Source organism: Drosophila rhopaloa, unplaced genomic scaffold, assembly GCF_018152115.1.
Source record: "Drosophila rhopaloa isolate 14029-0021.01 unplaced genomic scaffold, ASM1815211v1 contig_3, whole genome shotgun sequence".
Taxonomy (NCBI): domain Eukaryota; kingdom Metazoa; phylum Arthropoda; class Insecta; order Diptera; family Drosophilidae; genus Drosophila; species Drosophila rhopaloa.
In genome coordinates, this window is record NW_025335123.1 from 16080220 (window position 1) to 16358362 (window position 278143).

The following is a 278143-nucleotide window of genomic DNA, read 5'->3' on the forward strand; positions in this document are numbered from 1 at the left end:
GCATTTGCTCTGCGGTCACACTTAATTGGCAATTGGAAAACAATACATTCGTATTGCACATTGTCGCGGGTTTTTGTTAAGAAAAATAATCACAAGCCTCTTTTAAAAACTTTTTATTGTCATATTATTCTCATTTTTTGGTAAAAATTTACTTTTACATATGCAATGTTACTTAAAATTTGTAATACGCATAATTTTTTACGACTTTCGTGAGTGATTTTCAAATGGCTTTGTGGCACCCTCTTAAAAATTAGTTTTGGTACACTGCTTTAGATCCATGTATGGCGGCAAAAACTTATAAATATAATAAAATGTTGCTTGGCGTTGGAATGAGATTAAAAAAAATATCTGATTGGAATATTATTCCAATGTTTAAAGTAATTATGATAGCAAACAAATCGTCGATATATCGAAATTATCGTAAGTGGTTTTATTGCCTTACCAGCGCACGGTCACACTGCAAAGCTGTCTTTACCACAACCAAATTAAAAAGGCTTCGCATTTTCAAAGCAATTAAAAAAAACGAGGAAAGTCAAAGGAAAAACGGATAGTTTTTGCATATCCTGCATAGTAAGTAACGGTAACTCCGCTGACGAAAGCCGTCCCTTTGAAAAAGTGAGCGTGAAAGATGCAATCCGTTGTGCAAAAGTGATCAAGAATTCGGGCACTAGGGGAAAAAATAAGGGAAAAACGAACTACAGGAACCGGAACCGGAAGCAGAGGTAAGTGCTGACCCTGGGCGATTTCCGTTCACTGGCGTTCTTTGTGTGATTCCCATTCGCAGAGAGATTCAGGGACTTGGTCATGAGTTTCCTGCCGGGGGAGCCGGTGCCGCCGGGATTTGAGGAGGACGACATGTCCCAGTCGTCGGTGATCCAGAAGCAGATAGATAGCTACACCGGCGGCCCACTGATCGGCACCGAGTACACCATCGAGCTGCACGAGGCGGGCCAACTGCGTCCGGACTACTTCTGCGTGCTATGCAATTCCTGCACCGATGGCCGCACCGTCTTTGTCCACTGGACATCGCTGGCGCACCGCACCAAGTACCTGCACACCCATTTCCAGAAGGCCCACGATGTGCTTCAGAAGCTTAAACGCACGCCTAACAGCTCCGGCGATCTGGTCATCGCCACCGGCAATCTCGTTACGGCGATTGAGAAGCACTTCGGTCGCTCCAGCCAGATGGTGACAGCCTCTGGCGCTGATTTCCGGCGTTTTCGCGGCAAGATCTGCAGCCAGGTGCGCGATATTTTCCATTTCGATGAGTGTGCCGGCCCGGATTTCGTCGATGAGGCTCAACGCCTTTTGCGCGAACCGAAGCCCGATGAGTCTATCAAGATTAGCCTCAAGATGAACGCGACCGGGGACGACAGCAAGAAGCAGGAGGATGGCAATATAATCTCCCTGGATGCCATATCCAGTGATGATGAAAACTTCGGTTCTTCCGGTCCTCCTGCCATTCAGGTGCCGAAAAAGGTGATGCGCAAGAAGAACCTGGCCGAAGATGCCAGTGGACGTGGGGTCAACCGCTCGCCGCCGACAACTGGGGGCGTGACCAAGCCCCAGCAGCTGCCCACGCCCAAGGAGCTGTCCATTCAGGCCTCTATTATCGCCCAGGAGCGGTACAAGTGGGAGAAGTTCCGTTGCATGCTGGAACTTCAGCTCAAGCAGCTGCGCGATGAAACGGAGACGTACGAGTCGAATCCCGAGAAGCATCCGGACTATCCGGATGAGTGGAAACAGTTCTGGAATCGGCGCTACAAGCAGCTGCAGGAGGAGAAGAAGTGCGATCCGAATCAGTACGACTACAAGCCGGAGTGGATTAGCTACTGGAAGGATCGCCGCATCGAGCTATTTAACATTTCGGTAAAAAAAATCAAAAAGGATCTCAAGGAGAAGTTTAAGCTGGGGGACGAGGACGAGGAGAAGACCAAGGAGCTGATGGAGCGCTACAAGATCCGTGTGGCCAGTCCGCGGGAAGTGCCGCCCAGCGCCAATGCCGTCAATCGTCGCAAGCAGAACTTCCGCAACAATCGTGCAGCGGGTGCGGGAGGAGCTCCCGATGCCGTCATAGATATCAGCGATGACGAGGCCCCAAGTCCTCCATCCCGTGGTCGTCCTTACAACCGGCGCTCGCACTCCCGGTCGCCGTCACCCAAGCGAGGCGCACGCCGTCCTTTGCGGCGTTCACGCACTCGTTCGCCGCGCCGCAATTTCCGTCAAGGATCGCGCTCCCGCTCGCGTTCCCGCAGCCTGAGACGAAGATCCCGTTCGCCGGCCTTCTATCGCCAGCGCGATCGTCATGTTCATCCATCCAGGGAGCGCGTCGTGTCGCCCACCTCTAGGGATTTCGTAGATCGTCGCAGCCTGGAGCGGGAGCGATCTACCGAGTATTTCCGCGGTGAGAGCTATGCTCGCGGGCCGCGTAGCTATGACCATGTGGAGACCTTCCGCGTGATGGATTCGCGTGTGTATCCGGAATACAACATGTCGAAGGTGCGCTCGATTTCGCCGGCCGTCTCAACCAACAAGGATAAGGAAAGCTCGGATTCCGTCGAGGAAGGTCCACTGACCGTCGTCAGTGTCCTTCGCATGCTGTCCGCCGTGGAGGAGCACCTGGGCAGCCTGGGGCCCAAGGCCCTCAATCTGCTCAGCAAGGCTCTGGCCATGGAGATGGTGCAGCCGAATGCCGCTGACGATTTGCTAATGAACGACGACAACTGTGTCTTTCTGGAGACCACCAAGGAGAAACTGAAGGGCATCCTTATCGCCGAGGTCCTGGACGATCCGCAAAAGGTGCGCGTGGTCAAGAAACTGATCACCAACATAGCGGCCATCATCTTCCAGGTGAACTCCAGAGGTAAGTCCACCCCCATCTCCTCCCATCCGCCCTTCTATCTCACTCTTTTTCGCGGTTAGAAATCCGAAGGTAAGTATGAGTGTAGAAACGATCTAAGCTTCCCGACTTGCCCCTGAAAACAACATGGTTTGCATTGAACACAATCGAATTACTTACTCGCGCGGTTCTCGGTTTTTTTAAAAGTTAAACTTTAATGTGAGTTTCGTGACAATCCATTGAATACGTTAGATTCTATGTGCTGGTGATAAAGAAATAAAAAAAATTAGCCATTTCTTACTTTCATCTACTAACCTCTGCGGTTAACACTAAAATATCTATTAAATAAAATTAGTTTTCTTAACATTATCATTACGAAATAAACTATCTTGGCGGCTGTGATACAGATTGCGATTATCTCATTTCATATTTGTTCTTTCTCACTCAATCATCAACCATACTGGTTGCTCAATGAAAAATCTTAATAAATGATTTATTTATTTTTATACTGGGCCAGGTTTTTTAATCGTTAGATGTTTAACTATATTTAAACCGATTTAAGCAAGACATGTTTTGTATATAAAAGTGTTTTGAATTGCTGCTTGTTTCTGGCAATTATTGATGGTTTCTCACATATCGAGTGTTTCTAACTTTTTGAAGGTCGAAGAAAGTGCTTAAAATAATAAGAATCTAAATTTAGAAGCGTACACAAGAATAAAATTTAAAAAAAAGGTAGAAATGACCTTCTTTTGCTATTTGTTGGGAACTTCTGCACATGTTTTATGCTGGGATTAATATTAAAAATTAAGTTTAATTGGGTAGAGTCTTATCAAGTTTTTACCATGAAAAACGTTGGCGAATCACAGTGATTTTAACTGAAACCACAGCCAAATAAAAAATATATTCGGTATATTCGCTTTTCGGTCAGCTTTTTTTTTGGCGGGTGTGTGAACAAAGTGTGCCATCGATCCGTGAGCAGTCCAGTCGCCATCCACACCATTCATAAGTATAAATGTAATTTGCGTAGTTCCGCGCGACACCGAAGCTCCATTTGCAGACCTGTGAAAACCCACGCCTGCCAATCCTAACTGATTGTTTTCTTTTGTGTTGTTCCTCCGTCGTAATCCGATGATCTAGGTATACCCGATGTCGCCGAGGCCAAGGTCAAGGCGAACGCCAATCCAGCGCCCATTCAGCTGCCCTTCGACCGGAATGTGGTGGCCCCCAAGCTGGCCAATGCTCTGGTACTCAAGGGCTACTACGACGTGTGCACCGGCGACATGAACAACCTGCTGCACCTGCTAACGCTGATGGTCAAGACGGACAAACAGCGCCGTCTGGTGGACAAGAGTAATGGCCTGTCATTCGACGAGATTCTGGTCATGCTCGGTCTGCAAAACGAAACGCCGGTCGACAACATGGGCATCGATCTGGACGAGCTGATGAAGGAGGTGGAAAACCATCTGAACAAGGAGTCGCTGGATGTGGCTGGCGCCGGTGCTGGAGCAGCTGCCAAGGTTCAACTAGAAGCTGCCGGCGGCAGCAATGGCATGGAGTCGCTGACCGACTCGGATCTGCAGACCCTACTACAGAACTTCAAGTTTCTGTCGAATGAGGAGCAGGTGCATCTCATTGGCCATCTGCGCAAGCTGGAGGTCCAGGATCCGTCGCGCGTGGCCCGCCTGCGCAAGTATGTGAACCTGGCGGAGCTAAGTGGCGATGGGGAGTCCTGCAGTGATTTCCTGTCGCGTGTGGTGAACATCGGTGGGGCCACAAAGCCGACGGAGAAATCCAAGTCCATGGCTTCGTCATCGGGGGGCATGGCCTCCTCCTCCGGAGCCGGCGTCGCCGCCTCCTCTTCCAACTCGATGGCAGCTCTCTCCAAGCTGTACAGCCGACGTATCAGCGTAGAGCGTGAGGAGGAAAGCGATTTCCTAAGTGAGCCCAATAATAAGCAGCGTCGCACCCGGATCTCGCCCAGCTTTATAATCGATGACGACGACGAAGACGATGATTACAACTTTGACGATCTGGTGATGAAGGCCTGTGATTCGAATGGCGGCGGCGGCGGCGGTGGTGATGCCAGGAAGACAGGAGGTCCGCCCATTGTAAATGTGGAATCATCACCAAATGCCCTCACCTTCAAGCCAGCAGCTGCATCCAAGATATCGCTGAAGGACACCGAAAGCATAATAGCCAACCTGATGGGCACTTTGAGCAAGCAAGGGAATTCCGGCGGATCGAGTGGCTCCTCCGGAGGTAATCGCAACTATATGATGAACCAACAACAACAGCTGCAGCATGCACCGCAAAATCCGGCGAGTATGAGCCAAAAGACAGGCCAGAATCATGGCCAACACCAGTCGGGAGCAGGCTATCCCAAACCGGGCTATTCGGGGCAGCAGCAGGGCGGCAACTTCGGCCCGGATCCGCAGCCTCTAATGAGTAACTTAAACGCCAGACCCGATCCCAATCAATATCCGAATCAGCAGCCCTTCGGCGGCTATAATCCGTATGCGGGCAATGGTGTGCAGCAGAACTATGGGCCCATGGGACCCGGACCCGGACAAGGACATGGCCCTTATGGCGGTCCCATAAACCCGTGGGCCAACAATGGACCGCCGCAGCCACCCTACAACCAGATGCCTCAAAACTTTTTGAACCCACAGCAACAGCAGGCACCGCCACATTATAACAACATGTTTGGAGGGCGTCATTAGAAGCCAATTAGTCTTAGGTCCTAACCATTAAATCATAGAGATTTAAGCATAGAATATAAACTGGGAATATCCTGTGAAGTGCCCGTGAATGCGCGTATGTGCTAGTTTACATGTGATTTAAGCACCAATTTTTTTTTAGTTCAGACACCTATGCCATCTACAAAAAAACACTATTTCTTTTCTTGAGAACTAAACAATAAAGAACAAAATACATTTGGACATCCATAATTCTGAACAGCAAAACAAACAAAATAAAGAGACACAAATGTTAGCTTTATATCGACTTTTGTTTAGCACTGGTTTCTTCCTGAATATAAAATGGAATTTATATTATGAGCTTTGAGTTCAAAATTTTGAAATTAAAACAAGTTGTGCATTTCAAAATAAAGAAAAACCTTATACAAATTAAGATTTGTATGTTGAATTTTAACAAGAACGTGAACATTTTTTGAAATTAAGTGTATTTATTATTTAATAAAAAGTGAAGAAAAAAGTTAATAAATCTGGAATACCGCCTGAAGTTTTAATCCTGTAAAAGATTGTTCAAAAACAAAGGTAAATTATTTGATTTAAAAAGGTGAATATTCAACAAAATAAAAACTAATTTTAAATTAAACCCTCCTTAACGAAACTTGTTTATAAATCTATGTAAAGCTTGTAAATAATTACTACTATACTACTCACTCTATTTCAAGCTTTTACAGTGCTATATCTCAACCTGCATTAGATTCTTATAGACATACTATTAATTAAAATAGTATCCTATCAGATAACCAGACCTCACAATAAATACAGTATACAAATATGTATAATGCAAAGCTTTCAGAGTTTTTATGTAGGAAAATTAAACTAATTTTGGAAACTGGTAGTAAAAGATGCAGCGGTTGCGACATTTTAATAACAGTGACAATTTGGAACCAGCTTGAGGTAACTCCTGCAGATCAATAAATATATCAAATCGAACGCTTTAACAGATTTTTTATGGCGGAAATGTATCCAAACCTCCTTTAACTACAGTAGGGCAATTGCAGGAAGTCCACGGGCTGTGCCTTCAGAATGCCGGGTATCTCCTGCTGCAGCAGTTCGTGCAGCGACTGACCACTATGCTTGTAGATCCACCTGCCCGCCGCCTCGGTGCCGACAAAGTCGAATCTCTTTGGACCGCTGGTGGGTGAACTGAGCCAGATCTGCTTGTTGGGCGTCTGTCGGTTGATCACATAGGTGCCGTGCTTCCGTCCCAGATTCACGGTGAGCACGCCATCCTGCGGAAACGGAAGCCCAAGGAGATTAGGGTATGTGCATGATGTAACAGCGGTTTCAAACTCACGCCGTAGGCCACATCGCTGCCCTGGAGCTCCTCAGCAGCATTCTCCGTCAGCTCTTCGAAGTAGTCGCACAGACCATCCAGTGTGTCGGAGCACACTCGCTCGTAGGTGGCACTGTCCAAACTGGATTCCGTCTCGATTTGGCTACTGAAAAGTCGCCGGTTTGCGATGGGTCCTTCGAAGTGAACGAAATTTGTGGCTATTGCTGGGATCCTGGGTGAGATCACTTGACTGGCAAGTCCTTGGGGCATTGCCCAGCTTCTAATCGTGGCCAAACATGTCGGTTTGCGGCTCAAACGGGTGAGCAATCGGCTGGCATACATTATGCTACTTATCGTTTTGTTTATATTTTACAAGTTGCAGCCACTGCGCTGCCAACTTGCTACAAAATGTAATGGCTTTTGGTATTTTTCGGTTGGGAAATACCGCTTTGACATATTGGTAGTTGAAACACTCAGTTATGTACTTAAATTTGTTTCAAACTATTTTGCTATTGCTATAATTAAATGAGACTTTATCTATTTGTATACTCAACGAAAGCGTATTTTGTATTAATGTGACATTTAAATTTATACAGTACCAACGTCCAAATTGAGTATATTTTTACAAGTCGAATGATTTTCGTTGGAAAGGGACACGGTCACACCGCAACCAACGCCGACCAACAGAAAATGGCGTCGTCCGCCTGAAAATTGGTGTCTTTCTTGGAAAATCCACGCTCATTTGACCAGCGAAACGCGAAAAATGGCCCTGCCCAGTAACTACAAGCAGATAGCCGTGGGTGCCCAGGGGCCGGGTTCGGCAACGCCGCTGCAGGGAGTTGTTGGCGTAGGAGGCGGCGGGGGCGGATCCGGCGGCGGTGGCAGCCGGTCGCGTTCTTCCGGCGGCGGCGGAGGAGCCGATCGCAACAAGGACCAGACGCCCATCTTCACGCACAGCAACTACGGCAATCCGGCCTTCACGCCGCAGAAAGTGACCAAGTCCTCCAGCAGCAAGAACCAGAACGAATCCCGGCTACCCAAGCCACCAAAGCCGCCGGAGAAGCCCATACTGCCGTACATGCGGTACTCGAAACGCGTTTGGGACAGCGTCAAGGCGCAGCATCCTGAGCTGAAGCTCTGGGAACTGGGCAAGAAGATAGGGGCCATGTGGAAGCTATTGGCCGAGGACGAGAAGACCGAGTTCATCGATGAGTACGAGGCGGAGAAGTTGGAGTACGAAAAGTCGCTAAAGGCCTACCACCAGACGCCCGCCTATCAGGCCTATATGTCGGCCAAAAGCAAGGTGAAGACCGACGTGGACATGCACGAAACTCCGTCCAGAGGTGGCGGTAGCAAGTCGCAGCACGAGCGACGCATCGACATCCAGCCGGCGGAGGACGAGGATGACCAGGACGAAGGCTATACGGCCAAGCACATGGCCTACGCCCGTTACCTGCGGAACCACCGGCTGATCAACGAGATCTTTTCCGAGGCTGTCGTCCCCGATGTGCGGTCTGTGGTGACCACCACGCGGATGCAGGTGCTCAAGCGTCAGGTCAGCTCGCTGACGATGCACCAAACCAAACTCGAGGCGGAGCTCCAGCAGATGGAGGAAAAGTTTGAGGCGAAGAAACAGCGCATGGTAGAGTCCAGCGAGGCCTTCCAGGAAGAGCTAAAGCGGCACTGCAAACCGGCCGTGGATGAGGACACTTTCCAGAAGATGGTGCATCGCATGTATGAGGACATCAAGCGCGACCGCCAGCGGTTGGATGAGCCCAGTGCGAACAACTCGACTAATCCTGTAGCTGCTGCTGCTGCTGTCACGAGGAGCGAGGAAGCTGCCAAACCGCCCACGCAGCCAGGACAGCCGGGTGCCACGCCCGCTAACCAGGAGACGACGCCGCCGGTGGCAGTGCCTCCCAAGGAGACACCGCCGGCTGTGAAGCCAGCCACTACCAATCCCACTCCGAGCTCCACGCCCATTGTCCCGCCTGCGCCCACAGTGCATGTTCATGAAACGGCCAGCAAAACGGATCCCGAGCCCATGGACATTGAGCCGCCGCCCAAGCCGTCGGTACCGCCGCCGCCCATAAAGCCGGAAAAGCTGGAGATGGCCGCTGCCCTGCCTCCGCAGTCAACGCTCGTTGAGCCTCCAAAGTCAGAGCCGGTCAAGGTTGTGACTCAGCCCGGCAAGGTGCCCACACCTGTTCCGACACCCACGCCGCCGCCCGAAGTGCTTCCCGTTGCTGGAGCAGCTCCTGCAGCGACGGCGACGACGACACCCACTCCACCGCCGGTGCAACAGCAGGTGCCACTGCCCCAGCAACAAGGCGCTCCAGCTCCTCCGGCAGGCATGCCGCAGATGCATCCACATCCCGGCCATCCGCCGCCCGGACATTCCCTGATGCCACCGCACATGGGACCTCATCAACCGCCGCCTGGAATGCCTGGCCTGCCGCCGCCACCTCCGCACTCTGGTTACGCAAACTACGGAGGGCCGCCGCACGGTCCACCACCTGGTCCACCAGGTGGACCCGCACGGCCGTACTACCAGCCCCAGTACGGAGGTCATCCCACGCCGCAGCCCTATTACGCGCCCTTCTCGCCGTATCAGCAGTCCTATGGGCCGCCACCTGGGTCGCATTACATGTCGCCGCGTCCGCCACCGCCACAGCATAATGGCAATCCCGGACATCCCTATGCGCCTGAGCATGGGAGCAATCCGCCGCCACCCCAGCAGCAGCAACCGCCGCCGGGTCATCTGCACGAGCCCAGTGGAGGACCAGGAGGTCCAGGCGGAGGTGGACCAGGAGCGGCAACAGCAGCGCCAGGAGGAGGAGCAGGAGTCTACCCCACGCCAGGGGCAGGAGCGGGACCAGGACCAGGAGCACCTCCGGCAGCTGGAGGAGCACCGGTGGGCGAGGTAGCAGCAGCTGGTGGAGCTGCACCTCCTGCAACGGCGCCTGGCAAGCATCCGGAGACGGAGAAGCACGAGGCGGACTAAGACCAGGAGTGGAGCCACCCACTATCCACCAACTCCTCCACTCAGATCCTAGTTGTAGTCCCTAAATTATACATGCATCGATCCCTGTGTTGTAACATAGCTGTCCCCTCTTGAGCCTCCGCCTCTGCTCGCTGTACTCCGAAAACCCGTCGAAATCCCCCAATCTGAACCCCATTTAGGCGCCCAGAAGTCCCCATCAACTCCATTCTCGATTAAGTTTAAAATTCATTTTTTTTCGTGAGGCCTAATTTTAATATTTTATTAATTGAGTGTGCGTCGCATTCTGGACTGTATGCTAAATATACGAGTAAAATAAATGTACGTTTATATGTAAATGAAGAAAAACGACTGATGTTGAAGATTTCTGACTCCGGGGGTTCCATTTGCAAGTTAAATGGAAATTTAATTGGAACCACTTAATTAATCACGTGATTACTTGTGATTGGATGGGTTTCTCCATATTTCCAGTGGAAAGTTTGTTGTAAAATTTAACATTTTTAAAACATCTTTTTTATTTTAATATTCTCACCTAAAAATTATTTATATACACAACTTTATGCGCTGTGATCCTGGGCCTATTTTTAAAAGCAGCATCGTTTTTAAAATCTACTAAAGGTTAATATATGCAAAAGAAAATAGACACAGGAGCTTAACCCATAGTGGGTGCCACTCGTTGGCAGCCTTGAGAAGCAAAACAAAAACAAAGCGGGCAGAGCCAAAGCCACCCATACATGCAGATGCAGCCACTAACACACACAATCGCACTGAGTTACCACACTCGCACACCTAAACAAAGCGTATGACGTCTGCTTTGATTTTTGGAGCCAACTGTACTTTCCCCCTCTCTCCATCCCTCTCACACCTTCTATTTCTATCCCACTTTCGCACAAAATTAAACAATTTGTTGGTGTTGGGTTTTTTGGTTTCTTCTATAGAAAAAACCGTTTATTTTTTTTGTTATTTTTTTTTTGCTGATGTTTCCAGTTATTTTTGTTGTTGCTGTCACTGTTTTTCGTTATTTTTTACTTTTTGGTGGATTTTTGTTTTATTGGTTCTTGTAAGCTACGATACGATATAGACACATATGCAAATATTCCGATTCGTTTAAATGTCCAATGTGAAACTAGTTATCGACACCAATTTACAAGTATATGTTTATGGGCGTTTACAATTGATTATTTTGCATGTGTTTCAACTACATATAAATATTGAGAAATATTTAATGCTTTGCTCTGTTTTGTTGTTTTATTTCGGTTATTATTATTATTTTTAATGCTCTTTCAAATCTATAGACGTGTACAAACACCAAGTAATTTATTTGATTGCTGAATCATCTTTATATCTTTTCCATCTTTTTCTTCTTCCGCCTAAACGTACAAAATGCATGTAAATCTAAAATCTTATTTAATCAACTAACTCTGTCACGCCCATCCCTTCGTTAAAATTTGTATGTGATTTGCAGTAACAGAAGGTGAACAAAATAAAGAGTATTAATGTCTAGTGTTTTCGATTTCTATATAGATATATATTTTATGTATATATTTATATATGTAAGTTTAATTTTAAGTGTACTCTTTCGGTCTTCGGTTATAATTGGATATCATTTTCATATGTTAAAATGCCATGCGTTTTCGGGTTGTTCGCCTGATTCCCACGCCCTCTCCGTCTCTTCAAGAGTCCGGGAATCGCCGCCGGGCAGTAATCCGTCGCCGTCTGTCCGCCCTGCCACGTCCAGCTGGCGGCACTTGTTAGGTTGGCCCCAATCTCCAGGTCCGCGGGTCCCGGCAGCCAGATGTTAAGATCCCCCATAATGGGGAACCAGGCGCCTTAAAGACCACGGATTACTGGAAATCAAGGCCCGCCAGCCAGACAATTGTTGGAGTTGTTGGTGGCGGATGTTGCGGACGGACAGGCGAAAACGGCCGCCCGGGGGAACCCCTTCGAAAGATGGATCCGGAATCGGGGAAAGTATCGTGGTTCCAGGACATTTCAACCGTCGACGCAGACGTGAAAAAGAACTTAATAAGTAATATATAATAGTAATAATAAGAGTTACAAATATGTTTAGCATTAAAGTAATGTGTGTTTTATGTGTGGTGTTGTTTTTAACATCGGCATTCTGACGATCCGACAACTGAACAAAGGATGATAAACGAAAATTTGAATGAAAGATTGGATCAAAGTGTCGCTGATGGTCCTTTCCCTCATAAAAACGTAAATCAGAATGGTCTGTTTGGGGATGGACGACAGTGATCCTTCTGCTCCTAGTGATCCTGCTTAAGCACGCTCGCCACGGATGCGGCGCGCCAATTGTATGTCCTTGGGCATAATGGTCACGCGCTTGGCGTGGATGGCGCACAAGTTGGTATCTTCAAAGAGACCCACCAAATACGCCTCAGAAGCTTCCTGCAAGTCAAAGAAAATAATAGACAATTGTTTAGACAAAAAACCATAACACAGTTTATCTAAAGACTTTTAAAATTCAGCATGATCGATCCCTTAACCACTTTATTGAAAGCTTTTGATGTTTAAAAAACTCATAAACCTTTTAACAAATTGTCCATAATCTTATGTGAAACCCGGTGGAAACTTACTGGAAGTTTGTAAATTTTTTAAAAAGGTCAACCATCAACTAATGCTGATATACTACTAAAGTACTGACACTATATTTTAAGTCTTTTATAGCATATACTAAATTAAAACCCATTCGAATTCCCTATAATCCATTGTATAGAACCAAAATGTTTACCTGCAGGGCTCCGATGGCCGCCGACTGGAAACGCAAATCGGTCTTGAAATCCTGGGCGATTTCACGCACCAGGCGCTGGAAGGGGAGCTTGCGGATAAGCAACTCAGTCGACTTCTGGTAACGACGGATTTCACGAAGGGCCACGGTTCCGGGACGATAACGATGGGGCTTCTTCACTCCACCGGTGGATGGCGCCGACTTGCGGGCGGCCTTGGTGGCCAGCTGCTTACGGGGAGCCTTTCCTCCGGTCGACTTACGGGCGGTCTGCTTGGTACGGGCCATATTAACTTCTTATCTCAAACTGCAAAAGAAAGATGGTGTGATGCGAAATGTTAAACCTTTTTATTACAACTCAAAATGAGTTTAAAAATTTAAGTAATTAAATACACCACAATGCAGATTTTCGGCCAAATTCAAGAACAATATGAGTTATTTATCTCTTTTTGCAACTGTAATTTGAGCCAGAAAATTGTACTAAATATACAAGAGTTATAAAAAAAACACTCTGATTTTTTCCAGGTGAGCAACAAAACACGTCTGCCAGGAACTTTTTGGCTCGCACAGGCGCAGTGTTATGGACTGCAGAAAGATGCAACTGGGCAGGATACACAATATATAGATACATGGTTTTAACTTAAAATTATAAACATTTTGTATATATTTAACACACAATGCCGACTGAAAATGGTATGCAATTTTCAAGTAACGGATTGAGGCAAATATAAAGTTAAGCTACAAACTTAAGTTTGATTTACTAAGTACATCTTGTAGTTACCAAAAACACTGCGAACCTTTCCAGGTGAAAAACAAAACTCGACTGCCAGGAACTGTTTGCGCACTCTAGCCTTTTTGGCCGGCACAGGCGCAGTGCAGCAGCCTGCACAAATGTGCAACCAGGATACACAGGATAAAGACGGATGACTGTGGCAGAGAGCCAAAGTTAAGACCGATGCACAGCGCCGAAGCGCTGGCGGCCAACTGACGACGAACCGAGATCTCGGTTACAACGAAAACGAGGGTGGAACGTAAGTTTCATCGGGACAGCTGCCTGCTTTTCCTTTTCCCCCTATTTTTTTTTTACATCTTCTGGGAACGCCGGACCGCACTCGAGAAACTTCCACTTGAATGGGAAAGGAAAAAATCGTGTCTTGGCAGCACACACAGAGAAAATCTGGGGTCGTTGTTTACATGTTTCATATTTCTATGCATTACTTTCAAATTATTATATTCGAAATAATAGTTTTCAAATTTCCAGAATCTAGTCCATCCTTAGTTTTTTTTTTTTTGATAAATGTTTATTATTTAGACGGCTTTTTTAAGGAAGATCACCTTATTAGTAAATGTTCGCATATCAACGCAGCGATGTAAAAAATAATTTCATGAAATGGAATTTATAGAAAATGATTTTCTCCTTGACTATTATATGCTCTTGTTAATAAATTTTTCTCATTGTGTAAAAGTTCCACGATGAAGGACCACTTGAAATATTATTTCTTTTCTTCTCGAGCAAACAACGTGAGTCGCTGTTTTTTGTGTTCCCCTTCTTTTTGTGTATGGCCACTTGAGTATTTTGCGTTTTATGCGGAATCAATCAAGCTGAAGTAATGAGTTGTAGATTCCAATTTATGTGCAGGCAAGGAGAAAATAAATAAGAAAGAAAAAAATCTTGGAAGCGCCAAAAGAGTAAACATAAACAAAAAGAAAAGCAAGCGGTAAAAACTTGGCGCGCGTTAAAGGCGGCAAGTTGGAGAGAGACAGACCTATGGCACATTCGCATTAGAAAGAGAGGAGTGAAGTGCTCACAACAGTTAATTGCGTCGTTTCTCCGCCAGCCAGCATGTGTGTATGTGACAGCTGCACATCCTCACAAGCTAACAAAAAAAAAAACAATTATGCAATAAAGTATAGAAAAGAGCGGGGCATACTGCGCATGACAAGAGCAAACATGCACATTTGCATTGTGGTATATACACACACTTGCGGGGGCCAGCACTTGAGAAATAAATAAATTACTTTTATCTTTTGACGCCAGCATAAATACGATTACTCATACTTTTTGGCGCCAATTTTCAGGCCCGCTTTTTCTTGCGGGATCCCAATTTCGTTTGCGCCTGCAACTTTTTATTTGTTGCTGCTCTCCTGCGTGGCGGCCATTTTGGAAAAAGCAGCGCAACACAACTACAGCAATAATGCAACCGTCGTGCAAATACGAATACGAAACCTCTCACATCTTCGTGCATTTGTGTGTATCCACCAGCGAAAATGCCCATGTGTGTGTTCGGTGAAAAATAGGGCTCCGCTGGACGGCCGGCGGAGCCCCGAAAACAAGAAAAAAAATTAACTCCTATTTGGAGACACCAAAAAAGGAACAGCGCACGCAATTTTACCGCCCACTGGCACGGGCATTGCAATTTCAAAGTTTAAATCTATACAATAACCACTCACCGTTGAACACGAAGAAAAATTGTTATTTTCACAATTAAATACTTTCACACGAGAACGACGATAGATACGATTCGGACGAAAAAATTTCACAATTGCTAGAGCTAGAGGTGGAGAACCATCGATGTTGACATCGGTCATCGATGTTTTCATAATATAATCGATATTTTTCATTTCTAACGACTATCGAAAATCGCACTGTTAACGATTCCATCCAGTGAGTAAGAAGCACTGTTAACGATATGTTAATCTGCCGATATATTTAATGTAATGATTAAAACGAATTTTTAAAATACAAAGATGTATTTATTTGTTACCATTTCCACGGTTCTCAAGGACATGATTAAAAAATAGTAACAGTTTTCGTTTTTCTGCAAGATAACGGTAAAAGCAGTACATTTTTTTTATCCTTTGCTGATTTGTCTAAAAATATTTATAAATCCAAAAATGTTTTCTCACGAAAATGAAAAATATGTTATGTTAATTTTGTTATACAACTCAATAGTTTTTGAATGTTTAGCTTGAGTCACTTGAAATACTTTGCAATATATATTTTGATAATTATTATTAATTATTAAAATTTTTTGTGTTATTTTGTAGACCAAAATCATTTTTGCAACTCTCGTGACTGCTACAACTGAGAGCAATTTACAATATTTTTAATGCCGCATTAACGTTTTTGTGATTTCAAAAGCTTGTGGAAAAGAAACATTATTCTACTCTTTTTTTAAAAACTCAATGATAACATTTATTTTAAATATATATATATGTATTGAAAACCTCCTTGTACGCGCTCATTAGAGCTGGGCAATGCGCTCACGATGTATCGATATATCGAATGGTTGTGGGTGCTGGAAATGATCGAGATGGTTGGCGGCGTTGCCACCTGTCGGGTTTTCGATAGTTAGGGTATTTGGTCGGCGCCCAGCCTTGGTCACTCCGCGGCCAAGCGATGGTCACACCGCCGCCACTGCGATATTTCACCTTCGATATGTAAACATACTGCCATCTCTACCCCAGCACCGAGCCGAAAGAAGAAGTGCAACGCGCAGCGTCTAATTAAAACCAAATTGATCGATTTGGCAGCGGCCGAAACTGGACATTCGCAATTTGGGCGGTCAGCCGCCCCCGTCCCGTACCGCCCCGCCCCCCGCGCGTTTCCCGCTGCCGTGGAACAGTCCGTCGGTGTGACGCACGTCGGTGTGTGTGCCTTGTTATTGTTGTTGTAGCGCTTGCTACGTTCGCCGTTCGCAGTGCGGTGGTGTGCGAGCGAGCCAGTGTGTGTGTGAGTGTGTGCAAAGAGGTATCGTTGGAATTAACAAAAAAAAAAACAGAAAAAACAAGATTGGAAAAAATTTAAAAGCCGAGAAACAAAGCTGATCTTTAGCCACCTCCTTTCGGCCAGGTGTGCAAAAAGTGTTCACCCAACTGTTGCATGCCAAAGATTCCTGGGCCAACTCTTCTGTTCATCCACAAACATCCTGTTCATCGTCATACTACGACTTCCCTTGTACTCCCTGCAAAGACGCCTTTTCCAGGGATTAATAGTCTCCTGCCTCCCGGAAACACACGCACCTGGGAACTCCCGGGTGCTCTGCAGCGTCCGCATGTGGCGTTGGCGGCACTCCAGCAAAAGAAGCCAGCGCCAAGTGCCCAATCCTCATCGTAGTCCTCGACCGCACTCGGATAACTTTCAGTGGCAGCGCTACCACAGCAGTTAGCCGGAAAGAAAGCCACGCTCGTGACCTCATCGCCGGAACAACAACAGCCAGCGCTTGACGCGTGCCTCCTCATTACCATTAACATTCCCATAACCAGGCGACCATCTCCTGGCAGGTAAATATACGCTAATGAAGACTGCCTAGGCCAGCACTCAGTTAATCACTTTTTGCCGCTTTCAGGGCACCAGCTGACCACGACTAAGCAGTAGAAAGAAGCAACCGATCACAAGAAGGCACTTGCCACCAGGAAGCACCTGTAACTGCAGCTGGAACCCTTGCATTTGCATGCCTGTTGGACTAGAACCTGTGACCAGCCAGCGCAGCATGGATGTGGAACGAAGGCGCCGGTGAGTGCTCGAGATGGCGGCCCAAAAGCAACTGCTCCACTCAATTAATTGTCACCCGAATGGCAGCAGCCATTGGCATCGCCCCGCATCGCATCGCACAGATACGTGCGATTTGTACAGACAGATTTGTGATTTGTTCAACTACGCTGGCAGTTAGCAGGCAGCTAGCACAATTCAGCGCAAGCCAAACGGGCCAGGCCAAAACAAATCAAAAAGTAATACACCGCTGGCAAACACCTTCCATATCTCATGTTCAAAGCGACAGCGCGGCAATCAAATTGACAAGCGAGTGAACAAAACGGGGGGCGACTTTATAATAAATTTGCCATTTTCGCATTAAAATTTGTAACCAAACCAAACTGAAACGAACGCAGTAGCTGATGCCGCCGCCGCTGATGCCGTTTTGTCAGTTGCAGGCGTCGCGTTGCATCGGCTGCATCGTTTTGGGTCAAAAAGAGGCCAAGCCGCAGGGAGAGAGAACAACCCGCAGCCTTTCCCATTGGACAGTAGAGACGGTATTGGCGGTATAGGCGGTATAGGGCATGTGGCCATGGCTAATGCCCGCCGCCCTCCATTCGAGCGAGCCGGAACGGTACGTTGCTCTCCACGCTTCCAGCTCGTCCTGCTCCGCTTCCAAATTGCAAATTTCAAATACCAAATTCAGTTGAGTACCAGTACCTACTGGCTAAAACAATTCCGTGGTTTCGACTATGCATATAAATTCTTTAATTTTATTACCCATCCACTCAGTATCTGTTGTAAGCACATATTAGCGCAAACAGAAAAGTATTTGCGTACTAACAAAGGCCAATTGCATTGCGCATTTGGTCATAAAAGCCAACAGTTCCTTTGTGCTTTGCAAGTTAATTAGAATTAATAAGGTGTGGAAGAGATTCTGCAACGCAGATGCAGAAGCTCCAGTCAAGTCCTTTCCAATACAAAGCATTCAATTTGTTAACTTAACGAAAAAAAAAAGAGCAGTTGCTTTCCAGCACAAATTTGGCGACGTTGTATAAATTAAATTGAAAATTATATTGTCTATAGGTGACGATAATGTTGTCGTCGTCGTTTCATAGTCGTTGTTGTTGCCGCGGTTATTATGTATTATTATTATTGTTGTTGTTGTTATTGTTTTGGTTGTTCATAATTATGTTGTTGTTGCCATTGCCGCTTTGGCCAAATCGAAATCAACAGCGGCAACGAAAATTCATCGCAGCATTTTTGAAAATTCCACTTTCCCAAGTTGTTTGCGTTTGCTGTGTTGCTATTACCCGCTGTTTGGACGTTTTGTTTTTGGCTTTTCTGTCATGCCGTAAGTGGCGATGATGAAATCACAACAATTCAAACACCTTTTAGTATCAATTTTTAGCGCCGACTGTCATCGGTGTTTGGCTAAGCCTAGCTCGGTTCGAATCCGATTGCTCTGGCGACTCCTACGGCTTCGACCCGTTCCGTCCACTCACTCGCCTCGTATTGATGTTGGGGCAGTGCAAATATTTGCCTCTCTGCCAGCTAATTGCACATAAATTTTGGTTACTTTGGGCCAACCCACGTGGGATTGCAACTCGGCACCCAATGGTTAGCAGAATCCCTACGAAATGCCTCGAAATAGAGCTAATATCCACCCACTCGCCTATCCCAATATAATTGCCTTGTTCTTTTCCGAAAAAGTAGTTTAATTATCCCGTTCCAGATATTCCGATTTTCAAAGCGACTTTTCCCATGGTCCGTTGTCTCGTATTTTGTTATAATTAAATTACCAAATGTACCATATCATCCTTATAAATTTCGTTCCGCTAAGTACTTCATCTTATTTTGGTTATGCTGTGTTTACAAATCTTATTTTCAATGATTAATTGTTTTTTTCTATTTCTATTAAAAGTGAATATCTAATTACTCGTAATAATAATATGATCAATATTTAGTTAATGCATTTGATTCACAAAATATATATATTTTTCATACGCAATTTGAATTTCTTATTCGCAATATAACACACTTTCCAAGTTTTTATACTATTATCTTGAAATAAGGCATACAATATTAATGAGTAATATTTCTAATTATCAGAAATTTTAAACCAACACCATGTGATCAGTAATGAGAGCTAACGCTTACCGACTACTGAATTTAGTATACTATATTTACTAAACTATATTACGCTAGTTTTTCAATGATCACCATGTTCATTCATTAAAGAACAAAGCTGAGCGATTTAATGATAAGTATAAATGAAACATTTAAATGTTTTTTTTTAACTGATTACAACTAAAGCTTGACTAGTGAATTAAAATGCTTCTTTGTAAAGCATATAATATTTAATTTGATTCATAATTTTTCTGCTTAAAGTGAAGATTGCAACGACCCACTTTACGTTCTAAGAAACCGTAATTAATTTGTTTTTAATATCAGTCTTGGCGGAAAACAAGAGCACTATCTTTGCTTCGGTTTTTCTTGGCCACTTCACTGTCCATATTTGTGTACATAAGTTTGGTTTCCAATGGGTGTCAGCCCGAAGGTGGCGGCGGCCGCAAGGTGTTCCATTCAAAAACCAATGCAGACCGAGCAAGCCGAGGCAAAAAATCCAGAGTGCTCATCATCATGGCAGCTCCAGCTGCTCAAGTGGGCCGTATCGACGGCAAGTCGCTGTCACTGGCCTGCACATGGCTTGCATTCCATCCACAATTTATCAAAGTCCACAGAGTCGAGCGATAAAGTCAAGGCCTCCTCCTCTGCGGTCGCCCCTCGCTTCCGGCCAGCTCTATTTGCCAGGTTCTCAATGGAGCGCAGTGTTCTAATTGCGATAACGCGTCTCGGATCTCAAATGTCCGGGCATGTGCCGCCCATTTGTCTGCCACTGAACCACTGGATTGGGGTAGATCTGCGGTGTAGTCCGTGTCCGCTCTTCTGACTCACCGCCAGTCCAACTCCCTGCTCTGAAATCCCATGAAATTTCGACAGCTTGGCTGTCTCCGCTTATTATTTACATTGTCAAGCGCATACAGTTGCGGTGAATTTGATAGCACTTTACAATAAACTCAATTAGAGCAATCTTACTCTACCCACATTTTTTCAAAAATATATATTATGTATATCCTGCATCTAAACAAGGGTTACTGAATCTATTTTACAAAAACATTTAAAATTGTGCGTAGTGTCAGTTTCTAAGAGTTTTATTGAAACCTCATAATTTTCGAAAAGTAATTAAACCAATTTTTAATGGGAAAACTCATTCTGTGCCGGGGGAAAATAGGTCCATTATGATGCCGAAATTGCAACACATATGCCTACTTCTAAAACCATGGCCAATTAAATTCGCTGATGCAGTAATAACAACAATTCTTTCATGTAGAGATGCGAAGTTTTTAATGCCATTATTAGGACCGCAGCTGTAGGTTTTTGGATGGGGTACCGGGAAGTGGTGTTTATACGTCCATGAGTAATCTGCGCACTTTTCCCTCATAGTTCTTTTTCTTTTTCGTTATTATTTTGTTTCCTTTTTTGTTTGTTTATGCGAGCGATTTGCATGACGACCAGCGGAAGAACAGTTGAACAATCAAACACTCATCGAAAGTAAACAATGAACGAATCGCATATGATTAATTCGGATTGTGGAACACCTCTAATTTCCCATTTCCCCGTTTTCCAGGGCGAATACGCTCGAGCGCGAGATGCGCGATCCGACCAGCATCTGCAATGTGGACTGCCTGCTGGACACGGTTTCGGCTTTGGTCAGCGATTGCGATCACGACTCCCTGAGGCGGCTGAAGAACATCGAGCAGTATGCGACCAAATGTGAGATACCATAGCCTGAAAACATCCAGGGCATCCACCATCTAAATAACCACTCTCCTTGATCCGCAGATAAACCCCTGGCGCTGCAAATCAACCAGCTGCGGATGAACGTGGAGGATTTCGACTTCATCAAGCTCATCGGCGCCGGCGCCTTTGGAGAGGTGCAGCTGGTCCGGCACAAATCCTCCAGCCAGGTGTACGCCATGAAGCGGCTGTCCAAGTTCGAGATGATGAAGCGACCGGACTCCGCCTTCTTCTGGGAGGAGCGACACATCATGGCGCACGCCAACTCCGAGTGGATCGTCCAGCTGCACTTTGCCTTCCAGGTGAGCTAGCTGTTCAGCCTTTAACTAGTTCAATAACATCTTCGCACGAGTGGTTTTCTTAAAACATATTACAAAAATAATACAAATATTCTCTAACCGGAAGGCTCTGTAGCTCGCATTCCCTCTTAGTAGATAGTATTTTGAGTTATGGAACTATAGTATAAACGGTAGCAAATGAATCACACAATTTCGAAATATATGTGAATCACAAAAGTTCAAACCCAGAACAGCTAAAAGGTGTTAAGTTATTTGTTTACCTTATGGGCCTAAAACTACTTCAAAAACAACAATCAATAGTACTGCAAAAATATTTGATTAAAAGTAATAATTTGCTTTAGCCCAGCAGGCCTTGCTTTATACTTTAAATCACTTTTTATGTAGTAGCTTCAATAAACAATTTGAAAGACAAAATAGAATAAAACGAGGCAAATTACTTTAAAATAGCAAAAGAATATAGCGGAAGGATAGCGTAATTATGGACAATATAATAAAGAGTAGTGCACTCTTAGAGATCCTCAAGTCGCCGTTGCCAGATTTTTGTTTCGAGAGTAAGAATGAGGACGGTGCTGGCAATCTTGGACGTCAAAGTGCAGTAAAACTGAGTGCCGAAGCCCCGGAATTTGTGCCTCGTTTCAAGAGGGAAGAGTCCACCGAAAATAAAGATGAAGATGTGGACTTGAATGAATTAAAGAAAATGTTTGAGGCCCTGGATGATGAGAAGGCGACTAAGCCGATTATGTTGAAGTTGCCCTGGAAGGGATTTCCCAAGAGATCTCAAAGAAGTAAAGCAGATATTTATAGATAATTGATAATTGCATTTGGTATACCATCAACTTTCTGTTTTAGCTTCACACAGTACCCAGGTGGTTTTGTTGAATGAAGTGGACTACATGATTGTTCCCCGCAACAAGGGGACGAAAAAGTCCAAGGAAGAAAATCTATTTATTAACTCGGATACGACGCGCCCTGAAAGCAAGGGAAATGCCACACAGAAGAGTGCTGTTACCACTTCATCTGATGTCCCTCTGGATTCCCCGCCACCTGCTGAAAAGCGTTTGAGTGCACAGGAGAGGCGTCGTGAGCAGGAGAGAAATGTGGCTTTGGAAGCCTTGAAATTGGCGGAACAGAGACGTAGGGGTCATTCAGTTCCCTCCCCGGATTGTGACCAAGCCCATCCCATTGTGCATCTCTCCCGATCGCCTCTAAGATTTACGCCCGAGGAGAGAATTAAAGTGGACCGCCTAAAAGCCGCAAAGCGGGAACGAATCGAGAAGGCTCTTTTGGAAATGGCAAATAACCAACAGGAGCAGCAGGACAATGGCTCGCCCAATGAGGAGCGGACTCAGAACCATGGGTCCAATCGCCATATTAACATTCGAAAAGAACCACAAATGCCAGGAGAGATGGACATCGCCCAGACCAAAAGATATATACCCACCGCCAAGGAATGGAACGTGCAACGTCGTGCCAAGCATATGGCCAAGATGGAAGCCAAAGTGGAAAATGAAAACTGTTTTCAGCCAGCTAAAACAAGGCGAATATTTACCAACTCCCGTGGTAACAATATCAAGCCATCGAAGTTTGCAAAAGGAGGAGATCTTGTGGCCAAGGCCACTCCGCCAACTGAACTACTCAAATGGGAGCAACGCAAGGGAAACCTCACCCATTTCCGAAAGCTCCCCAAATCGACACCCCGTCAAATGCTCCAAACTCCGTTTAAGATGCCAATTAATCTGAAGGAAGGAGACGTACAGCGCTATAGTATCGAGCAATTGCTGGAATTAGAACCACAGCCGGAAGAACTTGAAAAACCAAATATCGATCAGATTCTCAATCGATTGGGACTTGTGTCCCATTGATTTTATCACTGTTTTGTACTCACCGTAATATCTGAACCTTTCATTTTCTTTGATTTTTTTTACAAATTCTATTTTGAGATGGGTTGATGAGTTACCATAGTTAGCTGAATTTGTATTATGTGCGTAAACTGACAAGAAAAGCCATTTCATATATGTATAAATAAAATATAAAATGTTTTACGTTCCTACTATGATTTAAATGCTTCAGTTTTATAGTAACAAAAAAAAAATATATATATATACCCTTTTTTATCTACGAGTAAGATTTCATATATTTTGTTTGCAAATTATGTTTATATTATATGAAAAACATTATGGGTTTCATTTACACAGGCCTAATCATTATTTCAACATAAGTTAACGAGACCTTTTTATTGCCATCCCAGGAAGTCCAATGAATTCCATTTTTAGATGCATCTGTAACGATACCATCCTTAAAATAATTTCCATTGAGCGTGCTGTAATTTGAAATCGTTTTAATTAGATTGTTTGAATAGGTTTTAACAAGTGTTTACCAATAGCCACAGTCATTGTACCACCAACCACCGTTTCCGTTGAAGGCACAATTGATTTTATAGTTGTCATGCTGCCAGTCATAAGTAGTGAACTTTTGTTTCTCATCAGATCTCAGGACGTCTCCGACTGAACCCGTATAGTTCCCCAACGATATCAGCTCGTACAGTTCATATTCGCTGCCAATGAGGAAATCATCGTAATGTGCGTAGCCGATGCGTCCAGTAGTAGCATCTCCAAGTGTAATAGAGAGTTCATGTCGACGTCCCTGAGTCATTGAGTGAATTTTATCTAGTCCGATGAAAAATTCGCCGTCTATATTTCCAAACCCGTCCTTGTAGTCCTTCCAGGGCCGATCAAAATTTTCCGAGCCGTCCATTCGCCTTTGAATGGTCGTCCAACCACTTGCTTTGCAGAGGTCTTTAAATGTGTAGATTCTGGGCAATTTCATTTCGTAAATACACGCCAATAGTCCTTTATTATGTATATTTCCCAAATCGAAACTTGACTGGTCTCTTATTTCGTTATCGTTCGATTCAAGGGCTTCTGTTAAAGTTTTGAGCCTTTCGATTTCGCTATTTTGTGAAACTATTTTGTCTTTAGATATTTCGATTTCTCCTGAAGCATTATGTAAGTTACGGCGAAGGTCCTCAATAGTTTTTGTCATAAGACTTTCTTTGTAATCCTTATCTTTGAGCAATTCATTTAGTTTACTAATTTCTTCATCCTTATAATTTTTTTCCTTGCCTATGTTACTTATTTCATTCTGCAGCTCTTCAATATTTGTTGTCAAAGAGTTTCCTCTTTCATTGTTTTCCATAATTTCTTTATTTTTTAAAATTAATATGTCCTCCCTAATTGCAATTTCACTTTTAGCCCTATCCAGTTCTCCCTGTAAGTCAGTAATATTTTGTGTTGAAGTAATTAGTTCGTCATCTTTAATTTTGATTTGGCTTGTAGCAATTTCTAATTGACTCTGCAAATTTGTAATCATTTCTTCCAACCGGCTGACTTCGACTTTCACTCTTTCATTGTTTTCCATAATTTCTTTATTTTTTAAATTTAATAGGTCCTCCCTAATTTTAATTTCACTTTTAGCCGTATCCAGTTCTCCCTGTAAGTCATTAATATTTTGTGTTGAAGTAATTAGATCGTCATCTTTAATTTTGATTTGGGTTGTAGCAATTTCCAATTGACTCTGCAAATTTGTAATCACTTTTTCCAACCGGCTGACTTTGTCGGCTTCTGTTTGGAGTAGTACATTTTGATCCTCTATTTTTTTATTTTTTGCATTTATTACACCTTTTGTGTGATTAATTTGTTCATTCGCAACAACAATCTGACTTTGTAATAATTTTATATCTTTCATATTCTGATTAAGCAATACACTTTGGTTGTTCTTCTTAACTCGGTTATTTAACTGCTTACGCATACTCAAAATTTCCATATTTTGTTCATTGATAAGATCTAATTTTACTCCTATTTGAAGTTCAATTACTGCTATTTCATTCCGCAATTTTATAATAGTTTCGTTCAAAGAATTTACGCTGCCGGCTAGTTTATCGTTGTCTTCGAGAACCTCAGAACAATCCTTACGAAATAAGTTGGCACCGATAGAAGTAATTTCGATCAAAATCAAAATTGTCACAAAAATTTTTAAAATGTCCGATTTCATGATGTTGATTGCTGCACGACTTCTCGACATTAAACCAAACTAAGCTCGTCGTTGAACATATATACTGTATATATGGGAAAACCCGACCTGAGATAAGCATAATTTTAATCGCTCGAATATGTATTCTTGTCTGCTAAAATGGAATCTTTTGTCATAATTAACAAAACAAAATAAAAAAATAAAGATCGAAACAATTCTAAACATATTATTCCTAAGAGGAGTTATTTTGCTTTAATTTTTAAAGTTTATACTTTAATTTGTCTGTCTGTATTTTGCTTGATATCCAGTTGTGGCCAATCAATTTAGGTAGCTTACATTTCATTATGCTGTCAATGAATCACAGTTTAATTTTGCTATAAGTTAATAACTTGCCAGAACTCGGCAAATATAGTTTATAAACAACAAATAATTTGTGACATATAATTTATGGTTATACCCTTATGAAACCTTATAAAATATATATATTCTTAATCAGCATGACCATACCGTTTGCAAGCTCGATTTAAAAGCTACAGATTTGAAGCTGTTTTTTTTTTTTTCAATTTGAGTATATTATAATTATATATATATATTGAGTATATTATTTTTAATTTGCAGGGGTATTAAACCGAAACTAGCTTCCGTTCTTGTTTTTTAAGAGTATATAGTATATTTTCTGGATTACAGAGAAATTTTAAAATGAGCTTGAACTTTCCCCGGACGTATAAGTAAATAAATTCTTATCTCTCTCCGTAGGATGCCAAATATCTGTACATGGTGATGGACTTTATGCCCGGCGGCGACATCGTGTCGCTGATGGGCGACTACGACATACCGGAGAAGTGGGCCATCTTCTACACGATGGAGGTGGTGCTGGCCCTGGACACCATACACAACATGGGCTTTGTGCATCGCGACGTCAAGCCGGATAACATGCTCCTCGACAGCTACGGCCACCTGAAACTGGCCGACTTTGGGACCTGCATGCGAATGGGCGCCAACGGGCAGGTGGTGTCCAGCAATGCGGTGGGCACACCGGACTACATCAGTCCCGAGGTGCTGCAGTCGCAGGGCGTGGACAACGAGTACGGACGGGAGTGCGACTGGTGGTCGGTGGGCATCTTCCTCTACGAGATGCTCTTCGGCGAGACTCCCTTCTACGCGGACTCACTGGTGGGCACCTACGGCAAGATCATGGATCACAAGAACTCGCTCAGCTTCCCGCCCGAGGTGGAGATTAGCGAGCAGGCCAAAGCCCTGATCCGGGCCTTCCTCACGGACCGAACGCAACGTTTGGGTCGCTACGGCATCGAGGACATCAAGGCGCATCCGTTCTTTCGCAACGACACCTGGTCGTTCGACAACATTCGCGAGAGTGTGCCGCCGGTGGTGCCGGAGCTCTCCTCCGACGACGATACGCGCAATTTCGAGGACATCGAGCGGGACGAGAAGCCGGAGGAGGTGTTCCCCGTGCCCAAGGGCTTCGATGGCAACCACCTGCCCTTCATCGGCTTCACGTACACGGGCGACTATCAGCTGCTGTCCAGCGACACCGTGGATGCGGAGTCCAAGGAGGCCAGTGTGGCGAACAGCGGAGCGGCGAGCAATAACCACGGCCACGGGCACAACCACCGCCATCGGCCGTCGAACTCCAACGAGCTGAAGCGCCTGGAGGCGCTGCTGGAGCGGGAGCGTGGCCGGTCGGAGGCACTGGAGCAGCAGGACGCGGGCCTGCGGCAGCAGATCGAGCTGATAACGAAGCGCGAGGCGGAGCTGCAGAGGATTGCCTCGGAGTATGAGAAGGATCTGGCTCTGCGACAGCACAACTACAAGGTGGCCATGCAAAAGGTGGAGCAGGAAATCGAGCTGCGCAAGAAGACGGAGGCGCTGCTCGTTGAGACGCAGCGCAATCTGGAGAACGAGCAGAAGACGCGGGCACGCGACCTGAACATCAACGACAAGGTCATCTCCCTGGAGAAGCAGCTGCTGGAGATGGAGCAGAGCTACAAGACGGAGACGGAGCACACACAGAAGCTGAAGAAGCACAACGCCGAGCTGGGATTCACGGTCAAGTCGCAGGAGGAGAAGGTGCGCGACATGGCCGACATGATCGACACGCTCCAAAAGCAGAAGGAGGAGCTGGGTCAGGAGTATTCCGGGCTGCATGCGCTGGTGGTGCAGGAGAAGAACCTGCGTTCGCAGCTCAAGGAGATGCACAAGGAGGCCGAGAACAAGATGCAGACGCTGACCAACGACTACGAGCGGACACTGAGTCGCGAGCAGAAGGCGCAGGAGGACAACCGGGCGCTGCTCGAGAAGATCAGCGACCTGGAGAAGGTCAACGCCGGCCTTGACTTCGAGCTGAAGGCGGCCCAGGGCCGCTACCAGCAGGAGGTGAAGGCCCACCAAGAGACGGAGAAGTCCCGCCTCGTCTCCCGCGAGGAGGCCAATCTACAGGAGGTGAAGGCGCTGCAGTCGAAGCTCAACGAGGAGAAGTCCGCCCGCATCAAGGCCGACCAGCACTCGCAGGAGAAGGAGCGTCAGCTGAGCATGCTGTCCGTCGACTATCGCCAAATCCAACTGCGCTTGCAGAAGCTCGAGGGCGAGTGCCGGCAGGAGTCGGAGAAGGTAGCCGCGCTGCAGTCCCAGCTCGACCAGGAGCACAGCAAGCGCAACGCCCTGCTCTCGGAGCTCAGTCTGCACAGCTCGGAGGTGGCGCACCTGCGATCCCGTGAGAACCAGCTGCAGAAGGAACTGTCTGCCCAGCGTGAGGCGAAGCGCCGCTTCGAGGAGGATCTCACCCAGCTGAAGAGCAATCACCACGAGGCGCTGGCCAACAACCGGGAGCTTCAGGCCCAACTCGAGGCGGAGCAGTGCTTCTCGCGGCTGTACAAGACGCAGGCGAACGAGAACCGGGAGGAGAGCGCCGAGCGGTTGTCCAAGATCGAGGATCTCGAGGAGGAACGCGTGTCGCTGAAGCACCAGGTGCAGGTGGCCGTTGCCCGCGCCGACTCGGAGGCTTTGGCCCGCTCCATTGCCGAGGAGACCGTGGCCGATCTCGAGAAGGAGAAGACAATCAAGGAGCTGGAGCTGAAGGACTTCGTGATGAAGCACCGCAACGAGATCAATGTCAAGGAGGCGGCCTTGGCCACGCTCAAGGAGGCGGAGATCGAGCTGCACAAGAAGCTGGGCCAGAAGGGCGCCGAATGCGAGGATCTCGTCCAGCAGCACAAGAAGCAGCTGGACGAACACTCGCTGTTGAGGACCAGCAAGGACGAGGAGATCACCAAGCTGCTGGACAAGTGCAAGAACGAGGTCCTGCTCAAACAGGTGGCGGTAAACAAGCTGGCCGAGGTGATGAACCGACGCGACTCCGACCTGCCCAGTAAGTTGCAACCGTACTTTGCGCCTGCCACCACTAATCCCATTCCAATTTCAATCCCAATCCCAAATGTATTCCCCGCAGAGCAAAAGAACAAGGCCCGCTCCACCGCCGAGCTGCGCAAGAAGGAGAAGGAGATGCGCCGGCTGCAGCAGGAGCTCTCGCAGGAGCGCGACAAGTTCAACCAGCTGCTCCTCAAACACCAGGACCTGCAGCAGCTGTGCGCCGAGGAGCAGCAGCTCAAGCAGAAGATGGTCATGGAGATCGATTGCAAGGCCACCGAGATCGAGCATCTGCAGAGCAAGCTGAACGAGACGGCGTCGCTCTCATCGGCGGACAACGATCCCGAGGATAGTCAGGTGAGCATTGTTGCCGGCGTCCAGCGAACACAAAGAACACTCACACAGAACTCACACCACACACATGCTCCTCCACTCCTCCCGGGCGTCTCTAGCACTCCTCTCTGCTCTCCCTCACACAGGACTCGGTTTTCGAGGGCTGGCTGAGTGTGCCCAACAAGCAGAACCGGCGACGTGGCCACGGCTGGAAGCGGCAGTACGTCATCGTGTCGTCGCGCAAAATCATCTTCTACAACTCGGACATCGACAAGCACAACACCACGGATGCGGTGCTCATCCTGGACCTGAGGTGCGTTCCAAGTTGAATAGTTACAATATCTTTGGTTATGCTTAAAAAGTCTGCTTAAGACGCCTCGAAAAGGTCTTTTAATGTGATTGACCCCCTAATCCCATGTTTTCTATCCGACTCCTGACTAATTCTTGATTCTACCCGACAGCAAAGTGTACCACGTGCGTAGCGTCACTCAGGGTGATGTCATACGCGCCGATGCCAAAGAGATTCCGCGCATCTTCCAGCTGCTGTACGCCGGCGAGGGTGCCTCCCATCGTCCCGATGAGCAGAGTCAGCTGGATGTGAGCGCGCTGCACGGAAGTAGCAATGAGGAACGCCCGGGCACCATTGTCCACAAAGGTGAGGAGGCTGAACATTGAGGCTGATGGCATTGGACCCGACTTAACTTATCTCTCCCGCCCAACAGGTCACGAGTTCGTCCACATCACCTACCACATGCCCACGGCCTGTGAGGTGTGCCCGAAGCCGTTGTGGCACATGTTCAAGCCGCCGGCGGCTTACGAATGCAAGAGGTCAGTACTTAAGAGGGATAGTGTTTTATATTTCCACTTCGTTTCAAATGAACCCAGCCCATAATCAAATTCGCTTCAATTAAGTTATAATTGATAGACAGACCGTCTGGTTTATTATCAGCTACTTTTAATAGGTTCTTTTTATTTTTGTATGACTTTTATATTGTGAGAATGCCAGCTTAGCACAATGAATTATGGAGTTTTCCATCATTTTTTATTCTGATAACACAGAATTTCGGGAATTTGATTTAAACCTTTTTTTTTTTATTAGTATATTGTATTAGGCTATAACATATTTTGACTTCGGAAACGAATTATATATTTATTAATTTATTTTGATGTATTAAGCGTTGAATTATATTTATTTAATTATTAATTTTTATTTTTCCTTTTTTTTTATTTTTGTATTACCTAAGTTGTATTATTTTGGGTTTTGATTTGCTGACTTGTTACTGATCCCACTGCCTGTCGCTCCGTTTCCAGATGCCGCAACAAGATCCACAAGGAGCATGTGGACAAGCACGACCCGCTGGCGCCCTGCAAGCTGAATCACGATCCGCGCAGTGCCCGAGACATGCTGCTCCTGGCCGCCACGCCAGAGGATCAAATGATGTGGGTGGCGCGCCTGCTGAAGCGTATCCAAAAGAGTGGATACAAGGCCAACTCGTCCAACAACAACAGCACCGATGGCAGCAAGATATCGCCCAGGTAAAGCAGGCCCAGTTCCAGGCCCAGGACTAAGCCCTTGACGTTGCCCGGGAGTCAGCAGGCAGTCGTTTCGTGTTTCCAAACCACCCAACTACTTTACTAACTGATCCAAATTGTGTGAATCCCGTCCGACCCCAAAACAAACCCCCGGCTTTTGTGCTCCCCCGTATCTGTGCGTGTGTCTCTAATCTCGATTGGTATTTCTCTTTCTCTCTCTCCCCCACTGTCGCTGCTAACCACCATCAATGATCACTATCATCATCACCATCATGATCACTATAAATCATCCAACCTCATCACAATCCATCCATCGCCTGAATCGAATTGGCAGCCAATCGACGCGCTCCTCCTACAAGCCGTATGCGGTTAATGTGCAACGCTCCGCCACGCTGCCAGCCAACTCGTCGCTGAAATGAACGCCGACCGATCCAATGCGATCCGATCCCAGATCCCAGATGCCAGATCCTAGATCCCAGATCCCCGGCGCGGCCTTTGCAGCTGGAGCCGGGAGCAGCGAGTCTCCAGCCCCAACGAAACTAATGCTATGCAAACTGATACTGATATATAGAGAGAAAAAAAAAGAGAGAGTGAGCAACTGCAACTTCAATGGCAACTGCAACTACTATCTTAAATTAACGCTCTAAACATACATGCTACAGTAATCTAAAAATATTTTTTGAGTAATTTTTTACAAGCTAAACTAAACTACAACTAAACTGAAACTAAAACTAATACTAAAACTGTATCTTAAAGAACATGTAAAGCCAATGCAACTCGTTTAACGCTTACCTAACACATCAAACTGAATGGTGAGAAAGCTATGTAGAACAGAAGTGGCAACGTCAAGCGGGTCAGATAAACCATGGATTTGTCGCGTCGTTGTACTTTATATACTATATACAATATATAAATATAAATACGTTATGGTATTCCATGGCCTGCTATTGTATTCTATCACCGCACTCAGCACAACGATGAGAGCTGTACTTAGTTAAGTGAATCCATGTCGCAGAAATGAAGGACGTTTGAAGGAGCTGATTCAGTCGACTCCTTTTTACATCTTGATTGCCTTGTAAGAACTTTTTTTTTATACATATATTTATATATATATATATATAAAGCATATATACATACTTGTTGTTGTTGTGTAGCGAATCCGATTGGCCAAACGTTGTTCTTAGTTGTAAAGAAGCGAGAAGATAACAAATAACAAATTGCATATGAACAGAGCTATACATTATATTCGTAGAGATGTAGAGATAAATATACTCCACCAAGAGCATATCCTGTAAGCCACATGCCAGCTAACAACAAACGAATCGAGCATACAACAAACCAGAACTAAGTTAAAGCCACTTTACAAAGCTTTAACTTGTATTCCATTTAATGATCACTCTTTTTTACAGAAATAATATAGATTTACGTGTACAAGAGAAGTGGAAAACAATCAGTTACTTAAAAGGCAAACAAAATATGCTGTCCTATTCCAGTTTCCAGTTCCGATTTCAAATCGGTGTTTGAGAAATCGGAATAAGTGCATTCGAAATCGTTGGTTTCGGGCATTTTGTCTCAGAGGCAAATTCAAAAGTAAAGCCGATAAATAGTCTTTTTTGTTTTCGATTTGCGGTTTTCCCTTTGCAAAAGACTCGATGGGAACCGGAAACGGAAACGGTAACGGAATAGAGTGTCTCTAGCCATGGACAGAGCGAAACATGAATCGAAACTAAACTAAAATAAAGTAAAAGTAAACGTAAAGTACACCTAACGATACGAAATGAAAGATGCGACACAGCGTTGTGTGTAAAAGGCTACGTCTAAGTATTAAATATCCAATATGTTCTAGTTGTAAGCTAAGCAAATTATTTATTTGTATCGGCAACGGAAACGGCAGCAGCTTAGCACTCTTTAATTTGTATTCCATTAATGTTGATTTTACTTATGATTTCGAACCCGAGTTTTGAGTTTTGAGTTTTGTAGTAATTTGCGTAGTTTGTTTTACAGAGTGTACAGAGTGAGAGGCGCCAGCGCATTGCATTTAAAAGTAACGATAATAATAGCAACATTTCGAAGTTCTGGCTGGCTGGCTTTAAACATCGGTAGTCGGTTATTGTATATCGCTAATAGTCTATCGATAGCCGCAAAAAAACAGCCGATAAGTTCGGACTTTGATTTTGAAATCGAAGCGCTGCTTTCATTTACTTTGTATTTTATTTGCACTATTATTATGATGATCATTCGTATTACGTTTATGTTTAATTGTACTCTTTAGTTTAACCACGTTTGTAATTGCATTTGACCTCGAATCTTATCGACTGGCATCCAAATGGAATTGCAAACCTCAAGCAAATAAAATGATAATGTGTATAAAATCAGTATTCATTTGTTTTCTCTTGTTTCTTGTTTTTTACTTTTGGTTTCATTTGGTTGTTCCCGCATATAAGTATTCCCCCCCATATCATAGATCTTCTGGAGCAGAATATACCGACGATGAGACTGTGAAACCGCCTTAACTACCGTAGGAGTACGGAAAATTCCACAGGGATCGGAAGCAATTTATAGCCATATAACCATGTATAACGTATAACGATCTGTTTTTGTAACATGTAGTTTAAACTAGAGCTCTAAGCCCAACGGAAAGTCTGAATCAAATGAAAATGAACATGAAAACTTGCATAAAAGTGCCTTGTTTTTTATTTGGGTCCCCGTATCTGGGGGCATTAATCTAATCTGGCCCCTCAATACGTGATGGGCATGGAAATATGCCGGAGTCATCGAGAGTCCATTCTCCATTAGCTCCATTTGCATGGCAATTTGCATTTGGATGGGATCTTTATCGAACTGGGATGGAAATGGCAGCCTTTGTCCCACCGCATATTTTATTAATATTTTTTTTCAACAAGTTTCTGGCTTATGCTATGCAGCATTGCGTTGTATCTGTATATCTATCTCATTTAATTTTTTGTTTTTGCCATTTTGGCTGACATTTTGTAGTTCAAGGTGAGTTGGCCAGTCCGCCGGAGCTTGGAGTTAATTAGCATGGCCCACAGCCGCAGCCAATGCAGGCCGCGCCCCAGCCGCCAAAAAATCAACACCTGGCCGCAGAACACATCTGCAAGAGTTCAAAGCGATCGTTAGTCGGGTGTGGAAGATTAATTAGCGCCCATCAGCTTTGTCACCCATTAACCATTAGCCGTCATCGGCCATCAGCCATCAGCAATCGGCAATCAGGCATCACCCTTCAAAGCGCCCCTTGCTGCGCCCCTGGGCCAATCAGTTCAAGGCCGCGGCGAACCCACAAAATATGCATAAATATGTCTGGCTTTATCACTTTTTACAGCTTTTTAATTTGGTGCCATCCTATACCTTGATTTGGTTCAGGCCATCTCACTTAGATATGGATTTCAGCTGCATTTTGTGCTCGGTCAGAGGGTTGTTTTTATTTTAACCAATGCCACTTCAATTAGCACTTCAAAGTTATTTCCGAAATATAATCATCTATTTGAATAAGAAACTATTCATTATTATTTAAGTTGAAAGATTAAAATTGACTGATTGATTTTACACACTTTCCAAGGTTTTGCATACTACATTTTTACACATTTATTGACGGTTTATAAACAAAACAATATTATCATAAGTTGAAATCCTATTTATTTAAAATTAAAAAAAAAAAGTGATTTTTTTTATTTTGAAAACTTTGATCATTTTATTTAATATAACCTTGTTTAACTATTTAATTGCTCGGTAGAGGATCTATGATTTTCTTATGGCGAGGGTTTACAGAACAATACTTTTTACCGGAGTGAGTATAATTGAATCCCATACATTTTTATGAATTAAATAGGAAGATATCCATCTTTGTTTATCTAGCAATGGAAACATGATCTAAAGTTCGATTGGATAGTGCTTAAAATTAATTTCATAAAAATTTTGCTATTGAATTTAAGAATTCGCCCAATTTGGATTAAATGGTATGTGTTAGTTCCCATTGGGAATTCAAGGGTGTGATCTTTTCGCAGATGAACTCAAAGGAAAATAAGTTTTTTTTGAGGGTATCCGTATTTCGGTGTCAACTGGCTTGTCTGACCCCTCACTTGGTTTCTGTGTGTTTCTTTGGCTGATTTTTAATCGCGAACTGCGAGATTTACATGCGGGACAGATGTGCCCTGGGTTTTTGGGGGACGGGGCTTTGTGGATGGGGGATGGGGGATGGGTAGCCCGATCGGGATTTACCAGATCGGCAAAGAGCCAAAACAACAATTGGCATAAAATCAATAAATTAATTAATAAAATATACAAATTGCGATCGGCGGCCAGCGTCGCAGTCGACGTTGAGTTGGCTCGGCTCGACTCGACTCGGATTGGATTGGCTTGGCTTGACTTGGCTTGGATTGGAGTGGATTGGGTTCGAAAAACCTGTCATAACCAGAGCCCAGGCCCGTGACAAATTGGCTCCGAAAAACCAGAAGTACTCCTGCAATTTCAGCCAGCATAGATCGACCGTCGGGGCGCATTGGCACACAGAAAAAAAGGCAGCATGTATTTACCTTTTCCAGATCACTTTCATATGCAAATAATTGTAAATGTAAATGTAAAATTTGGAAAACGATGACCCAAAAAGAAAAGGAAAACACAATTTTCTCTGTATGAGGGAAAGTGCGGGAATGTTTGGAATTAAGCTTTGTGTGTTAGTCGACATAAATGTATTCAAAGTACTGTCATAGAATACAGATGGGAAAATAGGCTATTTCTACCTATTTTTTTTATATTTCAAAAAGTAAAATAAATTAAATTGTATGTTATATTTTATATATGTTATATGTTATATATTTCGAAATAAAATCAGTTCAAATATTGATCGTATATGTATGTAAATATGATAATACCTAGATAGTTGTTTGAAATATGGATGGTTTAAAAACACCAAAGGAATGCTTAAGAATTCGCGTGTTTAGTTACCTAGACTTACCTAGATTGATCAAGTAATGGCTGTTATGCCGGTACAGCTAGTCATAACCCATCGAATTTTCTTTCTGTGCAGCGGCAGAGCTTTAAGCGAAGGCGGAGATGGAGCTGGAGTGGCGGAGGAGGAGGAGGGGGAGGAGGAGGCGGTGGCGGTGGCGGTGGCGGTGGCCACGGGTTGGAGGTGCAGGCGGCTTGGCTAGGGCGGTCTGAACCTGTTGCTCTGTCGCTGCCGCAGTCTCCGTCTCCGTCGAAGTCTCCGTCGCTGCCACAAGAAATATTGGATGGCCGTAGGTTAACTGTGTGCACACGGCATAAGTAACGTTCAGTCTGCCTCTAGAAGTCGATCGTGATCGTGGCCAGTCAGTTCCGCTCGCTAGCAGAGAAGCCGAGAAGCCGATACCCTCGTTTCCCCCCCTTTAAGCATACAAGTGTTTTTTTTCTAGTTTAAGTTTAAGACGCGCGCGCTTCGAGTTCATTTTCGTTGTTGGTCCAAAACACCCGCATTAAATCACACACACACACACAACACACATAAAGACAAAATGAAGTACTTCAACATGTGAGTGATCCATAAATATAAATTTCATTTTTATGATTTTTTTTTTAAATATTATAAAGTGACTGACAGCAGAGAGATACAATTTTTTTTTTGAGTGATGATTTGAATATTGGTGTATTTGGAATGTTTATACACATTTTCAGGATTTTAAGGATACACAAAATTACATTTTATAGTAAATTGATAGCCTGAAAGACTTTTACAAAAAAAACAATAACAGAGCTTTAATCTTAAACGATACTTTCTTAAAATTAATTTTTTTCGAATAAGCCATGACATTTGCTTATGGAAGGTTAAATAATATGGAAAATATAATTGAAGCAACATTAGTTCCTCTTTTTGATAACTCAAATTTCTTTGGGGTAATCTTAAATTTCTCTGTGTTTTTTGTATTTTTTTTTTAATTTACCTGTGTTGCCAACTGTCGAAATCGCCTCGGTTGCATGCTGCAGGTTGACTTGCAACCTTTTTGGGGCACGACCACATGCAGGTGTAAGCTCGGCTTAATGCCAATTTGAACTTTAACACGCCGCCGCTCCAAACTGGAACTGAGCTGCTAAAAAGCGAAGCCGCAAATGCCAAAGTTTCATGATGATGATGATGACGATGATGATGATGCCGCATTCGGCTGATGAAGTTGTCACGGGATGTGAGGCTGGCATTTTGCCGGCAAAGAAATGGCAAAAGTTAACTTATAAGGCGATGATTCGCATGGAGTGGGGGTTGCGGTGGTGTGGGGGGTGAGCGGGTAAAAGTGTTTCAAGGTCGCCGGCTGATGCGAAAGCCAAACCCCAAACCCCAACCACCCCGTTGGCCCACCACCTTTCCTGGACTTTCCGCAGCTGCAGCAAATTAAGTGTATTGGATTAATTACCAGACGTGCCTGCCGCTGCGGTTGTCTTATAAATTAACGGTTGCATTTTTAATGCGAGCTGACAGACAGACCGCACTCACGGCGCATATCTGCATGCATTTATCGCCGCATAAATGCAATACCATTCGGGTCGGGTGTGTAATATATGTATATATACACCTATGTGTGTACCTGCACACTCGCATATGTATGTTAATCGCCGCGTTGGATGCGGGAATTAATCACTAGAGGAGAGGTGGAGGCGCCAGGCCGACGCCAAAATCAGGACTTTCAGTTTGGTTTCGTTCCATTTCGTTCGCCTCGTCTCGCCGCATTATGCAATTTGTATTTGTGTTTAAATTTAAATTTATATATATTGAGGTAAACAAATACGCGGCGATGCCTTCAAGATTCAAGATACAAGTTTCAAGGACTTTGAAGTCTCAAATTGGCAATGTGTTGTACGTGTGTGTGAGTAATATGCACTTCATAGGCCAAAGCGAATTCAATGCGAGCCGAGTCGAACAAAAACATAAACACCACTCTGGGCCAAATCAAAAGACTTAGGCAGCGAACTCGCTCAATTTGGCATGCAGCCAGCTACAGCGGCTAAAGAAAAATGGAAACAACAAAAAGCAAAACCAAAACACGTACTTGGCCAACTAACAACGACACAATGCACCGTTATTGAACCCACTTGCCTTAAGCCACTTGGCTTTTTTCGCCTTAATTTTAAACAACTCTCCACCCCACTCCACTCGCTTCAACTTGATCCAATCCAACGGCAGCAATAAAAGCAGTTACAATCAAATTGAATACGAATTTGAATCCGATTCGGTGTCGAATGTGCACGTTTGGCCTGTAATAAGTGGCTACACATATGTGCCACAAGGGGCAGGGGCAGTCGGCGGTGGGCAAGGGGCAGAGGGGGCAGGAGGCAGGTGGCTGGGACAAGGGGAGTTAACGCGTAATGAGGGCGCCAGGGCAATTAGAAAACGTGCATGGCTTAACTGAGGCAGGTGTCGCATTTGACGGGAAAATTGACTGATCAATTCGAGCCACCAGCTCAAGATCAACACTTTGTGGAATGCCAAAAACTAATGCAAAATGTAACCCTTTTAATTATTGGTGTTTAAAAACAATGAATTTGAGCAATGGGCCCTTCTTTGAGTTCAAAATATTTTAACAACATCAAGATTAAAGCTATACAAAACGTTAAAACTGATAAAGTTGCTTGAAATTGTAAAACTCAAAATTATACTGTAGCTTTAACAATGTGTTTTAAAATAAAAACACAAAATAAAAACAAATGTATTCATGGGAACTTAAAAACCGAGCCAATTCTTTAAAGTACTGGGGTGCCGCGAAAATGTATATGAACACAGAAATTTGTAGTTTTTTGGTTACAAAATCCCTTCAAAATGTTTAGACGGATTCCTTTTGGTCGACCTTTAGAGCAAAAAGTATAACTTTGTAGTATTTAATTTTTTGTTTTTGTTCTTTGGGATTTGATATTATTTCAATACTATGAAATTACGGTTTAAATTAAATTAAAATCTAACATCTATATCAATAGCTCTCATAGCTAAATCAAAAAATTTAAAACAAATAAAAATAAAAAAATATATATTTTGCTGTTTTTCTATTTATCAAAATATTCCTTTGAAATATAGTATTTATTTACTATATCAGAATTACGCTTGCCAAAGGTTGTTTCCTTACTTGTTATTGTATAGTTAGAAAGAAACCATAAAACCTAATTAAAATTTAAAAGCCAAAAATTAAATACTTATCCAACTTCCGTTATTTTAATGTTTAAAAATCTAAGTGTTTATGGCGCATAAATTATTTAAAGCTATGGAGGTTATATCGAGGTTTCGATTTCCATATCCGCAGTAGGCCCAATGACGCCATCCCATTAAATCGAACTAAAAGCTAAGAAAACCATAAGTAAAACCAAAAAAAAAAAATGAAATAAATAAAACAAAAACAGAACGGCGGAAAACAAAAGCGAAATAAAATAAATTAAAAGTCAAACCAATTTGTTGACCAAGCTCTCAAAGAGGATGATGATGATGATGAGGCTGCATTAAATAAGTGGTTCCGCCTGCCCCACGAAATTCTCGCCAACGCGATGCTTATCATAAATCCGCAACTAATGTCGGCTTATATAACCGGCTGACAGCGACTGGAACCGAAGACGCTACTCTACGCTACAGACGGCTTACAAACAAGCCCACGGCTAGAAATGTGCCCGTCTGAAGTCCGCAAGTCCGTGTACGGTGTACGGTGTACCTGAGTCTACCTGTCTACCTGTCTACCTGTCCGCCGGTCCATGGAATCGTTGTGGGTGTGGGTGCGGGTGTGGACTGGCATCGTCTTCGATTGTTCCCGTTGGCCAATCCAAAGCGAAACCGGTTGCGCAGAAGCTTGGGCCCTAGTCAAATGTCAGAAACCAACATCGTTTGGAGACACTTCTTTTGGGAATTCAAATAAAACCCCACACAGAAAGAAATTAACTCGACACCAAATCTAAATATATACATATATTTATATTTATTTAACATAATGGGCTAGAGTACAACAATTCTCATCGCAGCCCAACGAATATAGCTAAAAAAATAAAAAGTATTTGTAGGATTCATTGTACATTGAAATGTTTTAAAACATAATTTTAAAACATATATTAATTCGGCTCTTAGAAATACATCTAATTTACTATTTTTATTTACAAAAATTGTAAATAATATATAATTTTTAATACATATGTATTTTGTCTATATTCAAACGATCATTAAGCGATGTGGATTAAAAGCCTATAATATACAAAATGTGCAGTTGGCAACGCGAATTATTGGTCATAATTTGCATCCCCTTTCCATCCGTTTTAAGATAAATGTAAAAAAGTTCCCGATCCATAATTAAACATAGCCCAACCTGTCATCGTTGGTACTTTAAATATTGCTAATATTTTATTGAAGGAAATTTAAAAACAAATTCAAATAAAAATAATATTAAACAAGACAAATTTAAACAGAGAAGTCTGTTAAAAAATACCTTGTTATGGTAATCCTCAAATCGTGACCCATTAAAAATGCAAGACATACTGGAAAGGGAAAATCATGGGCTCAGCCCCTTTGGAAATATTTCTGGGCACGCCCCTGCTAACGGGCAATGAGTTGGGTCGCAAATTTTGGATGGGGCGAGCAGAGCCGTTGGAGAGTTGCAGATGCCAGGCACGCACCCACAAATTCAGCCCACGCCTTTCACCTTTGCCAGTTGCATAATCCCCGTTTAACTGGGCCATCCACATCCACATCCACAGCCACATCCACATCCATATTTACATATATCTATATCCATATCGAAGCCATCAAATCAGTTGACCCCAAAAGCAAATAAATCCCATTGGGGGAAATGCAGCATGGCTAAATGCTAAGTAAAAGAGTAATATAATATATAAATAAAATAAAATAAAAACGAACAACGGTGTTGGCTAAAAATAAAACTTGGCTTGCACCGTTATTAGCCAACTGCCAACTGCAGTGTGAGCGCGCACTTAAATTTATTCTGGCGTGGTGCTGGCTGCCAACTGGTTTCCCACTTGGTTGTTGACTGCCTTTTGCATAAGCACCTGTTTCCTTTGGCCACTCACCGCCCCCCTTGCCCCTCCCTCTACCCCTTTAACGGCCCCCCCAACCCACCCCCTTTCCAACAACAAAGCACTCAACTTCGACGTTGCCTAGGAAAGAATTTCAAAACGAGTTCGCTGCCTAAGTCTTTTGTTTTGCATAAAATATGAGCAATTGACTCACTAAAACCGCCACCGTTGCCAGTGGCAAAAAAAAATTAAATAAAACACAAAAACAAAAGCCATAGAAGCTAAGCTGAAAAAAAAGGAAAAAGAAACAGAAACAGAGCAACATTCGTTCGCATTCGAATTCGGCATTAAGGCAAAATCCATATCCAAATTGAAATCGAAAGTGAACAAACCCGTTTGCATGACCTTTACACATTAATATTTGTTAGCACATCTCGGTCCTCCGTCAGCAAGCGACATAAAAAACTAGCAAATCTTACAGGAAAACCGAATGACATTCAACAAGCGACTACTTTTTGTGTTAAACAGTAGTTTTCTTAATTTGATTTTACTTGGAATTAACTTGAAAGTTTCTTTTCCAAGAACCAATCTTGTTAAGAATAACATTGACAACACAATAATCCCAGGTTTAGTCTAAATTAATGTAGATATACATTAGCGGCTGTTCCTTTTGAAGAACATATTGCAAATACAATTTTTTCTCTAAATCTATATCCACTGTATTTTTAGAGGCGGGGACATATTTATGTACACAATATTTACGACTTCAGGTTCTGTATTGAATAACCCGTCCAACCAGACGCAAACGATCGTTAGAGAGTTTGGTTCGAGCTGGAAGTCACGAGGATTGGGTGCGTGGTTGGACAACCTTGCCCCGGGGATTCACCAGCTACCCCACAACTGAATCCCGGCCAAAACCAGTGCACAGCGGGTCAATTTAATTCAAGTCTGGAGAACATTTTTTTTTTTAGTAATCGCCTTCAAAGTTCTTGACAATTCAAGTTTTTCCAGTCGATTCTGATAATCAATGAAACATTGATCCAATAACGATTATTCAGATTGTAAAGTCAATCAGACAGAAATGATTTATGAAAAACTCTTAATCAGCATTATTAGGGTGCATTTCAAATTGAACAAACTGGATTGTTCAGTGCATTGAAATTCTACAAATAACTTAAATGCTTTGAGGCTACATTTTAATTAGTTAGTTTGTTCCGGATATCTTTTAAATAATTAAGACAAACACTATAATGTGCTTACTCTTTTTAAATTGGGAATATTTGCTGCTACAATTTAATTAAAAAAGATTTATCTGCCAACTAAACATAACTAAAAAATATTGGTTTTTATTACTTGCTTTTCTTTTATCGACTCACTAAAGTTTATCAAAAAAAGGTCTCAAGAAACCTAAGTTTCATTCAAGGACAATTGAATTTCGTTTTTTTTGGCATTGGTTTAAACTTTAGCTATTGAAAATCATTTTTTAGCCGGCATTGGCTTATAATGGCATTTTCTATGGAGCCGGTTTGACTTTTGATTTGCTTGTTCCAGTGGTGACAAAACAGTGGTTGCATATTTTTGGCCCGGCAAAAAAATATTTCCGCATCGAAACAGACGACTCAAAAATTAAAAACAAAATTAACACCACGTTTAAAAATTGATAAAAAATTGTTTTTTCCTGCTGCTTAGGTGCCAATGAAAATTGGGTTGCCCCTTTCCATTTATTCTTGCTCTATAACTAAAGGATTGGAAAGATATATAATTTATTAGGTTACATATTAAGAGTTTAGAATGAAAAAGATTTATTTTGTAGCCACTTTAAGGTCCTAACTATTTTTTTGCCTATTCATGTGGATGATTTATTAATCTATATATACTTAACCGCACAGCTGCCTGCTCTTCATCGTCTGCGCAATGTGCTACGGCCTGGTGTCCGCCCAGGACGAGGGTGGTCCGGCCGTGTCGCCGGCGAAGAGGATCGCCGCCCTGCGCCGTCCCGTTGGCAAGGCGGCCAAGGTGACCACCACGACGACACCGGCGCCGGCACCGGCGGATGCTGCCGGCGAGGGTGAGGAGTACGACGAGGAGGCCGGCGAGCACGGTGATCACGGCGAGGAGGGCGATGAGGCGGCCTTCGCCAGCTCCACCACCACCACCACCACGGAGGCGCCCAAGAAGGTCGGCCCGGTCATCCGGCCGTTCCGCTCCAACGATGACTTCCTCAACTCGCTGAAGCGCCGCCAGGCGAACGCCAAGAAGCACCGCGCCGAGAAGCCCCCCAGTCCCAGCAAGCCGGCCAAGAAGAGCGAGGAGTCCGACTCCGGCGAGCAGGAGGAGCCGGCATCCGCGCCAGCACCCGCCCCCGCAGCCAGTCCCGCCAAGGGCTACAAGGGAAATTCGGCATGTAAGTTATCGGCGAATCAGCACAGGTTTTCTCTAACAATTTTCTCAGTAAAATTGTCCCTGTTCAAAACTTTTGTTGTACAAAATCTTTTCAATTGTAAACTTGACCATTTCTTGAATGCAAGAGATTTATATTCTTTCTTGTTTTTATTGGTATTGCAACCAAAATATGTTACAATTTTATGATTTAAGCCAATCTGGCGTACATGTCGGATGAGTGATAATTCTTAGAATCTTATATTATCTTCTTAAGACTAAACTAATTCTTAAATATTTAACAGAAGAAAATAAAAATATAATTTAAATAAGATAAAGCATTTCCTATTTTATAAAGTATCTTGAAGTATCTATTCTAGGCAAATCTATCTGCTTACGTTTTCAGTAATAAAAAAATATGTTTAAATGGGTTATCGTTTAATAAAATATATATTACTCTAGGTGTTTTGGGATCACAAAAAGTAAAATAAATCCAATTCTGATTTGTTGTTTTCTTCCTCTTTTCCAGTAAGCCGTCGTAAGTTGTCTAAGCCCGCCAAGGCGACGCCCGTGGAGCAGGTGGAGGATGCCGCCGCCGAGGAATCCGAGCAGCAGCAGAAGGAGGAGACGAAGCCCAAGCGCCCCATCGGTCGCCTGGCCCTGCGGAAGCGCAACTAAGCGGGAATCCCGAGTTCCCATGCTCCATGCCTCATCGCCCATGCCACAAACAACCCCCCGGTCCTTCCCCTCCCCTACCCCTACCCCATCCTACCCATCAAATCATATGGCTAGCTATGTGGCAGCCCGATCTGCCCTTTAGTTCTTAGTTCGCAATTGATTTTTTGTGTATGTAATATATTTGTAATTTTATATTGTAAACAAAAACACGCGCACACACAACACTCACTCAATCACGCCCACGACCACGCCCACAATCCAGAGACAGCCCCATCCTCCATGTCCGTGATAAATGCGCATGTATATTTCGCGAATATATAGGCGCTTATTTGCTCGGGCACAATTATGTATTCTTCACAACCATCAATCAACCGATCAATCAATCAATCAACCAGTAATAAAAACAACAAAATCAAATACATCTTATGTGCTTTTATTTATTGGTTAACTGCAAAAATGTCTGATTTTTCCTATCTCCGCCCACATCCCAAATTTCATGTCGTTCGGACAGAATATAAAATAAAAATATTAAAACAATTTAAGGCAAGAAAGTATGCAACGATTTCTTCCAACTTAAAGCGGGTAATTAACTAAAGGATTATAGTAACATAATCACTACTCATTAACAAATGATATTAAAGGTTCAATGAATACCTATTTTAGTTTTACAACACACAATGAAGAAGCTATCAATTTTAAAATTAATTTAGAAATAGCCTTATCCTGCATGCACGCACTAAATGAGCAGAATACCTTTGTTTTTAATTTATGGGCCCACATCATGTCGTCTACGTATCAATTATACATAGGTATAGAATTTAATCAGTAATAAAAACAACAAAATCGAACATTTTTGCATTTAAATTTATTCATTAATTAATAATTACACGGGTTAAATCAAAAAAACAGAACAAAGAATGTAAGCTAAAAGATCTAAAATATTTTCGAAATCGGGAATGTGTTGATATATCTGTTTGGAGAGTTAACATTTCACACGGTTATGTATCAGATGCATTAACGTGGCGTCAATCTAAAAATGTTTTTTAAAAATATGTCCAAATTTAATATGCCCTTCCAACTATCTTCTGTCTCTCTCGTTTTCCGTGTCCACGTTTTCGTCTCGTCTCGTTTCTTTTCGATTCACACCTTCGTTGTTTCGCTTTGCTTAGGGTTAGGTTTTGTTTTTATAAAAAATATATGTGTTTATATATATATATAGATTTTTAACATTATCTCTTAGCGTATATGTATATATTCGAACAATGTTTATGGGCTTGTTAAAAAAATCAAACACACAAACGCACAAATTAATATTGACAAGAAGAGAGAGCAAAATGCAGAAAGTATTATATATATAAAAATTGTTTTTCAGAGGCTCGATGATCCGATCCTCGGGCAGATAAATGCTATATCGATTTCGATCCGAATTGGTTCTGGACTCGATTTGTTTTTGAGGCGTGTGAAAGGCACATTGCGTTCTCTTCTGGAACTTCGAGTGTTCGGTAGTGGGGGTGTGATAGTGCAGTGGCTAAATGTGGGTGTGCTTGGCTTAAATGACTTTACAATGTTTCGAGGGGCTTTCGGGGTTAAGTACAGTTGCCGAGTTGAATGTTAATACTAAAGTTTGATAGATGGATGCCTACGGGTCGGGGACCGTTGTCTGTGGGTATCTGTTCCAACCAGCTGATTGGCGTCCTGTGACTGGGGGCCCATCTATGGATGGTGGCGAGCATTCCGCATCAGCGGCACCAGCAGCGACGGCGGACCCGCCTGGCGCAGGAAGGGATGGGCCAGCAGCTCGGCGGCGGTGGCCCGCTGCGCCGGATCCCGCACCAGCATCCGATCGAGGAAGGACTGGAGGCGCGGCGAGACCTTGTGGGCGTTCTTCAGGTTCGGCGGCTGCATGTCGCGGATGCGGCGCATCGCCTGCAGCGGCGGCTCGTTGAAGAAGGGCGGCTCTCCGTCGACCATTTCGATGACCATGATGCCCAGCGACCAGATGTCCACCTCCGGACCGTAGGGCAGGCGCGAGATGACCTCCGGCGACATCCAGTACGGCGTGCCCACCAGACTCTTGCGCTTGGGCAGCTCTTGGGACACCTGGGCGCAGAATCCAAAGTCCGACAGCTTCACCCGTCCATCAGCGGCCAGCAGAATCGAATCCGACTTGATGTCGCGATGTATGACGCCCTGTTCGTCGTCGGAAGCATCAGAAGCATTGAAAGAAACGGAAAGAAGGGAAATTGGTTAAAAGTGCTCAAAGTTTGCGGTTTCCCCCCACCCAATGCCCTTTCTCCCAGACACTTATCGCATTACACGAGCCAACGTGGGACAGAAATGCACAAAAGAAACCAGCGAAACCCTGTAACGCCCAAAAAACTATCTACCTTGGGAAATTGTATACCCCTTACCTACACTATATATATCTAACTGGTTCAAGAGCTTTAGAATTTATATTGAAGAGATTACAAATTACTAGTTTATGGATTTAATGTTTTAGGGATTTACTTTTCCAGTGAGTGAAACCTATAAAGGAAAGCAATACATTTATCAAGTCAGACTTTGTATATGTATGTTCCAGATAGTGGGCTTTTAAAGGCAAAACTATTAGTTCTAAAAGGATTAATTTTGTTTCACTAATCTTTAATTTGAGAAGACTAATTTAAAAAATGTAACTTTTGAGTTAACATCAGACAGTTGATAAGCGAAACTTCTTTAGAAACTTCCTAAAGATACAAAAAATGGGAAATTATTGGTTTAAAAAACTTAACCTGGAAATAGGAGCTCAACAGCAATGTCTGCCAACAATGCTTTGGGGTAGGGCATGCACGTGTGATTTCACTCGGCATTTTGGACGTGCAACGCGACCGGTCGCCCCACTGTGCCTCCGACTACTTTTGTTGGTGACAACATTTAGAAATTGAAACCAAAGCCACGCGAAAGCGGAGGGCGAAGAAAGCGCCGCAAATGGCAAGGCAATGGCACAAAGAATCGCATGGCAGGGCTAGTACTTGAATAGTTTGGCCAGACGACAATGGAGAAGACAAACGTAGGGGACAGGAGAAGGGGGATACAAGGAACGGGGCAGTGTCATGCTGGTCACGCACCTGTGAGTGCAAATAGGCCAAAGCCTTCAAGCACTGCTTGCAGACGGTGGCTATCTGCTCCTCGTCCATGCGCGAATGGGTGACAATGTCGGTGAGGGCGCCGCCCTCAAGGTACTCCATCACCACCCATAACTCATCGTTGACCAGAAAGCTGGAGTATGTCTCCACGATATTGGGATGATGGTAGTCGCGCATGATGACCACCTCATTGAAGAGCAGCTCGCGCCGCTGCTGTTTGCGCAGGTCCATCTTCTTCACGGCCACCTGGCGACCTGCAAAAACCAATAGCATGTTTAGCAATGTTCATTGCATGCAAAGATTGAGGGCATTGCATCCTTACCTGTGGACTTGTCTGTGGCTATGCAAACAGTGCCGGTGGAGCCCTCGCCTATTTTGTTGAAGTGGTCGAGGTTCTCGCGCGGATCTCCGGCGGAGACCACCATCTGCAGGGCAGCGCGAAACTGTTCGTGGGTCAGACGCTGCTCCTGCTTGGGCTGCCCTGCCGCTCCACCGGCTCCTCCCGCCTGCTGGGCGGCACTGCTGGCTCCTCCGCTCGAACTGGAGGCCCTTGAAGCAGACTTGGCCAGGTGCTGGTGGGGATGCGGATGGGCATGCGGATGCAAGGGGTTTTGGTTCTGATCGCCAGCCTGTTTGGCCTGCTGCTGCTGATTAGTGGGATACATGGGATAGCTGCCGCTATTGCCGTTGTTCGTATGTGAGTGATTGGATCGCGTGCCACTGGCCACCGAACCCACGGGCGATGTCTGCTGCTGCTGCTGGTGGGGAATGGAACCGGATGGCAGGGCCAGATTGCTGCGATACTGCTGCAGGTTGCTCTGATTCTGATCCGTGCGCACGGCCAGCGGGCCAGTTGCTCCATTTGCGTGCACATGCTGACTGGTGGTGTAGAGCAGGGGGGGATGGGCACCGGGGGGCTTGAAGCCACCGCTGCCACCTCCCGGAGGACCTCCTGCCGGTGGACCCTCCTCCTCCGGCACCGAAGGCGGCACATTGGCCACCCGGCGCACTCGCGGCGGACTTGAGCTCCTCAGGGAATTGGATCTGGCCACATGCGAGGTCTTGGGCAGGATAATGCCGCCCGCCTCGGGGGGCAACATCATGCCCTGGGTGTTGTTCATCATGGGATGCGAACCGGGAGCCATGGGATTTGCGGCCATGGAGGTGCCCATCATCATGGTGCTGCTGCTGTTTAGCGAGGTGGTGTCCGCCTTATTGTTGTTGTGATGCGGACGCACAATGGTCTTCAGATCGAGGATCTCCGTGGGAGTGATCTCCGAGGGATCGACCAGCGGCAGTGGCCGGTTCGAGGACTTCAGGATCTGGTTGTTGCCCACAATGGAGGCCCATTGCAGGGGCAGGCCAACATATTTGTTCTCCCGCTTGTCGAAGCCCGTGTGCACACGATGCTCGAAATTGCTGGGCATCGAGATCAGCGGTTTCTTTTTCTTCTTCGAGAACATCTTCAGCGACGTCTCGGGTTTCCCGTGCTCCAAATTTCTGGCCTTTTACCGCCCTTTTTCTTTTTTCTCCCCTCTCTTGTTTTTGTTGCCCGACAATGGAAAATGCACAAACAACAAACGATGGCAACGGCAACTCCAGCAACAGCAACAACAACAACTTATTCCCGATCTCACTCACACACACAGGCACAAGCACACGCACGGACACGGGCACGCACACACACACATAGCAGCGGACGCGACTGGGAAACTGCAATTGGTGTCCAAATCGAAATCACGAATCCTCATCCAAAACCGCCAACGATTCAGTTGCATTCCACGAATATTCTTTATTGCTGCTTTTGCTAACTAAAATTTGCATCTTATTTTATTTGACGAAAAAATCAAATTTGCTGTAAGAACAGTGTGGCCAAGCAGCTTTCTTTTAAAAATATTGCATCGCTTTTGGGCGACACCACAGGCACAATTTGGATTAGTGGTGGCCAAGCATCGAAATCGGCGATATCGATGTTTGGCGGGGCGTTATCGATATTTTTCCACCTCAACTACGGGGAGCGTGTCACCGCTACCTGCGGAGTAAGTCCATGCTAACATAGTAAAAATAACAGCGTGGTGAATTTTAAGTTTAAACCCTCAATTAAATGTTAGCAACCACAAGGTTATAAACAAATTCACCAATTGATTAGTTAAAACTTGTAATTTTACAATTACATTCATAAATGAATTATCTTTTTAAACTTTGTACGAATTTTAAATTAGTCCTAGTCTTTATTAAATTATAAGAAAAAGTTCTGTTATATATCTTTTGAATTTAATTTTCACAATGTTTAAAACATGTATGTTTTTAAAATTCTATTATTTTAGGATGATTTATTATTTAAGAGTTATTATTTCGCAAAAAGCTATAATTATCAAACCATAAGCTCGTTAAATTATATTTTTTCAATAATTCTTATGTCGGCAATAGACTTTAGCATAAAATCTTCAAAATTACACTATAGATATTTAATACAAATGCTGAAATACCTATAATTCGGTCTTTTAAACTTAAAACCTGAAATTAAATATTAGAAAAACCACTGAAAAACTCCAGAGCCAAAATAAATGCACAGCAAAGTTTAAATTATCATACCGCATATATTTACTTATTTACATTATGATACCTTTTCTCTCTCAACATTAAGACTTCTGATTTCCATTTCTGTTATCGACTTAAACATGATCAATTTAAAATTATAATAAAATATTTAATGTTTTTTAAATATATGTATATAAAAAACATGCATATAATCGTAACTGTTTCCGGTCTCCATCTCCATCTTCGCCACCCGTCTCTCTCCATTTCCACATTCTCTTATCTGTTAGCTATAGGTTCTGTTTGTTTACGTTGCTAGATAGTTGTTGTTTGCTTTAATTTGTTGGCTTTCTACCTTGGCTGCTGCACATTGTGGTTGCACTCCCCTGGGCAACACTAAGGTCGTATGTATTGTATATAAATCTAAAATCAATAACAAAAACTAGGACTTAATGCAATCGTACACGTCTCAGGCTGCAACCATTATTTTCTCAGCTCATCGGCTGATCACTCTGCGTTCGAAAATTGTCTAAACAGATGATGTTACTTTAATATATGTATAATATAATGTAGTTTACTTTTTGCGCTATTCCTTTTTTCCGCATCTGTTGCAGCAGTTTACATTCGCTTCTTTACATTTTCACAAAATAATTATTACATAATTATCGTTTAATCATTATAATCAACAAAAAATAATTAATTAAAAAAATGTATTCAATATTAAATGTAGACACGATCGGCTTAATTGGCGCGACCAGTGCGTGAATAAACCAACTAAATTGTTTTAATTTGCAATCATTTATAAGTAGTGCGTTATCTTCGTGATTCGCATGTCCACAAGGACATGCTGGTTGATCGGTTTCATCCAGGTGTTTGAGTCTCAGTCGGAGACTTGGGGTGTCGTCTCGCCGCAGCTCCTGCGCCGCACTAGCTTGTAGCGACTCCTTAGCACGTGTCCACTTGCTGTTCCAGCTCCAGCTCCTGCTCCTGACCCTCCGGTTGGGTTCTCCTCCTGGTCGCCGGCAGTTGGCTTGCGACCAATTCTGCTGTTGAATTTGTTCCGTGTCAGTCGCTGGGTGCTGGCCGTTGGCCGGAAGGCGAAGGGTGGTGTTGCCGCTGGGGCATGACCACCGCCATCACCTACTCCAGTACCCTGTTCCGTTTGCCGTCCTCTGCTCCTGGTCGATCCTGCTGCTCCGATCTCAGCGTCCGTGCTGCTCCTGCGCACAAAGCGGTACTTGTTCACTTGGTACAGCTTTAGCTCCAGCTGCTGCTGCTGGTACTGCTCGTTGAATCGACGACTCCGTCTCTGGACCAGGCCTTTCATCCTGCTGTTGCTGTCCGCTTTGGCTTGTTCCTCCCCCTTCACCGCAGCGACCTCCTTTGCTGTGCGGCCTCCTCCTCCTCCTCCCACTGGCACCCCCAATCCTATTCCTAATCCGATGGCGGCCTCAGCAGGTGCAGCTGCTATCTCGACGGCCGACTGCGATGCCATTTCTACCGGGGCGGCAGGCGGCGCATGGGAGCCCGAATCTTGCGGCGCGCCATCTGCGAATTCTGTGCCGAGTTGCCGGCGGCTGGCGGATTGAAGCTGCGGATTAATCATTGATTAGTGTCACGTTCAAACAAAGATTTCCTAGACATCTGCAGGCGGCTGCGTAGCGAGTATATTCTTTCTTTTTAAATCTTCACACAACCGCAAAGTATAAAAAATGAAGTTAACAAAAATATTATGGCAACGAAATGGCAAGTGCTATGGACAAAACGAAACAATGGAACACACAAAAAATAGAAACACGAACTGTAGTAGTGGAATATGACAATCAGATGGTCACAAAACATCAAAAATCTTATATCCTATTTAAACAGAAATACATATAACATCTAGAAAGTGCAATACACTCCTATTCCATTATGGAATCGGATGGGAACGGAACATTTAAAGGCAAGATTAAGCAAACAAATCAATTTTATCTTTGTGGTGATCAATCCAGTCCTGATAAAATGTTAAATGTTTTAGTGACCATTGATTTAAATATACATATATTTAAATGGGTCAAATATTTTTGACTTTCTTATACACAGTTAAATTAAATGTAATTTTATTAATTAGAAAACATTGATAATTTAATTTTTTTGAGTTTTTGAATGGCAAAGTATCAGGGATATAAGGGATTGTAGGGCCGTCTTAGAAATATCTTGCAACCGAATTTCCAACAGCCTTTTTGATTGACTTTTAGTAGGATTTTTGTTGGAAGTGATTTCTAGGACACCCTCGTTAAGAATTTCAGATAAATGGCAAGCCCATTTATATCGCCACCGGCTTCGTTTATCTGTGTTTTCGTTATCTCAAAATATTTTAATTGAATATAAGTGGTGTTTAAAGTCCTGTGTAAAAATCACTTTACTTCACATTAAAATAATTTTCATCTATATTAATATTAAACAATAATCATTCCCAAACTTCATGGATCTATTTTCATAAAATTCATCGTTTATAGTATATGTCTCTTCCAAATGTTATTGTAACTTCTGTGAAAATATGGTTAAAGATTTCATCTTCCTTTTTTAACTTAACAAAAACAAAACAAACGCACATAACAAATGCCTTACAAATTAGTTAATCGTAAATGCAATTATAAGGTTAATAATGCAGCTGTGTTTTTTTTTTGTATAAACGCATGGGGTGAAAATAAAAGACGGTGTGTGTTTGTGTTGGTAAATTAGCCAATTGAAAGTGGGGAAGAGGGAGATAAAAAAAAAGATGCTTGATCCTCTCTTGCCCGTTGCCTATCTCGCTCGCACCGATTTTGGGGGGATAGGGGCAGCAGCCCATAAACGGATCACCCGTCTCTGTCTTACTTACGCAAATATATTGGCTGGCGCTGGGGAACCGGCGCTAAATTGGAACGGTGTATTGGCATTCGGCGTTGACTGCAAGAAGAATATTTTTGGTTTGTTTTCCTTGGTAAATTTGTTTTGTTTTGCAAGTAATTTTCATAAGCGACGGTTCACGATGGTTGGTGTAGTGTTTATTTTTTTGGGGAAGTTATTTACAAAAAACTTTTAATCACTCTAAATAGAGTGCAAAAGAAATTAAATTGCTACATGAAAAATGAAATATGGTGTGCACTAGGTGCGTCTGTTTGCGTGAGTGGGTGGGTGGGGGTTGGGCTCTTTACGTATATGTGTATGTGGGTGAAGGGTGCTAGTGTGCATGTGTGAGTGCTTGTCAAAATATTTCGCTAAATGCATGCAAAACCTCACATAAATTAATTGGCACATCGAACACAATCCAATTTAAATACGCTAAAAAAGTTTGACAAGCCCTGCGACACATGCATTTTAAGACGAAGTTCAATCGCTACGAAAATGGGGCTATGGCTAAACTATGTAAGCATGCGGATAAAGTTTAAGTTAAAGATACATAAATGAAGCATGAATGATATATGTAAGCACGATACAATGATGTATGAATGTAGGTTTATGGATTTATATACTAGGGACTGCCGAAGAAATCTCTGACAAACTCATTTTAAGAGAAATCTAGTTTCGAAATTAATTTAGTACATTTTGTACATACATTTGGAATATTTACTATTGTTTTGACATTAAAAACATAATTCCAAACATATTATTTCTTCCATTATTGGTTAGTATACAAATAAAAATTTTAAGATGCATTCGACATGTGAACCAAAGAAAAAAATTAAGCTGAGAAACCTCTTGAAAATAAATGATGTAATAATCTATATTCAAATATTTAAAAATACACCAAAATCATTCAGAAATCACATTGTATAACTAACTATCCAAATCAAATTGTATAATTAATTAAACAAAAGATAAAATGGAAGCCCAAATTAAATATATGAGTTTACCAAATAAAAAGTCTGATAAACTAACAAACTAAACATACTAATAAATAAAGTTCAATCTGTGCAGACATTCTTTGGCATTCCCTATGGTATACATCGATGCATTTTTTAGTGGAGATTAGCAATCGGGTATTGTGTTATTCGAGTCGACGGAACTCTCTGCATATTGACGATGACTTCGCATTACCTGCATCTGTGGCGCTGCGGCGTTAAAATTGAACATGGGCGCCCCGCCGGAGGAGGAGGTGGCTCCACCCACTCCACTAGCCTGGTTACCAATCGTCGCCGTCGCTGACGAAACACCAAATTGGAAGATGCGCTGCTGCGGCTGCGTTTCGATTCCGATTCGGATTTTGTTTCCGATTCAGGTTCAGATCCATTTGGTTCATTTTCATGTTTATTTAGTGGGTGGTTCGTAATCATAGTCGTGGTAATCATAATCATAGGTGGTAGTAGGATGAATGGTAGTAAAGTTGGTTCGTGCCCGTGCCCACAAAGTTTTCAGTTTTCAGTACAGAGAGTGTACATTAAGATTTATGGAAGTTGCGTAGTTAAGGAGTATACATAAATTACATGGTATACAACAATATTTCAACAGTAACAACACGCACGATCGTTTGTGTGTAGAAGGGGTTGTGGAAAAAAGATAAAAAGAAAAGGAGAGAAGAATACAAATAAATATATATGTATATATACGTAGATAATTTAAAAGGTCAAATAAATATATATGTAGATAAGTTAAGAGTTAAAACAAATACAGTAAGTAGTTCTAAATCAATATAATCAGTCAGATATGTTAGGAGGATCGATCGATTGTTAGGCGCTTTGTTATCATCGCTATAACGGTGGCATGCAAGACGGGAACTAAAAGGGGAATATGACGGACAGCTACGACTACAACAACCGCAAACAAATTTGCATGGATGATAGTGAGAGATTGTTCATCACATCGAGCTCTGCTCCCATCGATCACCTCTTGGATTTTTAGGGATAGTTTGATAGTCTGATTGTTGGTCAGGTGGCTATTGAAAACTGAATGGCAATCATCTACTTACATCGCCGCCGGAAAGGCTGGTGGCCGCCGTGTTGGCCGAGAAGTTGAAGGATGTTGCCTGAGGAGTTGGAGTCGCCGCGGAGCCCGTAAAGTTGAACGCAGGTTTGATGGGCGGTGCATTGGTGGTGGTCCCGAATTTAAATGGTGCACTAGAGGGCTGCAAAAGTGACGAACGATTAGAAATCATAAGTAAATAAAATTGATTACTCTCAGCCCGAATCTTTAAAATATCAATTCCATTTGAATCGGTATAAAAAATATATTTTAATAAAATAAAAAGTTTCTAATAAATACAATCAAGTAGAAATAGTCCTCTTGAATTTGAGACTACTTTTTTTCTTTACTCACAGCTGGAGTGGTTGCATCTGCTCCGCCAAAGTTAAATGCTAGCTTCGATCCTGGTAACGCTGTGTTGGCCGACGCTGCAGCTGCTCCGAATCCCCCGCTTGTGCTGGTGCTGCTGCCAAAAACAGGCGCCGCCGCGGCAATTGGCGTGACATTGCCAAAGATGTTGGCCAGCGGAGCAGCGGCTGCGGGCGCGGTGGCTGCCGGTGCTCCAGGTGCCACCAAAGAGTTGCCCACATTCCCAAAGACTCCGGTAAGGGGTCCATTTCCACCCAAACTGGCTGCCGCTGGCGTGGCTGCCGCTGTTGTCGCCGTCGATCCGAAGGGTGAGCTGCTCGTGCTGGTGGTGCTGCTGCTGGTGGCTCCAAACATGGAACTGCTGCCAAAGACCGGAGTCGCCATGGTGGAGGCCGAGGAAGATGACACTGCCGCACTGGTCACTGCAATGCTGTTGTTTTTCGCCGCGGCTCCATTGCTTGGCCAGCCAAAGCTGGGCGATGCCATCGTTCCCGATCCGGAAGTGGATCCAAAGGCGAATGGCTTGGTCGCGCTGCTGGTCGAGGTCTCAGCCTTCTTATCTCCCCAACTGCCAAATAGCTGCGGGGTCGTGGTAGCAGCAAAGCTTGGCACGACAGCTGCGGTGCTGGTGGTGGTATTGCCACTAAAGCTGGAACTGGAGCTAGTCGCGGTGGTTGCCGCTGACCCAAAGATGGAGCCCACGCTGGTGCTGGCTGGTGCCGCTGGTGTGGCAGCCGGTGTCTGGCCAAAGAAGAAAGCTCCAGCGGCTTGGGTGACAGCCGGTGGCTTCGCCTGACTTCCAAAGCTAAATCCGCCAGCTGGAGCAGAAGCTGAGGTGGCCGCTGCTGGAGCCGGAGTAGCTGTGGGTGTCAGAGCAAAGGCTGTCGTAGATGTCGTCGTTGTTGTTATGGTATTCGAGGAAACACCAAAGCTCAAAGCCCCAGCCTTGGGCATCGGAAGCTGGCTACTGGTGCTGCTCACCGCACTGCCAGCTCCCGATCCCGCACCTGAAAAACTAAACATGGGCTTGACAGCCGTGGGGTTCGCACTAGAGCTGGCCGTGGAGCTAGACACAGTCGAGGATGAGGATGCAGAGCCAAAGCTAAAGCCTCCTAGAGCAGGAGTGGTGGTGGTTGTGCTGCTGCTGCTAGTGGTAGTGATTGAGCTGGCTGTGGTCGTAGTAGTTGGGGCTTTGAAAACAAACTGGAGGGCTGGTGCTGCAAGTGGAGCTGGTCCTGCAAGTGGAGCTGGTGCTGCAAGTGGAGCTGTTGCTTCCGTGGTGATGGGAGTGGCCTTCGTTTCCTTTGAGTCCGTTTCGAAGCTCACCGTCTTGGGCTGTTCCACTTTGCTCACTCCAAACGTGAAACCCTTCGTTGGTTCCGTCTTCTTGCTGTCCGCCACATCCTTACCCTTGTTGGTCTGCCCGAATCCAAAGCTGAATTGGGTAGTAGCTGCTGCGGGAGGGGCAGTAGTGGTTTCAACAGCTGGTTTGACCACCTCTTTCACAGTCGCAAATCCAAAACTAAACTTGGGCACCGAACTGGCGGCGGAGTTCGTCGCACCGCCGCTGCCGGACGAATTGGAGACCACGGATGATGAGGAAATGGAGCCGGTGGCACCAGGCTTCAGTTGCTCGCAGCAGATGCACTTAATTCGCGACATGTCATTCTGCGCCATGCAGGCATCACAGTCCCAACTAGCTGCCTTTTGGGCTGCCACCAGCTTTTGAAATCCTGCATCTGGTTTGGCCGTCTCGGCTGTTGACCCTGGCAAGAAGCCAGTGTCGCTCGAGGAGCCAATGCTGTAGATTACCGGCGATGACGTGCCCGAAGTCCTGGCCGATGACCTGGCGGGGGAGGGCGCGGCAGATGACGAAGCGGATGATCCAGAGGATGACCCGGATAATGATCCGGAGGAAGAAGTCGAGGAGGAGGACGATCCGGAATTACTTCGGACTGATTCGCTGCCAGCGTTTCTCGCTTGTGAATTCGGCGTCTGGCAGGCGATGCACTCGGCGGCCTCAGACTTGTTCATTACCAGGCACGTCTGACACTCCCACGTGTTGGCCTTGGGTTTGAAGGCCGTACCAAAACCTGATCCCGAACTCAAATTGTTTGTGACCAGGGGAAAGTTGTTAATCTTCGGCGCCGCAGTCTTTCGGGGTGTTTCGCAGGCAATGCACTTGGTGGCTTCCGCTTTGTTGGACAGCATGCATGCGTCGCACTCCCAGGCAGTCGATGATTTCTTGAAGCGGTCTCCAAAGCCACTTCCCAGTGGCACAATTGCTGGCGTGGATGGTGGTGCCTGGGCAAGAGCCGGAATGGCTCCCGGTTTGGCCGTCTCACAGGCCACACACTTGCTGACCTCCGCCTTGTTGCGCACCATGCATACATCGCACTCCCACTCCTTGGAGGACTTCTTAAACTGCTCACCGAAACCCAGTGGTGGTGCTCCGTTCATCGTTGGCTGCGGTGGCTGCTGCACCTCGTCCAGTGAAGCTGGCGCCGGGAAGAAGTAATTGCGCCTGACGTCCAGGTGGGCCACACAGTTCTCCCGCGAATCCGACAGTGGCGTGGGCTCCGAAAAGCTAAATGTGCGTCCCACCGACTTACTAATTGGGGCAACGCTTCCATTGGCAGAGAAGTTTACAACGGGAGCCGTTTGCTGCGGATTAACTAGGAAGTTGGGTAGCTGCTTGGAGTTTGTAAAGATGTTGCTGCTGCTGCTCTTGTTACTTATGGTTGGGACCGTGGATGCCGGTTTTGAAACCACTGGCGCCGTCGGTTTAATAACCAAGTCGAACTTTGGGGTGCTGGCCATGTCTGGGAAGCTGATCTGTGGCAGATCCAGCGGCAAGGGTGCCTCCTCCAGATCCGCGCGTGGCTCCTTGCTGCGCGTCTGGTGTGAAAGTCGCGAACGCATCTTGTTGGTGTGGTGACTATGGCTGGCCGGCTGATCCACCGGAGCTACATATGGTGTGGTTTGATTGGCCTTTTCTTGGCTGTTTTCAGTTCGAACCCGCGTGCTCTGGTTCTGCACCAGATCCCGCGAGTTCTGGGTAACGCGGTGAAGGCGTCGGCGTTCCAGGAGCTGCTGCATCGTCGGCACCAGCAGTTTGTTAGAGCGGAGTTCCGCCAACTCGCTAGCAGGACTTTGCACCGGAACACTGCGGCTGGCGTTCTGGGAATTCGTGGGACGTGGATACGGCGTGGCCAACGTACCCTGGCGCTGCTGACGACTGCTTTGGTGCTCCTTCAGGGTGCTGCCCATGCGCTTGGCATCGATCAGCGGCGTGGAGTAGCTGTCCAGCAGGTTGAGGATTCGTAGTGTGGTGTTTGACAGGCCGGAGCCAGACTTCTTGCTGCCACTCTGACCGACAGATGATTCTGGAAGGTTGCCAGCGGCAGATGGCCGCATGTCCACAGGTTTCATGCCGTATCCTATACCACCAGTTAGGGAACTCTGCAGCGTATGCGCCGGAGAACTACCGGCTGAATTAATGGCCAATGTTGAGGAGGCGGCGGAGGAGCTCAGATTGCTGCGACTGAAGATGCGATTGTTCGCGGAATTGCCGCCGAAGGTGGTGCGTCCCTGGTAAAATGGCGAGCTGGAGGCTGATGCAGAGCCGGAGGTTGAGGCACTGCGACTTAGGAGACGACTGTCGCTCAGCGCCGAGGTGCTGCCGTAAATGGAAGCATTAAAGCGACGACGCTGGTTCAGCGAATTCAACGACCACGTGGAATTGCGGTGCGCTGGCTGGGCAGCGGCGCTGCTTCTGTTAAATATCGACTTGGTGCTCTGTAGATTGCCGTAGAATTCCAGATTGCTATTACTGTTATGATGCGATGGTCGCAGTCCATCATTGCCTTCGATATTGTCGTGGTAATCGTTGATATCGCCCTCGGACTGCGAATCTCCTCCAGCTCCTCTCTCGGCCACTGACAGTTCAGTTCGTCTCGACTTGGACTTGATGACATTGTTGTTATTATTATTATTGTTGCTAATGTTGTTGTTGGTCTTGCTGATCCTTAGTAAATGATCAAGGCGATCTCCGTCTGCACCAGTTCCCGTCTCGTCCATGGTAAGATCACGACGATTGGTTCGCTGGCCCAGAAGCGACGGTCGTTTATGGTTGGGAAGGCTGGAGAGGCTGTTGTGGCTAGTTGCTGCGCTGCTGCCTCCGAAAGGTATGTTCAACGAGCGACGTATGCTGAAACGATTAAAGTATTTCGATGAATAATGAGAAAGTAGATGGATCTGGCATAGGCCAACTGTTTTAAAAGTGACATTAACCCCAGAGCAATCTGTGGGGGCATTTCGTATGGACATTTTAGAGGGGAATATAGATGGACTGATCTAGAGTAACCTACCTATGCGGCAGATCCCCGGTACTGCCTTCGGCGGCTTCGTTGCCCGTGAAAAAATTATAGGCGGGTTCTCGTTGCCGTTGACTGCCATACAAATTGAGGTGGTTGCGCCGGTGTGGAGCCAACTGGCTGCTGCTCCTAGACCCCGTCATTTGGGGGAGGAGCTGGTAGCGGCCACGAGTGGGCCAGCAGGCGTGGATGACAATAAGGGCAGACGACGCATGTTGGGCAAGTTGACGGTGGTCTCCAGCTGGAAGGGATTACAGATTATGTGGTAAATGTAGACATGATTCGAAATATGATAACACTCACCTCCAGACGTCGACGCTTGGGATGAACGGCGGCGGCCTGCAAGAGATTCTCCTGCTCCTCGTCGTCGTCTTCCTCGTCGCCCTCGTCTTCCTCCTCCTCCAGGTCATCCTCCTCAGCTTCATCCTCCTCGCCGCCGGCAGCGGCAACTGCCTCTCGTCGCTTGCGGAGCAGGAACACATTGTACTCGCTGCGCCGCGTCTGCTCGTCCTCTGCGGCCAGGTCGTGCTCGGCTATGTTGTCGGCCAGGGCCACCTCCTCGTAATTGAGCCCTTTGGCGTCGGTGCCATCATCCAGGTCGTCTGCTGCATCCGCATCCGCTTCGGCTAGCATGATGCGACGACGTCCGCGTTTCCGTTTCGTGGCGGAGCGTCCGTTAGACTGACGTGGCTGGCGGAGATTAGCGGAGGAGGATGAGGCGGCAGCGGCGGATTCGGAGCCTCCTTTAGACGATGGCGAAAACCAGCCGCTCAGGGAGGCGGGAAGAATGCTAGACACGCGCATCTTCATCTTGCCCATGATGGACTGCAAGTTGGGATGATAACAAGGATAAGATGTGCTATTTGAAACTGGGAACACGAGTCCCAGGCGTCGACTGTACTTACGTTGTTGTTGCTTCTCGAGAGCAGGGCTCCCGCCGAGGATTCATCTTCCTCCTCCTCCTCCTCTTCGGGCAGCTCCTTTAGCGGCGTCATCGGATGCAGTTTGGCCAATTCAGCTTGCGAGGAATCCCTTTGCTCCTGTCCATCCTCCATTATGCCAATTTAATTTCGGGTTCCTTTTTAGCCGGCGAAGCAACGGCACAAAAGAGAGACACAAAAAGCCAAAAAGAAGCGCCGCCGCACACACAACAACAAAACGTAGGTAAAAAAAAAAAAAAAAGGAGCACACACTGTTGCAATTCCTGCCAGCGAGTTTGTGTGTGTGTGTGTTTGTGCTCGCTCACTCTCTCTTTCTCTCTGTCTGTGCGTGTGTGAGGGTGTGAGTACGCTTACGCACGCCGTGGTTTTTCCTCTTTTTTTAATGTAGATTTCAAACACGCGGCGATTTTTCAAAAACTATTCTGTTTGGCGCCAGAAACTGAGTGGAAATGCGTTGGCCACCCTCTTTACACACACTGCATAAATGCTGGGCACTGCAAGAGTAGAGGCGGGAAAAAGGATTTGGTACCAAATACGGGCAAAGCGTTCAGGAAGGGTTCTTATTGTTTGCTGATTCCCTTACCGCTTTCCTGCATTCCGCCTGTATTTTTCTTCTTTTTTTTTGATTGCCGGACAGCACCGCCTGTCCGATTTTTTATCGCCTCCCTTTTGTCTTTGTGCTTCTTCCGCCTCGCACACACTGCTTTCGCAATTCTTTGCTTCTCTTCTTTACACTCACACACACACACGCGCGCTGCGAATCGGTACGAATTTTGGCATTTTCCTGCGGGCAATTTGCACGCACTTGTTTACAACTTTAGCTCCGTGCCCGCAATCAGTTTTTCGTTGGCTGCGCGAACATAACGCCGAGCTGATTTGTAACAAACGAAATTAACACTTCACAAAAAAAGCACGATTTGGGAAAAAACGCGTGTGAAGTGGCGAGTAAAAATGCGGCGAGTGACAATGTGACCGCAGCAGTGGCCTCTTAAAATCACCAATGCTGACGAAAAATATACCAAAAATATACTGAAAAATTGAATCCAACGAGTCGATGCAAGCGAGTGGCGTATGTGGCGGCAAAATTTAAAAAACACAAATTCAAATTTAATTTTTTTTTCGAATGAATTTGTATAGGGTTTGTTTTTTGCAATGTACATAATCTTACATTAATAAAATTTGAATCATCCCTTTTTCAGAAGAATCACTAATCACTTAATGTCCTAAAACCGCCACGTCAAATGTTTAGAAAATAACTGAATAAAACCGGAAATGGAAATTCTTCAAAAAAAAAAATTGTATTTGATGATAAATAAAATCGATAATCCAAAACCAAGTTTGATCACATTTCGTATTCGGGATTTTTTAGTTGTAAACAATTAAGAATGGCATTCAATCCATTAAGAAGTTCAAATATTGGAAAGGATATGTATTATTTTATTTTATTGTATTTACTCAAATCGTCTTCCAAAATACAGCACAGGTCAAGAAGTTATGAGTAACCGAAAACTCTTAAATAAATTCAAAGCACAAATTCAAATTTAATAAATTGCGGCCTATAATATAGCCTCCCAATCGATATTGTCCAAGCTTATCGAACAATCGATATCAGAAGGAACAATTCAAGCTTGTTGTTATTGCGTTGCACAGGTGTTGTTGTTGCTGTACTGAACTGAGCTAACAAGTGTTAAAACTATTTGTGTAATATTATTTTCGCAATTACCTACCATTTGGGCACTCAAAATAATCCAGATTGGAGCGCAACAAACGCCGCTGAAGCAAACAGAATCGGTTTACACAACAAACTTAATCAGTTGGGTAAACAACCTAATCGCTTTGAACAGCTGGGAGTGGCTAACCACCGGAATATCTGTTAGATTTGCGCAGAAATGAGCCAAACGGAGGCAACCAACCCGCCCAAGGCGGATTCGGAGGCGGCGGATGAGGCGAGGGGCAGTGGCAAGCAGCAGCTGGGAACGTACCGGGTGTACGTGGTCACTTGGAATGTGGGCAGCCGCTTTCCGGAGAACATATCCCTCCGCCAGCTGCTGGGACTGCAGGACGTGACGGCAGAGAAGGACTCACAGGGCCACCTGCCGGACATCTATGCCCTGGGACTGCAGGAGGTCAATGCCCAGCCGCAGCAACAGGTGCTGGGCCTATTCAAGGAGGATCCATGGACGCACAAGGCCAAGGAGCTGCTCCGCGGCTACGACTATGTGGCCGTGAAGACGGAGCAGATGCAGGGACTGCTTCTCAGCATGTTCGTGCGGCGCCAGCACGTGGAGCACCTGCAGGACATCGAGGCGGAGTTCACGAGGACCGGTTTCGGTGGCATCTGGGGCAACAAGGGCGCCGTCAGCGTCCGATTCACCCTCTATGGCTGCGGGCTAGCCTTTGTGGTGGCCCACCTGGCTGCCCATGATCACCAGCTGGACGAGCGTATCGAGGACTACAAACAAATCCTGGAGAACCATCATTACCATGTCAAGCGGTACAGGGAGATCTACGATCATGACTATGTCTTCTGGTTTGGAGATCTCAACTTCCGGCTGCAAGGCGGCGACTCCTCAACGGAGGTGCGCGAACTGCTGCGCGATGAGTCCCAGCATGAGGCGCTGATCCAGCGGGATCAACTGTTCCAGGTGCGCGAGAAATCGCAGCAGGCCTTTCAGGTCTTGCACGAGCGACTGCCCGCCTTTCCGCCCACCTTCAAGTTCCGCGAGGGCACCTCCGAGTATGATCTTAAGCGGCGGCCGGCTTGGACGGATCGGATTATGTACGCCGTGCAGCCCCTGAACAGGCAACCAGGCATGCAGCTGTCCATTGAGCAGTGTTCGTACAAGTCCCACCCGGTGTACACCATCAGCGACCACAAACCGGTGACCAGCGACTTTACCCTGAAGCTCTACCCGAATGTACGTGCGCCCGGTGTGGTATTCTCTGCCTTGGCGCTCTGGAAGATTGGCGACGAGAACACCGTGGAGTACCGCAAGCAGGCTGAGTTCGAGGAGGGCCCCAACGACTGGATTGGCATTTATCCGGCGGAGTACGCCAGTTTGGCGGACTACGCAGCCTATGAGTATGTCAACCAGGCCGAGTCACCCACTTCCTCGGACTCCAATCACGAACCGGATCCGTTCGATACGCCAGCTCATCACCGAAGGGGTCGGCATCATCACAAGAATCGCCAGCGACTGCGCCGCCACCAGGAGGCCAATGCCCAGGAGCAGGTGCGTCTGGATTTCGCCGACGACGTGGAACTGCGGCACGGCGAGCAGTATCTGTTGATCTACTTCCGCAGCACCGGAGTGAGGGGCGTTACCAGCTTGGCGGGCATCAGTGGCGTGTTTGTTGCGGAGAAGCGACAGGGCTCGCCCCATCGGACGGAGTACCATGTGGACTAGCTGGTCGAGGCCCTCGACATCATTCTTCTTTAGTCTCCGCTGTGCAGATCTAATTTTACTGACCCTATGTGACCCTGTTAAGTTTGTTTGTTTGGCTGTTGACTCAGCGTCACCCCCGAATACGTTTAAATGTAATTATACAATTACCCAACCAATCATGTTTGTGTTACTACCTTTCCCACCCGACCCAGCCTGAATCCTGCTTTCGTTTGCATATGTTCTTTCTGTTCTGTTGTCATTTTGCTATTTTTATTTGTACGGTGTCATGGCACTAGATATTATTAACCGGTTTCGCAAAGGTTAAGTACGCCACTCACAGCCATATACTCGTGCTATGACACATCCGCGCACAGTGGGCCAAAAAAACGCGGTCTCAATTTGATTTTGAACCAATCTAAGGCTGGCAAGAGAACCAAGCAAGCCAAAAGAACCTGCAGTCTGAAAAGTGATAGATTTGAACATTTCCAAAGTGAAATATTGAAAATATTATTCATTTACCAATACCAAGAGATATTTTAAAAAAGATTTAAGTTAATTGTCTCAGAGATAGTTAGCTCAATGCATTCCTCAAGTGATCTATTAAAACAACAACCAGATTAGTTAAAGGGCCAAAAGTTAAGGAAAAAGTTTAAAAAGAAAACAAGTCCAAACTAACAAACAACTAAAAATGCAGCCTAAAAGGCAAAAGATTAGGAAGGAACAAAAATATCAATATTTTAATTTCTGTTTTAAGCATTTTGAAAACATATGTAGAAGTGTCAATTTTGAGAAAGCGACTTTTGATAAAAACAATTCTACTAAATATATACGGTATTGTATATCATCCTTCAATCGTTGAAGTCTATAGTTTTTTAATTGAATTCTTTCTCAATATTAATGAAAAATTATATACAACAAAAAGAATACAACAAAGAGAAAGTCTGTGCTAATACGGATACGCGATGTTCCCCCTTACCTAAATGGCAATCAATCCATAACATTTATATGACCAATTCTTGGCCAATCATAATGATATAAGAAGTGCACTTTATGATAGACCACCAAAAAGGCATTTCAATGGGTTATAAAAGTCGGAAAGCAACAGAAATACAACAGCGTTTCCTAAATTGGTGTGGTATCAACCTAAATCGGTTAAAAATAGTAATATGTGCCCACTGTGCTCAAAAAAGGGAATGCTGCATTATGCGGTCCGAAAATAAAGCATAAATTTATGCGAGCTCGGTCAATTGAAATTCGTGGGGCTTAGTAACCTTCGACAACAATTATATAACTATAACTACTTTAACCACACACCCATAAACTCTTATCCACCGTATGTAGGTATTGACATGAAAAAATATATACACAGACATATGCCTTACCAAGTGTACATTAATCAATTTACTTAATCAAGTGAAAAAATTTACAATTGTGTAGAAAAATATTTATAAATACATTGAAACAGTTTCAAGTCGACGATCGTGCGCTTGTGGGATTTCGGTTAATGATCAGTTGGAAATAATGGAATTATACTTAGTGCAATATGTAACGACTATATAAACCGATTATTGGCCCAATAAACGTTAACTAGCTAGATGAAAACGTTGCGTTGCCTTCTAACATTTTGTGTGGCTAACTTTTGTGCACATTTAGGCTCCATAAGTAAAAAATATAAGCACGATGATAAAATCATGACCTAGCTTTCCATATAAATGTTTTCAAAAATTCCTAATAAACTTGTTCGAAAATAAATTGATCCCGAATAGCGGCAAAAAGATAAACTTCACCTGTGAAAATCTTATAGATATGTTAAATTAATATCATTTATCTGGCACAAAATGTAAACGTAAAAAATAAACATTTATTTATAGCAAATAAAAGCATTTTTTACGAACTTTTCACATTTATCAGAACTTCCCTCGTGACTAACTACCAATGATGGGGGTTCCCCCGGTGCATAGATCCCCCGTATTAGATCCTCTGAAGCAGCCAAGGATCGCTGCTGACGGATACAAGTTAAGTGGGGGACGAACTGCTGCCTGGTTGTGATTGACAGTCGATTTTATTGCTATGTTCTTGATTTTCCTAATTTGAAACGTCTTTGTCGGTTAGCCCGAGGGCTTAAGGGAACTGGGAGTTAGCATTTTCTGTCGGGCGCAATCTTGGAATCGTGTTGGGTAGGAAGGTTGGGTCGACGGTGGCGGACATGGTCCAAATCCAGTTCCAGTTAATCATCTACGGCGGCAAACCAAGGGTTTTGCGCACCAGTCGACGGGCGATGGCATTGAACTCTTCTCTCCGTTCGCGCCACATAATGGCGGCATCGACATTGGCGCCGCTTTCGTCGTTGGGTTCTACAGGGGAAACGAGATCAGTGGTTTGTTTTTAGTACCAAGGAAAGACTTTTTGTTAGTGTTGGGTTGATCATGAGTAAGTGAACTGAACACATTCGCCATTGTTGTTATTTTTGGTCATTTTGTTCATTTACTCTGTGGTTCACTTTTCGCTCAGCTGTTCATTTCTTCACTGTGACCATTTTGCGGCAAATGAACAATGTAAATGAGTTCAAATAGTGAGAAAATGAGAAAAGTATCAAGACAACCAGTAAATAAATGACTTGGCGAAATGTGAAATGAACACCTTCAAGCCAGTTCTAACACTAGGTATCTCCTTACCCGCCAGCATGCTGACCACGCTGAGCAAGATCTTTTCGACGCTCTGCACGGGACTCCAGCGCTCCGCGGACAGCTCGTAGCCCATGGGATCGTCGCCGGGCGCGTGCAGTATTGATATGCAGACCCGTCCGTCGGCGAAGATGTTGGGATGGAACATATCACAAGTGAATTTCATTTTTGGCGGACTCAGTGGGTAGTCGGGTGGAAAGACGAGGCGTGCGGGAAAGACGCCGCCCTCGAAGCAAGTGCCCTCTGGTCCGCTGCAAAGGGCAAAAGGTGAGTATGTGGCCAGTGGGGCAGTAGTCCGGGGATCTCAACTCACGCAATCAGTGCCTCCCACTCGAAGAAGTTGTCCTCGCTGATGGGGCCGGCCACAATGCCCTCGGGCGGGTCGAGTGTTAACTCTGGAGAGGAATAGAGTGAGCGGAAGTGGCCATGTCATATAAATGTGCTTAGCAGTGCCGTGGACTTTGCCTTACGTTTGTATTCCGCCATCAGGCGGCGCAGCGCTGATCCAGCCATCCTTAATGTCGTCGTTGGGTCCTCCTCCGATCGTTGCCCACTTCCCACTTGCGTTCCCTTCGGCTCCTCCTTGTCCTCCTGCTCCTGCTGCTGCTCCTGTTTAAGCTCCTTCTTGTCTACGCGGCGGGCGCGCTCTTTCCAGATCTCCGGGCACGGGGTCAAATGCAGACACGTCGTAATAAACAGAAGCCTTTCCCTTCCCTTCGTTCCGTTTCGTTTATTTATATTTTATTTATATTTTATATTAGTGTGTGTTTTGTCAATGTCGTCAAGCAAAAAAACGAAGTTAACATCGATTAAAATGGATTTCTGACTTTTGCCTTCATGGCAATCGATGTTTTAGTATGGCCGTGTTTTAAAAATGTTTAATTTTAAATATTTTTGGTGTTAATAAATACAATACAAAAATGTGATTAAACATAAATTTTAAACCTTTAAAATACTTTGGATATTTAAATACCGTTTTTCGTTATAATATATTTAAAAAAAAACACTTATCATTTAACTTATATAATAGATTATTATTAAAAACAAATATTTCTCACAGTGTTTTCTCAAATATATTTTGGCGACATGAGTCTATAAAAGTTCATTTAAATTAAAAACAAATTTTGCTTAACATTCCTGATCGATACTTTTCATAGGATTGAGCACGTTATTTTTGTTTTCTAAAAATGTTTGTTAAACTTATTATTTACGTTTAGTAAAAATAATAAAAAAAAGTTATTGTGTCACTATTTTTATTTAAAGTTATTTTGTTACAGCAGTGGAAGGGTTTTATTTATTTTAAAACGTTTGTTAAAAACGAATGAATTTTTCAAAGACAACGAACGGTCCCTCTAATTTCCTCTCTAATTAATAACAAATGTGTAAAAATCCTGCAAAATAAGCCCTTAAATCATCCCGCACATTGGCACTGGGTAGCGGAGCTTGACCGCCGGCGAGGGACACTAGTCTCCGGTCCGCAAACCGGACAGGGAATCCCCTACTTGGAGCTGAAACCACCGGCAACCGGCATCTGCACCATGGTGAATAGCAGGAGTCTGCCACCGGCCAATGGACCCGTGCCGGGGGCCAGTGGAGGCTCCTCCCGCCTGTCCCTGTGCCTGATCCACTTCGTGCTCGCCGTAATCTCCGGCTGGGGACTGAAACGGAGCACCGGCAGCAAGGCGATGGCCGCATTTGGGATCTATTTTGGCCACAGTCTGCTCTGCCTGCTGCGGCACACGCATCCCAATCCGGGCGCAGTGCAGCGACTGCTGTGCGATAAGTCGAGGCGGTACTCCTGCGTCCTTTTCGTCACTTTGGTGGCTGGTGAGCTGCAGGCCGTGAATCCGGCAACACGGATGAGTGACTTCTTTGGCGCCGACTGGGAGCGCCTGGCCTTTGGACTCTGGAGCGCCGTTCTGGCCCTGGCGGTGACCAGTTTGTGGTTTGGCGGCAGTCGCACCTCGCTGGGAGCCACATTCATCAAACTGGATGCCGCCCAACTGGGCTTCTGCGTCCTGTGGAATGTCCACTGCCTGTGGCGCATCGCCCTCGTCGACGAACACTGGTGGTCACTCGGCCTGGCCGTGCTCGTCCTGCTCAACCACTTTGTCCTGTGGCGCCTGCCGCTGCACTACAACATCACCCAGCTGGAGGTGGCCACCGTGGGCATGTGCTTCAGCACCATCTTTGCGCTGAATGCGATCCAGGAGCAGCTGGACGCAGTGGCCAGCTGAGGGCAACTTATCGGGCAACCCGGGACTGGAGCCTCGGTTACCCAGGTCTAAAGCGCACTTATATATTCTAGGATTCATTATTAATTACTAGCTGTACGTTGTTGAACCATACTTTTTCGTAATAAATCAGTGTTCTTAGTTTAGAGCCACATATATTTTGTGTTACTCATCCATCGAGAATTATTATGCTATTATAGAAAAGGAGTTTAATTAGATTAATAACTATAGTCTTTTTGGTGCCAATACTCTGCATTACCCGCAAAGCGTTTTTCCTACCAATAGAATCTGAACAACACACAATTAATTTGTTTTGCATAAGCTTTTTTAAAACACATTTTTATTTTAATTATAGTTACAACTATTTCTCTATGCGCTTTATTACATATTGATCAGGGTGTAGAGTCGCTTTCCCCGCTGCCCGAAGTGTTCCACGCAACGAGCACGGCTTAACCGAAAACTAACTCTCATTGTTAAGGAAAATTACAAGTAGCAAGTATGTTAAAAAAAAACGATATATATATATATAGATCGAAAGAATGTGAAATCATATCCTTAGGCCTACGAAACTAATAATTGGTCCGGTTCGGCCGGCTGGGACGAGGGGGGAGGGGCGGGGGATGGATGGTGGGTTGGGTGTGCTGGATGTTCATTTTGGCTGGCGAATCCCCTAGGCGTGGGTGCTGTCGTCCTCGACAAAGTCCTTAGCCTCCTCCCTGGTCACACAATCGATGTGGCTGACCTTGTTTCGGAATCGCACGCCGTAGAACTTGTGCGCGTTCTCCAGCAATTCCGGCCGGAACGTTGTCGTGATGAACTGGGCCGTGTCGCTGAGCTCGTGGATCATGTCGGCCACCGCCTTACGATGCATTGCATCCAGGGCCTGCACAACAAAAAGAGTAAACAATTAGTAAAGGTACGCAAATAAAGGGTGCAACGTTCGCCTCACTTGATCTATCTCGTCGAACAGGTAGAAGGGAGCCGGATCGCACTTTTGGATGGAGAAGATGAGGGCCAGGGCGACGAGGGACTTCTGTCCACCGGACAACTGGTTCATCTCCCGCATCTCAGCCTCGATACCGGTGAAGGAAACCCGAATACCGATCCCTGTGAAGGCATCGGAGTTCTCCACCTCCTTCTCCATCTCCTCGCCCTCGTTGTCTTTCGTCTTCAGGATGAGATAACCCGCGCCCATGGGCACCAGCTTCTTGAACACCTTGGTGAAGTTCTGGGCCACCTGTCGGAACGTAAATTGGATGGCCTCCACCTTTTGCATTTCCAGCGACTGAATGAGCATGTGGATCTTCTGGTCGCCGATGTCCAGCTCCTCCTTGCGCCGATAGAGCTTCTCCTTCTGCTCGGAGAAACTCAGGAACTGATCCAGGGCCTTCTTGTTCACATGGTTATACTTCTTGAGATGCTGGTTGGCCTTCTCCAGTTCCTTAAAGATGTTCTTCAGCGAGATGCGGCTGTAGGCGGCATCCACCTGCGGCACGGCGCCCAGACTGGCGATTTTTTCCGTGCATTCGTCGATCTTTTCGTTGAGCATGTTCTCCTTGGTGGACCACTTCTCCAGTTGTTTGGAGTCCTTGTTTAAGTTCTCCTCAGCGTCCTTCTCCTTGCGCACATGCGTCTCCAACTCGACTTGCAGCTCCTTCTGCAGCTGCACTGCCTCCGACACCCGCTTTTCGATCTCCTCGAGATCGGAGTTGACCTTCTTGATTCTCTTTTCGGCGGAAACCAGCTCCGTCTTGCAGTTGTTAAGCTTTCGCTTGCGATCCTCCACAGAGATCTCCTGCAGCGCCTGGATAAGTTCGTCACGGCGCCTGAAGAGATTGTTGATCAGCAGGTTGTCCAGCTTGTTCTTGCGCACCTCGAACTGCATACGCTGCGTGAAGGCCTCCTTGTTCTCCTGGTTCAACCGACGGATGTCGTCGTTTAGCTGATCAATCTCCCGCTGATCCTGCGACGACAATGTGGACATCAGCTCCTGCTTGAGCTCCGCCTCCAAACTGGATTTGGTGCTAGTCATTGACTCCAAGGAGGCCTTGCATTGCGCCAGGGAGCGCTCCTTTGGGGCCCGATACTGCTCGATGCGCACCAGCTCCTCCTTCATCAGCCGGATCTCGCCCTGCACCTTTTCAAACACATCCTTCGACTTGCCCTGCTTCGTTTCCGTTTTCTGCATCTCGGACACAATCGAATTGATGTTGTTCTCGGTGGACTTGAGTTCGTTGCGCAGCTTGCCCAATTTCTTTTCGAATTCGGCGATCTGGCTGGTGTATTCCGTGCGCTTCTTTTGCATCTCCAGGCGGGAGCGTGATGTGTTGAAGTAGCCACCGGTGAGGGATCCCTTCGAGGAGACCTGATCGCCGTCCAGCGTAACGCAATCCAGCCCCGTGCTCTTGGCCAGCTCGGTGGCACGCTCCAGATTTCTGCAGATGAGCGTCTTGCCGAAGATGTACCTTAGGGCCTTGTCGTGCTGTTCGTCGTATTTCAGCTTGGAGATCATTGGTATGGAGTCGGGATCATCCGGATAATCGTGTATTTTCACCTGCAGGCGGTTCAGCGGCATGAAGGTCACCTCGCCCGGCAGCTTTAGCTTGTTCATCTCCTTGAGGATCTGGGTGCCCTCGTATTCCGACTCCACAATATGATGGAATAAACGATTGGCGGCCGTCACCTCTACGGCCGTGTAGATGGTCTTGTCGCAGCTGAAGTTCTCGATGACGGGACCGTAGTAGGCCCGTGCAATCTCCGCCGACTGGCCGCCACGTTCCTCGAAGCTGTCCAGGACCTTTCTCACCGAATCGCAGCCATTGAGGATCGGTTTGCCGGCCATGCTGCGCAGTGCTTGGTCAGCACGCGATAGCTCCTCCTTGTGCGTCTGCAGCTGCTGCGTCATCTGAGTTTCCTTGCGCCACAGCTCGTTGCGCATGGATTGGTGCTGGTCCTTGGTCTTCTTCAGCTCGTAGTACTTCTTGTTGTGCTCGTCAATCTGCAGCCGGAGTTGCTCCAGCTCCGACGAGTGCTCCTCGATTTTCTGGCCGAGATCCTTCTCGGATGTGGCGTCTTTCTTGAGATCCTCCACCAGCTTGGCATGGTGGTTGATCTTGTCACGCGTCTGTTTGCTAATGGACTTCAGCTCGTTGGTAATCCACTTGTCGCGATCCTCGCGAGACGAGAACTGCGAGCCGCGACCCTGCTTGGCGTAGAGCTCCTTGCGCTTCTGCTCCTTTAGCTGCAGCTCCCGGGAGCAGTCCTCCTCCTTGCGCTTCATCGCCTCGTACTTGGGCTTCACGTCGTCCAGTTCCTTTTCGCGCTCCGCGATCGTTACCTTGAGGTTCTTTAGTTCCTGGTCAGCCCGCTCCTTGGACTTGTTGTCGCCCTGCACTTCGTCGTTCAGGTCGACGATGGTCAGGTCCAGTTTGGTTTTCTCGCGCAGCAACTGCTGCTGCTCGGTCATCAGCACGGAGCGCTCCTCCTTCGTGCTCTGCACCTTCTTCTTGGCCTCCTTCAAGTTCTTCTGCACATCCTTGATCTTCTCCTGCGCCTTCTGGATCTCGATGTTGTAGATTTTCTTCTTGTCTGAGGAGGACTTGCGCTGCAGCTGGAGCTCGTCGAGAGCCTTCCTGGTGTCCTTCAGCTCGGTCTCGTAGCGTATGTACTCGAGGGTGCGCCGCGTCTTGTCCCACTTCTGGTACTCCTTCAGTTCCTCCTTTTCCTCCTCGAGCGTCTGCAGTCGATCCTCGATGGTCTTCAGATACTCGCTGATCTTCTCCACCTTGCTGTCGGTCTCCCGCAGCAGATTCAGTGACTCCTCCTTCCGTTCGTCGTACACTCGCGTTCCCGCGACCTCGCGCAGCAGCTTGAGGCGATAGGAATCAGCGGCCGTCGCCATCTGATTGATCTTGCCCTGCTTAACAATGTAGTAGGGATTGGAGCTAGAGAAGCCAGCCGACTCCAGCAGATTGACCACCTCATTGCGGGGCACCACCTTCTTGTTAAGGAAGTACTGATCCTTCTTGGCGCCAATCACGCGCCGCAGGAAGATCTCCTCTTTGTCGATCTGTAAAATGAGTGCACTTTTAGCGAAGGATTCGGATGATCAAGAGTTATATTATATCAAAACTATAAAGAAAGTAAGTTTAAAGCTCCCAATGTTAACTAACTTAACTATCTGGGTCCTCTGAAGGACTGTGGACATAGGGGACACTCTAACAAGGGACTACTCACTGGAACCCGGTTGTCCGAGTTGTCGAAGATGATCTCCACATAGGCGGAGATGACGCGGGCACCTGTTCCCTCGTGGAGGAGCGACTGCCGCTGCTCCGGCCGCAGGTGGGTGAACTCATCGCTCAGCACGAACTGGATGGCTGCAAAACGGATAGGTCACATTAAAGATCGGCTGGGTGTGGAGTTATCGTGCAACGTACCGTAGAAGAAGTTGCTCTTGCCGGAGCCATTGCGTCCGACCACAACGTTGTGGCGCTTGTCGAATGGTTCCACTACCGTCTGGTCCTTGTAACTCTTGAAGCCTTGTATAATAATCTGGAATTGCGGGCGGATTGTGGACTTGCGGTCTTCACTGGGTTGCGCCTGGCATGTCCACCAGTTGGACTCACCTGCTTGATGTGCATTTTATTATAGTAGACTGGGAGTTTTGCACAAAATCGCGCTCTTTTTGTTTACAACAAATACATAAAAAAAATTTGACTCTTAAATCGATTCATCGATGTTTTTTATTTTCCTCCAACATCGATAAAATGTTAACAAGACGATATATATCGCAAAATTTTAAACACAAGAGAAAACGTTTTCAAATGATTTTTTTAATGTTACACATTTGGAAACTTTAATATTATGTTATAGTAGAGATTACAGAAGCAATTAATGCACATAATAGACAATCTAATTTCACAATTCCATTGGGTCTAGATATAATATAAAATAAATTTAAGCTGTCAAAAATATAATTTAAAGCCGTCAGATTTTTTATATTAGTTAATTTAAAAATTTTAAAATATTTAACAATTTAAAATTAATTAATAAACAAAATCTTCAGTGATGTTTCCACCTCTAATAAATTAAAAGCCCACACATTATACCAAAAATATACTGAAGGAATGCGTAACAATCCTATCGCCTGGTAACTCTGAAGTACAGTCTCGATATTAATGCGGCGAACAATTTGAATAATTCCGTTTTCCCGGGGGCATTCAATGTGTACAGTACACCGAGAAAACTTGGATTTGCTTTTGCAGCAAAGCGGTTAATATAACATTCATAAAAACCTTTAAAAGATGGTGGTTATATTTAAATCTCAAGCGTAGGTTAGCAATAGGAAACCAAACATTGTAAAAAAAACTATGTTTGAGCCGATTAGTTTACATATATTCTTATATACTTATTTGCATTAACTAGGTATAAGTGAAAAAATATTTAATCATTGTATAAATTTACGAAAGCTTGCAGTACCTTAACCTTAGAGTACTCCTGTTGAGTTAAGTCTAAAATTTAACGATATCAACTTTTAATACATATTTATATTACATTTCATACTTACGATTTCTCTTAGCAGAATTTTTTTAAACTGGTTTATGTCATTGCTAAGCTAAAGAATATTCTGATTGGGGTATTTTTAGTATATTTTATGACGATAGTCATATCTATCGGACTTCGATAGACAAACATTCAGCATTGATAATTGGCGGTGGGGTCGGCTATCGATAGACGTGCTATCTCTTAAAAAAGTTTGCGATTTTTCGCTGCGCGCGTGCACTTTTTAATAATCTCCCGTGTAAATCAGATATCGCAGCGCTTTTTCTCTCGTGTGCATTTCAAACGCGCTTCGCCAACACAAAAAAAAAAACAAAGCTATACGCTTAATTCGTCGAGAGTGAAAACGAAAAGAATTTCAAGCAAAAGCAAAGCGAAAAAGCTAAGGTAAATTGCAAGCAGTCTGTTTTTTTTGTGCCATTTTATACTTCTCATCCTCCCGCACCCCGTCCGCCCCGCCCCCTTCCAATTGTGCAACACACGCACGCACACAGACGCAAATGGGAGGCTTGGAGCAGTTTGAAATCACCAACAAACACACGCACACATGCCCACACGCGCGCATATACATATACCAATATACATATGCATACATACAGCTGTATGTACATATTCCAATAAGAACGAGCCAAGACGTGAAATGTTTTTTTTTCTCGTGTGTGCATACATACATTAATTGCATTAAACGGGCCGAAAAAGGAGAAAAACAAACGCAATGTCAATGTCCGCCCATGCCCGTTTCAATTAATTTTCCTGTCGATTTTTGCCCCAAAATAACGCGAGTGCAACGGGTAAAATAACATGGTACACACCACATGTGTGTGTGTGAATATGTACATAGGCAACATTTTTTTCTCTTATTAGTCATCTTTGGTGTGTGTGTGAAGCGATGAAATTTCAGCTGAAGCTGTATATGAACGTACATCCCCTAATTTTTTTTCGTGTGCAAATCCAGCAAGAAAAAGTGAACAAATCATAACGGTAAAAGGCTGCCAAAGGCAACTGAAATGGAAATATCAGTAAAATTCAACAAGAAAACTTTCGTTGGCCTGTATGTGAGTGTGTGCAAACAAGAGATTTTCTCGGAGAGAGCAGAGCCGCACGTAAATTACGGTTCTCCTCGGCCTGCCTGCGTGTGTGTGTGTGTGTGTGGGTAAGCGGCAGGACTCCAAAGCAAAAGCAACGAAAATTTTCATGCTGTAGCAGCAGCACATAACGGTTCTTCCTTCATTTTCTTTATATATGTGTGTGTGTGTTTCTGTTTTTTTGCCCTGCTCTGCTGCTGCGCAGTCGCTGTCGACGTCGCACACAGAAAGAAAAAAATTGATCTATGGTGATAAATTGAAAGATTTTAACATCATTGTAGACAGTCACATTTTCATTTCAAATGTAAAAAATATAATAAGGACCTTTTAAATTGGATGATAAAATATTGTCTTGGAAAAAAAAAAAGTTTCTTTGCGCAAGAGTAGGATTTGAACCCGCGCTTTTATTTACCAATAACATTCTTTACCCTCTAGCTTTGAATAATTAAAAAAAATATTTTTATTAACACTTAAATGATATTAAGAATGGTAATGTCTAAGTAAATTTGTTATCCTGTTTTGGTATCGAACCGTTTTTTTTTCCTGTACGGCGCTTTGAAATTTGTTTGTCCAATTTGGCACTCTCTCCATCGCTCTCTGCTGCCAGCTCTCTCTTCTTCTCTCTTTCGCCTCCTTGCGATTTGTTGTCCTTCGACTCCTGAGCTCTCAACTCCAGGGACATGCCACAAGGTTCCACTGTGCGCGTGTTTTCTTTCCGAGAGCTCAGACCCAAGGTCCCTGGCTCATCTCGTCACTTTTGCTCCTCCCCCAAACCCAAAGCATTTTCACCGCCGCTGCATTCCTGCATTCCTTTTTATATTCCTCCACTCCTCTCAAGCTGTTTAAGTTCCCACGAGGAGCGGCCAGGAGGTGACAAGTGACGAGCTTGTGCCGGGGACTGCTGCAATTCATTACTAATTGCGTGGAGTCCCATGCAATTATCAAATAATTGCGCCATCGACGTTCCAAACGGTTCACGTTCCGCCATTCCAAATTCCCATCCCATACCCCCCTAATAATGTGGGGGCAAACAACTGTCGCCAATATGTGAGTAGGAATCAATAACAGTGCGTTTATGCGCCCTTAAATTCTAAAATGTTGAAAAGCCCTTACTGGCAGCTTTTAGGATCAATTCTTTAAAAATTCATTAAAAAAACATCTGCTAAAACCTAATAACACAAAAACAATCGGATGGCCCCAGACTTAATATTTTTTTATACCCTTGCAGAGGGTATTATAATTTTGGTCAAAAGTGTGCAACGCAGTGAAGGAGACATCTCCGACCCTATAAAGTATATATATTCTTGATCAGGATCACCTCCTGAGTTGATATAGCCATGTCCGTCTGTCCGTCTGTCCGTCTGTCCGTCTGTCTGTTTCTACGCAAACTAGTCTCTCAGTTTTAAAGCTATCGGATTGAAACTTTGCACACACCCTTCTTTCCTTTGCACGCAGTATATAAGTCGGAACGGCCGGGATCGGCCGACTATATCCTATAGCTGCCATATAACTGATTGATCGGAAATGCCATAACTTCCGTGTTTGTAAAGTTAGGAAGTTGGGATTTTCTATGGGTTTTATATTTGGCCAATCAATCCGACCTACCAAATTTCATAAGGATCGGCCGACTATATCCTATAGCTGCCATATAACTGATTGATCGGAAATGCCATAACTTTGGTGTTTGTAAAGTTAGAAAGTTGGGATTTTCTATGGGTTTTATATTTGGCCAATCAATCCGACCTACCAAATTTCATAAGGATCGGCCGACTATATCCTATAGCTGCCATATAACTGATTGATCGGAAATGCCATAACTTCCGTGTTTGTAAAGTTAGGAAGTTGGGATTTTCTATGGGTTTTATATTTGGCCAATCAATCCGACCTACCAAATTTCATAAGGATCGGCCGACTATATCCTATAGCTGCCATATAACTGATTGATCGGAAATGCCATAACTTTGGTGTTTGTAAAGTTAGAAAGTTGGGATTTTCTATGGGTTTTATATTTGGCCAATCAATCCGACCCACCAAATTTCATAAGGATCGGCCGACTATATCCTATAGCTGCCATATAACTGATTGATCGGAAATGCCATAACTTTGGTGTTTGTTAAGTTAGGAAGTTGGGATTTTCTATGGATTTTATTTTTGGCCAATCAATCCTACCTACCAAATTTCATAAGGATCGGCCGACTATATCCTATAGCTGCCATATAACTGATTGATCGGAAATGCCATAACTTTTGTGTTTGTAAAGTTAGGAAGTTGGGATTTTCTATGGATTTTATTTTTGGCCAATCAATCCGACCTATCAAATTTCATAAGGATCGGCCGACTATATCCTATAGCTGCCATATAACTGAACGATTGGAAATGCCATAACTTTGTTGTTGTTAAAGTTAGGAAGTTCGGATTTTTTATGAGTATTAAGAATGCATCATATGAATAATTTTGGAGAATGTAATTTACAGAGTATTCTGCAAGGGTATATCAACTTCGGCTCCGCCCGAAGTTAGCTTTCCTTTCTTGTTAAACATAATTTTTAATATAATTAATCATTAACAGGCTAGAGTATAAAGCCGGGGCCAAGTACCCACAGATTAAAGATTTGTATAGCATGAACACAGTTTGTATCCTAGCAATATTTCAAGAATTTCTTTAGATCTCCAATGACTATTTAAATGTTTAGAACATTGAATATTAATGCCATACCCGTGTTTTTCAATCGATTGTTTTTAATTGAACAGGTGCTTCTATTAAAGTCGGTGAGGGCTGTTTTTGTCTAAATTCCTGAACGCGGCATAAACATTACGGTAATTTGAACGTAATTTTCAAAGCAGTGGGTGGTGGAATGTGTGGTTGGTCGGAGTGCTTTGTTTCGAACTAGAGTTCCGGCTGTGTCATTTTAAAATGCACTAGACCCGGCCCTATTGAGTAATCTCCCGTCTCCCATCGCGATTTGAATGATTACCTATGCAAATATGCAGTTTGACAGCTTAACGGCAAACTGTGTGCGCTAATTACAGGTATAAACCTTAGCTGGTGTAAACTTTAGGCTATGCAATTCGCGGATGAAGTTGGCATGTAAATTTCTTAGCAAAGACATTTTTTCTAACAATTAGCTGGTCGACAATTGCTTAAAGTGCCAACACGATATCGAGAGGCTGCGTGGGAGGCAATAAGAAATGACTCACGCAAATGGCCGAAAGGCACTGCCACAGCCAGACAATACAATTCGAAAAACGAGAAAAAGAATATAAAATAAAAATAAATAACAAACTACATAGAATAGAAATTGAATAGTAAAGCACCCGCCAACACAGAATTTCAAAGCAGACCACTGCGATGCGATGCGATGCGAAGAGCAAACACAAAAGATGGTCGGTGTGTTTCTGGCTTTTCGTACACATAAATTGCGCTAATAATAGCAAATGAAACTATTAGAAGTACAGAGAGTTTCGCCCGAGTTTTAGCCACGCAAAAATAGGAACAAGAACAAAACAACAGCCAAATGCTTAAAAAAAGGCCATAGAACTGGGTGGAAATCTTCCGTGAACGTATAAAATAAAAAGTCGAATCAGATGCACTACATATACAATAGTAAAAAATTTACGAACGGAAGAAAAGGTTGTCATTTAAACTACGGTCCAATAAAAATCCAAAGAAAATTTAACGTCAGTACTTAAAATTTTATTGAATTGTATTTTAATAAAGCTAATTTATGCACCAAACTTCATTTTCTAAATTTATTTGTCAAAGTTCAGAAAGTATTTCAACATACCATCTCCAAATCAAAATTGACTATTAAAAATCTTTATACCCTACAAGAAGTTTCCACACACGTACACATATGAAATTTAAAAGGAAATAAATTGAATTTGACATCCATTCCATTTATGAATAAGCTTTAAAACGTATTTTTAGAATGCATACACAAAATCAATTTAACCCAGATGCATTTTAACATAAATAGAAACAGAATTTAAGAGCAATTGTTGAATAAAAGTCTCAAAATAATTAAGACATGATAAAACAAATACTAGTAGTACCCCACTATGCAGATTTCGTTAGTAAAATGAATAAAGAAAACATTTGTTTTGATTCACGTTATTAACGAAATTTAAGGTATTTTTCAGACATTCATGCCTTTAAATTCTATAATTTAAAAATCACTCTTGATAAAATTTAAAAATGATTCAAAATAATATAGTAATTCATTGATGATGTTTTTGCTGTTTCGCTATTAAAATGGACTAGGGGTAAAAGATATGTTGACCTGGAGTGCATGAACGAATACCGCTTTGTGAAATTTGTATTAAATATTAATTTAACCCATTTTTCGTTTTCAATACTGTTGAACGAAGGGTTTGTTTTTGTTATGGAATGTCAAAATTTTTGTTGGCATGCCCATGCGTACATATATACACAAGTATGAAAATACTGCACATATGAATGTACAGTTGTGTTCAAGATAATAGTAGTGCTATTCGACTATATTATATTAGACTATATGGAATCACAGCTAAAAGTTTATTAACTTTTTTGTATGGGTTGACTTTTTAAAATGCAGATATTATTTCATTTTCTTGCTAGTTATCCCATAGAAACAATGGCATTATGTTGTTTGGTTTTTACATACATTGCTTACAATCTCCCCCTATTATTTTAAATACAATTAACAAAAACTTTGTTAACAATTTCGATATTAACAATAAATCAATTACGTTATTAACAATAAATCAAATACGTTATTAACAATAAATCAATTACGTTATTAACAATAAATCTTATTTAAGAAAAATATATTCAAATAAATACATAGGTTTAAAAAATTACGTATACGAAGGATAAGCCAAATACACAAATTACGTATACGAAGGGTAAGCTAATATCAAACCGGCGATATAAAAAGCACTTCATATTTTCACTCATGTAAAACATTGCTTTTGAAATTTTGTTGAATTTTTCATATCGGGACTACAATTTTCTCAGAAAAACAAGACGGGATTTATTTAGGTTTCCTTTTCTATATAGTCTTTGTTTAAGTTTGCTCAGATATAAATCCACAACGATCCTTTAAAGTTAAAGGAAGATGGCAGTGCTGTTATTGTGAACACATCTGTATGTGCATACACATATAAAGTTATCCCCAACAGTTTCGGGTCAATTGACTTTTAGTGTAGTGCTACACACATATACATTCATATACACGTTTTCTCTGAGCTGTGTGTGTATTTGTAAGCAGTGGCGCAGGGAAAAGGAAAAAGCTCGCAAAAAGTAGCGAGCAACACGGCAACTCTGCTGCCGTCGACGCAGGCTTCGGCTTCGGCAGTGGCAGAGCCAGCGACAGAGCACGCAACAAATCGCCTGAGCTAAAGCAAAAGCCTAAGCTCACACAGATACATGTGCATATAGCGCACACACCCTCTCTTACCCACACCCACACCACCTTCCCATTTCTTTTTTCTCTCTTTCACCCAAGCGTCACCGCACTGTGGGCGTGATAAGCTCAAACATTGAGACTTGATTTCACTAAGTTTTTGGGCTTTAGTATTTCAAAAGTTTTGAAGCGCACCTCTATAAAATTTCCATAAATATTTAACGGTATGCGTGGACCTGCACTTCCTCATTAAAAGAAAAGCTTTTTACACAGTAAGAAAAATGAATATTCTGTATAAATTGAAGGACATCATGTAAAAGATTTAAATTGAACAGAAAAAAAGTGTTCCTATAAGATCTGAGTGCAAATTTATACTTAAAAGTGTACAGATTCTGCGAGACCGACAGGGTTTTCTGTTGGACTTCAATTTAACACTCCTCATTATGATCAATTTAATGATTTATAGTTTAATATATATGAAATGACAAATCGGTAGTCTTAAGTATTTTAGCTTAATATTTTAATGTCAAATAATTTATTTCTTGAGCTAATAAAATGTTAAATTTGTTGAGTTGTTATGCGTTTAATCCTAGCATACAAAATATAGTTTTCATCGTGACATATTTTTTTCTGTGCACTGTGCAAAGTGGGGGAGGAGATGCAAATGGGCAAAGCTCAGTGTAAGTTTCATTCGTATTAACTCATATGCGGCCACCTGATTCTCGAAACCTCTTCCTCTTTTCTTTTGTCAATGACATCAGCATCTTTTTTATGCCCCCTTCCCCGTTGACCCATTGTACTTGGCATGTTTTCCCGATTTTTCTTGAATTGCCTGCTTTGCCTTCGCATCCTTTTCTGCTGCAGTTGACGTTTCGGGTCCAAGAAATGGCTATGCGCCAATAAAAGTCAGAGGAGGATTAGGGGAATGTACGTAAACTTAAAAGGAAATTCACGTTGGTCAAGATAAAATCCAAAAATATATATATATTTTCCATTTCAAAACTCAGCAAAAAGCAAATAATTTTCTAATTAAAACTCGAAACCCTTTAAATGGGGTTGCGTTAAAATAATAAGACTTTAACTTTTACATCCTCTTTTGCTGCAGTTGACGTTTCGAGTCCAAAAAAAGGATAGGCGCCGAAGAAAGTCAGGGGTGGTGAAGGTACCTACAAAACTAAACCTAAAAGGAAAATAATTGGGCGCACGATAACCACTGTTTAGCATACAATTTTACTTATTGAAACCAATTTTAAGATGGGCTCCGATTGTGATTTTGAATTTAATTGTAAAAATATGAGTTCAAGGGGATATAACCAATAGAAATTAAACAACTAATTACTTTTTATTAAGGCGGGGAGGGTAAACAAATTTCCATCTTTCCATCTCGTTTTGTTTAAGCTCTTTGGTGTTTTTCTTTCATGACAACGTTGCATTGTGTTCATTTTTATTGGCGTGCCGTTGTATCTGTTTTACCCGCTGCTGTTTTCCTACTGCTGTTCCGCTCTGTTCTGTTGCTCGTGTGTCAGCAACAGGACTCAAAACACAGCACACAGGACGCAGGACACGCAGACAGCAAAAGCAACAGTAACGGGGGATAAGCCAGGAACAGAGGGAGGCATCCACGTCGTTGTCGTCATAATGACCGACTAACTGAGTGACTGCGTACGTCTGTTATCCTGGGCGTGCGTGTGTGTTGTTGTTGGTATTGGTGTTGGTGGGTCCTTTGCCTTGCCGCTGCCTGCCACTGTGTATGTGCTTGTGGCGCTTTTGGATGTGCCTGTATCGTATCTCTCGGTTCGTGCATGCGCCTCAACAGCGGTCAGGGTTGACTTTTTGCGGGCGGAGGCCTCCTTCGAAAGGAGGAAGCTACAGGAGAGGACCCGTAAGCGTAACCCTCAAGCCAGCGCAACAACGGCAACGAAATTAAGCTGAATCCCAACCAAATCCGCGCGCTTCTCCGGTCTTATTGGATTTCAGCGTTCTATATATATGTGTGTGTGTGTGTAGCTGTGCTGTGCTGGGGAATCGATAAAGCATACTTATTTGGATTTTTGGTGCAACATGCTTTAAACTACGTATACACACAGCCAAAAATACAGATACAGATACAGGAACTGCACAGAAAGAAAAAATGATATTTAAGGAATCTACATATTAATTTATTGTCGAAACTACATTTTCGAACATCTTAATTAAATACCACATTATTAAAATTTGTACAAAATCTTACAATCCACTAGACCGCGTTGGTATTTGAATATATCATGTCATTTTACACAAATAAGCGTAGAATTAATCTTGAATTATCATTATTCACATATCAATAATATATAAACAAAAAATGTAAATATTTTTTTGACCTGCGCATTGTATCGATGCTTTTCTTGCGGTGTGGGTACCCAGTACGGTGTGTCATATTTTAGCGCTATATTCTGGGCACCCCACCGCACATAACCTCAAACCGCGTTATAGCTGCGCCATCAAAAGCTCCACTGTCTTGCTCTCGCTCTTTCTCTGTTTCGCTCTCTCCCACTCGTCCCAGTTAGACCAACTCGAGATTAGCTTCCGGTGGGGATATAAATCATCTCTCGGTTCGTTGCTCAAGTTATAAATATTAAATATTCAAAAGCGACTTTTGCCCATCCTGCCTTCATCTCCAGCTGAGTGTATGTGTGTGTGTTGTTCCCTGCTTGCTTTTATTTCGCCCTTTCGCTTTCAGCTTCGCCCTTTAAACAGCTGCTCCTGCTCCTTGCTCCTGGTATCTTCCCTTTCCCTTGCCCTCTTTCTCTGGTTAACGCACTCTCCCGGAGCTTCGTTACAGTTACTTTACGCATACACTGGTGGTCATAAAAACCGCAACGCGAATGAATGAAACAACAAAAACCGCTTGGGGAATTCCGTTCTGGGGCTCACTGTGTGTGAGCTATGTATATGTTAGTGTGTGTGAGAAAGAGAGTGGGTCGAGAATTTTGAACAAAGGGAATCCAGGTTAAAGATTATGTTATTCACTATACCAATATTAACCCTTAAATAATAATGTTCAAAATGAATTTTCAAGTGAATTGGAGTTATCGGAGTTTTTCTCTAAAAGGAATTTTAACCAGTCCAACTTACATACGTTAATTGTTATTTTAATTATAAGTATGTATAAACCTCACAAATTAGATGTTAGAGGAGTTCCAATTGTGTTTTTAAATCACATATAAAGTAAAAGCATGCAGTGATAAAATAAGCACCTTCAAATTTAACAAAAATCCGTATATCTGAATTTGGTTGCACACTCGAACTGAAATGGAGATTAAACATTTTTATTGTATTCCACCGAAGTACAAACAAAAATATTAGAGAAGATTACTAAGAGAATTCGATTTGGACGTCGATTATTGTGGGCTCGAAAGTAAAAAGTTGCTTCTTGTTTATGTTGTTGTTTTTTCTGGTAGTGTTGGCGCATTCTGTGTAAGTTTTGCGTTTGTGCTACTTAACCTTTTTTGTTGGCAGCATTTCGCAAAGTTGTTGGCCAAAGTATTTTATGCTGTATGGCGGAAACTTTCAAGTGTGTTGTTGTTTTTCTCATTTCTATGTATATTCTTTCTACGAAGAGTTTTGTATAGTTGGTCAGATGTTTGTAGCGCAGAATTAAGATATTATTTGGTCCCGTTCAATATATAACTTTTTATTTTGAGATTAATTAATAAATCTTGTTAAAAGAATCCAACTATCACCGTTTAATAGACTTTGGTGTGCAATTAATGTATTCGAAAATTAAACTATTTCATAAAAAATACTAATAAAACAGTTCAAATAAATTATTTGAGCAAAGTCAACTGTGCGTATGAGTAATGCGTAGACCCAAAATTTGATAAAAAAATATTAAATGATACAAAATCTGGTCAAAAATCGTCAAATTGATTGTGATCGTGATATATAATCACGTTATTTTGTTATCCGGCATAGAAATAATCCAACAATCCAGCATTGGGTTTTATTGACCAATACTTTTTCAAAAATCCGTAAGCGTATTTAAACGTCGTTGGCATTACACCAAGTTTTTTCTATATTTTTGTTGTATATGTTTTGGTCATGCCGCTTGATTTTGTGCTCAGCTCTTGGCCATCGAGTGGCGGAGCTACTTTTCCTTTTGGCCTCCCTTCACTTTGGTTGTGTGAGTGCACTCAGCATGCAAACAATGCCGTTAGCCAGCAACAAAGGCGGTTGCTTAGGTTTTGTTAGCTGGCTTTGTTTTTGTTTTCCTTGCTGCTTTGCATAAATTTGCACAACCAAAAAATGACGAAGAAAAAACAGTGAAAGACAAAAATTTGGCTAAGCTGTTGCAGTTTTTATGACCGCCACTGTGCGACGAAGGATAATGGTAATGATGACGTTGCCTTGGCCGTTTATTCTCCTTCCTCGTCTTTGTCAATGACATGTCCTTTTCGTCGTCTCTTTCTCTCTAAGCCTGCTGCCACCTTTAGTTTTCCAACGTGCGTGCGCGTGTGCGTGCGTATACGTGATGTTGCATTTTACGGTTACTCGTTAAAGTTAATGCTTTCAAATAGCTTATAGGTAATTGGTTGCTGTCGTTGACACCTATGCGAAGCATTTTACAAGATTTGCGCTCCCTGCCTGAGTATGTGTATGTATTGGCTTAGATTGCTTAAATGTGGTCACGATACGAACATCAGCTGTTTGCCCCAAGTCAAGCCGCATTTGCTGTGTTCCAAATCGAAATAATATTGTTCCCAGATTCCTCGTGTTATTTTAAGCACAGCTATATGTTTAATGGCGGTCCGTATTGTAGCCGATAGCAGCACATTTAACAAGATTAGTGAGCCAGTTTCATTTGCATGTGGTTATTTAACATAAACTATTTAGGTTACAATAAATAAAAGGCTTTATATGTTTTAAGGTCCATTCAAAGTAGATAGGGACAGTAGTCCAAATAGAAGGGCCAAACTACGTATTTTCTTGTTTGTGAACTATTTCGATAATCGGAAATATCATATGCATGAGGCTTTTGTATTAGCCAATAAATTGCTTGGTTATATGTGGACATTAGTATAAAGAAAACAGTTGTTGTTGCAGTAGATGTTGTTGTATTCATGGGTAAACACCAGTAAATGCAGGCAGATTGAATGCACTACTCAAGGCATGCAGTGGATATTAAAAGAGACAGCTTAATAGGAGGGATTTATTTATAAACAATTGCATGCGCATTTTAGCTGGCCACTTTCGCACACCTTCGCCTGAACCTGAGCACACCTGCCCCCCAGTTGAGCAGCCAGTCAGCTAGCAGTGGACTAATGCTAATTGCCGGTTGGAAGGCAAACGCAAACGCAAACCCAAATATGTGAGGTGGAAAACACATGAAAATGAAAATAAAACGAAGCAAGTGCGAGTGCGACTGCGAAGCGCTCACTAAAATTAGGTCGAGCAGTAACAGAGCAGCACACAGCTAGTAGAATACAATTTGCCAAAAATAATCTCGCTGTGCGACAATTTTCATGCACCAAACAAACAATATACACACACATATAGACATAGGATATGAGAAATCGCTCAAAGTGAAAAAAGTACTTGAGTTATTGGAGCAGGCAGCCGCACAGGGGCGGGAATAAGATGAATGGGGGCGTTGGGTAGTCTGGTAGTCCGTTCTCGATGCTCTATATTCGATGGTGGGGGGGAAGTCGAGGGTGCGGGGGGAGGGGGTCCGAGGGCTGTCAATCAAACGGACACCAAAAAAGTGCGAGGCGTTGATTTGGTGTTTCTCTATTTTTTGTGCACTCTTTAGAAACGATAAATTAAGTTAAACATTTACTTGAGAAATATATACGTACATATATTGTGTATATTAAAAAGCTAAATACAGTGACTGTATGCAATAAGTAAGTTCTATAATGCCTGAAATATGTGTCACATGCCTCTGCCTCTGAAAATATTCTGATATTATAAGTTCTAAATTGGCATTTATAATTTGTATACCCGGTACTTGTAGAGTGAAACGATGGTATATTAAATTCATGAAAATTACGAGTTGATTTTTCCACATGCCTTAACGAACCCCACGCGGTACAAGTGGATATCAAATTTGGGTCACGACACCTTCCGCACCCGCAAATCCCGAAATTATTGATGTTAGAGAATATGTATCTACCTATGTACGTATGTATGTATGTGGGAATGTTCTGAGGGAAAAGACTTTGTTTCATACTAATTTTGATGTGAGTAGTTGTTGTTTAAATATATCATTTATTTTATTTCATTTAGTTTATGTTGCAAAAAATGCAATTTTTGGAGTATAAAAACAAATGGATTACGTAGGTTCTATAGGCAATATCTACCGTAATAATGGGAATATACCAACTGTACTTAACTGTTCTTGTTTAATTTTATTCAATGCAGACCCACCAATCTATCATAAAGTAAGGTAAACACTTATTGTCCTGTCATTACCTCCTGGATCTGGATCTAAAATCTAAGCACACTTCTTGTCACACTGCTGTATTTACCAATAAAGGGTTTTTTGGAATAGACAAACCATGATGTATGTCAAACAACCGATTTCCACGATGGTCTCTTCCGTGCGTGTGTCCATTGTTTTTCGCTTGTGTATGTTTGCGTTTTTTTTTTCTGCCCTGGTAACTGTACACTCTGTTTGCGCCCTAACGTTAAAAATTGGCCAAATGGCGTGCGACCAACGTACTATATATGCGGGCAATAGAACAAGACGAAGCAAATTCATAAAAAAAAAAAAATTCAGCTTCAAATTTCGAACAAATATGTTTTTAACGCTCGTATGTGTTTCGCTTTTTTCCATTTTGTTTATGTGAAAATACAAATTTTTCTCGTCGCGCTGTCTGTCGAGTGTGTCGGTGTGTATCCGAGTGTGTTTTCGGGTGTTTCAGGTGGGTGGATGGGTGGTAGGGTGGTTGGGTGGTGCGGCTTTCGTGGGTGACATGTGCATGTGGCGAGAGGGGGGAGTGGGGTTTAGGGGGGTCTTGCGCGCGCTGTTTGTTTTTGGGTTATTTGTTTCAGACTTTTTTCCTCGTACTTTTCCTTTTGGCAACAACGTGACTTCATCATCATCCAACATGATCATTGTCGACGACTGCGTAACGTGAAAAACAATTGCATGAATATTTATGTGTGCTCATGTGAGCGTTTTCCGTTTGCGGTTTTATGTGCAAACATTTCTAACCGTATGCCACCACACCATCCCATCCATAAAGCAACGTCAAAGGATTGCCCGGCAAATTGGCTTCGGCCGTAAAATGCGTTTGCGTGTAGAAACCAAACATTTCCATTTTCCCTTTTGTCGCTGGTTTTTTATACATATATATATATACTATATACTATGAGTACTATCTCACCCTGGTTTCTAGCCAGCTTTATTGATGGCATAATTGTTGTTGCCGCTGTTACTGTTGCTTAGTCGCAACGCATTTCTAACTTAATTATTATAATTAATTGGCAAGAACAACAACTGAGGCAAAGGGAAAACCCAAATAGAAGCGAACAAGGCACGCGACCACCCCACAAATGGGATGAACACATGTATATATGTAGGGCAACTTCTTGGTTCAACAGGCTAAAGGCCCCTAAATTCGAGAACTTTGAAACGTACGTTTCCCGGTGTATTTTAGACCACAATGCAGTGTAGGGAAATCATTTAAATAAGCCTTCTAACGCTCTGGCGCGGTTTTTTCAGCCAGGCGACAAAAGCCGCCAGTTTAGCTGAATAATTTACCATTTATAAACGTTTTTCCTCCATGTGTTTGCGCTGTGCCAGTGGAAAACAATGCCACCCACAGACAATAGATGGGATAATATGGGTAAAAAAAAAAAAAAAAAAAAAAAACCGTAAATGTTTGCTTATAAAAATGAATAAGAACAATTGCTAAGCCATTTTATGCGCATGAAAGCGGAATTATGCAAATGTAAAGTAAGCCAAGAACAGAAGCGGGGATAAAATAACAGTTTTACACTGGCTGCTTTAACATCCAACTTTTGTCCTTCGGACGTAGTTCCCGAGTTTTACATCTACTCTATTCATACTCTTAAATAGTCTAAGATCTTGATATATCTTGACATTTACATATGTATGAAACTAACTCAGATGGTAACTACAGTTTATCATTTACAATCTAAAATCCCTTTTGATAAAATAGGTTATTTCGAAAAAATTTCGAAATTCTGATCTTAGACATTGTTTGTGATATCGCTTTAAATATAAATATAGTAATGCATGACTGTTCTGGGTATCGCTTCTTTGAAATGAGTAACCAGTTTTATACACCATATTTAAATAACATATTCATTTTCATATTATGATTCAAACACTATGTCTTGAACATTAAATATAAAACATACAAATAAATATAAATCTCCCTGCGATGGCATGACTAGAGTCCACGCACGAAACCTAGTACGTACCCCACCTGTAATTCAAATCGAACCCAAATATTATTGCCATGTCACTTTGTTTTCAATAACGCTCCGTTGTTCATAAATGCAAACAAGAGTTGTTGTTGTTGGAGGCATTTCCTCTGTTGGTATTCCACTTCTTTTTACCAGACACCGCAAAGCAAACACAGAGACATGGAAGCAAACAGCTGCTTTTTGCTTGCCCCTCTTAAGTTCGTTTTGTTTCGATTCGGTATCGTTCGGTTCAGTGTCTCGACCATTGTTTTTGCCATTGGCATTCGACACACTTTTTAATTAGTTTTGCCACATTTCGCAAATAGTTTTAAGCAAATACAGCACTTTGGTCGCTTTAATTAAACGCGTCTTTGTTGTTCTGCTGGCTTGGATCGGTTGATTTGTTTCCCTGCATTTAACAATAAATATTTACACATCTTGTTTTTTAATTACGTTGTGCCCGTGTTGTCGAGTTGGCCGAATGGACCGACCGCAAGATATGGCTGCTGTATTTGTGACGGTGGCAACCCTAAACGAAAAACATGCACATTTTATATTTTTGCAAATTGTGTTACAAACAATCGAATGCTAAAGGTGCAAGCATGCATGTATTTACTTGTTGGATAAACATCGAAAATACAGTACACTGAATTTATGGATTCAGTCGAAATATTACGATTATTCGTAATGTAAATGTGTGTCTGCTGGTGGGCGGATGGGTGGGTGGGTTTTTCGGTTGGCCAGACCTGGCACACATGTTTATCGCATGATATAAACCACCGACCGAACACAATGGCTGCCAGAATTTGAACCGCAAACACCGCCTAGCAGCCGTCTAAAATGAAAAATAAATAGAAAAGGAATAAAACGAAATGTGCTACACCTTATGAAAAAAAATGTTAGCCAAAGTCAGGAAAAAGTCAGATCGATTTTTCGGTTTTTTAATCAAAATCCTAAAAAATAATGTTCAAACGTTAGAATGTCATATACCATTTCACAGAAAAAAAATTTCATCAAAAATATTTTTCATGAGGAAAAATATTTTGGTCAAAATCCGGAAAAATCAGCTCAATTTTTCGATTTTTTAATCAAAACCCTGGGAAATAGTTATTGAATGTAGAAAATCATGATGCTACCCCTTATAAAAAATTTTTCTTTGCTCAAAATCCGGAAAAAAACTGTACTATTTTTCAGTTTTTTAATCAAAACCCTGGGAAATAATAGTCGAATGTTGGAATACCATACCTCGTTGAATTCAAGAGTAGAAAGGCAAAACAAAAAAACAAAAATAAAAAAGGTAGAAAGAAAACGTTTGTTTCCATACGACTGACACCTGTACAAAGCGTCGATAACTGAGGCCAAGTGGCCTATTAAATGCCAAGTTAATGGGTTGAACAAATTGTTTTTACCAGTCGGTGTTGTTATTTTCCGCTGTAGTTCATTTCGCTTCGCATGGAGTAGACGCATTAAAGTCTGATCGATTAAGTATATATTATGTGCACTCAGTCTGGTAGTCTGGTAGGCCAAGGACTTATGTAAATCGACTGATAAGCAAAGTAAGCGATGACAGTGAGAAATTGTGCCAATTGTGTTATCAACGAATTTCAAGTTCAATCGATTAACCGATAACCAAATGGTAATTGGAAATTGAATGCCAGTGGTAACTTTAATCAAATACAGTTTTACAAATTAGCCATAACCAAGTTAGCCAATTATATTAAAATTCACCGAATTAGCAGTTTCACTTGTGTATATTCAACGAAAATTCAAGCAAATTCCTTTGATAACTTATGTATTTATAACTGAGCCAATAAATTGTTTATAAATATGCAATTGCTGAATGCCACAAGTTTACACTTTTACGACACCTAATGAATCTATATAAACGCGTGCCAATATATTTATTGCAATAAATTGAGCAAAAACATTAGCACAAATTACAATTGACAAGGCGATTGAATGAAAAAACAAAACAAACTGTTCTGCATTGTTTTTTTGTCTGTGTTTGTATGTGTGTTCATTACGCGGTCAAACTGTTTTATTTGCATTAAAATTGAGGTTAATAACTATGGCGCAAATTTATTGCAACTGTCAATGCATATCCATTTAAATAAAATGCTCGCGTTCAATTTGATGCGTCAAATGCTCGATTAGCAACCACCGCACAACCAGACCAAACCAGCCCACCACACACCCACACCCACACCCAAAACCACCGACATGCCGTCGCCCTTCCAACCATTACGGCAAATCGGCATTACGGAATTACTGCATTACGGACCTTCGCCCACCTAAATTATTAATGCCTCGCTGTATGTCTGTGCGCTTATTTGAAGCCGTTTGCTGGTTTTCAGTTTTCGGTTTCTTTTCGCTTTTGTTTTTATTGACATGCTGTTCGATAGCTTACACAAGTTTAAAGATACTCTATAACTAAAGGAATTATCGATTTGTTGGCCAAATAAACACGGAAATCACCTATCCTGCAGGATAATTCCAAAACCTTTGCTTTTGGGACCTTAAATCTGCAACCTTATGCTACTCTAGTTCGAAATGCCCTTTTATCATGGTTTGCCCTTTGATTATCACAGATCACTTGTCCAATATATTGTGTGATGTCCTTTAACCTTTTGATTACACAAAGTTTTAGAAATGAAGTTATTTAAATAAAATCTCAATGCGTAAGAGATGTTTCGAAATATATTGACCAACTGACTTTTTGGGATCAAAGTGGACTCGTTGGCCTGAATAAATTATCTCACAATCAAATTAGGATTTGGGCGCACGTTCACTCGATGTTGCACTTTATTGCACTCGGGAGATTCCAATAACGAGTGTTGATATAATTACACCGTCATGTGAGCCGAGCTTCATACAAAATGAAGACATGCCCATTTATGCACATTATTGTGTGTACAACGCCACACATAAATTGCACTTTGGGGACGAGCCCTCCTAATACGGGTGTGCAATGCACTCATTGTTCATCCGACAGCCTGAATTAATTTAATAAAATCCGTAACATTTTATGGGCCATTAATTAAGGTATTAAAAGGAACAGGACACTGTTGTTTAAGTGGTTTCTAAATTAATTGATTGGAAGCTATTTGCTAAAATTTTGTTGTTGCACAAATGTTGTTTAGCCATGAATTGGCGTAGTCAACTAAAATATATGGTCTTTCAAAACGCATTAAGAAGTCAAAATGCTGCCCAATGCATTCATTATTCATTGATTAATATAAATGTGTTATATAAACAATAGTTGCTCCGCATGTTCCAATACAATTTCATGCTATTGAATTACATGGATATTATTCTAAAAATACTATTTTTGGATTAACTTAAAGCTTTGTTTTAAATTTTTGATCCGACAATTTAAAAAATAAATTATATGCATTTGTATGTATAGACTTCGTTACCTTTGACCGTGCCGAAAATAGCTCACATAAAGAGCATCGTTTGCATAATTGCCTTTTAATTACCATGCAAAAGCACACATTGTATGTAAATATGTATATACATATTTCTTTATAAATAGATGTGTAACAGATCGCAACAGGTGTCTGTGGCTAACTTAGAAACTCACATTTTTGACAAATTTTGCCACAAATGTTGCGTCATATTTCCTTTTTTATGGTAGAGAAACTTGAGTTTCATATTACTTTTAAGATCAGTTTTAGTTAGAACTTTCATTTTCATTTATTCACAATTTCTTTTTGAATTCTCCGCATAATCTGGTGCTCACTGTTTAGAGCGTTCAGTACATGCGTGATGTCGGTGCAAAAGTAGCACAGACTCTGTTAAAGTAAACAAATTTTTTATTTCATTAGCCCCGCTACAATTGCTGGTGTCTGGCGTTGTGTCTTCTCGCGACTTGGCTTTTCTTTTGGGGGGCCCCCCATTTTTTTGCTGAGTGTAAGAGGGGGGACACGTTCAGCTAGGAATGTCGAACATTTAGCCCGTTGCTGTGGGTGTGTTGATGCGATCGTGTAAACGCAAAAATATGCGCAAAGCAATAAAAACGCAACAATAAGCAAACAAATGGAATATATGCATGAAATTAGCTATGTAGACAGTGATAAAATGTTGTTCTCTCCACTTTGCAAACTTGTTTAATAATTAACAAGAAAGGAAAGCTAACTTCGGGCGGAGCCGAAGTTGATATACCCTTGCAGAATACTCTGTAAATTATATTCTCCAAAATTATTCATATGATGCATTCTTAATACTCATAAAAAATCCCAACTTCCTACCTTTAAAAACACCAAAGTTATGGCATTTCCAATTGTTCAGTTATATGGCAGCTATAGGATATAGTCGGCCGATCCTTATGAAATTTGGTAGGTCGGATTGATTAGCCAAATATAAAACCCATAGAAAATCCCAACTTCCTAACTTTACAAACACCAAAGTTATGGCATTTTCGATCAATCAGTTATATGGCAGCTATAGGATATAGTCGGCCGATCCTTATGAAATTTGGTAGGTCGGATTGATTAGCCAAATATAAAACCCATAGAAAATCCCAACTTCCTAACTTTACAAACACCAAAGTTATGGCATTTTCGATCAATCAGTTATATGGCAGCTATAGGATATAGTCGGCCGATCCTTATGAAATTTGGTAGGTCGGATTGATTAGCCAAATATAAAACCCATAGAAAATCCCAACTTCCTAACTTTACAAACACCAAAGTTATGGCATTTCCGATCAATCAGTTATATAGCAGCTATAGGATATAGTCGGCCGATCCTTATGAAATTTGGTACGTCGGATTGATTGGCCAAATATAATACCCATAGAGAGTCCCAACTTCCTAACTTAACAAACAGCAGAGTTATGGCATTTCCGATCAATCAGTTATATGGCAGCTATAGGATATAGTCGGCCGATCCCGGCCGTTCCGACTTATATACTGCGTGCAAAGGAAAGAAGGGTGTGTGCAAAGTTTCAATTCGATAGCTTTAAAACTGAGAGACTAGTTTGCGTAGAAACAGACAGACGGACAGACAGACGGACAGACAGACGGACAGACAGACGGACAGACGGACAGACGGACATGGCTATATCAACTCAGGAGGTGATCCTGATCAAGAATATATATACTTTATAGGGTCGGAGATGTCTCCTTCACTGCGTTGCACACTTTTGACCAAAATTATAATACCCTCTGCAAGGGTATAAAAATCAGCACACACTCAACTCATTAAATTTTGTGTGTGTGTACATCAAAATCATATGGATTTGCATAAAAATACTTCGTTTTGATACCAATTTGCATTGAAGTGCCCAAGTTTCCGATTCCCGGTTGATATATTTGCATTAAACAGTAGATTTTAAAGTCTAAAATTTTCAACTCGAATGACTATGTCGAACAAAACAAAGTAATCACCTAAAACCTATAAACCACAAAGTTTGTAGTCAGTTTTCGGTTGTAATTGTCATCAAATAAACGAGAGATTTTAATGTCTTTTTCGCAATGAACTTAAGTCGTTAAATTACAATGTTAGAAAGTAATTGATTTTCAAATACACTGTAAAACAGTTATCTAACTTACGTTAAAGGAAGTCAATCTTAACTTTGTTGTTTTATAACATTATGGATTTATTTTTATGAAAATCGGGCGAATATACCATATAGCTGCCATAGGAAAATTGATCCATAAATCAACATAGCTTCATTGTTTTAAAGCATACACGCATAAAAATCGATTGTTTGGGAAGACTTGACTTTCTAAAAAGTCAGTACTAGAGTTTGGATCAATTGTCTTTATTCGACTTTGTTCCTTTGCTATACAATCAACTAAATTTCCATTGAATTAAAAGCAGTGAGCAGTTTAATTTCTGCGTCATTCCATCGCCTGTTTAATTTGGAATAGGCAGCTGACTTTAACCCGAACCACGGGGCGGATGTGTGATGTTTTCAAACGGCACTCGGCAGGACGCACGTGTTTTTGGCCCTATTCTTTTAGTTATAACTGCTGTTGCCATTGCTGTTCTGCAGTTGTCAGTCAATACGTCACTTGCAGACTGGTAGCAGTTACCAGTTACCAGTGTTTGTATGCCAGTCAGTTGCTGTCTGTTTGTGCAACCGCGTTGCGGTGATTGTTAGCGCTATATTTATTCAGACGGTGTTGAATATTTTTCTAATTCATCTGCACATATTTGCATTTGTGCAAGGAATGACAGCCAGCAACAAGCCCCAACAAAAATTGTGTGTTGTGTTTGCTTTATTACGAAACACTGCAATTAATCAAAAAACCTGAAACGATGCCAAAAACGTCGAAATGTGTGAAGCTAGTGCTGCCAATCAGAGCACAAATTAACTGTAACTTGAAACCGGTCGTGTGGCTTTTGTCACTAGTTCTTTGTTGACCAAATATTAAAAAAAAAACACTGATTATAAGTGATAATGCAGTTGACAGCAGAAGAATTATAAACTAAATGCTTTTAAATATAAAATAAGTTATAGCCTGAAACTTTTTATGCAGCTTTCTATTTTGTTAATGGTTTTGATATTAAAGATTTAAATAAAGTATATTTTGCAATCGTAAAGAAGCTTTTAAGGCTTTCTTAACAAATCTTAAAAATTATTAATGATGTTTTTGATTGAAGTTTCATTAAATTAAATGATGTGCTTTCCCAGCTAAATTTAAATACTACCCGGACTCCCTTTATGTGGTTTCTGTCCCATGGGTTATTCTTCAAAATTTAATTTAATTTTAAATTTAAATTTAATTTAAAACCCTGGTTTTGTGCGATTTCCGTCATCACTGTAACTGTAGGAAACTGTAATGTTGTTAAACTATAAATAGTCTATTAAATTTGATTTTGGCAGATTCTGTTTATGCGAGAAAACTGTAAAAATAATATAGTTTTTGATTTTAATTCGGTATGTGATTTACTATTGCAGTCGGCATGAAATGATTTTTCGTTCCCCTATTTCTGGCTAATAAACTGATGCAATTGTGGGCAATTGTTTAACTGTAAAAGGCCACCCACACAACTGCCAATTGTGAATGCAACAGTTGCGGTCAAGCTAATAACACTTTATGATATCATAAATACATTTTTGTTTGGTTTTAGGAGGGCTTCCTTTAAAAGAAAGGGTTTACAATTTATATGTATACAAATCATTTTTTTTTTTATATATTTTTGAGACTAAATAAAATGTTTTTTAAATTATTTATAAAATAAAAGGATGAAATAGTAATCTAGTACCTATTTTTCCATATTATTATATTCAAAGGAAATATATATGTATATTTTTAAAGGGCAAACTTACTTGTGTAATAGTCGCATTATGTGGTGAGCTTTTAGGTACCCATACAAACCGCACCGTAAAGGTATTTGATTCATATGCCCACGAATAAAGGAGAGGATATGTATGGTGGTCGGAATGGGGCTCTAGGTACACTGAACATTTATTATTTATACCAGCCGTGTACTGTGCGCTAACATGAATATAAATACCAATGCTAATGCGGCTCTACCATTTTCCATTGCAGAGCGCGAGGAATAACAGCCAGTGCGGGGAATCCCAGGAACAGGACAAAAGCAAAGGCAAGGAGCAACACCAGGTGGTGGTGGAGCAGAAGCTGGCGCGTCTGGGGCAGTGACACGTGATCAGGTGGGAAGCCAGCCAGAAACGAATCTCCGGAGTCAGCAGTCGAGGACGCAGGCGGGGCAGTCGGAGGATCGGGCAAACATGTCTTCGCCGGCGGCGCAGAGCAACAGCAGCAGCAGCCAGTCGCAGTCCGCAGCCCAGCAGCAGCAGCAGCAGCAGAATCAAAAGGCCAATGTCAACAACACACACGACAACAAGAATGCCTCGGCGACGACGGGGACAGCAGGTGGATCGGGATCGGGATCGGTGGGATCGGGAACCGGTGGATCCTCGGCGGCGGGCACACAACAGCAGGGGCAGGGCGGAACCTCGAGCGGACCAACGAGTCCCACTAAGCGCAGCACAATATCGACAAAGGAGCGTGTGATCGACAGCGTGGCATTTCCGCCGAGCCGCAAACTCACCTGCGCGGATGTGTTCGACGCGCGGACCGGAAAGCCGCAGCACGATGTCCTCAAGCAGCACTTTATCCTGGAGGGCAGGATCGAGGAGAGCGCCGCCCTGCGCATCATCCAGGAGGGCGCCACGCTGCTGCGCACGGAAAAGACGATGATCGACATTGAGGCGCCGGTGACGGTGTGCGGTGATATCCACGGCCAGTTCTACGACCTGATGAAGCTATTTGAGATCGGCGGCTCGCCGGCGACCACCAAGTATCTGTTCCTGGGCGACTACGTCGATCGGGGCTACTTCAGCATCGAGTGCGTCCTGTATTTGTGGTCGCTGAAGATCACCTATCCGCAGACGCTGTTCCTGCTGCGCGGCAACCACGAGTGCCGGCATTTGACCGAGTACTTCACCTTCAAGCAGGAGTGCAAGATCAAGTACTCGGAGCGCGTGTACGACGCCTGCATGGACGCATTCGACTGCCTGCCGCTGGCGGCGCTCATGAACCAGCAGTTCCTGTGCGTGCACGGCGGCCTGTCGCCCGAGATACACGAGCTGGAGGACATACGGCGGCTCGACCGCTTCAAGGAGCCGCCCGCCTTCGGCCCCATGTGCGACCTGCTGTGGTCGGACCCGCTGGAGGACTTCGGCAACGAGAAGAACTCGGACTTCTACACGCACAACTCCGTGCGCGGCTGCTCGTACTTCTACAGCTACGCCGCCTGCTGCGACTTCCTGCAGAACAACAACCTGCTGTCGATCATCCGGGCGCACGAGGCGCAGGACGCCGGCTACCGCATGTACCGCAAGAGCCAGACCACCGGCTTCCCCTCGCTTATCACCATTTTCTCGGCGCCCAACTATCTCGATGTGTACAACAACAAGGCGGCGGTGCTGAAGTACGAGAACAACGTGATGAACATCCGGCAGTTCAACTGCTCGCCGCACCCCTACTGGCTGCCCAACTTCATGGACGTGTTCACCTGGTCGCTGCCTTTCGTGGGGGAGAAGGTCACCGAGATGCTGGTGAACGTGCTGAACATCTGCTCCGACGACGAGCTCATGACCGAGGAGAGCGAGGAGCCGCTCTCGGACGACGAGGCGGCGCTGCGCAAGGAGGTGATCCGCAACAAGATCCGTGCCATCGGCAAGATGGCGCGCGTCTTCTCCGTGCTGCGCGAGGAGTCCGAGTCGGTGCTGCAGCTGAAGGGCCTGACGCCCACGGGCGCCCTGCCCCTCGGCGCCCTCTCCGGCGGCAAGCAGTCGCTCAAGAACGCCATGCAGGGCTTCTCGCCCAACCACAAGATTACCTCGTTCGCGGAGGCCAAGGGCCTGGATGCCGTCAACGAACGGATGCCGCCGCGGCGGGATGCCACGCCCTCGCCGGCGGAGGAGGGCCAGAAATCACTGTCAGCCGCGGCAGCAGCAGCGGCAAATGCAAATGCGAATTCAATCAATGGATAATTCTAAGTCAGTTAGCAACAGCTGCAGCCACAGCTACAGCTAAATAACAAGTCAAGTTAGTCAGTCGGATCGATGGATCGTTGGGTCTTCTGTGGATCTATGGATCCATGGGATCGGAGGAGCGGAGGATGAGGAGCAGCAAAGTCAGTTAGTAGCGAACGGTGGAGGGAGTCAGCAAGCAGTTCGGAACGGAAGAATAGTCTCAAGTTCGGCTCAAAGGAGATATAAACTGGGCATACAGACATACAACACAGCTAAGTGAAAGATCATATACGGAAGTCGAAATTGATCAAGGATAGTAAGGATCAGAAGCAGAGACACCACAACAACAACAAAAACAACAACAACACAGCAAGCGTTAACGAGTACTTATTGGTATTAAAAGCAAACAATTGAAAGTAACCATGCGAAAAACCCCTAAAATGGAAACTAATTATAAAGTTGAAAGATTATAGAATTATATATATATATATATATATATATACATATATATATCAAAATTTTGTGCAACGTTATATCAAAAGAGCAAATGTAAAAGCTAAGCAACAATGGTTAAAAGCGCGCATGCGCGTCGGGCTTTCGGCGAGCAGTTGATAAGAAGAAGTAGACAGATGAAGTTGCAAGTTGCAAGTTGCGCGCATTCCCCCATTTAAAAGAAACAAGAACAAAAATTATTAAAAGCATAATAGGTAATTTAAATTATTTGCTAAAAAATTGTAAAACGAATCGAAAACCAACTCTCTCATCTCTGTAAAGTCAAACCAAACGAAGTGACAAAAGCAAAAGATAACTAAACCTAGCATCTAAACTGAAACTAAAGCTAAAGGAAATTCTACTATTTTCGTTGTGTGGCGTCTGCGGCGACTTCTTCTTAAAAAAAACCAAAAAAAAAAAAGAAATGAAAGAATGAAACAACTTCCTACAACAACAACAACAACAGCAGCAACAATATTTTACTACAATATTTTAATACAAGAACAAAAACGACTGAATCTCTCTCTATCTATCTAACTATCCGACTCTTTCTCTCTCGCACACACAACATCAACACACCATACACCACACACCATACACATACACCAACCAACAAGCGGGGCAATGATCCAACTCAAAGTTGATCGTGCCTCGCCGATCGCTTATCGGTAATCGTTTATCGTCGCCATTGTCGCCTCACACTCTCTCATCTGGTGATTGTGTATGTGGTCTTTATATACGTGCCATCTTTGTCGTAGTCATTAGCTGAATATATAATTAATACATTTGCATGGGCCGCAGCGATGCAGGCGCCAGTGCTGTGCCACCCCACCACCCACCTCCAGCCTGCCACCAATCGAAATAATCGAAATGATCGAAATAATCGAATCTCAAGGAGCGTCGATAGGCTGAACCCGTTCTTTCCCCTTGCCTCCCCGTTCCCCAACCGCATTTGCGCCTGCCTCGTCGTCGTCGTGTGCAAATCCTTTTTATACTTAATGGAATTTTTGTTACTTTTTAAAGTCAAAGAGAAGAATAATATGATGAAGAGGAGAAATCAAAGGGGGATATGAACAGAGCAGAACAGAAGCCTAACTGAAAAAGAAGATGTAATTAACGTGTGCAAAGGGAATTTTGTTATATCTTAAATTTTTTATATTTCTTGTTATCTTTTTTATAATTTGTATTTATTGTAAACTATTTATATATATATATACACACACAATCAGCAAAACACATAATATAAATACATAAATATATATTTATAAACTAAATTGTTGTTTCTTCTTCATTATTGTTTACTACACATTTTTCTATAAGCGTTAAGTAATTTAATTAAATGAATTTAATAAAATGAAAAATTAAATAAACAAAAAACCGCCTACTGCCAAACAGGGCAAGGCAAAACGTTTTCTTAAACAAAAATAATTATATTCTACAATAAGAAGTAAGGAAAAATCATTAACAACAACAAAAAACCAAAACCGAACTATGTGAATTAACTATTAAGTTTAAATTATACAACAACAAGATGATTAAACCAAATAACGTTTACAACCATTAACAAAAGAAATATGTTGAAACCAAAAAAGCAAAGAATTGTGCAGCATGCAAAAACACAAAAAAAAAAAACAAAAACAATTTTTCAAATTCGACAAGACAACAAACAAACCCAATTTAAAGTTAAAAGAAAATGTAATACAAAATGCAAACTTATAGCAATTTGAAGTACTTTATAAACAAATATACATACATACGCCTAAGAGAACGTATATACACATATATATACATATATATATATATATATTTGAAATAGTTAAGGGTCGAAGTTGGTACTAAGATTATACGCACGGGATTTTTTTTGGAAATAAAAATGTATCGCTGCTCCACTTCTGTGGATGACAACGATTGGTTCTCAATTTGCAAAGGTTTTAGTCAGTAATAGCTTTTGTGACTTACTAATGTGCAATTGAAAAAGTTACTATGATTATTGGGCAATAATTGGTTATCGATAAATTTGTATTGGCCAAAAAAGGCGTGCGTATAAACTAAGTATGAGACGAAAAGAGAAGGAGATAAAGAGCGAGCGGCAGCTAATCGAAAAACCAAGACAAAAAACAGAAAAAGTGAAATGGAAAAGTGCAGCAGCAATCAGAAGTGCAGTAAAAGTCGATGACAAATTTGAATTAAGTTGATATGCACCCATTAATACACAAACACACAGACGCAGCATGCTTTTGGGGAGCGAGAGGGATGGAAAGCATGCTTGGCAAGCAGTCGACAAGCAGTTCGGGCACCCCAAGCACAGTGGACCTGATCGCTTCGTTTTCTTGCCACTTTCCACCATCCGCTCCCGCTTCTTCCTTGCGTGTTTTTTGCCTTTGCGCGCGTGCCCATGCGCAGCAGCAGCTACGTCATCAAGCAGTTAATGGTTACAGATGATTTACATTTATATATATTTACATATATATATATATATATCCATATACAATATAAACCGATCTAAAGTTAAGCGTTTCAAACACAGACACAACAATTTACAAGACGTTTATGCATTTCGATTCAATGAAAAACCAAGAATACGAATAATACAAATATTATAAACAATAATTACAGCCAATAAAGGATTACAGCAAACAAGCTCTTACTATTATTTTTAAAGTAAATGAGACGTTTTTAACAAATTACCGCATCCCAAATACATATGTATAGCATATAACTGAATACTTTTCTCCTCCAACGTTCCCACAATAAAAAAAAAACCAAAGGAAAAACAAATTAGCGCGCTCTTCTAAAATAAAAAGCAAATGCAAAAACCAAAGTAAATTAAAACACATACATTTATGAGAAGAAACCCAAAAACCAAAATATATAACATATTACGACTAAGCGAATAATATATAAAAAAATACTTTTATACTATATACACGAAGCCTATGAACTAAACAAAAGCGAAACAAGATTATAATAATGACTCCCCTCTCGCTCTACCCTCTCCATTCTCCTGTCGTCCTGCTCCTGCTCTTTGCTCTCTCTCTCTCTCTCTCGCACTTACGAGCTCTTGACTTCAACTTCGACCTTGACCCTTTCTGTCATCTCTGTCTCTCTTTCTCTCTCTCTCTCTCTGTCTTTTCAATGACCTAAGAACCCAGCAAAAATGCGAAACCAAACCAAAACCACACATTTTAACGGTACATTTTCTACTACACCATATTTAAATATGAAATACAAGAGAAGAAGCGAATAAAACTTAGAAACCAAATTACCAATTACAGCAAACAACAATTTCCAAACAAAAATCAATCGGGCCTTTTTTGAATTTCGCTTTTGGCAGAATTTACCGAATTGTAATGTTTGCAGCGGATGCATCGTTTACAAACAGCTTTAAATGCCAACACAGCAATCTCTAGGGGTTTAAAACCACTTGAAAGGGTGTCTAAAGTATTGATAGATAGATTAGAGTCTTTTGGCACTTATCCATCGGACTTCCAAATTAAAGACTTATCATAACAAACATACATTAAGACACGTTTATAAGTGATTTCAAAGTTCTAGAAAAATCAAGCAAATGATATACTTATATGCTTTTCCAGCTAATTAAAGTGCATTTTGAATTTGATAGTTTCTACCGAAAGTTAAAATCAGAAGAGGTCGGTTACAAATAATTCCACTCCTAATTTAAAATCGAAAAGAGCGCATATTGAACACTTAAGTTTTGAGTTTGTTTCGATATTTCCGTTGGACTGTTAATTTGTCGATTAGCTTGAACTACTATGTACAATCAAATACTTAAGTCGTTTTAAGTAAGCCATTTTGTTAACCAATTGTTTTTTTTTATAAACGTATATACACTTTAAATTTAACGAAAATAAAAGGAAAATGGAAAGAATTCTTGTTTTTCGTTTTCACTCATCTCCATTGCAAATGCAAATGAAAACCTATTCATCATATGTATGTATGTAATTAAATACGTTACCTTAATTTTTTTGATACATGTATTTTTCAACATCTACTTCCTGCCCTCGAATGCTTTAAAACTTTACACGAAAAAGAAAACAATTTAATATATATTATAAACAAAAAAAAAGGAAGGACTAAGAAAAACAAAAAAAAAACAAGAAAAACCAAATGAAGAAAAAAACAAAAAGAATTAAAACTTTACCTTTTGGATAAATCAATTTAAATGCATATTTTATATATATTTAAACATTTATTTATATATAACATGTATAATAAATATAAGTTGGAAAAACTTTGTCAAAGCAAAAAGTTTATATACTTATATTAAAAACAAATGAATGAAAGAAAAAACAAAAAGAAAGTAAATAATATTAAAAATGCAACATAACAAATTAACAACAAGAAAACATCACATCTAGATAAATCTCTTAAAAATTTTCAATTTTATTATTAAACCGAAACAAAAACAAAAGTTAATGAATAAACTAATTTATAACTGTATTGCAAGGGCAGCTGGCTGGCAAAAATTACATAATAATTGCGCCGTTGTGACAAAAATTGTATGCAATCCAAGGAATAACAAATTAATTTACAAGATAAAGATAATGGAGATGTAGACGATGGAGAATGAAAGAAGGCAACAACAAAATGCAGACAACAAGTTTTAACCTTAAGTGAATGCAAAACAAAATCAAGAAAACCAAACAAAACCAAATGATTATCAATGTTATTAACATAATTAATATTAACAAAATGAAAAAAACAAGCAAAAAACAAAAAAAAAATACAAAAACATTAAAAAAATATACAAGTACCTATCCTGAGAATAAAATGCGCGCACATTTATTATTTCCTCTAAAAGTTCGTTTGAGTCTCTGCCAGTCCATTTCGTCGTCGGGGAATATTAGAATAATAATAATAATAATCCATGGGCACGTCCAGAATTTGCTCCTTACCTTAATAGTTTACCATAGGGGGCTTGGTTTCGTTCTATTCCAGGGTACAAAACTAACATATATTGGTCTTACATATCGGATCTTCTTATTTTGGAGTCATTTACATCGGGCAATAATGTGTCAGCAAGTATCTTTATTTGATAAAGCATTTACTTAAAGTAAGTATATCTGTAAACATTTTGAAAACATATTTATTTTAAAATGCCTTTTGATTAGATAAACCGCAGTAGTTGCAACTTAGCTATCGAATATTCACGTTGAGTCATTTGTATGAGTTATGCAAATATAATCATAACCAACCACCGGTTTTATTTAAACCAGTTTGTCGGTCATCTTTAAAATAAACAAAATAACCGCTGTGTAAAAGCATTTTTCATGATTTTGATTAAGTTACAGAATTTTTCAACAAACATCTGTTTAAATTTTGAATTTTTAATTACAAATAAAAATCTTAACTACGATATCTTATATCTGGTCGTCCTATTGAATTCAAATAAAGTTTAATTGAAAACTTGAACTTTCTAAAAAAATGTCTATCAATGTTTCGAACCTTCTGGTATTTTGATATAGTGCATTATTAAGATCCCCGATTCTACTAATATTCTATGAATATCAATATATTGTTTTAATGAAATATTTTGAAAATAAACTACAGAAAATATTGTTATTCTTGAAATATTATATGATTTGTATGTATGATGTATTCCATAAACTCCATGAAATTCCAGGTTTTATTCCCGGCTAAGGTTTTTGGTATTTCTTCTAGGGCCACGAGGGTATATTTGAACTTTCAACCAACGGTCACACTGCTGAAAATTCCATTAAAACGAGAAAAAAACGTAGCGAAAGAGAGAAATTACGACGTCTGCAGGGCCGTAGCGAAAAAACCAGCAAAAATTGAGACAGAGTGACTATGATTGTTGTTAAGTGAAAGCAACATCAAGGAAAACGGCCACAGCTTGAGGGAAAGCAGCGGAGTCAGCGTTTGAAAAGCCAGCAGAAAGCGAATCAAAGCTGGAAGGCGATAAAGCGGCTCACCAGGCACCAACAACACAGCAGCAGCAGCAGCCAGGGAAAGTGCGAGAGTGTGCGTGCGTGTGAGTGAGAGTGCGAGTGTGTGGGCAGTGAAAACTGAACTGAGCCAAGAGAGAGCGAGTGCGAGAGAGAGCGCCAGAGTGGAAGTGGGAGCGGGAGAGGAGCAGTCCGATTCCGAATCCCGGAATAGAAACAATAGAAGCCTCCAGACCATGTCTTCGAATAACCAGAACCCGAGCACCGTTGGCCAGGCGGCAACAAGTGCCCGTACGACAGAAGCCACAGATGCCAATAGTACCGCCTCCAACAACAATAATAGCAGCAGTACCGCTGCAGCGGGCGCCACCTCGCAGAGCAACAACAGCGAAAGCAGCAGTCCCACCGCTGGAACGGGAACGGGCACGGGAGCGAGCACTGCAAAGCTGCACGGTGGCCACACGGCGGTGAACACCAAGGAGCGGGTTGTGGACAGCGTGCCCTTCCCGCCCAGCCACAAGCTGACTTTGGCGGAGGTGTTCGACCAGCGGACCGGGAAGCCCAACCACGAGCTGCTCAAGCAGCACTTCATCCTGGAGGGAAGGATCGAGGAGGCGCCCGCCCTGAAGATCATCCAGGATGGAGCCGCTCTGCTGAGGCAGGAGAAGACGATGATCGACATCGAGGCGCCGGTGACGGTGTGTGGCGATATCCATGGCCAGTTCTACGACCTGATGAAGCTGTTCGAAGTGGGCGGCTCGCCGGCGACCACCAAGTATCTGTTCCTGGGCGACTACGTCGATCGGGGCTACTTCAGCATCGAGTGCGTCCTGTATTTGTGGTCGCTGAAGATCACCTATCCGCAGACGCTGTTCCTGCTGCGCGGCAACCACGAGTGCCGGCATTTGACCGAGTACTTCACCTTCAAGCAGGAGTGCAAGATCAAGTACTCGGAGCGCGTGTACGACGCCTGCATGGACGCATTCGACTGCCTGCCGCTGGCGGCGCTCATGAACCAGCAGTTCCTGTGCGTGCACGGCGGCCTGTCGCCCGAGATACACGAGCTGGAGGACATACGGCGGCTCGACCGCTTCAAGGAGCCGCCCGCCTTCGGCCCCATGTGCGACCTGCTGTGGTCGGACCCGCTGGAGGACTTCGGCAACGAGAAGAACTCGGACTTCTACACGCACAACTCCGTGCGCGGCTGCTCGTACTTCTACAGCTACGCCGCCTGCTGCGACTTCCTGCAGAACAACAACCTGCTGTCGATCATCCGGGCGCACGAGGCGCAGGACGCCGGCTACCGCATGTACCGCAAGAGCCAGACCACCGGCTTCCCCTCGCTGATCACCATCTTCTCGGCGCCCAACTATCTCGACGTGTACAACAACAAGGCGGCGGTGCTGAAGTACGAGAACAACGTGATGAACATCCGGCAGTTCAACTGCTCGCCGCACCCCTACTGGCTGCCCAACTTCATGGACGTGTTCACCTGGTCGCTGCCTTTCGTGGGGGAGAAGGTCACCGAGATGCTGGTGAACGTGCTGAACATCTGCTCCGACGACGAGCTCATGACCGAGGAGAGCGAGGAGCCGCTCTCGGACGACGAGGCGGCGCTGCGCAAGGAGGTGATCCGCAACAAGATCCGTGCCATCGGCAAGATGGCGCGCGTCTTCTCCGTGCTGCGCGAGGAGTCCGAGTCGGTGCTGCAGCTGAAGGGCCTGACGCCCACGGGCGCCCTGCCCCTCGGCGCCCTCTCCGGCGGCAAGCAGTCGCTCAAGAACGCCATGCAGGGCTTCTCGCCCAACCACAAGATTACCTCGTTCGCGGAGGCCAAGGGCCTGGATGCCGTCAACGAACGGATGCCGCCGCGGCGGGACCAGCCGCCCACGCCCAGCGAGGATCCGCATCATCAGATCCAGCACAGTCAGCAGGGCGGCAACAATGGGGCTGGGCACGGGTAAGCTGTGCCTTTCTATGCGGCTGCAGGACGAGGATGCGGATGCGGATGCGGATGCGGATGCGGCGCGGTGGAGTCTGGCGAGGAGTGGTCTGGAGGAGGGGCCGAGTGGAGCGGAGCGGAGGCAACACAAAGAACACCAACCGAACGTAACCTTAATTAAGCTTAATGTGGCAGAGCAACAACTTAAATACTAAAACCAATTCTAATTCTAAGTACTTGGCATAACCCCCTGCATTTCGTATGTGATCCTGCGCCAGCTCCATGCCCATGCCCATGTCCAAGGCCCAGATCCTCCAAACAGCACGGAGCAGAGATTTGTTTTTACGCAGGCGCGCGCACATTGGATATTAGAATTATGTGTGGCATACTTTGGCGCGCCCGCCCCCCAGGAAAATTCCCTTTCTCAAGAGCAGAAAACCAACCGTAACCCATAACCTAGCCTAAGTTGTAATGTATAAATTGATATGGGAGAATTTTAATATGGAAATTGAACAAAACCGATGGAAAATCCCCTGCAAAAATATATGAAATGAAGAACCCCTTTAGAAAGAAGCACTAACCCAAAAGAAGAGTTGGGAAAAAATCCAGCGCTAATCTGTTCCAAACATTTAGCAGCGCCAAAAAGAAGCGTACATATATGTATACATATGATTATATAGAATTATCGAAGCATAGAGCCGAGATGTAACCGAAAGTGTAATGAAATTCGAAATGAACAAAGGTCATTGATGTAATAATCGTAATCCTTGAACTCTAGAAATGTAATGTTATCTTGCATAAAAAACAAAACAAACAATTTCGAAACCATTTGCAATATGTGCCGCAATAGTCCATAAATGTTCCTTATACGAATTAAACATTGAAAGTGAAACCAGAGTTTATTTTTTTTTTTAAAAATATATATAAATATATTTATGTATAATTGTTGCATAATCTAACTTTGGACTTAATATCTTACATTTTACATATGCGTGTTCGACTGTGTGTGAATTGCTTGCGTTTTATTAGTTGCTTGGCTAACGAAAACAGAAAACCGGAAGAGATTATAATCGATGTTTGAGGATCTAGTCTAGCTAATTAATGAATTGATGAACACGATCGATTACATTACCGTAAATGCATTTTAAACAACACTGAGACACACACAGGCACAGAAGATCGATTACCATTTAAATAGCAAATCAAATATTAAACTTATAAATTAATATGTAAACATGATAACGTGTAATGTATTTCTGCGTGTAAATTGAACTAAAAGATTAACTAATTTAGCGAATCTATTTTTGTTGAAAGCGAATACACACACACAACTAATTTCCCCTGACTTAAAAAGCTAATTGAAAAGAGATTAGGCAAAAAAATATGTATTTAAGTAAGTATAAGGCATGGATCGGCGTTTCAGATCAATTCAATGATAATGATGGCAATCAATTTCTCAATTTCCGCCTACACCTGTTCCAAAACTAATGATATCGGCTTCCTCAGTACGGATATCAAATCAAAATATATACACACACGCAAGAAATGGCTTTATCCAGATCACATTTTTCCACGTCCCTAAAATATTTACGCTGTACTTTGCTTCAACTCTTCAACCACCAATACTTGCATTGAACTCTAATCTAAATATATATACAGATATTTATATATATATATATTACATACCGAGTTGACATTGGAAAACAGTTAGTTTTTAGTGATCTTTGCACGTATCGTAACAATACCAAGATTAATTAAATCGTAGCTAAAAGAAACAAATCAAGGATGAACAACTTGTCTAGGGAGAAAATATAGCTTTTATAAAAAAAAAAGAAACACGGAAAACAATTTACTCAACTAATTGAGAAATATACATATATATATATATATAGCGTTTTTTTTAATTCCGCAACCACAACTATATAATCATTGAAGAAGTAAAGGAAGGGAAGACGTTTATGTTTCGATGTTTCTGTTCTATATATGGTTAAATTGTTGATACTGTTATACCGCAAATGCATATTTAGTTAGTACCGAGTGAAATAGGAACTCTCCTCTAAATAAATTTAATTGCAATAGTCAAGAGTATAAAACGAAACAACACCAACACCAAAAAAAAATTGTATATACTCAGAAAACAAATTTGCACACCTCTTTAAAAATCGCCAATTGATAATTTTCAAAATGTAAAATATGTATTTTTGGTTTGAAAACAAATCTTTAATATGATAACTTTGTAGAGATCAGTTCAAAATGTCCAATACACTTTCGAAAAATTAAGAATCAAATTATTGATATAGCAGCAATTGGCGTTTGATGATGGCACGAACATTTATAATACAAAGATACAAATTTTTAAAAACTATAAAATATATGCCATAATTTAAAAAAAATAGTTTTTCGTTACTTTATCTAAATTTTGTATAACATAGAATTTCTATGCTTAAAAAAAGTAATTTTCCAAAAAAATTCAATTCAATTCCGACAGTTTATTGAAATTTTGTATTTATGATTTTGAGGGCAATTTGTATTCCGAGTGTAAGCAAATGCCATGGTAAAGTATTAAGCTAATGAGTAATAATAATTATAATCGTATAACTAACGATCCATTTGCTTAGCTCCCTCGATAATGAAAGTAACTTCCTGACACATAGTAAAAGAAGATAAATTAATAGAAAGATAGAGGGAGATATGTAGATTTTGATAATACATCAAGACCATACAAAAATACTTATGACACTATTAACAAGCATTGAAACGTTTAACATAAAGCATAATATCCAGACAAAAGCAGAATCAAAAATGCGGGAACGAGATGGCTGCATGGTACATACATATATAAGACATTTCGCCTCTTAAAGCAATTATAAAGATAACAAATGAGTAACGTTTATTATATTATTAAATTATACATACATATACATACTATATAAACGGAATAAAATAAATCAGCAGCAAACTTTCCATTTTATGGCGGTCGATTCTTTTTTTTTTTAATTTTTTCTCCAAATGAAATGGCATTTTTGAAAAAAGCTACTAAAACTAATTGGCGTAGAAAATAATTGTTTTAAAAGATAGTCTGTAACCAAAACCGTAAGTATTTTTCTTTTTTTAAGTCAGTGTAAAGGGAAAACTCTTGAGCCCTTGAGTTCGATTTCAAACTGATTATTTAAAGCTCCACAAATTTATAACGGTCGTTCGCAGGATAATAAGGGATAAATATGTCTGTTTAGATAAAATTAAAAAATAGCAAAAAGTGTAATTATTATCTAGGGAAAGAAAGTTTATATCGTCAAAACCAAAGTTTTTATAAGGATTTAAATAGGATGGGATTCCTCTTAAAGGATTCCCTTTTAAATCTTCGAGTTTCGATAAGAAAACGTGCGAAATACGGTATTTAAATTTTTTTCGGTATTAAATTCCGGTATTTTCTACCGTTTAATTTTAGCCGTTTTCGAACATGATCCAGGTGGCAACGCCGTCAGAAGAAATATTTTTGTAGATGGAGTAAAGAGCGAATTTTGTAACGCCCAAAATATCAAAATTTTAAGTGTTTGCTAGTCGTTAACGACAATCAATTTGGCCATAATAAATTCATAGTATAAATTGGCAGTTTAATACAAAATCAATAACAAACGGAGCGGCGAAAAAACGTAAGGGAGAGCGGCAAAGAGAAGAAAACAAATGCTCCCGCCCGCGTGTTTGTGGGTGTGTGAGTGCGCGGCGGGTGTCCATGTGTTCGTGAGTGTGCGTGTGTGTACGAGTGGAAGTGGAAAGTTGTGATTAACTGCAGTCGCTCTCCGGCGGTCCAAAAAAATAATCATTCAACAGTAGTGTTTAATGAACGGCCAGCAGAAAACGCGATCGCTCAACTCCTCCACTGTATCTGTTGTTGTTGTTTTTTTTGTTTTTATCAAGGAGAGGCGCCGCAACCAATAAAACCAACACACCCAGAAAGGCAACCAAGTCGTGTCATCAGTGGAAGAGGAAATACAGCAGCAGCAGCGGCAGTGGGAGAAGCAGTGGTTTTCCAGCTCCAAAAAGAGTCCTTAAAACATGGACAGCAAGGGTCGCAATGTAATCGTCTGTGATAACGGCACAGGGGTAAGAAATTCGGAATAAGGAGACACTCGCTCCACCCACAAACACACTCTCCAACGCCTACAGCTACAACGACTTTGTGTGACACACATTTCCAGATTTAAGCCGTGTTGTTGTTGCTTGTGCTTGCTGCGCTTCTTTATTTTCTTGTTCTTGTAGGTTAAGCAGAGCTCGGGCTGCCCACACTGCTTGGCGGCCCAGCGGGCGTTGACGTCGCGCTTAGTCAAGCAGTTGGACAGCTGCAATTACGCGAATGCTTCTTCTTCGCGCTTTTTAGTCACATAAACCCAAGCGATCGTCGATTACTCAGCGGTTCCAGCATTACCGCGTTACTCAGTCACACCCACACATTCACACATGCACACCAATTTCCAAAAGAGCGGCACAACAACAACACGGCTATTTCCAACATTCAGTTCTTATCGGGAAGCCCGAGAATTTTTGTTTTGTGATTACAGTCCGATTTCGATAAGAGTTCGATAAACCAAAGCGTAAAAAAGCAGGGAAATGCTACACTAAGAAAAAGAAAGAAAGTTTAAACCAAGAGAAACGAAAAAAAGGATAGTTATTGCTTAAATTGTAACTACGCAAAATGATAAGTTTATAGAATATTGAAATAAATCTAATAATTTACCAGACATTATTGAATTAATTACTAGCATTCAAAAATTAAAATTTAAATCAATAATGGTCATGTTTTTTCAGTGTATCTTTGCAACCTAAATATATAGATTACTTGATTTCTTTTTTAAACATAATGTTTATTTTTTAATAAATGAAGATATCGACATTTGTATGCAATGATCCTTTTTGGCGGGAAATATAAATATAGTTATTAAATTTTACAGATTTTACAATTAGTTAGATCGTCTTTATCTGTAATGTTAATGTATCTGTTTTTTTACATATACATAACTAAAATCATTACAATATGCAGGATCTTAAAAATTGTAATTTTTTGTTAAGGCAGTTCTAATAATAACATTAATCCATAAACTTAACCGATCTTTTACTTTTATATTGCAGTTCGTGAAGTGCGGATATGCCGGCAGCAATTTTCCCACCTTCATTTTCCCCTCGATGGTGGGACGCCCCATGATCCGGGCGGTCAACAAAATCGGCGATATCGAAGTCAAGGTATGATCCATCGTACTTACCAATTTAACTGTTTATAATAAACCAACTACATAAAAAGATAGTACAACCACACACAACACAAATTTTATTGTGCACAGGCCATCAAATACATTACCATATATAATATCATTTTTTCGATGTAACTTATCCATGACTAGTTAAACGGCAAGAACAACATTTAGCGCATAGAAGTTCACTATCCATCAACCACCCACCATATTTATCACCCCAACCCCATCTGATTTTTGAGTGAAATTGCTCTATTTTCTATTCTGTCTATTAGTGTGGCATATCTACTTACTTCTATGATTCTATGATTTGTTTTCGATCTACACCATTCACATTTCATTTCATTTTCCATCTTGATTTCAACACTGGGACTTTCCCCAATATTGCATTTTTGCTTGAGTTGCATTGGTCTCGGTGTGTGGGTCTCTCATATGATATGCATAATCCTTGTATTATGGTACAGGAATATAACTTTGGTCCGAGGGCATCGTACATACACCCATGATTAGGCTTATCTTGAAGATCACCGAATATGGAGGCCGGACCACGAAGCCATTAAGCTTTTTTTTTAGTGCATCACTTGATATCTGATATCCCCAAAAAAATAAGCATTTAACTTTATATAGATTCTTCTTAGCAGTTACTTTAGTTTAGACAGATAAAAAAACCACAAACCCATAAAAAAACACATATTGAAGTGCAAAAACAAACAATACCAAAAAATATATTTTAAAAATTGTAATCTTTCTTTTCTTTTTTAATATTCTTATACATTTTTCTGTTCTTTTTTTACATATTTTTTTAAAAACAAATGTTTTGCAGGATTTACATGTCGATGTAAGTCAAGTTTGTATAGTTTAAAAAAAAAAAAACCAAAACCAAACTACCACTAAGAAATCTAATCACCAAGCAACACAAAAATCAAACTCCATTCGGCAAAGGTTAAATAATACAAATTTTTATACGATTTACACAATACGAAAACACAAAACAACACACGATTGACAAAATATTTCGAAATTTTCTTGAATATTCCTAGTTAAAGCTCCGCACTTAGGATTTACTAATTAACTGTTAACTGTTCACATTTTTTACTCGTGTTTGCCTTGAATATTTTCCCAACTATTTTCCGGCCCTGCCATCAACTATCTTGTTGCTTCCTTTGGCCACCATCTATAATTGTACTCCATACATATCAAAATAAAATTCTAAAAAATCTTTAATCGGTTTTATCTGAGGCTTGTTAAAAAAAAAGAATTCAAATCGATTTTAATCAATTTAACGACAAACTTCCGTAAATATAATTTTTGTTATTTAACTTGTATTCCTTTGTTTTTACCAAAACGATTTTTTTAACCAGCATAACCTTAGTTTCCTGTACATATGTTAAGGCTACCCAAATCAGTTGTTTGTTGTTTTTATTTTTAATTACATTTGTAAAACTGTTCATTTTCGACTGCATGTTTTCAACTCCCTGTTTTGCTTAAGCCTAATTTGTTCCCCATTTTGTTTTGCACGTCTGTGTTTGTCCTAGCTTAGGTGTAATCCCAGCCAAGGGACTCCGAAGGAAGTCCTTTCTTGGAGTTACTCGCTTATTGTTGCCACCTTTGTTAATCGTTGATTGTTTAGCCTAGTTTAGTTTTGATCTTGTACTGTGATCGCTGTTATTGTGCCCACCCCCTGTGAATGTCCCGCATACTAACGCTTACCATCCCAGCCACTAAGTAAATCCCGCCTGAAACCAAACCCAACCAAATCCGATCCCAATCCCATTGGTTAAGCATTGACCAAGCCATGGACACTAACGCTGCGTTCTCTGACGAACGAATTTACAGGATCTGATGGTCGGGGACGAGGCGTCACAGCTGCGGTCCCTGCTAGAGGTCTCCTATCCCATGGAGAACGGCGTGGTGCGCAACTGGGACGACATGTGCCACGTGTGGGACTACACGTTCGGGCCCAAGAAGATGGACATTGATCCCACAAACACAAAAATTCTGCTGACCGAGCCGCCCATGAATCCCACAAAGAACCGAGAGAAAATGATCGAGGTAAGTCGCAGACTTCAATTCTTTCAAACTTAACTAACGATATTTTTCGTTTCTTAAACACAGGTGATGTTCGAGAAATACGGCTTTGATTCCACATACATTGCCATCCAGGCTGTGCTGACGCTATATGCCCAGGGTCTGATCTCGGGTGTTGTGATCGACTCGGGCGATGGTGTAACGCATATATGTCCCGTGTACGAGGAGTTTGCCTTGCCCCATTTGACGCGGCGACTGGACATTGCTGGTCGCGATATCACACGTTATTTGATTAAGGTTTGTGCGTGAAAAGCATACTTTTTGGATCATAACTTAATTGAACTTGGATTTTCTCTTTCAATAGTTACTGTTACTACGTGGCTACGCTTTCAATCATTCCGCTGACTTCGAAACGGTGCGCATCATGAAGGAGAAGCTCTGCTACATCGGCTACGACATCGAAATGGAGCAGCGATTGGCCCTGGAGACGACGGTGTTGGTGGAGTCCTACACTCTACCCGATGGCCGGGTTATCAAGGTCGGCGGAGAGCGATTCGAGGCGCCGGAAGCCCTGTTCCAGCCGCATTTAATCAACGTGGAAGGTCCGGGAATTGCGGAACTGGCTTTCAACACGATCCAGGCAGCCGACATCGACATCCGGCCCGAACTTTACAAGCACATAGTCCTGTCCGGCGGTTCCACCATGTATCCGGGTCTTCCCAGTCGGCTGGAGCGGGAGATCAAACAGCTGTATTTGGAGCGGGTACTCAAGAACGATACGGAAAAGCTGGCGGTAAGTCAATAACATATTATTACGTTCACCAGATTCGTTTCCAGTTCAAATTAGTATAGTCTAATTCTATTAAGGGTATGAAAATTGATTTATCGAGAGAACATTGTTTTCTTCGGGATTCTTTTCTTTAAATATGACGATTACACACAGCTAAATATCATTCGGCGTTTAAATTTTCAATCAAAATATAATGGCCAATAATTAGTTAATGTTTCAAGATAACCATATAAGTGAACCTATTAGGGAGTGTAAATTATATTCTTTTGTGTGTCCGCACGTTGTCCCTCGCCGCTGTCCGTGAGGGTAAGGGGTCACACTCCAGTTGCCACCGTGGCTGGTTCCGGGGGAGGGGGTGATGACGCGATCGCCACCGTGGCTGGTTAGTTCTTATAGGTGAGCCGGGCGGTTGCCACTGGCTCTCTTCTCTCCTTTTAGGAAGACTACGTTGGGAGTAACTGACTCCGTTGCTAACGGCCCTTAAGGCACGATAACCAATTTCAATTAATAAGATAAGTGTTTAACGGCCAATGCCGGAGTTTTATGTTCGAGCCAATGCTCTTTATTCAACATCAAGATAAAAACTGAAAACATATATTACTTTACGTAAGCTATGCGCGGCCGGCAAGCCGACCGCTCGTGCAGTGAAGTGCTGACACTAGCAAAATCAACATAACTCCATACCGTGACCAATAACCAGGCTCGGCCCCTAAAGGCGTTCATGCTGATTTTGCAACTAAACCCTAGGGTGGTCCTAATGATCCCCCAATATCTGAATATTTTAGGGTGGTCCTAATGATCACCCAATATCTGAATATTTTTAGGGTGGTATTAATGATCACCCAAGATCTGTGTTAACAACTCTCCCCTTAGGAATATGACCGTCCTCGGTCATCTGGAATTTTTCAACAGCTTGTTTGATCTCCCGTGCGTCTCGTCTCCTCCTCAGCATCATGATGAGTAGGAAGGAGCAGCTGATGAGAAGACTGGCTCCCACGCCGACCGCGAACCAGGTGTCGGTAGTTCCAGCCGATTTCACTTCCTCCTTAAGTCCTTGGATGACCTCCAAGTTTTGGCTGTTAATTCTCTGGAGGAGTGGCATGCTTAGCGTGGGATCGTGGCCGATGATGTTGAGTAACGGTGAGGCCGCCATGCCTGGAGTTTTCCTTATGGCTTCACGTTGGTTGGAGTATTCGGTGCCATTGATGAGAGCCACTCGCTCGAACATGACGAGGTGCGAGCCGTTGGTAGTTATTTCAGGGCCATCGTCAGTGCTGACTTTAGCTGGGCTCTCGTTGATTATTATTACCCCGTCATCTATTAACGCGATGGGACTCAGGTGACTGGCTTGCGTCTCGCATAGTGCGGTACTCCCCGCGTGTAGGCCTCGAGCACAAGTATCGTGATCCGCCAGTTTGCAAAACGATGCGTAAGTTGTTAGTACACAATCGGTGACTGCTAGGACGTCGCTATTGCATTCGGCTACTGTGTTCTCCTTCAACTGCAGGATGGTGTGTTGGTGTGATACAGGGAAAATTGTGACCTTTTTGCAAATTGTTTTAATCTTAGGGTATGCGATTAGCACATGGATTATACTATCGGACTGAAGGACTCTAATGTTAGACGCCTCTAGTAGGCTAATGATGGGGACTTCTGTGGGGTGATCAACAAATACAGACTTCAAATCATTTTGATTAAAAATTGCTGGGTTTATGATGTTGGCTTTTGCAAGCGTGACTGTAAGCATTACGTTTTGAATCTCCGTTATTAGTATTCTATTCCTGGCCAAAAGTACCTCGTACAAGTGAGAAGTGTCAACTACATTATTTTGTTTTGCCTTGATAATTTTATAAACGGTCTCTGTTAATTCATTAATTTTATTCTGCGTCTGCGTATTTATTATAACCTGCCGGTTATTTGATTCAATTAAATGTGCCTCGGACATTTTTAGCATATCGAAATCGGCCGCATTAGGTGTGCCCGCAATTACTTTGAGGGCGGTGCCTAGGAAGTCTAGGCTCCTGGCCATCCTATGGTGTACCTTTAAAACAGACAATAAACTTCTAACGTGTTCGGTATCGACGTCTAACAATTTTCTCATATGAGACTGTGGGAATAAATCGGACAACCTAGTAGTTTCTTCTACTATAATTGAAAATTCGGACAAATTACTTGAATGTCGAAGTAAGTTTCTCTGTTCCCATACTAACGCAATTCCGTCCGTAATTGGGATGTACTGAGCATGCGAATAATCCGTTACTCTAGCGTTAACTATGGTTAACGTTATCAATAAAATTCCCGCAATCCTGTAAGAAGGCGAAAGGTTAAAACTACTGTGTAAGTATGCTAAGATATAGTATGTAAGAAAATAAAGTAAAAAAGGTAAAAAAGTTGAGGGGTATTTTTATCTAAGGTTGTCCTTGTGGACCACCCTCCCTCTAATAAGGACAGACGTTCCCATGTCTGCTTGTACGCGCTCTTCTGTGTACAGTGGGGATAGTTTATTTCCTAACCTTTTGTTATTTTTGATGTATACTTTTTCTCCTACCTCAAAAATTCTGTTTTGTCTAGTAGGGTTGCACCTATTTAGATTGGCCTGTTGTGCCTTTTCAATATTACTTATTATCGCCAATTTCTGTTCGGCATTGGTTGATTGCAAGGCCTGCTTGGGCGGCAGCCTTGTCACAGAATGTATTGTCTTGTTATACTCTACCGTGGCTCTCATAATAAGCTCAACCGTATCGTCAATTTTTTGGCCGATTTTCATGCACCTAGCTATCTCAGTTAGGGTACTGTGGAATCGCTCCACTTGCCCGTTTGAGCTGCTGTGTAGAGGGGGTGCGTTAACAATGTCAATGTTATATTGATTTTTCAATAATGAGGTTATAGTCTCCGAGTTGAAAGATGCCTCATTATCACAATATATTGTTTTAATGTTTGGGAAAAAATTTATTAGTTGTAATATGGGGCTGCGCACATCGACTATGGCCCTAGAAAGTAATGGCTGTACTACAGCGAATTTTGAAAATTTATCTACGCAGGTTAAGAAAAACCTCTTATCCGTAGAGTATATGTCTATATGCAGCATTTCGCCAGCATATGAGGGGGTTGGTGTGATACCCAACTCCTGCTTCTTGGCGTGTCTGTTGTACTTCCCTTTGGTGCATGTCTTGCAGTTTACAACCACTTCGTTAGCGAGTTTGGACATATTTGGAAAGTAGTAATCCTGAAGGACTTGTTTGACATTTTCTTGGGCTGCCCTGTGAGCGCGGTTGTGTTCGCAGATAATTATTTCTTTCTGTTCATTTGCATCCGTGATGTCATTCACGAATTTTTTGCAATGCCAGAACTTGGTTGCTGGGAATTCGGTCACCAAGGCATGTTGGATGCAAGCTAGTGCAGGGAGGTCGCAGTAAATGGCGTTAACAACATCTACATTTACTACCTCTTTGACCAATTCGAACAGCGAGTCCTTGTTATTGAATTGGATTATGTGTCGGTTTTTGGTCCCGAAAACTATGAAGTGTCGCCGTAAAGGCTGCTCTGCTTCCTCCAGGATTATTTGATTCCTGTAGCAGTTCAGGGGTTTATCAGTAGATCCGACCGTGTAGGTCACAGAAAGTTCACTGTGAATAGTGGCTACGTCAGATTGGGGTTCGTTTAGTATAGCATTTATGTTTTGTCGTGATAAAGCGTCAGCCACAAAATTTTCCTTTCCGGGTTTGTAGAATACCTTGGCGTTATGTTCTTCGATGAATGCTTTCCATCGTTTAATTTTTGCATTTGTATTTCGCTCGGATACAGCGAAGGTAAGGGGTTGATGGTCCGTAAAAATCCGGATCTCTTTTGTGCCGTATAGGTAATTTTGTAATTTTCCTATGGCCCAAACAATTGCCAATAATTCTCTTTCGTTTGTTGCGTAATTGAGCTCGCAGTCTTTCAACGTGCGAGATATCATTGTGATTGGCCTGCCTTTTTGGGACAGTACCGCACCGATACCGCTTGCTGAGGCATCGGTTGTCAAATCGAAAGGAAGTTTAAAGTCTGGATATGTTAGTATCACATCTTCTGATGACAAAATGTCTCGCAGGCGCTCGAACGCTCTGCGTTGGGTCTCATCAAATTCGATAGCAACCTTTTTTGACATGTGTTTGTTAACAGTGCCATTCTCTCCCTTAAGTATGGAGGTAAGTGGTCTAGCTATGGTAGCGAAGTCTTTGACAAAACTTCTGTAGTAGCTGGCCAATCCTAGAAAAGACCTAAGACTGAACAAATTTTTTGGTTCGGTGTACTCCTGAATGGTTTTTACCTTTTCCGGGTCTGTTTTGGCTCCGCTTGATGTAACAATGAAACCTAAAAATTCAACACTTTCCTTGAAGAATTTGGTTTTTTCCGGTGCCACTCTCATGTTGGCTTCGCACAGGCATTTTAGGACTGTGTCAATGTGTATAACGTGGTCGGCAGCATTTTCGGAGAAAATTATCACGTCGTCTACATAGACGTAACAAATTTTCCCGATCTGTTCACGTAGTACATCGTCAATCGCCCTTTGAAAGATGCTTCCCGCATTTTTCAATCCAAAGGGTAGACGGCAAAATTCATACTTTCCTCCGTTTATGGAGAAAGCAGTTTTTTCGCGGTCTTTCTCAGCCAGATAAATCTGGTGGTACCCCAACTTTAAGTCTAGGGTAGTAAAAAATTTTGCCTTTCCTAAGTTCGCTAGAATCATAGGAATACTTGGCATAGGGTAACGGTCGGCGATGGTTCGTTCATTCAGTTTCCTGAAATCGATCACCAGTCGTTTTTTCTTGTTGCCATCTGCATCAATTCCCTTTTTGTCAACAACCCATGTTGGGCTGTTAAATGGTGACCTAGAAGGCCGGATAATGCCATCCTTTAACAGCTGTTTGATTTCTGTGTTAACAAAATCTGCTGCTCCCATGGGGTAAGGATATAGCTTGGAATATACGGGTTCGTTAGTCTCCGTACGAATTGTGGCAATGATCGAGGTGTTAAAAGGTAGCGCCTCGTTAGAGTGCGAAAACACTTGTTTCCTCTTAAGGATCATTTTTTTAAATGCAGCTTTCACTGAATCTGGGACTATTAGATCATCGATATTAGTGAAGTTCACGTTATCGCATTCGTGGAATTTAAGCTGTTCAGATATGTTTCCATATCTGATAACGCTGTTACGTAAATCTAATGCCGCTCCGGCCTGCGTTAGCAAGTCGAAACCTATTATGGCATCAAAAGTGTTGATAGTATCAAGTAAAAAAAATTGAGCCTTTAGGCCAAATATGTGCATAAAGCACTTTTCTTTTATATTACTGGAGCCATGAATGGAACTCACAGTGAATGGGGAGTCGACAAGCATTATGTTCTTCAGCTCCTTTAGGGGCTTTACATAACTCTTTGCCGCTCCAGTGTCTAAGAGAATTTTTATAGTTCTCCCCGCCAGCCCTCGCTCAATAAAGGGCAAGCGGGACCTTCCCCTAAAAAATTGACGAGGTCGTTACAGTCAAATGAGTCACTGTCATCATCAACTGCGTTTAGTGCGGCTGCGGCCGCGTCTTCATAATCTTGAGTTTCTTCCGCGTTTGCGGCCTGCTCAACATTGTTAACCCGCTGGCGCCTTTGGCCAGTCATTCTCTCCGAAGAGTTTGGTCTTTTTGAGCCCTGCAAATTTTGGTATTGAGCGTTGTTTCCCTGTTTAAAATATGTAGGGTGTCGGAATTTAGAAGATGATGGATCAATGTCCATAGGTTCAGGGGACTGATTTTGTTTACCCTGATCTACCCAGTTGTCCTGTTTACGCCCAGAATCGTAGTTTTGATACTTGTTAGGTTTTTTGAAAAAATGGGGATTTTTTTCTGGTCCGCGGTCGGCACCAGAATTTTTCCCTTGTTTCTCGGGCGCTCGGTGTTGGCCTTTGTGAAAATCAGTATTCTGATTTCTTTGCTCAGCTACCTTGGCATATGTGGCCGCGAACATACTTCGTTCAATGCTGGCCTCTGCCTCTCTGGCTAATGCCAGTGCTGCTGGCAGGTCTTTTGGCTGTGCTGGAAACACAACAGCCCTTAGTGATTTTTTTAGACCAGAAACGAATACGTGTAGGGCGTCAGCCCTAACTTCTGTATTAAGTAATGCAGCCCTTTCATCGTCATGTGTCATGACAATTTTGTTTGTAACGAGGGTCAATTTTCGTTCGACCTCATCGTAGTACTGCATAAGTGTTTGGTCGCCCTGACGGACCGACTCAAGTCCCTGCCGTAATAGGCGCAAAGATGTTTTATCTGCGTAGGAGCAGTCTAATCTAGCTAATATGGCTTTAAAATTAAGCACTGTATTATACGAAACTAGCAGCGCACGCGCTGGTCCCTTAATTTTGTTTCTAATAATAGTGACGGCTTGGTAATGCGCGGTACTGCCCTGATAAGATTCGAAAAGTTCATAGGCATCGGTGGCGGATTGCCTCCATGCCACGTACTCATCTTGTACCCCAGTGAAATCTGGAACTGACTTCACTACATGTAAGGGTATATCGCACTGTGGTGCTCCCGGTACTACCGCTACCCTCTGGTAGGCTTCTACCTCTGGCGCTTCTATTCGCAAACTCTGAAGTTTTTGGTTAACGGCACTGATCTGATTCGCGAATTCGGCTCTGAGCCTCAGTTCTTGATTATTTAATGCGGCCTGAATTAACGCCTCTATTTGTGCCGCGTTCATGGTTTCTGCGTTATATTGTTGTGCCCGTACTGGTTGATATCTACTGGGTCCTTTAATTAATTCTTCTTCACTATCACTTTCAAGACCGCGTTTAGTTTCCCTATATGGGCCTGGAAAACTCATAAGGCCACTAATTGGTTGACACTAAACACAAGTTATTGGTAGGCCGAATGTTTTAATTCGACAAAAATAATTTTGTATATTATAATTTTATATCAAAAATCGGGTGCTTGGCGTCCAAAAAGAAAAAATTTGTTTAGGGACGGCCGATATTAATTCACATAAGTCACATTTGCAGTTGCTTTATTTAAACTGTTTTAAAATTTTGGGTAAATAATTTGTAGGGCTTTTTATTTATTTTTTCCCTGTATGCGTATTTGAAGTTTAACTGTATTAATTTGATCAGCCCACTTACATGTTTTTGGTGTCGTGGATTCGGTATTAAGGTTGGGTGCCAATTATATTCTTTTGTGTGTCCGCACGTTGTCCCTCGCCGCTGTCCGTGAGGGTAAGGGGTCACACTCCAGTTGCCACCGTGGCTGGTTCCGGGGGAGGGGGTGATGACGCGATCGCCACCGTGGCTGGTTAGTTCTTATAGGTGAGCCGGGCGGTTGCCACTGGCTCTCTTCTCTCCTTTTAGGAAGACTACGTTGGGAGTAACTGACTCCGTTGCTAACGGCCCTTAAGGCACGATAACCAATTTCAATTAATAAGATGAATGCTTAACGGCCAATGCCGGAGTTTTATATTCGAGCCAATGCTCTTTATTCAACATCAAGATAAAAACTGAAACTTATATTACTTTGCGTAAGCTATGCGCGGCCGGCAAGCCGACCGCTCGTGCAGCGAAGTGCTGACACTACCAAAATCAACAGGCTCGGCCCCTAAAGGCGTTCATGCTGATTTTGCAACTAAACCCTAGGGTGGTCCTAATGATCCCCCAATATCTGAATATTTTAGGGTGGTCCTAATGATCACCCAATATCTGAATATTTTTAGGGTGGTATTAATGATCACCCAAGATCTGTGTTAACATGTACATGTTTTGTATTCAACATTTTCTTTAGCCATACAAGTTTTTTAATTAGAAAGCAATTTCTGAATAAAATATGAATTGAATTCGAAACAGGGCCTGTTCTTCTATTTATCTGCTTCGTTTTTCAAAAGTTTTATTATTGTTTTACAGAAATTCAAAATACGAATTGAGGATCCGCCGAGGCGCAAGGACATGGTCTTCATCGGCGGTGCTGTCCTGGCGGAGGTGACGAAGGACCGCGACGGATTCTGGATGTCCAAGCAGGAGTACCAGGAACAGGGCCTCAAAGTATTGCAAAAGCTCCAAAAGATCAGTAACTAGAGTTGAAGACTTGTGAGAACGAGTGCAAGGACTACTGGAGTGGGATGAGTTGATAAGACCCCGGAAATTGGGATGAACAATTGTATAAATTTGTTTTGGCTAGTTCGTATAAGTTAAAAATTTTCAGTTTTGCGTGATGTATCTGTCTTTATGTGTGTTTTTGTGTGCCTGCGTGAGTAGGCGTGTCTGTTGAGCAGGATTGGTCCACTTGTCCTTAGATTCCCATAAATCGCATAACCGCAATGAATTGTAATATTTTTTTTCGCCGCGAGGCCAGCGCCTAATGTCGCCTAAATTGTGTAACCCTAAATTAGTATGTTTAATTGATTATGATTACGCCCAAAGCCCTCTTGTTTTTCTAAATATATAAATAAATTCCCCATATCGATATTTTTGTAACCGCATAATGTTTCATTTCGAGCGAGTATTTCACATTTAGTATTTACTAGGCCAAGTCTGCCAGTAGCAGCGATTATAAATCGTGTGTGTATGAGACAGAGAAGGAAATAGGGCAAGGCAAGAAAGTTGCACAGCATAGAAGGAGAGCGCGAGAGTTGGAGTTGTCTTGCTTTCGTTAAACTAAATTAACTAGATAACTAGATACACTGATTTAACCGCCTTTCCCTGCCTGCCACCTAACCTTAATTTAAGTATTTATGGGTTATCTCTAACTAGACAAAGATAAACCAAGTCGGTCAGCCCCAAGTTCTTGCATTTATGTTGCCCAATAACCGAAAGTATTATCAACCGAAGTGTTTCATTTGATTTATTTTCCCCCATCTGCCTTTTCTAGTTAGTTGCAATTTGATGATTGTTGGGGCAAACCGGACGCTACACATGCGTTACTATCGGTGCATATATAATATATATATATATGATCAAAATATATTTATATGTTTAATGAATGTGTAATGCCAATTATATAAGTAACTGCAATAAACATAATTATGTATGATGTATACTGTAGTCTAAAACTAAATCGTGTATGACTTGGATTTTTTTACCAACTAAAAACAAAACAAGAATCACAATAAAAACGAAAGAACAAATCCAATCTACGCTGTGTTATGACTGGGCGGCTTCCGATTCTCCCCCGTAAATAAAACAATTTACAGCCCCTGGTTAAAATGGTCTACTAACAATGGCAATGCTCTCATTCGCCTGCTTTGTGGCCGTAATCAGTGGCGCAATACTAAATACAAATTGTTTGGAGCCCCTCTAAATAAAGAGCAATATAATTCAACACTTCAAAAAACAACAAACAAAGAAAATCCTAAATAACAAAATATCGAATCTGGGAGCGGATCTGTCAATTGAAGGTGCCTTTCAGTTTGTATATTTAAAACGTAGTTATATTTTCAATTTAAAGATTTCTTATGTTTGATATTAAGTTGAAGTGTACTTCTATTTTCTCAATTTATGTTTAATTTATATTGTTCATAGATACTATAATTATAATATTAATATAGTTTAGTATCCATGTTTTGTAGTTTGTTTTGGTTTAAAGTTCTACTATTTACCCTACTTCATAGATACGTTAATGTAATAGACCTTGAGTGCGTGTTATCATCACTTATAATGATAAGTTCCATGGAAAGCCGTATAAAATGAATCAGAAATTTCTTTTAAGACGTTTACATCTACAAACGTTTCTGATTTAGGGCCCATTATTATTCACCTCCATTGACTTGCCTCCGGTTCGCACCTGTGGACGTCCGATAAGAGCAATCCGGTCCGTCTGCTCGTCGGGCAGATAAGTTCTTTGTTTTGGGCCCACCTCCCACTTGGACTGCAGTGCTCCAATCAGTTGGAAAAACGACGCAGCATGGGCCATACGACGATCCGCAGCAGAGGGGAGCTCCTGGTAGTGGGCCTACTCCTTACACTGGGACTCCAGGTGGTCAGATCTGAGTTTGGCGACCTGGCCGGCGATTGGCTGGTGGATTATGGTCAGTCGGAGCTCCGATTGCTGGAGGGCGAAAGTCAGCAGGTGCAGCTGCATATATACAACGTCCAGCCCAAGGATGCTTCCTTGGATTACAGTTTTTTGGTCTACTCGAAGGACGAGCAGAGGGCTTCGTCTCTGGTCACGATAAAGAAGGAGGATTTCGATCAGTTGGGTAGCTGGCGCGGATTAGTCGATGTTACTGGCGAGCGATTTGGATATAGTTCGTTGGAGGTGGAGCTGCAATCGGCTGGAGAGAAGGAGGTGCATCCGAATCCCCTGGCCATCGTGGTCCTAAGATCGCGGGTGGTCGATGAACGTGTCACCACCTATGTGTCCGCCGCTTTGGCCCTGTTGATGTTCCTCAATCTGGGCACGGTCTTGGATCTGCATCGGCTGGCGGGGATCGTTTGCCGACCCGTTGGACCGGTGGTGGGTGCGGTCAGTCGGTTTGTGGTGATGCCCGCCCTTGGATTTGGACTGGGGCGTGCCCTTTGGCCGGGGGCGTGGCCAATGCAACTGGCCCTCTTCTACACCGCACTGGCGCCCAGTGGCGGTCTGGCCAACGTGTGCGCCGTCTTCCTCAAGGGAAACCTCAATCTTTCGGTGGCCACCACCACGATCAACGGCCTGCTGGCCCTCGCCTTCCTCCCCATCTGGATCCTGGTGCTGGGCAGGCTCCTCTACGAGGACGATGAGCTGGCGGTGCCGTTTGGCCAGCTCTCTGGCGGAGCGGCTGCCCTGGTGGCCTGTCTGGCCATTGGCGTCCTCCTGCGTCTCTGCCTGCCGCGCACCACGCGCTTCATCTTCCGCTTCCTGAAGCCCCTCTCCGTCATCCTCAGCTTGTGTTTGGTGGGGCTGACCGTGGGACTCAACTGGTTCGTTTTCCTCGAGTTTACCTGGCAGGTGAGTGGTGGCTCCAAATGGGCATCTTAAACTCTTTTTTCTTTTTACTTATATTTACATATAAAATCATAAGACTTTTGGTCAATATGTTGTTCCTCAAAATCAATTTCCTTTCCATTTTAAATTTTAAAATATAAATGTTTTCTTTTTAAATCGTTTTTTAATTTAGTGAGTAACAACTGTTAATAATTAAGATATGACATACTTTTTAGTGGACAAAAGTAACTATTTTTATAAAAACTAACCTTTTTAAAATACAAATTGAAAGAATTCCAATGAAATAGAAATATACATTTCAAATTTTAAAACATAAATGTTTTCATATCAAATATTTATTGAATTTTAGTGAGTAATAGTTTTAAGTAAAGTATTTTAATAATATATAATGATAACTTAGGATAGAATAAGTATTTAGGCATGCACTACTTATGTTAGAAATGTTTTCATATCAAATATTTATTGAATTTTAGTGAGTAATAGTTTTAATTAAAATATTTTAATAATATATGATGATAACTTATGACAGAATAGGTATTTAGGCATGCACTACTTACATATATGCTGCACCACTAAATGTATACTGTATATGACTTGTTTCCCCTCAGGTTCTGGTGGCTGCCCTGTGCCTGCCCCTCGCTGGTTACCTGGCCACCTACCTGCTGTCCAAGCTCCTCTGCCGATCGGCCACCGACGCCCTGACCTTGGCCATCGAGGCCAGTGTCCTGAACATGACCATGCCCATTGTGCTGCTGCAGTCCAGCCAGCTGGAGCAGCCACAGCTGGATCTGGTCCTGGTGGTGCCCATTGCCTCGTCCCTGATGTCGCTGGTCCTGGTGATCCTGTTCTATGGGGTTCGGCGATGCCTTGGCTGGAACAAGCGGCAGGATGAGGATGGTTTCGATCACAAGCAGCTGATCGCAGAGCACGAGGAGCAAGAGGGTGACGTCTACCAGCGGCCTTAAATCGATCCTAAATTATCGGATTTATTGATCCTATTGCCTTATCGATTGAACCTATCGAAAGAAGAAGTTTTATATTACGTAACTTAGTCTGAGGGTTATTTTAATTTCATACAATTTGATATAATTTTAGTATCTAAGAATTAAGTTTGAAAATATTTGTAGATTGTGTAATATTTAAGTTAATAAAATAAAAACAAATTTATTAAGAGAGTAGCACTCCGTTCAATATTTTTAAAGTTTTAATAAATAACAAAATAATGGGATAAATAGAAAAATTAATATATAAACCATTTATTTTATCCTTTGTTTCGTTATCATTAAGTTCATTTGATAACTTAAATTGTAAGTTATTTAATGAGTGCCACAGAATGTGATCGCTTGCCCCAAGGTGCATCGGCCGCTGGACAAACCTGGTCGGCGTTTGGGAACTCTGGATGGTGGGGCATGATGTCATCAGTTCGGTGCGATGCATGGCTGCCTATTACGACACACGAACATGGCACATGGTACGGTACATACAGTACCCATATATATAAATATATGTATATATATATATTACATGTACACTACTGGCCAAAATAATAAGTACATAGGTAAATGTATCATTTCTTGAGACATAGCTCGAAAGCTATCGAATGGAGGGCTGCTAGTTGATTATATTTTGAAAGGTTATTGTGTTGTAAAACATTTAAATCAAAAATGAAAATGGGGAACCCCATTTATCTAGTGCTAAGCCTAAATTTGTTCTGGATGGTCGTTTTTGGTCTGGTCAAAATAATAAGTACACTTCCATTATTCACAAATTTGAAAGGATTACGTTTAGAATTGGACTACGGTATGTTGATTTTTAATGATTTCTTGCATTTTAAGTATATTCGGGTTACAAAAAATTCTTTAGATGGGCCGAAAAAAGCATTGTACCCTGGAAGAAAAGAAGATTGCCTTGAATCTTCAACAAGAAGGAAAAAGTCTACGAGAACTTGCGACCAGCCCTGGACGCTCGGTGTGTTTTATTCAGAATGCCTTAAAATCGAAAGATCCTTCCGAAAAACGAGGAAGGAAGAAGAAATCTTCCCAAACGACGGACACCCGCATCGTCAGTCTGGCAAAAAAGGATCCCTTTATGTCTTCCAAGTCCACTGCCGCTGAAATCGGCAATGCAATATCATCTCGAAAGGTTCGGTGCAGACTTAAAAGTGCCGGCCTAACAGGACATATAGCCAGAAAACTTCCTTTACTTCGGAAAAAAAATTTACAGATGAGGCGCCAGTTTGCACAAAATCATTTGGCATGGTCTGGACCAGAAGGTTCTAAAAAAAGGAACAATGTGTTATGGAGCGACGAATCAAAAATAAACCTTTTTGGTAACGACTCTAGACGTTATGTACGACACCCAAAAGGTAAAGAATTCGACCCCCGGTACACAAAGAAGACCGTTAAGCACGGAGGCGGATGCATAATGGTTTGGGGCTATTTTTCTTGGCATGGCGTTGGTTCGATACATCGCATAGCTGATATTATGACCCGATTTGGGTATAAAAGTATACTCGCTAACGTTATGCTACCATATTCTGAGGAAAACATGACTTTGAGATGGGTCTTTCAACAAGACAACGACCCAAAACTCACCTCAAAGCTGGTCAAGGCTTGGTTTACCGAAAACGAAGTAAATCTTATGAGTTGGCCAAGCCAGTCTCCGGACTTAAATCCGATTGAGAGCCTATGGGAACACTTAAAACTTCGTATCGGCACAAATACTTTTCGAAATGCCGCAGAATTGTGGACATTTGTCCAAAAAACCTGGTATGACATTCCAATGGATACTAGTAGCAAGCTTATTGCTAGTATGCCAAAACGAATCGCCAAAGTTGTACAAAAAAAGGGTGGCTATACTGGATACTAGTTACAGATTAAGAAAATCAAGGAAATGTTGAAAAATTGTTGTTAAGTTTTGAGTTTTTGAGTTTGTAGAATTGGTGTACTTATTATTTTGACCAACCCATTTTTATGTTTTTTAGATATAATCAACCACAAACTTTATAAATGAATTGAAAAATGCCTATGCTAACTATTTTTATAATCTAATATATATCAAAAAGCTATAAGTAAATTTAAGCTTTTCTTTATGACCATTAAAGAAGTTTTACGAGAAGTTAAAGAAACCGTACAAGGGTGTACTTATTATTTTGGCCAGTAGTGTATATGTATAGTGTGTGTGCACGTGTTTGTGTAGGGAGGAAGATATAAAAATAAGTGCTACCTTTGCCTGCACACGTGTGTGCTGGTGTTGGTGTGCGTGGTCAACTAACGGTTCACGCGCGGAACGCATAACCGAGCCCCATCATACCCCCCACCCCCCCGAAAACCCAAAAACACCCCCCCACCCCCGCCGACCTCGTTAGAAAGCCCCGACAATGTCCTTTCGGGTATAAATACATTTTGCAAAGGTGGCATGGTAAGGTAATAATGGTAATCATAATTTAACAGGAACTTAACTATCCATAACTGGGATTAAAATTATTTTACACTTCATTGGCATCGCATAAAATTCGTGGGCTTATTACTATTTGTATTATATTGACCGATGGAAGTTAACATTTGTTAGAGGATATCGGTTTAGTATGTATCAAATAGTTACACTGTAAAATATTTCGGGCGAGCTTAGGTAGCCCTAAAGTATTGTTTTTGCTTCACATTTGGTCTTGCCTAACCAGTTGATATCTCAAATCCTTAAAAAAAGGTTTTTTTTAACAAATAGTCAACAAACTGTTTTTTAATCCAACGGAAATACTATAAAAACTATTTATGTTTAATTTGGTCATAATATTATTGTAATTGGTTTTCCCAAAATTATTTAATTTTTGTGCTATTCAGTTTTTATCGAAATAATTGTTATCCCTCAAATGCACATTGAACACCCATTGTGATGTAGTCAAGTTGATACTTTTCAAAAACTGTTTCGTTCGAATGCCCTCCAGGTGGTTTGGCCATTGATTGAATTCGTTCGTTGTTTGCTGGTTTTGATTACAGCCCAAAACTAGCGACTATGCCTAAACGTGTACCTATACCTATATCTATACCTATACCTATACCTATACCTATACCTATACCTACTATACCTATACCTCTACCCATTCCCCTCCGCTGGCACCACTCGATTGCCTCTCTCTGGAGGCCCATTGAAACAGTGGCGGCGTACGTTTTGCAGCGACTGTGGGCCGCCCGCTCATTGGGCTACACTTAGCAGCGATTCCAGTGAGTTTCGAGATTTTATTAGCCTCGGATGGGATGTGGGTTGGACTGGCATGTGAGAGGAGATGCCGGGAGGCTGGGAGCAGTTAGTGGCTCCTACCCATTCCACTCCCTATCCCTAACCCTATTCCTATTCCTATACCTATTTCTATCCCTATTTCTATCCCTATTTCTAACCCCAATCCTATCCCTATCCATTTCCCTATCCCTGTCCCCATCCGTGGCCATCCCGTCCAGCATAATATGCGACTCCATTGACCGTTCTGGCCTGCTGCTGCGCATTGCAGTTAACCTCAAAACGAACAATGCAGCAAGCACACTGAAAGAATCAGGATGGTCGAAATAAATATAATTATTTTTTTTTTTTGTTTTAACAGAGCTTAACCTATTTCGTAAACAGACCTGTTGTAAATCTATTTGATTTGGCCTTTAATAAAATTGGCTAATGGCATCTTAAACAGCATTTTTATTTTCATAATAGTTGGCTTTATTTAGTTTTAAATTTGTCTTTCAAGTCAGTTATATCAATCAGACATTGGATATAGGTTATACCCTACAAAAATGAGTCCATCAGTAATTTGTCCTTTAGATCACTTTTGAATATTTTATTCTCAGTGTACCCATGGTGCTCCATTTTCGGTCTGTGCCAAGACAACTTTGAAAAGGAGTTGCAGCACTTTTTCGATGAGGCAATTTCATTCTCAGCTGGGCTTTTGCCCCATTGGCGGTGCAGCTGCACTTGAGCGAGGGGGGGAGGGGGGTTAAAAGGCTGGTGAATGCGGGGAAATGGTGAAATGGATACGGGGGGAAGGGTCGGGTTGGATGGCTGGGGGTAAATAGTGGCAGCCGTTGGCAGGGGCCACAAGTCAAAGCAAGGCATTTGGTTTCGTTTCGTGACATTTGGATGATTTCTGCCTATTTCCTGGCCAAAACACACAGCCCCCCGACCCTCCTTCCCCCTCCTTAACCCTTATAGCCCAGCCCCCCCCACTCCCTTCTTAACCCTCTGGCCGACTTTAATCGCGTGCTTGGCGCACATTTTAACGCTCGACGTTTTCAGTTGACGGTTGCCACAGCAACACAACACGAACTGCAAATGCAATGCAAAAGAGCAGTGGGCAAATTGAGGGGGGTGGTGGGTGACCAGGTGGGTGGTGCCTGGCCGGTGACAGGTTGGCCATGGGCGGATAGTGGGTGCTGGGATCTAACCTATTTACAACCGAGGAAGGTGCGTTGTCAAATCGCTTCTCGCTGCTCTTCATTTCCTGTCTCCATTTCCAGGCGCAAAAAAAAAATCTGCCAGGAAATTCACTTGCACGCCAGTCGCAGTTACGGCCAACAAAACAAAACAGAACAACAAAAAAAATAAACAAAAATTGCCAAAATAAAACGGGGAGCGAGGAAAAACGAAAAATTCAAGTCAATTATCCCCAGCACGTGTACATAAATATTATGCGTAATTATGGCGCTCGAGATGGCGATGGCATAATTAGCCCTGTTACTTCTATATGCGCTTATTATGGGGCTCGTGTTGCTGTTGTTGTTGCTGTTGCTGTTGCTCTGCCGACAGTCCTCAAACTGTCAACGCATATTGAGCAGGAGCAGCTACAGTCACACAGTAGAACCAATGCCTTGAATACCCTTTAAACAGCCAGGTAATCCTTGGAATCGCTTACCAAATAAATCCACTTCCCACAATACTCACTTGAGAACAAGATGGGCTAGTTTAGTTTATATACTTTTGTAGTTATAAAAGAAATATCTGATTTTCATCAAATTTACTATACAAAATGTGGGCTTAACAGTATCAGAAAACAATTGCATTTTATCAAATATTTATAAAATAAAATAACTTGATCAAAAAAAGTTGAATGTCGATAGCTTTTAAAATCGAGTGAGAAAACATGCAGATCTGGAAAATATATAATATCCACAAACTTTCTTCAAGCATCTCACCCAAAATCGTAGTATCCTTGCAACGTGTTATCAAAATTGAACCAACGCAGAATTGATACGAAAAATAGAATACTAATTTAGGCATGGAATTCACTTATATGCATTTGGAAAAGAAACTCATTTGGAAGGGTAATAAATAACACACTAAGAAAACCGAATTCTTGTATATTTCCATATGCCATCGAAAGGTGGTTAAAGGAGGACATTACAAATTTGTATTAACAACTTCTTTTCATATTTAGATCTGGCATTCAGATTCAGTACAGGGTATGACCGGGCCAATAACAGCCTGTCGGAAAAGGCAGGACGCTAAACATGCGCGTCTCATGAGCCAAAATTAATGCAAATTCGCTTGCCCCCCTCCATCGTCCTTCGGTTGCCCCTTAGTCCTGCTGGGTCCTGCCACCTGCCACCCCCCACCCCCATCGCCCGCCTCACGCCACTGGCAAGTGCAAAGGAAACGCACAGTTGAATAATGTAAGGTTATGCTAATGTGCAGGACTCGACGGGGGCTGAGCACAGGTACGCACAGGTGTACATTACACATTCGCTGCATTTGCTTTGGCATTTATGGGGGTCGTCCTCAGCAACTCAATAGCTCCCCACACCCCCACGCCTCCCCCGCCACACTCTACGCGAAAAGGGAAAGTGCAAGTGGAAAGTGTTTGCCATAACCGAGAACGATTAAATTAAATATTCAATTTCCTTTGCCCAGCCGGAAACATTTGACATCGGCCAGCAGTCGCAGCAAGACCTCTAGTTATATATATATATATATATATATATATATATATATATATATAGTGGTATATATATATATGTATATAAATAATATTTGCCCTTTATGAGTTATCATTTTTTAAGTAACTTACGTCCTGCACTTACTTAATGTACGTTAAAGTAGCACAAGTTTGTACATGTTTATCATATATTTTAATAATTATAATACATAAGATTTACAAGTTAGCAACAATCACATTTGCAAATATTTCAAAAAGTTTTCATATTAAAGATACAAACAAGTATGAAGTAAACTTTTAAAAAGCTTTGTATTTTTTAAACGATATTAAAAAGAATTAAAATAACATTAACATTACATTTTTAAATGTTAACCAGGGAGAAAATACAATATCTTCTCGACACACAGGTCGAAACAATAGCCTAAAATGGGGTAAAAAAATGAATCAATGAAAACGCTTTTATAGAACATTTTAATTGAAGCGCATCTACATGCAGATATTTTTAGGTCAGTCCTGCAATTTTGTCTTTTTTCCGGGCAGATCTGTCCTTATTTGAACTCGTTTAATTAACATCATTGCCGTGGCCAAGTGCTGAAGTGAAAATCGTTTTACTCAGATTAAGCCGCAGCAGGGGAGAACACAATTCATTTAGCCATTAATTTAGGTATCAATTAAATGTACATTTTCATATACCTATGTTTGCTTTTTTGTGTTTTTTGTTGTTGGTTACTTGTTACTTGACCTGTTTTTCAATGCTGCCAACAGGCATCACTGCTGTGTACCGTGTGTGTATCAATGTGGGAACAAAAGGTACAGGAAATTTAGTTGCACTTGACAAGATGATGGACGACAGATACCGCTGCATTGCCCCGCCCACTCTCCCACCCGCCCACTCTCACTCCCGCCCACTCTCACTCCCGCCCACTCTCAGCCATTCCATGCGGCGCTATGCGGAATGGTATTGTGGTTCCTGTGGGAACCACGATGGTGGAGCAGGGGGGTGGAGCAGGGGGTGAAGCAGGGGGTGGAGCAGGGGGGTGGAGCGGGGGTGCTGCGGCGTTGATGGCCGAGCAGGAGTTGGATAGGGAAAGGTAAACGTTGCCGCTGTCAAAATGTCGTCATTGTTCATTCATGAAATGTTCGCCTTTTTACATTTTACCCAACAGCAGAAGCTACGGCGATAGCAGCAAAAACAGTGAGAGAAATAACTGCGACTTCGACTTATTGACAAGTATTGTCAAATATGTTGCATACCTTTAAGGGCTGTCTTTCTTTTTTCTTCTTTCACTCCCTTGCATTATAAAAGAAGTATGGGTTTTAATAACTTTTCCAAATTTAATCCGATTCCAAAGTGGCATACCTCTAAAGACTTGTGATTCGATTCTCTGAAAATCTGCATTCAAAATTTTCAATTTAGCGCTTATCAATATTTTGACCCATTTTCATGTTGGTTATTTCTAATTTTCCGATGTGTTGTAATAGAGTGACCCAAAATTGGACTTCTACAGTCCATAACTTTACCAAATTTAATCCGATTCCAAAGTGGCATACCTCTAAAGACTTGTGATTCGATTCTCTGAAAATCTGCATTCAAAATTTTCAATTTAGCGCTTATCAATATTTTGACCCATTTTCATGCTGGTTATTTCTAATTTTCCGATGTGTTGTAATAGAGTGACCCAAAATTGGACTTCTACAGTCCATAACTTTACCAAATTTAATCCGATTCCAAAGTGGCATACCTCTAAAGACTTGTGATTCGATTCTCTGAAAATCTGCATTCAAAATTTTCAATTTAGCGCTTATCAATATTTTGACCTATTTTCATGTTGGTTATTTCCAATTTTCCGATGTGTTGTAATAGAGTGACCCAAAATTGGACTTCTACAGTCTATAACTTTGCCAAATTTAATCCGATTCCAAAGTGGCATACCTCTAAAGACTTGTGATTCGATTCTCTGAAAATCTGCATTCAAAATTTTCAATTTAGCGTTTATCAATATTTTGACCCATTTTCATGTTGGTTATTTCTAATTTTCCGATGTGTTGCAATAGAGTGACCCAAAATTGGACTTCTACAGTCCATAACTTTGCCAAATTTAATCCGATTCCAAAGTGGCATACCTCTAAAGACTTGTGATTCGATTCTCTGAAAATCTGCATTCAAAATTTTCAATTTAGCGCTTATCAATATTTTGACCTATTTTCATGTTGGTTATTTCCAATTTTCCGATGTGTTGTAATAGAGTGACCCAAAATTGGACTTCTACAGTCCATAACTTTACCAAATTTAATCCGATTCCAAAGTGGCATACCTCTAAAGACTTGTGATTCGATTCTCTGAAAATCTGCATTCAAAATTTTCAATTTAGCGCTTATCAATATTTTGACCCATTTTCATGCTGGTTATTTCTAATTTTCCGATGTGTTGTAATAGAGTGACCCAAAATTGGACTTCTACAGTCCATAACTTTGCCAAATTTAATCCGATTCCAAAGTGGCATACCTCTAAAGACTTGTGATTCGATTCTCTGAAAATCTGCATTCAAAATTTTCAATTTAGCGCTTATCAATATTTTGACCTATTTTCATGTTGGTTATTTCCAATTTTCCGATGTGTTGTAATAGAGTGACCCAAAATTGGACTTCTACAGTCTATAACTTTGCCAAATTTAATCCGATTCCAAAGTGGCATACCTCTAAAGACTTGTGATTCGATTCTCTGAAAATCTGCATTCAAAATTTTCAATTTAGCGCTTATCAATATTTTGACCCATTTTCATGCTGGTTATTTCTAATTTTCCGATGTGTTGTAATAGAGTGACCCAAAATTGGACTTCTACAGTCCATAACTTTGCCAAATTTAATCCGATTCCAAAGTGGCATACCTCTAAAGACTTGTGATTCGATTCTCTGAAAATCTGCATTCAAAATTTTCAATTTAGCGCTTATCAATATTTTGACCTATTTTCATGTTGGTTATTTCCAATTTTCCGATGTGTTGTAATAGAGTGACCCAAAATTGGACTTCTACAGTCTATAACTTTGCCAAATTTAATCCGATTCCAAAGTGGCATACCTCTAAAGACTTGTGATTCGATTCTCTGAAAATCTGCATTCAAAATTTTCAATTTAGCGCTTATCAATATTTTGACCCATTTTCATGCTGGTTATTTCTAATTTTCCGATGTGTTGTAATAGAGTGACCCAAAATTGGACTTCTACAGTCCATAACTTTGCCAAATTTAATCCGATTCCAAAGTGGCATACCTCTAAAGACTTGTGATTCGATTCTCTGAAAATCTGCATTCAAAATTTTCAATTTAGCGCTTATCAATATTTTGACCCATTTTCATGTTGGTTATTTCTAATTTTCCGATGTGTTGTAATAGAGTGACCCAAAATTGGACTTCTACAGTCCATAACTTTGCCAAATTTAATCCGATTCCAAAGTGGCATACCTCCAAAGACTTGTGATTCGATTCTCTGAAAATCTGCATTCAAAATTTTCAATTTGGCGCTTATCAATATTTTGACCCATTTTCATGTTGGTTATTTCTAATTTTCCGATGTGTTGTAATAGAGTGACCCAAAATTGGACTTCTACAGTCCATAACTTTGCCAAATTTAATCCGATTCCAAAGTGGCATACCTCTAAAGACTTGTGATTCGATTCTCTGAAAATCTGCATTCAAAATTTTCAATTTAGCGCTTATCAATATTTTGACCCATTTTCAATTTGGTTATTTCTAATTTTCCGATGTGTTGTAATAGAGTGACCCAAAATTGGACTTCTACAGTCCATAACTTTGCCAAATTTAATTCGATTCCAAAGTGGCATACCTCTAAAGACTTGTGATTCGATTCTCTGAAAATCTGCATTCAAAATTTTCAATTTAGCGCTTATCAATATTTTGACCTATTTTCATGTTGGTTATTTCCAATTTTCCGATGTGTTGTAATAGAGTGACCCAAAATTGGACTTCTACAGTCTATAACTTTGCCAAATTTAATCCGATTCCAAAGTGGCATACCTCTAAAGACTTGTGATTCGATTCTCTGAAAATCTGCATTCAAAATTTTCAATTTAGCGCTTATCAATATTTTGACCCATTTTCATGCTGGTTATTTCTAATTTTCCGATGTGTTGTAATAGAGTGACCCAAAATTGGACTTCTACAGTCCATAACTTTGCCAAATTTAATTCGATTCCAAAGTGGCATACCTCTAAAGACTTGTGATTCGATTCTCTGAAAATCTGCATTCAAAATTTTCAATTTAGCGCTTAGCAATATTTTGACCCATTTTCATGTTGGTTATTTCTAATTTTCCGATGTGTTGTAATAGAGTGACCCAAAATTGGACTTCTAGAGTCCATAACTTTGCCAAATTTAATCCGATTCCAAAGTGGCATACCTCTAAAGACTTGTGATTCGATTATCTGAAAATCTGCAATCAAAATTTTCAATTTAACGTTGATCAAAGTTTTGACCCATTTTAATGTCAGTTAAGAAGAAGCTTTTTCTGATTTGCAATATTTTCTGGTATATTTGCATTTTTTTAAGCTCTTCTTTTTCCAATATCTTTTAAAAATTAATTTGCATTTCGGAAAACTCAAGAGAACCTATTTGTACCTTTTATACATAAATATAATATAATATTATTTATAAATAAAATATATGCATGAACGATAAATTTAATGGAGCAAGGCATCATTTTTTTGAGTGCTGCAACAACCGCAATGGCCGCAGAATGAAATGGGGGAAATAACGCGAAAGAAAAGGGAAGCCAAACAGAAGAGTGGGCAAACGGGAGAGAGGCGAAGAGAAAGCGGCGCACGGAAAGTGCGTGAGTGTGTGTGTGCGAGGACATGCGACTGTGTGTCCGTGTGGCACACATACTCGCACACTCGCACACACGCACACACACTGCGCCACACTCGCTGACATCATCCGCATGGAGAAAGCCGAACGGAGAAAGGGGGCTAATATCTTGTGGGCGGGGCTGCTTTCTGTTGTTGGCGTAAATATTGTCATTTGTTGCGACATTGAAGTTATTGTTTGTCCGTTTGACGCTGTTCAAATTCCCTCAACTACACACAGACACACAGGCAGCACATACGTTCCGTTGGAGTCCTTAAAGGACATACATTTGAATGTTTGCCTGCAATTAGGTAGATCAACTAGCAAGGGGCGAATACCGATCGCCGGCACCTGGGGGGCCATTACCACTTCCGGCTAATTGGGGGGCGAAATGCCACGCCAGTGTTTCACACAAGGAAAACAATTAAGTATTTGCGGCGTTTAGCCCATCTTGCCGCAATTGTAGCGCTGTAGCAAAAGTAACTGGCTCTTGGCGTCCAAAGCATTTAAGCCAGCTCTGCTAATATATGTAAGATAGAGAGCATTCTGAATTTAACCTTTGTCATCATTTTTCTGATAAAAATAATAATACCTTTAATCAGTATTAAACTTAAATTTGCCTCTGTCGGTGGTGTCATATAAATCTCTTCCAATTTATATGTATTTTATAAATACATTCCAACAAAATTTGCCTGGAAAAGATTTCTGGGAAACCACCATATATAAAACAAACTTCAAAAACTACATTTTTAAGGGGTTCCATACTAACAACTGAAAAATATGAGACAGTACATGCTGTAAATTGAAAAAGGAAAGTAATACCGAAAAAGATGGTTTAAATAACCAATCAAAGCACAACTTTTTGGTTTTATAAAATTCCTGGAATATCATTCTAGGCACAAGAACAAAATGTTCAACAGAATTATATATGTAAATTTCACTTTAGAGTTATGTAAATGACTTCTCCTGCATTTCACAACAATGATAATGATTGATTGTGTATTAAAAATGATATAATTGGGAATTTTATGTTATAAATATTATCTTTCAAGATAATTGCAAGCCTAATTGACATTTGGCAGTTAGACTATGTGCTTTAATTTCAGGACCATAAAATACATCTTTCTAACATTTACTTCCGTGCAAAGGACATCTATCTCCGTGCGTTCAGCAAGAGCTCTGAGTGCAGCCGCACTTTCGAATGGCTCTGCAAAGCCACATGGTTGCCTCGTGAACTGGGTCTTGCCTCCGCCTCGGCTGCTTTTGTCTTTGCCAGGCGGCCTGACGTATGCCACTTGCCACCCGACTGTGCCTCTGTTATCCTGCCGTTGCTGGCATGGCTGGCGTGTCCCTTTTGCAGCCTTTCTGGCCTGGGTTGTTGGGTTCTTGGGCTGTTGGGCTGTTGGGCTCTATGGTTCTTGGGTTCTTGGGTTCTTGGGCCTGTCCCAATGACCGAGTGGCGGTGTGTCGCGACGCTCTCAGCCGCAGAGCCGCACGAGTCCCCGTTAGTGGAATGTGGCACAGGCCGAGCAGTGACGAATGCCAGCCGAGGCGGGCCGAAGGGGTGACGAATGCCGCACGAGGCCAGGGCCGAGCGAACTGAACGAAAGTCGCACTCTGCGGACGCACACGCGCTGCGGCAGCTGACAGTTTCAGTAAAACCACGGAGACGAACGGATTACGGGTAACGAAACAGCAGAAACAGCAGCAGGAGCCTGAGAATAAAATACAAAAAAAAAAAAAAAACCAGCACACACCACAAAAAAAGTAGAATAAAAAAGGAACAAAAAAAAAACAAAAAAAAAAAACATGGAAATGGAAAAGAAAAAGAAACAGAAAACTGAAAGAGAAACCCCGAACATAAAACGGGCTCATAGGAGCAGCAGAGCTATGAAATACCAGCAGGCGAGAAAAACTCGAGCGCTGAGCTTGCTAAGTCCTGTTTAAAACACGCAAAAAAAAAAAAATGAAAAGTTTACATACTTGCCATGCCATCCAGATATATATATGTAATATATAAGTGCCTTGAGCTGTGCGCAGGCAAGGCGAACGAGCGGAGCCAAGTCCAAAGAAAGTTTTACATAAGTTCTCCCTCCTCAATCAGGCACCTTTTTTTTGTATAGTTTTTTTTTTCGTGAGTGTGACCCAAAAACAAAAAAATATTCAAAGAGAAGGAAAAGGCAGCGAGAAGAAGAAGAAGAAGAAGTAGCCAGCAGGAAAACACAAAAGTCAAATAAACTATATAGCTGCCATCACCCCTCTCCTCAGCCCACCTTCCCCCCCCCGCACGCCATCTATATAAAGTATATAAAGTGGCTTTATATCGAAACCAAACGAGTGTGCTTAAGTGTGTGAAGAAGAATAAAAGAGGCAGCACTGGAATCTGCCTGAATATAGTTCTTTTTTTTTTTCTTGAATTTCGGTTTTTGTTTTTTTTTTTGTGTAAAAGCGCGTGTTTGCCATGGCGTATACTTGATGTGGCCGCACTAGCAGCGATTGCGTATACGCCTAGTGTCCCTGTGAGTGTGTGTGTGTGTGTGCGGGTGTGTGTTTGTGTGAGTGTGCGTCACACACAACGTGTTACGCAGAGTAACCAACAACTCCCCCCGAACACCCCGCTCCCGTTGGAAACTCTTGGTTTGTTGTTTAGACCAAAGTGCTCGGAAAAGTAGGCAACGAAAATGGTTACAACAAATTGCAGGACACACACTCACACACACACAAGACACACATTTCTTTTGCTATATGGTGCGGTTGGGGGGGGGAGTGGGGTAAAGAAGAAGCACAAGCAGAAGTAGAAGAAGCAAAAGCAGTAGTGTGACTATGTGTGTGCCGCGGACTTTCGATTTTTCGTGACTCGGTTTCTTGTGTGTGCTCTCGAGTGTCCTTTGTTGTTGCTCCTTTCCGCCTTTCCCCCCCTTGTCCCCTTTGCCCCTTTTCGCCCAGTCCCTCGAACTCCACTCTGCGGATTTCGCCTGCTGTTTAGGTTATGTGTATCTGGCATGTCCTTTTTGCCTGCCTTTCCTTTTTGGAGCGCGCATATGCGACGTCTGCGCTAGCACGAAACGAAACGAAACGAAATGAAACTCAACTCAACACAATTCAACTTAACTCGCCGCGAAAATGAGCAGAAAGAGGGCCTCGCAGGGGGGAGGGAGGGGACATGCTGGCAATTCAGTCAGTCAGTCAGTCAGTTGGGCGCCTTGCTAACTGGGTAAGCCGTGTAGCCAGGACCCCCCCTATCACCCCCCCAAGGATCCCCGCATTCTGCCCTCGGCTTTCACTCGAGTTGAGTCGAATCGAATCGCGCGTGAGCCGAGGCCTGAAGAAATGGGGACTGGGTACCAAAAACTGGGTAGTGGGTTCAGGGGTCTAGCTACTGGGTACCGGGCTCCGAGGACGAGGAAAAGGAAAAGGACCTCCAAAGAGCAAAAGAGAACGCAGAGCAAGTGAGAGAGGAATAGTGACAGAGAGAGAGAGAGAGGGAGAGAGAGAGGAGGTGGCTGGCGTAAAAGGGACAAGGGTGTCTCAAATTGCCTTGGCTTGGCTCACAAAAAAAAAAAAACACGAAATTGTGCAACGCTTTTGAAGTTTGAAGTTGATGTCTGGTGAAAAATATAGCCATATATATATACATATATACAAGCCATATACAAGACACAAAATACATTCGAGCTTGGCTCCCAGTTAATAGCCAGAAAATCGGATAATTGTAGTTGTTCATATATGATTTACAACAGCCATTAATGGTAGTTATTGTCACGAAAGTGCTGTGGTGAACATTTACAATTTATGGCAAAAGAACTGGAAAACAATTAATTCAGATGCGAAGTTACTTCATGAGAATTGTCATTTGAAGCCGGTTTTCGAACTCTGGAAAAAGTCATTTTGGATAAATAGAAATTCATAGCAATAGAATTCAAATAATACTTTATTTATTGAGGTTAGATAAAATTTACTTATTGTCTTGAACTAGATTTGATTAGTGAGGAATATAGATCTACAGTAAAGAGGGGAATAAAATTCAAAATATTGAAAAGTTTATATACAGTTATTAGGGTTAGTGTCTATTGGTTGTTTTTTTGCTTGTTTTTTAATTTATGACAGTAAAGTAGGAAATATAGACGCTTAAATAAATAATAATTAGTTTCTTTTAGACTTTTTTGGTATAAATAGTACAGAATTTGTATATTTTTAATACTCTACTGTGTTACTACTTTAAAGCTATTTCAAGCTGATGATTTGAATTTTCCTAGAACTTGTAAGGACCTCGTTGAAACTGAAAGGACACGCAATTGTGGCCCAGAATCGAAAGCGAAAATTTTCCTTTCTTCGGCCAAAATCTATAAACTTTCGACGCACCAACTGTCATTCGTTTCACTGTGTGACTGTGTGACTTTTGTGTCGGCTAGCGTTTATTTGTGTTTGTTCCGCGACTTTTGGGCGCTAAAAAAAGCCAGGCAAGAAGAGCCCCAAAGAGAGTGATGGAGTGTTGGAGGAATGGAGGAATGGAGCTACGGCTACGATAACTTTGTGGCTCGGCCAAGGCCCAGCGGGTTGGACCGGGGCCCAGGGCGATTTGGTTAAGCATTTTATTTGCTCACCTTACCCTGTTTATCCTGGGGAGAGGGCTCCACAGGACACCAAACTCCCAACCCCCCTCCCCACGTAACGAAACCACAGTCACCGTTCAATCTGCCCACTGGCTGTGCGTGTTCAATTGGTTTTCCTTTCATTGTTGTTTGTTCGCCACTCTTGTTGGCTTTCGGTGTAAAAAATTTACATAACCCAAATTGCCGCATAAATAAATTATTAAATACGTGACGTGCAAATGGTCAAAGACCAAAGCACAGAAGTCGACCGGCATGTGCAAGGCTCAGACTCTGTTCTATGGTGCGATTCCCCAGGGCTTGCAATCAGGGCGCCATCCAATAAGGAGATTGTGTTCTCGCAACTGCGACCAACTGCCATATGCCACATGTGACCTGCGCCAATCGAATGGCGGCGCAGATCCTCACTGGAAATCCAATTAGGATCAAGGCCAAGGCTGCTTGGGTCGCTGGAAACGATCGAACAAACTCAAAATCGTTCTTTTCATATTTCCTGCCCAGAACTAGTTTTCAATCTAAGGTCTAAGGACCCGCCAAATAGTGTTTTAAATGCACAATATTTACTTAGTGAAATTGCATTTCAATTGAATTTTTATTAGCCATGCTCTAAGTTACAAGTAGTTCACTCAGAACCAAAAAAGCTTTAGTTTTAATTATAGAAATATAATTCCTATTAGAAAAAAAAGGGTCTTGAAGAACTGTTTAATAATATATCAATTTAAAGCTATTAGCAACAATTTAATTGTACATTCATTATAGTCAGACTGGCGACCCCAAAATAAAGAAAACTAGCAACTATTAGCCATACATTTGTAATGTGTAATTTGGTTTTTAATGAAAGGATAGCCATTACTAGTAGATTATTTCATTGTAAATTTAGCTGGTCTAACGGCTAACTATGTGAAATAGGTTAGCGAATGGCAAATGTCAGTTTTTCAAATCCTTTAATTTCGATAATAGCTCGCAGACGTAAACGCTTTACTGACCTAAAACTTTTAAATGCCTAAAAAATGGTATAAAGCTTTACATTTTTGGCTCAAGGTAAGGCGTTACCATTCTTTCAAAATGAATATTTAATTTTGCGAATTCGAAGGCAGTAGGAGGGCAAATGAAGAAGGTCGGTTCAGTAAGTTCTCAAAAGGACTCTTTCAATGTATCTCCCAGATTTGGAGACCCTATTTAGTAACTACACGATGTTGTTTGAAGCACTGAGATAATAATCAGTTTCTAATAAATGATATAAGTGAAGTAAACTAATTTTCTTGAGTCCCAAACATACTGATTAAATGTAGCTACCCCGAATTGGTCACTCCAATCCAATTGACTCACAAAAATGCTTCTGTGATGTATGCCTTTGAGCCAAATATACTGCTGAAGCCATTGCAAACGCAGTGTGTGCAATTAGTGGGCCAACTCGCTTAACTACCAAATTAGCTGCTGCGCTGGTGACGATTTGGTGACCCCATAGTTGGGCATAGTTCGGATCGATTGGTCGCTGTCCAAATGCGGGGCCCCCCAAAAGCGGGTCAGCATGATTTGTGATTATAACTGGTGTTCCATATTCGGGTCTCATAAGTTATGGACGCAGTCGGACTTGACCAGTCCAACTGGTGCCAAACGCCCGAAAATAATGGCCCGCTGTTGCAATGGGGGGAAAAGGAGCCGTGGAAAATCGAGAAAGGCATCAGCTTGATGACCTAAAAATAGAATAAGTCACAAAAGGCGGCGAAGGCGAATAGCGAATGGCGAATGGCGAGAGGCGAATAGCGAAAGGCGAACGGCGAAAGGATAAGCGGCGAAAAGGGGTGGTTGAGTGGCACAACAAAACCCGTGTTGACAACGACTTAGGCCACAGGGTGGTATACGGTAAATCGTATGTGGTATATGGCAAAAGGACCTCACACAAACACATACACACACACACAGTCCAGTACTGCTTCTGCTCCTCTTTGCGGCGGATTCGAGTAAAAGAAGTCGCGGCGAAACAGACAGCTGCATGCTTCGCCCCAAAATGAAGTTACCCAGAGAGTGCTGACTCTCTCTAGAACGCTCAAATCGCTCGGTGCTCGGTGCTCGTTGCTCGGTGCTCAGTGCTCGACTTTTTTTTCGTGTCCTTTGTATCCTGCTCTGCGTTTACGTGCGCGCGAACGTTGCATAAACATAAACAAAACGCGACTCGCAGCGAACTGAAGCGGTAGCTCTGGTGCTCTGCGACACAACCTTTTTTTTTACTGTGTAATATCCAGTGCGATATTATCCTGCCATATTTGGTGTGCCCTTTTTTTTTGAGTGTGTGAGTGCAAGTCATCAAGTGTGCAAAGGAAAAACTTAATAAAAAAAAGTACAATCTATGAAAAGGAGTTGGTTAATAATATAAAAAAAGAATACAACTTTTACAGAAAATAGAACTTTATGAATAAATATAAACAAATAAAATTATTTAAATAAAAAACACTAGAACAACAGGGATAAATAAAATGTACCAATAAATATTACAAAATTTAAAGAAACAAATACAGACTAGGTCAGCCTTTGTGAGCCAAGATAAAGAGTTGCATTAGATACAAATTGTTTGCATTAGATAACATTAGATACTCCCACGAATATCGCATTTGACCCGGCTTTTTTTTTGTCCTTCCGTTACTGCATCCTCTGCATTTTGTGAGCTGGTTTGCCAGCCATATCCCTAATCCATTCCCATTTCAATTCGATTCTCAACAACTTGTTCGCTCTCCTGCAGGCGAAGCTGGCGAAATTGAAACTAAAACAGCAACAGAAACCACAAATAATAATAACAATATTACCCATAATACGGAAACACATATATTATAATAATAACAACAGTTAAAGCGAAAGGCAAAAACACATCCAAAAGCGAAATAATATTAATAATAATAGCAATACAAATAATAATAAACCGAAACAGCTCTGGGAACAAAACGCAACGTTTGATGAAAATTTTTTGGCAACACGTCGCGTCGTCGTGGTTGTTGTTAACCACATCCTGCTAACGCCAAAAACCCAATAAAAATTCAAACCGAAAAACCCAATAATAATACAAATTAAACAAACAAAACAAAAAAGCAAGCAAAAATACAAAAAAAAAAAAACCAAAAAAAGAAAAAACAAAAAACCAAACAACAAATTCATCTTCTACTTGTTCTACCGCTTCAACTTTATTCGTCTTCGTCTCCGTAATAAATATATATATATTTATATAAATATACATATATATGCATATGTGTGTGAGTGCGTCGCGTTTGTGTTGGTGCCTGTAAATGTGTGAGCCACAACAACAACAACAGCAACAGCAGCAGCAGCCAGAGCAACAACCACAGCAACAACAATAATAGTTAACAGCAGCAACAATTCTTAACAGCAACAACAACAACAATACCAGCAAGCACCTCCACAACAAAAGCAACAAGAAGAACAACCACAATAGCAACCACAATAATAACATCAGCGGATAGAGCGAGCAGCCAAGCACAACATCGATTGACATCGATTAACGGTACGTTGGTTCCAAAACAATCGAAATAATCGGTCCATTTTGCATTGCCTTCCTATTACGTCCTTGAATCATCAAAATAATCGTTTCGATTCTTAGAATTTATTTAAAATAATGCTCAATTCCAAATAAGGCGCTCAGCTAAAAATAGTCCCTAAAGTTCTCCACTTTCATCGTTGTCTTCTCAGAAATAATAGTTTCAGTCGATGTTCTCTTCTGATGAATTCATTCATTCATGAATCCATTCGGTACTTCAAATTCTCATAGGAATTTCCTATTGAACTGGGTTAGCTTTTCAGCTGTAATTCTTTATAGCTTTTATATTTCTTCAGAAACAAATTTAATAAGATTGTCAATCTTGATATGGTTTCCTTGTTAGAATTTATCAAGTTCCTTTTATTTAATTTTTATTTTAGAAAGAAAGAAAGAATTTCTGTGAACTGAATCAATAAATGAATCATGATAAATGATGATAAATGATAAAAAATGATAAACGGGTATAGAGAATGTTACTATATTTTAATAAATTTAATTGGGTTTTTGCTTTTAAAGCCGCCGCCTTATTTAACAAATTTTTGGGTGGCCTTTTTACTAGTAACTTACCCTTCTGATAAGTACAAATCAATTTTAGTTGGGCAGCTATTAAAGAGTTATTTAAATATTGTGTATTTTATCTGCAAATTAATTGTTTCAGAGGAATTAAAAATTCTCTCTTTGCTGCTTTACTGGAATGTTTTGCCATTGAAAGCTATTTAATAAAGCATACCTAAAAGGGCAAACTTGGAGATGTGCGACAAATGAATTTAAATTAGATTAGTGCTTGCATTATTTTAACTCAAAGGAATATATAGGTTATTTATTAGATCAGACTTAAAGATATAAATTAAAGCTTGCAGTATTTTAACATTCGCTGAATATATATACAAATGAACTGAGCAATGGGCGGCTTGATGAACTTGGCTTGATTATGTCATGCCTCCTTGGTGAAAATCCCAGTTAACCAGGCCCAAGACCTCAAGACTATCAATGGGGTAGATGCGCCCCTCCCCCTCCCCCTTTTTTTTGGCCCCAGTGCCTTGCCCCTTGCTTTTGGGCTACAACCTTTTGCTGGCTTTTGGAGGGCAAACTTTCAGCTGCCATCAAAAAAAAGGGGAAGCGGCATGGTGGGGGAGCGGGGAGCGGTGGCTAACGGAATTCCTTCACTCACTCACGCACACACACACGGGCAAGATGGTTCGTTAAGAGAAGGAAACCCAAAAATGTATTGTTGTAGTCCGCGTTAGGCGTCTACAAAGGGAGAGCACATCCTCTCTCGGCGCAGGTGAGAGCGGGTCCCTCCCGTCCTGCCAATCCTCGGGCTCTCTCTCTCTCTCTCTCGCTAGCCCCAATTCGCTCTCCCGCTCCGTGGGCATGCAAAATTCATTGACTAACAACATGCAAACTTCGTTCAGTTTCGTTGTTTGTTTTATTCCATTTTTGTCCTTTTTACTTGGTCCCTCGAATTTTGTTCAACAATTAAAACGGGCTGGCGAATTTGTCATATTCCATAATCGATACTTTGATTTGCCTGCAAGCAAATTTTGTTTGTGTGCTCCGATTTTTGCGCTCATGTGTTTGCCATGTCATTTGCATATTGACACAAATTCGGTGTTCTTTTTTTTTGCGATTTTTTTGGTTATTTTTTTTGGGTTTTCGCATGACTCATCAGCTCTGCGAATGGCCAAAAATTAATTCGGCAAACAACATTTTGCGAGTGTCATGAATGAAACAGACACACATAAATATATGCTCATATTGGCACATCAGCATGCTTGTGTGGGTGCTCTTCTATGCTTTATGCACAGTGCTGGTGTGTGTGTGAGTGTGGCGAAATATCGAACTGACCTACTTTTATGCTCGATACACACACACACACACGCAGTTTGGCAAATGGAAAAAGAGTGCTTTGACCTTAGCGGAGGCTGCTTATATAAGACCGATACCCAGAACCAAAGGACAATTCGTAACTCCAATTGGAATTGATTGGGATCAAGTTAGGAAAAAAATGTAATAAAACGAATTTGAATAATAATAAGTGGAGACCTGAACTTAGGGTCAATTTTCTAAAGCCTTAAGTTCCTAAATCCCATGCGTTCACCACTGTATTTCCCTTTTATTGATTGGCCATTGTTATTGTCTTGTGCATTTTACTTTTGATTGCAATTCATTTAATGTGAATCGCCGTCTGCGTTAATCCAATTAGCTAGCTGTTGAGGTTTCGATTCGACTCGGTTCGACGGGATCAATGTGCTGCGCTCTGGTCTTAACTTTATCCAACTTTAGCTATTACTAATGGCCAAAACATTCTTTGTTTTCTTACAGCATCGTGCTAAGCGGCGGGCGCTAATCGAACATGGCGCCTCGGATATAGTTGTAGCTTTAATGTAGCAGGCGACATCCATGTGCCTCATGTAAGTACCCCATTTGTACCTATTAACATAGTCGTAAGTCAGAAATAACTATGTCGAGTCAACGCTTTTTTATTTTGCCTACCCTCAATATAGGAAAAATGTAAATGAGCTACACATCTGTACACTTTCAGTTTCAACGTAAAAACGTTGCAAATAATATGTAAATATTGTGTTACCTATAATTTATTCAGTTTGTACTTAAGTGAGTCGCTTATCTGTTGATTGAACAAGTTGGGACTTAGTAAACTGGCAAAACCTAATTATTCAATATATAAATCTGCCGAAAGTTGGTGTAAGTAATTGCCATTAAAGTAAATTTAATTAGAGCAAGGCAACAAAGACAAATACAACTATACAACTAGTTGAGCAACTTTTAACTACTTAATAAAGTTTGAGTGCATTCAAAACATAGAAACTGCAGAGTAATTTGCGATACAACGCTCTTGTTGTAGTAATGATAGTAAATTATGACGATAAATAGATAGAATTATTGTTGAAAGAAATAAATTTATCTAATACGGCTTTTTTTTATTAGAAGGTCAATTAAAAATGGTCCCTAGACTTTGGACTCAAAACAAATACAATACTTATGTATTAATTTATTTTGACTTTTTTGTTTTGACTTACACCAGTTTTGGGTAATATGCACTTTTGGTTATTTTTGTATTTTGTATCCTGTGTAGAGCCTTAACAATTACTGACCTAACACAACAAACATTGTCCCTGTTTTGCAGGCCTTGGAAATCTAAGGCTCTCATCGTTGGCCGCATAGACAATGACAGAAGATTCCGACTCGATATCTGAGGAAGAACGCAGTTTGTTCCGTCCCTTTACCCGCGAATCATTGGTGCAAATCGAACAACGCATTGCCGCTGAACATGAAAAGCAGAAGGAGCTGGAAAGAAAGAGAGCCGAGGGAGAGGTGGTAATTATTTCTAGCTGAATGTGCATAGCTTACTCGATTTTGTGTGCCTACTCAACTACTCTTTCTATATCTGTATCTGTATCCGTATCTGTATCCGTATATGTATCTCTCTCTTCGTCTAAGTGAATTGACTTCCAATTGAGATCGAATGCCCAACGGTCGATGCTGATCGCTGATCTCTGACCTATGATCAACGATCAGCAATAAGTGATCAGTTATCTAAGTTCAGTGATCAGTGATCTGCGATCGTCGCTACTGTGCGCTTTTGTTCGTGCTTCAACTTAAGCCTGAACGTCTATTTTACATATATATATACTCGAATATGTTCTACTAACTAACCCTAATACATAACCGCATATCAAGTTACCAACATAACCATCCACCTTACAAGAAGTCATCCTCCGATAACGTATCTGTGTATCGAATGTGTCTGTGTCTACAGTCTACTCTCTATAACCATCTATCCCCTTCCCTTTGCCATACCAATCTACAATCATGTGCCTCTGTAAATGCAGCAAATATTCACCGAACCCATCTGTCCATATCTCAGAGTCACGCCATCCATCCACCGTGCTTGACACCTGCCATCATCCAACCTGAAAGCCCGAAGTAACTATGCAGATCCAGAGGTCTGACCTACTAGCTGTCTGACCCCTAACTGGACCACAACTCCTAACTTTTACTTCTTAACTGTCAACTGTCTTCTGTTTTCGTAATCTCTACCAATACCCTTGCTATCATTTCACCAATTTCAAAGTCTAAAATTCGTAAATGTTTTTATCGTAGCTAAAAACCCATTCTAACTGAACTCGAATCTCAACAATACAGCATAAGTCCACCGACTTTCGTTTCGATCTTCAGTTTGGTTTGTTTCGATTTCATTTTCAACAAAATTCCAAAACGTAAAAGTGTCTAAAAGAACAGTAAAATGATTTCTGATTTCCTGTTTTGGTTGTTTGTACTCGTATTTTGTATTCAGCATAAGAACCCAAAAATCCCCCAACCACCAGACAACCCTTTATGCTCTTTTACGTACCGATATCGTAACGTATTACTGTCGAATCTGTAAAATTTCTATCCTGCCATAATCGTTGTATGTTTGTTCGTTTGTTTGTTTGTTTAATTGTTTTATCTATTTGAGAGTAAGAACTGTGTATTCTGTAACCCATTGGCTTCGTAATGTGTTCTAATATGTATCCTAATCGATTACCTAATCAATTTTTTGTATTATTGCGTAACATTTTATTTTCAATGCCAGCAACCCCAACAATTTAACATTATCATTGTCGTATCGTTATCGTTATCCTTATCCTTATCGTATTGTACCAGTCAAAGGCTACAAGGACTTAAGTTATATTTCTTGAATTCCGTTCGGTTTATTTATTTTTATCTCAAGCCAAGTCCACGTCCATGTCCATGTCCATAACCCCCTTTGTCCTCCTCGTCTCAGCACACTCAGCAGACCTCCAGGTATCGTCCTGTAAATAGCAGACTCGCTTGTGAATACGTGTAGCAAAACTCGACAGCCGCGTCGTCCATTACCAATCATTAGTGCCAATATACAGTACTCAATATCAGACCATTACCAATCGAATCATTAAAGAGCTTAGTATCCATTTACTTTGGTATTGGTGGAGCGAACACAGGAACCAATATTAACTGCCTCTGTTGAGACCTTCAATAAACAAATTTCTGGAGATGGAGTCTATGAAAAACGTACTTAAGGACATAAATAAGTCAATGGATAAGACCTTAAAATACTATTTTATAATGTCAAAAATGAGGCCTTAAAATACCATTGTATAAAGTCTAATATCACCCAAAAAGAATTTAATGCCAATAAAGAATGCCAATTAAACTTAGCTGACAGCTATAGAACACAGCGTAATTCAAAGTTTTTACCAACTATGATGTCTGGCTATAAAAATACTACATGCAATGAGAGCAATAACTACTTTTAAGAAACCAGTTATTCCTATAAGCCACCAATCAAAATAAAAAGACTGCCTGCTATAACACTCAAGGCTAAAACGGAAGAACCAATACTCAGTGCTACAGCTGCAAGCCATGAAACGCAGAAAAAAAGGACGACTAAATGATTTAACACAATGGTAGACACAATCATTGCAAATCGTGACAAGAAACAGCAATTTAATTCTTGGATTCGATGGAACTGAAAGCTCAATCAATTCAAGCCGATCGTAGCCTGTTAGCTGCCTGCTATGAAATCTTGTAAAAAACCATTAAAGCGCATTGTCATTAGCCACCTACACAAAGACAAGCAACGACTTAACCCATGCGCACCCCAATCAATTTCGCTGTCTCTGTCTCTCTTTCCGCCTCTGTCCCTGTCTTCGTCTCCGTCTCTCTTTCTGTCTCTCTCTATCTCTATCTGTCCCTCCGTAGACCTTTCACCCTGTAAAGACCATTCCAACACCCAGTCACTGATACAGACAACCACACACCCTATATAGATATAGAAATCAATCAGAAATCAGAGGGTCGTTACTCATGATCTATTGCGAAGATGCGCAAGTGCAATTGGGGGTATATATCCGATATATCCCATTTGTATAACCCCCTGACATAATGCTGAAAACTGCTCGCCTACATAACCACTTTCTACCGTTTGTTTTTTCTTTCGTGTACTCTTCTTCCGTTTCATTTACAACTTTCTCTCTACTTTTTGAACGCTCTCTCTCAACGAAAACTTTTGCGCGCTGCTGTCTGGACAAAAATGAATATAACCATGACTATAAATAAATAAAAAACCATCAATAATGAATGACAAATGCGAATTCGGCGCTTGCATAATGCAAAAAAAACCAAATTACGAAATACCAAATCAAAACCAAATCGAACATGAAATTTCCTCTACGCTACTTTTTACTTGAACTTAATAATGCTCGTAATGAATGCCCTAAATCAAATACCAAATCCAAATCTTCTTTCAGCCGCAATATGGTCGCAAGAAAAAACAAAAAGAAGTAAGATTTTGCTCAGAAAAAGAAACCACAACAAATAAGAAAACCACCCCCACCAATTCCCAACACCCCCCCCACCCACCGACCTTTGAGAACACACACACACACACACCTTGAGAATTGAGAATCTCGAATCTCGAACCTCAATCTCAATCGAAGGAAAAGTTTTATGATTTCACCTTTTTTGTGCCTTTTGAGTTGAGACTTTATTGCCACAAATCGTTTCCCTTTAGCCGAACAATTTTCCGTTGCCATTTTGCGTTGTTGGTTCCTCGTTTTCTTTGTGCAACTGCTGCAACTAACCAATCAAGCCAGCCAATCCATGCCACTTAGCTCAGTTTGATCCAGCCCCCACACTGGTGTGCCCCCAGACCCATGATATACGCCAATATCGTACCCAGTATCTACTATATATCTTTGTATCCGCTCCTTAAACGTAGTCCTCGAACGTAAGCTTGTATCTATGTATATCGTAAATTCGTTCTATATCTTTGCCATACTATATCTTCCCACCGCCCTGGGCCGCTTAATGCAAAAACGAATAATAGTATTAAACAAAAAAAAAAAAGAAACAAAACGAAAAGCTCACTTGTAAATAGCCAAAAAGATAAACTAATGCAGCTGGAAATTCGCTTTCAACTTTCTCGCTTTACTCAGCCTTTGCCTTTGGGTCCTTGCAGGGATTTCCTTTTAAACAATTATAGTACTTTAGTTCTAGTTTATTGTCTGGGATCTAAAACAACAAAAACATTTAGCCCCTTGAAATGTGTCTTTTTAAGGATTTCAAATTATGTATAATAGCTTTAACTTACCTGTAGGTCTTGTAGATCTTGGAATGTCATACCTCGTTGAATTTGTTATAAAATTTTCAATCAACTGGTATTCACAGAAAAAAAAATGTTATAAAAATATTTTACATAAAAAATCATGAGGGTACCCCTTAGGAAAAATATTTTAGCCAACATCCGGAAAAATCAGATAAAATTTTCGGTTTTTTGATTAAAACCCTCGGAAACAATGGCCAGATCTTGGAATGTCATACCTTGTTGAATTCGTTACAAAATTTCCAATCGAATGGTGTACTCAGCTCAAAAATTTTATTTTGGCCCAAATTTGCAAAAAAAATCAAGTGTTACCCCTTACAAAAAATGCGAAAATCGGTCAAAAAATAAAATTTACTAAAACCTCCTGGAATCGGTTGTGTAGGTTGTCAGCTACACAAAACAGTCATTCTTTTCGCTGTGCGTCTTATCTTGGCAAAGTTACATCAAAAACCTTTAAAAAATTAGTTTTTAAAGTTAAGTTAATATATTTAACGATTTAATAAACAAATTGCAAAATCTATTTAAGCTATATATCAAAAGTATTAAATTAAATCTTCAAAAATTTAAACAACTAATGTAAAGTTAATTAAAAAAGTTAAAAAAGTTATAAACATAATACTTTAGTAGGTTTGTTATCCATAGAAAGGTTTGTGTAAGGCTTTCGAGTTTTAAGGTTTTTAGGGATTAGTTATTATTATTTTGAGCTGGGACCTTGCAAGGACCTTAGATACTTCGGCTGGCCGATGCGAAGACCAAACGTTTTTCTTATATTTTATCTATTGCTGTTAAATATGCTTCAAGACACAATTGTACAAATATCCCTTTGTCAACTGCCTATTTCGATTTGGCATTGGCATTGGCATCGCCATAGTTATTGCCACTGCCCGGGGGCTTCAATTACTTATCAAGGTGGAGCCCCCAGATGACTGAGTGCTGGCTAAGGAGCTTAGCGAACCCAAGGCAGGAATCAAAGCCGCTGAAACACACACACACACACACACACACACACTAAGACATAGACACACACGGCACTTCGTCCTGGCTTGGGTGCATCTGTGTGCGCGCCCGAGGAGTATTAATGGCAAATCAAGGGCTCCAAATGTCCCCCAACCGAACATAATACCCCAACTATGTGTAGCCGTAACCGTATCTACTATATGTGTATCTGTATATGTTTTTCCAGCTAATACTTGAGTAATTTGTGTGTATGTGTGTAATATTTGTTGTTCTCAATGTAAGCAGATGTAAGACATATATACCCATATAAATATATATATATATATAAATATATAAATCAACTAGCCTCCACACTCAAAATACCCAAATCCAGATCCAGCTCAGAACCTTTCGATTTAGGCTAGGAATTAGGATAGACCAGAGAATGTAGGGCTAGGCACTCGTTTCTTTTGACCATACTATGCAGATGTCTGATGATTTACAAGCGGCGAGCAATCCGCAAAGATTTCCCCATGCGCAAATTTTTGCATTGCCCCGCACCAACACCCGACCAATAAGAAATTCTTCCGACCTATACAAACGAGTACCTAATAACATATAAAGAACGAGGATATTGGGAGCGATAAAGCGCAGGAGAAGTCAAGCAAATCAAGCAAACAAACAGATGAGTCACCGCGCAGAGTGGCCAGCGTACTGTAAGTTGTGGGAGGTGAATCGAGTAAGTGCCAGCCAAAGTATTCAAGTAACCAAGTATCTCATCCAAGGACATCCCGATTCCTTCGGTTGTGTATCGGAGCTAGGGCCAGGGATCACCCGAATATTGCTGGGATCACACAAAAACCGATCACATGCAAATCCGATTGCTGAGCATGCAAAGCATCCCATCCAATTATATATCCCACAATATCCCAGCAATATCTCGGCACTTGGCCTATATCGTTAGTTCTTTCCTAGCGTTAGATGAACATCATTAAGAGGTTTATCAGTTTCGGTTCCGTTTCGGTTTGAACTATCATTTGTAGTTGGCTTCAGACAAACAGTAGAACCTCCCTAACCCGAACTCAAAACCCAGCCCGGAAAATACGCCTGAAACCCGTTCCCAACCACCTGCTATTTGTGTAAAGGTGTGCCTGGGTGTATGTGTACATAAGTGGGTGAAAGTGCGTGTGCTTAGGTGTGTGTGCATGTCTTTGTAGTTGACGTTGCATGGCGCATGAAAACTTTCTCTCTTAGCTACTTTTTCCTATCCTCTTTTCAACTTCCTTGCAGCAAACCTCGCCTCCCCAACCGTCTAATTGGGATCGTTACGTATCGTAAACTGCGATAGCAATAGAAGAAACAAATCTTTTTATGCCCTTAAAATCTTTACTCTTTGTATTTCCCCTCCTATTTAGCTCCCACATTTAGTTTATATTATTTTCCTAACCTAGTGTCTAAACCCAGCTTAGCCTTTATATATTTAGTTAAATTATATATAACTATTTTCCTGCTTTACCCCGTATTTTTTAAACTATGTCAACTTCCTTTAAAAACTAAAATCGTTTATCTTTGGAATTTACCTATCCTTTTCCTCCTAACCCCAGGTTTGCATTGGCCAATTTGGTATGATAACTGATTGCCTTGTATCCTTGCATTCCTTACATCCGTTAGACATTGCAGTCTTCCGCTTCCTTTAAAATCCCTCCAGTAGATCGCTTATATTGATTTCCATTTCCGATCCAATCCCAACCCAAGCTAACCGCACGGTTAGCTAACACTAACGGACTAACCTTATTTCGTCATTGCGTCCGCCGAATGCGTCATAAATTTGTAATCAGTACGCGGACTGCGAAAGCGCGAGGACAACCTATGTCCGGTCGGAACCGGCTGCTATATCCAAGTATCTGCCTCTCTTTCTCACCCCCCCCCCCCCACCCCATGCAATGTAGTGCGGTTGCCTTTTATTAGTTTAAATATAGACTGGCTGTTTAAAGAGCGGGCCTCTCGCCACCCATCGAAGCACCAACTTCGTATCCGTCTCGGTGTTCGTGTCCGGGTTTTGGTGTCCCAGTGTCCTGTTGTCCTGGTGTCCTGTTGTCCTGGTGTCCTGTTGTCCTGGTGTTCTGGTGTCCTGGTGGGTGCCGCAATTGCGTCAAAGCTTCGGCTCTAGAAACACACACGCACACAGCCACAATCTAATTGTCACGCCAAGCCAACTATTATGGAATTTTTCCTTTCTCCTTTAGTTTTTTCTTTTGTGGCTCACTCGTGCTCTCCTTTTCTGGCCCCCCTCTCCTCGCCCCATATATGTGCTCGCTCGTGCACATATAGTGGGTCGTACTTGCATAGTATATGGCATATAGCATATATACCGTATAGCCAAAGTGAGAGCGAGAGCGAGAGGTAGAACGTTTCATAAAGTGACGTTAGAGTTTTTTGTGCTTTTGGCTCGGGGCTCTTAAATTTTGCTTTTGGCATTGCACGTGTCCGCGTCCGTGGAAAGTAAAAACGTAATGTTTCAGTACCCCAGTACGAACCCTTGTCTGCGTGAAATCGATAGGGAGGCAGATGGGATAGTTGGATTGGGATTAGGATTGGGATTGGGACTGGAATGGGATTCCGAAGCAGTCGTCACTGGGCCAAAATATTGTCATACAATATGCATGGCGGGGGCAATTAAAACTTGCCAGCAGAACATGCAAGAATAATGTTTGTCTGGGCAATCAGAAAATATTTTTTTAAAAACAGAAAATGTCGACTCGGTTGACATTGAGTTCCCCATTCCTTACTGCTCCTGCTTGTTATCCGATCCCCCGGATTTCCCAATATCTTCTATAATATATATTAGTATAGCACTCTAGCTAATCGTTTACCAACACTGGACACGGTTTTTAGTTTCTATCTATTGACGGGCATGCCACACACAACCACACACGAAAAGGGACCTTGTCCAACACTAGTTCTTTCAGTTTCCCTTTTCCGTTTCCATAAACATTTCCGTTTCCTTTTTGTGTTTCCACCTTCTACTCATTGTTTCGTTTCCGTTTCTTTGAACCCGACAAAAGAACAACGAAGAGTCGAAAAATAGATGAAAACTATTGAAACGATGAAGCGCCCAAAAAGGTGTAACCCAGATATTTGGTAGAACCGACTTGGTGTTACTTTTGCATACCAACAGAATCTGCTGAACCCCCCCAAAAAACCCGACCCCAAACTGTCTCCTGCCCCTTTGCTCTCTCTCTCTATCACCCTGTATATATGCAATATATATATGTATTTATAATCGATACTTATACTATATATACCAACATATATATATTAAAAAATACATATAGACAAAACTCTGATATGATATGCAAAACTGAAACCATCACGAAATTTTTTAATCCGAATCGAAAGCGCTTGAAATTGGTGTTGATTTGTGTGCCGCTCACCTTCAGACTTATTATTTCCGATTCTTTCAATTCCATTTTAAGTTGGATTCCGACCGGCCAAGTCGTGCCGCGTGATATTGATATTGTTTGTACGAAGGTCCTTGCTAATCCATTCTTGCCCAACCCGTTCTCTTCTCCCCGCACAACGCACATCGCACAACGAACTACACAGATCCGATATGATGACGAGGACGAGGATGAAGGTCCACAACCGGATCCTACACTTGAACAGGGTGTGCCAATACCTGTTCGATTGCAGGGCAGCTTCCCGCCGGAATTGGCCTCCACTCCTCTCGAGGATATCGATCCCTTCTACAGCAATATACTGGTGAGTGATAGGCTCTGATCTACGATCATTGGGGAGGGGAGGGGACTATTAACTAATAACCTATTAACGATAATCCAAAATTGATCCCGATACGACGCTCTCTTGCAGACATTCGTAGTTGTAAGCAAAGGAAAAGATATTTTTCGCTTTTCTGCATCAAAAGCAATGTGGCTGCTCGATCCATTCAATCCGATACGTCGTGTGGCCATTTACATTCTAGTGCATCCATTATTTTCCCTATTCATCATCACCACAATTCTCGTCAACTGCATCCTGATGATAATGCCGACAACGCCCACGGTTGAGTCCACTGAGTAAGTACACCCGGCCACAGTCACTTGATATACTCCACATGACATAAGTTATCTGACCACATGTAATCCCCGACTGAACACACTTGATTTGGTTCCTTTCCCTTAGCTAAATTTCATTTTCAAACTTAATTCAGTTGATTTCCGTATCCGTTTCCGTTTTCGGTTCGTCTTTGTTTATGAAACTTTTATAACTAATGTTATTATACTCTGTACTAGTCATATAAGTATATAAACATCTATATACCTATGTGCTATATAATCGACATACTTAAACAATATTTATACGATATTATACAATACTATATATGTAACTTTTTCGATATTTATGCAGATGTGTATTTAGGTCAAACTTGAATTTCTTTCCTCTATGATTTCAACAAAAGCCAAACGAAAAGAAATCGTTAAACAGCAACAAACCAAAGTGCAATCGATATGTAAACACACCTGTACAATATCTATAAACAAACTCAATTAACTGTCTAATCGATCCTTATAACCTACGCAGGCGAAGGTAAAAATGTCGAGTAAAGTAAAGTTCCTAGGTAGCTAAGCTAAAGCCATTTTGTCCAGTAAGAGAACCCCGATATCATGATGCATTACTATATAGTTGTGGTACGAAGGTTCGGTGCCATGGCACTTTCCGATGGCCAGTCCATTGGGAACCTCGACCTGTTGAGTGCATCCGCTCTTGTATGATATGACACCACAATCGCATCAATGCATTCATACCTATCTATCTACTATTTACTATCTAATATCTACTATCTACTGTATATGTACTATATCCTCATATCCGTGAGTAACTTTGCCATGTTCGATCGTTCGACTGTTCGAGTGTTTGATAACTCGATCATAGAGTCCCAATCTCAGATCCATTCAAATTACTCATTCCAACTGTAAATTTGCCACGCTAGTCCATCTGTGGTTGGGCATCACCCAATCGCAATCGCTATATCCCCCGATAACCGACTATAACCTATCCCCCAGATTTCGGGGATTCGTAGAGGTCCAGCTGGGACTGAACCAGTCCAACTGGTTGGTTTTGGTTTGTTCACGTTTCGAATTAAATTCAATCGATATATCATTTGTAAATGAAGTAACTTTGCACCGTATACTCGATTGTAGTTCCTAGCTACCTAGTTTATATATCTTACTCATGCTTAGAACATACAACTTATACCTCCAATTATATTCATAGTTAGTTCTTATGTAAATTGTTTAAGTTTATATATTAAGTAAAACTTTTTGAACAACAACGTATTGTAAACTAATTTCCCTAAATTAATCCCAAACTAGAACCAGAATTTAGAACATTTTGATCATCGTATCTATGTAAATCATATATATATGTAATCATAGCGCCCATAACTAGTTAAGATCCCCCATAATCGAAAATAGTTATAGAGAATAAACCATTTTGTATGAGGGTTGGTAGCGTACTGTTTTGGGGAAAGTAAAGTAGAGTTTGTGTGATATATCTAGCTGACTTAGAAAGCTCATATCCTTAGAACAGTTGATGGATCCTTGGATCCCGTATACATATATATATATTATATATATATATATATTTATAGAAATCCCATATGTCGCCAGGACATCTGTCTCTCGCTCTTTTCACTTAATAGTCTACTCCCAATCGATTCGATATGTACTTCTAGTTAGACTCGATTCGATTAGTGCTCATCTAGAACTCTAGAACTCGTTATCGTTAATCATTGAACAATCCTAGAACATTGCGTATACGTAGCGTTAATTTGTACATAGGTAATAGTAATGGTAATGGTAAACCCTAGCGACAAACAAAAAGAAAAGCCAAGCGAGCAAAAATGCTTTGAAGAGTGCGCACAGCGCCAAATAAAGCAAAAATTAAAGTGAAAAGAGTTACGTCATTTTTCTAGCTGATATCAAAGTTATTGTCGCAGATTTGGTATCAGAATCGAGCACCCTAAGAGAACCATACAAAAAAAAAGTGACGAACGAGACAGAGCGACAGGATAATCATAAGCATGAGGATAGGGAAAAGGATGTGGAGAAGGTGAAGGTGAAGGAGCAGGATAAGGAGGAGCAGATGGCAGCCAGATGGAAGTGCAAGCGGAAGTGCCACTTGAACTTGGCTAAGGGTTGGATTCAGGAAATAGGGGATAGGATGGGTTACGATGGGGGCCTAAACAGCAGGTGCCGCATAACTTGAGGCACGCACACGCACACACACGCACACACACACCGCAGAAAAGGGAAAGTTTGAATATTTGGAATTGCTGGAGAAAGTAAAGGCAAAGGACACTCCTTAAAGTGGATTGAGGAGTGCATGCAGAGAGAAAAACTGTATTTACAATTTGTCTAAGTTCCTCTTTTAGCTGATATTAAATTGAAATTAAAGGAAAATGGAAAAAAAATAAATTAATTGGTTGTAAAAAATAAGTTTTTTTTTTATTTTATTTTAACTTAGTCAGCTGATATGTTGGTAATAGCTTAATCATTTTGATTCCCTACTTCCAAGTAAGGCTTAAATTATTATAACAAAATGTATTGTGACAATTAACCTACAAGGACATGAGAAGAGACAGAAGGATGGAATCCTAGAATATAAATTCCAAGTAAAGAGTTTTCAGTTTTTATGTGCCCATTATGTCCCATTGTTTTCCACAGTGCAGAGGTCACACTTGTGCAGGCTCCTGAGAAAGACATAATACCTGCAATTAAAACACAGCTCAAGTGTCCTTCACAGGCATTGGGGCCTAGGTCAGACGCATAACCATCCAACCTACCACCCCTCCCCCTCACCCCCCCGCAGGACGACCCCCGCCGGCATCGAGCCGTGGGCAGCGAATTTAAACTAGTTGCGGCGCCCAAAGGACAACGGCAACGATAACGAGCGGAGGGAGGAGAAGAGAAGGGTGTCACTGAAACGCTGTCTGTCTGAAATCTGTCAAATGGCTAACCAGCCAGCGGGGGCGGTGGGCGGTGGGCGTGACAGCGGGGGGCGTGGAGCAAATGGGCGGATGGGCCGAAGGTCGGCCTATTGATCTGACACCCACCCGAATAGCTGCCCACACAAAGGCAGCTTCAAGCAGCTGGCCGTTAAGTATTAACCATTATTGACATTGACAATTGTCTATCTGCATCTGCAATTCAGTAATTAGGACGGTCAAGCACTTTTCAAGTGTCCTTTTGATGTGCGCCTTCCATTCGTTCCATGTCCCCGTTTAGTCCTGTGAACTACGAAACGTTATTCAGTACCTGTGTACGCAAAGATAGTAAGGGAAAGCTGTAGAACATCTATTAAATATCTTTAAAATTTATTCACTTACTTCAAAAATTGCTATCAAATAATAAACTGCCACAAAGAGAAATAAACAATAATTTCCTTTAAATTAGCATTGAATATCATTGAGATATTGAGACACAACTACTTTTAAACATGTAAATAAGTTAGGTAATATACTGAAAACGAATAATTTTGTTTTAGGAGACACCTTTTTTTTAACACATACCATATTCATTGTGCATTTGAAGGATTCAATTTCCCGGTTGGTGTTTTTGCGTGTGCGTGTTAGATGGAGTGGGTATTAATTAATTTAGAAAAAACTGAATGATGTGGTGCCACCATTCACACATCCCCAAGGGACCAGAAGTGCAGGGCTGCAAATGGCATGGGCTAGGCTAATCACTTAAGTTAGTTTTAAAACGTACGTTTGGATGAACTCTTGGAAGATCAACTGTGGATGGAAGCAGATGGTCAATCAACGCTGGATCGGAGGTGCCAGTGACTGGAGATCGCCACAATGGGAGCCAGGAGTATAGCCTACTTTTAAGCGCCACTTTTCCAACTACTCCACTTTGCAACTACTCTATTTCAGTATTTGATTTTCGATTTCTATGTAACAGTTAACCATCTATTTTCTTGGACAACATTTTCCAATTGGTTTTAGTTTTTGTGTGTCGTATTTTTTTTTGTTTTTGTTGATGACCCATCATCAGGCAGTCTAACCAAAAAAAAAAAAATATTTAAAGCAAACAATTGAAGTGCATAAAAGCCCAGAAGTCAACAACAAATTGCATTTCGAAATTCAATTCGTTTTTAGGGTGATATTCACCGGAATCTACACATTTGAATCAGCTGTTAAAGTGATGGCACGAGGTTTCATTTTATGCCCGTTTACGTATCTTAGAGATGCATGGAATTGGCTGGACTTCGTAGTAATAGCTTTAGCGTGAGTTATATAAACCTATATAAAATAATATATATCTTTTTACAATTGAAAAACAAATTATCATCCATCCGTATATCACGCTTACAATTCCAATTGAATACTGCTTAAACACCGAACAGAATGTTCCATAGAAAATGATCAGAAATTAAATTACATTTGTCAGTATATATGTGAAGCAATAAAAATACAATCTAATTAAAGACTTCCAAAGTACATAAATTGTTACATCAATTTCAAGTGTTTAAATTTCATTTTTTAAGATAGTAATCAAAATAAAAGAAATTTATTAAGTAATAATGATAATAAGCTAATTATCAATATTAATACCTAATCAATTTCGGGTACAGTACCCTTAACTCAGTATTGTATAACGTAACAAGAACTTATAAGTATTTGAACTTAGTATTGTACAACACTATTTTCGGTGTTTAGCAGTAACTCCACCCTCGCACCAATGTATCATCTATAAGGATCAGTTCTTGTTTCTTGTGTTGCCTTTGAATTACAATTTGCTTTCGTATTGGAATCGTAACTGAAACATCCATCGTATAAAGCCGTAGTGACACGAATCTGAATAGCAGACCTCCCACTTAACCCAAAAACTCTCCCACATCATGTTTTCCTCTTCAGTTTGGTTTTATGAAACTGTTTTTGTGTTCTTTTTCTGTTTCAAGTTTACAGTCATTTGACTTCTGATTACAAATTAGCGGTATTGCCATACAATATTTATTATTATTATTATTAATTAATGCAAAACATTCACACACCCACGTGCACACTTCATTAACATAATCGTGTCTGTGTGTGTGAGTGTGTGGGAATCGCGCAATTAGCAGCATCAAGTTGAGTCAATCAATGAATCCGAATGAAAAATACGGAAAATACGAAAAAAAAAACGTGACTGAAGGCTGAAGGCGACTGAATGCGGCGTTAACCGATTTACAGACATATGCATATATACATATTTTGCTGGTCCATTAAATGCAATCAAAGAGACAGCTGTGTGTTCTATCAGCATCAGCAATTAAATGAGCACAAAGTGTGGGAAGGACGCAGAAAAACGAAGAAAAATCGCTGCCCACACCAAAAATGCATATGTTTGCATGGTGCAATAAGCAGGAAAATCAGTTGAAATTTTTAAAATCATAAACGAAATGCAGACGGACAGAAATGTAATGAACTTTTTCGGTTGAAATCTGAAAGAAATGTTACTCTTTTCCCAGAAAATTCTTAGCCAATAAATTGAAAAGAACATATATTTCAGTTTTAAACAACATGAGATGAAAAATTGAATAAATCATGGTTTCAACTAACAATTTGCTACCATAAATATATATTTTTTTTATAAAAGCCTATTATCCTTTTAGTACGCAATAAAAAGTATGTTTGATGTTTACTCGGTAAATACTTGCTGACTTATTTAGAAAAATGTATATATAAAGTTGGGTATTTTCGGAATTAATCAAAGGGGAGAGGCCAACGGAAGTATTCAAAAGTGGAAGCCAAACCAAATTAAAATGAACAGAGGCACAGGACCAAAGAGCAAATGGAATTACATTCATTAGAGTCAGCAGTTGGAAAATAATAAAAACGGCAAAAGCAGCCACAAGAAAACAGCTATGGCCATGGCCATAGAATTCTATAGAATTATACGTTACACGCGAGGGAAACAAAAAGAGTCGCGTTAGCTGAGCATTTTTATTGATTTATTTTTGCCGTTTCTAATGACGCGCCCAACCACACATACACACATACACACAAGCACACACACACATACATAGGCAGGCTTTTCTGCGATTATTTCCCAAACTCACACTCACACATATAAAAAAGCCATAAACAAATTTTTGGTCGCTCAAGTTAATTTTTGTTCCATTTCCCATCTTTTGGTTATTTTTCTTTTTCTTTTTTTTTTTAAATTGCCGCTTTTCCTTGTTCTTTTTTGTCGTTTCGTGACAATTCCATTTCATTGCTTTCTGCTTCATTTTAAGCATTTATTGGAGCTGTCTATTTGCCATTCTTCTTTTTTTTCTTTATCCTGGGTGGCCACCAGGGATCCAAAGGGGGGTTGGGGGGTGGTTTTTGGGGGTGAGGTGACTGTGTCGTGCGGCACATTTGGCTGGTGGCGCCGCCAGGACGCGCAGCCTTGGCTCGTCAATGCCAGGCACGACATTTTAAAGCTCCGGCTTTAAGCGTTCGTGCTTTTTTCCCCTGGCGGAGAGTGAGAGTTGGCGAATGCAGGCCACTCGTTCGCCCATGTCCTTTTTTTTAGCACAAAAGCCGGGATTCTGCCCGAAATAGGTCCTTTAACACTGTTAAATCAAGCTGGCTTTCCAATTAGCTGCATTGTGGCCACATTGCGTATACGTATTCTGCATATGACCATAATTATGAGTACAGACTTCTGGACTCCGACTTAATAAGGTTTTTCCAAATGAACTTAATATGGTTAATAGGGGTTGTCCAAAAATAGCATAATATGGTTAAAAATTGTGTTAGTAAAGAAACCTTGGTATACCACATTGCGTATACGTATTCATTGCGTATACGTATTCATTGCGTATACGTATTCATTGCGTATACGTATTCATTGCGTATACGTATTCATTGCGTATACGTATCACCATAATCATGAGTACAGACTTCTGGGCTCCGACTTAATATGGGTTTCCCAAAAAGAACTTGATATGGCTGAAAATCGAGTTAGTAAAGAAACCTTGGTGTACCACATTGCGTATACGTATTCTGCATATGACCATAATCACGAGTACATACTTCTGGGCTCCGACTTAATATGGGTTTCCCAAAATGAGCTTAAGTAAATGAGTAAAGAAATCTGGGTATAACATACCCAAAATCCAAAAATCCTTGCCACAAAAAAGTCACGTATACGCAATCTAAGAAAATATTTAAATATTACGTATACGCAAAAGGAAAAGTCTTTCCATCAAAATATTTGTCCGATTTTTATGCAAATAAAAATATTTGGTTATTTAAGTATTCAAGACACATCTAAATTATACCCAACAGAAATTTGTAAGCACTGCTTGTCCTTAAAAAAAATGTTATAACTGACCTAAATTTTTGTAGATCGCTTGCAGTTAGCATCCTCAGATACTCACGTTATCCCCAGATTTTAGAACGTTCCCCATCTTGCTCTCCTTTTTATCAAAAAAAAAAAGAACAAAAACAGTGGGCAATTATACGAAAGCATTGCACGCAATGGCAGACAAATCGATAAATATTCATGAAAAATAAATGGAACCGCTGTTGCTAGTGGCACTTTGGATGGGGGGAGCGGTGGGGAGGTGGTGTTGCACCCGCCACCCGAGCATTCCTAAAGGATGACGTACAACGGGTCACAGCGCACCACATTTCTGTTCGGGAGCAGGGGCTAAGCTGGCTCTATTAATATGCCTTTTTATGGCCAGCCACGGAGTGAAAATTGATTGGTGGGCCCAGGACGAGGGGGGCTGCGGGGAGGGGGAAGTGGGGAGTGGGGAAGTGGGAAGTGGCCCAGGTGAAGCTAATTTACAAAATGTGTAATAAACTTTGCCCGGCCGCAGCTTTATTTATTTTAGTACCTATGTTTAGGCATATGTCAAAGTTCGCATTCATTTGGGCTTTTTATGGCATACACTCACCTTTCATACACATACACACACACACCCACTGAGCACTCGTTTGATTTACCTTAATTGCTTTGTAAAGAACAACGAAAGAATAATGAACCCACAACATTTGTAATTAATATCAAACGCGATCGAATCAAATCGAATCGAAGCAAATTCTATAAATAACCAAACTACAACCGCATGCCTTTAGCCCTATAATTACTAATACTCGATGACATTCTGTGTGTATATCCGTATCTGCCGACTCGACATCGAATTACCAACCACACGTTCCGCCAATCAACCATCGAAATGTGTAACCGATCCGCAGTTATGTGACCATGGGTATAGATTTAGGTAATCTAGCAGCCTTGCGAACGTTTAGGGTGCTGCGAGCGCTTAAAACCGTAGCCATTGTGCCAGGTATGAAATTGATTGCGAGGGAAATGCCTATTATTGTCTTTTAATGCCACCCCTCCAATAATCGATCTACCCCCCTCTGTCTGTCATCTGAATCATCTGCGTGAACAGGCTTGAAGACCATCGTCGGCGCTGTCATCGAATCGGTGAAGAATCTGCGCGATGTGATAATCCTCACCATGTTCTCCCTGTCGGTGTTCGCGCTAATGGGCCTGCAGATCTACATGGGCGTGCTCACCCAGAAGTGCATCAAGAAGTTCCCGCTGGACGGCTCCTGGGGCAATCTGACCGACGAGAACTGGGACTACCACAATCGCAACAGCACCAACTGGTACTCGGAGGACGAGGGCATCTCATTTCCGCTGTGCGGCAATATATCCGGCGCGGGGTAAGTTATTGACTTTATCCGTTAGCGATTGCAAGCGGAAAGAAAAGTTTGGATTGGGAAATAGATGCTTTCAAAATTAAATCAAACTCACAAAGATAGTAATCGTGAATTGTATTAGCATACAAATAAAAACCCATATAAAGGCCATAAAGGCATTCGACAATGAAAAATAAACAGAAAAGTGTGAGTTTAAAACGATAAAGCTTAAATTAAAACATATTAAGACATAAAATATATATTTAACAAATAGCAGGTTAATTTAAACTTGTAGCATTGATTAATTGTTCCTCAATATATCTTCATTAAGTTGTATTTCTTCAAATGGGTTTGGTATTACTTCTTTAAGCCTCTAAAATTCAAGAATCTAGATAACCGAAATATCTCTGATATTGTGGGGGTATTAAAAACGCAATAGCTTACAAATTACAGTATCTAAAGAAGGTCTCTGTCTCAACTAAACGAAACTCTGTTGTGTATTATTTCTTTGCCATGCTATCCAAACCAAACCAAACCGATCCGATCTGATCCCAGGCAATGCGACGATGACTACGTGTGCCTGCAGGGGTTTGGACCCAATCCGAACTACGGCTACACCAGCTTCGACTCGTTTGGATGGGCCTTCCTGTCCGCCTTCCGGCTGATGACACAGGACTTTTGGGAGGACCTGTACCAGCTGGTGTTGCGCGCCGCCGGACCATGGCACATGCTGTTCTTTATAGTCATCATCTTCCTAGGTTCATTCTATCTTGTGAATTTGATTTTGGCCATTGTTGCCATGTCGTATGACGAATTGCAAAAGAAGGCCGAAGAAGAGGAGGCTGCCGAAGAGGAGGCGATACGTGTAAGTAGACACCCAGACAACCGCAAGTGCCCCAGACAACTGCAACAGCAACAGCAGCTGCAACTGCAACTGCTAAACGCAACATGCAACTGCAGCAGCAAGTGCCGGGCAGTGGGACAAGAACTGACAAGAACAGACACGAACAGACAAGAACAGACATGAACAGTGCAGTACCGAATCACGTACTACATACCACACCAAACTGCGATACGATACCCAAACTTACTTACTATATACTCAACTAAACTCAACTCAACTCAACAGCTGTGGTAGATAATTTCAATTTCGATTGCTGCGGGAACTCAACCGAATATTGAGAATATCTACCCGTACCAAAAATAAAACAATGACTATCACAGCAACAACAGACTTGCTTTTTTCTTTTGTATGTACCATATGAATATGAATATGAATATAAATCGTCTACTCGTATGTATATCGTATGCCCTAATATCGTATGCTTTAGCTAATTGTCTATCAATCTAACTTAATCAACTATCGCAACATCCTATCGAAACAACTACTCTCTCTCCTGTACTTTCCAATCATTGTATAAAGTGTCGAGCGCGGTTCCGTCTGATACTGTCATCCAGTAACTGCTATAAGACCTGGTCTTAATCACGAACCATTTAGCTTTTAAAGTTCCTGGAACTTGCCCGTATCTCTCTCTCTATCTCTCCATATATATATTTAAATATTTTATCTTATGTGTAAACTCTTTGGAGATATACTCGTACTTACTTACTATATATTTATGATTTTAGTGCACCATTAGTTCCGATCCTGTCACTAGTCACAAACGATTAAAGAAAATAACAAAAGAAGAAATCAAATTACTCACAACCTATACTTACTCTCTCTCTCTATATATATATATATATATATAAATATGTATGAAATAAGTTCCAGTACCCTATGTCCTGTCCTATACCCAAAACCCCCTCCTCAAGACCCAGCACAGCACCTTAATGTATGATTTTATTTGATCTGTGTACCTATAAAACATAACCGATCAAAGTAGTTGTAGTTTTGCTTTTCGTAATGTACCAATTCCATTCCGAACCCAAGCCTCAAACCCTTACCCCAAACCCCAAATCCCCCTGAATCTCCGGATGTGTGAGATTGCGGAGTGATGGGACTGTACATAATCGCTAATTATATTAACAATTGTTGTAGGAAGCGGAGGAGGCTGCCGCCGCCAAGGCGGCCAAGCTGGAGGAACGAGCAAATGCGCAGGCTCAGGCAGCAGCGGATGCGGCTGCCGCCGAAGAGGCTGCACTGCATCCGGAGATGGCCAAGAGCCCGACGTATTCGTGCATCAGCTATGAGCTGTTCGTTGGCGGCGAGAAAGGCAATGATGACAACAACAAGGAGAAGATGTCCATTCGCAGCGTCGAGGTGGAGTCGGAGTCGGTGAGCGTTATACAAAGACAACCAGCACCTACCACAGCACACCAAGCTACCAAAGTTCGTAAAGTGAGCACGGTAAGTATTCCGAGCGCAGGCGCAGCATTTTTCTTTACCTTCCTTTCCATTCCAGTCTTTTTCTTTCCGTTCCGTTTCGTTTCGTTTCGATTTTTTCTGTTCCGAGTTGACGAGTTTCCGTTTCCGTTCCTCCATATGATCCTCCTTGTTTCGATATGGTTTTCGGTTTTAATTTTTGTATCTTTTTTTTTGCTTTTGCGTTTTGGGCTCTACTGTACCCAATGTCTAGACCTAGATGTGTTAACTGTACTTGAATTGTGTTTGGTTGGCTCGATGGCCCATCATCGATTATTATGTATGTGTTGCCTTGAGTTGCTTTTGGCCTCGGTTAGGTTGCTTTTCCGTTGCGTTTTTCTTATTATTCCAATCGACTCCTCTGCAAGGGTCTCGTCCTCCGATCGCTGCCTATCGATCGACGATCTCTGGGCTCCAGTTTCAGTTTGCGTTGCAGCTTCGATTCGATTCGTTCCATGAGCTATCGATTACTTGCGTCGCCGCTTAAACTACAGTTAGAGCTGCAGTAAAAGTTACAGTTATAGCTACCGTTACAAATGCCGTTACATTGCCATTGCATTGTTATCGAACCTGAGTTCCAGTTATCGCCTATCATTTTGTATCGTTTCTCGTCGATTTTCCTTTGATTAGTTTGATCATTTTGTTGGATATCTCCCTCTTTTGATTGGATCGTACATTTCGTGCCTTATATGCTATATAAACTTACCCGTATGATCATGCAACTAGATATTGAATCCTTTCATACCTGTATATGGATATAGTGTTAGTGCGTGTCGATATGTATGTACCATGATCTTTACCTATCTCTATCTCTCTCTACAATCTTTATTTTGTTCTAATTTCGCTTTTTTTGATTTCCGTTCGTTATGTGCATGCGAGTGCCTGAGTGTGCGTGAGTGTCGGTAGGATTTAGAATCCCAGACAGTTTTGTAGTTCTATTGTAGGATCTTTTGACATAATTTATCCATTTGCCTAGCTACAGATTTATACTTTTGAGTTTATAATTCGTTTTAAGTTTTGTCATTGCTTTCCAGTGATTTTGTAGTATCCTTTCTCTTTTCTGTTTCAACTTTTGGTTGGGTCATTGCTCGGAATGCTTTAGGTAACATCAAAAATCCTTATCTACATATATATATTATGGTTTCTTTGACAATTGGCTTTCGAACTGCATTCTGCTGCGCCCATCATTTCAATGCCAGCTAAGAGAACCGACAAGAACCATAGACTTCCGATTAGTCAGCTTAGCTTGACCATTGAACCAGCGCTATAAGGCTTTGAACCCGCACAAAAACCACTGTGCTTTTCGGTTTTCAATTTCGATAATTCTCGATTATTGTTTTGTTTTCAGTTTTAAATACTATCCCTGATTCTTGGCCAGGGTGTGGTCAGCGATCAGTAATTTCTTTGAGTTCCTGTTCTTGTTTCCATTTCTGTTAACGTTTCGTTAAGATATTTGTTGATAAATTGTGCGATAGAGTTCAAGATATGTTTATTTATGTGGCTGCATTAACCATTGCATGCATTGATCGAACGTAACATGTACCGTTATAGCATCTATAAGTGTATAACAGTTTAAAAAGTTGACACACGCCACAAACGGATTCCGAAAATTAGAATCCATCGATTGGAGAACGTTGGCACTCGTGCTATATCAAGTCGAATCGAACAGATCGAAAAACCTATCGGACGAGCGATAACCAATTGCGATAACGACAGATCTGCAGAGCTCTCTCATTCTTTCCCTCTCTTGTTATGCTAAATATAGTTACCAATCACGACACGCGAATTTGTTTTGGCATATAGCAAGCGTTTGCATTTCCGCACAGCTACACTTACACAAAAACGCGCGCAATTGGACGATCCTCGCGATAACCGATAACCGACGATAACCGGCGGTTCCATTTATCAAGTAGCTAACTTTTGAACGTATCGAACGTTTTTGGCTTTTTCCGTTTATGACCTTCAGCCGCTAACATAGCAATGAACTGCCATGAATAACTAAGAAAAAACACATTTTTCACACAATATATACCTAACCGATAGATATACTGATTGATAACTCGCTATTGCTATCTCGCTCTCGCTCGCTAGCTCGTTCTAAACAACCATCAATTTTGCTCAGGGCAGCCTCAGATAGTTTTCGATGAGAGCAGAAACTATTTGGGATTGACCGTTGATCGTATATCGATAAGCCCCCAGTTGCCTCAGGTAGGTTGCTCTCTCTCTCTCGCTCTCTCTCTTTCTCTTTCTCTCCCTCCCACACACACTCTCTTTCTCTCTCCAACTTTCTCTCTGTCTCGCTCTGTTAAACCAACCAAGCGAACTCACACAGACAAGAAACAACATGCGTACACCCCCAAAAATAAAGTCTGATAGGACTCAAACAGCCCAGACATACCGTGTAGATATATATCCTTATTTTCGATCCGCTAGCCGCCCCCTGCCATGCCCGCTGAGTATGCAACGAAAAGAGATCGAAAGCGCAGTAGAGTTGTGATTTGAAACTAGAAATGCATCCGTACGAAGTTTGGAAGAGATTTGCCTAGAGTTGATTGTAGAACTTACCGATTAACACTTGATTCTGATTTCGATTATTTTCGTTACCGTTTTTGAGCCGAATTTTCCGTCAATGGGACCGATTTCCTGATCGACTCAAACGTTTGTTCAAACCTTTTCATTTTCAGTATTGTTCCATTGAAGTTTTCTCTTCTGTTGGTTGATAATTCTTGATCTATGAACCATATAAGTATAACCCCGTTTAGAACATTTGCTTTTTTTTTGTTCTCCAACCCCGACCCTTAAATATTTAGCTAAATTAATCAACTTTTTAAACAAACGCTACGCTGAAGTAGAACCGAAATCACACCACAAATTTTAAACTCAAATCAAACGTTCACAAAACTTAAAAATGTAAAATAGTTGCTATCTTATCATGTTAAAAGGAACAAACACACACACACAAACAGTAACACAATATATATACACATTTATACACACACACTTGTGTATTCTCACACTCATACAACTAAATGCTCCAAGTAATAACGTTTCCTTTAAATCGTAGACAGCCAAAACGAAAAATTTATACCAAAACCAAAAAAAAAATGAAATTGTACAAAAAATAAATATACATTTATCCATAGATATTAAAACCGCAATCGAGGAATATATAAATTTTTTTGATTCATTTTTTCTTTTTCTTCTTCTATTTATACTTTGTTTGTACAACAAATGAAAAATGAAAACGAACCGAAAAAAAAACAAAACTTAGACATCCTTATCCTTACCTGGTTCACCGTTTAACATACGCAGGGGATCACGTAGTTCTCACAAGGTAAGCGCCCAACACACACACTCAAACACACCACACCCACTACTGACAACTCACACAGAAACACCCACACAGTCACACCCACTAATTCAAACACGGAAATGCGTTATACACGTCCCCCCCCTCCCCCTCCCTCGCATTATCGGCCTGTCGATCATGTCCATGTGGATCACCGATCCAGAACCATGGAATTGGCCCTAGATCATCATGACACTCGTCGATCACCTGAGACTCACCGTCTTAGTCTTAGTCAAGTAATCGTATGTTGTAGGCAGTTGCTACCGTACAGATTTGATAACATATAGTTCTCGAAACGGTGTCCATCGAACACTGAACGATGCCTTTGTATCATCCCCATATAAGCGACTAGTTAGCGTAGCTTCCGTAACATCTGTAACACTCCGTAATACCCGAACATCTTTAGAACTGAGAGTCACATGTGGCACTAACCGATAAGCATTCGCATTAGCATTACCATAACCATTTGTCATACTCACCTAATCGTCTATTACTGTCTATATGTTTTATCGTTTTCTTCTCTTGAATAATTGTTTTCTTGTTTGGCCTTGTTTTGTGTATCGCTGTATCTTCATATCCCTATATATATATACTGTTATATATACTATCATGCATACCCATCTATAACGTATAGTCGTCTAACTAACTGTACTGCTCTTTACTGTACTCGGTTGTAAGTGTGTCTGTCTATGTGTGCCTGTTCCCTGTTCCTTTGTACACCTGACTCTGGTTAGCTTGATCTCAGCAGTGGGCTTCGATGGGAACAGTTCTCGTCCGGATGTCACTCATCTCACGGTCACTGTCACACATAGTCGCAACTCACTGTCACCATCACGCTCACCTTCACGTCTCAATATGCATTTTACGATCGTTTTCCCTTCTTAATTATTATGATTTCGTCTTCCGTTCTCCTCGGTTGATTCCTTGTGGTTCCTTATATTGTTTTATACTCTGTAAGTATCTGTGTATAAACATGTGTAAACACAAACTAAAAAAAAAAACACAATTAACTGAGTAATTTTCTGAAGTCTGTCTGTGGTCCGCATCGTATCTTTATAACCAACTAAAGAAGTTTGCTCTCTGAATAACCGAAATCAGCTCAAATACTTTGAATGCTACCTGAACTGATTTCGTTACCAGCTCATTTGATTTGTTGTTCCGCTCTTAATTTATTATTGTTGCCTTGATTGCCCATTTCAATCCCATCGATACCGAGTCTTTCTGTTTGAAAAAAACGGCCCAATATGCCGGAAAAAAACCCGCGTCATAACTCTCACTACTCTCGGCTAATACCACCTACCTACTCCTTCTACTGCTCTCTGCTGTATAAATACTTTGTAAATCCTTATTACGACTATATCAAAATATATATTTAACATACATGGCTGTGTGGCTTTACTGAATGCTTGAGTGGGTGCGTGTATGCGCGGGTGTGCGAGTGTGCCAGTGGATGCGAGTGGGTTGAAGCCGATGAACTAACCGATCCTCAAACCTGTAACCATGCCCAGTACACGATACGGAACGGACGTGGCCGCTTTGGTATACCCGGTAGCGATCGCAAGCCGTTGGTATTGTCAACATATCAGGACGCCCAGCAGCACCTGCCCTATGCCGACGACTCGAATGCCGTCACCCCAATGTCCGAGGAGAATGGGGCCATCATAGTGCCTGTATACTACGGCAACCTAGGTGAGGTTTCCCCTTTCCCACAAAAAAATCCATCATAATATTCTGAATGAAAAAACTGACTGATGATCGAATTCGCTTACAGGCTCTCGGCACTCATCGTACACCTCGCATCAGTCCCGAATATCGTATACCTCACATGGCGATCTACTCGGCGGCATGGCCGTCATGGGCGTCAGCACAATGACCAAGGAGAGCAAATTGCGCAACCGCAACACACGCAATCAATCAGTGGGCGCCACCAATGGCACCACCTGCCTGGACCCCAATCACAAGCTCGAGCATCGCGACTACGTAAGCCCATCTTGCCCATCGATTGGCAATCTATCAAACTAACGATTATATCGATCATTGCAGGAAATCGGTCTGGAGTGCACGGACGAAGCTGGCAAGATTAAACATCACGACAATCCTTTTATCGAGCCCGTCCAGACACAAACGGTGGTAGACATGAAAGGTAGGTTTGGCATTCTTGGCTACTTTGTGTTACAAATATAGGTATTTATCGAATGATAACAAACTATAATTTATACGAACTGTCGCTCGACACTATAGCTAATACTTTTTTAAGATTTGACGCAAATCCATAAGCTCGTAGTTAAAATGGAAAAATGCTATTTCGATAACACAATCCCTTTTCTGCTCCTTTTAGACGTGATGGTCCTGAACGACATCATCGAACAGGCCGCTGGTCGGCATAGTCGAGCAAGCGATCGCGGTGGTAAGTGGATCGATATATGCTTGCTGATAACTGTAACCTGTTTACTATCGATTAATCTACATTTCGTTCATTCTGTACATTTTTGCATCCCAATCGATCGTCGTCTCTTTTGTGTTAACCCTTACATGTGCATTGTTCGATTTGTTTTTCGTTTCCGTTTCCTGTTCCGTTATCATGTAAATACAAACTGTAAACAGCCTTTGGAGGGGAGCGCGGGAAACAAAGATTGCCAGTCGATTTTCCCCGACAATCTCCTCCTCTTTTAAATAATTTACGTTTTTGGCTTTACAAAACCAGCATATGTAGGTTAAGATCATCTCCAGCCCGATTTCTGCCCAAATATCAAATGGAGTGGAGTGACAGTTTTATTGACCTGGCCATCATGGCTGTTGCGACAAAAGTTTAATTTAATTTCCCCTCATGTTTTATGCATTTCATTTTGCATTTTGATTGCGGTCCTGTTTTTGATTTTATCGGTTCGCATGCGTTTTGTGACCCCGCCTGTCCGAGTCCTTCGACTGATTGATTGATTGATTGATGGCTGGAGCGAATGAGCAAGAGCTCGCATGCAGCCCGCATCCTGTGCATCCCGTGCATCCGTCGATTGATATTTGATAACAGATAACAAATAACTGATAGCTGATAACTAACATATCCCCGCCGGCAAAGAGCGAACGATGCGTGGCCTTTATTTATATATTTTACCCATTGCATTTTCCTTTTGTGTTATGTTCTGCATACTATCTTTACTCTCGTGTGCATACTTATATATATATAAATATTTTTGATTCCCATACTTTCTCTACTTTAAGCTGAACAAACAAAAACAAAAAAAAACCCAAGCCAAGCAAAACATATTTTATATATATACCTATGCATATATATCCATATATTTAAATATATACTCCAATGAATGACTTCTTTGACTCGTCCATTTTATTTAATGCCGTTGATGCTAACAGAAGAAAGCGAACAAGCAAAAAAGCCAAAACCTATACAACAAATGTTTAAAAACAAACATGAACAAAAGTCCGTTTAAAAGTGCAGCCCGCAAGGCACACACACACACAGCCAAACAGCCACACACCCATATATAATTAGAGTTGTATCCTATCCGTACACAAACACACACAATTAAAGCGGGAGAGCGAGGCGCTTCCTTGCAGCTTCTCTCTCTACTCTCTCTTAAAGCTTTCGCAATTCGCACGCTGCTGACGCCACCCCCCTCACACACTCACACACACTGCAGCAGCAGCAATGGCGACTGAGCAGCCGGAGTGGTGACGAAAACTCCATCTCACTCTCTCCTGCCAGGCTGTGACGTCACGAAGGCTGCTTTTTCAGAGAGGCTCAACTTGACACGCGTTTTAAAAACATTTCAAAAACGTTTCAAAATTATCAAAAAAAAAAAAATAGAAAAAAAGCTAAGCTAATCGCGGAATTCGGTTTTCTTCCAATGTTAGTTAACAATGCTATTTGTGTTACCTATTTCGTTACATATTTTTTAATGCATGCCTTAACTATAGTTACCTGTATATTTCCAATATTTTAGATAACTTACTGCCCAAATTAGTTGATTTCGTTTTTATATAAGTACCTACATTTTTCATATTTCGTAGTTATTTTGAATTTTGGCGTATTAAAATAAAACAATTCCTAGAGCATGCTTCTGTTGAACAGTTCGTAGAACATTATTTAGTCCAATCACATTCACTGTTATCTAATGATTTCCATGATTATAAACAATATATAATATATATAGAACTAATTAAACTGGTAACTGAAGCGCCAAGCAACGATTGTATTGGAATATGATTCGCGTAGTACTATTAGTGAGTTTCCATATTGTCCGTTTTGGTTCCGATAACCGAAAATAAACCTAGCTTAACCCGGAGTTTAATTTAACTAGGTATTTCCAGGTATTAAAAAACCGAAAAATCGATCTGAATTCTTCCGGATTTGGCCAAAATGTTTTTCTTAAGGGGTAGCATCATGATTTTTTTTTCCAAATAATTTTTTTTTCGACATATTTATTCTGTAAATGCCCCTTTGTTGGAAATTTTGTAACCATTCCAATATTCGTTACCCATTTCCTAGGGTTTTGATTAGGGGTTTGGCCAAAATATTTTTCATAAGGGGTAGCATCATGATTTTTTTCAAAAAAAAATGTAAGTAGTTAGATTCAGCATTAAACGCATATAGACTTCGATCAGCTTTTAGTCCAGAAATACCCATAGTAGTAGCTGAATACCAAATTGGCGTTGGACTCTTCGGGCACCGAAGTGCCGATATTCTTGCTGCAGAGCTGGTAAAATGTCAATATTGTAGGGAACAATGGTTCTTCTCGGTTACAATTGACGGTAATTAATTTTGTATTTTTTTCAAGAGAAAATTTCGCATGGAAATTACATGTGGGTTAACCTAATTAAAAATATACATGTACATTTAACATTCGATGTTGGTATACTCGTATATTTATTATTTTTCACGCTGTGAATAACAATTAATTAAGCCAAAATTAAATATTTGGCAATGATGACTCTATTTGATACTTTTTAAAGGGTATACTCCTGTTAGCCAGCGTAACGTGAAGAATATTTATTTTTTATTTTTCATTAATGGAGTGCCAGCTCTACGTAAGAACATCGATTAATCCCGGCCAAGTAGTTCAGTTGAGTTTAGACTTATCTAACCTTTAAATTTGACTAAAAATTGCAATTCCTACCTGCAAACGTTTTTTTTTTTCGTATTGTGCAACGTGCAAAGCAAGAATTGACAACCAGTATCTCAAAGCCAAAGCCTCTCTCACACAAGACACAAACTTTGAACCGATTGCTTAACGAATAATATCCAATGCAATGAGCTTCAACAAATTAAAACAGCAAAACCAAAAACAAGAAATGTAAAGAAAAGAAAAAAGAAAAGAAAAGAAAAGAAAAACGAATGAAAATGAATACTATCTAAAGTAAAAGCAATCTGGCTGAGTCAAAGTTGGTCAAATCACCACTAATAACAAATTTTTGTATGGTTCAGTCTCCGTTTACTATTTCCCAACAGAGGACGATGACGAGGACGGGCCAACGTTCAAAGACAAGGCACTCGAAGTGATCCTCAAAGGCATCGATGTGTTTTGTGTGTGGGACTGTTGCTGGGTTTGGTTGAAATTTCAGGAGTGGGTCTCGCTAATAGTCTTCGATCCCTTCGTCGAGCTCTTCATCACGCTGTGCATTGTGGTGAACACGATGTTCATGGCGATGGATCACCACGACATGAACAAGGAGATGGAGCGCGTGCTCAAGAGTGGCAACTATGTGAGTGTACTAAATTAAACCTAAATCAGTTCTTGTACTTTATCACTATACATTTTGCAGTTCTTCACGGCCACCTTCGCCATCGAGGCCACCATGAAGCTGATGGCCATGAGCCCCAAATACTATTTCCAGGAGGGCTGGAACATCTTCGACTTCATCATCGTGGCCCTCTCGCTTTTGGAGCTGGGTCTTGAGGGTGTCCAGGGCCTGTCCGTCTTGCGTTCTTTTCGATTGGTAAGCCTCCGTTCCATTTCGTTAGGATCTCGCTCTAGCCGTATTAGCCTAGCCCTAAGTTAGTCCTAAGATCTTGCGACTCTAACCTTTAACCCCAGCAGGCAACTAATTAGCGTGTACCCACGTGCAATTGCAATTGCAATCGCAATTGCCGTCGCCTTGTTAACTCGTACTCGTGCTCGTATAAACCCCTTTCCTTTCCTTGGCCCTGCCAATTTGCAGCTGCGTGTTTTCAAGCTGGCCAAATCCTGGCCGACGCTGAATTTGCTCATATCGATTATGGGCCGCACTGTCGGCGCCCTCGGCAATCTGACCTTCGTCCTGTGCATTATTATCTTCATATTCGCGGTTATGGGCATGCAGCTGTTTGGCAAGAACTACACAGGTACTTTAGGAGATGGCGATCGCCGACCCAGAATCTCCCGATCCCTCCCAGATCCAGATCCACAAACCCCCCAATCTCCCAAAATCGAATTCAAAGCAAAGTTCTAGCGTGCAATGAAAATATTTTCTTAGTGCAACCTTTCTCAACCTTTTTGCCTCCAACTTTTTCAATTTACATACGTTTTTGACTCTATATGCTCCTACTATACTACTAATTCTTAGCTATAGCCTTGAAAATACACCAACGTAAGACCAAGAATTGGCCTAATCCGAGAACTCCTTTGGAGAGCCACGCTTTGGGCACGGTTTTTCTTTTTTGTTCAACTCACTTTGGTTTGATTTCCATCTAGTTTTTTTAAGATTCTGCTTTTGCTGCCAAAAAACAAATTATAGCGGAAAATCTTGCCCGGACTATGTCTGCCATTACTTTTTTCCTTAGAGAGATCCTTTAAGCGAATGTTACGTTATAAGATTACTTTTTAGGCCCGGAAATAAACTAGGCATAGCCTAAGCAATATAACCTGTATATATAGAAACTACTCAAGTGTTTTTGTATGAGGTTGTATCGTACACAGAAATTCTAATCGCAGTCAAAGATTGCTGTGCAAGAGCCATCGGTAACATAAATGATACTTTTACTTAATCTTTAAATCGATTGTTTTTTGGAATAATTCTATATAACCTAAATACTACTTTTTTCCACTATATTTTCCTAATGCTTTGCCCGGCTTTCAAATCAAATCAAATCGAATCGAATCCAATCGAACTGAATCCTAACCAAACAAACAACATGATCGAATCGAATTAACTTCCCATACACCAATTGCCAATTGAAATGTGAATGATCCCCCAAAAAAAATACAAAATCAAATCAAATCGAATTCGCAAACTGCAGCTGCGTGTATTCAAATTGGCCAAGTCTTGGCCAACACTTAATTTACTCATTTCGATTATGGGACGCACCATGGGCGCTTTGGGTAATCTGACATTTGTACTTTGCATTATCATCTTCATCTTTGCGGTGATGGGAATGCAACTGTTCGGAAAGAATTATCATGGTAAGTGCAAGCTCAATCGCATCCCCAAACCTCATACAAGACTTTATTCGATGTGTGTTATTGTGTGTTTCTGTTTTCGGCCCTTTCTGTTCACTACTCGTATACGTAATCGTGTCTATGTGTCATGGGGATCACTGTACCCCCGATTTATATCTAGCCTCACCTGTCTGTATGTACTGCGTTCTTTGTGTTCACCAAGCTCAGTTTTACACATTAAAGGAATCCAATTGGAAGGAAAAGGATCAAGGCTCTATAACCTAGAGGTCTTCCATCCAATTGCATTCTGTATAACCATCATGCCATGCTACTTTTGATTTATTGTTAGCCAATAAGCGTTTTCGTTAGCTTAGCAATCTGATCAACCCATTAGTCCGTTCCGAATGGAAACCCCACCACATCCAGTCCATCATAGTCGATCCTTGGCGACTATAAGAATGTTTTTATTAATTACTTGGAGCTTGGGTCCAATTATTGTTTGGCCTTCAAGTTCAATGTTCGATCGAGAGAGTTGCTCCGTAAGTACGGCCACTATCTTTTCTCCTAGCTAATTTACTCCAAGCTCGTCTATTTCATTTTTCCTTCCTAAGTATTTTGTATATGAGAACGCAAACGCAACCTAGCTACACACTTTCGTAGCTCTAGCCTAAGAAATCATGATGTTGATGGTAATGAGACGTGCGTTACTTTGTGCCACCCCTTTTCGGTTCTTATCGCTTTTTCTTTCTGTGTACGATTTTTCTGGCATTTACCTTATATACCACACCGTTTTTTTGTGAGTGCCCGCTGCGCTGAACACTTTTTGCACACGCTTTTGTATGTGGCTTGACACCGAACCAAATAAAATAAAAACCAAAGAACACCAATTGAAACAATGTCCAAATACCCCCAAAATTGAACGATGCAAGGAGAGTTGGGTGCCACGATAATAACGATCCTTGTATGCCATCGCCAGATCACAAGGACCGCTTCCCGGATGGCGACCTGCCGCGCTGGAACTTCACCGACTTCATGCACAGCTTCATGATCGTGTTCCGGGTGCTCTGCGGCGAATGGATCGAGTCCATGTGGGACTGCATGTACGTGGGCGATGTCTCGTGCATTCCCTTCTTCTTGGCCACCGTTGTCATCGGCAATCTTGTGGTGAGTAATCGATTGAATTGGCCACGCGTCGATAGATCAAACCGATAAGTGGATAAGCATCGTTTACAACCACATTTTACCTTTTTAAAAGCTATGTAAGCCAATCGATGACATTTCGTTGCAGGTACTTAACCTTTTCTTAGCCTTGCTTTTGTCCAATTTTGGCTCATCTAGCTTATCAGCGCCGACTGCCGATAACGATACGAATAAAATAGCCGAGGCCTTCAATCGAATTGGCCGATTTAAAAGTTGGGTTAAGCGTAATGTTGCTGATTGTTTCAAGTTAATACGTAACAAATTGACAAATCAAATAAGTGATCAACCATCAGGTGAGAGGACCAACCAGATCAGTTGGATTTGGAGCGAAGGTTTTTATCCACTTGTTTTTCAATTACTAAACTACTTTTAATTATATGATACTCGTAATACTCGTATATTGCCAACGATATAATTGCGTATACCGTTAACGTTAACTTCAACTCACCATTGGCCAGTAATTGAATTGCGTAATCGATCTAAAACCAATATCAGTATCTAAATCAAATACAAAAAATCGAACCCAATTCGCATTATGTAAACAATTTAAAACAAACAATCCCAAAACTAAAAATACGTTCTTAGCTGACAATTTGCAAATTCTCTTTAGTTAGTTTCAAGTATACCTCCCTCCCTAGACCTAGACCTTTAACCTCGAACTCAGCCATACCAACCACTCACCAGAACATGTATTTGTAAAGCCAAAAGTCTCATCTTGGTATTCATGTCGATCAAGAGATCGCTTCCATTTCTTCTTTTGTTTGTTCGTATCGGTTCCCGTTCGATTTGAACCTAAGTGTTGTTGTTCTTCAGCCGGTCACCGATCCTCTGACCTCTGACCTCAGAACTCCTCTGACCAAAGCGGCCAGCCAGCGAGTGAGTCGCGCTGAGAGAACTGTGCCGTGCCGTGCCATTTCCGATCACATCATACCCAACAAACAACTAAAACAAATCGTAACCGTAACCGTATCCGTCATAATCTTTAGCATTACTTAGATAGCCTGTATTTAGCTGAACCGAAAGTAACAGTATCAGTAAAACCAAAAACCAAGTATTGTACTCATATACGTATTTTTCCTTAGATACATATTATTCAAGTTTCTAAACATTTTATAAACTAGTTTGATCCTCGTCGTCAATACTGTTAGCAATTGAATCCTTATACCTTTGGTTGAGTTCTTTGAATCTAGCTTAAAGTTAGTAATACTTGTTTTACCTCACCTTTTGATTTCGGATTTAGGTTAATGGTTTTGGTTTTGGTTTCACAACAACCACTTCCCCCACATCCTTGTACATTAGCATTTTCAATAGTCCTCGCTGGACTCGCAACGGAGATCGATTGGCCGAGCAGAAAAAAAAACGAGATTGATTTTAAAAGAATTTCCCCAAATAGCAAATTCAATTATGTGTCTAGCTCTCATTACCGAAACGAAACAAAAATATGCGAAAACAGTATTAGACTCACATTGTAATATGGAATTATATAAATTGAAAGTAAAACAGTGGATTTGATCCTTCATAGTGTTATGAACTTTTCTTACTCTCGTTATTAAACTTTTTATTTGTTCGATTTACTGTCTGTGTATTAGTAATATGTATGGATTTTAGTTTAAACCTTAGCAACTCGAATCATCCGTCACCTTGAGTTTCATCCGCTAGCTGTGATCAGTGGAAACGGCTCGTCTCAACTGATGCCGGCTAGTGGAAACACTTTGGTTATTTACGGCTCACCAGCTTATTCTATTAAACGATCAGTTACGTTCATTAGTTGGCATCAGTGGTGCGAGTGCAGTGGAAACACTGAGCTCGATCACTGGCGTCGAGTAGTGGAAGCACTTTAGTTCAGTTCTCTACAGCGATGCGGCAAGCAGTGCGCAAAAAACTGCTTGCCCATTGATGCTGACTAGTGGAAACGCCTTAGTAACGTTTTGATCACTAGTTTATTGAGTTCATTGATCATTTTGCGATTTGTGTTGTTCGCTGTTGTGTTGTGAGCGTTCTTCCTCCTCCGTCTCCTAACTACATCCACCACAAACTACAAGGCACACTACACGAATATGAAAGATCCATTCAACATGAACCACTGACACCACCACGAACCACCAATCGAACCGCGGAGACGCTGATTAAATGTGTTTTGTGTTTCTTTTGTGTGTCCTTATCGATTTAACGATTTGATCCCAATAATAAGAATTAACCGTAATATCTATCTACATTCTTTTCATTTATTATGGCTTGTCATGATTTCCAAAAAAAAAAAAAAAAAATTCGAAACATTAAAAAACAACCCATAACTTGAATCGTATTGCATTGGCCGACGTATCAAACAACGCTCAAACCAAATCAAATCTCGACTCATCCCAAATCAAATCAAATCAAATCAAACCGAATCGACTCTAATCAATTCAAATTAAATCAAAATCGAAATCAAAATCAAATCAACCAAAACGATCGACAAACAACCAACAACAACAACTTTAATGCGAACGGCAACTGCTTGTATGAATTATGAATTCGTTTCGCTTTATGATTTCCCAACAATCGATAACCGATCAATAATCGTCATTAACCATCCGTACAACTCAATATATATATATGCCATACCTCTGTTACGTTACATATGTATATATCGAACCGATTATGTAAACACTATCTATAAACCTATTACGATCGAATATGGGATACGAAAGGCAAAGGCGTTTGTCGTTGTATATCTGCAGAGCATGGTGACAACGAATTGGAGCTGGGTCACGACGAGATCCTCGCCGATGGCCTGATCAAGAAGGGAATCAAGGAGCAGACGCAACTGGAGGTGGCCATCGGGGATGGCATGGAGTTCACGATACACGGCGACATGAAGAACAACAAGCCGAAGAAATCCAAATATCTAAATAACGCAACGGTAAATACAATCCATTCCAGTGCGGATCGCAATCTACCGATTTTGAACTTGATCTTGAGCTTGGGTCCTTCGGGTTACTCGAGCTCAAGTTCCTGATACATTCTCGTATGTATTGATTTGTGATACCCCGAACCCGATCCCACACCCCCACATACTATGTATTACTACAACTACTACCGCTACTACTCCTCCCAAATACCATACATACATTATTATATAGAATATTTTCGTAACGACAAGATTGATTGATTTACATTATTTGTTCGTTTCTCTTTTTCGTTCATTAAATTTTCACTTTTTTTCTTATTACATATAACTGTCTATATGTGTACTGTTATGTGTGTGTATTCCAACACCCAATCAATGAAAAAAAAAAAAAAAAAAAAAAAAATTACCAAAACAAAAATGATAAAAACTCAACCAAACCAATCCAACCAACTGAACCACCCAACTGAATAAAACTGAAACACATGAACTGAAATCTCGCTAAAACTAAACCAAAAACCAAAACAAAAAAACAATATATATACCGATATATATAAATATATATATGTATAACTATAAATATAACTATACAGATGATTGGCAACTCAATTAACCACCAAGACAATAGACTGGAACACGAGCTAAACCATAGAGGTTTGTCCTTACAGGACGACGACACTGCCAGCATTAACTCATATGGTAGCCATAAGAATCGACCATTCAAGGACGAGAGCCACAAGGGCAGCGCCGAGACGATGGAGGGCGAGGAGAAACGCGACGCCAGCAAGGAGGATTTAGGTCTCGACGAGGAACTGGACGAGGAGGGCGAATGCGAGGAGGGCCCGCTCGACGGTGATATCATTATTCATGCACACGACGAGGATATACTCGATGAATATCCAGCTGATTGCTGCCCCGATTCGTACTATAAGAAATTTCCGATCTTAGCCGGTGACGATGACTCGCCGTTCTGGCAAGGATGGGGCAATTTACGACTGAAAACTTTTCAATTAATTGAAAATAAATATTTTGAAACAGCTGTTATCACTATGATTTTAATGAGTAGCTTAGCTTTGGTAAGTCAACTACAAAATTAAATTAAATTAAATTAAATTAAATTAAATTAACTAACTCAAAAGACTCTAAACCAGACTCGAGACTATTGTTTGCCATTTAGATTGTTGCAAATTTATGTCATTTGCTTTTTTACGTGCTAAAAACGCAAATCGTAGCTTGCAACAGATCACAAAATTTACCAATTTAACTCAAAGAATCAAAACCCATTCAAAAAAAAGCAAAAAAAAAACAATTGAAAATGTAGTTAATCAAGCCATGCTTAAACTTTACCAAAGTTGATTGCTTCATTCTACCCCCACCCCGACCCATTTATCAGTTCGATCCCAGACTCTGCTCAGTCTAGCATAGCTTAGCGTAGACATTCTCCGATTGGATCAGAATTTTATGTTCGTGTACCCATAGCCCCTAACCCCCCCCTTTAAATTAACATTTTCCCCCCACAATCTAAATGAGGGAAGATTATATCGCAGTAGCTTAAATAGGTCTGCCTCTTATGCCTAGGCACATTCCTGTCAAACGGCTTGTGTCTCCGCGTAAGCTCGCAAACCTCAGCCAGGCATTTGCTTGGTTTTCCAGTAGATCGATTAGTGTTAGCCCTAGATGTATACTTAGATATTCGATTATTCGATATAGAACTAGATGTAGACGCTTTGTGCGTATCATTTCAAGAATTTTGTCTTCAATTTCTTTGAAAATTTTTCTTTAATTGCGTTTGACTCTCATTTGTCCGCCCAAGAAGAAGATCAGAAAAAAACGAGAAGGAAAAGCCGACTGTTGCACAACAATGCAGCAAAGCTTTTATTACCATTTTAATATTCATTAATGTTATATAGCTTCTTATACTGCTTCTAGATAATTGTTATACTCGTACTCGTCTAATGTTACCTCATACTCTCCTAACCACTCTATAACGCAAATGTAAATGTCCATGTGTTTCTTCTATGAATACGCAACAACAACAACGCAACCTTCTTCGAATCGGAACAGGCATTAGAAGATGTACATCTGCCACAAAGACCCATACTGCAGGATATTTTATACTATATGGACAGAATATTTACGGTTATATTCTTCTTGGAAATGTTAATCAAGTGGTTGGCGCTCGGCTTCAAAGTGTACTTCACCAACGCGTGGTGTTGGCTCGATTTCGTGATTGTCATGGTAAGTCCACCGGTTACCCAAGTAGATCGCTCCCCATTCTGCTTTCGGACCTCTCTATTTTATTTGCCGAACTTATCTAAACGAGAAACAAAACCTAAACCACAAGCCTAATTCAAGACTGACCCAGGACCGAAATGAATTGAAGAATTACTCGAAGACGATTTTAGACTTTTCAGTTACGCCCAAATACCCTCTGACCCCCCGCCCCCAAACCCCCACACACTGTATGCTGTTTATGCCAGTATAACAGTGTCGAATTGAAAGCCACCCTAACCTTAAACTGTATATTGAGAACCATTGTATGATAAACCAGAGAACGAGTAAATAGTAACCAGTAAAGAGTAAAAGTAAACCATAGGTTAGCTTAGTTATTCACCATAGCTTAGAACGATAAGTGCCCCATAGACCATCCCCAAAACATATGTATGTAGCTTATTCAACTTTGAGTTTCGTTTTGAGTTACCCGCCACTCTAAATCGTCCATCTAGCTGTCGCTAATTAATTTGGCCGCGGTCTGGTCCGGGGCCGACGATGTGCCCGCCTTTCGCTCGATGCGAACTCTGCGCGCCCTGCGACCTCTGCGGGCAGTTTCGCGCTGGGAGGGTATGAAAGTAAGTAGCGTCCACCACAGCCTCTCTCTATCTCTGTGTCTTTCTCGCTGTCTCTCTCTCTCTCTCTCTCTTACTTATCGATCTCAGTCTAACTTCCTATATATGTTTCTCTCTGTGTAACTTTCCCTCATTCGCATTCTCTGTTGTCTTAATGTGTGTGTGTGTGTGTGTGTGCGAGTGAGTATATGTGTGTGTGTGTGTGCAAAGTAACCAACTAATACTATTTGATATTTATATCCGTTAAATGTTGTTGTCTCACTAATAAACTAACTTCCCTTTTGCGATCTAAAAATTGCGAGCTCTTCCATCTTCAATGCTATTAAAAACTGTTATACTGCTCTTCAGCTTGCTGTAAACGATGCAGCGGCTACCTAGAAGGCGGGAAATAAAATTGTATTTTCCACAAGCATGCCGCTTCACCGTTTACAACTAACTTTTTAAATTTGGGTGTGTTAAAGAACCAGCAGTAATCGCAAACTTCGTTGGCAAAGCGCTTAAGTTTCCCCAAAAAACTTTTATACACACACTAAACAAATAACCCAACTCCTGCAGCGTGTGTGTGTGTATGTACGAGCTATGTATGTTATATTAATCACTGTCTTAAATTTTGTGTTTGAAATATATATCGATATTTAAGCCATACATGTGCGTGTGTATCCGTGGGTGTAAGTGGTTTTTCTTTCGCTCAATATGTGTGTGTTATACGCTACTATCCGTCCAAGCCGAATCGCTCACACTGCGCCCAGGGCAGCGCCATGCTAAGTGTTATACCGGCCAATTCTGTACATTTTCTGCTGCCTGTTAATGTTGATGTATTTACTCCCACATATGTATGTCCCTATCTACAAAAAAATGTATCTATCAATGTCCCTACATACCCATAAATGTAACGTGAAGTTAACGTTAAATATATATATAAACCAATCAGCTGTTCTGCAAGATATTACAGAAGCTTTGTAGGCATCGTATTCAATTGCTGCCGACGCGTGCTTCAGCTTTGTTGCGTACATTATATTAATCTAACGTATATCATACGGTTATAGTTTTTACAAGTAATCTACGACCATTGTTCAAGACATACGTAGGTCAGTCATAGCTTTTAAATTGTACTATATATTATACCCGTACGTATTTTGTAAAAATTAGAGCTACGAATAATACATGCCACACAATTGGTCAGCTAATGTATCTGTTATACGAATACAAGCGTATAACAACTTGTGTATAAGTAGTTTGGTTCAACAACTAGCCATAGATCAGAAAGATACCTCCCCGAAACCCCACCCCTGTACACTCCCAGTTGCCAAAGTCCGACCCCTAGATCGTTTGGTTGTCTTAGACAGATAGTACTAGATTCCCCATCTCCAAGGCCACGTCCACGTCCACGTCCACATGAACACAACGAATATGAACCGGAACTCGACCCCCTCGCCACGACCTCCAACTTAGCGGCACCAAACTATATCCATATGTTTAGGGTTATGTACATACCAAATGTATATCCCCATAATCGATGCAAGCGAACTACGCAAAAGGGCCACAACTGCACTGAATTGTACAAACAAGATGTAAAACAGTATATTATCAGAAAACTTCGCGACGCCAAGTCGTTAGTGTATAGATATCGATATCGTTTACTCGTATATGTATATATACTGTATATTCAACCACAATCAGTACAATCAGAACAACCAGATGTCGAGTATTCGACAAATCGCTCATACGCAGTGGTGGCAGTGTTTTACTTACAACAAACGACGCTTCAGTCGCGTCTCGTCTCACACCAACTGATGTCGCTTGGTCTGGGCTAACTTAACTGAGCTCTTCTCCGGGACTAGATCCCCCTCATTTCAGTCAAACTGGGATCCACAATACCCAATCGAGTCCGGCAGCAAAGTTTGAGCAAAAATGTGTCAATATAGAGACAGATCAAGACAGAGAAACCAAAAGCCGAAAGCCATTTTCAATGAGAACCTAGTGATGAGGTCGCACGACTACACAATGGACCCATCGAGGTCCCTGCATACGCCCCGATCAACACCCGCTTCCATTCCCTTCGCTATAAAGTGTGTGTAAATATTAGAAGAAACTGTCGAATCATGGAACATCCAACTTCAATAACGTCTCGTTTTGTCCACGGCGTATGCATGCCGAATTCGTCCATTGTGGAGTGTGGTGCGGCTGGTGGTGCGAACTATCGTTGTAGGAAACAATCGATTTAGACAGAGCTAGATTAGATCCCAACCAAAGTCATATCTCACTCTCTGTGGATGTTTCGTCTACCCCAAAAGCCGCCTTATTATCGACAGGACCTCCCGGATTTCAAAACTTTGTATTTGTCTTAAAACAACAAACACACACAACTATCGACTTTTTTTCTCTCTCCCCCGGAGCAGTATTCGTATCCCTAGACTTGGATTGAACCGAAACTACTTCCAATACACATCGAACCAATCCGAAAACCAAACCCTCAGTAATCTACATATACGTACTTTATATGCATATGTTTTAACCTGTTTTGTGTGTATGTGTCTACGTCTATAAGTGTTACCATCTATGTATTTGCCAGAAGACCTATATCTATCTATCTATATATACTCGTACAAACTATATAATGTATCAACTACCGTACACTAGGCTATTGTTTAAGAACCCGTTTTGAATAAGTCAGAAGAGCGCATTGGTAATATGCAAGTAAGTTCTCCGAACCCATAAGGCCCCTGCCACGCCCCCGCCCCTTTTTGCCATGCCCCTTTTTGTCGAGCAGCAGCTGCAACAACAACGGTTTGAACTCTTTAAAGCTTCTTTCAGTTAGACAGACAGACAGACAGACGGAACCAAAAAACTTGAAACTTAAAAACGAAAACCCTATACAAAAAAACCTGATACCAAACCGAACAAAGTACCAAAAAAAAAAAAAAACTAATCACCGAAAAAAAGAAAAACACGTTTGCTTTATTTATGAAGAATCTCTGTATGCAACTAAATATGTTAAACTTGGCACTATTCGAACTATATCGAAACTAGGTATCGCTTATCAACTTCGTTGCTTCACTTGTTGGAGCTGGTGGTATTCAAGCCTTCAAGACTATGCGAACGTTAAGAGCACTGAGACCACTACGTGCCATGTCCCGTATGCAGGGCATGAGGGTACGTACTTTCCATACATACTCGTTACAACCCAATACCAAATCAATACCAAAATCAAATCAAAACCAATTACCACAACAAACTACCAACAAAGAAACAAACAACTTCATCAATCAGTATCAGTATCAGTATCAGTATCTGCATATCGTAAATCGTATATCAGCTAAATGCGCCAAATCTCATCATAAATAATAATGGCAAATCTTTTAAGCCGTCTTACCCTCTTTTAATCGTACTCGTATACACCAGCCATTCATAAAACTAACAGCAACCGATCAGAATTGTGTATCTAGAGAAATTGAAACGTAGCTTTACAGTTAACCATTTGGATTGATGGACTCATAGCCATGATTATCTGTTCAAATGCAGCAGTTGATTTGTTTCTTGCATCCGTAATCTGTAAAACCATATAAGCCATAGAAACCATAATTGATTGACTGATTAGATGATACTTACCCAACTACTTACTCAAATCTCTCTCTCATCGATCAGCCGAACACAAAAACCACACTCCAAGTACTAGAGTTAATCTTAGCTATCGTTAATCGTTATTCTTATACTTATGCGTATCGTTATTTATAATTAGACAACCGTTTTGCCTTGCCTTCTCTCTCTCACACAAGTTGCGTCTTGCTCGCTCTCTTTTTCGCTCTCGCTCGCTCTCTCTCTTTCTGTCTTACTCTATTTTTGTCCTACTATCCACATCTTTTATTGATCGTCCACTCGGCTCACTCTTAGAACAATTGGCTCATCCGAACTTAACCAACTAAGAAATTCGCTTAACTAGCTTCAATCGACGACAGTCAGTCGAGTCTATTTGCCTGCCCAGTACTGTAGAAACCGATCGAAATTAGAGATAGAGTAATCATCTTTTATGTACCTACACAACTTTCGACTCTACTCGTACTCGTATTTAATCCATCTCATCTAGTTCGCATTCCGACCGGAGTCACGTACTTAGTATATAGTTTAAGTTAATTTTTAGCAAATAGCCAAATTAGCGGTATATTCTCAACTACTTCAATTTTATCTTGTGCTTGCTTGGTATCCAATGAACCGTTATGCAGTTGCCTGTTGTACATAGTGAACCCTAATGCATGTAGTGTTGTAAAATGAACTGCTGCTTTGGCTTGGCTCAGTGTTGAGCAACGCACGCCGTCTGCAAGTAGTGTTAGTCAACACCGAGCAAATCTCCATTGCACACACACGCTTTCATCTCATTGAGCGCAAACATTCAGTATAATATAAATAACCATCTATCCAGCGATCAGACTCATTCACAAAACAACCATATACACGCACTAACACACATTTGTACATCCACATATATATTTATAAGTATGATACTAACTTGACTTAGTGTAAACCGATTAATTTATATATATATATATATATTCCTAACTGACTAAATAACTCTCTGCATTTATTGTATTATATTCTATCCCCTCTCCCCCGCCCTCGCCTCGCCTTGCCTCGCATCACCCATACACCCATGTATCCCAACTACAACAACAACCAACCAATCCATCGATAATTCAACTCCCAATCATCATCGACGTTGCCAACGACGACCCAATCGGTTAATGATCAATCGATCCACGAAATCTGAAACAAACGACTACAAAAAAAAAACGAAACCAAATTCAGGTCGTCGTTAATGCGCTGGTACAAGCTATACCGTCCATCTTCAATGTGCTATTGGTGTGTCTAATATTTTGGCTAATTTTTGCCATAATGGGTGTACAGCTTTTTGCTGGAAAATATTTTAAGGTACGTGCCAAATGTTTCAATGTAAAACCTGAACCAAAACCAGAAACCAAGCCAAAACCAAAAAACTGAAACCGAAACATAATCAATCGGGCCAAAGATCGGAAGTAAAATGAATACAAGTTACGGACTTGTGCTCGTTTCGCCTCCAAATGGCTTCAATTGAGAATATCCAATTCCAAGCAGCATTCTATAATTAGCAATCTAAATATTAAATAAATCTTGAAAGAAATGCGTATCTTTGCATCTATTTTTCGTAAATAGTTGAGTGTCAAACACGATTCGAATCATTAAGTTCAGCAGTAACTAGCAAAGGGTTTGTCCAATCAGAAGCGACAAACCCTTGCAGACTGTACACAAAATCAGAATCCATTTAAATGCAAGTTATGAGCCAGAGTCAGAATCGTAAACAAAGTCAAATAAAACCAGAATCAGATGCAGAGTCCGATTCAGCTTGGGCATGCTTATCGAACTTTATATAACTATACGAGTATGCGACCTTGCGAAAGTTGCTGCACTAAAACCGTTTCTTAGAACACTCCTTAGTAATAGCCTTAGTTTGTACTTTGCCTTTTGCACCGGAAATCGAAACAGAGCAGACCATAAACGTCAAACTAATTTAATATAACCAAATATAATCTTATCCAATACAATTCAAGCCGAGCTTTTTAAAATATCGTATAGTCAAGAGGCCAAGCTAATTAGCTGCTCAAACACTAACACTTACACTAACACACTAAACCCACTGAGACACTGATACTATTACAACTTAGTTAGCATCTATAGCTGTTTCCTTATATAATATACCCTGCCCATATCTATATTTATTACTATATCTATCTGTATGTGAAATCCCGCATAACTGAAATCCATTTTTCCGAAATCAACTCGATAAACAAAACCAAACCCATCGACGCCAAAAACCGATGACCGCCGAACCGATAACCACGATCGATAACCATCAGTGCGAGGACATGAACGGCACGAAGCTCAGCCACGAGATCATACCAAATCGCAATGCCTGCGAGAGCGAAAACTACACGTGGGTGAATTCAGCAATGAATTTCGATCATGTAGGTAACGCGTATCTGTGCCTTTTCCAAGTGGCCACCTTCAAAGGCTGGATACAAATCATGAACGATGCTATCGATTCACGAGAGGTAATGTACAACCCTTACAATCCACATCGCATCACTCCACACATCCACACCCAGACTGCATTTATGTTTGCCAATGCGCTTTGCCAACCACAAAAACAAGTATAAAATCAACAATTAAACACGCCAAATAGAGCAGAAGGCCGCTATGACAAAGCTATGTTGCAAACGAATAGTTAGTTAACCCATACATTCTGTAAATGTATAGAAATGTCAATCTCTACCTAAGTCCAGTCTATGATACTTTTTATTAATCAACCAATTTTATCTATAACTTTTTCTCTTTTTTATATATGATCAACAAATCTACAACTACAACAACACTCAATACAAAAAAAAAACAACAACTACAAACAACAACAATATATGGTCACAACACTCAAAAACAAACTATGGCCACACCCACTCCACAACAACAACACGAGCAACACTAAAAATGATCCATTCACAAAAAAAAAAAATCAAACAAAATGAAATGAAACCCGAAACTGAAACCGATGATGCCAAACTACTAAATTTCCCGCCAAACACAAAATTCTACATCGATCCTGCTGCTATCGATCGATATCGAACTGGCCAACCAATCGATAACAGGTGGACAAGCAACCAATTCGTGAAACGAACATCTACATGTATTTATATTTCGTATTCTTCATCATATTTGGATCATTTTTCACACTCAATCTGTTCATTGGTGTTATCATTGATAATTTTAATGAGCAAAAGAAAAAAGCAGGTGGATCATTAGAAATGTTCATGACAGAAGATCAGAAAAAGTACTATAATGCTATGAAAAAGATGGGCTCTAAAAAACCATTAAAAGCCATTCCAAGACCAAGGGTAAGACAACAACAAAATACAAAATAAAAACAAATAACATGATTAAAAAAAACGAAAACCTATAATCAACAAATAAACCATATCAAGAATCAAAGTACAAAATTCATAAACAATATAAAACAATAAGAAAGAGAAAAGCTTACCTATAACAAATATAAATAAATACCAAAATCTCTTAGAGGGGACATCAAAACATACAGTACGCACTTCTTGAAGTGCAAATCTATCCCAGCCAAATACTTGCTAAGTTCTCAAACTTTTCCGTTTCCGGAGAATTTCAATTAATTTGATGCCCCATAAACGAAATCCAAGTAAAACCGTCTATAAAAATATCGATAAATCAATAAGAATTTTGACTGGAACATTAAAAAAATCAACAAATGGAAATCAGGACAATAAGAGAAGCAAGCTTTTGATCGCGTAATCTGTGCCAATCGTATCTGTATTGTATATATAACATTTTGTATATATGATAAACTTTTTTCTATGTTAACTTGTATTAAAGGAACACCGAACTGTGATACTGAAGAAGACTGTTATACGAAACTGTACAACTCCAATTAAAGTCTAGAATTTTTAAGGACACTGACAATTATTACAAAAACAGTTCTGACTGTACAAAATTTAATAGTCCTTTGGCCTAATAGGAGCTCTTATACCAAAATTGATGACTTTTATATATTCGATTATTAGCCAAAGGGTTTCGCACCCCGTAACGAACTGTTTTCAAAGTGTTATACGGACTCGAACGACGACAATTACCCTTGCAATCCGTTGAGTTTATTTATTTACCAAACACATATCTACGTACGCGCGTATGTATGTATGTGAAAGGCCCTGTTCTCTAGCAATATTTTGTCAAGTTAATTGATGGATCTTTGAAACAAGAAAAACAACAAGAGAAACATTACGAAATCGAGAAGAACAATTAGATGATGGGCAGCGCAGCAAGTCGAGTCTCTGGAATGGCTGCCGTGGTGCGAGAGAGAGACAACGACAACGCACGCCACTGTTGCCATTGAGCGACTCCTGCGTGCGACTGCGAATGCGAGTGCGACGACGATGTGGTCGCAACATACCGTTTTCTTACTCTCTACTCTCTAATACTTAATTTCCACTAGCTGTATTTAAGTATTGTGTCCGTTTGGTTCGTCTGTACTTAAACATTTTTATGTCTGCCATTTATCAGCTGGACGTTCGTTCTATCAAATTTAAAATTCCAAAAGCAAAGCAAAACTACAATCTATCTTTATGTATATACCTATATCTATCTATGATACCCCACTCGCAACACTCCTAAATTAGATTTGGCAACCAATGCATGTTTCTTTACTACTCGTACAACTACTACTCCTAATCTGGATGTGTACATAGCATACATCTTGGCACGTCTCTCTTTAATCTCTACTCTGGGCATGTTTAGTGTTAGTCACAGAACGATAACCGATAACTAAATCCAATACTATATTTGAATAGAAAGCGAAATCGAAATCAGAATCCGAATCCGAATTTAAATCAAAATCCAGCAACAAGAAATTAAAAGTGCTGACGGAGAAAAGAGACAGACCGATCGATCGACCGACTGCACGTTTCCAACCGAATGATCTCTCTGCCATCTCTCTCTATTCATAGCTCTGTAAATGTATCCGTCTCTGTCTCGTGGTATGCCGCCAATGAAACTAGTAGTGTGCTTAGCCTTTAACTTAACCGTTAACCATTAACCGATTACTTTAAAGTTTAAACCCTTAACCGATGCAATGAATGAATGTTACTATAGCACACTGAGTCACTGTTTAACTATGTTACCCAACTGTTTTACCGTTATACGCCTACTCTGTACGTCTGCAGGTGCGCGGATCCGACGCTCCACAGAACAACATCACGTCATGGAAAAAAGTTTGCAATTGGCACAGATCTACAAACGTTATGTAATACTGACAAGAACCGCCTCAAATCGAGAACAAAGCAAAGCAAAGCAAAGAAACGAAATAAACCCCTATAAACCAAACTGAATGTAACTCAATAATACACATAAAAGCGATCAACTGAGCTGAAAACTCTTATCCTATTACATAAATAATAAGCAAATGCGACGTATTTAAACAAATGTACTTATACGAAACTCTTCTATTCCTTTTCTCTCTTCTCTCCAATGTGTTTTGTCGGTGTCCAACGATTATGATTACGTTTTATGTTCGTACCTTTCCGTATTATTTCACTTATGATTTCTATGTTGATCTTTGGTTGTCTTCTTTTACCATTCCAGTGGCGACCACAAGCAATAGTCTTTGAAATAGTAACCGATAAAAAATTCGATATAATCATTATGTTATTCATTGGTCTGAACATGTTCACCATGACCCTCGATCGTTACGATGCGTCGGACACGTACAACGCGGTCCTAGACTATCTCAATGCGATATTCGTAGTTATTTTCAGTTCCGAATGTCTATTAAAAATATTCGCTTTACGATATCACTATTTTATTGAGCCATGGAATTTATTTGATGTAGTAGTTGTCATTTTATCCATCTTAGGTAAGTAAAACCGAAAATCAATTTCCAAATTAACCCAAAACCAACCACTCCCCAACCGCCAACCAAATAGCCAAAGTATGCAAATCAAAACCCCGAGCTCTAAAACTAAAAGAAACACTACTTTTTGAATTCAGGATCAGTTGAATGATCCCAGAGTCGTAAACTCTCCTCTCTCTCCCCCACTCTCTCTATCTATATGCATATATTTGATGTAATAACATTTCTGTCTCTGCCACAGTACGCTCCCCTCTCTTTAAGTGTTATACTTTCTAATAATTGTTGCTAATTTTGCTGTCGTATAGGTAATGCGTAATTCCATTGTTCGATGTTGATTCGTATTCAAATCCCCCAATTCCCAGCAAAAGAATCAAGCAATGTATAATCCCCTTCCCAATCGATTTGTTGTGTCCAAAAATTGTTGTATCGCGAGTGCTCATATTGTGATCCAATCCCAGCTGTTATACTTGTATTTATGACGGGATCACGATCACTTTATGAACAGATCAATGTTGTTGTGCTTAACGTATTCCAGTTATGTTTATGTTTTCGCTTTTAACTCGCTTGCCATTTGCATAGTTAGCTGAAGGTGTATTGGTGCTTTCAATGAAAGTGTTATACACCAGTTACATAGCCATAATTTGTTCAAATCTTTGTTACCATATCCGTAAATTTGTTTTAAAGCTGCAAAACTGTTATTCACGCTAAATAAATCATTTTCAGTAAAGGCTTAAAGTTATACTAAATTTTGTATTTTTGTTATAATTCAATTAATTAAGAACATTAAACTATTTTTCAAATAAGTCTCTTAAAATTGTTATTTAATTATTTTAACAAAAAAGCTTTAAAACAGTTACAAGTATTTCGCTGGTATTTTCTAACTATACTGCTATACTGTTATACAGAATTTCAGCTAAAATTGCAAATGCGCAATCGATCAATTAATGTGGTATATATTTTAATTGTTGTTGTTGTAATTGCCAAATTTGTATGTAAAATAAGTAAATCGATGTTGAATTTTTATTTTAGCCTAAGTTGAAAAGAAAACGTAACACGTTGAAATATTGGTGTTGATTTGATTGTATTTTCCAAGTAATTGTTGTCGTTTGTAGCTGGCGTTAAATTCTAAATATTTGTACTTGACCATTAACTTGATATATTTTTCGTTGTCAATAAACTATTAATATTAACAATTGGCAGATTTCAATTGAAGTTTGTCGAAAAAATATATTTATATTTTGTTCAAGACTAAATGGGTCGAATCCATGCCGAAATATTTTATTTTTAATTGTTCTATTTTACTTGATCTGAAACTACAAATAATAGCCCGAAAAATTGAGCATACGTAAGCACAAAAAAAGAACGAACAAATGGAAGAGCTGAACCGAGACATTTTCCACCACTCAAAAAGCAAGTGGAATTATATTTGAGAAATCAAGTAGGAATTGGCTATTGGAGAAAACCAGAAACGAGCAGGATAAACTATACAAAAGATGGCTTAAAATATGCTTTACTACATTGACCAATGCAACAGAGAGCTTCCTTTTTAGTGCCGAATGCGTTAAAAAGGACGCTTTTCACCGTTCTGTTGCTGTCGAAGGTGTTACCCCGATTTGAAATGCGCCCAAAAAAATGTTTTGTCTAGCGAAAGACCCCCCCGAAAACCCCCCTCCAACCTCAACCTCAACCCGTATCCAACTCCAAGCCAGAACTAAACCAAAACCAGAAACCAAGTCAATCCCCAAAAAACGGAACCCCAAACAAACCGATCGTATTGTGTTTTTTTTTCCCAACATGTACAAGTTTTTCGTTTCACTTTTGAGATAACTATAGTTTGTGCGAGAGAAGCTTCAAGTAAAACTTTACTAATTAAGAGCTGCGAAACTTTAATGTTGCTTACGCTTCCTTTATCTCATATGTATATGTTTACTACTCGTCAGAGAATCACGCGCCCCAACTTGTTCTCATGCGCACTTTCCAAGAACCAAAAAACCAAAAACTAAAATGCTTTCAATTTTTTCGAACGCCCTTTAAGTATGCTTCCTTATTTGGCTTCGATGTTGCGACAGACGCAGAGTGATATCCTCATAGACGAATATATTAATACACGCTTAAGGCAAACGAAAACAATCCACAAAAAAAAAAAAAAAAAAGAGAAGATAACGATGACTAAGCTTTTGTAAATGCAAATTCTTTAAATAACAAAATAACATGAATAACAATAAAAAATCAATAAAGAAAGGCAATTGCTAATACACTCTTACACACACACACAAAATCACACTTACACACTTACACACTCTTACATACGTTAAATGGCTTGCACAAAAAAAACGCATAAAAAATATTAATCGAAACGAAACGAAACGAAATGAAAGTGAAAATCAAGATAAACTCAATTACACAAGATTCATTCAGAGTTAGGTGTCAATGGGCATTCCACAAGCATTCCACTCTGTGCGATTGTCGGTTGCATAACTCTGTCAGCTACTGCATGGTATCCAGACCACCGAAATCCACCTGGCGATCCCGACCTCCAAAAGGGGATCCGCCAGGGATCATCAGAGCCAGGTGCTCTGAGGGCGGGGCCCCAGCCAGGACAACGGCCATGCGGACTGTCTTAGCGCGCAGGTCCTGCAAGGCCGTTGAACTGGATCGGACCGGACCCAACGGCAATCCAACCCAGCCCGAACCAAAGCACCGAATCAAAGCACCCGTTCCGAGCCCCGTTGAATAGTGTGTAGCCAAATGCCGGAGGGTTCCGCCCACAATCAGGCCCACAATCTCTGCCATTTTCAATGAGTCAATTTTCCAAAAATCGATGGATATACCGTTGCAATAGCCTGAATCTTCTTAATGGTTTTGGTCCAATCTACGATGGAGATTATGTACTTTACTATGAACGTAGTAAAAAGCATACAACTGTGTATATTCTATAGACGAGTACCTCCCAACCACCCCCCCACCCCCCACTCTCCAATGGTTCCCAAGCCATTTCCTAGTGCGGGACTTGACCTCTATTTTATGCCCCCACCAATACCCTGTCTTACTTTCTTTTTAGAATTTTTATACCTCTATAATTAAGAAGCTTTCACGTTTGTTCTACTTTAATATTTTTCATCTTGTTAAACCTTTTTTCGAGATTGCTGTAATTTCGCTCTCGGCTCAAAATTTCAAAGGTCCTGCAAATAGTTCGTTCGACCACGCCCCCTTTTCCAACGCCCCTTTGTCATTGCTAGAGCCATCAAACAAACGATGAGAAAAAAAAGAAAAAGAAAACCAATGAACATTTTGATCGCCGGGCAGCGAACGAACTTTGCAGTGTATAGTATTTTAGTATTTGGCACTTTTAAAATATGCTGCGGATTATCGCTAAAGAAAAAACGTAACCACGCATCAAAAACAGAAACGAATTAAAAATGTATTTTTAAATATCAGTAAATCGATGATCGGTATCCCGGTATACGAATACCGGGCTCCAAGTTTTTGTTTTGATGCTACTTTTGCTGTCGCTGCTTAAATCAACGCCAACGCCAAAGATCGCCTGCTCCTGCGCCAGCTGCTCGCAAACAGCCAAAGGATATCGACTGCTGCTTAACCTGTTAACCGTTTACTGTTAACCGTTCAGCGTTTTAATCCGTTTAACTCTTTAACCTTAACGTTTTCAGTTTTAAATACCTTTTCGTTTTTGATCGTTTCTTGATCGTTTTTCTCTATCTTTCTTCATTTTGATTTTTGCGCAGCAAACCCCCTGATTTGATCTCGGCCAGCTGTAAAATTGTTAAAACCTTTATGTACCTGTACCTGTACCTGTACTGCTAATCCGTATACGTAACCAGTAACTGTACTTTGACTGTATATGTTGTATATGTAATTGTAATTGAATGGTAATACCTTCGCTCCATGACGATTGTGCGATTACCCTACCCCTTATTGTTTTGTATTTTCGTTTAGCCTGATTATGTTTTGTGTCTAAGTACCTAATACCTAAATGTAGTTTTTGTCCAAACTGTATATATTATTATTATTGTTGTTATGTATCCTTATCCCAACTGTGTGTGTGTGTGTGTCTGTTAATGTTGACTGACGTTGGAGAAGATGGAGGAGCGGAGCGTGCCGACAACCTAATGCTTTCCATATTTCAGCTATGTCAAGTGTTTATGTCTCGAGCTCCCGGAGCTTTAGTCGCCAGCTAAATACCCAATCCACAATATCCCCAATCCCATCCACGACTCCCACTCTGATTCTGTATTACTCAACTGATTTCTATTCACAAACTCAATCCCCAATCCGCTGCCAAATGTTCGCCGCAGGTCTCGTACTTAGCGATATTATCGAGAAGTACTTCGTGTCGCCGACCCTGCTCCGTGTGGTGCGTGTGGCGAAAGTGGGTCGTGTCCTTCGACTGGTGAAGGGAGCCAAGGGCATCAGGACACTGCTATTCGCGTTGGCCATGTCGCTGCCGGCCCTGTTCAACATCTGCCTGCTGCTGTTCCTGGTCATGTTCATCTTCGCCATCTTCGGCATGTCCTTCTTCATGCACGTGAAGGAGAAGAGCGGCATCAACGATGTCTACAACTTCAAGACCTTCGGACAGAGCATGATCCTGCTCTTTCAGGTAAGAGGCCCAGCCACAATTCCGTTGACGGTTTATGTTGTCTATTGTTGTTGTCGTTGGGTGATGTTGCCACGACCCCGTGCCAAAGATATCGATTCACTAGATAAACCAACTACCTCTCTGACCATCGATCGGCGACGCTCTATCGCTGGAGTTTGGACGTCGATCGATGGCCGGGAAAATAAAAAACACAAGTGGTACCGCCATTTGTGTCGGCCATTTGTTCAGTCTAGTGGCAACATCACAATGTTGATTGAAGCTGCGGTAGTTGTTGGTAAAAGCTAAATTAGAGCGATTTTTTGATAAACCTCCGATTTTATTTATCGATTTGTTTAAATCTATCTGTCTATCTGTCTGCCTATCGGTTTTCCATTTACTCTTTTACGGTCCCTGCAAAAAATGCGCAATCGATCGATTAACCAATCGATTCACTTAACTTTTACTTTGCACCATGACATCACGTGAAGGCCAAAATTGAATTGGTCATAAGCTGATGCCGTGTCCAACAGCTTTCCATTATGTTTTTGCGCTTATTTTTTCTTTCAATCAATTTGTATCTAACGTATATGCTTATCTGTATATGCATAATTTTAGTAAATTGTACAAAAAACTAATCTAATTCAGCTCTTTCAACAAACACCAAATGAAATGTTGAGTTTCCTCAAGACACCCCCTCCTGCCCAGAAAACAACAAACCCATCCACCGAAGTCTCACCACCTTTAGCTATATGCAAAAAAGTAAAGGCAAACCGAAAGAAAAGATTCGATCTTAAGATCCAGGGAATACAAACCCCATCCCTCTCTCTCTCTCTGTCTCTCTCTTTTTCTCTCTCCCACTTGCTCTCTCTATCTATCATCTATTTAACTATCTTTCTATCGCAACTGCTTTTAACATCCTACTCTTTCTATCTCCCCTACATTTGGAGCCAACCGACTCCTCGAGCTTTACAAGAGTATTGCGAATGCTTGCCTCGCTTACCGCTTTGAGTCCCCTAGTTTTGGGGCTAGAGTCCCCCGCAACTCCCACCCTCTTAGCCACGCCCTTTGATCGCCCTTTTGACCGGGCTAAGGCGATTTATATGGCTTACCAGCTTGCTCCATTTTCGGGGCCAGATCAAAGCAAAAAAAAAGCAGCCAATTATCCGTAACGTAACCGCATACCGATACACACTCAATGTATAACTACTAACTATAGCCGTAACTGTACTAACCACCTACCGTATGCCATAACTAGTTTGCTTAGACCAGCGATCCCGGTGCCGAACGTTTGACTAATGATGACTCTTCTTGTTATTGTATCTTCTGTCTTAAACTTCTCTCTCTCTCTCCCACCGCCCACACACGAACACACCGAAAAAACACACCTATACCACCACGAACGAACGACCTGACATGCATCGATAAATATCGATCTATAAATATCGATGCATCGAACCATGCCCAACCGATCGCACTACTGCCAATCCAATCCAATGAATATATATTCGATTGCAAATCGATAACACTCGCGTTGCGACTCCGTAAAATTTGATTCCTATTCGCAATCCAATAATTCAACTCACAAATCCCATATCCGAAATTTTGAATCCTAAATCCATATCCTGGATTATCCCCAACTCCTCTTCCCAAATTACTGAACCTCAAATTAACTTCCCGATCCGATCCCCATATCCTTATCCTTTAAAACTGGCAGATGTCGACGTCAGCCGGTTGGGATGGTGTACTGGACGCCATAATCAATGAGGAAGCATGCGATCCACCCGACAACGACAAAGGCTATCCGGGCAATTGTGGTTCAGCGACCGTTGGAATAACGTTTCTCCTCTCATACCTAGTTATAAGCTTTTTGATAGTTATTAATATGTACATTGCTGTCATTCTCGAGAACTATAGTCAGGCCACCGAGGACGTGCAAGAGGGTCTGACCGACGATGACTACGACATGTACTACGAGATCTGGCAGCAGTTCGATCCGGAGGGCACCCAGTATATACGCTACGACCAGCTGTCCGAATTCCTGGACGTGCTGGAGCCCCCGCTGCAGATCCATAAGCCGAACAAGTACAAGATCATATCGATGGACATACCCATCTGTCGTGGCGACCTCATGTACTGCGTCGACATCCTCGACGCCCTCACGAAAGACTTCTTTGCGCGCAAGGGCAATCCGATAGAGGAGACGGGTGAGATCGGTGAGATAGCGGCCCGTCCGGACACGGAGGGCTACGAGCCCGTCTCATCGACGCTGTGGCGCCAACGCGAGGAGTACTGCGCCCGGTTGATCCAGCACGCCTGGCGCAAGCACAAGGCGCGCGGCGAGGGAGGTGGGTCCTTCGAGCCGGATCCGGATCAGGGTGGCGGCGGCGATGGCGGTGATCCGGATGCCGCCGAACCGGAGCCAGATGAAGCGACGGACGCCGAGGCCCCCGATGGAGATGGTAGTGGTGTTAATGGTACAGGAACTGGAGATGGAGCTGCCGATGCCGACGAGAACAATGTAAATAGTCCGGGTGAGGATGCAGCGGCAGCAGCAGCAGCGGCGGCGGCGGGTACGACGGCGGGAACGGCGGCGGGAAGTCCGGGAGCGGGCAGCGCCGGACGACAGACCGCCGTTCTCGTGGAGAGCGACGGGTTCGTGACGAAGAACGGCCACAAGGTGGTCATCCACTCGCGATCGCCGAGCATCACGTCGCGCACGGCGGATGTCTGAGCCAGGCCTCGCCCCCCCCTCCAAGATGCACGCGAGTATTAGCATGAGTACGTGTTGGATGTTGCATGTTGCATCAGCGACTTGCAGCAACAGTGAGCTAACAACAACAGCAACATGGCGAACAACAAGCATAATTTTCTGCTATATAATGAAAGTACAACATACAAACAAATACAACAACAATAACAACAACAACATCAGAAGAACAACAACAACAACAACAACAACAAGCGATGAAATAACGAAGAAGAACAACAACATAACAACACCAGTGTAATGTCTTTGAGTTACATATATGTATACCCGCACTATTCAGTTAACGAGTCAGCAACCAACAACAATCATACTTAAGCTAAACCGAAATGTCTAAATAATTTGTAAGCAGCTCGTAGTCCAATCAATTTAGGCGTTTTTCCAAACAACTATTGGCCTAAGCAGGTGGAAGAAGAAGATTAACATCAATACACACACACACACACAAACACTACACACATTTACATGACCATAAACAAGAATAATACCCTAACAAAAATCGAAACAGATAACAAAGTTAAAGAACGATGAACAAGCTCTAAAAATTGTATTTGCCAGTAGTGAGACAACAACCAACACGCTTGATTTAATTAACTACTTACCAAACCTAAAAAGCAAATAACAAGAAAAGGGAGAAAGACGAGCGTACAACGGTGAAGGTAAGGGAGCAGAAGCAAAACCACTAAAAACAAATCCCCAAAAAGCTACATTCTAAAATAAACAAGATTAACTTTTTTAAACTTATTCTAAACGAGACGAGAACACCAATTCGCATAGTTTGTATTGTACATTTATTCAGCTAAATAATTAAAAACCAAATGGAGTAAATCAAAAGCGGACCCGAAACAAGTAACTAAAGCAACACCAATAAAAATTACCGCCTCAACTGCCATTGAAAGCAATACGAACCAAAGAAGAAGAAAAAAACCAAAGAGAGAAAAACAAAAGCGAAAGCTAAAAGTCAAAGTATATTCACACAATATCCATACACCCACTTACACGTACACCCGCACACAAAAAGGAAGGGAAATGGTCACCCAGGAGAGTAATAGGCAGACAGAGTAATTTCAGATTCAGAAACGATCATAACTATCGATCGGACATATTCCCTTCGCAAATTCAATTAGGCCATAACATTCCATTATCCCATTGGGCCAGCAAGAAAGTTCAAAGCAAACATTTTACCAATAGAGATCGGATGGTTGAGGCTATGACCTCATTTTGAGGTTATGTCCTCACTTTGAGGTTATGTGCTCACATTGAAGTTATGTTCTCATTTGGAGGTTATGTCCTCGGACATACCCCATACACACAGAAACACTGACACACAAACACAGAGCGACAACAGTACCAAACAAAATCCTTGGAGTTGGGGCGCATGGAGCAAACGAAAGTGAGCCGAAGACGAGTAAAACCTTAAAGGAAAGCCTTAGCAATTCATATTTGAATTCGATCAGTTAACAAATCGATCAACAAAAACAATTAAACAATGAAAGCGCGCATGAAGTGTCTAAAAGAATGGAACAATACCAAGAATGTGAAGTGAAAGAGAACCAGTACCGAAACAAGTTCAAAGCGAAGCGAAGCAAGTGCTAAAAGACGAGAAAAATAAAACAGAAAATAGCAGAAGAAGCGTTTGTGCCTAGCACAAGACAAAACTAAAGCAAACAAAGAAATGAAAACGAGTGAACAATTTAAACAAGTTTTTGTTTTCAAAGTGCTCTATTTTCACATACTTCTTTTTTATCTTAACCTACAAGTAGAATCGAGCAAAGGTCGCGATTAATGCTAAATTACACAATGAGCAAGGAGAGTAATTACGAAAAGAATATATATTACACCTAATTATAACATAACTAATTTAACTAAAATACGATATTGATACTGAATTGAATTCAAACAAAGTTTTAGCCCGACCGCTTAAAATCGTAGCATACTTTTCAGCGCATTCGCTTTCCCTTTCGTATCCGCCGCAGCCGCGTTATGACGAAGGACAAGGTGATATGAGAAAAACGATAGCCGATAATCAATCCAAAAAAAAGATAGAGTATTCCATTTAGTTGCGCTCAATTTTGCCAAGCTAAGCTTTGTTTGAATCAGCTTTACTGCATTTGATTTCTTTGGTTTCTCTGTCGTTTCATTTACTAGCAATGCCTTTTCGCCGCTGTTCAGTTTTGTATTGACAAGCAAACGATTACCGATTACAAATTACCAATTACCGATTACAATAACGATAAATGAAACTCCATCGAATGGCCCCACTACTCTGACAGTTGGGAATCATTTCGACTCGAGAGCCGCAGCAAACGAAATTATATGTGAGGTTCCATTGCGCACACACACACAGTACTCACTCACCACATTCACCCACTCACCCAAGAAACATATAAAAACTTAAACACACGTAAATGCTTTGCTTTTGCTTCGAAATTGCTGCAATCGTAGGAGGTGAATGAAAAACGAATACTTTTGGGATAAATGCGCTTTAATAAAACTATTACCAATTCACCCATTGTCACTCACGTCCACGAAAAAAACATACACAGAGATAGACATGGACATTGAAAGGACCTTCTCTCAGTGGCGATCCTCTTCTCGCTGACTTGCTCTTACTCGATCTCCGACACAAATTGATACAGTTGTACAAAACATGCTTTCACACACTGCCGGACTTCTAGCTATCTGTTGAATCAAATACAAATGCGGAACTTGTTCTAAGCACATTCACATCTACCCACTGACAAATAAACAGCATCGTACACAAGTATTTAATTTTGGGAATTGACAATTCACCCTCGACCAACCAATGACGTGTTTTGACTGCTAAAATTGTTTGATTTGCCATAACCTTTTGACACATTTCTGTTTCATTAAGTTCCCAAAATGATTTTATTAGTAGTTAACAATTATCCTTACGCAGTTGTTTGATTGCAAATGGGCAGAGTGTTTTTTGCGTCGTATAATAGTTATATAACAGTCGTTTAACAGTTATATAACAGTTGTATAGCAGTCATATAACAGTTGTATGACAGTTATATAACAGGTGTATAACAGTTATATAACCGTCTTAAAACTAAAATACAACATTGGTATGACAGTTGCAGGCCACGGACTTATAACTGTTGTATAACCATTTTACAAAAGTAAGAAGCACTCCATTTGCAACCAGCATTATCCACTTCTCATCGATCAACTCTCTCAATCCGGTTGTACGACATTAAATTAAAACAAATAAACCAAACCGCAATAGTTTCCCAACACTAGACCGATCCAATTTCACCGTCTCAAGGCGTTAAATCACAACAACTCCTAGCCAACACAAAAAAGTAACGCTAACAAAAAAAACTGTAGAGTAATTAACTTGTGTACATTATGGGGACCAGTTTAAGCGTTGGCTTAAAGTCCAAAACTTAAGTGTTTATTTGTTGCGCACGCTATTACAAGAAGCTTTGTCAATGATCAGCAACCCTTTAGGTTTGTACTACAAAAAGGCAACCCCCATCATATTGACCCTTTGACCCTGTGACCCCTAAAAAACCCCTTACCAACCTCGAGACGTAACGCAACCCGACTCGAACAGACTCCGCTTTGGTTCGCCTTAAACCCATCGTATTACGTATTTCCCCCACATTGATTAAACGCTTGCCAATTGCCAATTTTGTAACGACTTGAATGTAGCTTCATTATTATACATTTTGTTGGCTGTTTGACAAATAATACGAGTACCGACTTTAATAAATAATAGAACACATGAAAAAATAACGCAAAACGATAAATCGCTTAGTCGAGAATAATAAACGAAACATGCTATAAACTAATAACAGAAAATTAAGTTTGAAAATTCCGTACAAAATGCATAAGTTTAACGAAAAAGCATATAATATTGAGAAAACTAATCGAATAATATATCTACTTATACTGAGTGCACTGTTATAAACGAGGGGCGGGGCGAGATTAAATAAACAACAACAACAAAAACGAATCAAACGAAAATGAAAATGAAAACAAAAAACCAAAAACATATATTATAATGGTATATACTTCAAGATATTGTATTATCTATGTGTGAATAACATCATCAGCAAAACAACAGCCACACATGAAGCTTTTGCGACAAGCAAACAAAAAAAAAAACAGACAAACTAACAAAAAGTCGAGGAAGAGATACTCTATAATAGAAGTGTACATTTACAATAATAAAGGACGAAAAAAGAGAAATGAATTTTAGCAAGCGGGAAATTCAAGCGAAACCGAAACGCAATCGAAATCGAAAAGTTGAAAATTATATTTGAGGACATGAAGACGTAGAGGACGACGTCGTGGAAGGACGATAATGATATTGATAAGGAAATCTATTTCATATTTTTAGCATACGTGTGAACATATTTTTTGTGCCGAGGTTACGTTCGAAGCAACACGCGCATCATTGCCATTAGACAAAATAAAATTAATTATATATACAATATGCCTAACAATAATACGGGAAAACCAAAAAACTACCACTAATAATTATAAAACAACCAAAAACAAAAAACAAAAAAAAAACCAACAACTGCATATTTTGTGCTGCTGAAGAAAGTCACAACGCAACAAAAACATGATAACAATAAAACGTATATAAATTTCTAACAATTTTAGAGCAATAAAACCACATTACACAAAAACACACACTCTCACCACAGAAGTTTGCCGAATATTTGTACCGCCACTGTAGCGCCCATCGATGTGCGAAAGAGAGCGAGATGGGGCGAAAAGCGCTCGGCACTGCTCTCGCACAGGCCCCACAGTGGCGTCGCAAAGATTGCAACAAAGAACCGCCAGCAGCATTCTCAATTACCAAATACAAATGAAAACGCAAATGCAAGGAGATGTTGCAATTACAAAAAACGATAAAACATTTTTTTAGATACACTTCAAAAATCAAAGCGTGGAAATTTCTATATTAGTTAATAATAAAATCCTTTTTTGTTTACTCACTATATTAAAATGAAAACAAAGATGGACAAAAACTTTAGCTTTATACTCGTACATTTGTAATATATTACATAAGTCTAGTTAATTACATAAAAACAAAGGAAAATAGAAAATATATTATAAATTATAATTATACAAAAGCAAAACAGAAAACTTTTACAAATAAAAAAAACGCAAAAAAAACAAACAAAACCAAATCAAACGAAGCATAGCAAATGAAATTCAAAGTAAATTCATAAATAGCGAACAAAAATCTAAAAAAAAAAGGAGAAAACCAAAAACGAACTGTAAAAAAACAAAAAAAAAATACATTTAAATGTAAAACAGCCAGTTATTATGCATAGCTAATAAAATTCAAATACAGAGAAGAAGCAGGAGGCGAAACCAAGAAATAAGAACAATTATTGCAATTAGATATTCTACATAAAAAATTCTAAATCTTTAGTAAAGCATAAGTTGCATATACAACCACACAAACATGAACACAAACACCCACACATACGCATTCCCGTATATACGAATACGAAACGAGTAACATTTTTTTTTATCACGGACTTGAATGGTTAGTTGTTATCTTTATATCGAGTGTTATCAGTTGCCAGCCCACTCACCCACCCACACACACACAGACAGACGCCAGAAAGGACCCACACGAGACACATACATAGACAGACCTCGGAAAACCAAGCCAAGCAGCAGAGATTAAGATACCAAAATCCAAAAATCAATCCAAACCGAACACAAGAACACACAATTACGAAAGTTGCCATCCAGCGAAGTATTTGCAATTTATATTGAGAGCAAGAGTTAATAGCCGTTTATATAAAGCCCGTTGAACACGAAAACAAAACGAAAAAAAGAAAAACCAAAAACAGACTGAAGAAAATGAGAATTATTTAACAAGAAAATTTATATATATAATGATAGCCAATAAAGACAATTGCATCCAAGATATATGAACCGAATCACAAAATGCCAAGCTGCTTTTACATGCATCCAGAGCTGAGCCCCATCCACTCACACTGACACACACAGACACACACACACAGGCCGGAAATCCTGCCACGCCCACAAACAACCACCCACCCACAAAAACAGACACACAAACTGGAGATAAAGTAGCTCGTAAAAAGATTGAGATATGAGGGAAATATGTATTTATATTTATACACCAGCAAGCTAGCAAAAGTGGATACATGATACTAAAGAAGCATAATTTAAATATACATATTAAAGGAAGTCTTAACTAAAGCAACAGAAAAAAAAACTGAAATAAGAAATTAGCGAGATTACGGAAAGACGTTTGCGAAGAGACACAGGCACCGTTAGCATATTTTTTTTATACAAATACAATTTAAGCAAACGAATATGAAAATCAACAAATTGAAGTAAATTATTAGTGAGAAACCGAAGCAACTGATGATGTCTTTGTAAAGACTTTATATATGCCTGCCATATGCCTACATCTGCCTAGCTGTCTGACTCTAATACAAACACACACAACACCTTCTCCCCCCCTCCCCATCGCTCTCTCTCTCGCTTGTGCAGACACGAACAGACAGACAGACCTAGACCTCTTAAGTAAACTCCATTCATCATTCCGAACCAGGGCTCAGGTGGCCTCGATGAGAAGCGCGGAGAGAGGCGCACCGGAGCAGAGGGCTGGTTGCAAACGGTGCAGCTGTTGCACGTACCAGCCAAAAAGTGTTCAGGCTTCTTCTTCTTGTCTTTGTATGCGTTTGTTAGCTCCCCCTGATTTCTTAGCCAGTTTGGGGAGCCCGCAATACGGTGGGCTCCCCGACCTTAATCCCGATCCAGAGCCGTTGTCGAGCAACTCTATTTGATAGCAACTTCCCCGGCTACAAATTCTTAGTGGTTCAGATGGCTGTAGGATAACCAAACTCCATATACACACGCCCACACAGACACAGAGATTCTCCCTAAACGATGATAAAGATACATACATATGAATATGTATAGATTATATATGTGCGATCAAGTAAAAGCAGCTATAAAAAAACCAAAAACGAAAGGAAAAAAAAACAAATGCTAAAAAATTATGACACCCGCCACTTTTCTACTAAAAAGAAATCGACTGTATATATATATATACAAATATATATATATAAATGATAATATGAGTATATTTATGTAGCAGTATAACAGTATGTGTAGTATAACACTTTGTCCATTTGCTTGACAAACAGACACAACAACTCACAGGAACAACCACAATACACACACATAAAGACAGGCACACGATCTGCATTTTGTTTTCTAGTTTTTTTAAGGACCATTAACTTGTATTAGCGATACTCTTAATAAATAAATCTTGCAAAATAATACGAATAGCGGCTATCGCTGTCATACATTTTAATGTTTTCGCGGGCACAACCTTCAATTTTCGATTGAAGCTTGCCTCTTGTTATAGATTTTTTCGACAGAATACGAGTATTTACCAACCACAGATAATCCATTAAGTTTGAGCCACACACATATTAATACAAATATACCTACATACATATATATTTTTTTTATAACAACGTATGGGAAATCTATATGGGATAAATGAAACATAACAACAATTTTTGTATGTATTCATTTTTATTAAAAACCAAACGGGAAAAAGGGAAAATTTAAAACGAAAACCAAAACAAAGAAATACTCGTAAAACACACTGACAGACAAACAATTGTTTTTATAAAGATATATTCGATTAATGTATTTAAAATAAAATAAAAAAAAAACGAAAAGAAACAAACGCCTGAATTAGTTTATTACGCAAAAGAAATGAATTATAATTAGTTAATTCAAAATAAATTAATAAAAAAAAACAAGCATACCCAAAAAAAAAGGAAACCAAAACTGCACAATAACATCTAAATGTAAAAAATATGAACTAAAACATAAACAAAGCAAATGCAAAGGAAAAAGCCCAAAAGAAAAGAGAAAAAAGTAAACGATTTTTATTTCCGTTATATATAAATAATTAACGCTTTTTTAGTTCTCAAACAAGTTGCGTAATTTATGTATAATTTATAAAGAAAGGAAGGACAAAAACCATTAATAATAAAGCAAACCAAAATAAATCAAATTAATAAATGGGCAACCTAAAAATATTGTAATGTAATAAATGAAAAAAGAAACAATACAAAAACAAAAGGATATATATATATATAAATTAAAAGCGAAATTTTTTCACACTTTAGCTTAATAAATTGTAAAAAAAATACAAAAAAAAACAAACAAACAAAACTGAAATAAAATGAGATTTAATTGAATTTGTTATGCAAATGAAAATCTGTTCGTGTTTTCTTTGGTCCCCAAATAAGGTATAGCAAAACACACGGCTTTTGCAAATGTTATTCCAAACCCCAGGTAAGCTTTGTATAAATTTCAAAACTTTTAAGAAACCCTTGATAACCTTTGACTGGGAAAAGCCGATTTAGAATCATATAAGTCCAAATGCACCAACCAATGTGGGCTTAGTTTTTTGTTAAACAAAAAGCTGTTAAATGTATTATAATTTCATTTATTTATTTATTTAGTTATGTGTATATATATATGTATATATACGTATCGTACAAAATGTTCAAACAACAAAAAATATATATATTTTTATATATTTCGTTATAATGTTGTGTATGGATTGTGAATTTTGTTTATCGTTTGTTACTCATTTACTTATTAAACACTTTGTTGTCTGTTGATTTGACTTTGTTGATTTATTTATATTAATTTTTGTTATGTAAGTAACATGAACTTAGCATTTTGCGATTTTTGCTGGTGTAATTGGTAAAAATTTATTCTTCATTCACATCTACGATTGTTTCCTCTAACTGCTTGCTAGTTTCGGTTAGTTTTTTTTTGTGTTAATTTATTGCGGTTGCTAAAAGTAGAATTGCTATTTAATCTTGGCTTACTCGATCAGTTTCGTTATTAATCATAGCGTATATTTATTTATATTTTTGTATATATAGATGTTTTATGATGTAAGTTAATGTCTAACTCTTGCTTTGTATAAATTCTCGTTTTAGTGTTGCTTTTGGTTTAATTTTAATTTAAACAATTCTTTGTCTTTATGGGCGTTTTAAAATGCATATCAAAGTTCTTAATTAGGTTTAGAGCAGCATTTAAGTAAGTTGTCAACTCGATCATTGTTTTTCATTCATTTATTTTTGAGGAGTTACAAATATTGTTTGTCCATTTTCATATAATGTAAATCTTTGACTGCTTACGGTATTAGTGCTAAAAATTAAGTGTTAAGTTTATCTTTAGCTTTAAAGGTATATTAAACGTAATCTTTACTTTAACTGTTACACATTACTCTCATTTGTATTTCTATTTGCTTCTTTGCTGCGCCTGCTGGTCGCGGTTAACTCTGGTTAAGCTTGTCGGTCAAGTCGGTTTTTGTGAGTTTGTTTTTGTTTTTTTTTTGTTTTTTGGGTTTTTGGGCTTGTGGGCTTTTTAGAGGAAAATTGCAATCAAAGTGGGTAAGGTAAGGGGTACCGGAATTCGGAGCAGGACAGCCGATTCGGACAGGACAACACAACGATTGTTACTCCCGGGATCTGGGAGGGGGAGAAATGTGATTATTTGTTTGTATGTACAAAGTGCTGAGCCTGATTTTGAGCCGCACTCCGAAAAACAATTCCGAATAGTCCGAAGGAAAACACCAAACCGAAACGGTACATCTTATGTAAATTTTTTTCGCTTTATTTTCAAATTAATTTACAACTTTCGCGTTTTTCAGCTCTTGCAAGGTACAAAAAAAATTATTTAAAAAAAAACTTTGTGAAGAAACAAAGAAGGTCGGTCAGTAAGAAAGGAAAAACGCTCTTCGCTTACGTACATTCTGGATGCAAAGAAAAATCGAAACACACAAAGAACAATTAATTTTATACATTGTTTTTTTTTTCAAACTTTTTGCGTCTTATACAAAGGTTATCTACAAAGAAATCAGATCTGTGTGCACGAGAATTCAATATAAAAAAAAAACGTACAAAGATGGGCGAAGAAGTAATCATTTTGGGGGTTTTATAAAACAAAACGATAAAAGGAATAGTTAAAATGTGGATAACGAAATAATAATCATATATTTTGGTCTGCGACTTAAGACTTTTTTTCAGCTACATAAGATCTATGTAGTTGATTGCTTTTTTTTGTATGTATAAAAAGTTACTTGTTGCTGTTATTGTTTTTACTTCTGCATATTTCTTCTAGTTAATCTTCAACGATTACTTCGCCGTTTGTTTTTTTTCTTTACGTACGTAGTTGGTGTTCTGCTTCTCTGCGAATTGTTTTGTTAGATCTGCTGTTGGTGTTTTTCTCATAAGGTATATATGTTCAATAATTGGTTTCGTTATTTGTTTTTTTTTTGTTTTTTCATTTTTTTTTTGCTATATAAACTGTATAAATTGCCTGCCTGCTACGCTGAACGTTTTGTCAAAAAAGTTTTTGTTTTCGATTTTTGCTTTGTTTTTCGAGTTTTTTCTTTTTTTGTATTGTTTTCATTTTTTTGTTTTTGTTTTGCTTGTTTTTCGTTTACTATTTATGCCTTAACGGTAGAACTTTTGTTTTGTTTTGTTGGTTTATATGCATTACTTAACTAACAAATAGCAGCGTGCATACAGCTGCTGTACACGAACCGCACATAAGCGTATATATATACTATATATAGGCCATATGCACGAGGCTAAAGTTTATCGCTGCTTAAGGACTAACATTTATAGACTTTCCATTGTTGTTGCGGATGTTCTTGTTGCACAGAGTTAGAAAGGTTGCTTGGTTGCTGCTTGGCTTTGATGCCGATGTTGCTGTTGCTCTTGCTGTTGCTGATGTTGCTGCTGCTGCTGTTAAGTTGCTTGCTGACTGACACTGGACACTGACACAGAGACACAGAGGCCAGCCTGTTGTTTCATCTTCGTTCTTGTAATGTAGTACATATCTTTCGTATATAATAGGTATGTAGCGTAGTGTTATTAATTAATGTATGTGTTTATATATGCATGCTGCTGATGCTCCTTCTGTTCCTCCTCACTCTCTCCATCCATCTCTGCTCCCCTCTCTCCTCTCTCTCTCTCTCTCGCATACCAAAATATCATATCAGGCATATTTAATTGCGGACCGACTCCTGCCCCCTAGTTATCGCCGTTGTGATTGACATTCTGCTGCAGCTCCTTCAGCTTCTCCTCGCGCGGCTTGGCGTTGCCAAAGATCGAGGCCGATTGCTTGGTCTCGGCCACCGCGTTTATGGGAGCGGCAATGGTCCGTGGCTTCAGCTGCAGTCTTGGCCGCTCATTGTCGTCTGGAGAAAAAGGATGGATAAATAAGGATCGATATACAGGTAAACGAAAAATTTGGTGGATTTGGGCAGTGATGAAGTAGAAAAATGTATTACAAATGGACCCTCTACCAAAATTATTATTGTTTTCTTATTTACATTATCAAATTTATAAACAATCTATTCAAAAACAATACAAAAAAATGTTTTGGAATTTACTGGTTTCTAATTTTATATTATTATTATTTATATTTAACAAAATAATACAAAATTATGACAACATTTTGAATATATGTGAGAAACAAACATTTATAAGATGAACAAACAAACATTTACAGACAATAAACTGCAATGTGTGCAATTACTTGAATTCATGAGTTTACTTCTCTTTTCATATCTCAACGAATTCGCGATCTACAAGTTAAGAAAAAAACGAACAAAGTTGATGATGCCTGTTAAATTTTCGCTGCTATATACACACAAACTTTTCTAACTATCTATGCCCTCTTTTACTTTAGGATTTTAATATTTTTTAAGGCACATCTTGGTGCTATATTTCAGATCCCACCTATTTGTGCAATCTGCGCAACTCACCAATGGCGCCCATCGAGGAACCACCGCCGACGCCCAATCCGCCCGATCCGCCAGAGCCGCCGCCCAGGCCGCCCATTCCACCCATTCCGCCGCTGGGACGTTCACTCTGCTGGTTGGGATTGTAGTGTGTGCGCTCGCGGTCACGGTGCCGGCTGAAGTTGTTGTAGCGATCGCCGTCGCGCGACTGATTGCCATAGCTGCCTTCCCGCTGTCCACGGTCGCGATCCTGGTTGCGATCGAATCGATCGTCGTTGTTGAAGTTGCCGTACCGACCCCGATTTGCCGGCCGATCTGCAACGGAAACAATTGGATTAGCTCATGTTGGCCAGGAGGAAACCTGCTTAGAGTTAGGCTCAGCATGCTGGCTAAATGCAGTTCAAAGTAAAAAGCGTGCGGGTGGAAAGTCGTTTCAAATATATTAAAGTGTGTGCTTGGGCTACTGATACAAGGGAGCTAACGTCGTAGAAGGGTGGGTCGTTTGCAATGGACGCAAATTAGGCTCAAAAGTAGAAGGTGGTTAAAAGTAAGCAATAGAGCATGTTGAGCATCCCCAATTCAAAAGATTTTAGTTTTACGCTTCGATTGGTGTAAACTAGATCTGAATTCCAATCAATCAAAACACCAACATTTTGTTGTTTTCAAAATAAATGCTGCAAAAAACTTGATTTAGACATTTAAATAAAAAAAATGGAAAATTATGGAAAATTTATATAAATTTAAAATAAAAAACTTCACGTGCCATTTTTATCCCAAATATCTAAACTCAATCTGGTGTACATTTACAGAAAGTAAGGTAAGTACAATAATCCAAAGCATAGGTTAACAAAAATAAGACTACTACTATTACTTATTCACCCGGAGAGTTCTTATAAAATCTCCAACATCAATTATATTAAAGTTTTTATAAATGTAAATCATTGTTTACAGAAGATTAACACTACGTTTCTCTTGTTAAGTTATAAAAAAAATGGCTTAGTAACTTTCAAGGACGATAATGCCCTTTAACGGGTGTGGATACTCCATTGTCGACCCACCCCAGTACGAAACTGGCAAAGAAAAGCAAAGCAAAACCAACTTAAGATCAGTACGAAGAACCGCAGGAGGATAACAAGTAAAGAAGGATCAGAAACGGAAACAGAAAAGGAGATTCTAAGATCACTTCCGAGGACTGCAGCATGGATGTCTTCCTGCCATGCGACCGAATCGAATTAGTATTTGAATCAGGATCAGAGTCGGAATCGTAATCGTAATCAGTAATTAGAATCAACTACTTTTTGGCGGCACTACGAGGGATGCAGCTACGTGTTGTTGGTTGGTTGAGTTGGTTGATTGGTTGGTTGGACGGCAGATAAAAATGCTTTACCATTGTATCCTCTATTCATGCCACCGCCGGAGCCCGCGCCGCTGCCGCCGCCGCCGCGACTTCTATCATTGTGACCACCATAACTATCATTGTACGAACCTCTACTATCGCCGCGATTACCCGATCCGCCGCCGCCTTCGCGACCGCCGCCAGTGCCAGGACCTCCCCGGCTGTAGGACTGACTGCTGCCGCCCTGGCGAGGTGGGCCGCGCTTCTGGAAATCCCTGCCGTCGCCGCGGGTCATGCCTCCGTTGCCACCACCGCCGACACCGCCACCAGGGCTGTAAGAAAGTAAAAATATAGTATTTCATCTAATACACCAGTGAGTGTGGGAGTGGTTTGATTTGGAGGCCCAAAAATCGTTTAGGGCACGTATTCAATAGACAGTTGTAAGCATTTTTGCTTGGGTTCGTCAGCACTTAAATATAATAATTACTTATCGCTTTTGAGAATTTTAGCTAATACAGTAATATTGAAAAACTTGCCCAAAAGGTTTGCTTGTATGCAACAAATAGCATTATCTCGAACCCATTGCTACTAATTTAATGTATTGGAAGTTAAGTGTTTTGAACTTTTGGTTAAGAATAAATTTGTAAATGATATGATATTTAAATATAGACGTATTAAACACTTCATATAATTTCTAAGCAAAATCAAACATTGAAGTTTTCGAAAAACAAAATATTTAAACTGAATTATTAGGTTAATTTTGTACACTTTGTGTCGAGAAAGTATTGAGGAGAAACATTTAATTTAAGATATTATTTATATATGATATTTTAAATCGCCGAGCTATAGGTGATTATAGAACCTTAATTTCGTTGGCGCTTTGCTTGTCTAATTGTCTATTGATAACGTTCCCCCAAACGATTTGTATTATTCTTTTGGTAGTCTTTACAAATCGAACCACTCTGATGCGTATAGCCTCTGCCCACATACCGATCATTTTTCCGGCGATCGGCAATATCGATGCGCAGGGGCGCCGAAAGATCGTCCAGTTTGATTCGGCCATCGCATTCTAGCGCCCGCTCCAGATTGTCCAGCGTTTCGAACTCCACGTAGCAGAAGCCTTTGAACTGATCCGTTTCGCGATCCTTCACCAGCCGCACGTTCTTCACCTCGAAGTCCTGGAATATTTTGATCACATCGCCCTGCACTAGGCCTTGCGGCAGATTGCCGACGAATGCGATAAAGGGCGGTTCTGTGGGCAACTGCTTCGATGCCCGGTCTCCACCGAATCCGCTTCTGGAATGTGAAAATATTTTATTAGAAGAGTGGGTTATATCAGCTAACTAATAAAATAAAAGGTGTCAGTACGGAAAAACGGGATTATTATAATGGGTAATTTGTTGTTATTACACGATATTAGTGTTTTGAAAATGTTTAATAGGCAGTTATTAATTGTTTTTTTGACATTTAGTTTAAAATGATTTTACTAACTTCAACTAAACATGATCATTTATATCGATAAAAATATTAGTAAATTTAAATGACCATTTATATAGGTAAAAATATTTGAAGTTATTTTTCAAAATGTTTCTGTATAGATTTTTGAAACCAATAAATTTGTTTGTAACTGGGTTCACTATTGTTATTGTTTGCGGTATGTTAAGTTATAGTTTATTGGAACCACAGGGCATCCTGATCCTGGATCAACCATGCCAGGACCTAAAAATTATTTAGTTTACAAAAAGTGTGCCCAAATTCTGATGTTGTTACGCATTGTTTGGTGGATCATTGCCTGGGATCCTTAGAACATTGACACCGAAGCCGAATTTAATTAAAGGGGGTGTGTCTGCGTCTTCTTCTTGATTGTGGGGCCTGGTGGGGTGAAACACCACCCCCTTAGGCAAAACGCACATGGCTGGAATATCTAGCTAATGCTGGCGCCGATTCCCGGCGAAAAGTCAACAAAGATGCAGGCACAAAAATAACAGCAACAACAAAAGCGGGGGACAGGTGTCAAATGGTGGGGAAAATCGCGCGCGCTTTTTGGCGAAAACTGCATTCTCCATGGATTTTGCATCCATTTTTGGGTTTTTTTTTTGTGGGGGGAGGGGGACAATTGAAAAGCCGCCTGTGCGCTGCCGTCGACGCCGGCAGCGACGCCGTCGCCGGCCGAAGCAGAATTTCCCGAAAAGAAAAACAACGCAGGCGGTGGAATTAAAAAAAAACGACAAAAAAAATGAAAAAGAATTTGGAAAAAAAAACACGCACGCACACTGCCCCGCACACACACATTCACTTACTCACGCGCACACATACAAAGGCGGCGGCGACCAACGACCGACACGTACACTATACGTGCCCATATGTGTTCGGGCGCGCGCGTGTGTGCGAGCGGCGAGGCGAGAGCGTGCGCGTGTATTGGTAGGCTGGTGTTGCCTTTTTTTGCCCAAACCCCAAAAACCGCGTGCATTATTACACATTTTGGCCAAATTGTCGACACTCGCGCAAATTACCGGCACCGCGGCCACTTTCACTAACACCGGCGCATCGCGGTCAACATACAGCGTTCGCGATTGCAAAAATAATTAATAATATTTACCTAGCGTGTTCATAACCACCTCTTCCAGCCATGTTTTATTTTTTTCAAATGAGCGAATTCGCTGCAATCCGCAGTGTGAACACACGGGCGAAAAATACTATCGCGACGAATTCGCCGTAAGAGTGTCACCACACCTCGTTTTCGGTTCTTCGATATTGTTTTTGGTATTTTTATATATGTTTAATATAAAATTAAGTTATAGGAATAACAATAATTAAAAAAGTACAAATATTTAAAAAAATATTATTGATATACTTTCAACTCGAGTATCTGCGCTTTTTAATACATATCCTTTTTTTTTATTATATTATCAAAAATTTAAATCTAAAAAAATATAGTTATATTTTACTCGTTAATAAAGCTTAACTATTTTTTTTAATAAAGTAAGTAGTTAAGAGTTCTTACATTCTACCTCAAACGTAAACTAGTATCGATATTTAGAGGAAAAAAATCAACCCTACCATTTAGTGCACCTAATCAGCTGGCAAAGTACAAACTCCTATCCTAAGCAGCTATAACTATACGAATAAAATAATAAATAATATAATAAAACTATGGCGGAAGACAATTGCATTTTTTGCAATATTTCCAGCGGCCAAGAGCCCACCAGTGTTTTGGAAGTGGAAACGGATGAGTTTGTAATTTTTAAGGACATCAAACCCGCTTCTCAGCACCATTATTTGGCAGTTACCAAAAGACATTACAACAGCCTCAAGGTTCTAGACAAGTCCCACGATCCCATGGGTGAGAGTACTCTTAAATATTTTTTAATTTATTTTGAAGACAAATATCCCTTAAATGCATTTTAGTCGCACGGATGGAAAGCAGTTTAAGGGAGTTCCTGACGAGCAAGGGGATTTCTGACCAGGATGCGTTGTTCGGCTTCCACTTGCCACCGTTTATCACGGTCAACCACCTTCATATGCATGCCATTGCCCCACGGTCGGAAATGGGCTTCCTATCCAGATTAATATTCAGACCGTCTGTTTGGTTTAAAACCGTACGTAATGGCCAACCGTTTTTATTAGTTTTATATCTGATACCATCTTATCTATTTAATTATAGGCCGACGACGCGCGTTTGTACCTTTCGCAAAAGGAAAGCTTACAGTGAAATCGGACTACAGTAGATAATTAATAGAAATATACTCAATCGTGGTCAAAAATAATAAGAAATAAATAAAAAAAATCCCCAGTCTTATCCTAGTAATCTACCAGGCTCGTATATAATTATTTTGAGGAGGTTTTGTAAGCTTTCAAATAATGGGGAAACCATATCCTGAAGTTCTCAACAGCGATATAGCATATGAATTTATATATTATACAAACATTAGTTTGTCGAAATCCACTTCCTTTTTATTTGTTCAAGTAATGGAGTGGGCGGCACTATTATATCCCCTTAAACTACGCAAACTGTAATGCTATTTTCTCAAAAACTGTGGATACAATTTTCAAATTTTCCAAAAACATTACTTAAGCATCCCTACATAGGCCTATATACACGACATATTGGCACACGCCCTGTGAAGGACTTTATTTCTAATTTTTATTTATAATTTTTTAGTCCTTTTTTTGTATGGGCTTATTCTGACGCTTGCCCACTGTTAAGCGATTTTCTCAAAAACATAAGTAGTTTGAATTTTCGTTTTTTTTTAATATTTTTGCATTTAAAGATTACGATTAGGTCCCTAAATAACATTAGTACTTAAATTTCATGTTACAAAAATTCACTAATTTGACGCACATCAACAAATATATTGTTTGCGATACTATCGATACATGGCTTATTTCAAGGGTCACGACGCGGTCACACTGGCGGAATTAAAAAAAATAATTTAATTAAACTAAAGGCACCCTTGGGACAGCTGCAAACGGCCATCGTTGGAGACATGGAAGCGGAGCACCTGAAACGACTGGAGGCCAAGGAGGCGAACCACATCCCCGCCATCCTGGGCGAGTTCAACACGAAGGTGAGATCTGCGCTGGTAATATCTCTGCGATTCCTTGAGACTAACCCTCCTCCTTTCCCCTGGCAGCACGCGGATCTGCTGATCTTTGACAGCTTCCGCACGGACAACCAGTGGCACGAGCTGTGGCTGGCCATCTTTGGCATCCTCGATGACCAGCGGCTGAGTCACCTGCACCCGCAGTGCCTGAACACGGTGAGGATTCTCACGCGCGACGAGTTCAGCCTGCAGACGAACTACATCGAACAGGAAGTGAACACACTGCTGAGGCTGGCCAGGATCGAGGCCAGTTCCCTGAAACTGCCTGCCACGCCCGACGAGCTAAAGCAGCAGGAGCGCGAGGAGCCCCAGCTGGAGCCCAGCCAGGCCCAATCGGAGGTGATTGCCGAGGCGCTGAAGTGCCTGTGCAATCTGGTCTACCAAAACTCCGACTGCCGGCGCCAGTGTCTGCGTCAGCACTGCCTGGACGCAATCCTCAAGCGGGTGGCCTCCTCGATGCGTCATCCCTGCGCCCTGGAGTACTACGACATGAAGCTGCTCTTCCTGCTCACCGCCCTGGAGCCGGCGGCTCGGACCCGCCTTCAGATCGACCTGAACGGCCTCACCTACATGACCAAGTGGCTGGATGACAAACTGGGCGAGGATTCCGCTGACGAGGAGCAGCTAAACATTATCTGCGAGCTGCTCAAGGTGATGTTCAACGTGACCAGTGCTCCGGACAAAAGTCCTAATGAGTATGAGATCCAGAGCTTGCATTTGACGGGAGTGCTGAGGGAGCTGCTCCTTCGTTTTGGCGACATGGCCACGGATAAGGAGCGTGCCGTGGTCACACATGCCATCAATTTGCTGACCAACATTTCGGGCAGCTGCCTAACCGAACTCACCCTGCGCTGCTCCAATGCAGAAGTGGAGTCCCTCAAGGAAAGGGAGCAGGAGAAGGAGGAGGAGAAAGGAGAGGACAAGGAATCGGGGGCCAGGGCCAAGCCGCTCCAGTGCTGCTCCCAGTGCTTCGAGAAACGCAATGTCCATAGTCTGGTCGTGCTGCTTCGCTATTTACGGCAGTCTCTGACCCAGCAGGAGGCCGAGGCCAGCTCGCATGAGCTGCTCTTGCCGGTGCTCACTGTACTGGTGAAATGTGCCCGCAGCGATCGGGTTATGCGTCACTATCTGCGGCAGGAGATCCTGCCGCCGCTGCGGGACGTGAGCCAGCGGCCGGAGATTGGCAAGGAGCTGCGCAATCATCTGTGCCGGTTCCTCACATTGCCCGCCATGATCCTGCGGGATTTGGCCGCCGAGTTGCTCTTTGTTCTGTGCAAAGAGGATGTCGGACGAATGATCAAGTATACGGGCTATGGAAACGCAGCCGGACTGTTCGCCAACCGAGGCATCCTCGACTGCCGGCGGGTGGAGTCCGCCGACTACTCTTCCGACAGCGAGGACAGCGACACCGAGGAGTACAAGCAGCAGCAGCAGGGCATCAATCCTGTCCTGGGCTGTGTGGAGCCGCGGGGCAAGCCAAACCCGCTGGACGAGATGAGCGAGGAGCAGAAGGAGTACGAGGCCCTGCAGCTGGTCAATCTCATTGAGCAGTTGCGTCAGGGCGGGATCGTCAAGCCGGCGCTGATTGATAAGGATGGGCGACCGCAGCCGCTGGAGCACATCCTCCAGCTGCAGGAGGAGCTGCCGCAACAGCAGCTCGACCAGAAGCGGAAAACCTAAGCCTCAAATCTATCCCGGGGTCTGCTATGGCACAACTTCCAAGAAGCTACCAAATAATCACCCCGAACTCTGCATTTATTTCATAGGTTTACTACCGAAAGTAGCTTTGAATGTGTTCCAAAAGCAGAATAGCTTGGCATTGTTATTGTAATCCTGTCTTTAAAAGTTAGGTTATCATTATTATTTTATAACACTGCTATCGAAAGCATCTCATTATAATTCTACAAGCTGTTTTCAGGACAGTGTGAAAAGTATCTACATATTTAATTAACAGTTTTCTTGTAGCCAAACTATTATTGATTTCACATAAGTGTTAGCTGTAATCACTATAATCTACCATATTAGGCTCAATTTGTAGAGTTACTATTTCCAAAATTTTTATAAATTATTTAGCTTTGAGTATTACTTTGTACTTTTGTATTGTTATCCCATTTTGTTGCCCTTTCGTTTTGCCTGTGATTTGTTTGGAAATTCGGAGCTGTCACCATAGCATCCCATTCCAGATAAAGTGTGTACTAAAATGACTAAATGCGATGACTAAATGCAAAACAATCGTTGTGGTCTTCCAATTCAAGGAAGTGGGGAGCAGATCAACACAAACGAAACGAAACCAAAACTGAATTCTTTTATATATACACACACGATCGCGCATTGATTGGCAGATAGACAAATTCGACTTATCTTTGTAATAACTAAGTGCATACACGAGTATTTATAAAAATTCCATTTATACACTTGGGGTCTAGATATGGGCTAAAAAATCAAATCTCCTATGCAGATTTCCAAAACTGGGAATTGGATGAGGAATACCCATTTCCCTCCCAGATCTTAAAATATAAATATTGTATGTGCGTAGCTTTAACTGTAACTCTAGAATCTAACTAAACTAATTACAAAGTCTATCCATGACAGACGCAAGTGAGGTCTACTTGAAATCCATTTCCAAATGGATTTCGGTTTGGTTACAACCCATCCTCACATTGTTTATATCCAAACCTAACTCTATGTTGTAAATTCCGTGTGATGGGGTAAAGGAATGATTCCAAAACTGTTTAAAAGTCACGTGTCTTTTTATCTATATACAGGAAATCCTATATAGAGCTTTATTGTGTTCAATTTGCTATAGCGATAGAAGACGTACTTTATACATACATCAAAACATAGAAATATTTGTTGCCGTTGATGTGTGTGCAAATCTTTATGTGCGTCTATCCTAAGCTTAATAATAAATCAATCAAAGTCTTGCTAAATCAATCGAACTACCTATTTTCATATCCATCAGGGTCAATGTTTCGAAAATGCATTCTGCATAATGCTAAAGAAGATATCCCTTACCGAGGATCAATCTAATTTACTAAACTGTTGCAACCAGTAAACGAACCCCTTAAATGGAACATAACTACCCCCAACGTTTTAATATTCTTACTGATCTATTATACAAAACGTGGATCCTTAAAGATACATTATTTTCCTATAAAAAAAATGAATCTTAAAATGTATTTTACATTTTTTAAAATGTATTTTAAGATTAAGATAATACAAGAAAGATTAATGAATGGTATTGTAAAAAAAAAAGATTATAACTAATCTATAACCTATTGAATCTGTTGAAGGAAATCAATAATCCTATGAATTTAAAGAGGCACTGCACTTTTCATTTAAAAAAATATCGAAAGATCCTCAAGAAAATCGAACATGTTCCGGATACTATTCCTAAAACTCAGTACTGATCTATGGTCCTATAACGAAATCCCCAATAATTGACTAATGCATATTCGTATATATTGAACCAAAAACTCAGGATAAGGACTCATTTGACTCCCTGAAAGAAGTGTGCCTCCTGGATGTCGTTCTGGCGCAGTCGCATGTGATCGTACCGCGGTCCACCGGCCTCCTGGTGGTGATGGTGGCGGTGCACCTTGTGGTGGAGTCCCAAGGCGTCGTGCTGCTTCTGGCAGGCCCGCAGCTGGGCCTCCAGGCGCTCGTGGAGTCGCCGGGGCTCGTCCAGCAGTCGGCCGGCCGGATGGTTGGGGAAGTACTTGGCATACTGGTGGTGCGGGTAGTCGCGGTCCAGGGATATTTCCGATTCGGAGTCGGGACTCCCGCTGGCCACCTCCGGCGACGAGGTCGATGGTGAGGGTGAAGGAGAGGGCGACGATCCACTGGCCACCTGGGCAAAGGACTGATAGCTCCTGGCCTTGTAGACGCTGGCCAGATCGTACTCATTGGTCTCGTCGCGGGCGAGGAACTCCTGCAGTTGGAGCTGCTTCTGCTTGCGCTGCTCCATGCGGAAGAGCTCGTACGACTGCGATCCCGGATCGCCGCTGCCCTCCGGCAAGGGTTTGCCATCCTCCTCGTGCTCCTCTGGCTGCAGCTTCTCGAAGTGGTAGCGCAACTTCCGATGGCCGAGCACGTCCTGGTTGTCCCTCACGAAGTTCACCAGCTGCCGCTTGCACTTGTCCATCTCGGCCTCCAGGTAGCTGATCCTCGTGCGATAGCATCCGCCGGTGGTCGACGGAGCCATGTGTTGAATGCGTCCCGGGGTGTAGAAGACCTCCGAGTCCGAATCCGGGTCCTCCTCCTGCTCCTGTTGCTCCACCTCCGCCTCAACCCTCTTCTTTAGGGTGAACTTCTTCACCTTCCGGCTGATTTGATTGAAGGCCTTGGCTGCCGCCTCCTGGGCGGCCATCTCCTCCAGCTGCTCGCGCTCCATCATCATCAGTCGCAGATTCTCGGCCATGCGCCTCTGCTGGTTATCCTTGCGCTCCTCCTCCTGCTCCTCCTGCAGGAGCAGCTTCTCCTTCTGCTCCTGCACCTCCTGCTTGCGTCGCTGCATCCTCTCTTCGGGTGTGGAACCCTTGTCCTTCCCCTGGACCTTGTCCTTCTGCTTGGATTTATTTTCCTGACTCGCGCGGAGCAGGGATCGAGTCCTTAGAATGCGCGCAGCATCCTTGGACTGGGACCGGGCATTGGGGTCCGTGGAACAGGGCGAGAGTCTGGGCATCTGGGTCTGGAGGAGAGCCTGCACCTGGGCCTCCGCCTCCGCATGGAACCTGGTCTGGGCCTGGGCCTGCGATTGCCAGTGGGCGTTCTTCTTCCTCGGAGCGGTGGCCGCCACGGCAGCCAGTTCCCGGCGGAGTGCCATATGGGTCTGCCGTGATATGGCCAATGCCCTTTCGTCGGCTGCCGAAATTTGTCCTAATTTTCCTTGGGTTGCAGGTTGTTGAGCCACCTGCTGTTTCTGTTCCATCCGCCGGGGGGCATCCTTGGATCGATGCCGATGCTTCTGCAAGGACGAGGAGGCTGGAGTCACTTGCGACTGCGACTGCGTCTGAGCCCTCGCCTGATGGGCGATCCTCTTCTGCTGCTGCTCCACCCAGGTTAGGGTGCTCCGGTGCAGGGTGTTCAGCTCCAAGGGGTGCAGCTCCTTCTTCTTGACCACCTGGCTCGACTGGTTGGCACTCAACGTCCTGGGGGAGGGATTAGGATGAGTTGAACAGGTGATTCTCCTGGCAGGGTAGGTTCTATCATATCATATATTAGGTGTTCGGTTGGGTTGGGTACAGTGTGGTGGCAAATGAGAAGCTAATTTAGTAATTTTGTAAATGTCCTGATTATTAAAAAAAAAAAAAAAAAAAACTTATTCAGCTATTTCGGTTTTTTGGATATAGTGTGATGACCTTAATGATTTTAAACTACAAGATCATTATGTAGGAGCTGATTATACAAATATAAATGTTGTGTAGGGTATTTTATGCCTTTTATCTTATAAACTGAATATCATAGTACTCTTCTTAAGCTAAATTCATCATTTCGCCTTGTTATTATGTTTAAATCGTTTTACCTTATAAACTTAATGAGAGGGCAAGTACTATTTTTGATGATGAGTACAGGTTTATCTAACACTTTCTATAATAATAGAAAATGTAACTTAAGCACTTAAATTGTAAAGATTATTAGACTAGTGGTTCGGTCTTAACAGAGCTATATATTTCTATGGGCTTCGTGTCAGAATGGTAGGTATTTGGAAAGCTTGGACTCCTATTGGCTCTGTCGCTGATTGAGGTGTCTAGGATGCGGCTGTCGGTGCCGGGAACGATGCAGTCGCTCCTTGAATGGGGCCTGCACCGCAGTGGACTCCGTGGAATCCTGGCGCTCCTTGGAGGCGTCATGCTGTCGGGGATTGGATGTGGGGCCCATTGCAGTGGAGGTGGCGCGCCTGTGCTAGGGACGACGGTACCTGGAAAGGGGGACGAGCAGCTAGAGAAGCTCCACCAGCCCTCCCCAAACGACACCTAGTCCCAACCCAGCCCCAAGATCCCGGCGCAACTCACCTGGTCCGCGACACAGAGCGCAGGGGCTTCGTCGAGATCTCCCGATTGCTGGAGGGTGTGTCATTGCTGACCGTCCTGGCACTGCTCCGCGACTCCAGACCAATCATGTCGTACAGGTTGTTGCGGTACTGGTCCACCCCGTACCGCACGTCGTCCTTCAGCGGCGGATGGATGTCCACGCGCAGCTCCATGTCCGCGGAGGCGGTCCGGAAGCGGCTCACATACGGATGCCGGATGGCCGCCTTGGCCGTGAGCCTCCCGTGCGGATCAAGTACCAGGAGGGACTTCACCAGCGAAATGGCGTCGTCGCAGCAGTTCCGCAGCATCTCGTCCAGCGAATGGCGACGGTCGCGATGGATCTTCTTGCTCAGCAGGACACTCCCGAAACTGGCTCCGATCGACTCAATGTCCCGCTGGGTCACATCCGGCAGGGCCGTCACGATTTTCTCTATCTGAAAATGAGTTCATTTCATTTAAGACCAGATAACAGAGTTTCAAACATTTAAATGCGATACTAAGGTCATCATAGTCTCATCATAGTCTCCAAGAACGAATCCTACCTGATTGACAGTGCTGGTGCCTTGGAAGAGGGGTTTCTGTCTTATCATCTCGCCCAGGATGCAGCCCAGACCCCACATATCGATGCCCTTGGTATATCTGGAAAAATAGAAAGCCAATAAAATCTATAGTCGATTATGATAATCAAATAGTTTAAAAATCTCTAAGCTCTATACTAATGATTGAATGTAATGTTAAATTATGTTAATGTAATGTTCATATTTAAAAAGAATATTGTGTTTACTTTTAATCAAATTGCTGTTAGGTCGGAAATATTGGTACTTACTTGCGACTGGCCACCAGTATTTCGGGGGCACGATACCAACGCGTGGCCACATAATCCGTCAGCATGGCCTCGTTCTCCAGTTCATCATAGTCGGATTTCCGCTTCATGGAGAGTGTTCGAGCCAGGCCAAAGTCGGCCACTTTGAGTCTTATAAAAGTAAATTGGGAACAAATATTAAATGAAATGATAAATATTTGGAAAGAGAAAGTTACTACCACAGCTAAAACTTTTTGTTTTTAATGTGAAGGATACAAAAATGAACGAACTAGGGAATTGTAGTCTAATATTATATCTTTAAGAATCAAGGTTGATGTTATTGGTTCTCCATTTGGCGCTTTTTAGATGAGACATCAACTCACCTGCATTTGCTGTCGATCAGAATGTTGCTGGGCTTCAGGTCCCTGTGGATGACATTGCCCGAGTGCATGTATTTAATGGCATTAATTAACTGGTACATGACAAATCGCTTGTGAATGTCCTTGAGGACATCGCCCTTCTTTATAACGTTGTGCAGGTCGCTTTCCATGAACTCGAAAACCAAATAAAAATCCAAATTGTTGCCAGCCCTGCGCAGAGAAAATGGAAAACATGAATGCCAAGGATACGGATACGATAGGCTTGTGATTGACCCACTTGAACACATCCATCAGCCGGATAATGTTGGGATGGTGGCGAAAGGCACGCAGGAATATCACCTCGCGGTAGGTGCGCTGGGCATCGGTTTCATCCCGGAACGCATCGAAGATCTTCTTCAGGGCCACCGTGTCCTTGTGCCTCTTGTCAGTGGCCTTCCAAACGATGCCATAAGCACCCTTGCCCAAGCGCTGAAAAATGTGTGTGTATTGAAAAACAACATATAACTCATTTAATACCCTTGATAGTACAACTTAAATACATTTTTTATATGGGAAAAAGTAAACGTTAATAGGTAATTCATTCTAAAGAGTAAACCTTGAAGATGATTAAACGTGGTCTTTGTATAGGTCTAATGTAAGGCCTGCTTAAAGGCGTGTGGGGTAAAACCGACCTGTGTTTCGAAGTGAAATTTATCTTATAGTTGAAGATGTATAGATGAAGATGTTTTGGTTGACTCTTTGATTACGGAAAAATAAATTTATATTACAGCAAATTTTTTGAATTATAAGACTTACAGTTTCCTTTTAAACTTAGTTGTAATTAATTTGTAGCTCATAAAAGTAACTACTTTAAAATGAGAAGCTTAAAGAAATTTTGGACTCACCTTTCGGACATCGAAGATGCGCTCCACATTTTGGTCCAGCTCGTGGATGCGTCGCTCGTGGGCGAGAATGTTGCTTTGGTTGGCCATTGGTCTCTCGATCTCCTCCTTGTCCTTGACTCGCTCTCTCTCCTTCTCTTTATCCTTCTCCCTGAGCTTATCCTTTTCGCTCTCCTTGTCCCGGTTGTGCGGCCTGTCCTTGGGATGCTGCGTCTTTACCGGCAGCTTCGAGGTGCCGATGAATCCGAGACGGGATTGTAGTTGGCACTGGAGTTGGCTCCAGTTGGGAGAGACCGAAGGATGCGATTCGAGCATCACCAGCTTCCCGCACTGGCGCCAATCCGCACCGGGGCTGCCTCACTGTGGAGATGGAAACGGAGATGGAGTTGGAGTTATGTGTGTAGTCAGCTATAACTGGCATCCACTGTAGCTGCTGCTGTTGCGCGTGGCAGTAACGCCCGAGTGGTTTTGCGGCTCCAACTGGAGCATCTGGTGGGGCCCTCGTCCTCGCGTGCTCGCTCCCATATGCAAACGGCATCAAGTATGTAGAATAAAATTAAACGCCAACAAAAACAAAGCGAAACTCCACAGGGAAAAAAAACAATAGTAAGCAAGCAAGTCCATATTTTAAGAAAAATTAACTAATCATTTTTTGTCCATTTTTTACCCAGAATATGTCACAACACTCATTTCAATCAATAATATATTTTAAATATATCATTTATAAGATATTTATAACAAAAATCAAATCTATGCTATATAGGAAAATTCATTTAAAATTATATAAGAATTGCTTATACTAAAACATTTTTCATTATTCAATTGAAGGTAGATTCAAATTTATAATGTTCGCATGGACTATAAAGACAAAGTCCGAAGTTATTAATAAAATTGTGGGTGCAATTGAATGGTAACTTTGCTGCAATGGTCATTGTTTTCTCTCTCTGTATGCAAATGCACCGGAAACGGAACAACGGCCATAACGGGAGCACAAATAAAAAGCTAGAAAAAAAAATAACACGAATAAATAAATCGCGGGGCGAACCTGATTGAAACCGAATTATTGTTAGATCGATCGGGGAGAAGGCGAAAGCGAAAACGAGAGCCCCAATTGGATGGCCTGGCTATGCCTACAGTATGTCTACAGTGGACCCTCAAGTGCCCAGGGCAACGTCACGTAACGGTTCCCGTTGCCACGGGACCCGCTCGCTACAGTGACCAGTCAGTATTATTGATCTTATCTGTGTTAATTAAGGATAATAGCTGAACAAACAAATTTACTTTGTTGTGTCGGAAAAATGCCTTAATGAAATTATAATACGCGGTTGCAAGGCCATAAAAAATGACAAAAAGTCGACCAAAAATTACTAACCAAGTTTTGGATACAGATTTTTAGGGAATTAAACCACGAGTTTTTAGAGGTATAACACTTCAAAATCGGATGTCTGTGAGAAAAGTTATGGGCTTAGAAGTGCCTTTTATTGGTACTTTTCAGCAAACCCATTTTTCGAAAATTTGGAAAGGGGTAACACCATTAAAAATGATGAAAAATCGGCAAAAAAAAAAATTTTAAGTAGGGACGCAGATTTTTATATAATTAAACCACGATCATTTTGAGGTATGCCACTTTGAAATCGGATGTCTGTAAGAAAAGTTATGAGCATAGAAGTGCAGTTTTTTGGCACTTTTCTGCAAACCAATTTTTCGAAAATTTGGAAAGGGGTAACACCATTAAAAATAAGAAAATATTGGCCACAAAAAAAAAATTTAAGTGGGGATGCAGATTTTTATAGAATTAAACCACGATCATTTTGAGGTATGCCACTTTGAAATCGGATGTCTGTAAGAAAAGTTATGAGCATAGAAGTGCAGTTTTTTGGCACTTTTCCGCAAACCCATTTTTCGCAAATTTGGAAAGGTGTTACCCCTTTAAAAATGATGAAAAATCGGCAAAAAAAAAAATTTTTAAGTAGGGACGTAGATTTTTATATAATTAAACCACGATCATTTTGAGGTATGCCACTTTGAAATCGGATGTCTGTAGAAAAAGTTATGAGCTTAGAAGTGCCGTTTTTTGGCACTTTTCTGCAAACCCATTTTTCGAAAATTAAAAATAAGGAAATATTGGCCACAAAAAAAAAATTTAAGTGGGGACGCAGATTTTTATAGAATTAAACCACGATCATTTTGAAATATGATCACAGATTTTTATATAATTAAACCACGATCATTTTAAGGTATGCCACTTCAAAATCGGATGTCTGTGAGAAAAGTTATGAGCTGAGAAGTGCAGTTTTTTGGCACTTTTCTGCAAACCCATTTTTCGAAAATTTGGAAAGGGGTAACACCATTAAAAATAAGAAAATATTGGCCACAAAAACAAAATTTAAGTGGGGACGCATATTTTTATAGAGTATATACGAGTTTTTAGAGGTATAACACTTCAAAATCGGATGTCTGTGAGAAAAGTTATGGGCTTAGAAGTGCCTTTTATTGGTACTTTTCAGCAAACCCATTTTTCGAAAATTTGGAAAGGGGTTACATCATTAAAAATGACGAAAAAGCGACAAAAAAAAAAAAAATAAAGTAAAAATACAGATGTTTAGAGAATTGAACCACGATCATTTTGAAATATGCCGTTTTGAAATCGGATGTCTGCAGAAAAAGTTATGAGCCATTTATCGAAAATTTCCAATTTCACTTACGCCAAAGTTAATCATTAAGGTGCTTACTGTATTACTGTTACTTCATCTACTTCAGTCATTGTTGCTTTTATTGTTGTTGCTGCAAGAAACGCCGCAAAACAATCAAATGGAAATACACGGCATGCAATCTGGCAGAACGAAAATCAGCAACAAAACTTGGCAAATGAATTTGTTTAACAAATAAATAGGCACAAGTACACTCATATGGCAAAGGGCAAAACACAGGGCAACAAAATTGGAGCTTGAGTTTCATCTTAAATGAAATGTTACTGCGCTGAAAAGTAGGCATCTAAAAATGCAGGATCATGCGCTGGAAATGCAACCCTGCGTTGCCGCTGTGTGCGCAGGTGCAACTGGCTGACGTCACAAGTAAAAGAGTAACGGAAATAACATTAATCAGTTTTAAACAAAACCCCATACTATTTATAATACATTCCAGAACTTCAAGACTACAAGAAAGTTGGGGAAACAAATTATGTATGAACAAATGTATTTTCTTAATGTTAATGAAAGTTATAACTGTTTCCTTTGCAAAATAATTTCATATGTTGCGATTCCAAGATAAAAATGTTGGATACATACATATTATATATAAATATATAAAGTTTTAATTCCAGAAAACCCGCAATATTCCGCAAATCTACTTTCTGTTAGACAGTGTAAGCCCAAAACAACAGCCACAAAGGGCCGATTGAATTTGGCACAAAAGTTTTCAAGTGGAGCACGTCACTTACCCGAAAGAGGAGGCAGGATTTGAAGGATTCGTGGGATGGTGGCTAACTAGGAGTCGAGGAGCCCCGGCAACTTTATAGATGGATATGGTGTGATTGAAAGTCAACTGGCAATTTGCACAATATAAATACAAAATATATATAATAACGAACGCAACGCGAATCTCAAGATGGAACCAAAACTGTAAAGGATTAGGGTTTTCAGTTAAAAAGGCCAAATGGTTGGGTCAAACTTGGACAAACCTGTAGTTAATGTGGTGAGCTGTCCTCCAATTTCAGGACCTCGAAAATGGAACACAGAAAACGAAACGCGAAAAAGAAATGCCTCACGATAATCCTTCTATATTTGATCCAGTTTTGATTTCCAATTCTACCACTTGCTTGATCTCCTCTTTCTCTTTTAAGTTCTCCACAATAGTCCGGAAATAGTCCTGCAATTCTTTATAATTTACGTGGTTGCTGGTTGCGTTTTGATTCCGCTTTCGATGGCTTATTTTTGGGGAATTGGATTTCTAGGCCCACCTTCGATTAGGATATTTCCACCGATAAGGTTTCGGATCAGCTGCCGCGACTTGAAAATTTGAATGTTTCACTCGCGGGCCACGCACGTCTTAATTTGCACGGATTTGATTGGAATGGAATATATATATATATCGACATTGGTGGCTATATATACTCGGAATCGGGCGTGGACAAGTCCATATGTGGTGCAGATTGGACGATGGTAACGTATCCGTATCCAGCTCTAACCCTTCGGTTCCGATTTTACAAAACAAAAGAATCGAATTGAATACAAAAATGTGTGAGTGTTTTTATTTTGGAATCGGGTCGAGTGTGAAGTAGAAAAATTCCGGACTATAACTGACATCGACAGTTCGTCTGGCCCGTCAGCCACAAATCGCCACGACTACTTGGTCCTTCCGTTCCGACTCGTTCAAAATTTCGACTGCCCTTCTTCCCAATGTCCCGACATCCCTTCGATGTCCGGGTCCCTCCATTGCCGTTGTATCCAGTAGTTTCCATCGTTTTCGAGCTTCTGCCGTTTCCATTGGTTGCCCCCGCCTTCCAAAAACAGGTCCTGGTGGACCTTTGCATATCATTCACCCTAAACACGTGTTTTAGATACAAGCAATATAAGCTTCGGTAGAAGCAATGTCAAACTCTTTTCAAATATATAAAATATCTTATATTTATAAAATCTATATTACTTTCATTGGTTAAAAAAAAGAAGTCCAGGGTTCATACAAAATACGGTAGGTAGCACTATTAATGAAATAAGATTTACAAATTATGTTTTTAATTACTTTCCTAGTGTTAATATGTACATTTCTAATTTACACCTAAATACAATCTTAATCTAAATAATCAATCATAATCCAATTACAGCTAAAGAACATGTAACACAAAACAAATTAACTATGTTAGAAAATTAAATTGCGAACAAAAAATGTTTTCCTTATAAATTGATTAGTACAATACGAATATTCCAAGAAATCTTAAAATAAAATGAAACTAGAATACAGAACTTGAATAAAAGACTAGAACTTAAAACAAATTTGAATGATATCCTTAAGCGTGTTAGCCCAATCAACCCTTTTCCTTTTATGGGCAGGTTGCTATCAATAAATGCATATTTGATGCTTAGTTTTCAATAACAAACATGGGCGTACCCCCGATCCCGGCGCGTAGCAACCTCCTTCTTTCCGGGAATTTAACAGCCGGCGAATGTGTTATCCGGTTGCCCGGAGAGACGCGACACCAGGACTTTTTTATGTGTCTCCTGCGGAGTGGGGGTAGTGAAAAGATTCCTTGATTCTCGTACAAAAGGATTTCTTGCATGTCAGTTTATTGTTTGCTTTTACTATGGTTAGAGGAATGGAAATCTATGGCTTTCGCTGCAGGTAGATTAGTTGCTGTTGCTGTTGCACTTGGGCTTGCTGCTGTTGTTGCTGCTGCAGTAGCAATTGCTGTTGCTTCTCCTGGAACATTTGCTGCTGCGCCTGCATCTGTTGCTGGTGCGCCTGCCGGCGCTTCTGTTTCTCAAACTCTGCCAAATGTTCCTGCTGTTTGCGGACCAGCTCGTCCATCACCTCATGGTTGTAGGTGGAGTGCAGCATCAGGCCGAGTAGATTAGCGCGCGAGGTAAGCTGCTGCCGCAGCATGCGCTCTTGCTCCATCAGATCGTCCATCTTAAGCCATTGGCGCACTCGCTCTAAATCGATCTCCGCCCGCCGGATCTTCTCCCAGGCGTAGTGCTTAAAACAATTTTTCTTCGGCGCCCGGCAAAATTCGCCCGTGGGACTGAAGACATTGTTCACCAGGGGTGACCCACACACATCCGTGTCGCTCACCTTTGGATCCTTGCTGTGCTCGGGACACAGTACCCTTAATCTTTTACAGTACGTCTTACTTGCTGGGTTGTAGAAATCACAAAACATATTGTTGCCTTCCATGCGCGTTTGGAATATGCTCCCGAAGCTGGCCTGCGATTCGTATTTGTTGAAGCACTTTTCCATGTGCTTAATGGCCGTGCGCGAGTGAATCTCGTGGCCGCAGGTGATGCAGTACATGCTCTGCTCATCCTCCATGTCCGCGGTATCGTGTGGCCTCGTTGTATCGATGGAACTCCGCTTGGCCCGCTCCACCACCATGTTCAGCTCTTCGGAGCGCTTCTCCAGCTCGGCGAGGGCGAAACGCACCAGGGACTGCTTCTGCCGAATGCTCTCCAGCTGTTTGCGGGTCTCCTCAGCGGCGTGGCAGGGTGTAAGGTTCCACTCCTGCAAGCGCTGCGGCAGGACCTGGAAGTGCGAAGGGTAATGGTGGTTAATATGTCTTGCTAAGCTGTCCTAAATATGCGAACCTGGAAGATGCGATTGGTGGCTAGATTAAAGCCGCACTTGTCGCTGCAATACTTGCTCTGCGGCCTCGCCTGGCAGCAGCAGCTGGGTCCGTGGCACTGTCGTGTGCCCTCCAGCTCCGGATTGAGGTACACCTCGGGACTGACCGCCCGTATGCCCACCTTCGCTTTGCGATCCTTCGGGGCGGCCTTCTCCCGCTTCCGGGCCGCCTGACTCTGTGGCGCCTCCTTCGTGGTCGTCGCCTGGGCCACGCAGGTGCGGAATATACAGCGTGGCTTGTGGCCAACGCGGACACGGCAGGCATCGCACTGATTGCAATTGGGACGCCGGCATCCCTCGCAGGTGCCGCATCGTTTGCCCGTCTTCGGTTCCCGCGCATTGCTGTTCTTGCGCTTCAGCTGTGCCGTCGTTGGTGGCTGCGGGTGGGCCGTTGAGGGGGCTCCCGTCGCAGCACCAGGCGCTCCACCAGGTGGTCCCAAGCCCGGGGCATTTAGACTCGTGGAGGCGGCATTCGAGGCGGCTGCCCGTTCGGTAGCCACCAATCGAAAAATGGTCTGTAGCTCGGGATTCTCCTTTTTGCAGCGCCTGCAGTAGTACTGTTTGATGTGCTTAGCCTCCTTCTCAGTGATCCCGATGCAGTCGCCGTGGTACCACTCCTCACAGCCATCGCAGCCGCTGGCGGGAAGATAAATAAAGGGGTTAGTGAGTGGGAGTTCTAATGGGACTCCATTAAGGACTCACATCATGAACCTGTCGGAGTCGGAAGTGCGGCAGATGCAGTACGCCTGGTCCTCTTGCTTGAGTATGGTGGCTATCTTGGACTTGCGCTCCGGGAGATCGAACTCCCGTGCGATCTCCCGCCGGATTTCCTCTTTCTGCGTACAGAATCGTATTATAGCAATGGTAATGTAATAATGAAGAACTTACGCTTTTCTTATATTTCCGCTTGTCCGCCATGCCGCACCGATCTCTCCTAGAATTCAAGTCCGCGAATCCACCAGGTCCATAAAAAAATAAACTATTTAAAAATGGTGATGGCACTTTAGGAGAATATCGATAAGGGTTATCGAAAAAATGTTGTTTTTAGTAATAAAAATAAATAATATATAAAAAAAACAAATTGTAAGTTTTAAAAACATTTATAATAATAAGTTATAAGTTATAGACAATAACAAAAAGGGTTTTTTTTTAAACTAATGCATATGGAAACAAGTTTAGACTTATTTTGCTGGTTGTTTATTTGTTATTTATTGGAAATACTTTTAGAAATAGCAAAAACAGTTGACAAAGTTGCTCGAAATAAAATTAAAGGATAGGATATTTTGAAAAAGGTTCTTAAAATATATATAAAAATAGCTCCATAAAGGTTATGTTAATATTTTAAATTATCGTTATTTACATTAACAGAGGCAAATAAGCAAACATCGATAGTCGTAAAAAATATCGATGCTAACGAGACAATAAAGGTCATCGATATTAATCACCGCGCGTTTTGCTTGCCGCATTTTTTGCTAGCATTTTCTTTATTGAATGTAAATAATACGATCCGGATTCCGGAATAATGGCGGCCCTCAGCAATCTGAAGCAGTGTCCGCCGTTTTCCACGCTGCCGGACCTGGCACTCCGGCACAATCACATTCCGGAGCTGGAGCGCTATCCGCAGATAAACCTGAACAGCGAACTCTTGGCCAATCCGGCGGGCCAGAGATTCTACGGCGGCCAGAGCTTTGTGCCCGTGGACGAGAGCGTTCTGAAGCGGATCACGCGCACCTTCTTCGATGGCGGTTTCTGGGAGTCGCTGGAGGAGGCGAGGAGCCCCAAAAGCCGGGAGCAGGCTCCACTGATTGCCCAGGCGGGCGATTTGATTGCTAGGCTTTTGGGCCTCGCCACCGGATTGAAGCTAAGGATCTTTCCGCACACCCAGGAGCTCAGTGCGGAGCGGATAGCGCAGTTCGTGGAGACCAGGTGGGTTTCAAATCGCAGCCAAAAAAACGAGAGACCAATAGTGACTAGATCCTTCTTTCCGATTCTTCCAGGGATTGGCTAAATAGCGACGTGAGATTCCTCGCCTGGAACTGTCACTTCTTCAACCTGGCCGTTGCCGGTGTGGACGATGTGGTGCGCATCTATTATAAGAATTCCAACGCCGCCACAGCTACTGTTTTGAAGGTAGGTTCACCGTAAGGTTATTTATATTAGACCATTCAATGTATGCTAATTTATAAACTCTTTCTTTTTAGAGCCCCACGCAAACGCAGATCACCTGCATGGCCTGGCGTCCGCTCTGCTCCACGGAGATTGTGATTGGTTGTCGGCAGGGTCTTTGTTTCTGGGAAGTGGACAACAGCCTGCACCTGGGACGAACCAATGCGCCCAGCAAGGTTTTCAAACAGTTCGTATAGCTAGTTTTATGTTAATTATGTATATATTTACCCTGTTCATATTTTAGTCCCGCCAATCTGCCAGTTACCTCGCTGCAATGGAACAAGGATGGAACCCAGCTGGCCACCGCCTCCATTGGAGATCGCTCTATCATCATCTGGCAGCCCGACAACGGATTGATGCAGCCGCTCAAGCGTCTGGGTCCGCCGGGATCGCTGCTCAAGTGGTCGCCGGATAACGACTGGCTTTTTGCGGCCACCGTGGATCGGGTGTTCCGCGTGTGGAACTGCAACCAGCAGTGGACCACCGAGCGATGGGTGTGCGGCCCCGGAGGCCATGTGCAGACAGCCTGTTGGTCGCCCTGCGGCCGCTTCTTGCTCTTCGTTAGCAGCACCGAGCCGATCCTCTACCGCCTGCAGTTCGTGCAGCAGAGTCTGCTGTCGTGTAAGTATCGAAGTTGAATTTACGAGTGGTGTAGCCCAGGGCAGTCTGTTCCCAGTGTCTGTCCTTAAGTTGTTGGCAGATACAAGGGTGCGATCTGAGACTGCCCCAGATAAAAGCTGTCAGGAACAGGTTGGCGGCTGCTACAGCTTCCAGACCGCCTGTATAATGCTGACTACAATGGCTTTAACCTATTTGATTAAATTTAAGTTATGTAGAGTAATTTTCCTTGACCAATTGAACAAAAGTAAGCACGAACTTTAAAAAATGAAAACAAATAAACGATTTATATTAATTAAAGCCCTTCTCTGCCTCTCTCTTTTTTTTTAGCTTCAGCAGATGAGAAGGAAATCCTGCCCATTGCCGATCTGAATGCCTGCAGCATCGATGCGAATCGCACGCTCATCGGTGGCCCCGCTCAGCAGTTGGCATGGGATCCGCACGGCAACTACCTGGTGATCACTTTCAAGTCAACCAACTGCATCGCTGTTTTCCGCACCTTCATCCAGAAGTTCGATCTGCAAATCTCGGCTGCTTATTATCTGAGTGGGGAAACGGCGGCGGAGCATCCCAGCTTTATTTGCTTCCAGCCCCTTTACAAGGATAACGATCGTTCCGTGTTGACGATTGCCTGGTCGTCCGGTCGTATCCAATACTACGCCTTCGACTGATCTTTAAGCTTAGTGGGTTTTCATTGTAATATTTTATTTGATTTGGTTTTTGTAAGCGTTAATACACAGATAAACAGGATAGCCTTGTTTTGGAATCCATCAATGGTGGTGGATTGAGTTAAATCCAAAGGTATGAGGATGTGGGGCACAAAATATATTTTAAATGTGGTAGGTAATTGACTTATTAAAATGAACAAATTGTTAAACATCTCTCTTACCACACCGCCATAATCCTCTCTTTGCTTTTCCACATTCGATTGAACTGTACAAAGCGTTTTACACCTTTAAGGTTGTTGAATCATTTCAAGAACATTTCCTAATAGTGTAATTTATTATCTTAAAATTGGTCCAACAATCGGTTGTAAGTTTTGTAAACTTTTAATTAAAATATCTGATTAAATTTGTATGGATTTATAAATATATTAGTTCCTCCATGGAATACAATCAAATTTTAGGCAAAAGAACTAGCAAAATCACATATTTTCTGTGGAATCATAGTTTTTTTAAACTTTAATAAACCTCAAAAAGCCGAGGTAATTTTGAATAGACTCAGTACATTGAGAAGTGATTATTGTCCGTAACTAAGTCTTCTATAGAATACGATTTCTTATCACTCACAACTGTCTTAAAGCTGCAAAACGCTCCGCACAAACTTGAATATTAATATATAATTAATGGTATGTGTATATATATATATAGAATAGTATATAACGTGACTTTCGATTACATAACAAAACAAAGAGTTAAATATCAAACATAATATGGGGAACGATTGCTGAGGCAACGGGATCACACTTGGAGCAAATACTAAGTCATAATTTACAAACACACAATATAGTCGGACATATAGTTAATCGAGTTGGTCCCCATGATGTTGTCCTAGACGTCGCCATAGAAGTATCCCAGGGCGGTTGCCGCCTTCACCCGCACCAGCGCCTGTTCGTCCTTGAGAAGCACGGCGATCTTGCTGGCTACAGTCTCCGTCTGCACGTTTCGTTCGCTGAGAAAGTTGTGCAGGATGCCTGAGGGCGAAGATTGGTAATGATATGTTATAGGCACTGTTGGAGATTAGGAAATATTACCAATCACAATGGCCGCACTGCCACGCACCTCCGGCCACTGGCTACGCAGCTGCGGCAGGCACGATTCAATGAAATCCTGAATGTGTTCGGTTAGCTCCAGTGCCTGAAACGAAGTATAAGTGTATACGTTATCAAACTGTAACTTGTGTAACTGGAAAGGTATATAACTTACAATCAACTTGACGAATTCCAGCACAAAGCTGCTGTAGTTGAGCTGGTGACCCCGTTCCTCGCCCAACTGTTGTTGGGCCATCTCCACGACTTTTGGAGCGGGCAGGAGGCGGCAAACCCGCTGCAGGGTTCCCCGGCAGGCTGCCACAATGGCCGCTTCGCTTTCGCTGAGATGAAGGAGCAGCGGGAAGAGATTAGCGATGAGCTGCTCCCTCAGCGCCTCCATCGAGGAATTGGGTGAACTGCTGCCATCGTCGTGCTTGCCCTCGCATATGTCGCCAAACAATTGGATCGCGGCCTCGCGCATCTCCAGCGCATAGTTTCCGAGGAACGGACGAATGCGTATTGCCAGGGAGACATGGAAGGACTCTACCCGCTCGCTGGGCAGCGCTCGCAGGATCCCGGACAGGCCGCGCATGCTCTCCAGCGGAATGTTGATCAGACAGTCGCCCACCGGATCGTCGACACCTTTAAGTAATGCTCCAATGGCTGTCTCCGAATAACGCTTCGCTTCCTTTTCCCCCAATTGGCCCACGTAACCCATGCCCTGGATGCTGAGACCCCGCACTACCGCATTGGGATCGGATAGTGCTGCTCCCAGGTGGAGTAATATGGACGCAGCTAGCTCACCGGTGGGTTTCAGTGGCACCAAGCGGGAGAAGAGGCCCACAGCGGCCACCCTTTGGCCGTCGTGCGGAGAAGCCACATACTTGCTCAGCGAGTTGACCAGCTGCCTCATCTGCGGACTCCCCAGCTGCAGCTGCTGACCCAATCCAATGGCCATGGGGGTCAGCAGTTCGATGTAATTGTGCCAATCCGCGCTGCTCGCCAGTTTGGTGTTCACAGTCAGTACGCTGGCAATCTGCTCCATTTCCAGATTGGTTAAAAAGGCCTGGCATGGAAAAAATTATAGCAAAGGATTAGTGTGGATTCTCAAGAATATTGCCAAGTAAAACCCACCTGAAACGTTTCCAGCGCTATTTGGCAGGGATTAAGCTTGACCAGCTCCTTGTTCGGCACGAAGCCGAACTTGGTTTTGCCCGACTGCGTCTGATTGGGGCTTATTGAGGCGTTCACCGGATTCGGAGCAGCCAAATTGGTGTAGCTGCTGAGGGAAGTCAGCAGCATGCAGAACATGTCCGCAAAGCGGGTCTCCAGTTGCTATAAACAGAAACGAATTGGTATAAATTGACCCAAGGGAATCTTTCCAGCACTCACCCCCTTGATGTCCTTGCAGGGCAGCATCTCGTGCAGGGCGCAGAAAATAGCAAACGGCTGACCGCTGGCCAGTTTTTGACGCTCGGATAAGGCTGCCTCCTGACCACCTTCCTGCAGAGAGGCCCCGCTCAGCAGCTGCAGGAAGTTGTCCAATGTAAGGCCCGTCAGCTCGGGATCGTTGCAGACCAGGTGCCAGTACTCCACAAGATTGGAGTCATACGGCAGCGGCTGGGCCAGCATTTCGGCGCAAACCAACTTGGGATGGTGCTTGGTGAGGGCCACCAGAGCTTTGAGCACTCCGGACTTGGCCCTGGGCACCTCGCACACCTGCAGGGCCAGCAAACTGTCGCGCACCAGGTCGGGGATCGCATGGAATAGCTCTGAACCCTTCTGCTGGATGAAGAACTTCAGCACAACACTGGCACCGATGGTGGAACTCTGCTCGGGATCACGCAGCGATTGGAGCAGGGTTTTGCTTTAATAAAAGACATGCAGATTATAACGATTCCCACATGAGTGGGAAATATATGATCCTCACCAGAACTGCAGGTACTGGAAGCTGGAGATGCGCAGCGCAATGATCTTGGCAATGTCGCCGGCAAGGTTGTATATCTGCTTGGGCTCATCGGTGATGATGTGCTCCTTGATGGCCTCGATCTCCTTCAGCCAGTCGGCAGTGCTATCAATGCTGGCTATCGTCAGCGTCTCGTAGATGCACGCAATCTCCAGCGTCTTCTGCAGGATCTCCACGGACACCTGACGCACCGTGCCGTTCGAGTCGATGCACCTGGGCACAATCTTGCCCAGCATCTGACCCGTCTGATTGAACTTCGATGGGGCTTCGCAGCCAATTTTCATCGCCTTGATGTATACCTCCAAAGTGTTGTTAAAGACGTGGCTGGCGCAAATGCGCACCTCGGAGTTGCGATCCCGTGTCCAGCCCTCCAGTATGCCAATGATCAGGTCCAGCGTGGCCGGCGAGGCATCCAACTCGACGATGGCCCGCACCAAAGCGTTCAGCTGCGGCAGCGATTCGTTCAGGTGCTTGGCCAGGAAGCTGTTGCGCTCATCCTCTTCCTGCGAGTCGAACTTCATCTTCAGCTGCTGCGCGCAGCCGAAAAAGTTGCGACAGGCGATCTCAAATATCACGCCACCGTCCACGCACTCCTCGGTATCGGGACCACCTAAAAATGCAGTCTTATAATCAATATTTCACTATACAGAAAGGAGATTTCCTCACCTATTCGTATAAAGTCTGTGCCCAGCTTGAGGATGGTGGGCAGCAGGGGCAGGTCGTTGAAGGGCGCCTCGATGGGGATGCTGAAGACCGTCTCCATGATCTGCTTGCGGTGGCGCAGAGGCGCCGGCAGCTGCTCCTTGGTGGCTATCAACTGGTTGCAGATGCTGAGCAGCGTCTGCAGGATGGCCGACATGATCGTTTGGTCCTTGTGCACGGCCAGCTGTTGGATGAGGAAGCCCAGCAAGGTGTCGTCTTCATCCAGGTGCTGGATGGATTGCAGTGGATCGGCTTCTTCCATGATGCGACCGAAGGCCTTCACCACGAGCAGGTTGCTTTTGTAGTTCTCCAGCTCCTTGTGCGTGTCCTTGATGAAGTGCAGATTGCTAAAGAATCCCGTGGAGTGTTTCCGCCCACCAACTTGGGCCAGTTCGGTTAGCTTCTTGACTAGATGGCCCAAGTGCTGGCGGGATATATAGCCCAGAGCTCTGGCGCAGGGTTCTATTCGCTTCTCGTAGTCTGCTTGCTTGACATGCTTGTCCAATCGCTCCTGCTTGGCGCTCGTCACAATGAGATCGATCTTGGTGTGGATGCAGGCCACATCGGTCACCTGGAGCAGGGTTAGGGCCACCGCTTGGAGCAGCATGCCTCTCTCGGAGCTCAGATCGGGCAAGTGCCACTCGGAGTGGGGTAGCTGCATGGGATACAAGTACATCTGGTCCGCCAACTTACTGGTCAGCCGCTGGGCAAAGTGCTCATCCAATCCGCCCAAGAACTCATTCGTTTCCAGCAAAAAGTCGTGCAGCAGCTGGCGGTAGGCACTCTCCCTGTTGATCTGCAGTAGCAGATCGGGAATCCTTCGCTCCCACAGTTCCTCCAGCGCGGGATTCACCTGGGGATGGTAGTAGCGCAGGAAACTGAGGATATTCGAGCAGCGCTTGATGCACTGCTGGTTGCCCAGGAGGGCCAGGCACCTTGCGTAAATTGTCTCGGCCCCGGGGACCATCACCTTGCCGCGCTTAATCACACTGCGATCATCGCCAGCGGCTCCATCTGCTGTGGCCTGCTCCGTGGCCGCATCCTCGCCAGCTAAATCGTACTCTATATGCGGGGATTTGGCAAACAAACTGGCCAAGCACTTGGCGAGATTCCCGCAAATATCCGTGTAGTCCAGGAGGATGAGGTAGTTCAGCAGCTCCCTCTTGAGCAGCTCATCCAAAGTGCCCACCGTGGAGGCCAGCATGTACAGGGTGTTCTCGCAGCTGAGGACCAGATTCGAGTGCTCCTCCAGGCTGCCATGCTCCTGGCTCGGCTTGGAGTATCGGCAACTGTGCCGCACCACGAACCACACAAACTCCTTGTCCCGTATGTAGGACTTTTGGGCGAGGGCAACGATGGTTTTCAGCAGGGTGAGCTTCATTTTGATTCCCCTTTCACTTAGGATCAGTTGCTTCAGGCATTCAATGCTGGCCGGAATCCGGTTTACTATGTTGCCCGCACAGGAGTTGAGCAGATGGGTGAGTATCAGCAGGGACTTCATCCGCTCCCGTTCGCTGTTGTTCCGCAGATGAATCAGCAGGGTGTCCATGATCCGGGTGGAGTAGGGATGATGGCCGGCCAGCAGGTGGAAGCAGCGCAGCACCTCGTAGTGACCCTTGACAGTCTGGGGCTTCTCGTAGTCCGGATAGACGCAGACCAGATCGAACAGGTGGGTCACCAGGGCATCAATTATGCCATCCAAAACCGTGGCATTTAGGGCCAGGTTTGTTTTCAGCACAGAGCACAGGAACTGGGTGACCGCATTCCGGTCCACACTACGTCGATAGAGGGCGAGGATTTGGGGCACCAGTCTGGCGGCCTGATCCTGAATCCGATCCTTGGGTAGCAGGGGATACATGCTGGATAGAGCTTGAAGTATTTCCACGCAAACCTTGGGCTCCCGCGAGTGCAGCCAGTGGTTGAAGAGCACGTCGTAGGCCACACTGATCTCCGTGGAGCAGTTGTCCTCCTCGCCCTTGCCGCCCTCCTCCAAAAGCGCTTCGCTGAATCTACCGATGGCATAGGCATGTGCCTGCTTAATGTGATCCTGCCGTATCCCGACCAGATGCGGCTGACTTCTGGCCAATATGGTCTTTATGTGGGGCACCACACCAGCCGGATTCTCGGTGGCCAGCAATCCGAGGCACTGCATCAGCATAAAGTGGGCCACACCCTCGGAACTCGTGCTCTTTTCCTGGAGGGCCTCCATCACCTGTTCACAGCTCTCCGGACTGCTCCGCCCGATGGCCACCAGAATGCGCTGGGCGGGATTCTGTATCAGGGGAACGTGCTCCGAGTTCCTGGTGAGCTCCTGCAGTGCCAGAGCAATCAGTTTTTGATTGGCAGCCGGCGGCAGGGGAGTTTCCGTACCCACCACGCGACGAATACAGCTGAAAGACGGAATTCCCAAAATGGATTAGTGAGTTGTTCACGGGTTGTTGCCCACAGGTACTCACTCCAGCAACATGGCCACCGTTTGGTCGCTCATCTTTGCCTGCTGTGACCGGTGCTCGCCCATCTTGGAGTGCTGCGAATGGTGCTCGCTGAGGATCTCCGCTGCCCGCTCCGGATGCGTCTCCAGGATCTTTACGATCGCCTGCTGCATGGCGACCCGCACCTGCTCCTCCTTGTCCGTCAGCCCATCGAAGATGTTGTGAAGCACCCCTGCAAAGGTTAAATAATGTAGGCAAACCATGTAAGTAATGAATTAAAAATACATACATTTATTCAAAATATTTTGTTTAAATCATATTCTTTTTGATAATTATTTTTAATATATATTAATGGCAGCGACCACTTCCCATTACTTATTTCTTTGTTCCAGCATACATCCCCATCCTTTACCGCTAAACCCTCCTTTAACCTCAAAAAAGCAAACTGGAAACTTTATAGTGACAATATCTTAAATTACAGCTCAGGTACTCAATCTACCAATAATATAAACAAAGAAGCTGCCATAATTAAAAAAGTTATAATTCAAAGTGCCCACCTTTCTATACCCCAAAACTCTATCTTTACCCTCAAACGTACTGTTCCCTGGTGGAACAACGACTTAGCTTGCCTTAAATACACGAAAAACACAAAATGGAAATTGCTTAAAACTAACATCAGTTCAGAAAATATAATTGAATTCAAAAAAGCCAACGCAAAATACAAAAGAGCAATTAGAGAAGCCAAAAAAACCGCCATCAACTACTTCACCTCCGAAATCCAACCCAACTCTGACCCAACTAGATTGTGGGCAAACGTTAAACGTCTATGCGGACTCTATCCCACTAAACATATCCACACTATCTATAACCCTTTTACCCATACTAACACCACCAATCCATCAGAAATAGCAAACACCTTCGGTAACGTCTGGTCAAAAGAAGCTGAGAACTCAAATTTTTCTACTACATTTAGATCAAATAAGAGCCTTGTCAACTACACCCCAAACTACTTACCATGCCACGCAGCCCTTGAAATAGAAAAAGACATAACCCTAATAGAACTTCTATCAGCCCTTAGCTCTCTCAAAGGTGCCACTCCAGGACCGGATCGCATCTCGTACTGCATGATTAAAAACACACCTACCCCTTTTAAACTCAAAATTTTACAACACTTTAATAATATTCTCAACTCTCACATCCCTCAATCATACAAACTCAGCCTAGTCCTCCCTATTTTAAAACCCCAAAAACCCCAAATCGAGCCCAAATCATACCGACCTATTGCCCTAAACCCATGTTTAGCAAAAGTTCTGGACAAAGTTATTGCTAAAAGATTGTGGTGGTTTGTTTTAACCAACAAACTTTTGCACAACAACCAATTTGGTTTTAAAAGGGGAAAATCTGTCCTAGACAGTCTGCTATACGTAGACCATCTAGCGACCAGAGCCCTTTCCTTAAAACGACACATTTCAATAATATCCCTAGATTTCGCTAAGGCCTTCGATAAAATAGGAATACATTCTCTCATCCACCAACTCCAAAAATGGAAAGTAGGCCCACGAGTACTAAAATACGTGGCCAACTTTATGAACAACAGGAAAATCATAATCAAAAACGGAACCTCACTTTCCAACTCTTTCCCACTTGACAACGGCATCCCACAAGGCTCTCCCATCTCAGTTATCCTATTCCTAATAGCCTACAATTCCCTCTGTAACATCATTTCCATTCCTAGACAATTTAAATTTACGGCCTACGCTGACGATTTCCATTTAATCATAGAGCACAAAAGAAAAAAAAACCCCTCTACAAATCTAACAGCTGTCTTCCAAAAAATTAAAAAATGGTGTACTTACTCAGGTTCCTCCCTCTCGATTGAAAAAAGTCAACACCTCCACATATGTCGGAAACACAATTGCAGAGCAAAAATATATACTGGTTCCCTAACCATCACTGAAACTAGCACTACAAAAATCCTAGGCCTCACCATTAATAATAAATACAACTGGTCCACCCACATAAGCAGACTAAAAGATAGCCTCCGCAAACCCTTAAACATCATCAAACACCTATCCTCCCCAAAATACAACACCAACACCTCATCCCTTATCCAAATTATCAAATCCATCCTAATCACTAAAATCGACTACTGCCTACCTATCTATGGTAGCGCACCTACACACTTAATTAACCACTTAAAAACCATTCAAAATTCAGCAATTAGAGCAGCACTAGGCGCTTTTCGTACTACACCAACCAACAACCTTCTCATTGAATCCAACATTTATACAATAGAACACAGAAGAGAACTTTTAACGGGCAAACTATCAAATAAATTAATTCACTCTTACGACACCCCCCTTAGTCATCTAACCAAGACCACCAAAAAAAAATTTAAATACCCAAGCACAATAGACCGAACCATAGAAATCTGCAAAAAACTAAACCTCCCCTACCTACCAATCAAAAGCTACCCCAACAAAAAATACAACATGGAACTAATAATAAAAGCTACAAACACTGATCTGTCCAAGTACAGTAAAGCCAACACCCCTCCAACTACCTATAAACAACTTTTCCAATCCCTAAAAAACACCCTCCCTAACCACCAATTCCTTTACACCGACGGCTCGATGGCAAATGGCATATCAAGCTTCAGCGTAACCGACGAAAACAACACCATCAAATGTGGTCTTCTTCCTCTCTATTCCTCAGTCCTTACAAGCGAACTAATAGCCATCCACGAAGCTATAAAAACAGCTTTACAAAATCCAGGAAAACACGCAATCTGCTCAGACTCCCTATCGTCCCTTAACTCCCTTACTAATTTTAACAACCACTCCTTCTACCCTACAATCATAAGAAACCTAATTACCAATCATTTCCCAAAAATCAAACTAATTTGGATCCCTAGTCACATCGGCATAAAAGGCAATGAGAATGCTGACAAAACAGCAAAAGAAACACAAAAATACCCGCTTATATACACACAAAACAACAACACTAACGACATTACACATTACCTCAAAAAATACATTAAATTAAAACAATCCGACCTGCATAACAATACCTCTCCCTGGTATAACAATATCGTTAAAAAAACTCCTTCCAGCTTTACGTACTCGCACACCAATCATAATAGGAAAACCCAAATAATTATAAACCGAATTCGACTAGGACACACCTCACTTACAAACTCACACTACATGGACAGATCCCTTCCAAACACTTGCCCATACTGCAACAGCCCTCATTTAAACATTGACCACATTTTATGCTCCTGCCCTTTCCTCTCCCAACCTAGAGCTACATCCTTCCTTTCTGACAACCCAGCCAACATCATAGCAAACCCTTCCAATGAAAACATAACTAAAATCATTTCATTTCTTCAAAAAGCCCAACTTATTCACAAAATCTAAAATTGTTCTCACTTCTTTAAATTAAATTATTACTGTCATCCCAGACGAGCGGAAGGCCTCAGCTGCTAATGCTCTTATTATAGTTAGTTCATAGTTTTAAAACTTAAGCTAGCTTTATATAAATAAATAAATATATATTAATACAAAATTACTAAGCTGAGGAAAAGGCGGTGTTGACACTGCTTTATATGACATATTTGCATATATCGCTTATTAATTTAAATGATTATTCACTGATTACAAATCCCTTGTTCTTATTTTGAAAAATAAAAAAATGTTGTAATAAAAATATATTTTTTTTTAGTTAAGTAAAAGCTTTAGATAAAAGAAAAATGAAAAAAAAATCTTTAAAACCGATGACTTCTTGTATGTTTTCTTTGCACAGGCAGGGGAAATTGAGTAAAACAAAGGGCAGCTTTCAGTGAATGCGAGTAACTAGATCAAAGTCAAGTTTGCACTAGAGCTCAATTTATGTGAATGCACACTCAGTGAGAGTCACAAAAACAATACAGACAAGGTTAATTTGCAGCTTTTTATGGATTTTTTCTTATCGGTGCATGGTGTTTTAATACTCTTGCAGAGAGTACTATAATATAAGTTTTTAAACATTTGAAATATTTTAAAATAAATTGTGAACTATAAGTTTTATTTAAGAATGGCAATTAGAATTTACAAAAATATGTTTTTTTTACTTTTTTTTTTATAATATTGCATTTGATAATATTATGAAATACACCAGAGCAAATCAAAATGCAGAAGCCACCTGACAATGATATGGCCAAAAATACATCTATAAGGAACACGTCATCCCAGAGATGCATTAGATTCATAGTCCAACTGGACTTATTGAATTTCAAATGATATTCGAGAGGACTTTTTAATGTACGACTCTTTGTTTTTAGCTTTAGCTGTAACACACATTAACAAACAATGAATCAAATTAAATTGAATGCAATTTGTGGGTGTAATTGTATTGATTTGTCATACCAATAAATTGTTGTTTTTGTATAATGTAGTGATGAGTTTGTAGGGCTTCACACTCAACAGGTCCCCAAACACACACATGCGTATATACAGTATATGTATATATGTAGAAACCCAAATAGAGTTGTTCCTCTCTCTCTGTCTCATTTAATCCACCCCCTAAAAGTGGGATGTCAAAGGATTCGCGTTATTTTAAGCGCTCATGTGTGCGTTGTCTAATGCGTAGTTGTATATTTAGACCAGGACACAAGGCTGCGCTTTATCACTAATCCGAAAGCGAGTGAGAGAGAGGGGCCGAAACGCCCATTTCACATTTAGGCATGTATGTACATATGTGTGTGCCTTAGAAGATTCATAGATTCATCGGTTTATCTATGAGGTTTCTGGGAATTTCTTTGTTTTCCTCAGCTTTTATTTACCTTCAAAAACTGATGGCTTATCAACAGGCGCCGTGGAAGAAGAAGAAGCAGTGGTACTCCCAGTGGCGGCGTTATTTGCAGCAGCTGATTTGTTGTTGCCCGTTGAGGTGCCTCCCCCGCCCCCACCACCCCCTCGCTCGTCCATCTTCTTGGTGGAGTTTCGCGTTCTCTTCCACTTCTCCAGTTTTGCGGGATTTCAGATAGAGCTATACTAACGCGCACTTCTTGATCACAAAAAACCTCCGAAAAACAAGCGAAAAACTCCGTTGCGAAATTGTTTTTGTTTTACTAATAGTATGCCCCTATTCTTATTGGGAAATTACCTTGTTCCCCTGGTAAATGCGTTAGTGCTTTTCGGTATTAGTGGGGTTTCAAGCCATGGTAGTTATCTTTGCTGCAATGTTAGTATGGACGCAATCCACCCAATTATTTTATCCAATAAGAAATAATAATTAAATAATAATAATAATACTAATTACTTGTTTTAAAAAATTGTAAAATGCAGCTATAAATAAAAAATACGTTTTTACTAAAAAAAAAATAAAACAAATGTAAGAGGTGGCGTAAACAAATCCATTTAAAAAAATCTTTTCGAGCCCTTAAAAAGGTACAGGTACGTATATATTTTTGTATTAAGCTCTTAGAATTTAAAAGTACAATGTTTAATGAAGATAGAGAGGTTATCTTACAAAGACTCCTTGGAATGTTGTTTAAAGCTAAATAATTATTCTTAACTTAACAGCGAACCTTCTTATATTCTTACAATTTTCGCTTAGGCCGATAAGCTCCCGTTTTCCCACGCTATATTCTCACTGATAAGACTTTGCCTCTTTCGTTTCAAGTTATAAGTTGCAGATATTGGAAAAAAATGTTTTAAATAAACACTGTTTAAATTGCCTTCCACCATGCTAGAGCAATTCTTCTTCTGTTTTAATTTGATATCAGTGTTTCGACCACAAGCCAAGGCTAAACCACGATGAAGTACCAATGATAACCTCTTATCACTCCTTTTCCTAAAAAAACACATGTCATTTAAAATTCGTGTTTTCTTTTCGCTAGCAACAACATACATTTTTAATTAATTTTTTTCCGATAAAAAAAAATTGATAAAAAAAAGTACGATTTCGAAATTGTAATAACGTATCTATGGAAATTTCTAAATATTTACATATGTATATGTCTGTCGTACAAAATTATCAGAAAACAATTATTAAAAAAATACCTTATTGTTACTTTAATCTTAAATAAAAAACTTGGGAACTTATTTTATAGTTCCTAATTAATATACAAAATATGCAAAACAAAAGACAAAGTAAAGCAAAGTTTCTTAAAAGGAGGACTTTTAAAACTTTTTATTATAAAAAAGAATTTTGAAGTTTTAAGTCATGACTACTCTTAAAGTTTTTGAAAAATACCCGCTAAGCAAAAGTAGCTCTCTTAAATCGAAATTCGCTCAGCTGAATAAAGAAATCCAATTGGAAGTGGCAGCGGTCGGCGGTGGATGAAATGGCTCCACCAATGGCGTTGCATGTCCACGTGCCACCTGCGCCACTCGGAAATCCCAGGCCAATCAGAATCGAGGGGCGTTGATTAGTGGCAAGGCAATTGCAGGAGCGAGCCAGAGAGTTCGCTTCTGCTTTGTTTATTTGTTGATATATAATAAATAAGTAATATCTATTTTTTTAATTTATTAAATATTATATGAAAATTGTATTTTCTCAATACCGGTTTTTTTTTCGAGCAGTAGAAAATTGAGAGATGGAGAGAGAAAGAGAGAGAGCAACTTAAGAGAGGCAAGTACGCCCCAATCGAAGAGAGCGCTGTTCCATTGGCTCGCGAAATCCAATTCGATTCTGAGCCGAGCTCTTCTCTGCTTTCATTCGTCTCGTGAAATTCAAGCCGCGCAGTCAAAAGTTAAAAGTTAGTTTCAGTAACGTTTTGGAGTACGACGCGCGAGCATTATTGTTTCCATTGTTTACGAAGATTATTAGTAAAAATATAAACACCTCGCCTTACCGCCCTTTCGTGTTGCTATTTTTTTTATTTTTTGCTTGAGGCCCTGAAACAAATACCCATAAAAACTAACAGTGTGTGTAAGTGAAAACCCAAATTACCCAAAAAGCGCGCCAAAAGTTTTGACTTTAAATAATAAAACGAATTTCACCATAAACTCAAGTTAAACAAAGGGAAACACATGTTCAACAGAAACTTAAACCTAAACCGAGTTAAATACGGTTTCTCAACAAACCAATTATAAACAAAAGTGCAATGAAGTTAAGAAAAAAAAGAAATATTAGAAAGTGCACATTACAAAAATGCTGTTAAATAAAAGTACAAGCATTTTTTTTAGAATATTAAATAAAACCGAAAAAAATTAAATTTCAAAATTTACATAATATAAAACTGCAGGACTAAAAAATATATTTTAAAAAATTACTAATGGAAGACTTATCTTCTTGATTATAAACACAGCTTACAAGTACATTAAATACAAACATAAATTTCTGTTCAAGTTCAGTTCTCAAAACATGTAATTTCATTTAAAGCCGAGCTCTTATAGCATCAACATTCTGAATGACTTTAAAGCACAGCTGAATAGAGAAATTGTTTATTAAAACAAACTTTGTTTAATAAAGACAAAGTTAAAGCGGTCTTTTTACATTCATTCTAAGAAAACGAATAAAATCTAAAACCTGAAAAGAAGGCCCGTCACATTAATTTCGGGAACCGAACGCCAAACATGAAACATTTTTATTCAGCCAAGTGAAGTGCAAACAATAACAATAACGAATCGAATCAAATAAACCCCAGAAATCATCTGGCACAGGCATGCTCGGAAACAACAAAATCAGCAAAATCAATGTTAATTTTTGTGACTAATTTACCAAAGTGTGAACTTAAGACCGCCAACAGGCGCCTCAAAATAGGCAGTATCCAGAAACTGCAGCATTTCGACTTTTCCCAGAATATGTTTACATTTTATTAAAAGTGGTCGCACGGCGTTTAAAAATACAATCTTAAGTCATTCAACCAGTTTGGATATGTTTGGATAAATCCAATGGACTTATTTAACAATACTTAACACACGAAGTACCTTCAAGTGCCTTAAATTGCCATTCAGCTCATTAATGTTTTAATATTTGATTAGTATTGTAAACTGTGTCTGATCAGTTTACAATGCTTCATTTTTGTTTTGCTAATCCTTTCAATTTTAAAATTACAAATTCTAGTTCTAATATTAAATTGTAGAATTTTTAATAATCTAGCGACCACCTTTTGTTTTAATTTTCAATGAAAATGTTAATTTTCTTATATCATAATTGTTAAATTTAAAAGAAACCAACCAAAATATCAATTGTTATGTTTTTTTTTCTGTGAATCGTTTAGAGATTAGAGTTTATTGATGAGTGAAAAAAGGACACCGCCACGTGGAGTGATAAGCGACCTGCTGCGACCCGCACACTGAGAGAAAAGCGGACGGGGAAGGGAGCGCCGTCGACGAATGCATTTGCATCTCCTGGTGGCAGCCAAGACGCCTCCATCTGAGCAAACGGGCGTTGGGGAGTCGGAGTTGCAATTGGACTTGGACTTGGGACTGGGATTGGGATCGGGATCGGGATCGATATCAGGTTCGGGACAAGGAGCAGCAGTACTATCCGGACTGGGATCTGGCCAGGAATCGGCAGCGGACCACTGCACCACTGTGGCGCCCGTCAGCGTCGCCGGTCCCGGCCGCCTGGGTCGCAGCATCAACGGCAGCGGCGGCAGCCACCACCACCACCACCTGCACCACCACTACGCCCCCTACCACGCCCACCACCCGTACCACCACCCGCACCACCACCCACCGTACGCCTATCCGCCGGCAGCGCCGCATCCGCCGGCCATGGTCACCTCGTCCTCCGCCTCGCCAACGGGCAACGGCTGGAGCAGCACCACCGGCGACTTCAAGGGCATCACGGCGGTGGCCACGGCCACGGGAGGGGTGGTGGAGCCACCCAGGGAGCCACTGCCTCCACGGGCGCCACCGCCGCCGAGGTGCTGGCCGTTTCCAGTAGTGCCAGCGTGGGCAGCAGTTCGCCCACAGGGGGCGCCAGTAATGGTACCGCCCACAGTGGTCACAGCGGACACACCGGCGGCCACAGCAGTAGCACCGCCAGCAATTGCAACAACAACAATGGTGCCAGCAACAGCAACAACAACAATAATAATAACAACAACAACAACAATGCCGTTCACCAGGATCTACTGTGGATGGAGCGATTGGTCCTCAAGCGACAGCAGGAACATCCCGGGGAACTGGGTGAGTTGCATTCCGGAGGATATCACAGGATAACTAATACAACTAGGATCTTCAAAAGTTTTATTTTTTATTTTTTTTATATATATGTAGTCCTATTTTATATAGAGATTAACCAAATTGGATCGTTTGAATTCAGCTAGAGTGCACATAAATACTATAAAAAAAAGTTAATGTAAATGGATTTCAGACATACAAATCATTAACTTAGATGAATCATTTTGTTATATGCTCTCTCACATTTGAAGAAGAATTCCAGTATCCTTTTTAAAGACTTCTCTAAGTTAAAAGCTTTCATATAGAACCTTGTCTTATTCCCAAATATAAAAGGCATACGATCCTATTTAATAAAACTCGAGGTTAAAGCTGTTGTCAACAAAATTGAGCATTATAGGCAGTCAATCTACCTAATAAATATTTTACTTCGAATCAAAAAATGATGTAAAGAAGAGGAAACAAAGTACTTTTACAAATATGCTGCAAAAAACACTGTCAAACTAATTCTAATCGAATTGGTATGGACATATGTCCATACTAATGTGCACTAACTACTAGAATTCATAAATTGTTAATTAGTTGGAAGTGCCAGATTTTTGCCCATGACTTACATATCCATCTTTCTACTGCAGAAAGACACTTTCGTTGCCTTGATACAAAATCAACACCTTTAGCTCGTGTCCAAGTCGAGACTGAGATCATCTGCTGGCTGCTCGATAACCCGATCCCCAAAGGTGAAGCGCACATTCTTTGCCACATCCTTGCACAATGCACTTCTGGGGCTTCCCCATCATCACGATCCACGATCCACGATCACCAGATTCGGCCTTATCGGATTCCAAGGGATGATGATGGTGATGATGATGACAGGCCGCGTCGGAATATGCGTAAATTGATATCAATAATTGTTATTGATATCAACGCACGAGTCGTTCCCCTTTTTTCCCCATTTTTTGTTGTCTTCTCAGTGCCCGTTGAACTTTCCTCCTCAGCGATGATATCAATGATATCAATGACCCAGAGCGAAAGCTGCTAATGAAATCTCAGCTCATCGCTCCCCATGTCGAAAGCCGAATCCGATCGGATAATTAGCCGGGGAACTGGTTCTGCATTTCTCCTCCCAGTGTCCTTTCATAACTTGTGCTCAATGAAGTCGGTTCTCCGGTTTTTAGGGGAAGTGAATGAGTCGCCTCGATATCGGATTGCAGCTCCCAGGACCTCGAAGTGGGTTTGTCAACACAGAATAGTGGGGCAATATTTTATAAAAGATGCCAGCTTAGATTTTTTAATGAAAATCCATGGGAAATATAATGTTAAATTCATTATTATCTAAAAAAGTATTATCAGTCAACAGATTACTTAACCCAAAAGATAGCTTTTTAGCACGGATCTTTGACAGTTCTTCCGCCATAGTTTAAACGCCAGTTTGACAAATGAAATTTAATGATTATCGCAATTAGGTTCGATATTTTGGACTATTTTGACGGCAGACAAAAGTGAATAAATCATTTATGTGGCCCGTCTCCACACTTTGCTCCACTTTCGACACGGGGTCAAATGTCAAATGTCAATCCGATAACCCCTTCCGGCTGACATTCCCCCGCTCATTAATTAATTATGCACCGCCGGATGGCGGACGTCGGTCGAAGGACACTGGACCCTATGATTGATATTTATGGAGCGAACGACACAAACTATAAATAATTGAATATTTTTACACAATTTGATGGCCCTGATGATGTGATTTTGATCAGAGGACCCCCTGGACTAATTAAGACCACCTTTCTCTCCTTTTTTGCAGTGCGCACGAGCAATCCGTACTTCCTGTGCTCCGCCCTGCCCGCCCATTGGCGCTCCAATAAGACGCTGCCGATGGCCTTCAAGGTCGTCGCACTGGCGGAGGTGGGCGACGGCACCTACGTCACCATCCGGGCGGGAAACGACGAGAACTGCTGCGCGGAGCTGCGCAACTGTACCGCCCAGATGAAGAACGACGTGGCCAAGTTCAACGATCTGCGGTTCGTGGGCCGCAGTGGTAGAGGTGAGTACCGAAAAAAGCACTTGGGAATTATAAGCTAGAGGGTTTGATGCGATAACTATTAATTATTATTAAAATATCTCTATTAGGGGCAAAATAATTTGGGAATGTCATGGTGAAAAAAATTACAGCTCGGGAATTCAGAATACAGATTGAAAACTACAAAATCAACTACAAATAGATAACATTTTTTCGTTAATTTAGAAATAAAAAAGAAGAACCAAACAAAAGGTTATGATAGAAAAGTAAAATTTAAATTTAAAAAAAAAATGAAGACCATCCTGAATTTGAGGCTCATTTAATAATTTCTAGCACATGCGAACGAACTTCTCAATTTAGCAATGCGGAAATTAGTGACTTCCTCAAGCAACGCAATCAGCATTTCCCTTGCCAACTGTCGATTATTAGGTGCCCGAATAATTCTTCCCACAATTTCCTATACTTTGCCCAAACGACGTGAAGCTGTAGGTTTATCCTTTGAAATTTGCCTCAAAGTACACAGTGATAAAAATTCAAGAGCTAACATATTAATTCAAGATTGATTGAGTCTCTTCAATAAACGTTGCCATATGCTTACAATATAATTGATTAGGATTTGTTTTGGAACTTTATTTAACTCCAGTTTATTGGTAATATATGTTTATAAATTATAAATAGTGTTAAAAATACATAGCTTTAAGACTGACATTGTGGTTGGTTGTTATAGTCTTTTTTTCCCCTGTGTATCCCCAAATCTTGGGAATGGATCGGAAGTGCATTGATTGAGTGACATGGCAGAAGTTCTGGGTCCCCGTCTCCAACTCCATCTCCATCTCCACATCCACCTTCATTCCGGGTGACTAATGTCTCCTGTGAAAAGGATCAATGGTACAGCAGTCGTCACATTAGGCTGCAGTTGGCGCTGGCCCCGGGGCAACATGCAACATGCAACACTCAATGTGCAACACGAGGTTCCCAGTTCGCAGTTCTCAGTTCTTGGTGCCCCGTTGCCCAGTTGCATATGGAAATGTGCTGGACGGGATCGGCTGAGTTGGGTGATCACGCAATGGCCGGTTCTTTGGGTCTGGTAATCGATTTGAACCCACAATTACTGCCGCATTGCAGGCGATATGTGTTGCATAGAATTGGCAGCAGCAGCAGCAGCAGCAGCAGTTGGCTAATTAGCTGCAACTGTTGCCGTCGCTGTCGCTTTCTGACCCTAAGTCAACCTATGGCCCACCACATCGGAACTAAACACCCCACCCCCCCTTCTCCCCTTGCAAATTGACGGCTCGTGCCGCAAAAGGGCCAAGAAAAAAAAAAAAAAAAGAAACACACAAAATAATTACAGCAACGGCAAAGGGCATGCAAATAACAAGCTAATGATGTAAGAACATAAACGCTGACCAAATTGTCAACGGCAGGCAGCAACAGTTCACTTCACTTAACGGCCACGCCCCCACGACCTCGCGACCCCACCGCCCACCGCCCACCGCCCCCACTGACCTTTGGTTGGGTATGAATCCGCGGACATCATGCAGCGATTTCTGATTAGATGACAAAGCGAATGAAAACAGATGGAAGTGAAACCATCAGCATATCAAGGGGGCACAAAATGCACACAGGGATTTGACCAAGGGAAAAATACCCTGTAAAACTGTATATAAAATATAAATATTAATATCGAAAAGTATATAAAGTATTCAAGTATATTAGACTTTAAAACCAAGGCTTTAATTAAACATACATAGATGAAAAAATCTTTAAGTTCAAAAGTTCAACTCCAAAGGGACTCTAAATTAGAACTGTTTTATATAGTTCAAAAAACACAATCCCATTCTTACGAAGCACATTCAATAGTTGTTAATACTTATCAGTCATATAAATAATACAAAAATAATAGGAAAATTAATTATATTTAATATATTTAATATCAAAAATCAGATAATGATATTAAAAATATTTATTTCAGATTTATATTTTCATTACTCAATTTAATTTAAGGGTATCAACTAGTACAATTCTGTTTGGCATTTCCCGCTCTTTTTTTATGCTGTTCAAATGAAGGGGAAGGGTGAGATGGTTGGTTGGGTGGACAATTGCTAGATTGAGTGGGTGGGGGCGTGGCAGCTTATCGCCTTTTTATCCTGGACATGGCATGCGTCGACATGTTTTTAATTTGCCCCTTAGTCCGCAGTCAAAACAAAATCTAAATGCGAATCGCCATCTGATTCGGACGTCCCCGAGTTCATTCTCATTGGGTCCGCTTAATTACCAACATCTAGAGAACGAGAACATCTACCGAACATCATCGACATCGACATTATAATCATCGTGTATCATATCAAAGGACTTGACTTTTGCCGGGCGATGGGATTAAAATGTGAAAACAAAGCAAATGAAGGACACGCGCCACCAGGAATTCATAAGTCGCATCAGGATTTGTTTTTGGGAAAGGGTTGCAAAGGGAAGCTGGCGGAGATGGCCGATAAACTTGAACAGGTCCCTGATCCGACTTAGTGGTCGGATGGACGGAAAGTGGTTTCCCGGGCGGAAAGGTTAATGGGATGAATATTTGGAATATTTGGACAACTGGGGCAAAGAGTTTGCCATCGGATTCGTTCACTTATTAATAGTTCTGCCATGAGTACAATTTAATTAAGCCACATTTTTCGAGTAGCTAATTTACAGACTCATCAAGGAAATTCTTTAATTTCAAAATATTTTTAAATTTAGTTGCAAAGTAATCTATCCCATTGCTATATTTTTTTCATTTAAAAATTCTACTATTATTCTAAAATATTTTTATACTTAGTTACAAAGGAATCTATCCCATTGCTATATTTTTTTCATTTAAAAATTCTACTATTATTCTAAACATTCCAAAAAGTGTTCGTTATGTTTATTTAAACATTTCAAATAGTATTTATAATGTTTATTTAGTGTCAATGTAAGTTTAAATGGATTTATAATATTCTTTTCTATTTACACAACATCTCGAAATAATGTTCCAAGAAACCTTCTTATTCACTCAGGTTCACACATCAAACAATTATCGTTTCAAGAATATTCATGCTCATGTATAAGCATATGAAATGCCTTATCAGGCTGGGAATTCAATGCTTTTTTCGGCCTATCAAGATCGCTAGTTCCCACATTAAGTTCCCAGCCGAAAAACTTGTGCAATTATTCAGTGGAATCTGATGTAACCCAAACGTACCATAAATACACATTAATAAGTCCACACATATGTTCATATACCAAGTGATATCGTTGCAGTGTTTATCGCTAGAAAGCTCGACTTTAGAGGTTCCCACAGAGGCGTGAAGCTACTTGCCTAGTCTTATCGCTTAGAATGGCGATGGCTCATGGATGTAAGGGGTTCCAGGGTTCCTGGGATATATATTTAGATGTGTATATATGCTCCATTTGCAGCAGATTACGATTGCCACTCACTGACTGTCCAAGTGCGTGAGCCGCTGGTCATTGTTCATTGATGATGACTAATTTGTAGGGATCCCTCCATCTCCAACTCCATCTCCCACTCCATCTCCATCTCCAAGTCCAACTCCATCTCCAATCCCATATCCAACTCCATCTCCATTATGACCATTATCGCTCCCATTTCGGGGTCTTTAGTGGGGGTTTTTGAGTTGTCCGAGATTTTACCATTGCCTTAAAGACAAAGGGGCAGCAACAGATATAATAATAACATTTTCCAATTACTCTAACGAACTTTTACATACGATGCTCCAGTTTTGTGGCCATTAAAAATTACCCCGAAAAGGAGCCAGGTCTATTTAACAGTTTCTTTCGGTGCGCAGCTTCTGCGGCACTTGATTAATTTGACTTCACCTCTCGATGGATCTTTCGGTTCGACTGTATAATACGAAATAAGTCAAACACGCATGGCCATAAGTTTTTGGGTTTTCGGGTTTTCGAGTGTAATGAAGACATTTCGAGACCTGGAGATTTTGTGGGTCGGGTCCAAAACGCTTTCTAACTGATGGCCATTCCAGTCGTTCGTGGTTTCGGTTAATGAACCCATCAAATCTTCAATTATCTTGGCTCGGCGGTCCTTCATTGTGTCTAGTTTGAAGATTCCATTGTAGCTTTGCTGCACTCCCATTACTTATGTATTATGTATACAATCCAAAAGGCAGGGGACTCATTTTTCGTTACACACCCTCTAAACTCTGATGTTGAAAAACTAAACAAAACATTCTAGTTTTTTGTTTTTTTCTTTTGCATATTTTAATAACAAAGATTATATAATTTCCTTATATTTAGGTCAAGTGAATCATTTCGATTATGCGTGACTTATTCATAATCATAATTTTAGAAAAAAAAATAGCTCATACATTATTAGTTGCTGTTTAGATGGCAAACTAATTAGGCATCAAACTCAAAATAAATTGGGAATATTAAGTATACATAATAATGATCATAAAATATTTAATTTTTTTTAAATAAAAATATAGTTTTGTTCTTTTTTTTATAAATCTAATCTACAATTGATGATTTGAGCAGTGAATATCCTAGATACATTTTAGTAAGTATTGTAATTTGGACTTTTTTATTAACTTCAGATACATTTTTACTTCTATATATTATATATGTTTGGCTTTGCAGTTTTAATTTAAAGTTAAATAAAATTTTAATATATTTATAATGGAAGGAAAGGAATTTTTTTATAAAATCTTTTACCAAATGCTCCAACTTATTTTTTACCATATACCTAATCTTTCGTTCCCCAAAGGATTCGCCATTCTGCTGATTCCTCTTTCAGCATTCAGTGTTCTTAATTAAAAGTTAAATGCATTTTCCATCAAGTAGGACTCGCTCCCAATGTCTGGTCAAATCTCCATCACCATCACCATCTCCATCACCACCCACCCATGTTTATGGAATCCTCGGTCAGTCGGAGATGGAAGATGAGTTTTTGGGTTTGGGGATGCGACTGAGGTTTCTGCGGTCAGCTTGGATGGTTCTCTGTCTCCGATTTTTGGACCTCATTCTGGCCCTGCAACAACAATGTCGCTTTTGTGAGTGTTTAATTATATGTGCATATACATATATGCATTTGCAGTTTCACTGGCCAGCCATTGAGACAGACAGACAGACAGACTGCTAAAATACCGAAATAAAAAACTTAAATTCATTTCACATTTCCCCAATCGATAAAAGCCGCTGATGCCTTTCAGTTTTATTTTGCAACCGCTGCAAACAGTGTCTAGTTTAATGGCCATAAATAGTGTAAACATTCGGTCAAGCCCAGAAAAAATTAACTCTTTCTGGCGACAATGTTGCCGTTCCCTAACCAAATTGGGGGCGGTGGCAGTGAAATAAGGGGCGTGGCCGGGCGGAAGACAGGTTGCAACATTTCCTCGTTTTATGTGCACTTCGAAAACGACTTTGGCGGCAGTCATTAAGGCGGGATAAACCAAATTTATGTCAAGAGTTCGAACAAATTGCACCGCCGGCGAACATGAATTTTGGGGGTTAATTCGAAGTCAGCGATACCCTGTATCAAAAAGAGTGGCTACAAATAAAATATAACAACACTTTAAAAAATACTAACATATTAATGTGAAATACGTAAGAATAACTGAATGTGTTATCCAATTAACAAAGACCGCAAGCCAACATTTACACTACAATAAAATAGTTTTTCTTGGGTAACCCAAGACCCTATAGGGTTCTACCCAATATATGCAACATCTGGATGTGTAGGGATGCCGTATACCAAAATTCACAATAATTGCTGAAAGGGTTACCGGGTTCACTCAGACCACAAGCTCACACTTTCGCCCAAAAGCCATAAGAAGTGCAGCCATTAAAGGGGTAGGAACGCAGCGCAGACACACGAACGAACGAATTGTGACGCGTGGTTCGCTGGCCTGGGTTTTTTGGGTTTTTGGTAGTTCCGACTGGCAAATTGATTCGGTAGCCCAGTGAGGTCGTCGCATAAATCCTCCGCCGACATTTACGACTCAATTTCCGCATTTGCAGCCGCCTCTAATGCCATGCCGCTTCTGATTTTTGCAGGGAAGAGCTTCACGCTGACCATCACGGTGGCCACGAGTCCGCCACAGGTGGCAACCTACGCCAAAGCCATCAAGGTGACCGTCGACGGACCCCGGGAGCCGCGCTCCAAGACAAGTAAGTGCCACAGATCGTATAATCCGCAAAATACTACCAAGGTCCTAGCAGTAAATTCAGCTTGCAACTTGTGAAATATAACTATCAATAGATACAAAAAGTGATACAAAATAAGATCCTTTTCAAAACAAAAAACTAATTCACCGTTTCCACGCTTTTATTTTATTTTATCCCAAAATAAACATTATTTTTAACGAATCAAAAAATTATTTAGGACTGCAACTAGTGATATATGCAAAAAAATAATAATTAACATAATGAATAAATTTGGAAAGGAAATAATTAGGAACAACAATAGTTCAAATATTATTTTCAAACTTTAGGTAACAACAAGCATGTATAATACCATCTGTAATCACCCTATTTTTATCCATGCTACACCCTTCTCAAATAAAGTATAATAGAACAAACATAAGTGGCTACATTGTTTTGCCAATTAGCAATTATCACTTGCCACAACTATGCGCAACAAAGAAAGAACAGGGAAAGTCGTGGAAAGGCGTCCCGCTGCGTTTTGGGTTTCGCATTGCAACATGTGTGCATGTCCGTGTCCGCTTTTCCCGCCGTAATGAGTAACCTTATTCCAGAGTCACTTGGCCAACACTTGGCCAACACTTGGCCAACACTTGGACAAGTGTTTAAGCCGGCCCAATAGTTAAGCCGATCCGCTCAATTGCCCATAATCGTCCTTAATCCCTAATCCCCATTTTCCAAGTCGAACAGACGCTCTATTTATACCACTCGACTTAAACGAAAAACAAAAGGGATAATATTTAACTTTATAATCATATCGAAATATCATGTCCTGGGGTGTCCAAGAAATCTCTTCCTATTAAATTCTATGCCAAAATCGAATATCGGTGTTATAGAAATTATGGTTAAACTACACATCCCAGATTTATTTCGTTTATTTTTGTTAATAAACAATATCAAATTACTAGGATAATATCAAGGAAAGTATTGTAAGATCAAAAGATTATTTCATTTTGAAACAAACTGCTTGGCAGGAATCCTAAGAAACTATCTATTTAATACAATTTAAAATAGTTTTACAAACAATCGTCAGTCATCGAATTTGTTTTCCGTGTGTTTTTTATCTGGGTTTTTTCTGGTCTTCTCCGCACTCGGGATCCTTTCTCCTCCTGTCGAGGATCGTGTGACACCCGATGAACGCCATTTTCCGATCTCTGAGTTCTGTCATTCGGGAAGGTGTTTGAAAAGTGCAGCCGGTTTTAACTGACTTCAAGAGGGAAGGAGGAGGGGGGGATGGGGGATGGGGGAAACGCTTCTGCTTCTTACGGTTTCTGAAAATTTTGCGGTTTGCAAAGAAAACCTTTTTTCTCTTTTTGTTTTGTTTTGCATCGAGTTTTTTATTTCGTGTAATGCATATATGAATTAATTTTTTCCTCTTGATATTTCGTTAATGCATTTTTAAGTCTTCCCTGCAGCGTTGGTCGCATGTAAGGTAACACTATATATATGCACATATATCGTTTAAGTATATAGAGTGAAGCTTGAGTTTACCTTGAGTTGAAATAAGGTTGAAATACTAAGGAGTACTGTGCAAAATGGAGTCACCTTTTAAGTTGTTCGGTTTTAAATACGAATCAAGGCAATTTAATGTTCGATGAGCATTATTTATTTAAACTGACCATATCGTTTTTAGTTAATGCTCAGCAATATTATTTAGATTTATGACTAAGTGAAAAAATCAATCCTGTTTAAATACCAGGGGTGATTAATGAAGTCATGAGAATGATAGGAATATGATAAGAGACTCGTATATTTCAGTATAGCCCTTCAATTTGCGATGTTAACAGTGTGAATGTTATTGAACATTTTAATTAAATATTTAAAAGATGAACTATGAGAAACATTGTTAAGCACTGTTACTTAACATTTCAATGTCAATGCTTTCTAACATTTGTATCTGATAATTCCATAATCGTAATTGTATTTATTAAATAGGTTGGTTTAAAATGGTATAGTAATCACTAAACACGCAGCTATATTTATTATTTTTCTAACATTTGTATCTGATAATTCCATAATTAAATTTTAACGATTAAAGAGGTTAGTTTAAAATGGTATAGTAATTACCAAAAATGCAGCTATATTTATTATTTTTGGCACATAAGTTAGATGCCTAGTTCAGAGTTAGTACTAATCTGCATACTAAAAGAGCCCCCTCCTTTCGTTTAACCCTCGACAGGTCCGACGGGTGGACCGCATTACCGCGCCCTGGGTCTTGGCCAGCGGCCCTACATCGACGGCTTCCCGACGAAGGCGTTCCAGGATCTGGAGACGCTGCGCCGCTCCGCCAAAGTGGCGGCGGTAACGACGGCAGCGGCAGCGGCCACGGCGGCAACGGCGGCCAATGCGGTGGCAGCGGCAGCAGCCGCGGTGGCGGTCACGCCCCCTGGCGTTGGTGGGGGCGGTGGAGCGGGGGCGTGGCCGGAGGAGCGGGCGCTGGACTGGTGCAGCAATTGAGCAGCAATTACTCATCGCCGAATAGTACAATCAACTCGGACTGCCAGGTCTACAAACCGAATGCACCGCACATCCAAGGTAAGTTCAAGCTGCACTGCTCAAAATTTATTTAACTTACCCCAAGAAATATTTACAATGCTTTCCTTATTTTTGTTGAAATTTTCAACATATATATGATTAAAAAGTGGGACAGCAAATATGGGTTTATTTCTTTAAAGAAAGTGATATTTAAATAGCTTTTATTGTTTTTATGTTCTTGATTTTCAACACAGTGTGAAAATATATTATTGAAATCTTTATAAAACAAGTAATTTATTGTATAAAAAAATATATTTTTGGTTTCCAACTACTAAACTTTAAACTTCTAGCAAAAGAACATAGTTGTTTAAGTTAGTAGCTTTCATTGCAGAAGTTAAATATATTTTATTTATTGAATAGTTGAGATGAATGTTAAGCAATGTTTGGTTTACCTGCCTGATGAAATATTGGTACATGGTATCCGCAATTTGGTTTCCCATTTTTTCTCAGTGCACCCTGCATCCCTCCCCTCCCCCCTCCGTTTGGTAACCCTTTCAATGAAGTTGTTAGCGATGAAAGCTGGCCACGCTTGGGAATTTATGTGTGATGTCTGTGCAGCTTCGTTGACTGGCACCAGGCTGCCTAAACGATTTAATTGAGTTAATCAACCTGCCATACACCGCAGCCCTCATCTTGATTTATTTTTGGTATTTTTATGGCTCGCTTTGTTTTTGGCAGTCGCTCGCTAATTTATTTATTTTCCCAAAGCTCGGCTTAAAAATAGTTCAGAGCCGTTGTCGCCGTCCTCAGACGGGCTAAATATAATATATATATAAATATATATATATAAAAAAAAGAATTGCCTTTGTATGTTTTTCTTCTGAATATAAACGGTGGATTCAGAAAGCGGGAAAACCCAAGATATGTATACTGAAATCATGTCATATTCCTTAATCATATGGTTATTTTAATACGGAAGAAAATTAAGTACTTTTAGTAATTAATTTATGAATAAATCGCAAAGTCAGTCATTTGTCATATTTTAAACATGTTCTTTAAAAGAGTGTGTAAATAATATATTTATAGTTATTAATAGTTCTTATCTTTATTTGTTATTAACAAATATTTAAATATGATCTGCCATAATTGGATATTCGAATATCTGAAAGATTAGAGAAACATTGAAATATTATCTAAACTTATACAAAAAATAGAAAACTATACAAACTATTCAACAAAATTGAAAACTTCGTTTTTTAAATTATATATGTATCTTATCATTATCTTTTGCCAACATAATTTTCAAAAAGCGACAAATTGTGTAAGTTAAATGTTCAGGAAATCTTTGTGGACTTGGATAATGAAATATGTATTTACTTGGCACCCGTCTCAAACCACATGACACGCCCCCAATTGGCAACCGCATGCGAGGGGTGCCGATCCTCCCCAGAATCACCCCTTTTCCCGATCCGAACTCATTTCGGCCGCTTCAGAGGCTTGGCCAAAAACAGCACGCGCTTGAACGCGGCTCTAACCAGTTCGCACCAAACCATCTGCAGCGATGTGAGCTATATATATATATATATGGTATATCTGCGATCTATTATCATGTTGGCTATTTTCGGGTTGCCATGAGCAGCCCTCGCAGACAATGGAAAAATTTCATTTGCAACTGAATTTGCTCTAAATGTTTGAGAAATATTCAATTGTTTTTTGCCAGGCCGTAAAATCTTATCAAAATTTGGCGTGTATCGAGGGAGGGGACGGGGGTGCTGCGGATTTTGGATATAGCAAGAGTAACTGGAACCGGGCACTGAGTCACGCATGATGAGTCACTGACCAGTGGCCAGTTTGGAACTAGACGAATCTGAGCCACAAGTCGCCGTGTTAAGCCCAGACTTAAGCATTTTGCTTATGCTAATTAATTTATAAATGTTTCTTTTTTCGCGCACACTCGCCAGTTGGGTCTCTTGATTGTGGTAAATGTCTGGCAATGTGGTTTCCTAAGAGGAGTCTTAATTAAATGTTGGGCATAAATATTTCAACTACATTTTTTGGATATATTATTATCATTTTCGAATACTAGTATACAGTAATTTGTCAATAAATTTATTTATTTCTAAGCTGATTAAGTTGTAATGTTACCATTTTAATCTATGTAAAGCAATTGCTTCGTTCTAATGATCCATATCTATATATTGTGTGGTTGTTTTAATGACATTTTCCATTTCCTACGGTATCAAAAGTCTCCACTCTCTCCTTTTTAATCGGGTTTTTAATTTTAGGGGGCGGGGGCAGTTGAAGTCGGCATTAACGCGTAAACGGATTGTCAATGGGGGAATGACACATCGTTGACTTGGTCGTCGTCTTTCAATTAGCCAAAAGCAAAAGCGGCCAACAGCAGCAACAATAATAGCAACAAATGCAATACGTTTTTGGTTTTTTTATTTTTTATATTTTTTTTTTCGAGACCTGGAACCGGAAATGCCCGAATCGAAGCGAGAAATCCATGTCGGAATCTCAATCTCAATCTGAATCGGAATCGGAATCGAAGCCTCTCTGGGGAAAAAACTCGAGGCGTTTTTGTTGTTGCTGTTAAGTCATAAATATTTAAATGTGGCGCTTAAGCTGTTAATTTACACAATATAAGGCAACAACAAAGGCAATCGGGCGGGAATTCAGCGGAAATCGTTGCAAAATTCAAAGAAATTGGGTTGAGATTATGGCAAAAAAAGAAAAGAACAACTGTTTATCAATATATCTGTAAGTTGGTGAAATAAGTGGAGCAGAGGATTTAAATGAAGGCTAGCAAAGTAGTTCCGCTCATAATGATAATTGATGATAAGTGACGGGATAGGCAAGAATGTATAAACTTATTCGGGGAACTAAAATCTTTGTGAAATTCTCAGGGAATAGGTCGATAAATAGTACAGAATTTAAAATGTAAGCCATGCGAATTTGGTATTCCCAATTTTATCATGCTTACTAAGTATTAGAATGTCAATCTCAACAAAGTAAATCCCATAATTAAGTGCAGAAAAACCCAAGATCCATTTTACGTTGAGTAATAATTTGCATAGGGCTTTAATAAAAGGTGGAACAGTTTTGAATTGCTTAATATTTTTGTATATGATACATTTATAGGTTTTAGTTTATAAATTTGATGAACTGCGATAGATTACTGTCTTAAAATTCATATCTACCATCCGTTAAAATTGACACTATCAAACGTATCCATTTGTAGTTGCAAAAATTAATAAAATTTTAAAGTTATTTAACTTGGGTTTTAAAAAAATAGTTTTAACTAATATCGAGGAATGGATTCGTTTTATAAACTAATTATAAATCATTACACTTATCCTCGTTTTTTGTCGTTTTAATTGTTTGTGGTTCAAACACCTGTGGATGTCGAGCATCCAGTATGCAGTAATCATTATTATTCTGCATCTCGGTGCATTTTGGCATCTGCTCCAAACTCAATTCCGAAACTCACGCCTTCGTGTTTGCCTTCATTAAACTGTAGGAAATATGCAAATTTGGCCCAAGAATCGTTGGGTTTTGGGGTTAGTTTGGTATTGGTAGTGGTAGTGGTATTGGTATAGGCAGTTTTTGTTGCGGGCTCCCCACTTTTGGCCACAAATCAATCCAAATGCGGTTGCGCAGCTGTTGCAGCTTCAGTTTTGCCCAGATGCAGGCTGCAAGATGCAGCCCTCAGTGGGTTAAAGGGTCTAAGGGGTCTTTAGGGGACCAGGGGGGGTTAAGAGTGACAACAATGTAACACATATTGAAATGGAATCTTTTTGGCCCATAAAACGGGGAGCCCACTTCGGTTGTGTTCGGTTTGGCTTTGGTTTTGCTTTTGGTATATACTTTTTATTATTTTCACTACCAATGGCCGCAGTCACTTCCCTGCTCATCGCCCCCTTTCGAAAAACCCAATCCCGAGACCCAAAAAACCACAAACTCACTTCCGTTTCGCATCGTTGTTGTTGTTAATGTACGAGTACTCGTTTCTTTCTTTTTTTTTTTTTTGCCGCCATTTTGCAGACCAAAAGAAGTAAAAAAGAGGGGAACACCTATAAAAAATGATGTAAAAAAACGAACTCCATTTACACCAATAAAAGCAACTACCACTACCACAACAACAACTTCAGCTACACGCACTTTAATTAAAATAACTTCAAGACTTGAAAGCTATCTGCTTTTACACTGACAGAAATTAACTTTATGGGACAAAAAAAAAGGCGATTATTAATGGGGAAAGTGTGCAAAAATGTCCTTCTCATTTTAATATATAAAATTTAGATATTTGGCATTCTCATAATGGGATAGAAAGGATATTATTGGGCATTAATAAATCTAGATAGCTGGTAGTTGTCTTACCAATATGATTCCCTCTTCTTATGTTCTGACCAATTTTTGGCCAGATTTTGCAGAAGCCACCACCTGCAGGCACTTGACTTATCCGCAAAGTTTGTGGTTTCTGTTCGGATGGACTGATCAGACTGCATCCGCTTTTTCCCCCCTCGTTAGCCTTTTTTTTGTTGTTGAGCGGATATATGGCCAAAATCGAAGATATCCGGTTGAAGCCGTGGGATCGATTGAAAGTGCAAGAAACTTGGTAATATCTGTAGAGTAAAAAACATGTGCGTTATAAGCTGGAATTTAAATATTTATATATCTCTTTTGAGCTTGCACATTTCTTCGTTTCTTGCTCACATTGCGTATACGCAATTTGAGGGAAACAAATTTCGCATAATTCCACGTGCCTGCTGAAAATTACAAGGTATGACCAATGGTTGTGACCCCCCGAATCCCCTTCACCTTTTTGCCCCCTTTTTCCCCGCCCCTGGACCCTCCGCCGACCCCTTCACTTTGCTAACTTGGCTTTCATCCTGTTCGTCTCGCTTCATTGCAACCTCATTTGCCTAAGTTTGCGGTGGTCCACCCTACCCAACCCCCCCTTCCCTACCCTCCACCCCATTCACCACCGCCCATGTCTTGGGCGTAATTTCAGCCCATGGTTGTTGCTGCAACGCAATTTGCGCCCTAATTGAAACATTAAAATGTGATAAGTGCCGGGTGAAAAGTTGCATGCAACTTGCAATTTTCCTACCTTTCATTAGTCGCCGCCCCTGTTTTCAAAGAGGGGCCAAAGGGGGGTTATTAAATGAGTAAGTGCGTAGTTGGCGTATGTTTCTCGAGTTTATTATTCATTATAGTGCGTAACTAAGTTCAGTAGAGACATAGATAAATACAATGACTCAATTAGTTACATTTTGTTTGTTGGTTCCTTTTTTAACGAATAACTTAACACACTTATTTGTTTGTACATAATTATAAAATTATATAAATCTCAATATGGTTAAATTTTTAATCGGTAAGTCAAAGCAAATTAGTTTATTCAAGTTTCATTAATAAATTAATAATAATTTTTTATGACTGTTAGTTTAGTTTTTCATGGCTTTAATCCCTTCTGTCAATTTTTGAAAATATTCCAATTAAATTAGATTATGAATTTTTGTATTCCTGCCAAGACCATTTCCTCAGAATATATTTAAAAGGGTTCTCTATTTTATTTTGCTACCTGGGAAAAAGATTTATGTTTCGTCAATTTAGCTTATGATGTTTTATTTTGCTAGCTATTTTTCTTTTATCGCTTCTAATGAATTTGATTAATTAGGCGACATTTTTGTCGCTGCTTTTTTGGGCAGCTGACACAGGGGCGTGGGTGGTGGCATTTGAGGAGGGGTGAGATATTGCGTAATTAATCAAAATATGCGAGATTCTGGGAATGGGGCTGCGATGTCCCGCTGGTTGCCTGGGAAACCCAGTTCCAACGTCTTGGAATTTTCTTTCGTCTTTTCGCTTAACCCATTGGCATGCACTGCAGTCGTCGTGGGGTTAAGAGGGGGAGTGGCTGATGGGCGGTGGGCGGTGGGGGATCGGCGATGGGTGGTGCTACACACATGCCTCCTTTTTCATGTTGCCATGCATATGAAATTATGTTTTCAATTATCCCTTCAGCCACGCCCACGTTTGCGACTGACAACTTGGCAAATTTCACTCGGGGGTTAATTGTGGGTGGGGAAATCAGGGGTTAATTGGGCCCCCAGCTGGCACTCATTTACCGGTTCTCTCTTACGCGTTCTATTTTCCATATATCGTTGCAATGCGTTCATGTTTTAAATTTAAATTTAGGCCTATAACTATTCTTACAGGCATCCGATTTCAAAACTTCATATTTCAAAATGATCGTAGTTTATTTTTTTGGGTCGATTTTTCGTCATTTTCAATGGTGTTACCCCTTTCCAAATTTGCGAAAAATGGGTTTGCAGAAAAGTGCCAAAAAACTGCACTTCTATGCTCATAACTTTTCTTACAGACATCCGATTTCAAAGTGGCATACCTCAAAATGATCGTGGTTTAATTATATAAAAATCTGCGTCCCCACTTAAATTTTTTTTTTGTGGCCAATATTTCCTTATTTTTAATGGTGTTACCCCTTTCCAAATTTGCGACAAATGGGTTTGCGGAAAAGTGCCAAAAAACTGCACTTCTATGCTCATAACTTTTCTTACAGACATCCGATTTCAAAGTGGCATACCTCAAAATGATCGTGGTTTAATTATAAAAAAATCTGCATCCCCACTTTAATTTTTTTTTTTTGGATGATTTTCCGTCATTTTTAATACCCCTTTCCAAATTTTCGAAAAAATTCCCTAAAAAAGTGTATTCAAAAGAATTTATTTTTACCATATTTTCCCCACTTAATGTCCTCATTTTCCCTTGATCTCTTCCAGGGCCCGATATGATGGGCGCCGGCGAGTGGACGGGATCTTCGAGTTCGGCGGCTGCCTACTACCACAGCCACGCCCACCATCCGCACGCCCACCACGCCCACGCGCACGCCCACCTGCAGCACCAGATGGCCCTGCCCCACCGCCACCACCGCCCGCTGCCGCCCCCGTTTCGGTGGGCGGCAATGGAGCCGCCATGGGCATGGGCATGGGTATGGGCATGAGCCACTACGGCGGGGGCTACGACTCGGCCAACTCGATGGAGGCGGGCCAGTATGCCGCCCACCTGCCGACGGTTCTGCCCGAGATGCACGGCCATGGATTCGCCGCCGATCCCTACCAGACAGCCGGCTACGGCGGCGGCAATTCGGGCGGAGGCAGTGCCTCCAAGTCGGAACTGGACTACGGTGGGGGCTACAATCAGGCGTGGTCGAATGGCTATCAGAACTATCAGTACGGCAGTTGTTTGGCCACCGCCCAGTACGGTCCCCAGGCGGCCCCGCCCCCACAGCCACCGCCCCCGCCGCCGGTGGTGCTGTGCCCGCAGCTCTACTCCACGGTCAACCAGAACCAGATCCACCTGCATCTGCACAGCAGCGAGAAGCTGGAGCAGTATCTGGGCACGGCCACCGGGGCGGAGCACCTGACCATTGGCTCGCTGACGGGCAGCAGTCGTTCCAGCATCGAGATTGGCCAGGATCAGTACCACCAGGCCCAGCAGGTGCACCACCCACTGCAGCAGCAGCAGCAGCAGCAGGTGCACCACCCACAGCAGGTGGAATCCGCGGTGGAAGTGGGTGGCGGAGGAGGAGGAGGTGGTGGGGAGTCCGCCCGGGAGGAGGACGTGGGCGATCTCACGCAGGTGTGGCGACCCTATTGACCCAATCGGATCACCCATCGGCCACCGGCACCACCCAACCACCACCCACTTCCGCTTGCCAACAGCACCACCACCACCACCCACCCACCGCTGCACCTGCACATCGAACTGAATTAGGAGAGCAGCAGGATCACCACAAGAACTGTACAATGTTTTTTTTTGTTTTTTTTTCATAGCTGATAACTTATATATATATTTAACTAACCCCAATACATATGAAAGGTGTACATAAAAGAATGAATACGTTTAAGATATAGACATAATATATGGTCAAGTGGACTTCACGAACTCGAACCTTGAACAATATTATTTCAAATATTTTTTGGTAATACTTTTTTGATAATACTTTTTGAGTAAACAGTAAAGAAACTTTTGAGAACTAAATGAATTAACAAAACCAGCATATTTTCTATCCTCACAGCTTATTGGTATTACATATTCCCTCCAGGGAATCGTTTTTTGTTTTTCCCCTTTTTCACTTTTTTTTATATGTCTATGGTACTTTTTTATAACTATTTGAATTGTAATTTTTATACGAAGCTAAAAATTTAATTGTCAGAAAACTCCTTATTTCAAACATTACGCATGTAATAATAGTAATTTATTTCTAAATCTACATTTCCACCTAAATTCGAGAGTTCGAGAAGCAGCATAATAACAAAATTCATAATAATAATACTAGTAAAAAATGTAAGCACATAATATCATCAGCTAAACCAACTGTAAATAATATAAAATTTAAAGTTAAGATTGAACGTAAAATACTGAATATGAAAATGATGTAACCACTAACACTAATCCTAGCGTAGAGAGCACCCAATCCCCTACAAACCGTAGAGAACCATTTTTTTTATTAGCCATAAGCCTAGAAAGATACTCGATAAAGCCGCACAATTATCTATAAATATATAAATACCTATGTATACATTTTTTTTCTGTTACTTTGTGTGTTTGAATCTGCCAAAGGATTCGAGATGAAAGTGAAAATCTGAGCGATGAAGAGAATACTATAAATAAAGTTATCGTATTTATTTAAATATGATTTATTTACTGAGTCAGAAATATAGGTAAAGGTAAGATATTGCTATATTAATGATTATTGTTATTATATAACTCCATCTTGTTAATAAGTACACTCAAATTTAAACTGCGAAATTCCGTTTTCCATTGAGACACCATTTTGCGAGGAAGGGAAAGACCTGTGCAGAAATATTTTGCTGACCACAAGCGAAATGCAGAAATGCCAGCAACAGCAGCGGATACTTAATTATGTGCATATTTTAGATTAGAAGCAACAATGGCGAAAAAAAGAGTTCGCAACAATTGCGAAAAAAAAAAATTGTGCATTTTTGAGTGCGAAGCCTTAAAAATGCACGTGTAAATAATAAATTAAAAATTATTGCCAAACAGAACCACAAAGTGTGCACAGGCCATCGCACCGCCTCGTTCCCCGGGAAGATCTCCGATCTGCGATCTCCAATCTCCGGCAGCTCTAGTTCCATTTTCATTTTCATTTTCATTTTAGCCTCTTCTGCGGTTGCTCCATGGCGTACATACTCGTAAATTGGAGAAGCCCCCCTTCGCACTGTCGTTGGGTGCCGCCATTGTTGCTTTGGCAGGCAAATCAAGACGGGGCAGTCAAGTGTTAAATTGCAAAAGACATTTCCATTGTCGGCAATTGCAAAACGTAACCCTAGACCCTAGACAAGAGACCCGAGCCGAGTCGATCCGATCCGAGGTGGGGTCTATCGATAGTCCATAGCCCTACCACTGCAAATAATGGATGGATCGCTCTGATTTATCAGAACTGAATGTTTTTAACTGGAACATGTGTTTCTTTAATCATTTCTCTCATTTTTATAAAAACTAATTTAGACTATCTTAAGAATTATATATTATTATTTTTATAATTGTAATACTACCCTTTAAAATAAATGTATCATAGCTTGTTATTAGGCAGTAACATTTCTAAGAAATTTAAGGGTGACACAGAAATCGCATTAGAGATTAATCCATTTCGCATGTTTTGGAATTTCCGGACTGAAATCATTGCATACTTTTAAAAACCATATGTAATGGTTTTAAATCATAACATACTGTATATTTTCTACAGATGAATATTTAAGTGTAGAAGCCAGATCCAGGGAAGCGTTAAAGATATACTCCTCATCACCCCTCGATTCATAGCCCCCTTTGGGATGCTTGGAGCTTTCTTCGGGCAGAAGCCCGACACACGTCTCATCTTCGAACCGCCCCTGCCCCCGATTCCATAGCTCCAGCTATGGTAAGTGATCCACGCCAAGATCTTGCGGTGGCCCAGAACAAAGGAAGGGACCTGAGGGCAGGGCTAGTAACTTTGTCAGCAGTTTATGATGGGCGACTTGAATTACCACTGCGAGGAGGAAGCCGAAGCCTGAGCCGATCCAAGGGCTAATTAACTCCAGGTTTCAGCACCAAAACATCCAGCAGATGTAAGACCCGTCATACAGGCTACCGTGTGGATGGGAATCTTGGGTGGTCCTGTCCAGCGATTCGAGGGCGGAAAAAGAAGCCTGCTCATGAATGGGTCGGCTTATGAATCGAGCTGAATTACAGAGGAGCCAAGTGAGCTAAAGATAGACCACAATGTGGGCGAAGTATGTTGACCCACTTACAGAAAGATTACAACAAAATTACCCAAATAAGATGTATTAAGAACCCATTATACAATCCTACTTAATAAATCTTTAAATTAAAGATTAATTTCTTAGTTATTTCTGCTAAGTCATCTATAGTTTCATAGTAAGTGTGTGTGCCCCACTTTGTGTTATGAGTCGGCCGTGCATAGCATTGATATGAAATCATCAAACAGATTTCCCAAATTTCAACTCATTCAAAATTTATATTAGCAAATCTAACGAGATGTGAATCATCTCTATAAACATCTTACACAAATTAATGGAAGCACAGGTACCTTGTTTGAGAATCGCAGAGAAAGGCGGTGCTTTTCGTCGTCGCTCCATCCCCCTCTTTTATCCTTTTTCGAGACTTTATTCATTAGCTTTGACATGAACAAACAAAAATTTCACAAAAGCAAGAAAGGCAGGTAAAAGAAGTAAATAAAAAGCTGTTACTTTCCTCTCCCTCACTCATAAGCTTAAATAATGGTAAAAAATTAACAAAACAACGACGATTGCCATCTCGCTCTGACACCCCGTTAAGCGGAAACTGTAACAGTAACGGTAAAAGTAAATGTAAATGTGGATGTAAGCGTAACGGCGTAACTGTGCTACTTACAATGCGAATTTCACTACACTGCCAAACGAGTTAAAATAATGTTTTATTTGTTGTTGTTTGTTCGGGGTGCGTGTTTTCCTCAAATAAACCAAAATGAAATCCGCAACAACAAAATCAAACGAAGCAGAACGGAGAGCAACAACAAAAGGCCAGCGAGCTGTTAAGCGCCACCCACAAGTGTGCGCAACAAAACACACAAAAAATCGAACAAAAAAACCCCATTCAGCTAAAAAAAAAAAGAAAAGGAAAACACAAGTGAAAAGCAAGAACAAAAAACATTAAGCGAAGGCAGCAATGTAACCACCCACAAAAAAGAGCAATAAAGAGTGCAGCCTCAAAAAAAGAGAATCGTGGAAAAATAAGAGTAAGTTTGTGCCGACAAAAATAAAAGTTAAGAGAAACATTGTTTGAAATGAAATAAAACTAATATTTTAATATATACAAAAAGGTTTGTTTTATTGGGTAAAAATAAGTTATTATTAAAAATGTGTATATTTTCTAAGATTAGATTATTGAGCTCAGTTTGAAAATGTGTGTAACTTATTGTTCTTGAAAAATGCAAACATTTATGTTTCAATTATTAAATCTAAAATCGAGAAATTTAGAATTCGTTTAACGAATTTTAACATTCGATGTCCTGATAAATAATTCAAAAACTTTTTAATGTGACTTCAAACTTTAGATTCAGCTGATACTAATTCTCTTTTCAATAAACTCTCTTCTGCCGCATTCAGCGTCTCTCTTTTAGCCTCTGTTTATTGTTTTGTCAGCGGAATTGAATCCGTTAAAAGGCCCGAAGTGATTCATTGGATCTTTGGGTTTTTGGCAGCACAGAAGTGCGTTACTACATTTTGATATGAGTGTGCTTTAAAGCGATGACCCTGGCCCATGACGAAAATCTCCAATCGCGCCGTTTCGATGGCCAGTTGGGCGCTGTTAGCCCAGTTAGTATTGATGGACCGATATGTGACGAGGGGGGCTTTCCCTGGCGACGTCACTCTGACGTCGTAGCCGGCACACGCCGCGTATGAGTAATTTAGAAACCTGGCTGATGGCGTAACTCCTGCGATCGGGGGTCTCTAACCCATATAGATATTTATATAGATCGTTAGAGTGTCGAAGGGGGCGGGGTATCATTATGTTGTCAGAGCTGGTGGCACGCACGCCATACCGCTGCAACATGTGGCCAAAAGTTCGCAACATTTTTTTGCACGGCGACTGCTAAATCACAGCGCCAAATTGTGGAACACACCTGGTTCTCAACATTAGCACTTCGCCAAAAATCACACTGAGAGAAAAATCCTATTTTCTTTTAATAGGTAGCCTTAAGGCTACAATGATTTCAGTTAATTGGTAAACGTAAATAAGCCCGATTACTTTTTGTGAATATGAATATTCTGAAGATAGTTAGAAATGGAATTTTTACTTGATGTTACAATATGTTTTTTTTTTTTGGGGCAGCTGCAGAATAAAAACAATAAAAAAGATGGCTATACAAATGCAAAATTATTTAATGAATTATAAAGAGTAAAATAATTTTATTAAATTAATTAAATGTTGTTTTTCCCCCGCATAATTGTAGCATAAATAATCTGATATTTCCAATCAATAAATACAAATGGGGTGCGTCATTTTTCCCAGTGCATCCCAATAACATTCTGGAGCTTCGGTTTCGTATGTAAATTTTATTCTTTGCCTAATTTGCCTTTTTCGACTTTTTGCACCAAATGAAATTAGCTGCGCTGGCCGACAAAAAACCCCATAGAGGAGTGTTTGGAGGCGGAGGCGGTGGCGGTACGGAGGGGGGCGTGGCCGGCGGTGGGCGACTAATGTGTTGGCATGTGTCAGACACGCATCAAACGCAGCGACAGGCGGCAGGGCAAAAAACCGGGACAGGATGGGGTCAAATGAGATGAGATGGGTTTTTGGCATCGCAACGCACTCACCTGAAGGGTCCAACTGGAGATAATTAAAACAAAATTGAAACTAATAAGTCACAAAACTAACTTTTGTAGAGTAATTTATTTCAACGAAAAATATATTATGACAAACTAATTAAAGGAATGCGGATCGTGGCTTACATTAATTGTATTAATCAAAGAATGTTGAGGGAGTACATATCCCAAATTTAATTTGCCGAAAAGAAAGTAACTTCGATTTGCTGCCTTTGTACTAATGTTTAAACATATTCATATTTAAATGATTTAAGATTGGTGACCATCTAATAATCAACATGTATTAAAATAGTGCGATCGATGAGTATATTCAACGTCACCATCATCTGACGCAAAATGAATAAGACCTTTGGATGGCGATGATGTTGAATTCATCAATCCATTGTCTGATGGCCAAGATGACTAGAAGCTTCCACGGATGAATCAACTTTAATCATGTAGCATAATGCGAATACCGCTTGATTCACGGATTATTCACGAACATATTGATACCCAGGATATTTCTAGGGGGTTACCAGTTCGTGTCACGCCAATTCACAACTGGTCATCTCATGGGCTCTTTTGACGCTACACTGTGAGAAATATTTAAATAATATATATTTGTAGAATATCAATTTTAATTGTTATTTGTGATATTAATGTCCATCCCTATAAAACACAAATTTAAA

The 278143-nt window shown here is 41.4% G+C and overlaps 27 protein-coding genes across 80 annotated transcripts; 16 read left to right on the forward strand and 11 right to left on the reverse strand.

Annotated features, from left to right (window-relative positions):
* Nucleotides 1-453: 453 nt before the first annotated feature.
* Nucleotides 454-6068, forward strand: LOC108048492 (uncharacterized protein CG7065). The gene is made up of 3 exons (XM_017129220.1): nucleotides 454-722; nucleotides 785-2863; nucleotides 3977-6068. Exons 2-3 carry the CDS (start codon nucleotides 805-807, stop codon nucleotides 5557-5559), a joined length of 3642 nt encoding a protein of 1213 aa, XP_016984709.1. The 5' UTR covers nucleotides 454-722; nucleotides 785-804; the 3' UTR covers nucleotides 5560-6068.
* A 354-nt stretch (nucleotides 6069-6422) lies between these two features.
* LOC108048493 (frataxin homolog, mitochondrial) lies at nucleotides 6423-7261 on the reverse strand. Its single transcript, XM_017129221.1, has 2 exons — nucleotides 6887-7261; nucleotides 6423-6821 (listed from the first exon to the last, which is right to left on the reverse strand). The coding sequence occupies exons 1-2, from the start codon at nucleotides 7205-7207 to the stop codon at nucleotides 6567-6569; spliced, it is 576 nt and encodes a 191-aa protein (XP_016984710.1). The 5' UTR covers nucleotides 7208-7261; the 3' UTR covers nucleotides 6423-6566.
* Nucleotides 7262-7517: 256 nt separating this feature from the next.
* LOC108048474 (formin-like protein 5) lies at nucleotides 7518-10214 on the forward strand. Its single transcript, XM_017129169.2, has one exon. The coding sequence runs from the start codon at nucleotides 7629-7631 to the stop codon at nucleotides 9867-9869; it is 2241 nt and encodes a 746-aa protein (XP_016984658.1). The 5' UTR covers nucleotides 7518-7628; the 3' UTR covers nucleotides 9870-10214.
* Nucleotides 10215-11367: 1153 nt separating this feature from the next.
* LOC108048475 (histone H3.3A) lies at nucleotides 11368-15195 on the reverse strand. 2 transcript variants are annotated; one of them, XM_017129170.2, is made up of 3 exons: nucleotides 15064-15195; nucleotides 12619-12919; nucleotides 11368-12275 (listed from the first exon to the last, which is right to left on the reverse strand). In XM_017129170.2, exons 2-3 carry the CDS (start codon nucleotides 12898-12900, stop codon nucleotides 12147-12149), a joined length of 411 nt encoding a protein of 136 aa, XP_016984659.1. In that variant the 5' UTR covers nucleotides 12901-12919; nucleotides 15064-15195; the 3' UTR covers nucleotides 11368-12146. The 2 variants fall into 2 exon arrangements, with proteins under 2 accessions (XP_016984659.1, XP_016984660.1); XM_017129171.2 differs by lacking the exon at nucleotides 15064-15195 and adding an exon at nucleotides 13394-13586.
* An 822-nt stretch (nucleotides 15196-16017) lies between these two features.
* Nucleotides 16018-32900, forward strand: LOC108048479 (rho-associated protein kinase 1). 2 transcript variants are annotated; one of them, XM_017129187.2, is made up of 11 exons: nucleotides 16018-16896; nucleotides 16962-17128; nucleotides 20778-20923; nucleotides 20993-21249; nucleotides 26032-28660; nucleotides 28742-29016; nucleotides 29112-29305; nucleotides 29454-29647; nucleotides 29715-29820; nucleotides 30304-30528; nucleotides 30860-32900. In XM_017129187.2, the coding sequence occupies exons 2-11, from the start codon at nucleotides 17067-17069 to the stop codon at nucleotides 30942-30944; spliced, it is 4173 nt and encodes a 1390-aa protein (XP_016984676.1). In that variant the 5' UTR covers nucleotides 16018-16896; nucleotides 16962-17066; the 3' UTR covers nucleotides 30945-32900. The 2 variants fall into 2 exon arrangements, with proteins under 2 accessions (XP_016984676.1, XP_016984677.1); XM_017129188.2 differs by having other exon boundaries at nucleotides 29139-29305.
* LOC108048480 lies at nucleotides 21419-23293 on the forward strand. Its single transcript, XM_017129189.1, has 2 exons — nucleotides 21419-22031; nucleotides 22096-23293. The coding sequence occupies exons 1-2, from the start codon at nucleotides 21725-21727 to the stop codon at nucleotides 23106-23108; spliced, it is 1320 nt and encodes a 439-aa protein (XP_016984678.1). The 5' UTR covers nucleotides 21419-21724; the 3' UTR covers nucleotides 23109-23293.
* Nucleotides 23389-24870, reverse strand: LOC108048481 (fibrinogen-like protein 1). The gene is made up of 2 exons (XM_017129190.1): nucleotides 23624-24870; nucleotides 23389-23566 (listed from the first exon to the last, which is right to left on the reverse strand). Exons 1-2 carry the CDS (start codon nucleotides 24661-24663, stop codon nucleotides 23434-23436), a joined length of 1173 nt encoding a protein of 390 aa, XP_016984679.1. The 5' UTR covers nucleotides 24664-24870; the 3' UTR covers nucleotides 23389-23433.
* A 2914-nt stretch (nucleotides 32901-35814) lies between the features above and the next one.
* On the forward strand, nucleotides 35815-43984 carry LOC108048487 (dihydrolipoyllysine-residue acetyltransferase component of pyruvate dehydrogenase complex). The gene is made up of 3 exons (XM_017129215.1): nucleotides 35815-36052; nucleotides 42396-42910; nucleotides 43415-43984. The coding sequence occupies exons 1-3, from the start codon at nucleotides 36036-36038 to the stop codon at nucleotides 43561-43563; spliced, it is 681 nt and encodes a 226-aa protein (XP_016984704.1). The 5' UTR covers nucleotides 35815-36035; the 3' UTR covers nucleotides 43564-43984.
* A 1073-nt stretch (nucleotides 43985-45057) lies between these two features.
* On the reverse strand, nucleotides 45058-48609 carry LOC108048486 (serine/threonine-protein kinase PAK mbt). The gene is made up of 3 exons (XM_017129213.1): nucleotides 47011-48609; nucleotides 46671-46942; nucleotides 45058-45753 (listed from the first exon to the last, which is right to left on the reverse strand). Exons 1-3 carry the CDS (start codon nucleotides 48149-48151, stop codon nucleotides 45277-45279), a joined length of 1890 nt encoding a protein of 629 aa, XP_016984702.1. The 5' UTR covers nucleotides 48152-48609; the 3' UTR covers nucleotides 45058-45276.
* A 2012-nt stretch (nucleotides 48610-50621) lies between these two features.
* Nucleotides 50622-60819, reverse strand: LOC108048478 (nuclear pore complex protein Nup153). The gene is given in 10 exon segments (XM_017129184.2): nucleotides 50622-50817; nucleotides 52093-52160; nucleotides 53292-53432; nucleotides 54160-54315; nucleotides 54507-58731; nucleotides 58892-59045; nucleotides 59048-59138; nucleotides 59201-59722; nucleotides 59803-60332; nucleotides 60422-60819. Coding segments are annotated over 9 exon segments (5601 nt in total). The 5' UTR covers nucleotides 59953-60332; nucleotides 60422-60819; the 3' UTR covers nucleotides 50622-50723.
* Nucleotides 60820-61459: 640 nt separating this feature from the next.
* Nucleotides 61460-63400, forward strand: LOC108048501 (inositol polyphosphate 5-phosphatase K). The gene is made up of 2 exons (XM_017129232.2): nucleotides 61460-61656; nucleotides 61716-63400. The coding sequence occupies exon 2, from the start codon at nucleotides 61728-61730 to the stop codon at nucleotides 63243-63245; it is 1518 nt and encodes a 505-aa protein (XP_016984721.1). The 5' UTR covers nucleotides 61460-61656; nucleotides 61716-61727; the 3' UTR covers nucleotides 63246-63400.
* Nucleotides 63401-65065: 1665 nt separating this feature from the next.
* Nucleotides 65066-66724, reverse strand: LOC108048502 (ubiquitin-conjugating enzyme E2 G2). Its single transcript, XM_017129233.2, has 4 exons — nucleotides 66379-66724; nucleotides 66222-66303; nucleotides 65900-66159; nucleotides 65066-65578 (listed from the first exon to the last, which is right to left on the reverse strand). The coding sequence occupies exons 1-4, from the start codon at nucleotides 66419-66421 to the stop codon at nucleotides 65460-65462; spliced, it is 504 nt and encodes a 167-aa protein (XP_016984722.1). The 5' UTR covers nucleotides 66422-66724; the 3' UTR covers nucleotides 65066-65459.
* Nucleotides 66725-67239: 515 nt separating this feature from the next.
* On the forward strand, nucleotides 67240-68296 carry LOC108048495. The gene has a single exon (XM_017129224.2). It carries the CDS (start codon nucleotides 67447-67449, stop codon nucleotides 68143-68145), a length of 699 nt encoding a protein of 232 aa, XP_016984713.1. The 5' UTR covers nucleotides 67240-67446; the 3' UTR covers nucleotides 68146-68296.
* Nucleotides 68297-68445: 149 nt separating this feature from the next.
* Nucleotides 68446-72865, reverse strand: LOC108048494 (structural maintenance of chromosomes protein 3). Its single transcript, XM_017129223.2, has 5 exons — nucleotides 72768-72865; nucleotides 72579-72693; nucleotides 72379-72518; nucleotides 69092-72211; nucleotides 68446-69025 (listed from the first exon to the last, which is right to left on the reverse strand). Exons 1-5 carry the CDS (start codon nucleotides 72780-72782, stop codon nucleotides 68813-68815), a joined length of 3603 nt encoding a protein of 1200 aa, XP_016984712.1. The 5' UTR covers nucleotides 72783-72865; the 3' UTR covers nucleotides 68446-68812.
* Nucleotides 72866-73858: 993 nt separating this feature from the next.
* On the forward strand, nucleotides 73859-101170 carry LOC108050572 (serine/threonine-protein phosphatase 2B catalytic subunit 3). Its single transcript, XM_044461359.1, has 2 exons — nucleotides 73859-74088; nucleotides 96090-101170. The coding sequence occupies exon 2, from the start codon at nucleotides 96290-96292 to the stop codon at nucleotides 98057-98059; it is 1770 nt and encodes a 589-aa protein (XP_044317294.1). The 5' UTR covers nucleotides 73859-74088; nucleotides 96090-96289; the 3' UTR covers nucleotides 98060-101170.
* Nucleotides 101171-104578: 3408 nt separating this feature from the next.
* LOC108043621 (serine/threonine-protein phosphatase 2B catalytic subunit 2) lies at nucleotides 104579-107299 on the forward strand. The gene has a single exon (XM_017122401.2). It carries the CDS (start codon nucleotides 104697-104699, stop codon nucleotides 106422-106424), a length of 1728 nt encoding a protein of 575 aa, XP_016977890.1. The 5' UTR covers nucleotides 104579-104696; the 3' UTR covers nucleotides 106425-107299.
* A 2581-nt stretch (nucleotides 107300-109880) lies between these two features.
* Nucleotides 109881-123508, forward strand: LOC108043622 (actin-related protein 2). Of its 2 annotated transcripts, XM_044460838.1 has the most exons (8): nucleotides 109881-110055; nucleotides 110321-110506; nucleotides 111530-111640; nucleotides 112472-112486; nucleotides 113485-113700; nucleotides 113764-113973; nucleotides 114041-114469; nucleotides 122379-123508. In XM_044460838.1, exons 2-8 carry the CDS (start codon nucleotides 110459-110461, stop codon nucleotides 122547-122549), a joined length of 1200 nt encoding a protein of 399 aa, XP_044316773.1. In that variant the 5' UTR covers nucleotides 109881-110055; nucleotides 110321-110458; the 3' UTR covers nucleotides 122550-123508. The 2 variants fall into 2 exon arrangements, with proteins under 2 accessions (XP_044316773.1, XP_044316774.1); XM_044460839.1 differs by lacking the exons at nucleotides 109881-110055; nucleotides 112472-112486 and having other exon boundaries at nucleotides 110078-110506.
* Nucleotides 123509-124249: 741 nt separating this feature from the next.
* LOC108043919 (P3 protein) lies at nucleotides 124250-126575 on the forward strand. The gene is made up of 2 exons (XM_017122740.2): nucleotides 124250-125400; nucleotides 126006-126575. The coding sequence occupies exons 1-2, from the start codon at nucleotides 124375-124377 to the stop codon at nucleotides 126360-126362; spliced, it is 1383 nt and encodes a 460-aa protein (XP_016978229.1). The 5' UTR covers nucleotides 124250-124374; the 3' UTR covers nucleotides 126363-126575.
* A 15737-nt stretch (nucleotides 126576-142312) lies between these two features.
* Nucleotides 142313-209091, forward strand: LOC108040189 (sodium channel protein para). Of its 50 annotated transcripts, none has more exons than XM_044460946.1 (32): nucleotides 142313-144075; nucleotides 144523-145296; nucleotides 147655-147743; nucleotides 148478-148665; nucleotides 151623-151655; nucleotides 157019-157174; nucleotides 157283-157488; nucleotides 161574-161702; nucleotides 165648-165739; nucleotides 165848-166124; nucleotides 166656-166965; nucleotides 168142-168378; nucleotides 171737-171799; nucleotides 173323-173503; nucleotides 173586-173794; nucleotides 173858-173957; nucleotides 174153-174221; nucleotides 177279-177532; nucleotides 177593-177766; nucleotides 177989-178151; nucleotides 180161-180348; nucleotides 180473-180716; nucleotides 183105-183286; nucleotides 183865-184347; nucleotides 185336-185509; nucleotides 189148-189270; nucleotides 190918-191040; nucleotides 192003-192197; nucleotides 192789-193034; nucleotides 195301-195571; nucleotides 199882-200186; nucleotides 201880-209091. In XM_044460946.1, exons 4-32 carry the CDS (start codon nucleotides 148519-148521, stop codon nucleotides 202894-202896), a joined length of 6351 nt encoding a protein of 2116 aa, XP_044316881.1. In that variant the 5' UTR covers nucleotides 142313-144075; nucleotides 144523-145296; nucleotides 147655-147743; nucleotides 148478-148518; the 3' UTR covers nucleotides 202897-209091. The 50 variants fall into 50 exon arrangements, with proteins under 50 accessions (XP_044316881.1, XP_044316859.1, XP_044316864.1 ...); XM_044460924.1 differs by having other exon boundaries at nucleotides 142314-144075; nucleotides 148478-148668; nucleotides 168142-168450; nucleotides 177255-177532; XM_044460929.1 differs by having other exon boundaries at nucleotides 142314-144075; nucleotides 148478-148668; nucleotides 168142-168450; ... (1 more) ...; nucleotides 180473-180677; nucleotides 183075-183286.
* Nucleotides 209092-212060: 2969 nt separating this feature from the next.
* On the reverse strand, nucleotides 212061-218790 carry LOC108050856 (eukaryotic translation initiation factor 4H). Of its 2 annotated transcripts, none has more exons than XM_017132743.2 (5): nucleotides 218692-218790; nucleotides 217083-217388; nucleotides 216144-216424; nucleotides 214781-215071; nucleotides 212061-214210 (listed from the first exon to the last, which is right to left on the reverse strand). In XM_017132743.2, exons 1-5 carry the CDS (start codon nucleotides 218721-218723, stop codon nucleotides 214044-214046), a joined length of 1077 nt encoding a protein of 358 aa, XP_016988232.1. In that variant the 5' UTR covers nucleotides 218724-218790; the 3' UTR covers nucleotides 212061-214043. The 2 variants fall into 2 exon arrangements, with proteins under 2 accessions (XP_016988232.1, XP_016988233.1); XM_017132744.2 differs by having other exon boundaries at nucleotides 216243-216424; nucleotides 218692-218789.
* A 369-nt stretch (nucleotides 218791-219159) lies between these two features.
* Nucleotides 219160-219900, forward strand: LOC108050842 (histidine triad nucleotide-binding protein 3). Its single transcript, XM_017132722.1, has 3 exons — nucleotides 219160-219435; nucleotides 219501-219691; nucleotides 219757-219900. The coding sequence occupies exons 1-3, from the start codon at nucleotides 219246-219248 to the stop codon at nucleotides 219802-219804; spliced, it is 429 nt and encodes a 142-aa protein (XP_016988211.1). The 5' UTR covers nucleotides 219160-219245; the 3' UTR covers nucleotides 219805-219900.
* Nucleotides 219901-220479: 579 nt separating this feature from the next.
* Nucleotides 220480-222788, forward strand: LOC108050855 (synembryn). Its single transcript, XM_017132742.2, has 2 exons — nucleotides 220480-220660; nucleotides 220727-222788. The coding sequence occupies exons 1-2, from the start codon at nucleotides 220580-220582 to the stop codon at nucleotides 222374-222376; spliced, it is 1731 nt and encodes a 576-aa protein (XP_016988231.1). The 5' UTR covers nucleotides 220480-220579; the 3' UTR covers nucleotides 222377-222788.
* A 1348-nt stretch (nucleotides 222789-224136) lies between these two features.
* On the reverse strand, nucleotides 224137-236108 carry LOC108050854 (CXXC-type zinc finger protein 1). Its single transcript, XM_017132741.2, has 5 exons — nucleotides 236013-236108; nucleotides 235827-235960; nucleotides 235088-235760; nucleotides 234156-235025; nucleotides 224137-225197 (listed from the first exon to the last, which is right to left on the reverse strand). The coding sequence occupies exons 1-5, from the start codon at nucleotides 236040-236042 to the stop codon at nucleotides 224187-224189; spliced, it is 2718 nt and encodes a 905-aa protein (XP_016988230.2). The 5' UTR covers nucleotides 236043-236108; the 3' UTR covers nucleotides 224137-224186.
* LOC108050853 (extracellular signal-regulated kinase 7) lies at nucleotides 226539-234103 on the reverse strand. The gene is made up of 9 exons (XM_017132740.2): nucleotides 232471-234103; nucleotides 232231-232409; nucleotides 228795-229151; nucleotides 228188-228378; nucleotides 227914-228120; nucleotides 227555-227701; nucleotides 227271-227367; nucleotides 226711-227162; nucleotides 226539-226616 (listed from the first exon to the last, which is right to left on the reverse strand). The coding sequence occupies exons 3-9, from the start codon at nucleotides 229104-229106 to the stop codon at nucleotides 226601-226603; spliced, it is 1422 nt and encodes a 473-aa protein (XP_016988229.1). The 5' UTR covers nucleotides 229107-229151; nucleotides 232231-232409; nucleotides 232471-234103; the 3' UTR covers nucleotides 226539-226600.
* A 449-nt stretch (nucleotides 236109-236557) lies between the features above and the next one.
* LOC108050852 (aladin) lies at nucleotides 236558-238658 on the forward strand. Its single transcript, XM_017132738.1, has 5 exons — nucleotides 236558-237050; nucleotides 237122-237254; nucleotides 237326-237477; nucleotides 237535-237911; nucleotides 238239-238658. Exons 1-5 carry the CDS (start codon nucleotides 236647-236649, stop codon nucleotides 238577-238579), a joined length of 1407 nt encoding a protein of 468 aa, XP_016988227.1. The 5' UTR covers nucleotides 236558-236646; the 3' UTR covers nucleotides 238580-238658.
* LOC108050851 (maestro heat-like repeat-containing protein family member 1) lies at nucleotides 238593-249854 on the reverse strand. Its single transcript, XM_017132737.1, has 9 exons — nucleotides 249581-249854; nucleotides 244783-244990; nucleotides 242291-244716; nucleotides 241589-242234; nucleotides 241051-241525; nucleotides 240793-240993; nucleotides 239834-240724; nucleotides 239662-239764; nucleotides 238593-239601 (listed from the first exon to the last, which is right to left on the reverse strand). Exons 1-9 carry the CDS (start codon nucleotides 249723-249725, stop codon nucleotides 239459-239461), a joined length of 5238 nt encoding a protein of 1745 aa, XP_016988226.1. The 5' UTR covers nucleotides 249726-249854; the 3' UTR covers nucleotides 238593-239458.
* Nucleotides 249855-251492: 1638 nt separating this feature from the next.
* Nucleotides 251493-273229, forward strand: LOC108050841 (protein lozenge). Its single transcript, XM_017132720.2, is given in 9 exon segments — nucleotides 251493-251673; nucleotides 252968-253563; nucleotides 253566-253883; nucleotides 255679-255918; nucleotides 261943-262056; nucleotides 264269-264490; nucleotides 264493-264624; nucleotides 271368-271499; nucleotides 271502-273229. Coding segments are annotated over 8 exon segments (2382 nt in total). The 5' UTR covers nucleotides 251493-251673; nucleotides 252968-253082; the 3' UTR covers nucleotides 272245-273229.
* The last annotated feature ends 4914 nt before the right edge of the window (nucleotides 273230-278143 follow it).

Excerpts from the sequence above, each read along its gene's own strand:
- LOC108050853 (XM_017132740.2), bottom strand. The coding sequence starts at position 229,106 with ATGCTCGAATCGCATCCTTCGGTCTCTCCCAACTGGAGCCAACTCCAG. Across the intron at positions 228,121-228,187 it reads CGGCTGATGGATGTGTTCAA|GGCTGGCAACAATTTGGATT; the intron begins GTGGGTCAATCA and ends TTCTCTGCGCAG. Across the intron at positions 227,368-227,554 it reads ATACTGGTGGCCAGTCGCAA|ATATACCAAGGGCATCGATA; the intron begins GTAAGTACCAAT and ends CTATTTTTCCAG.
- LOC108050851 (XM_017132737.1), bottom strand. The coding sequence starts at position 249,725 with ATGGACGAGCGAGGGGGTGGTGGGGGCGGGGGAGGCACCTCAACGGGC. Across the intron at positions 242,235-242,290 it reads CACAGACTTTATACGAATAG|GTGGTCCCGATACCGAGGAG; the intron begins GTGAGGAAATCT and ends CTGCATTTTTAG. Across the intron at positions 240,994-241,050 it reads CCTGCAAGGACATCAAGGGG|CAACTGGAGACCCGCTTTGC; the intron begins GTGAGTGCTGGA and ends TTCTGTTTATAG.
- LOC108050852 (XM_017132738.1), top strand. The coding sequence starts at position 236,647 with ATGGCGGCCCTCAGCAATCTGAAGCAGTGTCCGCCGTTTTCCACGCTG. Across the intron at positions 237,051-237,121 it reads GCGCAGTTCGTGGAGACCAG|GGATTGGCTAAATAGCGACG; the intron begins GTGGGTTTCAAA and ends CGATTCTTCCAG. Across the intron at positions 237,255-237,325 it reads CCACAGCTACTGTTTTGAAG|AGCCCCACGCAAACGCAGAT; the intron begins GTAGGTTCACCG and ends CTTTCTTTTTAG.
- LOC108043622 (XM_044460838.1), top strand. The coding sequence starts at position 110,459 with ATGGACAGCAAGGGTCGCAATGTAATCGTCTGTGATAACGGCACAGGG. Across the intron at positions 113,974-114,040 it reads TCACACGTTATTTGATTAAG|TTACTGTTACTACGTGGCTA; the intron begins GTTTGTGCGTGA and ends CTCTTTCAATAG. Across the intron at positions 114,470-122,378 it reads ACGATACGGAAAAGCTGGCG|AAATTCAAAATACGAATTGA; the intron begins GTAAGTCAATAA and ends ATTGTTTTACAG.
- LOC108048475 (XM_017129170.2), bottom strand. The coding sequence starts at position 12,900 with ATGGCCCGTACCAAGCAGACCGCCCGTAAGTCGACCGGAGGAAAGGCT. Across the intron at positions 12,276-12,618 it reads CGGCCATCGGAGCCCTGCAG|GAAGCTTCTGAGGCGTATTT; the intron begins GTAAACATTTTG and ends TTTGACTTGCAG.
- LOC108048480 (XM_017129189.1), top strand. The coding sequence starts at position 21,725 with ATGGACAATATAATAAAGAGTAGTGCACTCTTAGAGATCCTCAAGTCG. Across the intron at positions 22,032-22,095 it reads TCCCAAGAGATCTCAAAGAA|CTTCACACAGTACCCAGGTG; the intron begins GTAAAGCAGATA and ends TTTCTGTTTTAG.
- LOC108048501 (XM_017129232.2), top strand. The coding sequence starts at position 61,728 with ATGAGCCAAACGGAGGCAACCAACCCGCCCAAGGCGGATTCGGAGGCG.
- LOC108048486 (XM_017129213.1), bottom strand. The coding sequence starts at position 48,151 with ATGTTCTCGAAGAAGAAAAAGAAACCGCTGATCTCGATGCCCAGCAAT. Across the intron at positions 46,943-47,010 it reads AGCCACAGACAAGTCCACAG|GTCGCCAGGTGGCCGTGAAG; the intron begins GTAAGGATGCAA and ends TGGTTTTTGCAG. Across the intron at positions 45,754-46,670 it reads TGGCCTATTTGCACTCACAG|GGCGTCATACATCGCGACAT; the intron begins GTGCGTGACCAG and ends GACGACGAACAG.
- LOC108048502 (XM_017129233.2), bottom strand. The coding sequence starts at position 66,421 with ATGGCTGGATCAGCGCTGCGCCGCCTGATGGCGGAATACAAAC. Across the intron at positions 66,160-66,221 it reads GAGTGGGAGGCACTGATTGC|CGGACCAGAGGGCACTTGCT; the intron begins GTGAGTTGAGAT and ends TGCCCTTTGCAG. Across the intron at positions 65,579-65,899 it reads CGTGGTCAGCATGCTGGCGG|AACCCAACGACGAAAGCGGC; the intron begins GTAAGGAGATAC and ends TTTCCCCTGTAG.
- LOC108050856 (XM_017132743.2), bottom strand. The coding sequence starts at position 218,723 with ATGGCTGGAAGAGGTGGTTATGAACACGCTAG. Across the intron at positions 216,425-217,082 it reads GATCGCCGGAAAAATGATCG|CCCTGGTGGCGGTGTCGGCG; the intron begins GTATGTGGGCAG and ends ACTTTCTTACAG. Across the intron at positions 215,072-216,143 it reads CATGAATAGAGGATACAATG|ATCGGCCGGCAAATCGGGGT; the intron begins GTAAAGCATTTT and ends TTTCCGTTGCAG.
- LOC108040189 (XM_044460924.1), top strand. The coding sequence starts at position 148,519 with ATGACAGAAGATTCCGACTCGATATCTGAGGAAGAACGCAGTTTGTTC. Across the intron at positions 166,966-168,141 it reads CCGAAGAGGAGGCGATACGT|GAAGCGGAGGAGGCTGCCGC; the intron begins GTAAGTAGACAC and ends CAATTGTTGTAG. Across the intron at positions 180,349-180,472 it reads TTGTCATCGGCAATCTTGTG|GTACTTAACCTTTTCTTAGC; the intron begins GTGAGTAATCGA and ends ATTTCGTTGCAG.
- LOC108048494 (XM_017129223.2), bottom strand. Across the intron at positions 72,519-72,578 it reads CAAGAGCAACTTCTTCTACG|CCATCCAGTTCGTGCTGAGC; the intron begins GTACGTTGCACG and ends TCCGTTTTGCAG. Across the intron at positions 72,212-72,378 it reads ACTCGGACAACCGGGTTCCA|ATCGACAAAGAGGAGATCTT; the intron begins GTGAGTAGTCCC and ends CTCATTTTACAG.
- LOC108048487 (XM_017129215.1), top strand. Across the intron at positions 42,911-43,414 it reads CTACAAGGGAAATTCGGCAT|TAAGCCGTCGTAAGTTGTCT; the intron begins GTAAGTTATCGG and ends CCTCTTTTCCAG.
- LOC108050842 (XM_017132722.1), top strand. The coding sequence starts at position 219,246 with ATGGCGGAAGACAATTGCATTTTTTGCAATATTTCCAGCGGCCAAGAG. Across the intron at positions 219,436-219,500 it reads CAAGTCCCACGATCCCATGG|TCGCACGGATGGAAAGCAGT; the intron begins GTGAGAGTACTC and ends AATGCATTTTAG. Across the intron at positions 219,692-219,756 it reads CGTCTGTTTGGTTTAAAACC|GCCGACGACGCGCGTTTGTA; the intron begins GTACGTAATGGC and ends ATTTAATTATAG.
- LOC108048479 (XM_017129187.2), top strand. The coding sequence starts at position 17,067 with ATGCCTGTTGGACTAGAACCTGTGACCAGCCAGCGCAGCATGGATGTG. Across the intron at positions 21,250-26,031 it reads AGCTGCACTTTGCCTTCCAG|GATGCCAAATATCTGTACAT; the intron begins GTGAGCTAGCTG and ends CTCTCTCCGTAG. Across the intron at positions 28,661-28,741 it reads ACGCGACTCCGACCTGCCCA|AGCAAAAGAACAAGGCCCGC; the intron begins GTAAGTTGCAAC and ends TATTCCCCGCAG.
- LOC108050854 (XM_017132741.2), bottom strand. The coding sequence starts at position 236,042 with ATGGCGGACAAGCGGAAATATAAGAAAAGC. Across the intron at positions 235,026-235,087 it reads CCACCAATCGCATCTTCCAG|GTCCTGCCGCAGCGCTTGCA; the intron begins GTTCGCATATTT and ends TCGCACTTCCAG. Across the intron at positions 225,198-234,155 it reads AACAACAGCAGCAAGCCCAA|CAGGAGGTGCAGGAGCAGAA; the intron begins GTGCAACAGCAA and ends CAGCGACGCAAG.
- LOC108048481 (XM_017129190.1), bottom strand. The coding sequence starts at position 24,663 with ATGGAAAACAATGAAAGAGTGAAAGTCGAAGTCAGCCGGTTGGAAGAA. Across the intron at positions 23,567-23,623 it reads TACAATGACTGTGGCTATTG|CACGCTCAATGGAAATTATT; the intron begins GTAAACACTTGT and ends TTCAAATTACAG.
- LOC108050572 (XM_044461359.1), top strand. The coding sequence starts at position 96,290 with ATGTCTTCGCCGGCGGCGCAGAGCAACAGCAGCAGCAGCCAGTCGCAG.
- LOC108048493 (XM_017129221.1), bottom strand. The coding sequence starts at position 7,207 with ATGTATGCCAGCCGATTGCTCACCCGTTTGAGCCGCAAACCGACATGT. Across the intron at positions 6,822-6,886 it reads GCAGCGATGTGGCCTACGGC|GATGGCGTGCTCACCGTGAA; the intron begins GTGAGTTTGAAA and ends CCGTTTCCGCAG.
- LOC108048492 (XM_017129220.1), top strand. The coding sequence starts at position 805 with ATGAGTTTCCTGCCGGGGGAGCCGGTGCCGCCGGGATTTGAGGAGGAC. Across the intron at positions 2,864-3,976 it reads CTTCCAGGTGAACTCCAGAG|GTATACCCGATGTCGCCGAG; the intron begins GTAAGTCCACCC and ends CCGATGATCTAG.
- LOC108043621 (XM_017122401.2), top strand. The coding sequence starts at position 104,697 with ATGTCTTCGAATAACCAGAACCCGAGCACCGTTGGCCAGGCGGCAACA.
- LOC108048495 (XM_017129224.2), top strand. The coding sequence starts at position 67,447 with ATGGTGAATAGCAGGAGTCTGCCACCGGCCAATGGACCCGTGCCGGGG.
- LOC108050855 (XM_017132742.2), top strand. The coding sequence starts at position 220,580 with ATGGAAGCGGAGCACCTGAAACGACTGGAGGCCAAGGAGGCGAACCAC. Across the intron at positions 220,661-220,726 it reads TGGGCGAGTTCAACACGAAG|CACGCGGATCTGCTGATCTT; the intron begins GTGAGATCTGCG and ends TTCCCCTGGCAG.
- LOC108043919 (XM_017122740.2), top strand. The coding sequence starts at position 124,375 with ATGGGCCATACGACGATCCGCAGCAGAGGGGAGCTCCTGGTAGTGGGC. Across the intron at positions 125,401-126,005 it reads TCCTCGAGTTTACCTGGCAG|GTTCTGGTGGCTGCCCTGTG; the intron begins GTGAGTGGTGGC and ends GTTTCCCCTCAG.
- LOC108048474 (XM_017129169.2), top strand. The coding sequence starts at position 7,629 with ATGGCCCTGCCCAGTAACTACAAGCAGATAGCCGTGGGTGCCCAGGGG.